The sequence below is a fragment of the Balaenoptera ricei genome, chromosome 1, assembly GCF_028023285.1.
Source record: "Balaenoptera ricei isolate mBalRic1 chromosome 1, mBalRic1.hap2, whole genome shotgun sequence".
NCBI classification, from domain to species: Eukaryota; Metazoa; Chordata; class Mammalia; order Artiodactyla; family Balaenopteridae; genus Balaenoptera; species Balaenoptera ricei.
In genome coordinates this window covers 64,222,531-64,466,323 of record NC_082639.1, presented here as the reverse complement: position 1 = coordinate 64,466,323, position 243,793 = coordinate 64,222,531, and the positions used below count along the sequence as shown (strand labels likewise).

Genomic DNA, 243,793 nt, shown 5'->3' with positions numbered 1-243,793 from the left:
ATGAAGTTAAAGACAGCTAAGCACTACTAGAGCCATCTTACGGAAAAAACTGAACGAACGTTTTGGCCAACCCAATACTTCAAGTCTTTAATCCATTTTGAGTTAATTTTTGTGTATGGTGCAGGATAATGGAGAAGTTTCATTCTTTTGCATATTGCTGTCTAGTTTTTCCAACACCGTTTATTGAAGAGGTGGTTCTTTTCCCACTGTATACTCTTGGTTCCATTATCATAAATTAATCAAACATACACGTGTGGTTTTATTTCTGGGCTCTCTATTGTATATCTATGTGTTGGGTTTTATGCCAATAAAATGTTGTTCAAATTACTATAGCTTTATAATACAGTTTTAAATCAGGGAGTGTGATGCCTCCAGCTCTGTTCTTTTTTCTCAAGATTGCTTTGGTTATTAGGGATCTTCTGTGGTTCCATGAAAATTTTAGGATTGTTCTATTTCTGTGAAAAATGCCATTGGAGTTTTGACAGGGAGTGCACTGAATCTGTAGACTGCTTTAGGTAGGATGGGCATTTAACAATATTAATTCTTCCAGTCCATGAGCATAGAATCTTTCCATTTATTTGTGTCCTCTTAAAGTTTTTTCATTAATGTCTTATAATTTTCAATATACAGATCTTTCATCTCCTTGTTAAATTTAATCCTAGATATTTTATTCTTTTTGATGCAACTGTAAGTGAAATTGTTTTCTTAATTTCTCTGATAGTTTCTCATTAGTATATAGAAAGGCAATGTATTTTTGTGTACTGATTTTGTATCCTGCAACTTTACTAATTTTTTTTATTAGTTTTAACAGTTTATTTTGTGGAGTCTTTAGGGTTTTCTATATATAGTATCATGCCACCTGCAATAGTGATAATTTTACTTCTTCCTTTCCAATTTGTATGTCTTTTATTTCTTTTTCTTGCGTAACTGCTCTGGTTAGGACTTCCAAAACTATGTTGAATAAAAGTGACAAGAGTGGGTATCCTTGTCTTCTCGTTGAAGTTAGAGAAAAGGTTTTCAGCTTTTAACCTCTGAATTTGATGTTAGCTGTCGGCTTTTCATACATGGCCTCTATTATATGGAGGTGCAGTTCCTCTATAGCCATTTCACTGGGAGTTTTTACCATAAATGGATGTTGAATTTTGTCAAATGATTTTTCTACATCTATGGAGATAATCATATGATTTTCATCCTTCATTTTTGTTAATGTGGTATATCATGTTGACTGATTTGCAGATGTAAATCCATCCTTGCATCCCTGGAATAAATCTCACTTGATCATGGTGTAGGATCATTTTAATATATTGTGGAATTCAGTTTGCTAATATTTTGTTGAGGATTTTTACATCTATGTTTATCAGGGATATTAGCCTGTAACTTTCCTTTTTTTATGGTGTCTTTGACTGGTTTTGGTATCAGCTTAATACTGGCCTCATAAAATGAATTTGGAAGTGTTCTTTCCCCTTCTACTTTTTGGTAGAGTTTGAGAAGCTCTTGTACTAATTTTGTTGAACGTTTGGTTGAATTCACCAGTGGAACAGTCTGGTTCTGGACTTTTGTTTGTAGAGAGTTTTGAAATTACTGACTCAATCTCCTTACTAGTAATTGGTCTCTTCAGATTTTCTATTTCTTCATGATTCAGTTGTGGAAAGTTGTGTTTCTAGGGGTTTATCCATTTCTTCTGGATTGTCCAATTTGTGGATGTTTAATTGTTCACCGTAGTCTTTTATAATCCTTTGTATTTTTGTGGCATCAGTTGTAATATCTCTTTCATTTCTAATTGTACTTATTTAAGCCCTTTGTCTTTTTTTCTTGGTGAGTCTAGCTAAATATGTTAGCTTTATTTTTTTTAAAGAACCAGCTCTTTGTTACACTGATATGTATATGTCATTATATCTCCCAAATTCAGTGAGCATCTTTGTGACCATTGCTTTGAACCCTTTATCAGGTAAATTACTTATCTCTGTTTAAAGGTTATTTCATGAGGTTTTATCTTATTCTTTCATTTGGAGTATGTTCTTTGTCTTTGTTTTTTTCTTCTCATTTTGCTTAACACTCTGTTGGTTTTGGTTTCTATACAGTAGATGAAACAACCACCTCACTCTGTCTTGAAGGAGTGATCTCATGTAGGAGGTGAAACTTGTCATTCAACCCACCCCGGCTCTTGATTGTCCCTCAAACCTTTGTGCTTGTCCAAGCAGCTATTATATTTTTAATAGCTCCTAGTAGATAAGGAAGCTCCAAACCTGTCAATGTTCCAAAGGGGAGGATATCAGTACCTAGATTCAGGCTGACTGGAAGCCAGACCTTCATGCAGCAGCTTTCAAGAGTATGCAAATATATACTGTCCTGTGGGACCACAAGCCCAAGCCCTACTGGCCACCAGAGCCAGGTAATCTGGAGGTGTCCCCTATGCAGCAGTTGCAAAAATCAGGGCTCCAGACAAGTGAATGAGCTCTTCTGTGGGTGATACCAATGAGCTGGGGCGAGGCAGTGGGAGAGCACCAAGATGGTGTCCATAGCCTATGCTCCTTGAGAGCAGCTTGGTAGGCCACTAGATGTGTGATAAACCTGAAGCCTGCCCCTCAGGCCAAAGCTCCAGAAGCAAAGAAAAATGTCTATTCATATCCTCTGCCCATTTTTTAGTTAGATCCTTTATTCCGATTTTCAACCTGATTCCAAATTGTGGTCTATTAGAGAACAGCCAAACTGGCAAGTCTGAATGATAGGTCACTTTAAAAACAAATAAACAAACTAGTCCAAAATTTTAATGAATACAGACAAATGGGAACACGAACACTAGCATGTTGGAGCTTAGCACACCGGTATTGAAGGGAAGGAGAATGTGTAGTGACTTGTGACAAAGTTCAGTACAAATAGTATTAATAATACAATTTCAGTAAGTATAAACAACTAAAGTTGTGTTCCTCAACCACAATAGAAATCAGCTTTGTCTAAAAATATTTTATAGGCACAAAGGATTCAAGTTAAACTAAGCAGCTAATGGTAGCTTGAATTATTTCTCCTGCGCTAAGTGAATTTATAAAGGTAACTTTCAAGTACCTTTAAAAAGGTCTTTTCTTTATTAATAATAGTTATAGACATAGATGAAGACTTGTGTTTCATTCAGCTAAACAACAAAAAGAGCACCTGAAATCCCTTAGACAATTTTGAACAAATTAATATTTTTTTCCTTAGTTATTTCTATTTTAATTCTGCTAGACTACAAGTTTCCTAAATTCTGGGTCTCCAGGTTGCTCAAGTCCAAAGGGCATTATGGTGTATGTGAATGGCATGTGTAGCACACCAGTTACCAGCTGTGATAGCTATACATATATTTTGCAGCAGGCAAGTTTTGATTTTGGCTCTGTGCTAAATCTGGTAATCTTTATATAACATAGGTAGTATTGCTTAGCCTCAGAAGATGAGTGGATCATCACAGCTTCTGAGAATTGATTCTGGATTCATTCCATCAAATTTCTGTGATTTTCAGCAGCATATAACTTGGATTTTCAAAGCTTTATTTCCACTTAGTATGCATTAATGAACACTCTTTATTTCTGTTTTGTTTAGTTTGCAAGACAAATGCCCAAGGGAGATTAATATCAAAAGTTGCATTTTTTTCCATGCCCTCTTGGTCATTGTTAATTATTAACTCATCAATAAGTTTACAGAATATATTTAGTTACAAATTGTAGCTGTCCTTCACAAACCTTGAAAGTATATGATTTAAAGGCTGTGATTTTACAAAATAAAAATGATAAATCAAGAGATAATGTCCAATTTATTACTTATTCATGCATGTGATTATCACATTGGTTGAGTTAGATACACTGCTGGTGGTACATGTGTGGTACTACACACCAAGTGATGCATATCAAGGAAAGAGACACTGCCAAATTCTTTGGAACAGATAACATTTCAAAGCAACTAGAATCCATACATTGTACAGGAATATGATTAACGTGGTGACCACCAACTTGTCAAAAACCTCCCACTGATTTAAATAGAACTACATTCTAGAGACATGTGATTAAACTAAAGTAAAAGTGAAACAACTCTGTAAAGTAATAAAGCATCAGCATCCAACTTGCAGAGCAGGTATCTGGTGTCCACAGCTTGAAGGTAAATCCAGGCATCAGTGTGGTGGTGGCACTTGTAGAATATGCAGCTTTATCAATACCTTTGATAGCACAGAAGATGGTACTAGATGGTATTAGAAGATAGCACATGGATATCAACCACTCTTGAGTTGAAAATTGCTTTAGAAAAGTTTGACTCTAGATGTGAAGCTTTAGAAAAGTCTTGACTGTATCTTAATATTTCACTTTTTTTGTTCCTCTACATGTATTTGCAAAAGGGTTAAATGACACAAATCTATATTTAAGTGCTTTAAAAAAAGATTTCCAATAAATAAAAACTTCAAGGAACAAGAAAAGCATTGCATATTTTATTGGTAGTGTTTTCTCTTTTTCAGCGGAACATAAAATAATGGTGATTCTTAATAACTGATGGTACCTTAGATCAATTAGATTAGAAATACAGCATTGAACTTTTAATGAGTGACAAACACATAACATCCTCTGAAATCTCTGCAAGTAAATCAGTAAATGCTAAACAATGGCTACCATATATCTTTATTTACTCCTTGGGAAGAAACTTGAAAAAATATATACATAAATATCATAACTGAGGGTTGCTGATAAGTCACATAGATTTTTATCATCAATTTCAGAATGGTTTGTATCTATTAATACTTATTTATTAATTCAGACTATCACAATATTTTAAGCATTCATTTAATTTGACTCTGTCAGCCATGGATTTGTTTCTGAAAAAGTACTTCTACAGTATTCCTACAGTGCTTTGAAGACCCTACAGAATGACATTTTTATTAGTTCATCAGAATAGGTCTAATGCACTTGAGAACTGCCAGTGAACACTTAGAACTTCATTGGAACCAAAGCCCAAAAGAAGATGAAAAAATTCTGAAGGTATATTTAGAAAATTACCTTTAAAACAATTATAGTATTTTGTGAACAAAATAATGTTCCACAAGTCCATCTTTATAAAAGAAAAATTTAAATAGTGATAAATATAAAAAAATCACTCTTCTGAACTTACATCCTTAAACTATTAATTCTTTCATCAAAAAATGGTTTATTTGTATTTTTGTTATTAATTTTATGCTACAGCAATCATGTTAATATAATTTTCATTAATTAGCTTCAATTAAAAAACAAGTCTACAGAAAACTCCTGCATCTGCAATCTTGCTCAATCAAGAAAGGCAGAGTATACACTATTTAAGATGTCTCTAAATCAGACTGTTTTCTATTCAAAGTAATTTCTAGAAAAATTTGCTCCCTATAAGTTATCATGTCTTCCACATCTTTGTAGAAAAGCATTTCTTCAATGGATAACAGCTTATATTTATTCAGGCTGAATGCAGACTTGTTCTGTACAGCATTTAACATCTTTAGGGATGTTGTAACTGAATCACTCAGAGAAGAACAAACTGGGAAAATACGAGCATTCCACAAACTCAAACATGTCTTGTTTCCAGAGAACAGTTCCTCTGTAACTTTGAGATTCCAAATGTCTAAGCATGACAGGAAACAGACTCCAAAGAATTGAAGTAACTTTACATCTGACAATGTTTTAACATTCTTTTTCAAGTTGTCTTGCACTCCACATGCCATAGTTGAATACTTTAAGTGTCTATCCATCTTCAAGGTTAAGGAACACACAAAAGAATGTGCAGACAGGACGGCTGTTGTTATGATATAAGAACCACTAATAATGCAATTTTCCCCAACTGAAACATCAGGCCCCAATCTGGAATACTCTACAACTGAGCCAGGTGCCACAGAACATCTTGAATCCAATATACTTTGAATGATACAGGATTTGTTACTAGAGCATTCTGGTATTGCTGGAAAGATGCTAAAAGCTATGGACTGTAAGCCAAGCTCTGACTTCAAATTGCTATCAGAAGTAAAATGAAACAAATATTCTTCAGTTGTTCCAATGTGATAAAATTTGGAGTTATTAAGAACAACAACATTTAGTGATGTTCCTTGAAGAAGATGAAATATTCTCTGCCTCATGTCTACCAATTCCGACTCTTCTTTAGTAACATTTGATGTGTTTCTGGTATATTCCACAGTTGCTCCAGGTCCTAAAGCCTGCAGAAAGTCTCCATAGGCATCTATTTCACAGTTTAGTGTACCTATTTTTTCATAAAAAGCAAGTAACTTTTTTGCTGTTTTATGATCCATGTAAAATAGGCTGTCTGTGTAGACATACTCAGGGTCTAATTTAAGAGAGGGTATGTAACCCTCAGCAAAGTTTTGTTGAAAAAAATTTCTAGGTCTACACACAGCATCAAACTGATACATCTTTTCTATGCTGGGCTTATGAAGGAAACGATGACAACTTCTATACTCGAGGTCTCTATGTTCTAAATAGTTAAAAGGTTCTAAGACAAATACTCCATGTGTTGTACCTACAGTCAAACTAGAAGGATGAGCTAAAGCAGTAAAGCCAGGTTTGTCAAACCTAATATACTCAGATTCTCCAATACTATAAAGTTCAATGTCATCTGCACAGGTAACCAGAATCCCAGGATTCATATGTGAGGGGAAATCAATGTACATGGCTAGTTTTAATTCCAACATCTGATAAATGGGGCTACCAAAAGGTAAAGCAGTGAAAATTTTCCCCAGAGCACTTGCATTTGGAAGGCGTTGACTGTAGCCACCTATATAAAATTAAACAAAATAACTGTTTTAAAATGTTTTTAAGATTGTTTATAAGATTTAAAAACCCAGGAGCATCAGTTACAACTCAAAATATCTCTAAAGATATTTAAAATATACAGTATATTACTGTATCCCAGGAAAGAATAATAAATTCCAGATTACAAATTCACAGAGCAATTCTGTAGAGATTTGCTATAATGCAGTTCTAGATTAGGAAAGAATTGTAATATGCTTTACAGACTATGAATTGTTCTAACTCAACTAGATAACAAGTAAAAAGGACAATGAGCTAAAATATGACCTTATATCTACATTTTACACAATAAATTTCAACCATGTTTAAACGCCTACATTAAAAATCCACTTCATGGGGAAAAAAAATGTCACAAAAAACTAATATACATAATTATCTGTTAAAGAGTAATTTCCAGATGGAATGTTTTTCCTCAATTACATACACTTAAAGGAAGCAAAGGTGCATTTATTTAAAAGCATTTTACAATGTATATTTGTTTTTAATTTTAAAAGGTTTTTCCCTCTAAGATGAGCCTTATGACTTAATTCCTTTAAAAGTGTGTTCTCTTAAGTACATTAAATAGCTTACATCATTTTTACGTAACTAATTATAGTGAGAGGCATAGTAGAGTCATACAAAAATGGGTTCAAATTCTGGTTCACCACTTTTTGTTTATCTTTGGACTTAACACTAAATCAGCAGATGTAAATACTTGCTTTATCATGTTTTATGAGATCAACAATACATGTAAAGCACTTACTACACAGTACATCATTCAACCAACGAGAGCTAATACTTTCTTTTTCATTTTCCAAATACTAACCAACAGTAAAGTTCAGTATTGTAAGAATTACCTACTTTTAATCACACTTGATCCTTGAACAATAAGGGTTTGAACTCTACCAGTCCACTTATATGAGGATTTTTTTCAATAAATACTGTAAGACTATATGACCCGAGGTTAGTTGAATCCCTGATGAAAAACTGTGGATATGGAGAGTGGAACTGCCTACACAGAAGACCAACTATGAAGTTACATGCAGATATTAGACTGTGTGAGGGTCAGCACCACTCACAGATCAATGCCTTATTATATATTTTCAAGGATCAATTGTATTAATATATATTTTCTGGTGTCTAACTTAATTTTTACTAAATTAGTAATAATAATAATAATACTTGTTCTGGAATAAAACTGTAAATTTGAATTTTTCTTTTACTTTTTCAGTTAGTCTTAAAATCAGAACTTGGATGCTTTACTCGGTATCATCTTTAAAAAGAATCATTGTTCCGTATATGAATCCTAAAAAATAAAAAGTGCCTTGGTAACCATGTGGATGAGTGGCTCTAAAATATCTGTTCCTGAACTGGTACAAGTCCATGACAAAGTTTCGCCAGCCTCCAGTACATAGAGGAAAAATAACAGAGGTTTTTTCATATAACCAAAATTTTCATACAACCAAATTTGTCCAATTTTAAAAATTATATTCTGAGATTACTTCTTTCCTACCTTTCTGTTCCCTTTTTTGGTGTGTGATTTTTCCTCTTTTATACTTTCTTGTCAACTCCATGTTCTGTCACCACCTTTTCTTTTTGTTTATAAACTCCTAAGGATTATGGACTTTGGCCACCAGTAACTAGATAAAAATGTGTTAACAGAAGATTTTGTGTAAAGTCTGGTAATCACAGTACTAAACCAGCCTCTCCCCTACAACAAGAGTCCTTTCTAAAGCATTGTCAAGAAACGTTCATATTTTGATGAGTTCTATCTTAGGAAAATAATTTTCGATATGTATACCAAAAACAATACATGAAAAGTTGAAGATTTATGTGATCTACAATTTTAAGGTTAAATTTTGTGAAAAATATTATGCTACTTACAACCTAAAAATATCAAGGAAAGCATAAAATATTTGTTTCCAAAGCAGAGTAACTTCAAAGACAAAAGAAAAAAAAAAAAAAAAAGAAAGAGGGGATAGTATTAGTAAGGGAAAAAAAAGTCCCTTCGATATAGAAAGTAATATACTAAAAGACAATGTAAATTAGTACAGTGTAACATTACCAGAGTGAATTAATAGGATGGTAAAAGAATTCCATTCATCTCCATAAAGCTTTTCCAAACATCGAAGGGCACAAAGCGTAGATCCTCCATTTCCTTAAAAATAAAGTTAAAAAGCTCAATTTATTTCACAGGAAGTTACAAAAACCTTGCTATTACAGTAAATTTAGGTGTTATAACTTTGAGGATATGACCTTTGGCTACAATTAACCAGGCAGAGAGCAAAGGTACAGGCAAAAGAATCAAATTAAATACACATTTCCTAGCAATTAAATAATTAGTAATAAAACCCAGAGATGAGCCCTTGGTAATAAAAGTTGAGTTAATCTTCTCCTGAAAATAGTAGTAAAAAGAAAGAAATGATAAATTAAGCAATCTGCAACACTATAAGACTGTAAGTTTACACATTCACTTGGAGTTATGAACTGTAAAACCTATTAAAATAATTCTCCCATATGATCAAATATATGTGTTAGATTTACTTTCTAAAAAGTTTTTTAGAACCTGTTTTCCTAAAAAACATCTTAAATGTAACTTCCACTTACTAGTTACCATGGGCAAGTTATTTAACATTTTGTGCCTGAATCTCATTCAAACATGGGAATCAGAAAAGTACTGACCACATATTTATGAGGATTAAAACACTGGCTAATTAGGACATGCCAGTATCAGATACAGATACCCTAACTCTGGTATCAAGGAGCTTCAGCTTTAAGTATCACATGGAAAATGGCCCCCAGGAAAATAGCATGTATTTTTATTTGCAAGGTAAGGTCAAAAGGCAAAGTAGACAAACTGGTTTTTAAAAGTAAACATCTATAATTATGCCATTAGACTGTGCTCTTTCACATTCTGCAATGTGGTCCCAAGAGGCCAAATATTTATTTTTCCTGATTTGATCTCTTCATGTAAGTTTCTGAACAAACTGTGTAGTTTGGAGGGACCTTAAGAGCCCTACTGATAAGGTCCAAAAGAATATTCACCATCTGAGTAAATTTTATTAAAACTAATAAAAGTCTCTTTTAAGTAACATAACATTCTGGAAGATTTTCATGGTAAGTCCACAATGTGTAAAAACAGTTGCCATGCCTTTTATCTTTCTTAAAAAATAGTGAATTTACATAAAAATTTTAAAGTTTGTAAAGACTATAGGTGGTAAGACACACAGTTTATAAACTGTAAGCCACAGGAAAGCTTTTCTTCAATGATTATTCTGCCCACAATTTATGATATAAATCTGACCATAAATGTGTACCAATTTTGGCTCCAGCAGGATCAACAAAAACATGATATTGAACTCCAAGTGGTAACTCCTTTTTTTTCAGCTTTTCTGACAGCTGTTGCTTATAAGCAAGTTCCTGTTTATCATCAGCTGCTGTTATTGCAACAATGTCCCAGAATTCTCCAGCTGCCACAGGTTTGCCTATGTGGAAGAAGCAAGAAAGTGATAAATATTATCAGAATTCTCTAGCTGTTACAGGTTTACCTATTTGGAAAGAAGGAAAAAAGAGGTAATAGTATCTTCAAAAATTTATCTTCTGCTTTTGAGAATTAGGGAATAATGAGTGGTCAGCTAGTAGGATTCAAAATAGTTCTAATGAGGATTGTTCACAAATTCTACTTTTTTTTCCTTTTAGATTACTTGCTCCTTTTATGGTCTACAGTCCCATTTATTTAGATTTTCTGAGAGTTGTAACGTTTCTTGATTAAGAGAAGTACTTTTGACTTGCTAAAGATGAGCTCAATTCGTAAATAAAGAGAGGAGACAAAGGAATAAATTAATCTCCAGCTTTGAAAATCAATTTTCACATACAGTGACCACTTAATGTTTGTTGGCTAAGAAAGATTAAACCCAACGACCCATTGCTACAATGTTGGTGTTCATAAATGTGGGCACTTTACTTTTTAATTGCCTTAAAATGAGCCATGCAAGTTTACAAAGGTTACTGGAGAATGACACCAAATTCTGGATAACAGAAAAGTTCCCAGCTCCCTGATGAACTCAATAAGAGACTGAACTTTTGGCTGACAGCTGGAAGCTCTTCTTTATTGATAAACAAGACGAATAAGGGTTTTTATTAGCTAACAAATTCTAGTCAGCTAGAATCTAATAGTCCTGAACATTTTACTGTAATCCAAGTATTATTTTCTGTATTTTTCAAGCAGTAACGTCAACAAAAATATGAACAATTAGATAGTTGTACAGGAAATGACAAGTGGCATAGTCCTTTAAAAAAACATTTTGATACAAAGTTACCCCTTTTAATTTTTAATCCATAATTCCACCGTGTTGTTTCGCTTTTCACTTAGTAAGCATTCACATCATGGAACAAACTGGTGAAGTAGGTAGGGAGTGGAAGAAAGCTAAAATTGGATTTGTAAGAGTCAAATCACTATGCTTTAGATCTTCTAGGTTTATTTAAAATAATTTTTGCTAATGAGCTAACCAAATAACTTGGATTTATAGCTTCACTAGTCAGGCTAATAATTGTCTGTCTTCTCATTCCTCCCTATATATATATATATATATATATATATATATATATACACACACACACACACGCAACTGGGAATAAACTTAAAGAAAGAAAGTAACAAGCATAACGTAAAGCAAGGAGAGTGACAGAAGAATAAAAAACTCAAGAGGAACATTAACTGCGCCTGGGCCAGCGTCCTAGGCCCGTAAGTGATTAGTAAAAGGAAGTGGTAGTCCAGCAAATATCCCAGCACGTAAAGCGCCCTCCCTGTCCATTGCCGGGGAGAGCCAGGGTTCGTCCTTTGGTACCTCTAAGCTCTGCAAACCTCCGCAACCTTCGCTGGGTGGCTTCTCGCAAAGATACGCCTGGAAGGGCACTCGTGGCTGCCATAGCTCACTTTCCCCAACACCGCCCGGGATTTCCAGCTATCTCGCAGCCCAGCACCGCACGCATGCGCCCTGGGACGTAACCCGTTCTTTGGTCCGGTTTCGTCTCTGTCCCGCCCCCTACGTGCGTCTCTCACGTAACTACGCCCCCGAAGCTCTTTGGTTTGCCTAAGGAAAACCGCGACGGGGTGAGCCCAGGGCTTTGCTCCGTTTCCCTAGCAACGGTCTCCGGAACGGATAAATGGCCACCTAGTGATTTGTCGGACTGTGCCGGGTCTGGGCCGCTTGTTCCCAACTCATAAAGCCTTGCAGCTCGGTAGACCCGGTGAGTGGTCCAGCTTGGGCGACGAAATTTCGAGAACTGACCCGCTTAAGGAGAAGTCCAAACTACAACCTAGCTTCTAGCTTTCTCTCAGAGGCTATTCGTCCTTTCTAACTCGTGGTTTGTTTTCGCCAGGGGCAGTTCCCAAGGACCTCTTGAGAGTTAATTCCTCCCCTTGGGTCGTTGTCTGAAGCCATCTCCCCCAGCCCCAGGTCCAGATACATACGCAGTCTGAACTTTTAAAATCTGTACTCTCTTCAGGAAGCTTTGTGGCTTCTTTGCCCTTGCAGTTACTATAGAGTGAGCCTCTCCACACCTCTCAGTTTTGAGATCACTTAATAGGCTTTTGGAAGTTGTATAAAATTCTGCAATGAGGCCCTTAACGTTTGGGGCTTTTTGGCTGTTTCTCTTGGCAACCTTTTGTGTATGCAGATTAATCTAGAACTTTCAATAGCATTCCTGGGAATAAGGTGGCCTTATTGGATGTGTTTTTGGTAGGTATCGATAGATAAGTTTCTTCTCTTGTAAAACACCAAGTTTATGATGAATTTTACAGATTCTTCTATTTATCTTTACACGTGAGAAAGCTATGAATGAGAGAGAATAGTGACTTAGGCTCTCACAATTAGTAAGTAGTAGAGAGAAGATTTAAGCAAGATATTTCAATCCCAAACTCCGACATCATTCTACCGCACCGTACAGTTTAATTTAGTTGAGAAGCCTGTCTTCATTAAAGTTTCATCAGGAACATAGGCATTCAAGGCCTTACAAGTTCTTACCATGAACTTGACTTAGTTTTTCTTCTACAGAATTGACCCTGTTATTTAATTCTGTACTTAGAGAGAAAGAATTTGAGTGAAAAGGGAGATTATGCTCTCATAGTTTTATTGTTTAAAAGCTTTCTTTTTTGTTAATAAAAACAAAACATTCTTATTAAGAACATTTAGAAAATACAAAAGACTTAAGTGAGGTGAGAGTGAACAAAAGGGAAAGTAGCAAGAGAGAAAGTCAGATAACAATGGCTTAAATAAAGGATTTTTTTTTTTTTAACTCAGTGAAACAAAGCCATTGCAAGGTTTTTATGTGACTTCCATTATGTATAAAAGGAGCATTTCACGGAAATGTGAAAATAGACTCTAGCGGAGAACGGGGCAATAATAGAAGCAGGGAGACTTGTTTGGAGGCTACTGCAGCAAGACAGGTGAGAGTTGGTGAAGGCTTGGCCAGGATGGTAACAGTGGGGGTGATGAGAAGTTGGTTAGATTCTGGATATATGTTTGAAGGCATAATTAATACAATTTGCTAAAGGAATGGCTGTGGAATGTGAAAGAAAGAGAGGAGTCAAGGATAACTGCCTGAAGGCTGGAGCGACCATCAGTTGAAATGGGAAAGGATATGGATGGGGAAGTAGGGACAGTTATTGGGGTAGTAGGGAGAGTCCAGAATTTGGTTTTGGATGTGGAAAGTAAACAGATGTATATGTGTGCAGTGCATATGTAATGGGAGTTTGTATGTATATGTGTTTGCATTATACATGAGTCTGGAGTTTGCAAGACAGGTCTGGACTTAGAGATATAATCTTGGGAGTTGTCAGCATATAGATGGAGTTAATTTTTAAACTACAGAACTAGATGAGGTCCTAAGGAAAGAAAGGTCAATAGAGCCTATAAGCTGAGGGATTGTACATACTAATGAGGTAAACGCTGAAAAAGGTAACTAAATAAGAAAACTTCAGAAATTATAACTGTGAGGGGACTAAAACAGGGTGATGTGATAGACTCTATAACAGAGTGTTAAATGTATGTTAGAGCATTTCTTGGACCTGGGAAGAATGGCCATAGAAATGGATGCTACTTTTTTGCTGATACGATTATATTACTCACATAAAATGTGCTGGACGTAAATATACTATATCAGCTATGTTTTTTGTCCTTCTTCTGTCTTTTCTGTTTTCTTCAAATTTTCACTAATATTAATTTTTAAATAAAAAATGAAAAAATTGTATACTATGTGAGTGGGAGTAAATCTCTGGCAGTTGATTGTAGTGGGTAAAAAAGTCAAGGAATTTTATTTAAGTTTAGGTTTTATATAATCAGACAGTGTGATAATGGTTGTTTAAACAGTCATAAGCTACAGTGACCAGAATAAAATATGTCAACATAGGTCAATAGGCCATTATTCTGTATAGAATGGAAATGATGTGTTTGATTTTGAATTCCACATTTCAAAAGGGACATCAAAATAATAACAAATATGATTTAAAATAAAGATTTCAAAGATTTGTTGATTAAAAAAAAAGGGGGACATCAGACAAACCAAACTATAATAAGTTGAAAAAAGATGTTCTTTGGAGGCATTTGGGCTTTTTTATTTTTATTTTTTTCTATTGGAGGAGAGTATCTGAAGAAGTGGCCTGAAAAGAAGTGAGATAGACTTTTTAAGAACTTTACCGAGGTATACTTTACATATCATTAACCTATTGTAAGTGAGCAGTTTAATGATATTTAGGAAATGTACTGAGTTGTGCAACCGTGATCACAAGCTAGGTATAGAGCATTTCCATCACCCCAGTAAGATGCCTTGTGCTTATCTACAATTAATGCCTGTTAGGTTATTTTTATTACTATAGGCATGGATATGACTGTTGTGTGAAAGTTGTAGAGAAGCACGTTAAATTTTTTCTTCTCCTTTATAAAAAGAAGCTTAAGCCAAATGGAGCAGGTCCTTGATTACGGACCATGGAGCTCAGGTACATGGCTTGGCCAGTTCATGCTGGGGCTCTCATCTTTTCCGTTACTTGTGCATCATCTCTGTTTAACCAGTCTTCCTCCTCTTACTCTTCCTGATGTGAAGTGTAAAGCAAAAATCTCTTTTTTACTGTTTCCTTTCTTTGAATTTAATTACTCAGCTAGCCTGGTCTCAGACTATTTCTTCACTGATTTTTCCCACTGTAGCCTATTGAAGGAACCCTCACCACCTTTCTTGAGGGCAAAGGAAAACTTTTTTCCCCTAAACTTCTATTTTACTTTCTCTCTTAGTTTTTTTAAAGACTTTATTTTCAGAGCAGATTTAGGTTCACAGCAAAATTGAGAAGAAGATACAGAAGTTTCCAGTATACCCTCATAGATACCCACACATGCATAGCTTCCCCCATTATCAACATACCTCACCAGAGTGGTACATTAGTTAAAACTGATGAACCTACAATGACACATCACAATCACTCAAAGTCTGTAGTTTCCCTTAGGATTCACTCTTGGTGTTTTATATTCTATGGGTTTGGACACAGTATAAAGACATGTATACATTGTTATAATACTATTCAGAGTAGTTTCACTCTCCTAAAAATCCTCTGTGCTCTGCCTATTCATCCCTCATTCCCCAAATCCTGCAAATCCTTCAACCACTGATTTTTTTACTGTTTCCATGTTTTGCTTTTTCCAGAATGTCATATGGGTGGAATCCTACAGTATGAGTCTTTTTAGATTGGCTTATTTCACTTAATAATATGCATTTAAGGTTATACCATGTCTTTTCATTGCTTGATAGCTAATTTATTTTTAGTGCTGAGTAAACAGTCCATTGTATGGATGTACCACAGGTTATTTATCCCTTCACCTACCGAAGGACTTCTTGATTCCTCCCAATTTTGGTGATTGTGGGTAAAGCTGCTATAAATATCCATGTGCAGGGTTTTGTGTGAAAATAAGTATTCAACTCCTTTGGGTAAATACCAAAATATGCAATTACTGGATCTTATGGTAAGAGTGTATTTAGTTTTTTGAGAAACCCCCAAACTGTCTTCCAGAGTGGCTATACCATTTTGCACTCCTACCAGAATGAAAGAAAGTTCCTGTTTTTCCACATCCTTGTCATCAGTTTGTGTTATCAGTGTTAGACTTTTGGCCATTCTAATTGGTGTGTTATGGCATCTCATTGTTTTCTTACTTTGCATTTTCCTGATGACATGTATTGAGGAGAGACTTTCATATGCTTATTTGCCACCTATGTATCTTCTTTGCTGAAGTGTCTGTTAAGGTTTTTGGCTTATTTTTTAATCTGGTTGTATATTTTCTTATTGTTGAATTTTAAGAGTTCTTTGTATATTTTGTATAAGAGTCCTTTATCAGATGTGTCTTTTGCAAAAGATTTTCTCCCAGTCTGTGACTTGTCTTCTGATTCATTTGGCATTACCTTTTGCAGATCGTGTCTTTAATAGTAATGAACTATAGATTATAAACTATTTTTTTATTATGTTTTTGACGTTGTATCTAACAAAGTCATCATCATCCTAATGTCATCTAGGTTTTCTCCTAAGTTATCTCCTAAGAGTTTTATTGTTTTATGTTTTACATTTAGGTCATATATCCAATTTGAATTATTCTTTCTGGAGGTGTAAAGTCTGTGTCCAGATTCATTTTCTTTTTCATGTGGCTGTCCAGCTGTTTCATCACCATTTGTTGAAAGTTTGTCTTTGCTCCACTGTAGTGCTTTTTCTCCTTTGTCAAAGATCAGTTGACTGTATTCATGTCTGTCTGTTTCTAGGCTCTCTATTCTGTTCCACTGATCTATCTATCTTTCTATCTAGCTTTATAGTAAGTCTTGAAGTCAGGTGGTATCATTTTTCCAACTTTGTACTTCTGAAGTATTGTCTTAGATACTGGGAGGTCTCTTACCTCTATATATAAACTTTAGAATCAGTTTGTCAATAGTGATAAAATAACTTACTGAGATTTTGACTGGGGTTGTACTGAATCTATAGATAAGTTGGGAAGAACAGACATCTTGATAATTTTGAGTCATTCTATCCATGAACATTGTCTTTCTCTTTGAATTTGCTCACCAGCGTTTGTTTGTTTGTTTTCCTCTTATAGATCTTGTACATATTTTGTTCTATTTATATGTAAATATTTCATTTATGGTAGTGGTAATGGAAATGGTATTGTGTTTTTAACTTATTCATTGCTGGTATATAGGGAAGTGATTGACTTTTGTGTATTAACCCTGAATCTACAACTTTGCTATAATCACTTAGTAGTTCCAAGGGTATTTGTCTGTTCTTTTGAATTTTCTACACTGACAATCATGTCATCTGTGAACAGAGATGTCATCTATACATTTTTATTTCCTTTTTTTTTTTTTTTTGTCTCATTGCATTAGCTAGGACTTTCAGTACAATGTTGGGAAGTAATGGTGAGAAGGGACATCCTAGCCTTGGACTTCATCTTAGTGGAAAAGCTTCTAATTTCTCACCATTAAGCACAATGTTAGCTGTAGATTTTTTGTAAATAGTCTTTATCAAGTTGAGGAAGTTCTTTTCTATTCCGAGTTGACTGAGAGTTTTATCATGAATAGGTGTTGGATTGCATCAAATGCTTTTCCTGCATCTGTGATTCTTCTTTTTAGCCCATTAATGTGATGGATTACATTAACTGGTTTTTGAATGTTGAACCAGTCTTGTATACCTGGGATAAATCCAGCTTGGTGGTAGGTGTATGATTCTTTTTATACATTGTTGGATTCGATTTACTAATTTTTTTTTAGTATTTTTGCATCTGTTTTCATGAGAAATACTGGTCTGTAGTTTTGTAATGTCTTTGACTGGCCTTAGTATTAGGATAATGCTGGCCTCGTAGAATGAATTACAAAGTATTCCCTTCGCTTCTATCTTCTTAAAGAGATTGTAGAGAATTCATGTAACTTCTCCCTTAAATTTTGGTAGTATTTCCCAATGAACCCATCTGGGCTTGGTGCTTTTGTTTTTGAAGGTTATTAATTATTGACTCGATTTCTCATAGGTATACACCTATTCAGATTGCCTATTTATTCTTGTGCGAGTTTTGGCAGATTATTTCTTTTAAGAACAGTTCATTTCATCTAGGTTATTAAATTTGTGTGCACGGAGTTCTTCATAGTATTTCTTTACTATCCTTCCAATGTCCACAGGATCTGTAGTATTGTCCCCTTTTTCATTTCTGATATTAGTAATTTATGTCCTCTCTTTCTCTCTCTCTCTCTTTGGCTTGGCTAGAGGTTTATCAGTTTTATTGATCTCTTCAAAGAACCAGTTCTTGGTTTAATAGATTTTCTCTGTTGATTTCCTGTTTTCAATTTCATTGATTTCTGCTCTAATTCATATTAGTTTTATTCTCCTTTCTTTGGATTTAATTTTCTCTTCTTTTTCTAGTTTACTAAGATGGAAGTTTAGATTGTTACTTTTAGATCTTTCTTCTTTTGTAACATCTGCATTCAGTGCTATAAACTACCCTCTAAGCACTGCTTTGGTGCATCCCACACATTTTGTAAGTTGTATTTTTATTTTCATTTGGTTAAAAATATTAAACAATTTATCTTGTAATCTTTTTTGGCCTATGTGTTATTTAGAAATATGTGTTACTTAGAAATGTGTTGTTAATCTCCATCTGTTTGGGGATTTCCTAGCTATCTTTCTGCTATTGATGTCTAGTTTAATTTCATTGTGATCTGGGGCAGATATTGTATGGTTTCTGTTCTTTTAAGTTTGCTAAAGTGTATTTTATGATCCAGAATGTGTTCTATCTTGGCAAATGGTTCATGTGAGCTTTCTTTTTTTTTTTTTTAATTTATTTATTTATTTTTGGCTGTGTTGGGTCTTCGTTTGTGTGTGAGGGCTTTCTCTAGTTGCAGCAAGCGGGGGCCACTCTTCATCACGGTGTGCGGGCCTCTCACTGTCGCGGCCTCTCCCGTTGAGGAGCACAGGCTCCAGATGCGCAGGCTCAGTAGTTGTGGCTCACTGGCTTAGTTGCTCCACGGCATGTGGGATCCTCCCAGACCAGGGCTCGAACCCGTGTCCCCTGCATTGGCAGGCAGACTCTCAACCACTGCGCCACCAGGGAAGCCCCCATGTGAGCTTTTGATGAATGTGTATTCAGCTGTTGTTGGATGAAGCAGTCTGTATGTATCAATTATATCCAGTTGATTGATAGTGTTGTTGAGTTCAACTATGTCCTTACTGATTTTCTGTCTGCTGGATCAGCCCATTTCTGATAAAAAGGTTTTGAAGTCTCCAACCGTGATAGTGAGTTCTTCTGTTTCTTCTTGCAGTTCTTTTAATTTTGCATCACATAGTTTTACCCTCTGTTGTTAGGAGCATAAACCTTATCAGTTGGTATGTCTTTTTGGAGAAATGACCCTGTTATCATTATGTAATGCTCTCATTATCTCTGATAACTTTTCTTGCTTTGAAGTCTGCTCTGTCTGAAGTTGATATAGCCACTCCTGCTTTCTTTTGATTAGTATTAGCATTGTATATCTTTCTCCATCACTTTAATCTATATGTCTTTATATTTAAAGTGGGCTTTATTGTAGACAACGTATAGGTGGGTCTTGTTTTTTTATTTTTTTTAATCTCCTCTGACAATCTCTTTTGATTGGTGCATTTTGACTGTTGATGTTCATAATGATTATTGGTATAGTTGGATTAATATCTGCCATATTCATTACTGTTTTCTATTTATTGCCATTGTTTTTTGTTCCTATTTTTGCCTTCCATACTTTTTCTGGCTTTTGTGGTTTTAAGTGAGCATTGTATATGATTCTGTTTTCTCTCCTTTCTTAGCATATTGGTTATAGTTCTTATTTTACTTTTTTTAATGGTTACCCTAAAGTTTGCAATCACATTTATAACTAATCCAATTCCATTTTCAAGTAACATTATACCTTTTCCCAGGTAGTGTAAGTACCCTACCTTATAATAAGAAAATAAACCTAATTCCTTCCTCTATCCCTTATTACTGCTGTCTTTAATTTCACTTATGTATAAGTATTCATACATATATGATATATAATTAAGCATAGATAATTTCATACATTGTTTGCTATTAGTATTTTGACAAATTGTTATCTGATCAATTAAGAATAAGAAAAATAAAAGATTTTATTTTACCTACACATTTTTCTTTCCCAGTGCTCTTCCTTACTTTATGTAGAACTGAGTTTCTGAACTACAGTATATTCCTTTTCTTTAAAGAACTTCTTTTAACATTTATTGCCAGGTAAGTCTACTGGCAGCAAATTCCCTCAATATTTGTTTGTCTGAGTAAGTCATTATTTCTCCTTCACTTTGAAGGATAATTTCAGAGGGTACAGAATTCTAGGTTGGTGAGTTTTTTTCTAGCAACACTTTAAATATTGTATTCCGCAGTCTTCTTGCTTGCATGGTTTCTGAGGAGATTCAGATATACTTCTTTGTTGTTATGTTAGAAAGATGTTTTATCTTCTGGCCTCTTTCAGGAATTTATCTTTGATTTTCTGTAGCTCTCTTAGTTTTTTTGTAGAATATTTCAAATGACTGTCAGGTAATAAAATCATAATATACCTGTCCCAATATTAGCATGAGTTTTTTTTCCAGGGCATAGAGAGGGCAAGTGGTGAAGAATATAAATTAGGAGAGTAAATAACTAAATTTCAATTAGTAAGTACACTATTTATTACTCTTACTAGAAGTATATTAATGACCCAACTTTAAAATATTCAAACTCTGTTTTATGAATGCTAACCAAGGTTTTTAAGCTAGAAGAAACAAATATTTGCTATGTTAAATTTTTCTTATTAATTTCTTATTTCTGTCCATGTATTTTTCTGGCTGTTTTAATTAGTGTTGGTTGTTTTATATCTATCTTCTGGCTTATCACCCTTTAGTTTTTTTCAGGTTTATGACTTTAGAATCAATGAGTGTGGAATAGAAACAGAAATTGAAAACTGGCATTTTCACAAGAGCTTTTTTTTAATAACAGAAATACATGTAGCTTTCTAAATTTTAGAAAGCAAATATATTTATAGGGGAAAAAATAAGATATCTTGATTACAAGTGAGTCTTGATTTCTTGCTCCAAATGATATTTTATGTCATTTGAAATGAACATGTAATGTTTCAAAGAAGCAAGCTTATTTACATTAATTTATAAACCAACTAAATTCCATTTTTATTTTCCAGGAGACATATACTGTTCTGACTGTTCTACTAAAACCCCTCTCTTTAGTTTTTAAAGAGCATTTTGTCTGTGATGTAAAATCATAGCAAGTCTTCATCAAAACAGGATTGATTTAATAAATTTATTGGCTAAATAAAAAAAGTATTTTAAAATTATAATTACTATATATATTATGGATTTCAGTCTATTGCACACATTTTATGTTTTTTTTTAAAATTTTTATTTATTTGTTTACCTTTGGCTGTGTTGGGTCTTCGTTTCTGTGCGAGGGCTTTCTCCAGTTGTGGCAAGTGGGGGTCACTCTTCATCGTGGTGCGCGGGCCTCTCACTATTGCGGCCGGCCTAGTCGCTCCGTGGCATGTGGGATCTTCCTAGACCAGGGCTCGAACCCGTGTCCCCTGCATTGGCAGGCAGACTCTCAACCACTGTGCCACCAGGGAAGCCCTATTGCACACATTTTAAACTAAAAGTAGTTTGCAACCACAATAGATATAAAATATTACTAATTATAATCCTTACAGTTTGCTTTCAAAAAAATTTTTTTTCCTTTTAAATGATTTTATTTTATATACAGAATCTTATCAGCTTATATGATAATTCTAGAGTCCATTATCCAGCATTCCACTTATTTATAATGTCATAACTAATGTTTACAAAATAAGGTACTGCAACATAGGTCATCAAAACTAATATTATACTTTAATACACTTAACTTAAAATAATATACCTGTATTATTAGTATATAAAATTCCAGTGGATGGGTGTGATATCTAAAGGTCATTGACACAGTTACAAAGCATTTCTTTGAAAAATATCTTAAATATTTTTTATATATTCATTTGAAATTAAAAACACAGAATAAAGAGTTTTTACTTTTCAACATTTAACTTAGATATTCATTCATCATAAGCACTTACAGTTCCTATGTGTATTTACCACCAGTTTTTTAAATGGAAAAATTTGGGAACAAAGATGAGATTTATAATTGATGGGCATTGTATTTTATAAAAACATGGTTTTTATAATATGATTAATAATGTATGATAATTTTAAAATTAGTATTACAGTCAATACAAACTAATGAAAGATTTACTGATATATATATACACACACATACACACATTTTTTTTTATTGAAATATATTTGATTTACAATATTGTGTTAGTTTCAGGTGTACAGCACAGTGATTCAGATATATTCTTTTTCAGATTCTTTTCCCCCTTATAGGTGATTACAAAATATTGAGTCTAGTTCCCTGTGCTATATAGCAGGTCCTTGTTGATTATCTATTTTATATATAGTAGTGTGTATATGTTAATTCCAACCTCCCAATTTATCCCTCCCCCACCCCTTCCCCCTTTGGTAACCATAAGTTTGTTTTCTATGTCTGTGGGTCTATTTCTGTTTTGTAAATAAGTTCATTTGATACTGATTTCTTTTTAAGCCCAGAACTTCTTTGAAACTGTAATTGGAGCCCTGATGCTTTCTCTAATGTGTTGCTGTACTTAAACTAAATTTGCCTTTTGAACTTTATATTATTATTTGAACTTAATAATATACTTTTATGTACATTTCACAAAGTAATTGTAAAATTATCGGAGTCTAAAAGGAACAGAAGGATTCCTCTTTAATGGTCATATTTAAAATTGGCAGCACTCGACAAGCAGGCTTTTAGGTAGGTAGAGGAGGAGCTATCAATTGTAGTATCAATTGAGGTACAATTGACATATAACATATTAGTTTCAGATTTAATACGTAATGATTCAATATTTGTATATATTGAGAAAGGATCACCACAATAAGTTTAGTTAACATCTGTCACCATGCCATGCAAAATATTTTTTGCTTTTGAAGAGAACTTTTAAGATCTACTCTATTAACCACTTTCAAATATGAAATAGAGTATTATTAACTACAGTCACCATGCTGTACATTACCTCCCTATGACTTATTTATTTTATAATTGGAAATTAGTACCTTTTGAACCCTTCACCCAATTTGCCAAACCCCCACTACCCACCTATGGGAACCACCAATCTGTTATCTGTTTTTATGGGCTTCCTTTTCTTTCTTTCTTTTTTTTTTTTTAAGATTCCATGCATAACTGAGATCATACAGTATTTGTCTTTCTCTGACTTATTTCACTTAGCATAATGCCCTCAGGGTCCTTTAATGTTCTCACAAATGACAAATTTCATTCATTTTTATGGTTGAATAATATTCCATTGTGTGTGTATACACACACACACACACACACACACACACACATATCACATCTTCTTTATCCATTCATTCATCACAAAACACATAGGCTATTTCCATGTCTTGGCTATTGTAAATAATGCTACAATGAACATGGGGGTCCAGATACCTTTTCAAGTTAGTGTTTATGTTTTCTCCATATAAGTACCCAGAAGTAGAATTGCTAGATCATATGGTAGTTCTATTTTTAGTTTTTTGAGGAAACTCCATACTGTTTTCCATAGTGGTTGTACCAATTTACATTTCTCCCTACAGTGCACAAGGTTTCCCTTTTCTCCACATCCTTGCCAGTACTTGTTATTTCCTTTTTGATGATAGCCATTCTAATGAGTGTGAGGTGATACTTCATTGTGGTTTTGATTTACATTTCCCTGGTGATTGGTGGTGTTGAGTATCTTTTCATGTACCTGTTAGCCAACTCTATGTCTTCTTTGGAAATATGTCTATTCAAATCCTCTGCCCATTTTTTAGTTGGATTATCTTTTTTGCTGTTGAGTTGTGTGATTATATATTTTGACTATTAATCCCTCATCAGATATATGATTTGCAAATATCCAGTAGGTTGCCTTTTTATTTTATTGATGATTTCCTTTGATGTACAGAATCTTTTTAGTTTGATGTATTTCCACTTGTTTATGTTTGCTTTTGGTGTCAGATCCAAATACCGTCACCAAGACCAATGTCAAGGAGTCTACCACCTATATGTTCTTCAAGGATTTACATGATTTCAGGTTTTACTTTCAAGTCTTTAATCCATTTTGAGTTAATTTTTGTATGATTTAAGATAGCAGTCAAGTTTCATTCTTTGCCATGTGTCTGTGCAGTTTTCTCATCACCATTTATTGAAGAGACTTTTTTTTTTTCCTCATTATATATTATTTGGTCCTTTCTTGTAAATCAATTAACCATATATGTGTGGTTTTATTTCTGGGCTGTCTACTCTGTTCCATTGATCTATATGTTTGTTTTTAATGCTGACACCATACTGTTTTGATTACTATAGCTTTGTAATATAGTTTGAAATCAGGGCATGCAGTGGCTCCAGCTTTGTTCTTTTTTCTCAAGATTTTTTTTGGCTTTTGGGGTCTTCCATGGTTTCATACAAATATTAGGATTGTTTGTTCTATTTTTGTGAAAAATGCCATTGGAATTTTGATAGGGTTTGCATTGGATCTGTAGATTACTTTGAGCAGTGTGGACATTTTAACAATGTTAATTCTTGCACTCCATGAACACATATCTTTCAATTTATTCGCGCCTTCTTCAATTTCTTTCATTAGTGTGTTGTAGTTTTCAGTGTACAGGTGTTTTTACCTCCTTGGTTAAATTTATTCTGAGGTATTTTTTTCTTTTTTGATGCAATTGTAAATGGGATTGTTTTCTTAATTCTGTTTCTTATAAGTCATTATTAATGTGTAAAAACGCATCAGATTTTTGTGTATTGATTCTGTATTCTGTAATGTTGGTTTTGTTTATTAGTTCTAACAGGTTTTTTTTGTGTGTGTGAAGTCCTTATGGTTTTCTGTATGTAATATGTTGTCATTTGCAAATGGTGACAGTTGTACTTCTTCCTTTCCAATTTTAATGCCTTTTATCTCCTATTCCTGCCTTATTGTTCTGATTAAGACTCCCAGTACTATGATGAATAAAAGTGGTGAGACTGGGCATTCTTGTCTTGTTTCTAATCTTAGAGGGAAAGCTTTCAGCTTTTCACCTTTGAGTATGAGGTTAGCTGTGGGCTTGTCACATATGAACTTTATTATGTTGAGGCGTGTTCCCTCTATACCTAGTTTGTTGAGAGTTTTTATCATAAACAGGTGTTGAATTTTGTCAAATGCTTTTTCTGCATCTATTGAGATGATCATATGATTTTTGTTGTTCATTTTGTTAATGTGGTATATCACATCGACTGATTTGTGGATGTGTTGAACCATTCCTGCTTCTCTGGAATAAATCTCACCTAATTATGGTGTATGATCCTTTTAAGGTATTGTTCAATTCTGTTTGCTAATATTTTGTTGAGGATTTTTGCATCTATGTTCATCAAGGAAATTGACCTGTAATTTTCTTTTTTTGTGATATCTTTGTTTTGTTTAGATGTTTGGGTGATTCTGGCCTCATAAAATGAGTTTCAGAATATTCCCTCATCTTCTATATTTTGGAAGAATTTGAGAAGAATTCATATTAATTCTTCTTTGAATGTTTTAGGATTCACCTCAATCACTTTACATTTATTTTTTATGTATCTTTATGTAAAAAGTGGCTTTCCTGTAGACAACATATGGTTGGGCTAGTTTTTGATCCACTCTAACTTTGATCCATTCTGTCTTTGTTTTGATGCTTAGACTATTGATATATTTACAGTAAGTCCCCTACATACGAACCTTCAAGTTGCAAACTTTCATAGGTGCAAACGTGTGTTCACATGTCCAATCACCTAAGTTAGTTTGTGTGTCTGGCATACACTGTCACGTGCATGCATCCTCTACAAGTGGTAGAGCTTTTGTGTACTTTACAGTGCTGTATAGAATACAGTAGTACAGTATCTTTATTTCAAGCTAGATCTGCAAGAAAACGACTTCATTGAACTCCTTGCTGTGCAACACGAGGAGCTTACTAGTGAAGACCTGATGGAACTGGAGGCCCAGAGAAAGGACAAAGAGAGACAAGAGGAAGAAGTAGCTAAAGCACTGAAGAGATTCACGATGACGAAATGGCAAAGGGATTTTCTTTGTTTGAGGAGGCACTATTAGTTTTTGGGGCACATGACCTGAACATAGATGGTACATGAAGGTTGCAGCAGCCGTTCAGAATGCAATCCATTGCTACTGTGTCATCTATGATGAGAAAAAAAGAGCTACTACCCAGACATCACTGGATCATTTTTTTCAATGGGTAGATAGAATTGAATCCAGCAAGGAACCAGAACCTGAGCCATCAACATCAGGCGTGAGTGAAATTGCAGCTTGCCCTCCATCTCCTACTGCTGACGATCCTTCAGCTCTACCATCTCCCACCTCCTCTCACTCCTCCACTCAGTAACTCTTCTTGCCTGTTCACTCGATGCCAGCCCCTGTATGCCAGCTGTTGTACTGTACTACTGTACTTTTCAAGGTACTGTACTGTAAGGTTAAAAATGTTTTCTTTATTTTTTGAGTTTGTTTGTTTTTTATGTATTATTTGTGTGAAAAGTATTAAAAACCTATTACAGTACAGTACTATATAGCCAATTGTGTTAGTTGGGTAATTAGGCTAGCTTTGTTGGACTTATGAACAAATTGGACTTACAAATGCATTCTCGGAACTGAACTCGTTCATATGTAGGGGACTTACTGTAAAGTGATTATATAGTTGGATTAATATCTGTATTTGTTAATCTTTTCTATTTATTGCTCTTGTTCTTTGTACCAGTTTTAGCCTTCCATTTTTTTCTGCCTTTTGTGATTTTAATTAAGCATTGTATATGATTCTATTTTCTATCTTTTCTTAGCATATCTATTTTACTTTTTAAGCCATTTCCCTAGAGATTGCAATAATCCAAATCCACTCTCAAATAACACTATACTACTTCGTATGTAGTATAAATATCTTATAATAAAAAATATTCCGGATTCTTCCTTCCTGTTCCTTGTATCCTTGCTCTCATTCATTTCATTTATACATAGCATAGTTACTTATACAAAAATATATAGTTGACTTCTAAACAACATGGGTATGAACTGTTGGGTCTACTTCTATGTTTTTCTTTTTTTCAATAAATACAGTACTACACAATCTGTACTGGTTGAAGCCACAGATGCAGAACCTCGGATAGTTTTGTGGAGGGATCACTATGGGACTTGAGCATCCATGGATTTTGGTATCTGTGGTGGATCCTGGAACCAATCCCCTGTAGATACTGAGAGACAAATGATTTTTAACTGTGTGGGGGTCTTCACCCCTACCCACAGCCATGTTTTTCAAGTGTCAACTGAACATATGTATGCATATATAATCAAATAAATGTTTGCTATTAATGTTTGAACAAACTTTTACCTGTTATATCAACTAAGAATAAGAAAAATAAAAGATTTGTATTTTACTTTCCCTTGTGCCTGCCCCAGTGTTCTTCCTTTTTCTTATGTAGATCTGAGTTTCTGAACTATACTATTTTCCTTGTCTCTAAAGGACTACTTTAAACATTTCTTTTAAGGCTGGTCTACTGACAAGAAATTTCCTCAAGTTTTGTTGATCTGAGAGTCTTTTTTTCTCATTCAATTTTGAGGAATAATTTCACAAGGTATAGATTTTTTTGTTGGCAGGTTTTTCCTCTCAACACTTTAAATACTTTACTCCATTCTCCTCTTGCTAGCATAGTTTCTTAGGGGAAGTTAGACATAATTCTTATTTTTCCCTTTCTGTGGATAAGGGGTTTTCTTCCTATGTCATCTTTCAGATTTCTTCCTTTATCCTTAATTTTCTGAAATTTGAAAATGATATGTCTAGATGTATTTTTTTGGCCTTTTTCCTGCTTGGTGTTTTCTGCTTCTTTCATCAGTGGGTTGTATCTAACATTAATTTGCAGAATTTCACCATCATTACTGTTTCAAATATTTTTTATGCTCCTTTGTTCCTTTATCACTTTCTTCTCATTCTGTTATTTCCATTATGCATATTGAACACTTTTTGTAGTTATCCCACAGTTCTGGGATATTCTGTTCTGCTTTTTTCGGTCTTTGTTCTGTTTACTTTTCAGTTTTTGAAGTTTCTATTAACATATTCTCAAACTCAGAGATTCTTTCCTCAGCCATGCCCAATCTACTAAATTAGCTCATCAAAGGCATTCATCATTTCTGTTATAGTATTTTTGATCTCTAGCATTACTTTTTTATTCTTTTTTATTTCTATCTCTCTACCTTACACTGTCCATCTGTTCTTGTTTGTTGTCTACTTTTTTTCATTCAAGTGCTTAGCATGTTAATCATAGATGTTTTAAATTCCCAGTCTGATATTTCCAACATCTTTGCCATAGCTGATACTGGTTCTTATGCTTACTCTGTGTTTTTTGTCTTTTAGTATGCCTTGTAATTTTTGTTGAAAGCCAGAAATGATGTACTGGTAAAAGGAACTCTTATAAAATACTGGTGTGGTGTGGTGGTAAGGTGTGGGTAGAAAAGAAGTATTCTACGGTTATATGTTAAGGTCTTAGTCTTTTAATGAGCCTGTGGCCCTGGGCTGTGGATTTCACAAGTGCTTCTTAGTTTTCCTTACTCTTAGGTGGGCAAGATAGCAGGAGTGGGCTGGAGTTGGGTGTTTCCCTTCCTCCAAATGGAAGGCTAGAGGGAGACGGAGTTGAGTATTTCTCTTCTCCCACGTCAGTTAAGCTCTGATAAAACCTCAGTTGTTTAGTGTCCATTAAATAGTTTCTCTTGAGGGCAGGCCTTATTAAGAAGAACAGAATTCTCTGGTGTATTTCAAAATTATTTATTTCCTCTCCCCTATGGAAGCATGAGTGGATTTTTGTCCAGTATTCACCCTGAGGACTTGTTAGAGCTCCTGGATGTTAATCTTACAAAAGCAAGGTGGTCCCTTCATTGACTAGGCCCTCCTGGAATTTTTAATCTCAGAGTTGTCAACACTGTGCCTGCAGTAACTTGTCAGTTATAGTTTAGGATTTCCTACCCGGGAGGCACTGGTTCCTCCAGAGATCTCTGCTGGTGAGTTTCTGCTCCTGTAAGTTCTGAATCTCTGTATCCACTTACCTGTCTCGATTTTGGGGGTATTGGTTCTCTGTGTGACCTCCCTTTTCTGAGGAATCCAAGAATATGTGTTGATTTTTTTCATTTTGTTCAGCTTTTACTTCTTAGGATGGTGTGACAACTTCTAAGCTCCTTACATGTTGGACTGGAAACCAGAAGTGCCCTAACTTACTTTTTGAAGGGGCAGTCTATTTTGAGTTGCTAATTGAGCTAGGTATTTGCCTTATTAAGTAATACTCATTTTACAATGCTTGCTATGTGCCAGACACTGTTCTAAAGCCTTCAGGCCAACTCATTTAGTCCTCATAACAATTATTTCCATTAAATACTATTACTATCCATGTTTCATAGATGAGGAAACTGAGGCACATAATTTGGATACATAACAAATTGAGGATATACATCACTTGCTTGAGGTCACCAAGCTCAGAACAACTTATATTTTATTTTCTTTTTACTCTAACTGCGTTATAAACTGGTTCAAATCATCAGAATAACTTCCTCTAAGTAATAGAATGTGGTTGAGGTAAAGCTCTGCCAGATGGGCCAAAACCTTCAGAAGCCCTGACAGGTTCTGTGTTTATACTTTTTGGAGCCCTGAGTCAACCATGTAGAAAGTCTTGCTTCCCTATTACAGAGACACATGAATAGACCTGTGAGAGGATGACATCATTAGTACTGGTGTAGATGGAGAGACCTTGGGATAGTATGGTGAGAGAGACCCATGTATCCCAGCATTCCAGCTGAACCTACCTTCCTGCTGTCCTTGCCAGTGTTTCACATATGTAAATTAGTGACCTTGGAGGTGTTAGTTTGGATGAGCCCCACAAGACTGAATCTTAAGTCAACATCCCTTGAAAAAGAACTGCCCACTTGAACTAAGTTAAGCCACAGACCTGAGAAATAATCAGTGGTGTTTTTATTAAGGCAGTAGGTTTAGGGGTGCATTGTTACACAGTGTAAATAAATGAACAAAGAATGTGCATTCTTTTTTGCAGAACATTGGATATTGGTTGTAGAGAATTCAAATTGAAGGATTTCAAGGAATTAACAACAAATATAAATCTAAATGAGACATACTTAATTATTTGTACTTAGAAATCTTTTCTTCCAGGTTTATTGTGATATAATTAACATATAACATTATGTAAGTTTAATATGTACAATATGATACTTTGATACGTGTATACATTGCAAAATGATTACCATGGTAAGGTTCATAATACATCTATCACCACATATAATTACCTGTTTTGCTTTGGTTTTTTTTTTTTGGTGTGTGTGAGGACCTTTAGGATCTACTCTCTTAGTAACTTTTAAGTATACAATACAGTATTTTTAACTACAGTCACCATGCTGTACATTATATTCCCAGAACTTGTTCATCTTATAACTGGAAGTTTGTTCCCTTTAACCAACATCTCCCCATTTCTTGCACCACATTTTGGCCACCAGTGGCATTTATATTGTAGAAAATGGCAGTTTCCTTCTTCTTCGTGGCTGAATAATATTCCAGTGTGTGTGTGTATGTGTGTGTATATAAAATAGATATCACATTTCCTTTTGCCATTCTTCTGTCAGTGGACACTTAGGTTCCTTCCATGTCTTAGCCATTGGGACTAAAGAACATGGGGATGCACATATCTCTTCAAGATAATTACTTCATTTTGGGGGGATATATACCCAGAAGTGGGATTACTATGTCACATGGTAGCTCCATTTTTAATTTTTCAAGGTACCTCTATACTGTTTATGTTGGTACAGCCAACAGTGTATAAGGGTTCCCTTTTCTCCACACCTTTGTCAACACTTAATCTTGCCTTTTTGAATATAGTCATTTTCAAAGGTGTGAGGTGATAGCTCATTGTGGTTTTGATTTTCATTTTCCTAATGATTAGTGTTGAGCACCTTTTTAATGTATGTGTTGGCCATTTATATGTCTTCTTTGGAAAAATATCTATTCAGGTCCTTAGCCTAGTTTTTAATCAGGTTGTTGTTGTTGTTATCACTTTCTACTGATTTGTATGAGTTCCTTTTATATTTTGGAAATTAGCCATTTATCAGATCTATGATTTGAAAATATTTTCTTCCATTCCATAGGTTCCTCTTTATTCTGTTGATTGTTTGTTTGATTTTTTTTTTTTTTTTTGCTGTGCAGAAGCTTTTTAGTTTGTTGCCACAGTTGTTGGTATTTGCTTTTGTTAATTTGCTTTTGATGTCATATTCAAAAAGTCATTACCAGGATGAACGAATGTAAAAGGAACTTTTTTCCCCTAAGCTTTCTTCTAGAAGTTTTATGGTTTCTGGTCTTACATTTAAGTCTTTAACCCATTTCCAGTAATTTTTGTGAGTGGTGTAAGACAGGGGCCCAATTTTATTCTTTTGCATGTGAATATTTCATTCTTAGGCAGTTTTTTCTTAGGCATTTATTGAAGATACTGTCCTTTCATTATTGAGTATTCTTGGTTCTTTTGTCAAATATTGTTGTTGCATATTTATGGGTTTATTTCTGGGCTCTCAATTCTTTTACCTTGATCTATGGGCCAGTTTTTATGCTAGTACCATACTATTTTGATTACTGTAGCTTTGTAATATGTTGTTTTGAATTCAGAAGGTATGAGGCCTCCAGTTTTGTTCTTTCACAAGATTGTTTTTCCTATTTTTTTTTTTTTTGTGGTCCCATATGAATTTTAGAATTGCTTTTCCTATTTCTGTGAAAAATGTCATTGAAATTTTGATAGGGATTGCACTGAATCTATAGATGACTTGGGTAGTAGTATGGACATTTTAAGAATATTAGCTATTCCTATCCATGAACACAAGATAGCTTTCCAATCATTTTTGTTTTCTTCAATTCCTTTCATTAATATCTTACAGTTTTCAGTGTACAGATCTTTCACCTCCTTGATTAAATGCATTCCTAAGCATTTGATTATTTTTGATGCTATTATAATGGGATTGTCTTCTTTATTTTTTTCACGTAGTTCATTGTTAACAAATATAAAATGCAATTGAGTTTTGCATGTTGATTTTGTGCCCTTCAACTTTATTGAATTTTTAAGTTAGTTCTAACAGTTTTTTGATGGAGTCTTTAGGATTTTCTGTATATAACATCAAGTCATCTGCAAACAAAGACAATTTTACTTCTTCCTTTCTGATTTTATTTCTTTTTCTTGCCTGATTACTCCAGCTAGGATATCCAGTATTGTGTAGAATAGGAATGGTGAGAGTGGGCACTTTCTTTTCCCTGAATTTAGAGGAAAGCTTTCAAACTTTCATCACTGAGTATGATGTTAGCTGCAGGCTTATAATTTATGACCTCTGTTATGCTGAATTGCAGTGCTTCTGTACCCACTTTGTTTAGAGTTTTTATTATTTAAAGATGTTAAATTTTTTTCAAATGATTTTTCTGCATCTATTGATACGATCATATGATTTTTATCCTTCATTCCATTCATGAGGTTTATCACAATGATTGATTTACATTGTTGAATCATCCTTGTAGCCCTGTATTGCCCCTTAATTTCATTTAGCTGCATTTATCAGCCTTTCCAACAAAGATTATCACTTTCCTAACTTGGGGATTCATCATTCAATGCTCTTCTTTATTTAACAATATCTTTTCACCAAACTTATTATACAAGGCATGTTAGGGTATAGTTTTCTCTTTTTTTAAAAATAAATTTAGTTATTTGTTTATTTATTTTTGGCTATGTTGGGTCTTTGTTGCTGTGCGTGGGCTTTCTCTAGTTGCGGCAAGCAGGGGTTACTCCGTGTGGTGCATGGTCTTCTCATTGCGGTGGCTTCTCTTGTTGCGGAGCATGGGCTTCTGTAGTTGCAGTACGCAGGCTTGGTAGTTGTGGCACATGGGCCTAGTTGCTCCGTGGCATGTGGGATCCTCCCAGACCAGGGTTCGAACCTGTGTCCGCTGCATTGGCAGGCAGATTCTTAACCACTGCACCACCAGGGAAGTCTGAGGGGTATAGTTTTGTGTTTGTTTTAGTTGTATTGCCTAGAGGTGATGTTTTAATCCCAGCTATTTCACTGAATTTCATGTTCTTGAAGTATTTCAGGAAAAAGAAAGTATTTCTTCCTCTTACTGATTATTTCATTGGTGAGAGAAATGATACATTTTTGAGTTGTAATTATATACATGTTATATATTTAAAATGCTTTGGAATAGGTTTTATGGAAATTATATTCTTAAAAATTTTAACTTTTCTACCCATTTTATTCTCACTGTCTATTAGAAAGTATTTTTTTCATATAGATTTATTTTTGAAAGTTGAAAAAAACGTTCAAAATTTCCCATTTTTCCTAGATGTTTCATGGAACAATCACAGAAGAGCTAACCAATCATAGAGAATGGAGTCACTATAATGAAAATATAATAGAAGATCAAAAATATTTTGTTTTTGTGAAGTTCAGTGGCCTGCATTTAAAATCTATGGAAAGTTTTCAATCTTGTATCTCTCTTAGAGTGTGCATCTTCTCAAACAATTTTATTACAGATATTCATCCACTTCAGAGTTGTATAAAATTAGTCAAACTTGATCTCCATGGAAATCAGGTAAGCAATAGCCATTTCAGTTATCTGCATATAAATGAAGTTGATATTTAATAAGCACTTATGTTATCTATGTACAGTATTTCTCCCAGGTAGTCTTATATGTGAAATATAAACAATTCAAAATTAAATAAAAAATATATATAAACACAAAAATTTTAAGTATAAGCAAACATTTTTAATTTAAATTATCTAGACCAACGGTGTGTGATTTGGTTTACTTCTTAAATCCATAGTCTTAAGACTACTTCTTGACTTCTTAATTTTTTAATGACCTATAATTGACATATAGTATTACATTAATTTCAGGTATAAAACATAATGGTTCAATATTTGTGTATATTGCAAAATGATCACAATAAGTCAAGTTAACATCCATCACCAAAGAGTTACAATTTTTCCCTTGTGATGAGAACTTTTAATATCTGCTCTCTTAGCAACTTTCAAATATATAATCCAGTATTATTAACTGTACTCACCCTGCTGTATATTATATCCCCAGGACTCATTTATTTTATAACTGAAAATTTGTATCTTTTCAGCAACTTCACCATGTCACCCACCCCCTCTGTCTCTGAATCACCAATGAGTTCTCTGTATCTAAGAGTTTGCTTTTTGTTTGTTTTTTGCTTTTTTAAATTCCACATGAGTTAGATCATATGGTACTTGTCTTTTTCTGTCTGACTTATTTCATTTTGTGTAATGCTCTAAACATCCACCATTTTGTTGCAAATGGCATGATTTCATTCTTTTTTGAGTCAGTAATACTCCACTGTGTATACACACAACATTTTCTTTATTTATTCATCTATAGATAGACACTTAGGTTGCTTTCACGTCTTGGCTATTATAAAGCTGCAGTGAACATGGGAATGTATGTGTCTTTTTGAGCTAGTGTTTTCATTTCCTTGAAATAAATTCCTGGAGGTAGAATTGCTGGCTCATATGGAAGCTTTATTTTGAATTTTTTGAGGAACCTCCTTGCTGTTTTCATAGTGGCTGCACCAATTTACAATTGCACAAACACTGCACATGGTTCCCTTTTCTCCTCATCCTTGCCAACTTGTTATTTCTTGTCTTTTTGATAATAGCCATTCTAATAGGTGTGAAGTGATTGAATTTGTGGTTTTAATATGCATTTCCCTGATGATTGGTGATGTTGAGTATCTTTTCATGTACCTGTTGGCCATTGGATGTCTTCTTTGGAAAAACATTAACTTAGATCCTCTTCCCATTTTTTAGTTGGATCGTTTGGGTTTTTGCTATTGTTGTATGAATTCTTTATGTATTTTGGATATTAGCCCCTTCTCAGATATGATTTGCAAATATTTTCCCCCATTCAGTAGGTTACCTTTTCTTTTCTTTTTTTTGGTAAGATTTATTTATTACTTATTTATTTATTTTTATTTATTTTTGGCTGCATCGGGTCTTTGGTTGCAGCACACGAGATCTTTGTTGAGCATGTGGGATCTTTCGTTGTGGTACCTGGGCTCCAGAGCACGTGGGCTCTGTAGTTTGTGGCACGCAAGCTCTCTAGTTGAGGTGCGCGAGCTCAGTAGTTGTGGCACGCAGGTTTACTTGCCCCGTGGCATGTGGGATCTTAGATGCCTGGCCAGGGATCGAACCTGCGTCTCCTGCATTGTAAGGCAGATTCTTTAACACTGGACCACCAGGGAAGTCCCAGTTGCCTTTTCATTTCATTGATGGTTTCCTTTACTGTACAGAAGCTTTTTAGTTTGACATCATCTCACTTGCTCAGTTTTGGTTTTTTTTAGCCTTTGCTTTTGGTGTCAAATCAAAAAAATATATTGCCAAGACCCATGTCAAGGAGCTTACCACCAATGTTTTCTTCTAGGAGTTTTATGGTTTCAGATTTTGTGTTCAAGTCTTTAATCCATTTCGAGTTAATTTTTGTGTATAGCATAAGATAGTGGTCAAGTTTCATTCTTTCACAAGTGCCTGTCCAGTTTTCCCAACACAATTTATTGACGAGACTCTTCTTTTCCCATTGTATATTCTTGGCTCCTTTTTTGTAAATCAATTGAACATATATGTGTGGGTTTATTTCTGGGCTATCTTTCTGTTCCATTGACCTATGTGTTTGTTTGTTTGTTTTTAAATGCCAGTACCATACTGTTTTTTTTTTTACTGTAGCTTTGTAATATTCTTGAATTCAGGAAGTGTGAGGGCTCCAGCTTTGTTCTTTCTCAAGATCGTTTTGCCTATTTGAGGTTTTTTGTAGTTTCATACAAATGTTAGGATTATTTGTTCTATTTATGTGAAAAATGCCACTGAAATTTTGGTATGGCTTGTGTTGAATCTGTAGATTGCTTTGGGTAGTATGAACGTTTTAACAATATTAGTTCTTGCAATTCACAAGCACAGAGTATCTTTCAATTTATTTATGTCTTCTTCAATTTCTTTTCAGTATGTCTTATAGTTTTCAGTGTACATATCTTTCACATCCTTGGTTAAATATATTCCTAGGCATTTTATTCTTTTTGATGAAGTTGTGAGTGGGATTGTTTTATTAATTTCTCTTTCTGATAGTTAATACTTAATGTGTAGACAGTCAACATAATTTTGTGTATTGATTTTGTATTCTGAAATGTTACTGATTTTATTTATTAGTTCTAACAGTTTTTTATGGAGTATTTAGGGTTTTCCATATACAGGCATACTGCATTTTATTGGGCATCACTTTATTGCACTTCACAGATACTGCATTTTTTACAAATTGAAGGTTAGCATTTTTTAACAATAAAGTATTTTTTACTTAAGGTATGTACATTGGTTTTTTAGACATAATGCTATTGCACACTTAATAGATTACCGTATAGTGTAAACAACTTTAATATGCACTGGGAGACCAAAAAATTTTTGTGACTTGCTTTATTGCAATATTTGCTTTATTGCAATGGCCTGGAGCTCAACACACAAAATCTCTGAGGTATGCCTGTATAATATCATGTAATCTGCAAAAAGTTACAGTTTTACTTTTTCATTTCCAATTTGGTTGCCTTTTGTTCCTTCTTCTTGCCTAATTGCTCTGTCTAGGACTTCTGGCTTCCAGTGCTATGCTGAATAAAAGTAGTGAGAGTGGGCATCCTTGTCTTATTCTTGCTCTTAGAGGAAAATATTTTATCTTTTCACCACTGAGACTGATGTCAGCTGTGAGCTTGTCAGATATGGGCTTTATTATGTTGAGGTACATTCCCTCTATACCCAGCTTGTTGAGTTTTAATCATAAATGGATGTTGAATTTTGTCAAATACTTTTTCTATATCTGTTGTGATGATCGTATGATATTTATCCTTCATTTTGTTAATGTGGAGTATCACTATCACGTTGATTGATTTGACCCCTTAAGTTTTTCATGTAAGGGAAGTATTTTATAAAAGTTTAAAGAGTCTGCTTATTACAAAGGGACTTTTATTGAATGGAGTATATATGTTTGTTTATTTAATTACACTATTAATTACAGACACCTAGTGTATTTTGGTTTACCCCAGTCATCATTTGGGTAATTAGAAATTCTGTTTTTGCTTACTAATGAGAAATTTGCTATTTGGGAAAACATTGAATTACAGAAGATGTTTAATATTTTTCCTTTTTCAATGTAATTCATGGAAAATTTATATTTGTATTTAACATATTATTATTAATGATATTTCAGATAAAGAGTCTACCAGATACCAGATTTTGGAGTGGATTGAAGAACCTAAGACTTCTCTATCTACATGACAATGGGTTTGCAAAGTTAAAGAATGTATGTATGTTATCTGCTTGTCCAAGCCTCATTGCCCTCACTATGTTTGATTGTCCCGTGAGCCTTTTAAAAGGATATAGACATGTTCTTGTCAACAGTATATGGTCTCTCAAAGCACTGGATCATCATGTGATTTCTGATGAAGAAATAATTCAGAACTGGAATCTTCCTGAAAGATTCAAAACATATAACCACCGACTTTTCTTTAATTTCTGCCCTGCTTTGAAAAAGGTAATTAGCTTCATTAGGGTTTCATTTTAAATAAATGTATAGAAGTAAAATTTTAGCTTCTAAATTCTTCACCTAAATTATATAAACCAGTATTTTGTATCATTTACATAAAATATAGTAAACTAATGAATATATTAGTAATGTCTTATAACTAAAAAATTATAAAATCCTATATGCCTACTGCTAAAAATTATTGAACATAGGATTATCAAATTGTAGAGAAACAAATATTTGACTTTTTTGGGTCTCCATTATGTTTCAATAGCTTTAAGGAGGTATAGCTTACTTACTGTAAACTTCACCCATCTTACATGTATGATTCCATAATTTTGGTAAATTAACAGTCCTGTATAACTGTCTTCACAATCCAGTGTTAGAAATTTCCACCACTCCACCAGTTTCCTTCTTTCCCATCTGCAGTTAATCCCCACTCCCAACTTGGTCCTAGGTAACCATTGATCTGTTTTCTGTCTCTATTAATTTATTTTTCTAAACATTTTATAAAAATGGAATCATAGAATATGTAGTCTTTTTCACCTGCCTTCTTTCACCTAGGGTGATGTGTTAGAGCCTTATTCATGTTGTAGCATGTATCAGTAGTTTGTTCCTTTTGATTGCTGGGTATTATTCCATTATGTGAATATATTACATTTTCTTTGTTCATTCACCAATGGACATTTGGATTATTTCTAGTTTTTGTTATTATGAAAATGCTGCTATAAACACCTACTTTCATGTCTTTGTGTAGACATATATTTTCATTTTCTTTGGGTAGATACTTAGGAGTGCATTTGCTGAGATGTATGGTAAGTTTATGTTTAACTTTTTAAGAAACTGAATTGTTTTCTAAAAAGTGGAAACCACTGATGCATGAAGGTTCCATTTTCTGTATGTCCTTTCAAACACTTAGTATTTTCTATCTTTTGCACTATAGACATTCTAGTAGGTGTGAAGGGTATTTCACAATGGTTTTAATTTTTATATCTCTAAAAAGTAATGATGATGATGATAAGCATCTTTTCATCTGCTTATTAACTATGCATATATCTTCTTTGGTCCAATGTCTATACAAATTTTTTGCCCATTTTTAAAGTGGGTGTTTGTCTCATTATTGATTTATAACAGTAGATATCTGGGTATAAGTCCTCTATCAGATAGAAGAATTGCAAATATTTTCTCCTAGCCTGTAGCTTGTCTTTTCATTTTCTTAATGGTCTTTTTGAAGCAAAAAGTTTTGAGTTTTATGAAGTCCAATTTAGAATTTTTTGTTTATGGATCATGCTTTTGGTGTTATATCTAAGAACTCTGCCTAATTCAAGGCCAAAAATTTTTTCTTTTATGTTTTATTCTAAAATTTTAATAATTATATCTCTGAAATTTAGATCTATGTTTTATCTTGAATGAATATTTTTACATGGTGTGAAGTAAGAGTCTAAGTTTATTTTTTGCATGTGGATATTCAATTATACCAGTCCCATTCCCCCAGTGAATTGCCTTGATATTTTTTGTTAAAAATCAGTTGGCCATAAATGTAAGCATTTATTTCTAGACTCTCAATTATATTCCAGTGGTCTATATAGCTGTCCTTACAGCAGTACTACACAGTCTTGATTACTATAACTTTGTAGTTAAGTTTCAAAATAGGGAAGTGTGAGTTCTCCAACTTTGCTCTTCTTTTTCAATATTGCTTTAGCTATTCAGGGTTCCTTGCATTTACAAATGAATTTTAGGATCAGCTTGTCAGTTTCTACAATGATTCCTGCTGGGATAGTGATAAGGATTCCATTTAATTTATAGATCAATTTGTGGAGAATTACCATCTTTATAATACTAGTCTTGTCCTTGAACATGAACTGTCATTTTATTTAAGTACTCTTTAATTCTCTCAGTTTTGTTGTTTTCAGTATACAAGTCTTTCACTTAATTTTTGAAAATTTATTTCTATGCATTTTATTTATTTTTGTGATATTGTGAATGGAATCATTTATTAATTTCATTTTGTATTGTTTTTTATTAGCATATAGAAATACAATTAAAATTTTATTTAATCTGATATTCTGCCACTTTACTATTCTCATTTCTTAGTTCTAGAAGTTTTTGGTTGACTCAGAATATTTGTTTTTTGACTGAAAGTGGATTTTTTTTTCCATATTTGAATGATTCCATTAGGAAATAGTTTATTTGTTTCAATGTTTAATTCCAGGCATTTGATTATTATCTGGATTTTTAATGGAAGAGGATAAAATATTCAATTTCTAAATAGTTAATATGGTGACATTACATGTTCAAATCACCATTGTATGTTGACTTTTAAAATGTTGAAAGAAGTACTTGGGAAACTTGATATCTAGTTGTAGGTTACAAAATACTTAAATGGATAGACAAAAATAGCAGAAAACATGCTTCATGTCATATGAATATTAGAGCAAATAAGTCATGTCAGTGTCCAAAATAAGTGGTTAATTCTGCAGGTATTAGACAAGTCAGGTACATGATATAGAAAGTAAAGATGTATGTTTCAGAACAGTGTAATGTGTTGTAAGTATATATAATTCTGCATATATACATATATACACATTGAATATTGATGAAAAATCTAAAAACATTTGAACAGTAATCACATCTGAAAGGATATATAAACAATAAACAGTGATTATACAAGGGAAGCCTAGAGATTAGAAGGTTGAAAGACTTTTTATAGCTGCATATGATTCTTTAAAAATTATGAGTATATTAATGATTTTATAATAATAGTTTAAAAAACGTGGGGAAATATAAAACAAGGCAATATTTAAGTCTGGTATCTTTTTTTTTTTTATGGAGGAGGGAGAAATTCAAATAGGAATTATTTATTTATTTATTTTTGGCTGTGTTGGGTCTTCATTTCTGTGCAAGGGCTTTCTCCAGTTGCAGCAAGCGGGGGCCACTCTTCATCGCGGTGCGCGGGCCTTTCACCGTCACGGCCTCCAGTCGCGCAGGCTCAGCAGTCGTGGCTCACGGGCCCAGTTGCTCCGCGGCATGTGGGATCTTCCCAGACCAGGGCTTGAACCCGCGTCCCCTGCATTGGCAGGCAGATTCTCAACCACTGCGCCACCAGGGAAGCCCTAAGTCTGGTATCTTAACCAGGGCTCTAAAGGAAGAATTTCATTTAGGTATTCTAGTTGTGTGGTATGGTGTAATCAAAGGTAGGAACAGACATGACCCTTTTAAGGACAATCAAAATGACTGAGGTTTGTATAAGGAATTAGTTGGAATTTAGAGGCAGGGGGAGTACTGAAAAGAATCTTGGATGATATACCAAGGAGTTTAGACTTCTTAATAAATGTTATGAAGATCTACTGAAGTAGTTTGAGTAGGAAATTAAAAGACATTCTGTCATAGTTGTTGTCTATGAATAACTAGTTTTTATAAATAAAAAGTTTTTTTAAAGGAGATTAATCCAGTATTTTACTAACAGATTAATGGGGATTAGGAGACAGATGAGGGCAGAGAGACCAATTATTGTAGGCCAGAAATGATGTAATTAGGGTTGATACAGGAAGATAGCAGTGGCAAAGAAGAAAGAAGATAGCATAAAGTAGAGGAAAGACACTCTAAAAGCCATTGTGGCAGGCACTTCATGTATTTTATTCCTTCATTCCTTTGCCAAATATGTATTGAGCACCTAATATGTGAGAGAGATTATTTTGGATTCTGTGGTAAATAATACTGACAAAGGTCCTGCTCTCATGAACTCCAGTGGAAAGACATAGGGAATAAACTTGTAAGCAAAAAACAGTCAATCAGTCAACCATAGAATGTCAGATAGTGTTAATTTCTAAATAAAATAAAATGGTAACATAGGATGAAGGGGGTAGAGATTTAGGCAAATACTTTAGTTAGGGTGGATGGGGAAGGACTTTCTGAAAAGTGTTTTATCTATTTATCATATCCTTTGATTTGGAAAGGTATTACTCTTATTTTATGGAAGAAAATGAAATATAGTGAGGTTTAGGAACTTATCTAATATAAGACATCTAGACAGTCATGAAGCTGAGATTTCACGTCTGTCTTGGTCTTAGTCCTACAATCAACATTACATCGCAAAGGACCAGTACAAAGATTTGGCAAGATTTTTTAAAAAATTGATTGAATGCAATAGGAGAAGAATAAGTGAAGAAAGACTCCTCTGGTATTTTGAACTTTGGGAATCAGTAATCAGAGAAATAAATAACCTAGTTAACAGAAATGGTGGCATTTGAAGAGTTTTGATAGAAAGTTAAGTTTGGTCATGTTTATTTGAGGCAGGATATTGATAGTGAGATATCAGCCAGGCATTGGAAATGAAGAACTAAAATTCAGAAATAGTGTTCTAGGTCTAAGATGTAAATCCAGTAGTCATTTGCTCGAGCTCATAGTTGAAGCCAAGCTGTCACAGGAAAATGTAGGGATCAATAAAGTCTAAGACCTAAGGACAGAGCCTTAGAGCGCAGTCTCATTTTGTGCATAGAAAGCAGTAGAAACAATGAGGAAAACAGAGATTGATCCAATGACATAGAAGGAAAAACAGAGACATGGCTTTATTACCACTTAAGAGAAAAGAGTGATTTAAAAATGAATAATGTTTTTAAAGAGCCAATAAAAGTTAGCACTGATACAAAACTATTTTGAAAGGCTTTTTGACAGTGAAGAGGTTATTACATCTTTGGAATTTCACTAACTTGTAGGGGTGTATATGAAATTGTAATGGTTAATACGTGATTGCCAAGTATAGAAACTTTTCGGAGAAAATTTTGGACAAAGGAAGCATAATGCCTTAACTGTAGACAATAAGATTAATGGAAAGCCTTAAAAAAAAAAAGTGAGATGATACTATAATGTATTTTTAAGCTGAGGGAAATTAGTTTTAATTTTTGAAAACGAGGTTGAAAATGTCAAAAAAAAAGGGAATAATTGAAGAAAAATGTTGTGGAGAAAGCATTAATAGAAAGCATCGCAACCGGAGTAAGCCTGAAAGAGATATAGGTACACCAAATTCCAGCAGAATTTTTGTGAGTTGTAGAGATTTAAAGAAATCCATTTGAATAAAAGTTTTTCAGTTTACGTATAAATTTTTATTCATTATTTTTGCTAGAAGCAATGTTCTTTTGGTTATTCGTTGATTATTGAAAGATTTTATTTAACTTATAGCAGTATAAATGAACACTTGAGAAAGGAATAAATGACAACCTGTGGGGTTATTTATTTATTTAGTAGTGTTTGAAATACATTTTCAAAACATTTAGTTGCACTTACTGAGTATAAGAACATTATGAAAACTGAAAAATTATAATGAACCTCATAATATTTCACACAATTTTTTCAGTAAGTATTATTCTTTTATCAGAAGGGCATGGATGTAGAAATTTAAGAAATCTATGTTCATTCTAAACGAACAAATTAATGTGATTAAAACTTGTGCCCAGAGGAGGAGCTTCAAGATGGCGGAAGAGTAAGATGTGGAGATCACCTTCCTCCCCACAAATACATCAGAAATACATCTACATGTGGAACAACTCCTACAGAACACCTACTGAATGCTGGGAGAAGACCTCAGACCTCCCAAAAGGCAAGAAACTCCCCATGTACCTGGGTAGGGCAAAATAAAAAAGAAAAACAGAGACAAAAGAAAAGGGACAGGACCCACACCAGTGGGCGGGAGCTGTGAAGGTGGAAAGGTTTCCACACACTAGGATGGCCCTTCACGGACAGAGACTGCGGGTGGCGGAGAGGGGAAGCTTCGGAGCCACGGAGGAGAACGCAGCAGCAAAGGTGCGGAGGGCAAAGCGGAGAGATTCCTGCACAGAGGATCGGTGCTGACCAGCTAGTGCACCACAGCTAGCCGGGAGGGAGTCCGGGAAAAAGTCTGGAGCTGCCGAAGAGACAAGAGACATTTTCTTGCCTCGTTGTTTCCTGGTGCGCGGGAGAGGGGATTAAGAGTGCCGCTTAAAGGAGCTCCAGAGACGGGCATGAGCTGCGGATATCAGCGAGGACCCCAGAGGCGGGCATGAGATGCTAAGGCTGCTGCTGCAGCCACCAAGAAGCCTGTGTGCAAGTACAGGTCACTATCCAAACCATCCCTCCCAAAAGCCTGTGCAGCCTGCCACTGCCAGGGTCCCGTGATCCAGGGACAACTTCCCCTGGAGAACGCATAGCACGCCTCAGGTTGGTGCAATGTCACACCGGCCTCTGCCGCCACAAGCTCGCCCCGCACTCCATACCCCTCCCTCTCCCCGGCCTGAGTGAGCCAGAGCCCCTGAAGCCGCTGGTCCTTTAACCCCATCCTGTCTGAGCGAAGAACAGATGCCCTCAGGCGACCTACACGCAGAAGTGGGTCCAAATCCAAAGCTGAACCCCAGGAGCTGTGCGAAGAAAGAAGGGAAAGGGAAATTTCGCCCAGCAGCCTCAGGAGCAGTGGATTAAATCTCTACAATCAACTTGATGTACCCTGCATCTGTGGAATACCTGAATAGACAACGAATTATCCCAAATTGAGGAGGTGGACTTTCGGAGCAACGAGATATATATTTTTTTCCCTTCTTCTCGATTTGTGAGTGTGTATGTGTATGCTTCTGTGTGTGATTTTGTCTGTAAAACTTTGCTTTTACCATTTGTCCTAGGGTTCTGTATGTCTGGTGTTTTTGTTTGTTTTTTTGTTTTTTTTATTAAAAATTTTTTTTAAAAATAATAATTATTTTTTTATTTTAATAACTTTTTTTATTTTACTTTATTTTATTTTACCTTCTTCTTTCTTTCTTTCCTTTTTTTCTCCCTTTTATTCTGAGCCGTGTGGAGGACAGGCTCTTGGTGCTCCAGCCAGGCATCAGGGCTGTGCCACTGAGGTGGGAGAGCCAAGTTCAGGCTACTGGTCCACAAGAGACCTCCAAGCTCCACGTAATATCAAATGGCAAAAATCTCCCAGAGATCTCCATCTCATCGCCAAGACCCAGCTCCACTCAATGACCAGCAAGCTACAGTGCTGGACACCCTATGCCAAACACCTAGGAACACAACCACATCCATTAGCACAGAGGCTGCTTAAAATCATAATAAGGCCACAGACACCCCAAAACACAACACCAGACGTGGACCTGCCCACCAGAAAGACAAGATCCAGCCTCATCCACCAGAACACAGGTACTAGTCCCCTCCACTGGGAAGCCTACACAACACACTGAACCAACCTTAGCCACTGGCGACAGACAGCAAAAACAATGCAAACTACGAACCTGCAGCCTGCGAAAAGGAGACCGCAAACACAGTAAGTTAAGCAAAATGAGAAGACAGAGAAACAGACACCAGATGAAGGAGCAAGGCAAAAGCCCACCAGACAAAACAAATAAAGAGGAAATAAGCAGTCTACCTGAAAAAGAATTCAGAGTAATGATAGTAAAGATGATCCAAAATCTTGGAAATACAATGGAGAAAATACAAAAGACATTTAACAAGGACCTAGAAGAACTAAAGAGCAAACAAACAATGATGAACAACACAATAAATGAAATTAAAAATTCTCTAGAAGGAATCAATAGCAGAATAACTGAGACAGAAGAATGGATACGTGACCTGGAAGATAAAATAGTGGAAATAACTACTGCAGAGCAGAATAAAGAAAAAAGAATGAAAAGAATTGAGGACAGTCTCAGAGACCTCAGGGACAACATTAAATGCACCAACATTCGAATTATAGGGCTCCCAGAAGAAGAAGAGAAAAAGAAAGGGACTGAGAAAATATTTGAAGAGATTATAGTTGAAAACTTCCCCAATATGGGAAAGAAAATAGTTAATCAAGTCCAGGAAGTGCAGAGAGTCTCATACAGGATAAATCCAAGGAGAAACATGCCAAGACACATATTAATCAAACTATCAAAAATTAAATACAAAGAAGAAATATTAAAAGCAGTAAGGGGAAAACAACAAATAAAACATAAGGGAATCCCCATAAGGTTAACAGCTGATCTTTCAGCAGAAATTCTGCAAGCCAGAAGGGAGTGGCAGGACATATTTTAAGTGATGAAGGAAAAATCCTACAACCAAGATTACTCTACCCAGCAAGGATCTCATTCAGATTTGTAAAACCTTTACAAACAAGCAAAAGCTAAGAGAATTCAGCACCACCAAACCAGCTTTACAACAAATGCTAAACGAAATTCTCTAGGCAGGAAACAGAAGAGAAGGAAAAGACCTACAATAACAAACCCAGAACAATTAAGAAAATGGTAATTGGAACATACATATCGATAATTACCTTAAATGTAAATGGATTAAATGCTCCAACCAAAAGATATAGATTGGCTGAATGGATAAAAAAACAAGACCCATATATATGCTGTCTACAAGAGACCCACTTCAGACCTAGGGACACATACAGACTGAAAGTGAGGGGGTGGAAAAAGATATCCCATGCAAATGGAAATCAAAAGAAAGCTGGAGTAGCAACTCTCATATCAGACAAAACAGACTTTAAAACAAAGACTATTACAAGAGACAAAGAAGGACACTACATAATGATCAAGGGATCAATCCAAGAAGAAGATATAACAATTGTAAATATTTATGCATCCAACATAGGGGCACCTCAATACATAAGGCAAATACTAACAGCCATAAAAGGGGAAATCGACAGTAACACAGTAATCATAGTAGGGGACTTTAACACCCCCCTTTCACCAATGGACAGATCATCCAAAATGAAAATAAATAAGGAAACACAAGCTTTAAATGATACATTAAACAAGATGGGCTTAATTGATATTTATAGGACCTTCCATCCAGAAACAACAGAATACACATTCTTCTCAAGTGCTCATGGAACATTCTCCAGGATAGATCATATCTTGGGTCACAAATCAAGCCTTGGTAAATTTAGGAAAATTGAAATCATATCAAGTATCTTTTCTGACCACAATGCTATGAGACTAGATATCAATTACAGGAAAAAATCTGTAAGAAATACAGACACATGGAGGCTAAGCAAACACACTACTTAATAACCAGGAGATCACTGAAGAACTCAAAGAGGAAGTCAAAAAATACCTAGAAACAAATGACAGTGAAAACACGACGACCCAAAACCTATGGGATGCAGCAAAAGCAGTTCTAAGAGGGAAGTTTATAGCAATAAATCCTCCTTTAAGAAACAAGAAACCTCTCAAATAAACAACCTAACCTGACACATAAAGCAGTTAGAGAAAGAAGAACCAAAAACCCCCAAAGTTAGCAGAAGGAAAGAAATCATAAAGATCAGATCAGAAATAAATGAAAAAGAAATGAAGGAAACGATAGCAAAGATCAATAAAAGTAAAAGCTGGTGCTTTGAGAAGATAAAAAAATTGATAAACCATTAGCCAGAGTCATCAAGAAAAAAAGGGAGAAGACTCAAATCAATAGAATTAGAAATGAAAAAGGAGAAGTAACAACTGACACTGCAGAAATACAAAGGATCATGAGAGATTACTACAAGTAACTATATGCCAATAAAATGGACAACCTGGAAGAAATGGGCAAATTCTTAGAAATGCACAACCTTCCGAGACTGAACCAGGAAGGAATAGAAAATATGAACAGACCAATCACAAGCATTGAAATGAAACTATGATTAAAAATCTTCCAACAAACAAAAACCCACGACCAGATGGCTTCACAGGTGAATTCTATCAAACATTTAGAGAAGCGCTAACAGCTATCCTTCTCAAACTCTTCCAAAGTATAGCAGAGGGAGGAACACTCCCAAACTCATTCTGTGAGGCCACCATCACTCTCATACCAAAACCAAAGATGTCACAAAGAAAGAAAACTACAGACCAATATCACTGATGAACATAGATGCAAAAATCCTCAACAAAATACTAGCAAACAGAATCCAACAGCACGTTAAAAGAATCATGCACTATGATCAAGTAGGGTTTATCCCAGGAATGCAAGGATTCTTCAATATACGCAAATCAATCAGTGTGATAAAGCATATTAACAAATTGAAGAATAAAAACCATATGATCATCTCAATAGATGCAGAAAAAAAACTTGACAAAATTCAACACCCATTTATGATAAAAACACTCCAGAAAATAGGCATAGAAGGAACTTACCTCAACATAATAAAGGCCATATATGACAAACCCACAGCCAACATTGTTCTTAATTGTGAAAAACTGAAACCATTTCCTCTAAGATCTGGAACAACACAAGGTTGCCCACTCTCACCACTATTATTCAACATAGTTTTGGAAGGTTTAGCCGCAGCAATCAGAGAAGAAAAAGAAATACAAGGATTCCAAATCAGAAAAGAAGAAGTAAAGCTGTCACTGTTTGCAGATGACATGATACTATAAATAGAGAATCCTAAAGATGCTACCAGAAAACTACTAGAGCTAATCAATGAATTTGGTAAAGTAGCAGGATATAAAATTAATGCACAGAAATCTCTTGCATTCCTATACACTAAGGATGAAATATCTGAAAGAGAAATTAAGGAAACACTCCCATTTACCATTGCAACACAAAAGAATAAAATACCTAGGAATAAACCTACCTAAGGAGACCAAAGACCTGTATGCAGAAAACTATAAGACACTGATGAAAGAAATTAAAGACGTTACAAACAGATGGAGAGATATACCATGTTCTTGGATTGGAAGAATCAACATTGTGAAAATGACTCTACTACCCCAAGCAATCTACAGATTCAATGCCATCCTTATGAAACTACCACTGGCATTTTTCACAGAACTAGAACAAAAAATTTCACAATTTGTATGGAAACACAAAAGACCCCCGAATAGCCAAAGCAATCTTGAGAAAGAAAAACAGAGCTGGAGGAATCAGGCCCCCTGACTTCAGACTATACTACAAAGTTACAGTAATCAAGACAGTATGGTACTGGCACAGAAAGAGAAATATAGATCAATGGGACAGGATAGAAAGCCCAGAGATAAACCCATGCACATATGGGTACCTTATCTTTGATAAAGGAGGCAGGAATATACAATGGAGAAATGACAGCCTCTTCAGTAAGTGGTGCTGGGAAAACTGGACAGCTTCATGTAAAAGAATGAAATTAGGACACTCCCTAACACCATACACAAAAATAAACTCAAAATGGATTAAAGACCTAAATGTAAGGCCAGACACCATCAAACTTTTAGAGGGAAACGTAGGCAGAACACTCCATGACATAAATCACAGCAAGATCCTTTTTGACCCGCCTCCTAGAGAAATGGAAATAAAAACAAAAATAAACAAAAGGGACCTAATGAAACTTAAAAGCTTTTGCACAGCAAAGGAAACCATAAACAAAATGAAAGGACAACCCTCAGAATGGGAGAAAATCTTTGCAAATGAAGCAACTGACAAAGGATTAATCTCCAAAATTTACAAGCAGCTCAATATCAAAAAAACAAACAACCCAATCCAAAAATGGGCAGAAGACCTAAATAGACATTTCTCCAAAGAAGATATACAGATTGCCAACAGACACATGAAAGAATGCTCAACATCATTAATCATTAGAGAAATGCAAATCAAAACTACAATGAGATATCATCTCACACCAGTCAGAATGGCTATCATCAAAAAATCTACAAACAATGAATGCTGGAGAGGATGTGGAGAAAAGGGAACTCTCTTGCACTGTTGGTGGGAATGTATATTGCTACAGCCACCATGGAGAACAGTATGGAGGTTCCTTAAAAAACTAAAAATAGAATTACCATATGACCCAGCAATCCCACTACTGGGCATATACCCTGAGAAAACCATAATTGAAAAAGAGTCATGTACCAAAATGTTCATTGCAGCTCTATTTACAATAGCCAGAACATGGAAACAGCCTAAGTGTCCATCAAGAGATGAAAGGATAAAGAAGAAGTGGCACATAGATACAATGGAATATTACTCAGCCATAAAAAGGAATGAAACTGAGTTATTTGTAGTGAGGTGGATGGACCTAGAGACTGTCATACAGAGTGAAGTAAGTCAGAAAGAGAGAAACAAATACCGTATGCTAACACATATATATGGAATCTAAAAAAAAAAAGGAAAAAAGAAAAAAAAATGGTCATGAAGAACCTAGGGGCAAGATGCTAATAAAGATGCAAACCTAGTAGAGAATGGACTTGAGGATACGGGGAGGGGGAAGCATAAGGTGGGACAAAGTGAGAGAGTGGCATGGACATATATACACTACCAAACTTAAAATAAATAGCTAGTGGGAAGCAGCTGCATAGCACAGGGAGATCAGCTTGCTGCTTTGTGACCACCTAGAGGGGTGGGGTAGGGAGGGTGGGAGGGAGAGAGATGCAAGAGGCAAGAGATATGGGGACATATGTATATATATAACTGATTCACTTTGTTATAAAGCAGAAACTAACACACCGTTGTAAAGCAATTATTCTCCATTAAATTGTTAAAAAAACAAAACAAAACAGAAAAGCTTGTGCCCTGTAACACAATGAAGCTGTCTAGAAGGAACCTGTTTATTCTTAACTGTGACATATAATTTATAGACTTTAGTTTTTTGGTGTCTAGTTGGAAATTACTTATATCTTGAAGACAGGGGAAAACACAAGTGCTTCTTCACTATATGAAACCAAAGTAGCTAGAAATTTGAAGTGCTTTTTAACCTAGAAATCTAAAAACATATAGTAGGGGATATATATTTATAATTTTAAGATAGGAGTGATCTGGGCAAGGAATCAGTGCTATCAATTGGGATTGTGTTTTGACTGCATGTAATAGAAAGAAAGGGAAATGGATTTTATTTTTGTTATAAAACAAAGAATTTAGAGGTAGTCAGTCCTTCTGTGTAGCTTCTCAAGGAAGTTGTGAAGGACCAAGCTTTATTCTAACTTCCTGCCATGTATCTTTAACAAATGAACATTTTCCCTCATAGGAAGTGAGCTTTTTCATGTCCAGGCATGTACTTACATCAGGAGGAAGGGGATTGGTAGGAACACAAAGCACATGTTAGCTAAGACTACCTTTTTGTATTAGGAAAAGAGTAGCTCCTCTAGGTATTCCACCTGAAAGACTTCTACCGCCAGAACTAGATCACATGGCTACCATGAGAGAGGAGAATCTGCTATGATGAGTATTTTTAATTGGGCATATTTAATTCTTAAACAAAACCAATGTTCTATTTTTGTTGTTTTGTTTTACTTTATTTTTTAAATTTTATTGAAGTATAGCTGATTTACAATGTCATGTTAGTTTCAGGTATACAGTACAATGATACAGTTATACATACTGTATACAGTATGTATACATATGTATAAATATATATTCTTTTTCAGATTCTTTTTCCTTATTACATAATATTGATTATAGTTCTCTGTGCTATACAGTAGGTCCTTGTTGGTTATCTCTTCTATACATAGAAGTGAGTATATGTTAATCCCAACCTCCTACCCTCCCTCTTTCCCCATTGGTAACCATAAGTTTGTTTTCTTTGTCAGTGTTTCCTTTTCTTTGTTTGTTTTCTTTTTGTATTTCTGTTTTGTAAATAAGTTCATTTGTTTTTTTGTTTGTTTTAAGATTCCACACATAAGCAGTATATTTGTCTTTCTCTGGCTTACTCTGTCTGGCTTGCTTTACTTACTTTACTTAGTATGATAACTTGTAGGTCCATTCATATTGCTACAAATGGCATGATTTCATTCTTTTTTTTATGGCTGAGTAATATTCTGTTGTATGTATGCATATATATATATATATATGCATACATACACACACCATATCTTATCCATTCACCTGTCAATGGAAATTTAGGTTGCTTCCATGTCTTGGCTATTGAAAATAGTCCTGCAGTGAACAGTGGGGTGCATGTATCTTTTCAAATTATGGTTTTCTCCAGATATATGCCCAGAAGTGGGATTGCAGGAGCATTTGGTAGCTCTATTTTTAGTGTTTTAAGGAACCTCTATATTGTTCTCCATAGTGGCTGTACCAATTTATATTCCCATCAACAGTGTAGGAGGGTTCCTTTTCCTTCACACCATCTCTAGCATTTATTATTTGTAGACATTTTGATGATGGCCTGTCTGACCAGAGTGAGATGATACCTCATTGTAGTTTTGATCTGCATTTCTTTAATAATTAGTGATGTTGAGCATTTTTTCATGTGCCTGTTGGCCATCTGTATGTCTTCTTGGGAGAAATGTCTGTTTAGGCCTTCTGCACATTTTTTGATTGGGTTGTTTGTTTTTTTTGATATTAAGGTATATGAGGTGTTTGTATATTTTGGAGATTAATCCCTTGTCGGTCACATCATTTTCAAATATTTTCTCCCATTCTGTAGGTTGTCTTTTCATTTTGTTTATGGTGTTCTATGCTGTGCACAAGCTCTTAAGTTTCATTAGGTCCCATTTGTTTATTTTTGTTTTTATCTCCATTACTCTAGGAGATGTATCTAAAAAGATATTGCTGCGATTTATGTCAAAGAATATTCTGCCTGTGTTTTCTTCTAGGAGTTTTATGGTTTTACACATAGGTCTTTGATCCATTCTGAGTTGATTTTTGTATATGGTGTTAGAGAATGTTCTAATTTCATTCTTTTACATGTAGCTGTCCAGTTTTCCCAGCATCACTTATAGAAGAGACTGTCTTTTCTCCATTGTATATTCTTGCCTTCTTTGTTGTAGATTAATTGACCATAGGTGCTTGGGTTTATTTCTGGGCTTTCTATCTTGTTCCATTGATCTATATGTCTGTTTTTGTGCCCATACCATACTGTTTTGATTACTGTAACTTTGTAGTAGAGTTTGAGGCCACGGAGCCTGATTCCTCCAGCTCTGCTCTTTTTTCTCAAGATTGTTTTGGCTATTCGGGGTCTTTTGTGTTTCCATACAAATTTAAAAAATTTTTGTTAAAGTTCTATGAAAAATGCCTTTGGTAATTTAATAGGGATTACATTGAATCTGTAGATTGCCTTGGGTAGTATAGTTATTTTAACAATATTGATTCTTCCAATCCTAGAACATGGTATATGTTTCCATCTGTCTGTGCCGTTTTCAGTTTCTTTCATCAGTGTCTTATAGTTTTTGGAGTACATGTCTTTTGCTTCCTTAGGTAGGTTTATTCCTAGGTATTTTATTCTTTTTGATGCAGTGGTAAATGGGATTGTCTCCTTGATTTCTCTTTCTGATCTTTCATTGTTAGTGTAAAGAAATGCAACAGATTTCTGCGTATTAATTTTGTATCCTGCAACTTTACCAAATTCATTGATGAGCTCTAGTAGTTTTCTGACAGCATCTTTAGGATTTTCTATGTATAGTGTCATTTCATCTTCAAAGAGTGACAGTTTTACTTCTTCTTTTCCAGTTTGGATTCCTTTTATTTCTTTTTCTTCTTTGATTGCCTTGGCTAGGACTTCCAAAGCTATGTTGAATGAAAGTGGGAAGAGTGAGCATCTTTGTCTTGTTCCTGATATTAAAGGAAATGCTATCAGCTTTTCCCTGTTGAATATGATATTAGCTGTGGGTTTGTCATATATGGCCTTTATTATGTTCAGGCACGTTCTCTTTTTGCCCACATTCTGGAGAGTTTTTATCATAAATGGATGTTGAATTTTGTCAGAAGTTTTTTATTTTCTATTGAGATGATCATATGGTTTTTATTCTTCAATTTGTTAATGTGGTATATCACACTGATTGATTTGTGGATATTGAAAAATCCTTGCATCCCTCGGATAAATCCCACTCGATCCTGGTGTAAGATTCTTTTAATGTATTGTTGGCTTCTGTTTGCTAGTATTTTGTTGAGGATTTTTGCTTCTATGTTCATCAGTGATAATTGTCCTGTAATTTTCTTTTTTTGTGATATCTTTGTCTGTTTTTGGTATGAGGTTGATGGTGGCCCCTTAGAATGAGTTTGGAAGTGTTCCTTTCTCTGCAATATTTTAGAATAGTTTGAGAAGAATAGATATTAACTCTTCTCTTAATGTTTGGTAGAATTCATCTGTGAAGTCATCTGGTCCTTGACTTTGGTTTATTGGGAGTTTTTTAACCACAGATTCAATTTTAGTACTTGTAATTGGTCTGTTCATATTTTTTACTTCTTCCTGGTTCAGTCTTGGGAGATTGTGCCTTTCTAAGAATTTGTCCATTTCTTCTAGTTATCCATTTTATTGACACATAATTGCTTGTAGTAGTCTCTTATGATCCTTTGTATTTCTGTGATGTTGGTTTTAACTTTTTCTTTTTCATTTCTGATTTTATTGATTTGGGCTCTGTCCCTTTTTTTCTTGGTGAGTCTGGTGAAAGGTTTATCAATTCTTTTTTATCTTTTGAAAGAACTAGCTTTTAGTTTCTTTGATCTTTTCTGTTGTTTCCTTAGTCTCTATTTCATTTATTTCTGCTCTGATCTTTATGATTTCTTTCCTTCTACTTATTTTGGGTTTTGTTGGTTCTTCTTTATCTAGTTGCTTTAGGTGTAAGGTTAGGTTGTTTATTTGAGATTTTTCTTGTTACCTGATATGCAATTGTATTGCTATAAACTTCTCTCTTAGAACTGCTTTTGCTGCATTCCACAGATTTTGAATTGTCTTGTTTTCATTTTCATTTGTCTCTTGGTATTTTTTGATTTCCTCTTTGATTTCTTCAGTGATTCATTGGTTGTTTAGTAGCATATTGTTTAGCCTCCATGTTTGTATGGGTTATTTTTCAGTTTTTTTTTCTTGTAGTTGATTTCTAATTTCTCTTTTCTTAAATTTACTGAGGCTTGCTTTGTGGGCCAGCATGTGATCTATCTTGGAGAATGTTCCATTGTTCCATGTACACTTGAGAAGGATGTGTATTCTGCTGCTTTCTCCTTTTATGTTTTGTTAATATTTGCCTTATATATTGATGTGCTCCTATATTGGATGCATATATATTTACAATTGCTATATCTTCTTCTTGGATTGATCCCTTGATCATTATGTAGTATCCTTTTTTGTCTCTTGTAACAGTCTTTATTTTAAAGTCTGATTTATTTTGTCTGATATGAGTATTGCTACACCAGCTTTCTTTTGATTTCCATTTGTGTGGAATACCTTTTTCCATCCCGGCACTTTCAGTCTGTATGTGTCTCTAGGTCTAAAGTGGGTTTCTTGTAGACAGCATATATGTGGGTCTTGTTTTGTATCCATTCAGCCAGTCTTTGTCTTTTGGTTGGAGCATTTAATCCATTTCCATTTAAGGTAATTATTTATATGTATGTTCTTATTTCCATTTTGTTAACTCTCTTGGATTTGCTTTTGTAGGCCTTCTTTTTCCCTCTCCTTCCTCTTTTGTTCTCTTGTGATTTGATGACTATCTTTAGTGTTTTGTTTGGATTCCTTTTTCTTCTTTGTGTGTATATCTATTATAGATTTTTGGTTTGCAGTTACCATGAAGTTTTGGTATAGCAGTCTATATATTGTTTTAAGTTGCTGATCTTTTAATTACAAATGTATTCTAAATATCCTGCATTTGTACTCTCCTCCTCCCATGCTTACTGGTTTTGATATCATATATGTGTGTGGATGATTTCCTACCTTTGCTGTATGTTTGCATTTACCATGAGATTTCCCATGTCATAATTTTCTTCTTTCTAGTTGTGGCCTTTTCTTTTCCACTTAGAGAAGTTTCTTTAGCATTTGTTGTAAAGCTGCTTTGGTAGTGCTGAATTCTTTTAGCTTTTGCTTCTCTGTAAAGCTTTTGATTTATCTGTCAAATCTGAATGAGAGCCTTGCTGGGTAGACTATTCTTGGTTGTAGGTTTTTCCCTTTCATCACTTTAAATATATTATGCCACTTCCTTCTGACCTGCAGAGTTTCTAGTGAAAAATCAGCTGATAGTCTTATGGAGAGTCCCTTGTATGTTATTTGTTGCTTTTCCCTTGTTGCTTTTAAGATTTTCTCTTTGTCTTTAATTTTTGTCAGTTTGATTACTGTGGGTCTTGGCGTCTTCCTACTTGGGTTAATCCTGTATGGGGCTCTATGTACTTCCTGCATTTGGGTGACTGTTTCCTTTCCCATGGTAGGGAAGTTTTTAGCTATTATGTCTTCAAATGTTTTCTCAAGCCCTTTCTCTTCTCCTTCTAGGTCCCCTATAATGTGAGTGTTGTTGTGTTTAATGTTATCACTTTTTTTTTTTCTTTTTTCTGTGCCATGGCAGTGATTTCCACCATTCTGTCTTCCCGCTCACTTATCTGTTCCTCTGCCTCATTTATTCTGCTATTGATTCCTTCTGTGTACTTTTCATTTCGGTTATTCATTTGTTCACCTTTGTTTGTTCTTTATGTATTCTAGCTCTTTGTTAAACATTTCTCATATATTCTCAGTTTGTGCCTCCATTCTTTTCCATAGTTCTTGGATCATCTTTATGATCATTACTCTGAAATCTTTCTCAGGTATATTGCCTGTCTCCACTTCACTTAGCTGTATTTTTGCTGTTTTTTCTTGTTGCTTAGTCTGGACCATATTCCTTTGCTGTCTCATTTTGTTTAAATTTCTAATTTTATTTTTGTTTATGTAGTAGGTTAGTTATGTTTCTCAACCTTGGAGAAGTAGCCCTCTGTAGGGGATGTCCTATATGTCCCAGCAGTACACTCCCTTCTTGTCACCCAAGGGCCAGGGACCAGTTGGTCCCATGTTAGAGTCTGATCTATGTTCGCGGACTCAGTTCCACAGGCTGTGGGATTGTAGTTTTCTTCCTTCTGGTGTCTGACCTCTCCTGGATGAGTATGGTCTAGAGCCATGTGCAGGCTTCCTAGCAGGAGGGGCCCATGCCTGCTGACTGGTGTATGAGTCTGGGTCTTGGCCCTCTGGTGGGCAGGACCATGTAAAGGGGCATGTCTAAAGGTGGCTGTGGGCTCAGGAAGTCTTGAGGCAGCCTGTCTATTGATGGGTGGGGCTGTGTTCACACCCTGTTGGTTGTTTGGCCTGAGGCATATCCACACGGGAGCCTATAGTCTGTTTGGTGGGGCTGGCTGTTTGTGTGAATGATTCAAGCAAAATGTCTGTCTCCAGCAAGAGTTCATGCAGATGAACACTCCTCAATATGTCCACCCCAGCTTTTATGACCCCAGAGAGAGCCACAGCTGCCCCCCATTGTCCCATGAGACCATCCAAGACAAGCAGGTAGGTCTGTCCCAGGCTCCTATGGAGTTACTGCTTTTGCCGTAGGTGTTGGTGCACATAAGATCTTGTGTGCACCCTCCAAGGGTGGAGTCTCTGTTTCCCCTAGTCCTGTGGAGCCCCTGCAGTCAAGCCCTGCTGGCCTTCAAAGCCAAATTCTCTTGGGGCTCCTCCTCCCGATGCCAGGCCTGTAGTCTGGGAAGCCTGTCATGGGGACCAGTGCTCTCACTCCTGTGGGAGAACTTCTGCAATATAATTATTCTCCAGTTTGTAGGTGCCACCTAGGTGGTATGAGATGTGATTATATCACAAGTGCACCCCTCCTACCATCTCTTTTTGGTTTCTCCTTTATATCATTGGATGTAGAATATCTTCTTTTGGTAGGTTCCAGACTTTTTTATTGATAGTTGTCAGCAGTTACTTATAATTTTGGTGTGCTTTTGAGTGGAGGTGAACTCAGTGTCCTTTTACTCCACCATCTTGTCCCAGGACCATCAATATTCTATTAATAAGGAGGAAAGGAATATAGATTCTTGGAAGGCAGTTAATACTTTCTGTCACATGGTGAAAAAATTGAAAATGCGGTACAGGATTGATATTCCAAGGTAGAGATATTTAGTTCAAACACTTAACATCCCTTTGTTCTTAATTCCAATGTAAATTTCAAAAGAAAAATAAAACTGCATATATAGACATATAGTATATATAATTACCAAATTAATATTTTAAAATGAATTCATGCTTGACTTAATAGAGTAATATAGATTACATAATGTTTGTAAATATTTAAAATGTTTTTGCTTTCCAAAAAATAAAGATAAAAGAGAAAATATAGTCAATATGAAATACAAAAACATTGTAAGACAACATATCAAAAGTAATACTGTAGGTGTAAAAATTATATATTTACATTTATGAGTGTGATGTACATATAAGTAAATGTACATCAATTATAATTTTATTATAAATAAATGTAAAAACCAAAATCAAGATGTTTATTAGCAATATCATGTCCAAAACCAATGTAATGCAGTAAAAGTAAAAGTATAATGCTAAGCAAATATATATTAATTGGAATAAAGCAAAAGTCTTAACATTAATCTTAATGTAGGATTCAGTACACAAAACATTAAGTGGAGTAAATAGGAACTGTTTCAATTGATATAAAAAATAACAGCTACAATAAAGATATTTTTGTTTGGGCATTAATATACAAAATTGTATTATACAAAATATATAACAGAAATATTTTTGGAAATGTAAGACTAGATAGATAAAAAATAGTATAGGGCCAACATAACATATTTATCTTAATAAATTATTGTATTCAAAGATAATCATACTGTCATGGGGATGAAATGTACAGCATGGGAAATATAGTCAATAATAATATAATACCTTTGTGTAGTGACAGATGATAACTTGACTAATTGTTATGATCATTTTGTAATGTAGAGAAATATTGAATCACTACATGTGTACCAGGGATTAATATAGTGTTGTAGGTCAGTTATACTTCAAAAAACAAACAAACTCATAGAAAAAGAGATCAGATTTGTGGTTACCAGAGGCAGGGAGCTTGAGGGAGAGGGAATTGGATGAAGGTGGTCACAATGTACAAACTTCCATTTATAAAATAAATAAGTACTAGGAATGTAATGTACAACATGATTAATATAATTAACATTGCTTTATGTTATACATGTTATAAAAGTTAAGAGAGTAAATCCTAAGAATTCTCATCACAAGGAAAAATATTTTTTTCTTTTTCTTTTATTTTGTATCTATATGAAATGATGAATGTTCACAAACCTAATTTTGGTAGTCATTTTATGATGTACATAAGTCAAATAATTGTGTGGTATACCTTAAACTTATGCAGGGCTATATGTCAAATATATCTCAATAAAATAGAGGAAAAAAAATAAGGGTACAGGATTTCACTTCAGGGAAGATAGAGTAGATGTTCCTCTTGTAAGGTACAGCTCAATTCCCTGGACATTATATACATTATATAATTACTGTTTATTATATAAGGTATTATATAATGTTATATATTATAGAAATTCCTTGGACATTATATACAGAACAAACATAAAAAGACTATGAGTAATGAAGAGCAGAAACTGACTGGCTAAGACAATCAGAGCCTGAGGAATGAAAATGGTGGAGTGAGTTTGCTGTTTTGCTGGGGTTTTTCTTTTTTTTTTTTTCCTTTATATATCCTAAAATTTTAGCTGAAGAAGGCAGTAACACAGAAAGGCCAAAGGGTGCAAACAAAAAAACAAAATACCAAAAATACAAATAGAAGTATTCTTTCTATCCAAACAACCAAGAAACATTCAGTCTAGTAAAACAGATAACTTTTAGGCAATAACCACAGAGAGAAAACTGGTCCTTCCTGCACCCATCCCAGTAAAGCCTGAATGGAGATCCTGGACTTCCATCCTTGTGAGGCTCTAATGAGGCAACCCAACACCTTCTGGGGTGGTGTCAGAGGAGTCCTAATGGAGATCAGGACTTTCACAGTTGCTCAGCTATAACAAGACTACACCCATAATTAAACAACATACAACAGCCAATGGATCGAAGAAGAAGTTTAAAAAAATATCTTGAAACAAATGAAAATGGAATGACAACATAACTTATGGGATACAGCAAAAGTTGTTTTGAGATAAGTTTATAGTGATAAATGCCTACGTTAAGAAAAAAGAAAGAACTCAAATGAACAACCTAACTTTACACCTCAGGGAGCTAGAAATAAGAAGAACAAATTAAACCAAAGTTAGTAGAAGGAAGGAAATAAAGAAAGATCAGAGTGGGGCTTCCCTGGTGGCGCAGTGGTTGAGAATCTGCCTGCTAATGCAGGGGACACGGGTTCGAGCCCTGGTCTGGGAAGATCCCACATGCCGCGGAGCAGCTGGGCCCGTGAGCCACAACTACTGAGCCTGCGCATCTGGAGCCTGTGCCCCGCAACGGGAGGGGCTGCGATAGTGAAAGGCCCGCGCACCGCGATGAAGAGCGGTCCCCGCACCGCGATGAAGAGTGGCCCCCACTTGCCGCAACTAGAGAAAGCCCTCGCACGAACCGAAGACCCAGCACAGCCAAAAATAAATAAATAAATAAATAAATTAAAAAATAAAAGTAGCTATAAAAAAAAATTTAAAAAAAAAAAAAAAAAAAAAAAAAGAAAGATCAGAGTGGAAATAAACAGAATAGAGACTAAAAAGACAACAGAAAAGATAAGTGAAACTGAGAGGTTTTTTTTTTTTTTTTTGGAAAGATAAACAAAATAGACAAACCCTTTGTTAGACTTAAGAAAAGAGACAGGACCTAAGTAAGTAAAATTAGAAATGAAAATGGAGACATCAAAATTGATACCACACAAGTACAGAGGATTATAAGAGACTGCTATGAACAATTATATGTTAACAGATTGGACAACTTAGAAGAAATGGATAAATTCCTAGAAACATACAACCTACTAAGACTGAATCATTAAGAAATAGAAAATTTTAACAGACTGATTACTAGTAGGGAGATTGAATCAGTAATCAAAAACCTCCCAACAAAGAAAAATTTAGAACCAGATGGCTTTACTGGTGAATTCTACCAAACATTTAAAGAAGAATTAATACCAATTTTTCTCACACTTTTCAAAAAAAACAGAAGCTAAGCAGACACTTCCAAACTCATTTTACAAGGTCAACATTACTCTGAAACCAAAACCAGTTGAGGACACTACAAGAAAAGAAAATTACAGACCAATATCCCTGATGAACATGGATGCAAAAACCCTCAACAAAATATTAGCAAACCAAGTTCACCAATACATTAAAAGGTCATACACCATGATGAAGTGGGATTTATCCCTGGGATAAAAATATCCCTAACAAATGTAAGCATAAAAATCTATAACAAAATATTAGCAAATACAATTTAGCAATATGTAAAAAGAAGTATATACCATGAGCAAGTGGGACTTATTCCAGGTATGCAAGGCTGGTTCAATATTTGAAAAATCAATTAATATAATTCACCATATCAAAATACTAAATATATATATATCAAATATCATATCAATTCATGGAAAAAAACCATTTGACAAAATTCAACATCCATTCATCTTTAAAAAACTCAGAAAAATAAGTATAGAGGGATCTTCCTCTTCTCTATAAAGAACATCAAGATAAGGCCTACAACCTACATTATGCTTAATGGTGAAAGACTGAATGTTTTCTCCCCAGGACTGGGAACAAAGTGAAGATACCTGTTCTCATTTCTCTTGTCAACATGCTGCTGGAAAGTCTAGCTAGTGCAATAAAGTAAGAAAAGGAAATAAAAAACATACAGATGAGAAAAGAAGAAATAAAACTATTTGCAGATGAAATGATCACGTATGTGGAAAATACCACAGAATCTACCAGAAAAATCTCTTAGAAGTAAAAAGTGAGCTTAGCAAGGCTGCAGGGTTCCAGGTAAACAAACAAAAATCAATCATATTTCTATGTCCTAAAATTGAATACATGGTCACCAAAATTAAATATATAATGTCATTTATAATCACTCAAAAATGAAATACTTAGGTGTAAATCTAACAAAATATGCACAGAACTTGATGGATAAAATATAGCCTTTTCAATAAATGTTACTTGGAACAATTGCACGCACACACACACACACACACACAAATGAGCCTCAATGTAAGTTTCACAGCTCATACAAAAATGAACTCAAAATAGATCTTGGAGTTAAATGTAAAACTTAAAATTAAAAAACTTTTAGGAAAATAAAACTGAAAGAAATCTTTGGGATCTAGGACGAGGCAAAGACTTAGACGTGATACTAAAAGCACAGTCTTTAAAAAGAAAAAATGGTAAAGTGAACTTCATCAAATTAAAAAAATATATATATGCTCCGTAAAAGACCCTGTTAAGTGAATGAAAAGATAAGCTCAGAGTTGGGGAAAGTATTTGGAAGTGAACATTTTTAAAATTAAAATAGGTACTTCGAGTGGTGGAAATTTGTGTAAAGTTTTTGTTCTTGTCTATGCTTTTCTTTTCTAAAAATTTTATAGTGTTTTATTATTATGGTTCTAAATTTTATTTTGTTATCTAATGTTGCTTGATTCAGGTGAATTTTTTTTTTTTTTTTTGATTTGTGAATTGACTATAGCGTGTTCCCAAAGTGTTTACCAGTGATCCTTAGAAATACTGTTATAAAATAATAAAAAATCTTCCTGGCTTTTGTGGGGAGTTTCACACAGATACTCACCATTTCATGTGACTATTAAGGTGAATATATTACAGATGGAATAAAAAGGTGAAAACTGCATGTGTTTATTCTATTTGAAATAAACACTTGTGGGATTAGTATGATTTACATTTTTCAATTATGCTGAGAAAATCTGTGTCAAATTAAGAAATTCTGATAAAAAAACAAATGGAATAGAAAAAGGTAGACTTTAGGGACTAGATATATATAAAAGAAATAAAAACATGGAAAAAATAAAGAAAAATTAAATAAGTACAAATGTATTGAGAATATCAAATTAATTGGAAATCTCTTTATGTAATTACATGAAGTCTGAATAGAACGTAGTTTTAGATTTTTTCTTAAAGTACTCTTCCTGTTGGAACACAAAGTACTCTCTTCCATCTGAGTCATTTTTACAAGTCTTTACTTTTCTTTTGAAATGCCCCATTATGCTTTATACCAGGGTTAACAGTAGCCCTATTTTCATTCCAGGGTTACAATAGCAAGTGGTAGAGTATAGATATTTCATTATTCTATCATCTGTTTTGTTGATTCTTTTTTATTTATTTATTTATTTATTTTTGGCTGTGTTGGGTCTTCGTTTCTGTGCGAGGGCTTTCTCTAGTTGCGGCGAGCGGGGGCCACTCTTCATCGCAGTGCACGGGCCTCTCACTGTCGTGGCCTCTCCTGTTGCGGAGCACAGGCTCCAGACGTGCAGGCTCAGTAATTGTGGCTCACGGGCCCAGTTGCTCCACGGCATGTGGGATCTTCCCAGACCAGGGCTTGAACCTGTGTCGCCTGCATTGGCAGGCAGATTCTCAACCACTGCGCCACCAGGGAAGCCCTGTTTTGTTGATTCTTGATAGTATTTTGCCTAAGCATGTGTTGTCCTTTGTTAAGCTTTTACTACAATTCTTTAATTCCTTTTATTGGATTGAAAATATTAGTACTAATTATCTTTTATAGTTAATTTATTAATTTTTAAATTTTACATTATGTTAGTTTGGATAAATTGCTTAGTAAATTCCTCTACTAATTTTTTAAGTATCAAATAAGATATACAGAAGTCCTTAAACTGTTGACAGATAACATTGTTCGGATTCTTGAAATGTTTTAGCACTGTTCTAAGTGCTTTACAAATATTTTCTCACAAAAACCCAGTGAGGTTATCTCTATTTTACAGATGATGAATAGGGGACAGATGGGTTGCTTACCCTAGATCACATAGCTAGCAAGTGGGAGAACTGGAATTTAAACCCAGGCAGTTTTTCTCCAGAGTCATCACTCACATAGTGGAGGAAATGCATTCCTTTCCCTTAGAAAGAAGATACATCCATTTGTCCTCAGATATCAAATGGTTATGCCATTTGTTCAAGTTTGCAGTGATATCTTTATTGGCATTTTACCAGATAATTGTTTTAGGACATCATAAAACTTGAGTATTGTCTTGAGGTCACTTGTTTTCTGGCAGGGACACTAACTCCACCCACAACTGATGATTATTCCATTTATCTCTTTAAAGAGATGAATTATTCATACGTTGGTGGGAAGCAGGACTCTGCTGTAAACTGCAGTGTGAGCTTAATGGTTCTCTGCTGGTGAGAACTGCAGCATCTGACCAGGACTACTTAAACCTAGTCATCTAAATTCCCTCCTGTATTCTTCTCCCTCATTCTTACTTATGCAATCAACCTCCCTGCTCTCAAACTACTGTAGGGGAGCAACAAGAATTTTCCCTCTACCCTTCTGAGTTCTTGGCTGAGACCTCTGTAATATAAGACAGATTACAAGAGAAAAACAAACAGAAGTTTACTAACATTTATACCTCATGTATACTGAGAAGATACCCAGGGAAAAAGGAGTAACTCCCCAAGGTGAGAATTCATGCTTAAATACCATCTAAATAAGGAAAGGGGAGGGAGGGTGTAGGCCTCTTATGAGCGAGTAAATTATTTTTAAGAAAGATGAATGGGTCCTTAGAAGGATAGATGGGAGTTTGTGACAAAATTCATTTGGTTGTGGTGTCTTCTCCTAATTTCCTCCCCTTCTAATAACCTTCTAATTTCCTTTCTTGTGATAAGACTTCTTCCCTGGTTGTTGAAACTCCTGGGAGGGGAATTATGACAATTGAATGCCTTTTGGGGAATCTGTCTTTAGACAGATAAAGGAGGTTCAGAGAATGCCTCTCCCTGCATTTGCTGTTTTTCAAGTGCCTATAGCTCAAAATAGTCAATATACTGAAGGAGCATATTTGAGGTGGAATATTTTGTTACCCTAAACACAAACATACACACACACACAAACACACACATGCACACACACACACCATGAAACCAAATGTGATGAACAAAAAAACCCCATAAAATTACAGGAAATCACATCTATACCAGAAACCAGTAAAGGATAACATTTAAATAAAAGATTATACCATAGAGGTACTTTTATACATAATGAAGATTTTTTGATATAATGAAGATAAGACTGAATCAAAGGTAGGAACTAGCTCAGCCTGACTTTAAGCTGTTCTTCCTGATACATAAGACAAAATGACAAGAACTAGAGGGGATTCTGCAAATCCCCCTATTTGTCAAGGGTAATAGTGGACCAGATGACAGATAGGATCTGTTGCTACAGATCACAGGATAAATTTCATGGAGAGGCCCTAATACAGGCAGGGTTACAATAGCAAACTATTATGTGGCAGGACTCATCTGTGACAGGGCAGAAAGGAGTTTCAGAAAGGAGCTTAGTCTCAGCCACATAACTTAACTGAAGTAGTTGACAAGCTAATAAAAAACCTCAATATGAGAAAGCTAACCTTTGACAGAATGTCTTCACCAAATTGGGAAAAAATACCTGAAAATGATGAGAAAAAAATATAGGACATGGAGGTGAGTTCCAGTATGTCTAATATACATGAATAGGAATTATAGAAGAGAAAATAAAACAAATTAAGGAGAAGCAATAATCAAAGAAATAATGAGAAAAAATATGGATCTGAGTATAGGACAAAATCTGTGAAAGAACTACATATATTTTCTTTAAAAATCTTTGAAGTTCACATCTCTTGTCATGGAAAAAAAAGCAAAATCAAAAATATTTGTACTTCAGATGAGTTTTTTGAATATAAGAAATCAGACAGGCAGAGGTGTTGGCAAGTGTAGAGTATGTGAGGCAGAGTGAAAAGCATTTGCAAAGGCACAGAGGTAATGCTTGGTGCAGTCAAGTGACAACAAGTAATTTATTGTTCTTGGAGTTCAGAAAACATGTTTGGGCATGTCAGATGATACTGGAGACAAAAACAGGATTAGTAGAATAAAGGGTGTTATGTGTGATACTAAAAAGATAGGACTGTATCTTGTAAGATTTGGGGGAAATATTTAAGGATTTTACATGAACTGATTTTCATTGTAGAAGAAAATCCTATATTCTTTAATTTTGGAGTGGAGGGAAGTCGAATGTAGGGAAATTAGAGGAGAGTCTGTAGTTTGGGCCCTAGGTTGTAAGAGCTGTTTTAATAAATAGGTAGAGGGTATAGATTATAGGGAACAGATTGAAGAGAGACATATTTGATAGAATTTAGTGATTTATGAGATAGAAAGGGGAAGAGAGAAAGAGGAATGTGTGTTTATTTGGTTGACAAGGTGGAGAATAATTTTAATGACTGTAGATGTAATGCAGTATGAAGTATGGATTGGGGATGTTTTCAAATGGGGGAAATAATTATTTCAGCTTTTGACATGTAAGTAGAGAAATGGAATTGGAAGTTCATTTTATACGTTTGTAATCTAAGAGGTAATTCTTGCCAGGAGATATAGCTATATAGAATAATCAGCATATGTGAGATAGTAAGATGTAGTAAGGAAGGTGATCGAACATTCGAGGAGACTTAGTAAAGAGAAGTGAAAAAGGAAGCAAACCTAAATTATACTATATTTAAATGGTTTGCAGAAGAAGAGGAACCAGGAAAACAGACTGAGAAATAAAAACCAAAAAGGTAGAAAAATTAGTATGTTACTACAGCCAAGTAAGAGTTAAGTTACAAAGAACAGATTGACATTGCCAGATCAAGCTTGGAGACCAAATATGACAGTACCAAATATGACAGTGTATAAGTGACTGTTACTTAGTGATTTAATAGTCAACTGTTATTTGAATGCCAGTTATAGACTAGATAGCTTACTTAGTCATAGAGATATAGGATAAAAAAAAAAGTTGTTAAACTTGGTGAGTTTATGTTGCAGTGGGAAAGACAGACCAATAATTGCATTATAGCATAACCTTGTCAAATAAAAAAAACAAATCAAGACTTAAGAAGAGAGTTTTTTCAAAAGGATTATTGCAAGGGAGGGAAAGGGGCTATTGCAATAGGCAAAGGGATGTTATTGCAATAGGGAGAATGCTCTGATCATTAAGGTCTGCAAACATCTTAAAGGTTAGGCAAAAAAAGGTTTTTCTTATATAGGAGGGAGTAAACAAGGCTAGAAAGAAATGATGTGGCTAAGTAGGATGAAGGGGAGTGGCATAATCTGACAACAGATCAGATAATATTTTACCCTGAGAGTAGTCTATTTCAAGATAGGCTGTTGAGGAAGAGTTGCATGCGGCTCAGGCTGAGGGTGGGGCAAAGTTCAAGGGACTAGGAGAAGGAGAGAATCTTAACCAAAATTTGGTTAACAAGCTTTATTCCGACTGCTCAGTATAGGCAAAGCAGTTAAACTAATCATTCATAGGCAAAGAATGTGAATTTAGAGAGTCTGTGTCAGGGCCTTGTCAAAGATGAACAAGAGGGACGTCCATGGGTACAATCTAAGTAATATGGTGGAAGCGTTCTTCTTTGTATAAAACCATTTCCTGAAGTAAAGGGATAAGGAGATTTCTTAACCTTCAGTGTTTTCCAGGATCACAGGGCTCAGATAAAATTCATTGCCAAGTGTGACAAATAAGTTATAACACAGGATAATATTGTAGAAGGATATTAAACTCAGATCAATGTCAAGAAAGGCTTCTTGGAGGAAAGAACTGAGTCTCCAAAAGACTAAGACAGTGAGACAAGTAATTGAGAGGGGCAGTCAAGAAACTGGAATGGCATGCAAAAAGCATTGAGGTTTGATTATCAGGTAGTTTTCAGGAATGCAAGTGGTTGAATATTGCCAGAATGGAAGGTATTATATATAGGGTGAAGGAAGATGAGATTGAGAAGGTAAGAAGGGACTAGATCAAGGATTTTGTGTGCCAAGTCAAGAAATTTGTAATTGATCTTTCAATCATATACCAGCAAAAATGCCATATCATCATATCATATCATTGCATTTTGAAAAGTTCATTCTAGCAACGGTGCATATTATGATTTGAAGGGAGTAGGGAGTATGGATTATTTCAGATATCAGGACATTTTTAGTAAGTTAGAGAAGTGATAAAGACATGCAATAAAACAATGGTAGAGAACAGAAGAAAATGTAGAGATCGGATGTTTAGGATGTTGAATATATTGGATCTAGCAATATTTGGATATGAAGAAGTGAAAGAGAAAGAGAGCCTGGGATGGTTCTAGGGTTTCTGGGTTAGGTTCATATGGGCAATAGCACCATCCACTAAGAGCATGTGAGAAAGCAGGTTAGGAAGAAGATTCATGTTTGGGCAAGTTGAGTTTACAGGAATATCTTGTTTTATTGCACTTCACTTTATTGTGCTTCACACATAATGCATTTATCACAAATTGAAGGTTTGTGGCAACCCTGCATGGAGCAAGTTTATAAGTGCCATTTTTTTTGACAGCATTTACTCACTTCATGTTTCTGTGTTACATTTTGGTAATTCTCACAATATTTCAAACGTTTTCATTATTATTATATTTGTTATGAGGATCTGTGATTAGTGATTTTTAATGTTTCTACCATAGAAAGATTACAAGTCGCTGAAGGCTCTGATGATGGTTAGCTCTATTAGCAATAAAGTATTTTTTAAATTAAGGCATGTACATTGTTTTTTTAAACATAATGCTATTGCACACTTAATAGACTACATTATAGTATAAACATAATTTTTATATGAACTGGGAAACCAAAAAATTCATGTGACTTGCTTTATTTCAATATTCCCTTTTCTGTGCTGGTCTGGAACTCAATGTGCAGTCTCTCCAAGGTAAGCCTGTAATTGGATAATCAGTTTGACCATATTGTTCTGTAGCTCTAGAGAGAGTTCCTGCTTAAAGTGAGAAATCTGAGAGACATCAGGACATAGGTGAATGTTGGAGCTGTGGATTTGGATGCAGTCATCTGGACAGTGTGTTCAGATTGAAAAAAGACAAATGGAGAAAATCCTTTCAGTGTGACATTAAGTAGGGTATGGATAGGTCTTTAAAAAGTCCGGAAGTAAACATTAGTTATAGGAAAACCAACTGTGTGGTGTATAGAAGCCAAGGGAAGTGTTTCAATGAGAAATGTCTAATGATAATTTTGTAAAAGTATTAGATAGGATGATAGGGATAGAAGTCAGTGGATTGAGATACAGGAAGAGAGAAGGTGGGACAGCAAATGTGGAATTCTGTTTCAAGGACTCTTAATAAAAGTTGATACAAAGGATGGAGGGTTGGGATGTGTATGATTATTTGTGTGTGTGCATTTTACAGATGGGTGAGACTACATCATATTTATAGGTGAGGGATAGGGACAGTAGCAGGGAAGTAATTGAAAACAGGGAGATTAAACTTAACCATGACGGAGAGCCAATCTTGGACAGGAAGCGAGATACTTCTTGTTTTAAGATTAAGTAGAAGTTGCTTCTATTCAGTTTAGATAGATAAGAGTTAAGTGGGAATATAGTTAAATTTGTAGGGAAGGGAGGAGTGTTAGTTGATAGAGTTCAGACTTGATAGTCCTATATTCACTGTGAGAAGGAAGCAAGATGTTTAGGCAGTGCTAGGGAAAAGGCTTGAATATAGAGAATAGTACTGAAGGTTTACAGTAGCTCCTGTTGGAAACAGAAGCAAGCCAGGGCCAAGTAAAGGATTTGCTAATTAGCAATGAATGTTTGTAAGTATAAATCTGAAGTAGTACTAATCTATAAGCCTTTGTGATTTTTTTTTTAGCAGCTGATTAAGTGTATATGTAGTAAAGGTTTTTTTTTTTTTTTTTTAAACATGATGGGGTTGATAATTTTCAGAGTAGGTACCTTACAAAAAAATGTGTTAGGTTTTTAATGCATAATTCTTACATTCAAGACATAACTAGAGTGGCTTTTTCTAACCAGTCAAATGATCAGTAGGATATAGGGAGTCTATGATCCCAAATAAAAAATTTGCCGGAACAATAATCTTAGAGATAATTTCTTTAAAGGCAATATAGAATATCTTTCCCCAGAGGAATGTGCTGTCTTCCAGTAAAAGTGTGCAACATTTTAGTTAAGATGCCACGAAGTTCTGAACTACTGTAAGTTGTTTTATAAATCCATCATGTATCAGTTTCCTCTGTGATGATCCACAGAATACTTTTAGAGTTTCATTGGATGTCTATTCATGCCATTATCTTTCAGAGATCAGCATGATTATGGGCAAAATTTTATAGCTATGATAGCAGATTGTGAGAAGAATCTAGAATGGAGAAAGTTATCCTCATTGATCTTGCATTTTTTTTGTAGAGAATTAAAATTATTTGGTGCTACTAATTCTTGGTCTTCTGATCTAATAAAAATAGATATGAAAATGTATCTATTATTTAACTGTTATATGTATAGTAAGATACCCATGAATGTTTTAATAGTTTATACCATCAGACTACCAAGTTAAAATATCTTTTGGAAATACTTTCATGAACTATAAATATTAAATATATTTTCTTTATACAGGGATCAACCTATGAGGATGAAATTGATAATATCAAATGTATTATTTCAAAAGTTAATGAAATTCTGGCTCATAACTCGCCAGTTTTGATTGTTCAAAGATGGATACGTGGTTTCTTAGTTAGGAAAAAAGTGAGGTATGTTTTATTTTCTTCGCTATTTGAATATTAAAAGATGATAAAATAATTGATAAAAAGACATTTCTCTAATATATGCTTTTTTGTATTCCCTATCAAAATGGTACTTTATAGACTATTTAGTTTCCTAATTTTTAGGAAAACACCACAGATTCTATAGTAATATAATATTGAGCATAATCAAAATTTGATTCTCTTATTTTTTCTTTTAAATTGACCATATAAATAACTAATCATTGAAGTTATTAATCATTGAGTAATTCTGACAGTTATTTTAAATTAAACTTAAAAACATTAGTGAAAAATATATATTACATTTCTCTCGTGTAATGGGATATAATAGAAATATAAGCCATGTACAATATAACATAAGAGAAATATAAACCATATATATATATATATATATATATATATATATATATACACACACACATATATGTATATATATGAGGATTTTGCATTTTGTTTGAATATGAAGATAGTTTTGCCAAAACATCTGGTACCACATCAGTCCACATTACTCTTTGATTAATGCTTTTTCCTCTCTCTTTGTTCCTTACATCCCTTTCCAGTAGCTGACATTTTACAAACAGAGGAAAACTTTTCCTATAAGAATCTCTCAACATTGTACTTGGGGAGATAAGATAGGATACTCTGTCATCAATTTATTTTAGTCATGACAAACATCAAACATATGAAAAAAGAAATGAACGTTCTCCTATAGTTTATTCTCAGATGCTAAATGGGAGAATTCATAAGATAGAAATAGAACATGGCCCTGAAGTATAGGTAGGCTTAAATAGATCTGGAGTTGGGAAATAGACATTCCCTGAGAAAGAAAGATTAGGACATTTCACTGAAATGATATTCAACATTCTGTGGTAAGGCAGAGAGGATGTTCTCATGTGTTAGCCTGCATGTGCTAAATCATAGATGGCAATAGCCCTGATTAAGAGAGATAGTATGAGAGAAAAAAATGAACGTAATATAGTGCCTGCAACTTCTGAGGATGAGTGAGGTTCCATATACTTTTCAAACCAAGGTCAAAGTGTGAGAGAGTGGGTTTATCAGTGGGGGAAAAGTAAAGTGATTTGGAATAAAAGATGTGAAAAGAATCAGGCAATTGCTAACAGGCACATATTTATTTAAAATATTATTTCTATCTCATATGTTCCATTTAAATTAAGTATGCATTTTCTGTGAAATAAACATCTAATTAAAGGGATTTGTCTTTAGTTTATGCCCCTGGGACTGAGTTTTTCTCTCTTAGAATCAAATTACTTTTGATATTCATGTAACACGAGATAAAAACCTTGTACATGGAAACAATATCTGAAAATTCAGCATGCATGAAAAGAATTTGAATGAGCTTTGTGGGGAGAAATGTCAGTAGTAATAATATATCACAGTGGTTCGATACAGACTGACCTGAGTTCTTTTTCTCTTTAAAATGCTGTTCCATTAGGCACATTACTTAACTACTCTGGGCCTGAATATCCTCATATGTTAAATGGTAGAGAGCAGGGACTAATAGCAGTACTTAGTTCGCTGCTTGCTTATGAGAATTGAGATCATGAATATAAAGCACATAGCATCTGGCAAATGTGGATATTACATTCTTATTAGCTGCTCTTTTAAAAATATTATTATTGTTGTTCTTCTACCTTATGCTCTCTGCATTATACGATTTTGTGGGAAACTTACTCTTTCCTTGGATTTCTTGCTCCCTTTCAATTACATTTACCACAGCATGCACAGAGCAATCTTTCAAAATTATAAACCTAATCTTATTCACCAACTTAAAATCCTCCAGTTGCTCTCAATTTGCTTAGGGCAAACTATTGTGATATTTGCCCCTGCAATGTTTATCACATACTTTCATTATCAACACTTACAATACTGTATTGAAGTTGTCTGCATAATTATCTATATCTCCAAATGTACTACATACTATAGTATATAACAGAGTGCTTGACACATGTTAGATGCTCAAAAAATATTTGCTGAATTGATGAATATATTAATAAATAGAGAGACTGTGGAAGCTAGAATCAGAAAAATATTTCTGGATTCATCTGTGGAAAAGCAAAAACAGAAACAACTGAGAAACATGCAAAGCTGCCCTGAGAGGTGCCTGTGGATTCCTCCAATCTAAAGGTCCCAGTTATTAGTCCTCTCATATGTCTATTTCTAGCCATGAGAAGTGTCTCCCTAGGTGCAAATATTTTGTACTCTGCTTGAAATTTGTTCACTTAAACTGGTTGAAATTTTATATACATCCTTGAAGTACTGTCTAAATTTAGAAAATTATTATGATTAATGCTGTTATCTTTTTTTAACATCTTTATTGGAATATAATTGCTTTAAAATGTTGTGTTAGCTTCTGCTATATCACAAAGTGAATCAGCTATATGTATATGGGGATATATGTATACATAATGCTATATCTTTTGGAGTGGTATTATTCTAACATAAATGATATGGTACAAGGGAGGTATACTTTTATTCTTAGAATGAAATATTGTGATCAGATTGGCAGCCTCCTAAACCTAAGTAAGGGTAACTACATTGAGGTCACAAGGAGGATTATTAGTTGGGTCAATGGGATGTAAAAAGGTAAAAGAATGGAAACAAACATTTATTGAATGTGTGGTATATGCAAAGTACCATGTTAGGTATTTTAATCCACTTTATATCATTTAATACAGCAGAGCTTTTGAGTTTGTCCTGTATTTTCTATCTTATGGATGAAGAATTAAGAATTTAAACTTGGTTGAAAGGTTGGGATATGTATCCAGTGGCAGACAGCTATGGTGTGTTGGATATTTGTGGTCAGTTATAAAGAGATGAAACTGTGTATGTTAAATCTACAAGTGTTGCGTTCTTTTGTTTAACATAGCCCAAATTCTGTGATCTTTTTACTTTTATTTCTGAATACCTGGAAACAGCTATTTTCCAAAGAGCCCTAGTATTTTTAGTAGGGAATTGTATTTAGGAACCAAGGTCTGGGCACTAAATGTGTTCATTGCTACTGGAGTGTCATGGTTCTTAGGCTATTTCAGCAGACAGAATAGAAAATGGACTTTTTAAATCATAAATTCATATTTCTAATGCTAATCCAACACAGAAGGTTCTTCACTGACTTCTTCTTTCCACATTACACTTCCCTTCTTCTACCCTGTGAATTCTGGTTGCTAACATTATCAGTAATGTTACTCATTAGCTGAATCCTAATAAACACAAAATAGTTTCAGGATTACTATACATAAACTACTATCAACAAGAAACATTTAATAAAGTTAAAACGTGTTAAAGGATTTTTTTGTCTTTAGATTGGAGATATATAGTTAAAATAATTGTTTTATTTAAAAATAATTGTTGAATGGGTACTTAGTATAATCATAGTATATTAGTTCCTTATCTAATGATTTTATTTCTTTTTAATTTTTAAAATCCTTATTTTCATCTTCCATTTCTCTTAGGGTATTTTCTGTTCTGTTCATTATAATTATCCTTCTCCTAGGTTAGTATTTATCTATAAAATGAGTTTTAAATGTCTTATTCTGAGTCCTGTCATTGCATTTCTAAGTTAGTCTAATTCTAGTTTATGTGGTCTTGTATATCTTTTATAATTTTCTTGATACCTTTTAGTTTATTTTTAAAAATAAGACTATTTTATTTTAGAGTAGTTTCAGTTACACAGAAAAATTAAGCAGGAGGTACAGAGATTTCCATTATACTCCCAGCCCCTACCAATGCATAGTCTCCCCCATTATAAACATTCCCTATCAGAGTGGTACATTTTTTTAACTGATGAACTTACACTGACATACCATAATCACCCAAAGTCTAGAGTTTACAGTAAACTCTTGGTGTTGAACATTCTGTGAGTTTGGACAAATGTACGATGACATATATCCATCATTATGGAATCACATTGTTTAATTTTACTGCCCCCTAAAATCCTCAGTCCTCTGCCTAGTCACCCCTATCCCCCTCTCTAACTCTGGCAACCACTCATCTTTTTATTGTCTCCATAGTTTTGCCTATTCCAGAATGTCATATAGTTAGAGTCATATAGTGTATAGCCTTTTCAGATTGGCTTCTTTCATTTAGTAACATGGATTTAAGATTCCTCTATGTATTTTCATGGCTTGATAAGATAATTTCGTTTTAGAGCTGAGTAATACTACATTGTCTGGATGTACCAGTTTCTTTATTCATATACCTACTGAAGGATGTGTTGATTACTTCTACATTTTAGCATTAATGAATAAACCTGCTATTAACATCCAGGTGCAGGTTTTTTTGTGGACAGTTTTCCACATCTTTGGATAAATACCAAGGAGCACAATTGCTGGATTGTATGGTAAGATTTTATTTAGTTTTATAAGAAATTGCCAAACTCTTTTCCAGTGGCTATACTATTTGCATGCCCACCAGCAATGAATGAGAGTTCCTATTGCTCCACATCTTCACCAGCATTTGGTGTTATTGTTCTGGATTTTGGCATGTGTGGTGGTATCTTATTGTTGTTTTAATTTGTACTTCACTGATGATATATAATGTGGAGCATCTTTGCATATGCTTATTTGTCATCTGTATATCTTTTTGGTGAGGTGTCTGTTAAGGTATTTGACTCTTTTTAAAAATGAGTTCTTTGTTTACTTCTTGTTGAGTTTTAAGAGTTCTTTGTATATTTTGAATAACAGTTCTTTTTTAGGTGCCTTTTTCAAAAATTTGCTCCTAGTCTATAGCTCATATTCTCATTCTCTTAACTTTGTCTTTTGTGGAGCAGAAGTTTTTTAATTTTAATGAAACCAAGCTTGTCAATTCTTTCTTTCATGGATTATATCTTTGGTGTTATATCTAAAAAGTCATTGCCATACCCAAGGTCATCTAGGTTTTCTCCTATGTTATCTTCTAGGAATTTTATAATTTTGCACTTTACATTTATGTAATAGATCCATTTTCAAGTTAATTTTCATGAAAGGAGTAAGTTCTGTGTCTAGTTTTTTTGTGTGTTCATTTTCTGCACATGACTATTTTAACATCATTGGTTGAAAAGACTATCTTTGCTCCATTGTATTGCCTTTGTTCCTTCATCAAAGATCAGTTGACTATATTTATTTCTGTCTATTTCTGAGTTCTCTGTTCTGTTCCATTGATATATTCTTTTGCCAGCACCATATTGTCTTGATTACTGTAGTTTTATAGTAATCTCAAAGTCGGGTGGTATCTCAGTCTTCTAATTTGTTCTTTTCCTTCAATTGTCTTAGCTATTCTGGATTTTGTACCTCTCAATAGAAACTTTAGAATCAGTTTGTCAATACCTACACAATAACATGCTGGTATTCTGATTGGTATTGCATTGAATATATAGATAAGTTGAGAAGAACTGACATCTTGTCTATATTGAATCTTCCTATCCATGAACATGGAATATCTCTTATTTATTTAGTTATTTGCTTTTGTTCCTCAGATTTTTTTTTTTTAACATCTTTATTGGAGTATAATTGCTTTACAATTGTGTGTTAGTTTCTGCTTTATAACACAGTGAATCAGCTATACATATACATATATCCCCATATAGAAAAGTTTTTAAAAAGTTCTCCTTGTGCCTAAGAAAATAATGTATCTTATTGTGGATAGTTACAAAAATATAGAAAGCTACAAAGTTAGATTAAAATTTCCCTTATCATGCAGTGATAACGACTTTTTTTTCATTTTTATTATTTTTTAACATCTTTACTGTAGTATAATTGCTTTACAATGGTGTGTTAGTTTCTTTTTTTTTAACATCTTTATTAGAGTATAATTGCTTTACAATGGTGTGTCAGTTTCTGCTTTATAACAAAGTGAATCAGTTATACATATACATATGTTCCCATATCTCTTCCCTCTGGCATCTCCCTCCCTCCCACCCTCCCTATCCCACCCCTCTAGGTGGTCACAAAACACCAAGCTGATCTCCCTGTGCTATGCAGCTGCTTCCCACTAGCTACCTATTTTGGTAGTGTATATATGTCCATGCCACTCCCTCACTTTGTCCCAACTTACCCTTCCCTCTCCCTGTATCCTCAAGTCCATTCTGTACTAGGTCTGCATCTTTATTCCTGTCTTGCCCCTAGGTTCTTCTGACTATTTTCCTTCTTTTTTTTTTTTTTTTTAGATTCCATATATATGTGTTAGCATACGGTATTTGTTTTTCTCTTTCTGACTTACTCCACTCTGTATGACAGTCTCTAGGTCCATCCACCTCACTACAAATAACTCAGTTTCACTCCTTTTTATGGCTGAGTAATATTCCATTGTATATATGTGCCACATCTTCTTTATCCATTCATCTGTCGATGGACACTTAGGTTGCTTCCATGTCCTGGCTATTGTAAATAGAGCTGCAATGAACATTTTGGTACATGACTCTTTTTCAATTATGGTTTTCTCAGGGTATATGCCCAGTAGTGGGATTGCTGGGTCGTATGGTAGTTCTATTTTTAGTTTTTTAAGGAACCTCCATACTGTTCTCCATAGTGACTGTATCAATTTACATTCCCACCAACAGTGCAAGAGGGTTCCCTTTTCTCCACACCCTCTCCAGCATTTATTGTTTGTAGATTTCTTGATGATGGCCAATCTGACTGCTGTGAGATGATGTCTCATTATAGTTTTGATTTGCATTTCTCTAATGATTAATGCTGTTGAGCATTCTTTCGTGTGTTTGTTGGCAATCTGTATACCTTTTTTGGAGAAATGTCTATTTAGGTCTACTGCCCATTTTTGGATTGGGTTGTTTGTTTGTTTGGTATTGAGCTGCATGAGCTGCTTGTAAATTTTGGAGATTAATCCTTTGTCGGTTGCTTCATTTGCAAAGATTTTCTCCCATTCTGAGGGTTGTCTTTTTGTCTTGTTTATGGTTTCCTTTGCTGTGCAAAAGCTTTTAAATTTCATTAGGTCCCTTTTGTTTATACTTCCATTTCTCTAGGAGGTGGGTCAAAAAGGATCTTGCTGTGATTTATGTCATGGAGTGTTCTGCCTATGGTTTGCTCTAAGGGTTTTATAGTGTCTGGCTTTACATTTAGGTCTTTAATCCATTTTGAGTTTATTTTTGTGTACGGTGTTAGGGAGTGTTCTAATTTCATTCTTTTACATGTAGCTGTCCAGTTTTCCCAGCACCACTTATTGAAGAGGCTGTCTTTTCTCCACTGTATATTCTTGCCTCCTTTATCAAAGATAAGGTGACCATATGTGCATGGGTTTATCTCTGGACTTTCTCTCCTGTTCCACTGATCTATATTTTTGTTGTTGTACCAATACTGTCTTGATTACTGCAGCTTTGTAGTAGTGTCTGAAGTCAGGGAGCCTGATTCCTCCAGCTCCATTTTTCTTTCCCAAGATTGCTTTGGCTCTTTGGGGTCTTTTCTGTTTCCATACAAATTGTGAATTTTTTTTTGTTCTAGTTCTGTGAAAAATGCCATTGGTAATTTGATAGGGATTGCATTGAATCTGTAGATTGCTTTGGGTACTATAGTCATTTTCACAATGTTGATTCTTCCAATCCAGGAACATGGTATATCTCTCCATTGTTTGTATCATCTTTAATTTCTTTCATCAGTGTCATAGTTTTCTGCATACAAGTCTTTTGTCTCCTTAAATATGTTTATTCCTAGGTATTTTATTCTCTTTGTTGCAATGGTAAATGGGAGTGTTTCCTTAATTTCTCTTTCAGATTTTTCATCATTCGTGTATAGGAATGCAAGAGATTTCTGTGCATTAATTTTGTATACTGCTACTTTACCAAATTCATTGATTAGCTCTAGTAGTTTTCTGGTAGCATCTTTAGGATTCTCTATGAATAGTATCCTGTCATCTGCAAACAGTGACAGCTTTACTTCTTCTTTTCCAATTTGGATTTCTTTTATTTCTTTTTCTTCTCTGATTGCTGTGGCTAAACCTTCCAAAACTATGTTGAATAATAGTGGTGAGAGTGGGCAACCTTGTCTTGTTCCTGATCTTAGTGGAAATGGTTTCAGTTTTTCACCATTGAGGATGATGTTGGCTGTGGGTTTCTCATATATGGCCTTTATTATGTTGAGGAAAGTTCCCTCTATGCCTACTTTCTGGAGGGTTTTTATCATAAATGGGTGTTGAATTTTGTCAAAAGCTTTTTCTGCATCTGTTGAGATGATCATATGGTTTTTATTCTTCAATTTGTTTATATGGTGTATCACATTGACTGATATGCATATATTGAAGAATCCTTGCATTTCTGGGATAAACCCCACTTGATCACGGTGTATGATCCTTTTAATGTGCTGTCGGATTCTGTCTGCTGGGATTTTGTTGAGGATTTTTGCATCTATGTTCATCAGTGATATTGGCCTGTAGTTTTCTTTCTTTGTGACATCTTTGGTTTTTTTATCAGGGTTATAGTGACCTTGTAGAATGAGTTTGGGAGTGTTCCTCCCTCTGCTCTCTTTTAGAGGAGTTTGAGAACGATAGGTATTAGCTCTTCTCTAAATGATAGAATTCGCCTGTGAAGCCATCTGGTCCTGGACTTTTGTGTGTTGGAAGATTTTTAATCACAGTTTCCATTTCAGTGCTTGTGATTGGTCTGTTTATATTTTCTGTTTCTTCCTGGTTCAGTCTCGGAAGGTTGTGCATTTCTAAGAATTTGTACATTTCTCCAGGTTGTCCACTTTATTGGCATACAGTGGCTTGTCGTAATCTCTCATGATCCTTTGTATTTCTGCGGTGTCAGTTGTTACTTCTCCTTTTTCATTTCTAATTCTATTGATTTGAGTCTTCTTCCTTTTTTTCTTGTTGAGTCTGGCTAATGGTTTATCCATTTTGTTTATCTTCTCAAAGAACCAGCTTTTAGTTTTATTGATGTTTGCTGTCATTTCCTTCATTTCTTTTTCATTTATTTCTGATCTGATCTTTATGATTTCTTTCCTTCTGCTACCTTTGGGGTTGTTTTGTTCTTCTCTATTTGCTTTCGGTTTAAGGTTAGCTTGTTTATTTGAGATGTTTCTTGTTTCTTCAGGTAGGATTGTATTACTATAAACTTCCCTCTTAGAACTGCTTTTGCTGCATCCCATAGGGTTTGGGTCGTCATGTTTTCATTGCCATTTGTTTCTAAGTATTTTTTGATTTCCTCTTGGATTTCTTCAGTGATCACTTGGTTATTAAGTAGTGTATTGTTTAGCCTCCATGTATTTATATTTTTTACAGATTTTTTTCCTGTAATTGATATCTAGTCTCATAACATTGTGGTCGGAATAGATACTTGATATAATTTCAATTTTCTTAAATTTACCAAGGCTTGATTTGTGATCCAAGATATCATGTATCCTGGAGAATGTTCCATGAGCACTTGAGAAGAATGTGTATTCTGTTGTTTATGGATGGAATGTCCTATTAATATCAATTAAGTCCACCTTGTTTAATGTATCATTTAAAGCTTGTGTTTCCTTATTTATTTTCATTTTGGATGATCTGTCTGTTGGTGAAAGTGGGGTGTTAAAGTCCCCTACTATGATTGTGTTACTGTCGATTTCCCCTTTTATGGCTGTTAGCATTTGTCTTATGTATTGAGGTGCTCCTATGTTGGGTGCATAAATATTGGGGAAGTTTTCAACTATAATCTCTTCAAATATTTTCTCAGTCCCTTTCTTTTTCTCTTCTTCTTCTGGGAGCCCTATAATTCGAATGTTGGTGCATTTAATGTTGTCCCTGAGGTCTCTGAGACTGTCCTCAATTCTTTTCATTCTTTTTTCTTTATTCTGCTCTGCAGTAGTTATTTCCACTATTTTATCTTCCAGGTCACGTATCCATTCTTCTGTCTCAGTTATTCTGCTATTGATTCCTTCTAGAGAATTTTTAATTTCATTTATTGTGTTATTCATCATTGTTTGTTTGCTCTTTAGTTCTTCTAGGTTCTTGTTAAATGTCTTTTGTATTTTCTCCATTGTATTTCCAAGATTTTGGATCATCTTTACTATCATTACTCTGAATTCTTTTTCAGGTAGACTGACTATTTCCTCTTCATTTGTTTTGTCTGGTGGGTTTTTGCCTTGATCCTTCATCTGCTGTGTGTTTCTCTGTGTTCTCATTTTGCTTAACTTCATGTGTTTGGGGTCTCCTTTTTGCAGGCTGCAGGTTCGTAGTTTGTGTTGTTTTTGGTGTCTGCCCCCAGTGGCTAAGGTTGGTTCAGTGGGTTGTGTGGGCTTCCTGGTGGAGGGCACTAGTACCTGTGTTCTGGTGGATGAGGCTGGATCTTGTCTTTCTGGTGGGCAGTTCCACGTCCAGTGGTATGTTTTGGGGTGTCTGTGACCTTATTATGATTTTAAGAAGACCTTCTGCTAGTGGGTGGTGTTGTGTTCCCATCCTGGTAATTGTTTGGCATAGGTGTTCAGCACTGTAGCTCACTGGTCATTGAGTGGAGCTGGGTCTTGGCGTTGAGATGGAAATCTCTGGGAGATTTTTGCTGTTTGATATTACGTGGAGGTGGGAGGTCTCGGGTGAACCAATGTCCTGAACTCGGCTCTCCCACCTCAGAGGCACAGGTCTGACACCCAGCCAGAGCACCAAGACCTGTCAGCCACATGGAAAAAGAGAAAAAGGAAAAAATATATGTATATCGTTGCTCCCAAAGTCCACTGCCTCAATTTGGGATGATTCGTTGTCTATTCAGGTATTCCACAGATGCAGGGTACATCAAGTTGATTGTGGAGATATAATCCACTGCTTCTGAGGCTGCTGGGAGAGATTTCCCTTTCTATTCTTCTTTCTCACAGTTCCTGGGGTTCAGCTTTGGATTTGGCCCCACCTCTATGTGTAAGTCCCCTTAGGGCGTCTGTTCTTCACTCAGACAGGACGGGGTTAAAGTAGCAGCTGATTAGGTGGTTCTGGTGCACTCAGGCTGGGGGAAGGGATGGGTAAGGAATGTGGGGCGAGCCTGTGTTGGGAGAGGCCAGCGTGACGTTGCAACAGCCTGAGGCGCACCGTGTGTTCTCCCAGGGAAGTTGTCCCTGGATCACGGGACCCTGGCAGTGGCGGGCTGCACAGGCTCCTGGGAGAGGAGGTGTGGATAGTGACCTGTGCTTGCACACAGGCTTCTTGTTGGCTGCAGCAGCAGCCTTGGCGTCTCATGCCCGTCTCTGGGGTCCACGCTGATAGCCACGGCTCACGCCCGTCTCTGGAGCTCATTTAGGCGGTGCTCTGAATCCCCTCTCCTCATGCACCTCAAAACAAAGGGGCAAGAAAAAGTCTGTTGCTTCTTCGGCAGTTCCAGACTTTTTCCTGGACTCCATCCTGGGTAGCCGTGGCGCCCTCGCCCCCTTCAGGCTGTGTTCATGCAGCCAACCCCAGTCCTCTCCCTGGGATCTGACCTCCGAAGCTGGAGCCTCAGCTCCCAGCCCCCACCTGCCCCAGTGGGTGAGCTGAAAAGCCTCTCAGGCTGGTGAGTGCTGGTTAGCACTGATCCTCTGTGCAGGAATCTCTTTGCTTTGCCTTCTGCACCCCTGTTGCTGTGCTCTCCACTGTGGCTCCGAGGCTTCCCCCTGCCACCCACTGTCTCTGCCAGTGAAGGGGCTTCATAGTGTGTGGAAACTTTTCCTCCTTCCCAGCTCCCTCCCAGAGGGGCAGGTCCCATCCCTATTCTTTTGTCTCTGTTTTTCCTTTTTTCTTTTGCCCTACCCAGGTACGTGGGGAGTTTCTTGGCTTTTGAGAGGTCTGAGCTCTTCTGCCAGTGTTCACTAGGTGTTATAGGAGTTGTTCTACATGTAGATGTATTTCTGATGTATTTGTGGGGAGGAAGGTGATCTCCATGTCTTACTCTTCCACCATCTTGAAGGTCTCCTCTTTCTACATCATATTTTATTCTTTTTGTTTTTTGTATCCCTTAACTCCTTATTGTGGATATAGGTAAATTTACTACTTTTTTAACCTTCCTACTAGCTTTATAAGTGCTTGGTTCACTGCTTTTATTACATGTTTTCCTTTACCAATAACATTTTTCCTTTCATAATTTTCATATTTCTAGTCCTGGTCTTTTCTTTTCTGCTTAGAAGAGATCCTTTAACATTTCTTTTAAAACTGGTTTGGTGATATTGAACTTTTTTAGCTTTTGCTTGTCTGCAAAACCTTTTTATTTTTTCTTCAAATCTGAATAAAGTCTTGACAGGTAGAGTATTCTTGGTTGTAGGGGTTTTCCTTTTATCACTTTGAATATATTGTGCTACCCTCTTCTGCCCTGCAAAGTTTTTGATGAAAAGTCAACTGACAGTTTAATGGGAGTTCCCTTTTACTTCACTAGTTGCTTTTCTCTTGCTGCTTTTAGGATTGTCTCTTTGTCTTTAATTTTAGCAATTTTAACTATAATGTGTCTTGGTGTGGACCTCCTTGGATTCACCTTATTTGGGACTCTGTGTGCTTCCTGGACCTGGATGTCTGTTTTCTTTCCCAAGTTAGGGAAGTTTTCAACAATTATTTTTTTCATATAAGTTCTCTGCCCTTTTCTCTGTCTCTTCGCCTTCTGGGACCCTTATAATGTGAAAGTTAGTATGCTTTATTTTTCCCAGAGTTCTCGTAACTATCCTAATTTTTTAAACTTCTTTTTTTCCCCTTATTTTCTGTTTAGCTTGTGTGATTTCCACTATTCTGTCTTTCAGTTTGCTGATCTGTTCCTCTGTCACTAATCTACTGTTGATTTCTTCTAGTGTATTTTTACTTTTAGTTATTTTATTCTCCAGCTAGCTTTGGTTCTTTATGTTTTCCAACTCCTCATTAAAATTCTCACTGTGTTCATCCATTCTTTTCTCGAGTTTGTTGAGCATCATTATGATCATTACCTTGAACTCCTCAAGGTAGATTGCTTATTTCCATTTCGTTTAGTTCTTTTTCTGAGGTTCTGCCTTGTTCCTTTGTTTGGAACATATTCTTTTGTCTCCTCATTTTGCCTAATTCTCTGTGTTTATTTCTATTTATTAGGTTGATTACATTTCCCAATCTTGGAGAAGTGGCCTTATTTGGGAGATATCCTATGGGGCCCAGCAGCATACTCTCCTCTGGTCACCTGAGCTATATGCTCTAGGGGATGTCCCCTATGTGGGTTGCATGGGCCCTTCTAATGTGGTGTGGCTGACTACTATAGGTGTGCTGGCCGTTGGGGCTGGCATCCATACTAATAGGCTAGAGGGAGGACTTCATAATGGCTTTTGCCAGTGTTAATGTCCTTGTGGTAGAATGACCTCCCCAGAATGGCTACTGCCAGAGTCTTTGTCCCCATGAGGAATCCCAGTTGCCTCCTGCCTCTCTGGGAGGATCTCCAAGGTCAGTTAGTGGGTCTGACCAAGCTCTTTTCAAATTACTGCATTTGCACTGGCACTCAGAGCAATGTGAAATTTTGTACACACTATTTAAGAGCAGAGTCTCTGTTTCCTACAGCCTTCAAGCTCTCCCATATGCAAGCCCCACTGGCCTTCAAAGCCAGACATTCCTGGGAATCATCTTTCCAGTGAAGGACCCATGGGCTAGGGAGTCCAATGTGGAGCTTGGACCCCTTGCTCCTTGGGGACAACCTCTGCAGTTGTTATTATCTTCCTATTTGTCAGTTACCTACTGGGGTTGGGGGTCTTGATTATATCACAGCTCCGCCCCTCCTACCCATCTCATTATGGTTGCTTCTTTATATCTTTAGTTGTAGAAAATCTTTTCTGCTAGTCTTTAGGTTGTTGTTATAGATAATTGCTCTATCAATAGTTGTAATTTTGGTATGCCTGTGGGAAGAGGTGAGCTTAGGGTCTTCCTACTCCATCTTGGCAACACACTGCAACCTCTGTTTTTAAATTTGTGCATTTAGACTATTAACTTTATAGTGATAATTGATACAGTTTGATTAATATCTGTCATATCCATTACTGTTTTTTATTTGTTGCCATTGTTTTCCTATTTTACATTCCACTTTTTTCTTCCTTTTTTGGTTTTAATTGTGCATTTTATATGATTCCATTTTCTCTCCTTTCTTCGCATATTGGTTACCACCTTTTTAGTGTTTGCCCTAGAGATTGTGATATACGTATATAGCTAATCCAAGCCCAGTTTCAAACACTATACCATTTCACAGGTAGTATTAGTATCATATAATAACAAAACAATCCTAATTCCTCCTTCCTGTCCTTTGTATCACTGACTTCAGTTATTTCACTGATACATACATTAGCATATATATGTATGTATGTTGTATGTAGATGTGTATATATTATATACATAATTGAATATATTGATGCTATTGTTTTGTACAAACTGTTATCTCTTAAGTATAAGAAAAATAAAGATTTTATTTTAACTTCACTTATTCCTTCTTTGATTCTCCTCCTTACTCTTTGTAAGTGCAAGATAATGACTTTTTTTTTTTTTCTCTCTAAAGAACTTCTTTTAACATTTCTTATACAGCAGTACTGGCAAAAAAATTCCCTAGGTTTTTGTCTTTATTTCTTTTTCACTTTGAAAGATACTTTCATAGGGAATAGAATTGTAGGTTAGCGGATTTTTTCTCTCAATACTTTATACATGTCACCCCATTTTCTTCTTGCTTGCATGATGTCTGTGGAGAAGTCATATATGCTTCTTATCTTTATTACTCTATAGGTAAGATTTTTCTCCCTCTGACTTCTTTCTGATATGCTTTAGTTTGAAAATGATGTAAAGTTTTTGGCATTTTTCCTGCTTTGTAACCTCTGATCTTCCTGGATCTGTGGTTTGTTGTCTGGCTTTAATTTGGAGAAATTCTCCATCATTATAGTTTCAAATATTTCTTCTTTTCATTTATCTCTTCTCCTTCTGGTATTTCCATCACAGGTATGTTGCACCTTTATAGTTCCACAGCCCTTGCATATCCTATCCTGCTTTTTTTGTCTTTGTTCTCTTTGCTTTTTTGTTTTCAAGTATTCTACTGATCCTTAGCCATATCCAATCTAGTAATATGCCCATTGTAGACATATTCATTTCTGTTGCAGTGTTTTGATCTCTAGCATTTCGTTTTGATTCTATCTTAGTTTTTTCCTCTCTCTGCTTACATTGCCCATCTATTCTTGTAAGCTGTGTGGTTTATCCATTAGAGCCTTTAGCATATTATTCATAGTTGTTTTAAAAGCTCTGGTCTGATAATTCCAACTTCCCTGCCATGTGTTTCTGATCATTGTTCAGTTTCTTTAAATTGTGCTTTTTTTTCCCTTTTGGTATGCCTTGTCATTTTTTTTTCTGATAGCTCGACATTATGTACCAGGTAAAAGGAACTTTAAAATAGGTCTTGGTTATTGATGCTGAGGTGTGGGGAGGGGTAGCACTCTATACTCCTATGATTAAGTCTTAGACGTTTAGTGAGTCTGTGCATGTGAACTATAAACTGACAAGAGCTTCTCATTTTTGTTTCTCCCTCCTTTGGTGTGACTGGATTGCTAGAGTGAGCTGGAGTTTAGTACAGCTGACCCTTGAACAACGTGGGTTTGAACTGCATGGGTCCACTTATACACAGATTTCTTTCAATAAATACATACTACAGTACTACATGATCTAATATTGGTTGAATCTGTAGATGTGGAACCGTGGAGATGGAGGGTTGACTTTATAAAGTTATATGTGGATTTTTGACTGTGTGAGAGGTTGATGCTTCTAACCCCCATGTTGTTCAAGGTTCAACTCTATTTCCTTTCTCTCATGTGGAAGGCTTGGGCCAGTTGCAGATGGGTTTTCTCTTCTCCCAGGTCATTTAGGCTCTGATAATACCCCAGCAGGTTAAGCTGTAGTTAATTACATTCACCTGAGGGCAGGCCTTGTTTAAAAAGAACAGAGTGCTCTGATAATTTCAAATTGTTTCATTTTCCCCTCCCACTTTTGGAAGCCCAAGGAGATTTTTCTCTGATATTTACTGTGGGAATCTGGTCGAGCTCCTGGAGGTAAATCTCATAGTACTGTGCTAGTCTCCTTATGACTGAGTACCGCTGGAGTTTTAAACTCTCAGTGTTGTCCACTGAGCTTCCAGCAATTTGTCAATGACAGTTCAGATTTTCCTACCTTGGCACTGGTTTTGGTGGCAGTTTCCTCTTATGAGTGTTTGCTCAGGTAATCTGTGATGATTTATATTCACCTGTCTCTCAAATCTTGAAGGCAACAGTGTGCCCTGTGTTCTCCTCTGTCTTAGAGATCCAAGAAAAGTCATTGGTTTTTCAATCTATTCAGCTTTTTAGTTGTTGTTAGGACAGAATCACAGCTTCTAAGCTCCTAATATGCAGAACTGGACTTAAGTTTATTTTGAAATAATAGGTTATAGGTTTATCTTTTTTGCAAGCTTCACTGTCTGGCTTGCTTTTATTGTCTGTAGTGATGTTACTTTGCTTCTTGTTGTCTTTTTGCTATATAATAACTCTATAATAAATCTTTATGGCTTTAGATAGTGATCCTATTGTATTGCCCATTTTATGAGAAATTAGTTTTTAATCAACTTTAATAAGCTTTTTTACAGGTTCTAAAGTTCTTTATTCTGTTCTTGTTTGTTTGTTTTGTGTGTGTGTGTGTGTGTGTGTGTGTGTAGTTTCCAAAAGTATCATGGTTTACTTTCTGAATTCTCTTTCTCTGGTCCCCAGCACTCCCTTTTTAATGCAGACTTTTTATTCCCCTCTGTTTTTCTCCATTGTTTCTGTGCTGCTCAATTTTGATTCTGTCTTCAGGAGTTTCTTCTCAGTTTTGGGCTTTGACCTAGAGAAAAGCACTGGCTAGTTAGTTTTGTGGGTTTGTAGGCCCAGAATACTCTAGGACCTTCAGATCTTACCACTGAACCCTTGTATTCACACACTATTGGAATATGCAAAAATCCACTAGGATTTAGCTTCTGTTGTTTTTAAAACATTTTTCTTGAAGTATAGTTGGTTTTGGCCATCATCAAAAAAATCTACAAACAATAAATGCTGGAGAGGGTGTGGAGAAAAGGAAACCCTCGTACACTGTTGGTGGGAATGTAAATTGGTACAGCAACTATGGAGAACAATATGGAGGTTCCTTAAAAAACTAAAAATAGCTCTGTTCTTAAATTGTCTCTCCAAGCTTTCCAGGGAGTGTCTTTAGATTTTTTGTTTTATTTCTATCCATCACATGCATTGCTTTTATTTGTTTCCTACTGCATAATTGCTAATATCACAGTGGTCTGATGATGTCAGTGATTTTTCCGTATTCCTATGCATTTTGGATTTCCTGGGGATATCTTCTCACATAATGTTGTTATAGGTAATGAAAAATTTTGCTATCTAGTTGTTATATCTGTTTTTACATGGGAATATGGGTAGATTTAAAAACTATGTGACTGCCATGATTATTATTTCAGAGAGCCCTTATAAAACATGAAGCTGGTTGACCAGCATCATTCACCAGGTATTTCTAATAAGCTAAATTTCTGTGACTTACATATTTTAGATGATATATATTAGCTGTATTTATTTCTTAAAAATATAAGAGGGTTGCGGAAATCAAATATCCTACAATTACAAGAAAGAATGGTTAGGAGTACTTGGATATTTACATATCAAAAGAGTTACTTAAGGATATTTCAAAATAGCTGAATAGTATATGATATTGCATATAAAATAGTATATGTACAATATATACTAGTGTAGTATACTGTTAGTGTATATATGCTATGTACAAACAATAGAATAGATAAAAGGATCAAGAATAGGGATGGGACTTTCAGAAAGACAGGTTTCAGCTTTTTTTAAAGAATAATATCTAACTATTATTATTGAATGGTATAGTTATAAATTTCTTTTGACATATAGTATTAAAGTAGGAATTGTCTGCATGCTAGGGTTGTAATAAACTGGGTTTTAGCAGAGGTCACATATGTATAACATCCAACATCTTTTTTTTATATGTACAGATGGCACATGGTGCCAATTTTATTTGCAGATATTATAGCATTCCAAAGTTCACAAGTTAGACCTTTGCCACAGCCTTGGATAAATCTTGAACTAGTGCAGAATTCAGCTGTGCTAGAGAGCTGATCTTAGCCTGCTTAGACATCATATACTTCTTCTTGATAGTCATGTGCTTTATAAGGCCACGATTCAGCATGACTATGTTCTTAGCCAGGTGTTGCATAACAACAAGAAGGGATTCTTCAGTGTATGAAAGGTAATGCTGTAGAGTTGGTGTCCATCCACTATTATCAAGAATTTTCAGTGCTAAGCCAAATGTCCCACGGCAATCTGAGGAGGAAAGTGCACCATATTGTAGTCCAACATAGTTCCATCAGATATGTATATAAATAGGAAAATAATATGTGATCCTATTCAGACCAGGAGCAAAATACAGAGGCCCGTAGTCATCACTATTATATTAAAATTACTGAAAGCTTTATCTAATTTGATAATATTTTTTTAAAAAGAAGAAACAATATATTTGTATGTTTTAGTCATAATTGGATTCAGTTCTGTGTAACAGAGACCTCCTAAAATAATGGTTTAAACTAGGCAAAAGTTTTATTTTTTACATTAGAAGAGTCTGTAGTCCAAGAAGTACAAAGTGTACTTTGTACAAGTGTGACTGCACAAAATCAGGACCCAAGTGTCCTTTTTATTCTATCTTCCTATCTTGTGTGTTCTATCCTAAGTTCACTTGTGTTTCAGAATGGCTGCCAAAGTTCCAATTGTTATATCTGGTTGCATGCTGGAAGGCTTATGCAGTACTGAATGGCAGAAAGGGCACATCACCACACTAAAACAGCAACTTTAATCAGCCTAATTGGGAATAAAGCATTTCCTCTTACGGTTCCTTGGCCAGAATTTAGTAATATGGGCACACTGGCAGCAAGGAATACTAAGAAATAGGATCTTTTATCTGGCCATTTTGCTACTTGTATGAAATTTGGCTTCTGTTACAAAGGCTAGAAGAGAGGATTTGAATTGGAAGGTAGTTAGCAGTTTCCACCACAGCATATTTGAAAGCAAAAGACAGAATTATAATTATTGCCTAATAGATCTAAATGCATATATAAAAAAGGAAGAAGTTTGGCATATTGAGGATCTAAGCATCTGTCTCATGAAGATAGAAAAGTAGCAGAAGTTATACCCAAAAAGAGTAAAAGGAAAGGAATAATAAAAATAGTGTCAGAAATAGATGAAATATAAAACAAGCATACAATGAACATGAGAAAATGTGCATAAAAATCAATAAAGCCAAATGGACATATATACACTACCAAATGTAAAATAGATAGCTAGTGGGAAGCAGCCGCATAGCACAGGGAGATCAGCTCGGTGCTTTGTGACCACCTAGAGGGGTGGGATAGGGCGGGTGGGAGGGAGACGTAAGAGGGAGGGGATATGGGGATATATGTATATTTATAGCTGATTCACTTTGTTATAAAGAAGAAACTAACACACCATGGTAAAACAATTATACTCCAATAAAGATGTTAAAAAAAATCAATAAAGCCAAGAATTGGTTATTTTCAAAGAGTAATAAAGTGATAAACTCTAGCAAGACTGCTCTAACAAAGAGATAGAGGAAAAAATTCAAATTACCATGATAAAGAACATCACTGCAGCTTCACAGAAGTTAAAGGGAATACAATGAATAACTTTATGCCAAATAATTTGACAGTTTGTGTGAAATGGACAAATTCTTTCAAGAAACACAATTTTCAGTGTGACAGAAGAAGAAATAAAAATGCTGAATAGTCCTTCATACATTAAAGAAATTGAATCCATTATTAAAATCTTTCCCACAAAGAGACTTCAGGTCTAGATGACTTTGCTGGTGAATTATCCTGCACGTCTAAGGAACATATAACACCATCTTAACCAAAATTTCCGAAGAGTGAATAAGAATACTTTTCATGTTTTGAGAGGTCAGCATAACATTAAAAGCAAAACCTGAAAAGGACCTTACAAGAAAGAAAATTGCAGGCCTGTCTTATGTATGCACATGTAAAAATTATAAATAAAATATTAGGAAATTAGATCTAGTGACATATAAAGTGGTTAATACCCTATACCCAACATAGGTTTATTCGAAGAATAAAAAATTAGTTTAACATTAGAAAACGAATCACATAACAGAATATGAGTGGGGGAAAACACCTCAGTATTTCTCACTTTGCCCAGTATCAGGTTAACTAAAATTTGTGTATATTTTGAATGAATGTGTCCTCATTTTTCAAGGTTCCAAAGTAACTGAGACTTGATCTCATTTGATCTCATCTAACTTGTGATAGGCAGAATTTCAAGATGGCCCACATGATCTTTGTTCCCTGGTGTTCCTCCCACAATCATGTTATATTATGCAGCAGATGGTATTTTGCAGATGTCATTAAGGTTCCTTACTAATCAGTTGACCTTAAGATAGATTATCTGAGTGGGTCTAACCTAATCAAATGATCTCTTTAAAAACAAAGAGTGTTCTCTGGCTGATGGTGGAACAGGATATCAGAGAAAGTTGAAGCACAAGAAGGATTTGATGTACTGTTGCTGTCTTAAAGGTGAAGGAGACCACATTTAAATGACGTGAGAGTGACTTTATGAGCTAGGAGTGACCCTTCACCAATAACCAGCAAAAAAATGGAGACTTTAGTCCTACGCAAGAAACTGGATTCTACCAACTACTTGAATGAGCTTAGAAGCAGATTTTTTCCCCTAAGCTTCCAGATAAGAAAGAACCCAGACCAGCCAAAAAGTTTGTGCAATTTGTTACTCAGTAATAGAAAAATAATATATAATAGAGTTGTGCAAAGTGAGGTTATAGTTCTGGTATATGCAGGGTTTCATTAATGCAGTACCTTGTAAAGTGAGGTCTACCTGTATACAGTCCTCTCAAAGTCTGCACCAAAATCATAAAATTCAACAGTCATTTAAGGTTAAAATATATATGTGTATATATATATATATATATATATATATATATATATATATACATACATATATATATATATATTTTTTTTTAGCAATCTAGGATTAGAAGGAAACTTTCTTAATCTAACAATATGTATATTTTAACACATTATTAATACTTAGTAGTGAAATATTGGAATTATTCCCCCTGAGGCCAGGAACAAAACAAGGGTGTCAACTGTTAGCATTTTTATTTAGTATTGCAATGGTGAACATAGATCAGTGGAACAAAGTAAGGAAAATAAAAAGGAACTTAAAAGATTAGAAAGTAAGAAAATTGTAATTTCTTGTAGATGTCATGATTTTGAATGTGCAAGCTAGTAAAATAATAATACAAAACCCAATAGTATTTAAATATATAGTAACAATCACCAGTTGGAAAATGAAATTAAAAGCTACCATTTATAGTAGTATAAAAACCTCACCATCTGTTTGATTGGTCTTCCAGAGGCAGACACAAAAACAAGATTACGTGTACAAGAAATTTATTGGGAGAAATACCTTTGACAAACAAAAGAGGAAGGAGTAGGAATAGGCAGGGAAAAACCTTCACACTCTGATGATAATTTGACACCTGTGAAGGGAGAGAGACAATGGATTGGGCAGAAAGAGACTCAGCAACACAATTCTGAAGAAATTTAGGCCAGACCATTGGGGAATCCCTGAACAAAACTTGAACACTGGAGGAATCCTGCATCAGGCAGAAATGGGCCAGCACTAGTACAATACCTCAGTCATTGACTAGGAATAGCCTTGGCAAAAATGTAGTGATGGATCTAAAGAGGCAGCAGCTGGGGCTGTCAGTCAGCTGTGCTCCTCATAGTGGGTTCTCTTCAAGGAGATCTGAGCAGCGCACTTCCATGGCTGTCATAAACCACATACTAAGGATACATGAAAGGAAAGGTGTGAATTACCTCTAAAAAGAAAGCTACCAAACATTACTGATAGAACAAGATGAAAATAAATATAAGAATATATCATTTTTATGATATTGGATGAATCAATGTAATAAAGATGTCTGTTCTTTCTAAATTGATCTGTCTGTGCAGTGCATTCCTAAACAAAATTCTAGCAGTTTTCCTTTAATAACACATACTTTGAAAAATAATACTGTGTTGGCATTTCAGTTTGCCTCTACTTACTCTCTAAATCCCATTAAACTGATAGTATGAGGATTTAGAAAGGCAGAGGGCAAGAGAAGGGCAAAGAGAAAGAGCAACAAAATTTTGCAAACTAGGAAGCAGATAGATATGTATAACTGACTTTGCAGATCTTAGGAACCTGTAGCTAGAGATCAGAAATCTCTGGTCTTTAAGGTGGCTACCTGATTTTGTAAATAAATTATACTGGAACACCGTCACACCCATTCTTTTATATACTGTCTATCAATTTGCTTTTAAGCTACAATGGAAAAGCTGAGTAGTTGAGATAGAGATTGTACTACCCAGAAACCTAAAATTTGTACTGTCTGTATTTGGCTCTTTAAAGAAAAGTTTGCCAACCTCTGCTATAGCCTGTCCTGCAAGTATCAGAAGCCAAAGATTAAGGCTGATTCATACCGCAGAACCCAGGAATGATTAGGATTTAAAGATTCTAGGAACCTTTTGTAAATGCTGCTGCAAATAGGAGCATTTATTGAATCTCTGTTTTAGAATCAGTTAAACTCTTCTATTCCATGCTGAACTGAGATATTTAGTGTTTTATTTTAGAGATGAAAGTATAGCCATAATGCCTCTAAAATTATAGGCTAAAACAAATGAAACAAAAGAATGGAGATAAAAGAGTTTAAGGGGATTTTTTTCCTCTATCAAACTTGGTATATACTTTTTTGGGAATTCTAATTTTAGGCTGATAGATATTTTCCTTTAGCTCATTGAATATATTTTCATTATTTTTGGCTTCCGTTGTTGCTGTTGAAAAATTGTTAGGCTAATTGTTCCTTTACAGGTTATCTTCCTTTTCTCTCTTACTACTTTTAAATCTAAGATATTTCTGTTGGTTTTCTGAAGATATTTACTTTGACAATTCTAAGAATCAATTTATTTTTATTTTACAACTTGATATTTGCTGGGCTGTGTGCATCTAGGGACTGGTTTCTCCTTTATCAATTCTAGATAATTTCCAGTCATCATTTTATTTATTGATAATCTCTTCAAAATATTTTTACTATATTCCTCATTTTTCTTATGGTGGGAAATTACCTCTTTGCAATGGTGGTCTCTAAGTATATTAACAGGTAGACTACAGCAGAGGTCATGTTCACAGACTAATATGTTGCTATTTGGTAACACCCTTGGCTTAGGGTTTCTTCCTGTTGATTCCAAGGTCTTGTTGGGGAGGGTAATCAGGCCTCCACTGAGTTTTGTTCTGGATTTATTTTCTAATCTCTAGCTTAGTTTCTTCTCTATTCTGTATTATGAGTAAGTTTTAGTAGTTCTTTTGTATTACGGGCTCTTAAATATTGCTTTGACTGTGAAGTTCATTTGTGAAACATGATCTTATTTCTCTTATAATTTACTTAGAATGCCTTTTAATTGCATCCCATTCTTATTGCCAGCTGTAGTGGTGGAAAATTACCTAGATGCTATTATAACCTCCAAGTAAGTTACCAGGCAGGCTATTTCAGATGTCACAGAGTAAAAAGCCTCAGAGATCAAATTAAGATACTTGAATTAGTTTATTTAATCTACTTTAAACATACAGCAAGAAGAAAGGGAGAAAAATGGAATAGATGTGAGTACAAGTGGGGTGAAATGACCACACTATCTGAATCCTGCATTATGCAATGTTCATATGTCCTGTTTCTCACTATGTTCCCTCAGGCTTTCCCTGCTGGCTAGGTTATAAGGACCAGAGTTGAGGATGAGTGAGGGTCTTCAACAGCCAGAAAATGATTTGAGCCAACACACTCTTGACATCTTAGAGAGATGTAGGAGCAAGCAAGTGTCCTTCACCTTAGCTATAAACTATGTAACTGATAACCTAGTAAGCAGTGATGAATTTTACTTTCATGTTTTGAGCATAGCATGCATGAGGTCATATTAGGTTACTGATGGGTGATTGATTTGGTGGGAGACACAACTGTCCATCTGAAGATGATGTGATAAATGCCTTATGAATGTTTTAAAATGTTATTTAGTCCTTCCATACATTATTTCTTCCTTTATATCAGTATTCTTCGCAGACCTATGTTTCATCTATTATATAATGTGTTTTACAGGTTACTACCTTACTTATTATGTATACCTAAGACATCTTATGAATCTTATCTGTATCTCTCATTTGCTTGTTCAGTATCTATACTTGGCATCTTACAAGCTTTGCCTGTTCTGCTTGCTTGTTCTCTTTCCCTTTAAAACATAATTGAATACTCTCAAATCATGCAACAAATACAAATTTACAACGTCTGTTAACCTTTCTTTTATAGTTATTTCTATTGTACATCCTATAAGGAGGATCCTTAGATTAATCTTCCAGTTGAATAATTTTCTCCTCAGTGATGTATAATCAATCTGCTACTTAATCTAGCCATTGAAATTTTAATTTTAATAGGTAGAAGTATTATTTGGTTCTCTTTCAGATTTTCATATTGTTTTCTTAATAGCTCTTTCCTCATATTTTTAATCTCCCTTTATTTTGTAAAACATATTAAACATACTTATTTCATTCAATAACTTATACTTCCAGTAGTTGCTATCTTTACAGATTTGATTTTACTGTCTGCTTTTACTACAGATTTCACTTACCGTATGTCATTCCCTTCTGCGTTTTGTGATTTTGAGTGTGAACTCATATTCCTTAGAACTTTTTCTAAATTCTTTGACACTCTGTTATGAAGATTGGTTTCCCATAGAGGATGTTTTGATTACTTTTTTTTTTTTTTATTTAATATTATTATACCACTCTTTTTTTTTTTCCTTTGGGTTTATTTATTTATTTATTGCTGTGTTGGGTCTTCGTTTCTGTGCAAGGGCTTTCTCTAGTTGCGGCAAGTGGGGGCCACTCTTCATCACGGTGCGCGGGCCTCTCACTATCGCGGCCTCTCTTGTTGCGGAGCACAGGCTCCAGACGCGCAGGCTCAGTAATTGTGGCTCACGGGCCCAGTTGCTCCGCGGCATGTGGGATCTTCCCAGACCAGGGCTCGAACCCGTGTCCCCAGCATTGGCAGGCAGATGCTCTGCCACTGCGCCACCAGGGAAGCCCCTTGATTACTTTTAAGTGTCTACTGAAACTTAAAAGGATCATCTCCAGTTTTACAGATTACTCCGGTAGTCTGAGTTTGGAATAAAACCCATGTGAGGAATAGATTGCTTTTAAAAATTTTCAGTGAAGATTGTTTTTCTTTCTTTCATGCAGGGACAAGGTAGGTCCAAGATGATAATTTTCTTCTTCTGGCAATTTGTAGAGTGAGGAGAATAATGATATTGGTGCACAGGAGGTGCATTTCATGTGATCCTAGATTTTTGTAAAGATTTCTCATTATAATCTCCATCCTGATGAGACCCTAAGCTCTTCTCTACTTGTAATACTCAAGCCTACCAATAATACCAAAGGTCAAGATTATCTGAGTGAAGTAAATGTCCTGAGGTTGAAAGCTGGGTTCGGATCCACTTCTTGTTTCTTTGAACTATTGCTTTTAATTTGTGTTTAGATTCTAAGGAATATAAGAATTTTAAAAAACAAATAAAATTTAAAAAAAAGAAATTGATCTAGGTTTCTGCATTATGAGAAAGATAATTGCCACATATTTTACCTCTCTACACTCTACTTACAATGAAAAGACTCTTATCAAGCATCCATTCTCATCCTTTCTATATTCTTAAAATCTAATTTATGTTTCTTAATAATATTAAAAATAAACTCACATAAATAAGCAATTATTGATAATTCCAGCAATGTTAACCACTTATTGTAAAATATTTTATAGTTGATAAGATTTAAGGAATAAAAATTTATATAAGTAAAACCAAGGGTCCTATGTATCATCAGCATTTTACTTGTCTCCTCTATATTTAACTGTTCCCCATTATGTACAGTGTGATTTGGGCTGATTTGACCATACACTTGACACCCAGATGAGTAATTTCTGATACAAGGCAGTTTGTTTTATTAGGATTGTTTGATTATCTTAATAAAAGAAGTAGAAGAAATTAAAAAATATCCAAGACAACTAGTGTAAACAATAAAGGTATATATTGGTTTCCATGACTGAACAGTCCTTAAGAAATTGATTTGGAATCCCAAATAAAACCTGAATCCTACCCTACCCCTGATATTACCCTTTGATATTTATACCAGTTTGAGCTTCTTGTTGTTATATGTAAAAAGAAGTCGATACTATAAGGAATAGACTTCAAACTGTAAAATTGGCTAAATTGAGGCATGGAAGAGAATGAGGAGGAAAAATTATTTATCCTAAGCTGGCAAGTTGGTCATTCTTTTTGCGTAGTTAAGAAATAGTTGTTTAAACTTTTATTTATATTATACATTGACTTTTGCCAACAGAAGGTATGAAGTTGAGAGGATTAGTAGGAAAAAGTACCAGATGTTGAAATATTTTGATTACTTCTGTGGTCCTATGTATCATCAGCATTTTGCTTGTCTCCTCTATATTTAACTCTAATAGTAGATTAGTTTAGGAAAGATACATAATTAACTTGAAATGTATATAAATGAAAGCAGTACGGGAAGAAAATATGACTTTGCTAAGAAGGGTCTTTTTTGCCCATGATCTGTAATTCAGTTTGATGAAATGTCTGTTAATCTGAGAGTCTGTCAATAGAAAAGATGATGTACTTACCCCAAGATAAAGTTAAGACTTGGAAAGGTAAGAAACTAGAAGAAATTAGTACCTGCTATAAAGCAGTCTCTTCCTGACTCAAAGAATAGTAAGCCTCACTAGGAAGACAGAGCCTTTGATTTGGTGATAAAACCTTAAAGAAATATTAGCGGAACCCCAGGCAGAGCCCAGTTGAAGATACAAGTCATTAAACTTAGTCCTGCGGGGAGGGCAGAGCATAATGTTTTTATGCTGAAGAAAGATTTTTCTACATTGAGAAAGTTGTTTGTTTTCGGGGGTGGGCAGCGAAAATATGAACAGCTTACTAAGTGTTTAGGGGAATTAAGTGGCCAGGTAAATCTAAAACTTTTCTAAAAACGTTGATTTTCTCAAGGCCTTTGGCACATTCAGTATTCCAGTTCTTACAACACAGTCTTCTGCTACAGTAACATCTTCCAGACAACCTTATAATTGCTCATCTCAAGGAGAGGGCAGTATTCAAGGGAGTGCCTGGATGAAAGCCCAGTGGAAGGCTTTCAGCTTTACTGACCAGGGAATGTACTGTACTGCCCAGGCAAAAAGGCCTACCTATTCTTGTTTGGCAAGATATGATATATGTTATGGACCAGTGACCACTTTATATTCATCTGTAGTCATTGTGATTTTTTATATACATTTATATATTGGGTAGGTGGGTTGGGGATGGATAATTGAGTATTAATCCAGAGTTGTTGGACCATGAATTACCAAGGATCCGGAACTTGGACCTAGATTCAGTGTTAGGTGTGTTTTTGGATTCTCTCCTTTTGAAGGAGGGGTGCATATACTTCATCTAGACATTGCTGATTTGGTAGGTATGTGTATGAGAAGGAAATTGATATTGATTTCCAAAAAGGTAGATTTTAATGGACCTTCTTGTTGTATACCTAACATCTACTCCACGACTCACCATTGTGAAGAGTAGGATAAATCAAACACTCAGATGTAGAGGTGGGACCAGATTGTTCTGAGCCAGTTAGAGTAAATTTATGTCTTTTGCCACAGGGATTGGTAAGTTTACACTATCCAGTCCATACTAGTTCCCTGCTCATGGGAGTTAATTTCTGTTTGACCCAAATGAGCGTGAGGTACAAGCTTTTTGTTTTATTTTTGGTTTTGGTAATCATGTATCATCTATTATCTTTCTCCTGGATTATTACTGTGCTTATTTTTTTTCCAACGTAAGACACACCTGCTTGGGGAAGAATTGACACGTGGAAGAAGGGTGAGCCAAGAAAACTTCAGAGGAATGGGGCTGAGCTCCAAACAAACCAAGCCTGGAGCCTTACCCCTGGATTTTTCAGTTTTGGTAGCCAGTAACTTCTCATTTGTGTTTAAGCCACCTTAACTGTAGTTTTCTGTTTCTTACAACCAAAAGCTGCTAATTGATAAGTACGTTTATTAGAAATATATTTTTTGAGCATACAAATTATCTGCAGGGGCTTAATTCACTCATAACTACTGTAAAATTAGCAAAATATGTCAAGTGTAGCTCTCTTATAGATAATTTTATTTAATTTTTAAAGATTGTAAGGTGGAATAAATTGTTGCCACTTATAAAAGACCTTGACTAGTGATTATAGCCATTGTCACATATTTTCAATGCTGAAATTACTGAAACACTAAAAATCAAATGAAGTTAATTGCTGTTGCCCAATTTTGCCCCAGTTTTTCTTGAGAAAGGCATTTTTGTTACTTTAATTCACTTGAAAGTAAAGTGTTTATTTTGTTAAAGCTGTATCACATATATTTTATTTTTGTATCAATTATGCATACATTTTTTATTAAATCTTTAGGATTTCTCATACTTTTACTTCATTTTCTGAATATCATGTTGGATATTGGAAAGCTCTCTTGAAATGACTAGCATTCTGACGACATTATTTTTACTTATGATGGTTATGTAGCAGTTTATGTTATTATCAAATATCAAATTATCTGGGTTTAAAATCATCAGTGATTTTAGAATTTTTGATGGTTGATAAAAGGAAATGAGTATATCAAAGGAGAAAAATTCTTATATAGAGAATTTTAAAAAAATTTTCTCCTTATTTATACATTGAGAAACATAGAAAGCTTTAGAGATTAAATGCCAGATCGAATTTGGTTTTTAATTTTTATTGGTCATAGGTGATTCTTATAAAGACTACCTCCTACCCTTTTTTTCAGTTATTAGAAAATAATGTAAAATTGTTTTGGCATAACCAGATATCCTTAACTACAGTGAATTTTTTGGTATTATCCAAAGTTGACAATGGATTACAGTTAGCAGACATGTGTTCAAGTTCTGGTTTGGCATTTTGTGCCAGATATTTTATGTAATCTATTTCATTTAATCCTGTAAACATTCCTATAAATAACTTGTGTGAGGTTATAAAACTAGTAAGTTATAGATACAGGACTCTTAACTCTTACAGATCAGAGCTAAATAAAGCATTTTTATTATTCTGCTACCACTTGCTAGGATCTTAGAAAGTAATATTTTAATGAAATTTTCATTTACAAATTATAGAATTATACTAGTGTACCTTATTTGTCTCATGGCATGATATTAGGTAGGACATACAATTATTAATTTTTATTGATTGGCTCATTCTAAAAATATTTATTGAGTGCCTACTATAGGCCAGGCACTTTCTAGATCCTGAAGATAAAACAGTGAACAAAACACTCAAAAATCACTGTTCTCATGGAGATTATAATCTAATGGAATTCTTATTTTCACATATATAGTTGTATATAATGGAACATGTCATATAATGGTACATTAACTATATATTACTTTACAAAAATAACTTATAATGACTTTATTGTTAATAGATTTTTACTGAAATATACTTTATCTATGTTTAAGGTTTTAAGTCTACTTTTATATTTGTTAGCTCACTCAATCCTCACAGTAGTTACGTGACATAGATATAATTACTTGATAGATATTATAATAGAGACAATTGAGGATTCATTTAAAAAGTATATAAAAAAAGAAAGTACACATTTAGATATTTGCTATAAATTTAAAAAGATGAAAACTAAGTAGTCCATTATATTTTAGTAGTAGAATAATATCTCACAAAACTCTTTTCAAATTTATATAGGTAGCATCACTCTCAGAGAGGTTGTAATGTGTTTATGGTGGCTTTCTGGTTGTATCATGCTGAGTAGCTCATGAGTTGTTACTTCTTTCATAAAATTATTGAAGCAATTACTTTTTTATCCTTCCTGCATAAAAATTTGGAATATTAGATTATGTAGCACCTAGAGTTCTTGCAAATAACAGAAGTAACTCTAAATCACTTAGGCAATGATATAATTTGTTGGAGGTTTATCCAGGAAGCTCACAGAATATTCAGGAAGCCACACAACTGGACTTGAAAAATGAGCAGCAATGAGAAGACAGAGCCAAGACTCCACCAGAGAAACAATTTACTCAGAGTGCTTCCATTTGTCTGTAATTACTAGCTACTCATCACCCTGTTATTCTGTGGCAGCTGCTGTCAACACTTTCATGGTCCTTGTGCTTTTGGATAATTCCCTGGAAAGTGAAAATCCAGGGAGAAAACATTAAATTGTCTGAAGCTAGATAATATGACTATGTCTTAGCTCTTAGGAAAATGAAAAAGGGAATATCTTTTATTATCTTTTATATTAAGCCATCCATACATTGAAGGTAACAATATATCAATATAGGAAGCCAGAATGGGAGGCTCTTCAGGTGCTGTGCACCTCTACTAAATGTACACTAAATTCATTTTACCTGTATAGCTATATTATCATAATAGGCAAGACTAATATGGGATCTCTAGAACATTTCTGTAGTTTAATTTACAGCGACTTCCCTGGTGGTGCAGTGGTTAAGAATCCGCCTGCCAATGCAGGGGACACGGGTTCGATCCCTGGTCTGGGAAGATTCCACATGCTGTGGAGCAACTAAGCCCGTGCACCACAACTACTGAGCCTGCGCTCTAGAGCCCGCAAGCCACACTATTGAAGCCCATGTGCCTAGAGCCCGTGCTCCACAACAAGAGAAGCCACTGCAACGAAAAGCCCGTGCACCACAATGAAGAGTAACCCCTGCTCACCACAACTAGAGAAAGCCCCTGTGCAACAACGAAGACCCAACACAGTTATAAATAAATAAATAAATATGTATGTATATTTAAAAAATTTTAATTTACAGTAAGTTTGTATATGTACTTATGTATCTATATTAAAATATGTATATATGACTTGTTTTCCATTCTCCCCTAGAAGTTTCTAAGGCAAAATGGGAGGAAAATGTGTGTGTGTACATATGTATGGACATATATGTATGTTTCAGAATGTGATATAGATCAGGGGTTGGCGAAATACAGCCTGTAGGCAAAATCCAATATGGCTTATAAGCCAAGAAGAATGCTTTTTTACTTTTTTAAAGAGTTGTGAAAAAAATGAAGAATATGGGACAAACCAAATGTATACTGCAAAGCCTAAAATATTTGCTCTCTGGTTCTTTACAGAAAATTTCTGACCCCTGTTATAGAAGGCTATGATGAAGATAAGGAGAAAACTTCTAATTTAATTAAGTTTATTATATGATGGATAATTTTGTTGCTGGTTTTTGTTGTTTTACTGGTCTCTGAGTTGAATTTGAGGTGTGCTTGAACCTGTGTTCAAGAAAGCCAAAACATTTTTTCCTAATTTTTAAGTTGGTAGAAAAATATCAGTTTAGTTTTCCTGAACTATAAAATCTATATAAAGCATAGAAGTATGTCATGTTAAACAGGACTACAGAAATTTGTTCTAGGTAAATTCTGATCTGATAATTTAGAAATCTATATTGTTAATTAGTAAGTATTTGATATATGGATATTCTGGAATCATGCCAAATATGTTGCAAATAACACTTCCTGTGAAAGAAAGAGATGCTGGTTATAATCTAGGGAATTAGACCATAGGTCAGGACTGGGTAGCCATTAGGTCCACCAAACTTCAGGGCACCTTGTTGGGGGAAATGAGAACAAACAAGATTTACTAACTGGAAGGCCCACAAACAGGGTAGGGAATAAATGGGTCGTAATTGATTCTGAATCCCAAATTTGAATATTAACATCTATTAATGCATTCCTTTTATGTACATTATTAACACTTCACTAGTTTGTAAAGGGATAAATTTATCAAATAGTATTCAACATAGTAATATTGCAATGTATAGGAATCAGGAAATGATTGTATCTTTTCAAATTATTCACATAAAATATTTACTTTAAGTATAAGGATTTATAAGGTACTTAACATGATTTCATAATATAAAAGCATTATATGCAACTTTTAAGTACTATGTCTATTATTCAGATGGTAGTTACCTTCACTATTTAAAGAGTGCTTTTTGAGACCTCATATTGGAATTACAAGATGAAAAGTTATAATAGTCTATCATTTTGTTACAGTAAATTATGTAATTCTGAATACTGATTTTATTTAACAATGACTAATTATGTATAATTAAGTTAATTTCTACCTTAAAAACTAGGTATATTGAAGATAGTAGTAGCACTATTTCTTTTTAAAGAAAATTCTGTTTTAAATGATAAATTTAAGTGAAAATTCCTATGAAAAATGTTTAGTAAGGTGAATTTGCCAGATGTAGACAATTTAAAATAATATCTAACTTTGCATATGGTGGGTATCATTAATCATAATTTGTAAATACAAGGTCATATTCAAGCCAATGTTATCTAAAATTTTCAGCTATAAAATTAGCTTAGTTTAATGCTATCTTGGTACACAGATGTGCTTTCTTCTACTATTTGCAAACCAAAAATCATCATTGTTAAAATATTAGTAATATCAAGAACATTTTATGATTCAGTAAACAATTTTAATAATTTAATATCAATAAAATAGATTGTGTCAGGTCTTATGTTCAACTTACTAAGTTGAAAAATGGCTCTACTTAAGTTGTCAGAATTAGACTGAATCATTTTCTCTTTTTATTTCAAGTTTATGCAGAATAATTTTAATTGTACTAATACTTTACAAGATGTTTTTATTCCATGGAAACTCAGAATAAAAAACAGACTTTTTATTAGCCTTGTTAGAAACTAGTTTTCCATTTTCCGAAGTGATGTAAGAATCAGAATATTTTGCATGTTTTTTTCTTTCAAAATGAATAGACTTCTACATAGATACACAAACAAGCTTTATTGCCATCTCCTTGTCCATATTAAACTCAGTAGCTGACTAATGGCATAGGGAGGTGGATAAACTCATTCAAACATCAAGTGGGTCTTTCTGCATTTGGGGAAGGAACAACACATCAATCAGCAGAATTCAAGAGGTGTAATAAGAGCAGCATGACCTTGGTGCATGCCCTGATGATTCAAGCTATCATAGAAGGATCCCCTTTGTCTGCTTCCTCTTGTGGATTCAGATTAGTACAGTTCTGACTCTCTTAAGCAAACGTGTGTGGCCATTTGAGAAGCAAGTATCCTTTAAAAATATATAATTCAAAATAAATCACACGGGGAACATGGCACTTAAATTTAAGCTACTCTAACAGCCAGCTTTGTATCTGTGACCTATAGGCTTTGACTATCTATTTCAGAGGACAGTCTATTAAACAAAGTCAGTCTCATTAAAATGAAGTATTTCCTTGGGGTGGACTGGGCATAGATTAACTTTGCTTGTAGAAAGTCAGAGAATACTTTCAGTAGGAGATCATGCCTAAATTGAAGCTTTAATAATTTCTGAGGAATATGAATTTCCCTATTTCATTTAGTAGGATAACTAAGAACTTGAGAAGCAGTATTTTTTAATAGAGTAGAATGAGAATGCTTTAGAGGAAAAAGTAATTATTCTTAGTTTACTCTCTCCAGGATTAAATGATAAAACTCCTTTTGAGTTTATATATTGGTTACATTTAATAATGAAAACCATAGTGGACTAGGAAAATTTTTCACAAAGCAAGAAAATGTGGCCCAAATTTTCCAAAATAATTTAGTATTGTTTGTTTAAGACTATAAATGGCTGAGGAAAGAATTTCTGGTCGCAATAGAAAACTCTAAAACTGAAAAGCAAAATAAGACTGGGAAAAAACCACAACAGATTATACGAGAACTGTGGGACAACTACAAAAGGTATAACATACACCTAGTAAGAATCCCAGAAGGAGAAGAAAGAAAGAAAGGAACAGATGTAATATTTGCAACAAGAACAATAGAGAATTTCCCCCAATTATTATCAAACACCACACCACAGATCCAAGAACATCAGAGGACACCACGCAAGATAAATGCTAAAAAAACTACACTTAGGTATATCATATTCAAACTAAGAAAAATCAAAAGAAAGAAAAAAATCCGTAAAAAGCCCAGAGGATAAATACATCTTACTATAGAGGTGCAAAGATAAAAATTACATTTGACTTTTCCTAGGAAACGATGCAATCAAAAAGAGAGTGGAGTGAAATATTCAAAGTAATGAGAGAAAAAAAAAATCAACCTAGAATTCTGGTCACTGCAAAATTACCCTTAAGAAGTGAAGGAAAATAAAAACTTTCTCAGACAAAAACTGAGAGAATTTGTTACCAGTAGACTTGAATTGCAAGAAATGAGAAGTTTTTTAGAGATAAAGAAATGGTTTAGGTCAGAAACGTAGCTACATAAAGAAAGGAAGAATATTTGAAAAAGAATAAGTGAAAGTAAAATAACTTTTATTTTTATAATATATTATAAAATATATATAGGTTTCAGGTGTAAAACATAGTGATTCACAATTTTTAAACGTTATACTCCATTTATAGTTACTATAAAATATTGACTATATTCCCACTGTTGTAAAATGTATCCCTGTTGCTTATTTATTCTGTGTATAGTATTTTGTACCTCTAAATCCCCTACCCCTATCTTGCCCCTCCCCACTTTCCTCTCCTGGCTGATAACCACTAGTATGTTCTCCAAATCTGTGAGTCTGTTTCATTTTTGTTATATTCATTAGTTTGTTTTATTTTTTTTAGATTCCACGTATAAGTGATATCATACAGTATTTGTTTTTCTCTGTCTGACTTATTTCACTAAGCATGATACCCTCCAAGTCCATCTATGTTGCTACAAGTGGCAAAATTTTATTCTTTTTTATAGTTGAGTAGCATTCCATTATACACACACACACACACACACACATACCAGTCATCTGTTCTTCTTTATCCATCATCTGTTGATGGAAACTTAGTTTGCTTCCATCTCTTGGCTGTTGTAAATAATACTACTATGAACATTGGGGTGCCTGTATCTTTCTGAATTAGCGTTTTTGTTTGGCTATATAACCAGGAGTGGAATTACTGGATCATATGGTAGTTCTATTTTTAGTTTTTTGAGAAACCTCTGTACAGTTTTCCACAGTGGATGCACCAATATAAATTCCCACCAACAGTGTACAAGTGTTACTTTTTCTCCACATCCTTGCCAATATTTGTTATCTGTGGTCTTTTTGATGATAGCCATTCTGACAGGTGTAAGGTGATATCTCATTGTGGTTTTTATTTTCACTTCTCTGGTGATTAACAATGTTGAACATCTTTTCATGTGCCTGTTCGCCATCTATATGTCTTCTATGGAAAAATGTCAATTCAGATCTTCTGTCCATTTTTAATTGGGTTGTCTGATTTTTGATGTTAAGTTGTATGAGCTATTCATATATTTTGTATGTTAACCCCTCACTGATCATATCATTTGCAAAAGTTTTCTCCCATTCAGTAGGTTTTTGTTTTGTTTTATTTTGTTTTGTTGATGGTTTCCTTTGCTGTGCAAAAGGTTTTAAGTTTAATTAGGTCTCATTTGTTTATTTATGCTTTTGTTTCCTTTGCCTTAGGAGACAGAGCCAAAAAGATATTGCTATGATTTATGTTAAAGAGTGTTCTGCCTATATTTTCTTCTAGGAGTTTTATGTTTTCCAGTCTCATATTAAAGTCTTTAGTCCATTTTGAGTTTATTTTTATATAGGATGTTAGAGAATGTTCTAATTTCATTCTTTTACATGTAGCTGTCCAGTTTTCCCAGCACCATTTATTGAAGGGATGGTCTTTTCTCCATTGCATATTCTTGCCTCCTTTGTCATAGATTAATTGACCATAGGTATGTGGGTTTATTTCTGGGCTTTCTATCCTATTCCATTGATCTATATGTCTGTTTTTGGGCCAGTACCAAACTGTTTTGTTTACTGTAGTTCTGCAGTATAGTCTGAAGTCAGGGAGCATGATTCCTCCAGATCCGCTCTTCTTTCTCAAGATTGTTTTGGTATTCGGGGTCTTTCGTGTTTGCACACAAATTTTTAATTTTTCTGTTCCCTTTCTGTGAAAAAAGCCATTGGTATTTTGATAAGGATTGCATTGAATCTGTAGATTGCCTTGGGTAGTATGGTCATTTTAACAATATTACTTCTTCCAGTCCATGACTACGTTATACCTTTCCATCTGTTTTTGCCATCTTTAATTTCTTTCATCAGTGTCTTATAGATTTCTGAGTACAGGTCTTTTACCTCTTTTGGTAGGTTTATCCCTAGGTATTTTATTCGTTTTGATATGACTGTAAGTGAGATTGTTTCCTTTCTCCTTTTGATAGTTTGTTGTTAGTGTATAGAAATGCAACTGATTTCTATATATTAATTTTGTATCCTGCAGCTTTATCAAATTCACTGATGAACTCTAGTAGTTTTTTGGCGGCATTTTTAGGGGTTTTTTTGTATATAGTATCATGTCATCTGCAAACAGTGACAATTTTACTTCTTCTTTTCCAGTTGGGATTCTTTTTATTCAATCCAAAAACAGCAGAATACACATTCTTTTCAAGTGCACATGGAACATTCTCCAGGATAGGTCACATGCTAACCACAAAGCAAGCCTTGGTAAATTTAAGAAAATTAAAATCATATCAAGCATCTTTTCCATCCAGTGCTATGAGACTAGCAAAAAACACAAACACATGGAGGCTAAACAATATGCTTCTAAGCAATCAGTGAATAACTGAAGAAATCAAAGAGGAAATAAAAAAATACCTGGAGAGAAAGGAAAATGAAAACACAACTGTCCAAAGTCTATGGGATGCAGCAAGAGTAGTTGTAAGAGGGAAATTTATAGCAATACAAACTTACCTCAGAAAACAAGAAAAATCTCAAACAACAACCTGACCTTACACTTAAATGAACTGGAAAAAGAAGAACAATAGAACCTTAAGTTAGTAGAAAGAAAGAAAGCATAAAGATCAGAGCAGAAATACATAAAATAGAGATTAAAACAATTTAAAAAAATCAGTGAAACTAAGAGCTGGTTCTTTGAAAAGATAAACAAAATTGATCAACTTTTAGCCAGACTCATCAAGAAAAAAATAAGAGAGGGCTCAAATCAATAAAATCAGAAATGAAAAAGGAGAAGTTAAAACCAACACCACAGAAACACAAAGGATCATAAGAGACTACTTCAGGCAACTATATGCCAATAAAATGGACAACCTAGAAAAAATGGACAAATTATTAGAAAGGTACAATCTCCCAGGACTGAACCAGGAAGAAATAGAAAATATGAACAGACCAATTACAAGTGAGAAACAAATGAATCCATTATTATAGTGGGAGAAATCAACACTGGCTATCAGAAATAGACAGATCCAGCCGGCAGAAAATTAGGAAAAACATAGTTCACCTCAACAACATCATCAGTCAACTGGATAAAAAGGACATTTATAGATTACTTCATGCAACAACAGCAGCAGAATCCACATTCATCTCAAGCTTACATGGAACATTCAACCAAATAGACCACATTCTGGGCCATAAAACACAACTTTAAAAGAATAGGAAGCATGCAGTGTATGTTCTCAGACCCAGTGGAATGAAACAAGACATCAACAACAGAAATTTAGCTGGAAAATTCCAAATTACTTGGAGACTAAAAATATTTCTAACACTTCCAAATAACACATAGTTTAAAGAAGAAATCTCAGGAGAAATTTTAAAACATTTTTGGCTAAATGAAAGTTAAATCAGGACTTATCAAAGTTTGTGGGATGTGGAGAAAGTAGTGCTTAGAGGGACATTTATAGGACTAAATGCATATATTAGAAAAGAACAAATGTCTAAAACAGTCATGTAAGTTTCCACTTTAGGAAACTAGAAAAAAGAAGAGCAAATTAAAGTACACAGAAACAAAATAATTAGAGCAGAAATCAATGAAATTAAAAAATAACATACTCTTGCCATATGATCCTTACCATATGCTTCTTGGTATTTACCCAAAGCAGTTGTAAATTTATGCCTACACAAAAACCTGTACATGGTTGTTTATAGCAGTTTTATTCTTAATAGCAAAAATTTGGAAGCAACCAAAACATCCTTTAGTAAGTGACTGGATGAATAAATAACATGTTGGATCCAGACAATAGAATAATTTTAGTGATAAAAAATGAGCTGTGAAACCATGAAAAGACATGGAGGAAACTTAAATGTATATTACTAAGTGAAAGAATTGAAAAGGCTACATACTTTGTGATTCAAACTATCTGACATTTTGGAAAAGGCAAAACTATGAAGATAGTACAGAGATCAGTGGTTACCAGGGTTGATGTGAGGGAGGGCTGAATAGGCAGAGCACAGAGGATTTTTAGGGCAGTGAAATACTCAGTATCTCACATAATGATGATTACTTGTCATTATACATTTGTCCAAATCCACAGAATGTATACCACCGACAGTGAACCTTAATGTAAACTATGGTCTTTGGATGATAGTGATGTGTCAATGTACGTTCTTCAATTGTAACATACTGTTCTGGTGAGGGATGTTAACAATGAGGGAGGCTATGCATATGTGGGAGCAAAGGTTATATAGGAATTCTCTATACCTTCCTCTCAGTTTTGCTGTGAACCTAATACTGCTCTAAAATGTAAAATTCATTAGAAATAATTTTTAAAATTAACACAAAAATTTAGTACACAGTGGGTGTCACTAAAGATTTTGGTTTAAGGGATTACGTGAATAGTAGCCAAACCTTACTCATTCCCTCCCTCCACTTTCCTTTTCCTTCCCTTGCTTCCTTCCTTAGCAGGTTGAAGTTATTATCTACCTTTTTAATAGCAATCATGTTCTTTCCCCTCCTTTGTGTTTTTATATATATCATATGTATATATACATACACACACACACATCTTTAAGAAGAAAATGCATTTTTACTTTTTTTTTTTTTTTTATAATTCTATATGTACAGTTGACCCTAGAAGAACACGGGTTTGAACTGTGAAAGTCACAGTTACGCATGGATGTTTTTCAATAGTAAATACTATGGTACTACAGTGATTTTAATTAGAATCCTGGTTTTGTAGAGACACTTGAAAATATGCTTTTAAAGTTTCTGAGCTAATAAATGTCTTAGAATAATCAAGAAACAACTGAAAAAGAACAATTTTCCAAGCCATTATAGTCAATATTTGGTCATTGGCACAGGTATAGAGAAATGAGATGAACAGAATAAAGGGTCCTAAAAAGATCTGTGTATGAAAGAGATCTTAAAGAATGGAATACTTTAATATGATGGGAAAAGGATGGTTTATTTAATAATTGGTAATGGCAAAATTGGTTATCTTTCTGAACAAAACCATAATTGCTTCTCTGTTGCATGCCATATTAAAATATATATATTTCAGATGGGTTAAAGCATTAAATATAAAACTTTAGAAGATAACTCAGTTGAATATTCTTGTAACCTTATGGTGGGGGAGAGACAAGCTGTAAACAGAGAAGTGTTTACATTAAAAAGGATGCACCAGGGACTTCCCTGGTGGTCCAGTGGTTAAAGAATTCACCTTCCAATGCAGGGGACATGGGTTTGATCCCTGGTCAGGGAAATAAGATCCCACATGCTGTGGAGCAACTAAGCCCATGCGCCGCAACTACTGTGCCCACGCACTCTAGAGCCCATGTGCCACCACTAGAGAGCCCATGCACCGCAACTACTGAGCCCATGTGCTCTTGGACCCTGCATGCCACAACTAGAGAGGAGCCCACACACTGCAATGAAGAGCCCATGTGCCACAATGAAAGATCCCATATGCCTCAACGAAGATCCTGCGTGCTGCAACTAAGACCCCACACAGCCAAAAAAAGACAAAAAAAATAACAAAAAAGAATGTGTCAGGATAAATCAGAAAATGTTAACATATAAAGAGCTTATATAAATAGTAGGACAAAGAAAAACAACTCAGATTAAAAAAAATGGGCAGAAGATGTGAACAGACAGCTCATAAAAGAAATGTAAGTTACCAACATAAATATGAAAAGATTATTAATCTCATTAATAGTCAAAGATATGCAAATTAAAGAAGCAATGAGATACCATTTTTTTCCTAACAGATTGACAAAGCTTAAAAATTGTGATAATGTTTCTTATGAGGATTTAAGGATGAACCTAACATTGACAGATCATAATCACCCAAAGTCCATATGGTACATACTTGGTGTTGTACATTGTATATGTTTAGACAAATGTATAATAACATGTATCTATCATTATGGTGTCATACAGAGTATTTTCTCTGCCCTAAAAATCATCTCTGTTCTGCCTATTCATTGTCCCTGCCCCCTTCCCCATGATGGTTAATTTTATGTCTCAATTTGGCTAGACTATGATGCCCAGTTGTTTGGTTAAACACTGGTCTAGATATTGCTGTAAAGGTATTTTTTAGATGTGATTAACAGTTAAATCAGTAGACTTTGAGTGATGATTACCATTCATGTTGTGGATGGGTTTCATCTCGTTAGCTGAAGCCCTTAAGAACAAAGACTGCAATTTCCAGGTGAAACATTTTGTTTCTAGACTGCAAGGTAGAAGCCCTGCCTGAGTTTCCAGCCTGCAGATTCTGGACTCAAGACTGCAGCATCGGCTCTTCCCTGAATTTCCAGCCTGCTGACCTGCTTTACAGATTTTAAAGTTGTCAGCTCCCGTTATTGCACGGACCAATTCCTTAAAATCTCTCTCTCTCTTCGCCGTATATTTGTTCTGTTTCTCTGTTGAATTTTGACTAATGCACTCTCACATCAGCAATAACACTTCTTGAAATTTCTACTTGAAAGATAAAGTGTGTGTGTGTATGTGTGTGTGTGAGAGAGAGAGGGAGGGAGATGGGAGAGGAGAGAGTTGTGAGGGGCAAGCTGGGAGAGAGATTGTGTTATTTGTAGTAAAAAAAAAACCCTAGAAAAACTTATGTATCCTTTGTTGAAAGTTTATGATTCAGAGATAGTATAAAATACTCTACAGTTGTTAAAAATAACATTAGTTCTAAAATCTATTTAACAGAGATTTCAGTGATTATTAAGAGAAAAGCAAGTTACAAAGAAATATATATAGCAAAATCCAGTGTTTATAAAAAGCAAGGGCAAAAGTTTGTATCCATGTGCGGAAGGGAAAAATGTACAACCAAATGTGTAGATGGGTGTTAGGCAATGGTGCGTAAGGAGAAGGAATGGTAAAGACTGATAATCTGTGTGTGTATTTCTTTAAATGTATATATATGTATATAATTTTTACAAAAATGATTGTATTTATACCTCTTATTATCTAACATGCTTGTTTTTATTTTCTGTAGTGTTAAATGTTATTGTATAAGAATTTTTAATAGCTGGATGTATTCTTTTAAATGGATATATTCTACTTAGGTGAGCTTTCCTGTTGGACATTAATGTTGTTTTTATTTTCTCCAAATTATAAAAATTATAGGGATAAAAAGCCATAAACATATATTTATGCATATTCATTATTATGTACTTAGAAGCAATTTCTGGAATTTTAGTTGCCATATAAATGGATATATAAATTTCTATTTTTATCATTTTATTACTAGTAGTAGTAATTGTCATACTATGTAATATTAATATTATGAATATAATAGCTGTTACTGTATTACTTCTGCTAGTAATATGACTATTGCTAATAAGTATAATAAAGAAGACCTTATTAAAATTTGCTTCATACTTTCTAGATGAGAATCTTATCATTAAGTAAAGTTTATTTAATGTAATGAGACACATGGGTGAATGTGGTTGGAGGAAGTATTTAAAGGCTGTGTCAACTACTAATATTTCTATGCATACTTTTAACATCTATCTATATTTTTTCTCTCAACCACTGTAAAAGTTATCTGGAAAATTATAATCATTTATCATTGCTCCTGTATTAACTTCTCTTTATAATATCATCTTTTGAGATATAAGTGTTCTAAAGATGATGACTATTTTTGTTTTACTGACTATAATGATTATTTTTTAATAATTTGATATACCTGATGAAGCCAGGTAACTAACAGCAAACTATAAGAGGTCAAACTTAACTTTTAAACAATCATCCTATAATTTTATTATTAATAATACCTGTGTTGAATTATAAATTAGTAATTAATCTAATAATTTGTGTTGTTATTTAATCCCATAGAAAAGAATCACAATTTCTTTTCCTAACATTTCTTCTGGATCTTTGTTCAGTGGGGAGGAGCATTGGATCTGGCGACTATATGTCTTCATTTTAGAAACTATTTATGGGGCCTTATGTTAGCTTTCTAGTCATCAGGTTTCAAGTCATTATAGTATTCCTTAATGTATGATTCCAATTTTCCAGAGTTATAAAAGGACAGAGTGAATCATGTAAGTGGAATCATTCAGTATTTGTCTTTCTGTGACCAGTTTATTTACTTAACATAATGTCCTCAAGATTCATCCATGTTGCTGCATATTGCAAAATTTGCTTCTTTTTTAAGCCTAAATAATATTCTATTTTAGGCATATGTCACATTTTATTTATCCATTCTGCTGTTGATGGGCATTTAAGTGTTTCCACACCTGCTCAGGGAGACACTGAGAGCTAGACATTTTGTCTACTTGCTCTGTGCTGAACTGGGAGCAAGGGATATGGTGACTGCCAACCCAGATCTCCATCTCTATTCTCACTAGTCCCCAGGAAGCTAGGTTATTCCAGGTCTATCAGCACTTGACTATTAGCAAGTCAGAAGCCAGTACTTTGGGCAGCCCCAAGAAAAATTGTGGCATTGTAGGCAACTGTGGTTTCTGTCGACTTACTCAGTGGTGAGCCAGGGGAAAGGAATTATGGCATCTACCAACCCAAGCATCTGTCTCCATTCTCCTCCAGGTGGCTAGACTGTGTCAGACTATCAAAGCTCTGAGAATGGCAAGAGAGAAGCCAACCCTTTGAAGGGGTCCCTCAGAAAAGTTGGGGACACTGGACATGTGAACTAGCTCTTTCCCTCCCCTCGAAGAAGCTGGGAGCTAGGAGTTCTCTTCTTGATCATATTGTGCAGTGCCAGGGGTAGGGATTCTGAAGAAAGGATGTCCTGAATCTCCCTACTTGCTTTGGTGAGCCTAGTTTCATGTTCACCAGGATGCATGAGCCTTTCAATCAGCTTGTGGATTTCTCACAATAGGAATTTGTCCCTGAATTGTTGCTGAATTGGTGTGTTTGTTGGGGGGAAGTGGGGGCCCAGGGCTTCTTCCTTGTCATCCTGCTGACTCGTTATGCATTTTAAATGTTTGAGACTTGCTTTTTCTTATCCTTTTTATTGTTATTTACTTTGATTCCTCTACTCTTTTAGAACATTCTTATTTATTTTAATGTCTGTTCCAAGGTTTAAATTTTGGTGGGGGGGCGGGTCACAGATTCCTTTGAAAATCTGATGAAAGTTATAGGCATTATTTCCAGTGTAATCTATACATGCATACCCAAATAAAATGTGCTTAAAATTTCACTGGGTTCATGACCTCCAAGTTAAACTCTGGCATATACCATAACTTTTTTATTTTCACATTTTAGCCTTTAATCTTAGAAAATTAGAGTCAATGTGAATACTTCTGTGGACAACCACCCACCCCAAGTTTCCTTGACTTCTTAAGATCTAGACTGTCTCACACTGTCCAAGAAGAATCTTGATGGATTAATGAACCCATATGTCAGAGGCAAACCTAAGTTTTACAACCAACCCACATTTTTTTAAACACATGAATTATTTTCTATTTTCTAATGAGAGTTTTTAATTTTTAAGGAGACCAGATGATTCAGGTCCTCTGGCCAGTAGTCAATAAGAAGACAGTTCCTAATTGGAAAATTACTTAGATATACTCAAGTAAAATTAAAATGGAATAGAAATATTAAGCAAATGTTTTTGAGCTGAAATAAGTGATCTTTTTAAAACTTACTTTTTAAGATTTTTCCCTTATAATTCATATTATAAGGAAAAAGAGAATCTACTGCCAAGAATTTCCTCCAATGTAAGTTCTATAAGACCAGAAACTCTGGAATTTTATAACATATTCCCAGAGTCTAGAGCAGTGCATTTTGAATAAGTGTTTGAGCAATAAATGAAAGAGTAAATGAATAAATAACTCTGATGAAAAGGGAACTGTGTTTTAATATTAACAGGCTGTGGAAATGATTTTTACCTCTTCTCAATCTATGGATCTACCTCATGTCATTATAAAAATAAGTCATTAAATAAGAAATTTTTTTAAAAAAGAAAAATGTATTAAAAAGTAAAATTATATTTAAAATAGGAGCCATGTAAATTTAATAATCTAAGAGATCAAAAACATAAGATAATTTAAGATAAACCTAAATATTAACATCATTCACAGATGTGTCTCATATCTTTTTGTTCCTTTCATACTCCTATACTACTTTTGTTGTATTGAGTAAATATTGTATAGTGTAACATTTAAATTTCTTTCATGATGTTTTAATTGTATAATTTTAGTTATTTTCTTGGTGTTTTTTCTAGGGCTTAGAATATACGTCTGAACTTATTTATTTCAGGTATATAGTGACAAGTCTAGTGAGATATAAAAATGTTACTTCTGTATATGTTTATCACCTCTTCCAACTTTTTGTGCTATTAATGTTATACATATTACATATATATATGTTACAAACCCAAAACTATATTATTATAATTATCACTTTATAAAGTGTTATGTCCTTTAAAGGAGCCAAGGCAAAAAAGAAGAACAAGTATATATTCATTGAGTTTGTTACATTGACAGTACTATTTATCATATTTCTAGTTCTTTTCATTTTTTCCTGTGGATTTAAGTTACCATCTAGTATTATTTTATTACTCCAAAACAGCTTTGCTTCCACCTGCTGTCTTGTGCTATTATTGTCAAATACATTACATTTATACATGTTTTAGACAAAAATACAATTATCTAAATATTATATTATACAATTGTTTTTTAAATTAGTTAAGAGAAGAAATGAGTAGAAATTTGAATTTATATTGTTTTATAATTACACAATTTTTTACCAGCACTCTTTATTTTTTTTGTGGATTTAAATTACTGTTTGAGGTCACTTGCTTTCGACCTGAAGAACTTCCTTTAGTATTTCTTATAAGGCATGTCTGGGGTTTAGATATAATTTTGAGTTGGTGCTTTTTTGTGGGGGGTTGGTTTGGATATATGTTCAGAAGTGAAACTGCTGAGTCATGTCGTAGTTCTGCTTTTAATATTTTGAGGATTCTTCATACGGTTCTTTATAGTGGCTATATCAGCTTACAATCCCACCAACAGTGCACAAGGCTTCCTTGCCTTCTGCATCCTTGGCAGCATTTGTTGTCTGTTGTCTTTTTGATGATGGCCATTGTAACAGGTATGAGGTGATACTGCATTGTGGTTTTGATTTGCATTTCCCTGATGATTAGTGATGTTAAGCATCTTTTCTTGTGTCTGTTGGCCATGTGGAATTCTTCTTCGCAAAAATATCTGTTCAGGTCTTTTACCCATTTTTAAATTTGATTATTCATTTTTTTGTTTGTTTTTGAGTTCTATGAGTTCTTTATATATTTTGGATATTAACCCCTTATCAGATATAAGGCTTACAGATATTTTTTCACATTCTGTAGCTTGTCTTTTCATCTTGTTGCTTATTTCTTTTGCTGTGCAGAAGCTTTTTAATTTGATGTAGTTCCACTTGTTTACTTTTGATTTTGTTGCTTGTACTACAGGTGTCATATCCAAAAAATCATTGCCAAGAACCATGCCAATGAAATTTTTCCTATGTCTACTTCCAAGGAGTTTCATGGTTTCATGTCTTACATTTAAGTCTTTAATCCATTTTGAGTTAATTTTTGTGTATGCTGTAAGATAGTGGAGCAGTTTCATTCTTTTGCATGTTGCTGTTTGGTTTTCTCAATGCTGTTTATTGAAGGGACTGTCCTTTTCCCATTGTTGATTCTTGGCTCCTTTGTCATAAATTAATTGATGCATATATGCACGGTTTTATTTCTGTGCTCCTTATTCTGTTTCGTTGATATATGGGCTTGTTTTTATGTCAATACAATACTGTTTTAATTACTATGACTTTGTAGTATAGTTTGAAATCAGGGAGTGTAATGCCTCCACTGTTCTTCTTTCTCAGGATTGCTTTGGCTATTTTGGGTATATAGTGGCTCCATATAAATATTAGGATTTTTTCCTACTTCTATGAAAAATGCCATTGGAATCTTGATAGGGATTTCATTGAATCTGTAGATGGCTTCTGGATGTACTGACATTTTAACAATATTCATTTTCCCAATCTATGAACATAGGATACTTTTCTATTTATTTGTGTCTTCAGTTTCTTTCATTAATATTTTGTTGTTTTCAGAGTAGAAATCTTTCACCTCCTTAGTTAAGTTTAGTCCTGATATTTTATTGTTTTTGATGCTATTTTAAATGGGACTTTTTTCTCTATTTCTTTTCCATATCGTCGATAGTGGTAGAAACATTACTGATTTTTGAGTGTTAATTTTCTATCCTACAGTTGTACTGACTTTTTCAATTATACCTAACAGTTTTTTTAATGGAGTCTTTAAGATTTTCTGTATATAAAATCATGTCATCTGCAAATAGAGATAATTTTACTTCTTTTCCTACATTTTCCTATGTTTTCTTTTATTTCTTTTCTCTCATTTTCTTGCCTGATTGCTCTGGCAAGGACTTCCAGTTCTATGTTGAATTGGAGTGGTGAGAGTGGGCACCCTTGTCTTACTCCTGATTCTAGAGGAAACTATTTCAGCTTTTCATGATTGAGTATGATGATAGCTGAGTGCTTATTATATATTGCCTTTATTGTGTTATATTCCTTCTATACCTAATTTGTTGAGAGTTTTTATCATGAACAGAAGTTGAATTTTGTCAAATGCTTTTTCTGCATCTCTTGAGATGATCATATGATTTTTTTCTTTCATTCTATTTATGTAATGGATCACATTTATTTGCATATGTTGAACCTTCTTTGCATCCTATGTATAAATCCCACTTGATCATGGTGAAGGATCTTTAACTGTGCTGCTAAATTCAGTTTGCTAATGTTTTATTGAGACTTTTTGCACCTATATTCAACATGGATTGAATCGTAGTTTTCTTTTCTGTTAGTGTCCTTATCTGGCTTTGGTATCAGAGTAATGCTGGCCTCATAAAATGAGTCTGGGAGTGTTTCCTCCTCTTTGATTTTTTGGGAGAGTTTAAGAATAATTTGTGCTAATTCTTTAAATGTTTGATAAAATTCACCAGTGATGCCATCTGGTCCTGGGCTTCTCTTCATTGGGAGACTTTTTATTACTGATTTGATCTCCTTATTGGTAATTGGTCTATTCAGACTTTCTGTTTATTCCTAATTTGTTTCGAGTAGTTGTGTTTCTAATAATTTTTCAATTTCTTCTAAGTTGTCCAGTTTGTTGGCATATAGTTGTTCATAATGGTCTCTTATGATCTGTCATGTCTCTGTGGTATAAATTGTAATGTCTCATTTTTCATTTACAATTTTGTCAATTTGGGTCATTTCTCTCTTTTTTTTTTTCCTTAGTCTAACTAAAGCTTTGTAATTTTGTTTATCTTTTCAAAGAACCAACTCTTAGGTTGGTTACATTTTCTATTGTTTTCCTGTTCTCTATTTCATATATTTCCTCTCTAATCTTTATTATTTTCTTCCTTCTTCTAACTTTGGGATCATTTTATTCTTCTTTTTCTACTTTTTCTGCTAACTGTGGTCTCAATTTGTTCTACTTTTTCTATAGATAGGTCTTGTTTTTTAATTCAGTCAGCTATCTTATGTCTTTTGATTGGAGCATTTAGTCCATTGACATCTAAAGTAACTATTGATAGGTATGTACTTATTGCCATTTTATCACTTATTTTCTGGTTGCTTTTGTAGTTCTTCTCTGTTGTTTTCTTCTTCTATTAGTTTCTTCCCTGTGAATTGATGATTTTCTTTAATTGAATGTTGTGTTTCTTTCTAGTTTTTGTGTATCTATTGTAGATTTTTGATTTATGGTTACCATGGGGTTCATATATGTTGACCTGTAACTATATCTATTTGTTTTAAATGGGTAGTCCTTTAAATTCAAACACATTCTAAAATATCTACACTTTTTACTCCCCTCCCACACATATTGTTTTTGATGTCATGTATTACATCTTCATGTGTATCCTTTACTGATTATTGTAGTGATAGTTGATTTTACAATTTTTTGTTTTTAAATATTTGTACTTGCTTATTTAAGTGGTTGATTTTCATCCTTTACTATGTATTTGCCTTAACTAGTGAGATTTTTCCTTTATAGATTCTTTCCTCTTGTTATAGCCTTTTCTTTTCCACTTAGAAAAGATTCTTTAACATTTCTTTTAGGGTAGGTTTAGTATTAATGAACTCTTTTTGTTTTTGCTTGTCTGAGAAGTTATCTTTCCAATTCTAAATGATAATCATGCTGGGTAGTGTGTCCTAGGTTGCAGTTTTTCCCTTTCAGCATTTTGAATATATCATGCTACTCCCTTCTGGCCTGTAATTTTTCTGCATAAAAATCAGCTGATAGCCTTATGAGGCTACCAGCTGATTTTTGAGGGTTCCCTTGTATATGATGCTTTGTTTTTGTCTTGCTACCTTTAGAATTCTCTCTTTAACTTTTGTCATTTTAATTATAATATGTCCTGTTGTGGGTCTGTTTGGGTTCATCTTGTTTGGGACCCTCTGTGCTTACTGTACCTGGATATCTATTTCCTTCTTCATGTTTCGGAAGTTTTCAGTCATAATTTCATCAAATACACTTTCAACCCTCTTCTCTCTTTTTCTCAGATCCCTATAATGCAAATGTTGGTTTTTCTTTTAGTTTGTTTTTCATTTCACTTACTGTATTCTCCAGTTCTGATTGGTTCTTTTTTATATTTCTAGTTCCTTGTTAAAATTTGCACTTTATTAATCTATAATTTTCTCTAATTCATTTAGCATTCTTATTACTAATGCTTTGAACTCTTTATCTGGTAAATTATTTCTTTCTGTTTCATTGGTTGTTTTTCAGGGGTTTTCTCTTGCCTTTTCAATTGAAACAAAATTCCTCTATCTTCTCATTTTGCTTAACTTTCTCTGTCTCTATGAAATTAGGTGAAACAGTAACTTATTGCAGTCCTGAAAGAATGTCCTTGTGTGGAAGCATTTCTCTACAGTCTGTGTGTGCCCAATGGCCTTGATGGGAGAACTAGATCTGACAATACTAGTCACATCTTTCCTCAAGGTGTGCTTGCAGCTATCACCTTAGTAGGAGGTGGGGCTGGAGAAGGAGTGGCTAGGTCCAGAGCCATGTGTGAGCTGGGGCTTTTCCTCTGCTCAGTGGCTGTCACCACCCTGTTGGGGGAGGGGGCATGTCCCAAGCTGCTGGAGCAGAAGCCCTGGGGGTCATGTTCAAGCTGGCTCTGTCTGTTCCCATTAAATGTTTGCTCTTCCCAATCCCAGCACCGGCAGTCTCACCCCAGAGGGAAGCAATGATGGGGCAAGAGTGGCTAGCACGTGGGCTTGGTGTGAGTTGGGGCACAAGCTCTGGTGGTCCGGCCTTGGCAGGGACCTGGACTGCTTCCAATGCACTGCCTGTGTGAGCACCAGTAATGGTTGCCCCTGCTCCGCTCAGTTGCTGCGTTGTGTCTGAGTGTCCTTTGTCCCTCAGCCACAGAGCCCTCTCCCCAGTGTGGAGCTGCATCATGAGTGACCACTCTCCTTAGGTTGGTACACAAGCCAGGGCGGTTCCAGGAAATCAGCCAGCCACCCTGCAGTCTCAGTCCACCCCCTCTGCACTGTTTCGGGAGCAAGGGAGTTTGTGCATACTCCTCACAAGCAGGCTTCCCACAGCCCTGCTGTTAGTCCCACCGGCCCTGGAACCAGACAAGTGGGCTTGTCTTCCCAGTGTTGGACCCCAGGGCTGGGGTGCTCAATATATGGCTCGAACTTCTCATTCCCCAGGGAGGGTCTCCACCTGTGTAGTATCTCTTTTCCTCTGAGTCTCCTCCCAGGGGCACAGGTCCTGACCTGATCACATCTCTTCCTTCCTACCTGATTCTGTGGGGATCTTTCTCACAGCTTTGGTTGTACAGGGATATTTCTTCCAGTCTCTGCTTACTTTTCAGTGAGGATTGTTCCACATGTAGATGTATTTTTGATGTGTTCGTTGGGGGGAAGTTATTTCCACATCCTCCTACTTCACCATCTTGATCTTCTCTGATCTCAAAGCCACTCTTCTGCTTAAAACTCTGCAATGACTGTCCATCCCAGTGACCTTCCTGTTCTTCAGACATGCCAAGTGTGTTCTTGCCTCACTAAGCACACTTCCACCTGGCCTTTTGTACTTGTCATTTGCTTTACTAGAATGTTTTTCTGAGATTCTCACTATAACTTGTTTCCTCTTAACAATACTATCCCAATCCAGCCTATGTGAAAAGCAATTCACTTATTATATATTTAGTGTTTTATTTCTGTATTATCTAACTCTACTTATTAGAGAATATAACCTTCATGGTATTACAGACTTTCTTCTCTTCACAGAGCACATAATGGTCATTTTCAAAATACTACTTTTTCCTTGAAAATCCATTCTTCTCTTTTCTTTCAGCAGTTGAGTAACTACTAGAGATTTTGTTAACCAATTTTACTTGCAGCTAAGTATGTTCATCTGACTATATTTTTGTTAGATTTGTAAGTGAACAGAATTAATGACCACAACTGCTGCTTCAAATACTTAAATGGTAATTGTACCCCCTTTGTTTTCATGCCTTTCCCTTCCCATGGGCTGGAATGCATTAGTCATGTGGGTTAACGACAGTGTCTTTGAGTATGGTGAGGCAAGATTGAATTATTTTATAGAGCAGTGCTGCTCCACCAGTGTAGACTGCATGTGAGAAAAGTAAAATTCTGTCTTATTTGAACCATTATAAGTTTTATTCTCTTAATATATTTTACCCTAACTAATTTGTAGATCATCAGTGAAAATATTTGAATGAAGGAATGAATAGACGGAGCCCACTTTAAAAATCTGAGAAATGGAAAAATTGCTTTCCTTGGTCAATTTTGTTTTTCTTTTGCTATTTAATAATAATGGTAACAGTAAACTTCCTACCTGTTTCATCGTTTTAATTCAAATGATTTTGCTCTTTCATCACATATAATGAATATTATTGGTTTTTGGTAATCTGTCTCCATGATATTGAATTAGTTTACTTTGATATCCTCTCTTACAAAAAGTTTAAAGTAAAGATTGGCTGCTGAATTTTATCCAGTGCCTTTCTGCATCCATTTATATACTCTTACATTTTTCTCTTCATTAAATTGTTTATGTAATGAGCTTTGTAATACTTGGTCATAGTCTTGTTATTCTTTGCTTACACTGCTGGATTCTTTTTATTAGTATTTAGAATTTTTGCATCTGTATTCAAAGATTATATTGGTATATGATTTTCTTCTTATTGCCTTATTGGACTGAGTAGGACTTCGAGTACAATGTTGAATAGATTGGGTGAGAGATGTTATCCTTCCCTTGTTTTTGATCTTACAGAGCTAACATTTAGTATTTTACTATTGTGAAATTAGTTTGTTGATGCCATTTATCTAGTAATATTTTGAATACATTAGGTTAAATAAAACATAATACAGTCATCGCTTGCTATCTGCAAGAGATTGGTTCCAGGACCTGCTGCAGATACCAAAATCTGTAGATGCTCTAGTCCTTTATACTTGTCCCTGTGTACTTGCGGGTTCCACAGTGTGGTGGATTCAACCAACCACAGATAGTATAGTACTATTTTTATTGAAAATAATTCATATATAAGTGAACTCATGCAGTTCACACTTGTGTTGTTCAAGGGTCAAATGTATTAAAATTAATCTCACCTATTTCTTTTTACTTTTTTTTAGTGTGGCTAATAGAAAATTTTAAGTTATTTTATGGCATACATTATATTCTCTTGGACAGTACTGCTGTAAAGTAGTTTTCCTAGGTGGAAATAAGAAGTTATTTCTTCACTGGAGAAGAAAGATAAAAAGAATTTATATTGGTTAACATATTTCTATAGATAATTTAGTCATGTTCTCTCTGACATTATATTATAAAATGCATAGCCAGATGTAGTTACAGAATTGTTTGTACATTCATGTCCCCAGAGATTTCTCAGCACTCATTCATCCCTTGATGAATGTTGATGAGCCAGCCCTAATGCCTCGTTTTATATAGTAATAATATGAAAACAAATATTACATTAAGTTTACCACTATGTTTTCTAAGATATAAGTGAACTCATAAGTAGTTTTCTTCCTTTTTTTTTTTTTGCAAAAAAACTAAACAACAGTTCTCCCTCCCTCCCCCCCCCCCTTATATTCAGCCACTTGTTCTTATATAAAAAACATCAGGAAAAAACTATTAGTAAAAGTGAAAAAAAATGGATTTACAAACACAAAGGATTTGAAGATAAGCTCTTTAAGGATCTCTTTTTTCAGCCTGGAACCAATATAACAGAAAAGCTTGCACGTTGGAAACATGTAAGTATAATTATTTTATTACTTTTCTTTGAAATATTTTTAAGACACTATAGTTATAGTTTATATTGCATTCGTAATAATTTCTTTAATCTCTTTTAAATATCTTCTATTATCTTGTTAATATTATGCTTGAGATTTTCTTGATGTGATAAAATTCATATAATATAGTATAAATGTAATTTTTGTGGTGTATTAATCACTCTTAACAGAACCATTTTATAATTTATGCTTTATATATGTGTTTTCTCTTATTAATTATTGGAAGTAGTTATTAATAGTAATATAAAATATATTCTCAGTAGCTGAAAACATAAATATTTAGTTTATTAAAGGCTGATAATTGTACATATAGTATAATATTCACTCAGTATTTTGTGCAAAATCATGTATTGCTTTAAGGACACAATAAAAATAGAAAGAAAGTTATATTTATTGAGTACATGCTATGTACCAGGCACTGTGTCAGATATTTTGCATGTGGTATGTAATTTATTCTTCACAATACTGTAAGATAGGTATTTTTACCTCTTTTTTTATGATTAGGGAAACTAAGGCTCATAGGGGTTGATTAACTTACCAAAAGCCAAACAGTTAAGTGACTTTGCTAGGACTTAACTCAAGATCATCTGACTCTAAAGTTTGTGCTTTTTTATTTTTAGAATTTTGTTTTGCTTTTACCATTAGGTAATGGTAAAAATGAAAACTCGGCATTATAGTATAATTAACTGGAATGAACTTTTTGTAATTTATAAAGCACTGTGTTTGTCTGTAAACTCCTTCATATTTGCACCTGTACCTGAATAGCCTGAGCTACAAATGTTTCCATTACATTAACATAATTAGAAGGGAATACAAACTGTCCAAACTGACATTAGTCTGATTTCAATGTAATTGAGGACACGTGTCCTAGATATAGTACAGTAATGTCCTCAGGCCCTTAAATCCCACCAAAGTTTATCCATTGAATAAAAACCTAGGTTTACAAGGCAAATGTATCCTATTCAAAACTTTTTCCTCATTAGCACGCAGTGCCAACTGTATTAATTTGCTCCAGATGATAGTATGCTCTATAAAGTTTATGTGAAGCGTCTTTTGGCCCTCTTTGTAGAATATAAACGTGTTGATTTCAGGCATGTCACCTGCTTTTTATATGCTTTCTATAGAGAAGACTTTCACTGATGTATACTGATATCCAAGTTGGATATGGGTATGTTGTATACTGATAACCAATTTGGATATACTGATAGCCAACACCCATATACAAATGTAGATGTATATATACATATCCATATATATGTATATTTGTATATATGTTGTGTTATGGCAAGTGAATATTATATATACATAGATAGGAATAATATATATTATAAACATTATATTATTTAATACTTATGAAGTTACATATAATATACCATTTCAAGACTTTGGAAGTATTTTGAATGTTATAAATCTTTTGCTAAAATATATTAATTATAAGGAGTTTTCTAAAGCTCTTTGATATTAGTAATTCTACTAACCACATCACTACTAATGTCATTTATTAAAAACTATTCTTTCATAGTCTATAAATATGTACATTTTCCTATGCTTTTTTCATTGTTTATAACTACCATTCATACAACGTTATGAAGTTGTCTTCAAAGCTTACTTTCTTATAGTAACTGAAATAATTTTTCATTGTAAGATTCATCTGTGAATCTATTTCTTCTATATATAATTGTCACTCCATCTTCTGCTAGCTTCATTTTTAGTCTTCTCTTCAGCTCACTCAGTTGATATATTATTATTTTATTATTTTTACTACTCACATGTCTAGTCTTTAGTGACTTGGAGCTTGGTTTATTAGAAGCTATAGTGAGAACAGTTAATACCATAGAATACCTAAGAGAACCTAGGATCCAGAAAACATTAAAAGAGTTAGGTAGTAGGGAAAGGGAAGGGGTTGAGAAAATATCAGCATTTAATACTGGGAGTGCATTAGAAAAAGATACTGTGAGCAAAGTAATGGAAAGCGTTAATCAAGAATGGAATTCGAGTTTCAGTAATTAGAGAAAGCAATCATTGTCTGAATCTGCTCCTGTTTGGGGATGAAACGTGCTTGGTCTCCCAAGGGCTTAAAATTTCCGATATTAATAGTAACCTAAAATGGAAAGAACCAGAGGTGTGAGTTCAAGTCACATTCACTTAGGAAATGCTGTGGTGCAAAGCCAGAAGTCCATATAAACATCCAGAGTTAATGGTGCAAAAATAAACTGTAAATGATATACAGAACCAAAAGGTAGAAGCCATGATGAAAGAATCTGATAAAAAACTGGATTGGAGTAGAAGACACTGAGGATCTAAAACAATTGCTAGAGATATTATTTATCCATGGCTTACATATATTGGTCAGAGGGTGGTTTTTCTTCTGTTATTGAATAGGCTGACATAAATACAGAATTATGGTGGTCAATTAGATCAAGCTTTAGGGACATTTGTATATTATTATGTGGGATTTTAGGGAAATCTAGATACTCTTATGATGGGTTTTGCTGGGGTACCCAAGGCTATTTGAAATCTGCTTTTGCACAGTCAATCCTTTTACTCAAAAGTTACCAAGGAAAATATATGTACTGGGAGTAATAGCAAACAAAGCAGTTCCTAACTGAGGATTTGGTCTAGAATTCCATTGCAATATTTTAGTAACCTGGGCTAGACAATGATATATTCTTTGTTACCCATGCTTTTTTATCTTGAATAGTTATTTCCTATATTGCAAACATGAATTTTAGAAGGGATATAGTATGAAAGAAAGTCACACTCATTATAGCCAAAAGGACAGAGATTAAGAGCAGGGGAAGGAAATTTGCCATATATTTATCTCAGAGAAGATTAGTTGCCCTCTTTCCTCTTGCCTCCACACCCTCATATTTGAAACTTCCTTAAGCTGCTTTAGTCATATGTTGTTAGGAAGGAAAGAAAGCACCTAAGAGGTAAGAAAGAGTGATGGCCAGGAACCCTTACTGTTATAACCTCATGGAAAGATAGAACAAATCTATGTGTTGTGGATCTCTGTCTTCTTTGACAGCTCACCTCCTAGAATCATGATCTAATTTTTTCTTAGGACTTGAGCAACACCCTCTTGCCTTGAAGCATTAATATTGGAATTTCACACCCTTTATCTTGACTCATCTTCTGGAGAGGGTGCAAATGTTCTCCCTAGTTATCAACAGAATGAGGAAAAAGATCCATAGGGCAAGCTAATCGATTTCTCTGGAAGAGATTTCTTACATTGAACCACTTCTAGCACATTGAATGTTCACATCTTGTTCTCCTTTATGGCATTCTATAGTTCCTGGAAACATAATATAATATGGCAGTCATCTATACTAAAGTAAGATTTGCTTTAGAACTGATGATTTGGTTGAATTCTAGGATATTTTTATTGATTTTCCTTTGGTTCCAAAGATTCATTTTTCTCATAACTAATATGGATGGAACAATATACATTCCATGTTGAATACCATTTTTGTAAAACAAAATAGATCAAAATATACTCGAAGATAATCCTCCTGTGAACCCTTTCCAATGTATTAAATACATTTTCTTAAAGGTGTGTGTGTGTATATATATATATACACACATACATACATACCTGAGGAATTATTTGTCTTTTAACATATTATAATTTTTAATAAGGGTTAAAAAATATAAAGTAACTTTTTAATTGTACCACATATGCATTAAAAATACATGAAAATCACAATCATCAATCTGTTAATAGTGGTTATTTAAGTGGTAGAATGTTAGGTGATTATTCCTTTCTTTCTGACAATTTTATATATTCTTTCTAATCAGAAATCATGTTTTATTTATATAATAAAAACAAAGATTTTGCATTGTGGATAAAAACATTTTATCTCCATTTTTTATAACATAAATATAGAAATATTGCCTTCAGGAACCTCTATTTTGTGTTATATTCCACATTAACAATTCTCTTTTCTTAGTTAATAAACATTCTTTTTAGAGCACTTTTAGGTTCACAGCAAAATTAGCAGAAAGTATAGAGAGTCTCCATGTTACTCCCTGTCCCCACATATATACAGTATCCATTATCCACATCCTGTACCACAGTGGTATATTTATTACAATCAATGAACCTACATTGACACAGCTTTATCACCCAAAGTCCAGTTTACATTAGGGTTCACTCTTGGTGTTGTACCTTCTATGGGTTTTGACAAATATGTAATGACATATCCACCATTACAATATTATACAGAATAGTTTCACTGCCCTAAAAATCCTCTGTGTTCTGCCTATTCATCCTTATTTTCCCCTAACCCTTGGCAACCTATAATATTTTTACTGTCTCCATAGTTTTTCCTTTTCCAGAATGTCATGTAGTTGGAATAATATAGTATATAGCATGTGTAGCCTTTTTAGACTGGCTTCTTTCACTTAGTAATATGCATTTAAGTTTCCTCCATGTCTTTTCATGGTTTAATAACTCATTGCTTTTTAGAACTAAAGAATATTCCATTGTCTGGAGGTACAACAATTTATTTATCCATTCACCTATTGAAGGACATCTTGGTTACTTACAAATTTTAGCAATTATGAACAAAGTGGGTATAAACAGCCATGTACAGGTTTTTGTGTGCACATAAATTTTCAACTTGTTTGGATAAATACAAGGATGCCTGATTGCTGGGTTTTATGGTAGGAGGATGCTTAGTTTTGAAGAAAACCTGCAAAACTGTCTTCCAAAGTGGTTGTACCATTTTGCATTCCCAGTAGCAATGAATGAGGTTCTTGTTGCTCCACATTTTCACCATTTGGTATTGTCAGTGTAAGTAGGTTTTGGCCATTCTAATAGGTATGCAATAATATCTCATTGTTGCTTTAATTTGCAATTCCTTAATGACATGTGATGACATCTTTTCAGATGTTTACTTGCCATCCGTATATCTTTTAGTGGGGTATAGTGCTCTTTTTACTATTAAAAAAATGTAATGATTTATAATCACATGGCCTATGTGAGTAAGAGAGGAACGAGACAACTCTACCTTACTCAGGGCTGCTGCTTTGCACGTTGCATGAGTGCATTTATATCAGTCTGTGTGGATGACATTCCCTGGAGTTGTGTGGAGCACAGCTTGAATGGCAGGGTGAAGTTGTGCTAATTTTAATTTTACAAATCCAAGTAACTTATTATATTTGAGTTTGGGGTTTTTTGTGCCTACTTTGAATTCAGGTAAATAGGGGGGCAGGGAGAAAGAATAATCAGCTCCATAATTTTAGAAGCCAAAAAATAATGAAATGACTTTTGCCCTCTTCTCTGTTTAGTTTAACAGTAGGTGATACTAAGAAAATATTGCGAGGGTTGATCTCATATCAGATTCAGGAGATGTGGAATGGGTCACCTTATTTTATTATGTGGAGAGTTAAAAAGAAACTTACGGATAGATATTTCATTTTTTAAATTTCAGTGTTTTGTGAAGAGTCTTTCCTTACACTGGAAACTGACCTTTATTATCAATGAGTTTCTGGGATGTTGTACCAACTTATGAAAGTCTTAAGAAAAAAGCTTTGTAATGACATTCTTACATGCTCTTTGTTATTGCCTAACAGTCATTTTCAGGCCCCATCAGCAATACAGTTCATTTCAAATGGGTACTTTTTGAATATTCAGAATGTCCTTAGCACTAACAAATTCTAAGGCCTTAAAGATTGCCATAAAGCAATTCCTATGCCGGAACTTGTAGGGAGAGGGGAAAGAAATAGGAATAACTTACTAGGTAGGGACTGATTATATAAAGTATGGAATTGAAAGGAGTATACAAATTCAAATCCAGTTTAGTCAGTTGCCTACATCTAAGGGTCTGATGAAAGAAGTTGGAGTTGTCCTGAGTATTAAGACTTATGGGAAATAATGGCTTTTAGGGTCAGGTAGAAGTATGAGATATTTATCAGAAGAGTCTCTAAGGACTAGCAGGGGCTAAGGGTAATTTAATTTAAGTTTAATTCACCTATGTTTTGGGGTCCAAAGAAGCAAAAATGATGACTTAGAAGTGAAGCTGTAGCTTTTTGACTTAATCAACACATAATGGGCTAACTTTATCCATTTAATAAAATTTTGCAGATTTTACTAGGTGCTTTCTAAATATCACATCCCCTGCTTGTCACTGGCAGTAAAAATAAAATAAGTAAAGCCTGTCCCCTTTAATCAAAGATTTTACTGAGGCTGAAAGGAGAAAACTTGGAGCTAAATGAATAAGATTAGGACAGAGGCATGCAGGGGTAATATTAGACACCATTTGTGGCTGCTCAGATGCAAGGAGTGCGGCTAGCTGACAGCTCCAGCTGTTAGATTGTTCAGGGTCCACCTCTGCTTTCAAGTCGAGGTCACACTATTCTCTAGGCAGCCTTCAGGCAATTACCGAGTAAGGCAGTGTTACAAGGGCCTGGCCATTACTGCTCATTGTTGGACCTTCAGATAGAGACAGACTTTGCTTCAGAGCTCCTGGTCGGTTGGCAGAAACTTTGACTCTCCCTGCTTAATCCACTTCCTCCGTTTTCCTTTAAAGAGTATTACTTCCCAATAAACCTTTTGCACACTTTACTGTCTTGGTATCTCCTTTCTGGAAAAACCTGTGACACCATATATTATGCTTGACTCCATAGATATGGATAAGAAAATTTTTACAACCAAGCACTTTCAGAATTATTTTTAAAAAGCAGCAAGTGGATGCTAGATTAATACATAATCTGAGTTGTTAAACTGTGAGGGTTGCCAAGGTCAACAGAGAGATCACTAGGAAAATGAGAGAATTGAGCAGACAGCTTATTTTATAGCATAACACATGTGGGAAAGGCACAGGGACAGGAGCTATGAAGGGCTCATAGTACCTTTCAACAAATACTTTGTGAATTGAGGTGAATAAAGGAAAATTACGTGACTTAAACCTGAGATAGATAGAAATTAGGAAAAAATTATAAGGGAGATACTTATAAATTATGCCAGATAGTAACTTTCCTGGCATCTTTTAACATCTTGCAAAATCAATTCTGTTGGTCCCATGCACATACCTAAGAGCTGTAATATCAGTAACATACGATACACTGACTCTCTCCTAGGGGTCACAAGACAAATATAAATACAAATGTAAGTAAAAATTCCTTTATTCTTAATATTATTCAATGAAGTGTCCATTTTTCCTTTATTGAAACATATGTTTTTTTGTTTTTTTTGTTTTTTTTTTAAAGATTGATTGATTGATTGATTGATTGCTATGTTGGGTCTTCGTTTCTGTGCGAGGGCTTTCTCTAGTTGCGGCAAGCGGGGGCCACTCTTTATCGCGGTGCGCGGGCCTCTCACTATCGTTGGCCTCTCTTGTTGCGGAGCGCAGGCTCCAGACGCGCAGGCTCAGTAGTTGTGGCTCACGGGCCTAGTTGCTCCGCGGCATGTGGGATCTTCCCAGACCAGGGCTCGAACCCGTGTCCCCTGGATTGGCAGGCAGATTCTCAACCACTGTGCCACCAGGGAAGCCCCAAAACATATGTTTTTTGTAATCATAGTTCCATCTCAGCTGTTCACCCAGAACACTCATATATCTGCATGCTATCCTGACCTTTTAGAACCAGTTAGAGGACAACTGGCACTGTAACCACAGAACTTTTTTTGTTAAAATACACAATGTGGAAGTTACCTTCTACTCTGTGTATACAGATATTGTGTCTACATTTCCAAGGACTACAAGGAGTATTCCTGCCTGAATTATTTCATGCAGAGACTGGAAATCTACCTGATACCCTTCAGCTTAGTTCTCTTCGGTATTCAAAGTTTCTCAGTCTTTTTGGGCAACTGACTAAGAGGTGAAGACTGATTTTATAACAGGAAGAAAACTGGCCAAATTTATGTCCTTCTGTCCTGCCTCATTTTCCAGACTGTAGGCACTTTGCCACTCTTTTTTAAGACAGGTTTTCTGGCATGATCATGGTTTTCATTCTGTGCTTCTGAAACCATATCCCTATTGCACATTTCCAGATAGCTGTCCTTTTGCTTATCCTTCTCCTTGCCTAGAAATAAAATAAATATGCTGTAGGCCCCCTTCCTGGTAAGCTCCTGACCTATTACTGTAATTTCTCTTTCCATTATGCTCCAAGTTATTAATTTTCCCTTCTAAATGACATCCCATGGTTCATTTGCTCTTCCCTCTTATCATGTCACAATTTGATAATGGATTTTAAAAATGTGTAAAAGTTAAATGATTTTGATTTGTAAAACTTAAACTCCTTTGGAAATGTCTAAACAAATAAGCTAACATAGTTTTATTAAGAAACATGCAGATTTAATTTACATCATACTTATCATTAATAAAAGATAACTTTTTTATGTTGACCACTTTTATTCTGTACTTGCTTTTGTTTATTTTCTTTTTCTTTATTTGTTCATATTCTTTGTTCATTGTTCTATTGGTATGGACTTGCTATATAGAATTTTACTCCATTTAACTTGGAAGGGACAATTTCAGTGAAATTTTCTCTTATCATATGTTTTTTCCAGTTTATCATTTGTGTATTAGTTTTATCTATAGTGTCTTTTGCTGTTCAGAAAACTTTAATTCTAATGTGGTCAAACCAGTGAGTATTTGGGGTGTCTATTCTTTATAGGATGCTAAAAAATGTTCTTTACAACTCTAGGCTTATAAAAAGATGAGTCATTTTATTCTGACATTTTTATGTTTTTATATTTTTACTTTTAAATATCATTCCACTTGGAAGTTATTTTAGTTTGGGGTTGTAGTAAGGATAAAACTACATATTTGAATGAAATACTGCCATTTGCAGCAATGTGGATGGACCTAGAGACTATTATGTTTAGTGAACTAAGTCAGACAGAGAAATACAAATATTATATGATATCACTTATATGTGAAATCTGAAAAATAATAGAAATTGAAGTATATGAAAACAGAAACAGACTCACCATATAAAAGACAAATTTGTGGTTAACAGACGGGAGAGGGAAAGGGAGAGGGACAAATTAGGGGTATGGGATTAACAGATACAGACTACTATATATAAAATAGATAAGCAATAAAGATATACTATTTAGCACAGGGAATTACACCCATTATCTTCTAATAACCTATAATGAAGTATAATCTGCAAAAATACTGAATCACTATGATCTACACCTTAGACTAACATAATATTATAAATCAACTGTACTTCAATTTTTTTTAAAAAATAATTAATTTTAGAGGAAAAGAAAAAAAACTTTATATTTTTATATATAGTAAATTATTCCAACACCATTTGTTAATTATTATTCTACCAGGTATTTAAAATAGTACATTTATCTCGTATGATAATCTCCTTGTATCTACTTATTCGAAAACAACATCATTTTAATATTTTAGCTATATGATGTTGATTTTTGATAAGGCAAACCAATTTTCATTATTATTGGCTATTTTTGTGTTTTATTTATTCAAATGAAGTTTAAAATCATTTTGTATATTAAAAGATATTTATTTTAATGGCACTGTATTTAGAAAGTGATTATGGGAGAATAGACATGTTATAATGTTGAGTCATTTGCTTAAGGACCTTTGTATATATTTCTATTTATTCAGTTATTTCTATGATTTTCACTGAGGTTGTGTAGTATTATTCACGTAGCTCTTGCACATTTAAGATTATTCCAAAAATAATATATAAAACATAAAAACAATTATTTTATGTTGAGACTTGAAATTTTTTTAAATTATAATTTCAGACTAGTATTTTTATAAAAGAGTGTGTTGATTTTTTTTAGTCACTATCTTGTTATTTGAAATGATTTTTCAGTTTATTCTGTTAGATTGTCAAAGTATTCTTTAGAAAATGATCACTTTTCCTTTTCAACAATCATACTTTTTCCTATTTTTCTTGTTTTCTTGAGTAGATTTCAAATTCGAGAATAATATTAGTGGTAAATGGGTATTCTTGTAATTCTTGTATTATTTCTGACTTTGATCCAAATACCACTATTATTTCATCTTGAAATATGATATTGCAAACTTTCTGGTAGGTACTCTTCATCATGTTAAGAAAGTATCTTAGTACTGAGATGTTGGATTAAATATAAAGCACAAGTATTTGTTGAACATTATTACATACCTTTTCAGATTCTATTGAGAGTCTTCATTTTTTTTTCTAGTATACTAAGGTAATGAATTAAATCAATATATCTTGTTACTTCGAACCATGCTTGCATTTTTAAAACAGACCTTAGTCATTGTGTGTTTTTGTTTGAATGGGAATCACTCAGTTGGGATAGCTAATACTTATTTTAAGATTTTACCCTCTGTAATAATGAGTGAGGTTGTATTGTTTTCTTTTGGTGCCTGCTTTTTGAGGTATTGATATCAGGACAGTGGTTCGTCTTAAGACACTTTCCTTTTTCCTATGCTTTGAAACAATTTCAGGAATATAGGAATTAGGTATCCTTTGAATATTTACTAAGGAGACTTGCCCATGCAATTGTCAAGTTCATATGACTTTTTAAATTGTCAAAGACTTGTAAATCTTTGACAACAAATTTGGTCATTTCTTGTTATTATATGATTCAGATATTAGGAATTCTTAAGTAAGCTTAGTAAACAAATTTTGAATGTAACTAAAATTGTCTCTTTTAACTAAATATTTTAGAAGTTATTACATTGTATCATGTTTATTTTATCTTTATTTTCTCTTTCTGACTTTCCAGCATTTTTATAGATACACTTTTAAGATATTTTTCACACTTATTTATTTGAATACATAATTTTGTCAATTTTTTTCTGATTCCTAATGAACATTCAACATTATACCTTTATTTACCGCTCAGTGCAGATAATACTATATCCTATAGTTTTGAGAATAGTAGTCTCATTTTCATTATTTTCTTTCCCCCTCACATCCCTTTCCTCTCTGGCAAATGCCTGTTTTCTGTACTTATGACTCTTTTTCTGTTTTGTTGTGTTTGTTCATTTACTTTGTTTTTTAGATTCCACATACCAGTGAAATCATACAGTACTTGTCTTTCTCTGTTTTATTTATTTCACTTAGCATATAACCCTAGAGGTCCATCCATGTCACAAATGTCAAGATTTCTTTCTTTTTTATGGCTGAGTAATAATCCATTCTGTGTGTGTGTATCTATATATATATGTATAGATATCACATCTTCTTTAACCATACATCTATTAATGGACACTTAGGTTTCTTCCATATCTTGGCTATTGTAAATAATGCTGCAGTGAACAGAGTGGTGCATATATCTTTTCTAATTAGTGTTTTTGCTTTCTTTGCTTAAATATCCAGGAGAGGAATTGCTGGATTGTATGGCAGTTCTATTTTTAAATTTTTGAGGAACCGCCATACTTTTTCCATAACAGCTGCACCAATTTACATTTCCACCAACAGTGTATCAGGGTTCCCTTTTCTCCACATTCTCACCAACACTTGTTATCTGTTGTCTTTTTGACAATAGCTGTTTAGACAACTGCAAGGTGATATTTGATTGTGGTTTTGATTTGCATTTTTGTGGTGATTAGTGATGTTGAACATCTTTTTATGTGTCTGTTGGCCATCTGTATATCTTTCTTGGAAAAAATGTCTGTTCAAGTCCTCTACCTATTCTTAAAATGGGTTATTTGCTTTTTGATGTTGAGTTGTATGAGTTCTTTGTATATTTTTGATACTAATCCCTTATTAGATATATCATTTGCAAATATTTTTCCTATCTAGTAGGCAGCCTTTTCATTTTATTAACAGTTTCCTTTGCTGGGCAAATGCTTTTTAGTTTGCTGTAGTCCCATTTGTTTATTTTTGCTTTTGTTTCCCTTGCCTGAGTAGGCATAGCCAAAAAAACATTCCTAAGTCCAATGTCAAAGAGCATACTGATTATGATTTCTTGTAGGATTTTTATTCCTACAAGGTTTCAGGTCTTATATTTAAGTCTTTAATCAATTTTGATTTTATTTTTGTATATAGTTTGAGAAAGTAGTCTAGTTTGATTATTTTGCACGTAGCTGTCTAGTTTTCCAAACACCATTCATTGAAGAGATTGACTTTTCCCCATTGTATATTCTTACCTCCTTTGTTTTAGGTTAATTGACCATAAAGTGTAGGTTCATTTCAGAGCTCTCTATTCTGTCCCATTGACCTGTAAGTCTTTTTTTGTGCCAGAACCATACTGTTTTGATTACTGTAGCTTTGTAGTATAGGTTGAAATCAGTGTGTGTGACACCTCCAGCTTTGATCTTCTTCCTCAAGATTGTTTTGGCTACCCAGGGTCTTTTGTATTTCCATACAAATTTTAGAATTTTTTTTCAGTTTAGTGAAAAATGCCATGGATATTTTGATAGAAATTGCATTAAATCTGTAGATTGCTTTGGGTAGTATGATCATTTTAACAATATAAATTTTTCTGATCCATGAACAAGGTATATCTTTCATTTGTTTGTATTATCTTCAGTTTCTTTCGTCAGTCTTACAATTTATCAAGTTTGTTTAGATTTATTCCTAGGTATTTTATCATTTTTGATGAAATTGGAAATGGGATTGTTTTCTTAATTTCTCTTTCTGATAGATTACTGTTAGTGTATAGAAACGTAACAGATTTCTGTATACTAATTATGTATCCTTCAACTTTACTAATTCATTGATGAATTCTAATAGATTTTTTGGTGGCATCTTTAGGATTTTCTCTATACTGTATCATGTTATGTGCACACAGCCACTGTTTTATTTATTCCTTTCCAATTTGGATTACTTTGATTTATTTTTTTTCTTGTCTGATTGCTATAACTCATACTTATTCAAGTACTATGTTGAATAAAAGTGATAGGAGTGGGCATCCTTGTCTTTTCCCTCTTTTTAGAGGAAATGCTTTCAGCTTTTCACTGTTGAGTATGATGTTAGCTGTGGGCTTGTCATATATGCCCTTTATTATGTTGAGGAATGTTTCCTTTATACCCACTTCATTGAAAGTTTTTATCATAAATGGATATTGAATTTTGTCAAAAGCTTTTTCTGTATCGATTGAGATGATTATATGATTTTTATTCTTCAATTTGTTAATGTGGTGTATCACATTGATTGATTTGTGAATATTGAGTCATCCTTGCAACCCTGGGATAAATCCCACTTGATCATAGTCTGTAATCTTTTTAACGTTGTTTAGTTTAGTTTGGTAACATTTTGTTTAGGATTTTTCCATCTTTGTTCATCAATGATATTGGCCTCTACTTTACTTTTTTTTGGAGTCTTTGTCTGGTTTTGGTATCAGGATGATGCTGGTCTCATAGAATGAGTTCAGAAGCATTCCTTCCTCCACAATATTTTGGAATAGTTATAGAAGGATAGGTGTTAACTCTTCTTTAAATGTTTGGTGGAATTCAGCTGTGAAGCTTTTTGGTTCTGGACTTTTGTTTGTTGGGAGATTTTTTAATTACTGATTCAATTTTATTACTGATAATTGGTTTATTCATGTTTTCTATTTCTTATAGATTCAGTCTTAGAAGATTGTACATTTCTAGGAATTGAAAACCAATTTTTCTTTCTTATAGGTTGTCCATTTTATTAGTGTATAATTGTGCATAATTGTATCTTGTGATCCTTTGTATTTCTACTTTTCCAGGAATTGGTACATTTCTTATAGGTTGTCCATTTTTTTTTTTTTTTAAAGAGGAAGTCTTTGTTTTTTTTTTTTTTAATTTTTATTTATTTATTTATGGCTGTGGTGGGTCTTCGTTTCTGTGCAAGGGCTTTCTCTAGTTGCGGCAAGTGGGGGCCACTCTTCATCACGGTGCGTGGGCCTCTCACTATCGTGGCCTCCCCTGTTGTGGAGCACAGGCTCCAGACGCGCAGGCCCAGCAATTGTGGCTCACGGGCCCAGCTGCTCCGCGGCATGTGGGATCCTCCCAGACCAGGGCTCAAACCCGCATCCCCTGCATTGGCAGGCAGACGCCCAACCACTGCGCCACCAGGGAAGCCCGGTTGTCCATTTTATTAGTGTATAATTGTGCATAGTAGTATCTTGTGATCCTTTGTATTTCTGTGGTGTAGGTTTTAACTTCTGTTTTCATTTTTGATTTTATTTATTTGGACCCTCCCTCTCTTTTTTTTGTTGTTGAGTCTAACTGAAGATTTATCAATTTTGTTTATCTTTTCGAAGAACCAGCTCTTAGTTTCATTTATCTTTTCTATTTTTTTAGTCTCTCTTTCATTTATTTCTGTTCTGATCTTTATTTTCTTCTTTCCTTCTACTAACTCTGGGCTTTGTTATTCTCTATCTGGTTCCTTTAGGTGTAGGTTTAGATTGTTTATTTAAGATTTTTATAGCTTCCTGAGGTAAGCTTATATTGCTGTAAACTTCCTTGTTAGAACTGCTTTTGCTGTGTTCCACAGATTTGTGATCCTCATGTTTCCTTTTTTATTTTTCTCCAGGTATTTTTTTATTTCCTCTGCTTTCTTCAGTAACCCATTGGTTGTTTAGATAATATTGTTTAGTCTCCATGTGTCTGTCTTTTTTGCAGCTTTTTTCTTGTAGTTGATTTCTAATCTCATAGCATTATGGTCAGAAAAGATGCTTGATATGATTTCAATCCTCTCAAAATTATCGAGATTTGTTTTGCATTCTAGAATGTGATCTATCCTGGGGAATGTTCCCTGTTCACCTGAAAAAAATGTGTATTCTGATGCTTTTGGATGGAATATTCCATACACATCCATGAAGTCCATTGATCTAATGTGTTGTTTAAAGCAATTCTTGCCTTATTAATTTTCTGTCTGGATGATCTGTCCATTGATGTAAATAGGGTGTTAAAATCCCCTAATGTTATTGTTTTACTGTCAATTTCTCCCTTTATGTTTTTTTTTTTTTGACCACAACAAAAGCAACAATGATTGCAATTACCAAACATGAAACACACTCATACTATGTCATAATATTGACATTCAGTCCAGTAATCCTTCACTGTAACAGCTCCTTTACTTTGCAGTGAAAATTGATTTGTATATTCTTTGCCTCTGAGTCCTTGTGGGATTGTTTTTTTTTTTTAAATTCAGACAGAAAGTCACACAAATTATACTCATCCTCATCAGTTCACTCAGTCCCATGTAATTAATTTTTTTTTTTCATCTTGATCTTTTGTTAGCACTTTTATGAGTTCATCAGTTTTTCATTAGAGTTCTGAAAATGCTTATTCATTCAGTTCAGCAGTACAGTCAGTTACCAGAAACCTGTACTTGTCAGAGTCTTTTCCATGAATTTCTTGAAGATGAAACCCTTTTATAGGAACATATTTGCAAAATCATCAGAGTACACCCAGAACTGTCTGTAAATGACAAAAGACTTAAAAATGACCACGGTTAAAGATTTGATGAAAGTTCATAATAATGCAGTTGACAAGAAAATTAGTTATTTCTGAGATATACATTTTAAAGTAATAACTAGGATTATTACTTATAACATTATACCAGAACATATAAGATTTTTAGAAATTTCATGCAATGTCTGAAACATTTATATTAACATATTTCCATACATATTTCCATACAAATACAAATATAAGATTTTTAGAAATTTCATGTAATGTCTGAAACATTTATATTAACATATTTCCATACAAATAACCCAATGAAAGTTTAGTATTAGTTGTTTTGTTTGTTTTTTTATACTGCAGGTTCTTATTAGGCATCAATTTTATACACATCAGTGTATACATGTCAATCCCAATCGCCCAATTCAGCACACCACCATCCCCACCCCACCGCAGTTTTCCCCCCTTGGTGTCCATATGTCCATTCTCTACATCTGTGTCTCAACTTCTGCCCTGCAAACTGGCTCATCTGTACCATTTTTCTAGGTTCCACATACATGCATTAATATACGATATTTGTTTTTCTCTTTCTGACTTACTTCACTCTGTATGACAGTCTCTAGATCCATCCACGTCTCAACAAATGACTCAATTTCGTTCCTTTTTATGGCTGAGTAATATTCCATTGTATATATGTACCACATCTTCTTTATCCGTTCATCTGTTGATGGGCATTTAGGTTGCTTCCATGACCTGGCTATTGTAAATAGTGCTGCAATGAACATTCGGGTGCATGTGTCTTTTTGAATTACGGTTTTCTCTGGGTATATGCCCAGTAGTGGGATTGCTGGGTCATATGGTAATTCTATTTTTAGTTTTTTAAGGAACCTCCATATTGTTCTCCATAGTGGCTGTATCAATTTACATTCCCACCAACAGTGCAAGAGGGTTCCCTTTTCTCCACACCCTCTCCAGCATTTGTTGTTTGTAGATTTTCTGATGATGCCCATTCTAACAGGAGTGAGGTGATACCTCATTGTAGTTTTGATTTGCATTTCTCTAATAATTAGTGATGTTGAGCATCTTTTCATGTGCTTCGTGGCCGTCTGTATGTCTTCTTTGGAGAAATGTCTATTTAGGTCTTCTGCCCATTTTTGGATTGGGGTGTTTGTTTCTTTGATATTGAGCTGAATGAGCTGTTTATATATTTTGGAGATTAATCCTTTGTCCGTTGATTCATTTGCAAATATTTTCTCCCATTCTGAGGGTTGTCTTTTTGTCTTGTTTATGGTTTCCTTTGCTGTGCAAAAGCTTTGAAGTTTCATTAGGTCCCACTTGTTTATTTTTGTTTTTATTTCCATTACTCTAGGAGGTGGATCAAAAAAGATCTTGCTATGATTTATGTCAAAGAGTGTTCTTCCTATGTTTTCCTCTAAGAGTTTTATAGTGTCCAGTCTTATATTTAGGTCTCTAATCCATTTTGAGTTTATTTTTGTGTATGGTGTTAGGGAGTATTCTAATTTCATTCTGTTACATGTAGCTGTCCAGTTTTCCCAGCACCACTTATTGAAGAGACTGTCTTTTCTCCATTGTATATCTTTGCCTCCTTTGTCATAGATTAGTTGACCATAGGTGCGTGGGTTAATCTCTGGGCTTTCTATCTTGTTCCATTGATCTATGTTTCTGTTTTTGTGCCAGTACCATGTTGTCTTGATTACTGTAGCTTTGTAGTATAGTCTGAAGTCAGGGAGTCTGATTCCTCCAGCTCCGTTTTTTTCCCTCAAGACTGCTTTGGCTATTCGGGGTCTTTTGTGTCTCCATACAAATTTTAAGATGATTTGTTCTAGCTCCGTAAAAAATGCCATTGGTAATTTGATAGGGATTGCATTGAATCTGTAGATTGCTTTGGGTAGTATACTCATTTTCACAATGTTGATTCTTCCAATCCAGGAACATGGTATATCTCTCCATCTGTTGGTATCATCTTTAATTTCTTTCATCAGTGTCTTATAGTTTTCTGCATACAGGTCTTTTGTCTCCCTAGGTAGGTTTATTCCTAGGTATTTTATTCTTTTTGTTGCAATGGTAAATGGGAGTGTTTCCATAATTTCTCTTTCAGATTTTTCATCACTAGTGTATAGGAATGCAAGAGATTTCTGTGCATTAATTTTGTATCCTGCAACTTTACCATATTCATTAATTAGCTGTAGCAGTTTTCTGGTGGCAGTTTTAGGATTCTCTATGTATAGTATCATGTCATCCGCAAACAGTGACAGTTTTACTTCTTCCTTTCCAATTTGTATTCCTTTTATTTCTTTTTCTTCTCTGATTGCCGTGGCTAGGACTTCCAGAGCTATGTTGAATAATAGTGGTGAGAGTGGACATCCTTGTCTCGTTCCTGATCTTAGAGGAAATGCTTTCAGTTTTTCACCATTGAGAATGATGTTTGCTGTGGGTTTGTCATATATGGCCTTTATTATGTTGAGGTAGGTTCCCTCTATGCCCACTTTCTGGAGAGTTTTTATCAGAAATGGGTGTTGAATTTTGTCAAAAGCTTTTTCTGCATCTATTGAGATGATCATATGGTTTTTATTCTTCAATGTGTTAATATGGTGTATCACATTGATTGATTTGCGTATATTGAAGAATCCTTGCATCCCTGGGATAAATCCCACTTGATCGTGGTGTATGATCCTTTTAATGTGTTGTTGGATTCTGTTTGCTAGTATTTTGTTGAGGATTTTTGCATCTATATTCATCAGTGATATTGGTCTGTAATTTTCTTTTTTTGTGACATCTTTGTCTGGTTTTGGTATCAGGGTGATGGTGGCCTCATAGAATGAGTTTGGGAGTGTACCTTCCTCTGCAATTTTTTGGAAGAGTTTGAGAAGGATGGGTGTTAGCTCTTCTCTAAATGTTTGATAGAATTCACCTGTGAAGCCATCTGGTCCTGGACTTTTGTTTGTTGGAAGATTTTTAATCACAGTTTCAATTTCATTACTTGTGATTGGTCTGTTCATATTTTCTGTTTCTTCCTGATTCAGTCTTGGAAGGTTATACCTTTCTAAGAATTTGTCCATTTCTTCCAGGTTGTCCATTTTATTGGCATAAAGTTGCTTGTAGTAGTCTCTTAGGATGCTTTGTATTTCTGCGGTGTCTGTTGTAACTTCTCCTTTTTCATTTCTGATTTTATTGATTTGAGTCCTCTCCCTCTTTTCCTTGATGAGTCTGGCTAATGGCTTATCAATTTTGTTTATCTTCTCAAAGAACCAACTTTTAGTTTTATTGATCTTTGCTATTGTTTTCTTTGTTTCTATTTCATTTATTTCTGCTCTGATCTTTATGATTTCTTTCCTTCTGCTAACTTTGGGTTTTGTTTGTTCTTCTTTCTCTAGTTTCTTTAGGTGTAAGGTTAGATTGTTTACTTGAGATTTTTCTTGTTTCTTTAGGTAGGCTTGTATAGCTATAAACTTCCCTCTTAGAACTGCTTTCGCTGCATCCCATAGGTTTTGGGTCGTTGTGTTTTCATTGTCATTTGTCTCTAGGTATTTTTTTATTTCCTCTTTGATTTCTTCAGTGATCTCTTGGTTATTTAGTAACGTATTGTTTAGCCTCCATGTGTTTGTCTTTTTTACGTTTTTTTCCCTGTAATTCATTTCTAATCTCATAGCGTTGTGGTCAGAAAAGATGCTTGATATGATTTCAATTTTCTTAAATTTACTGAGGCTTGATTTGTGACCCAAGATGTGATCTATCCTGGAGAATGTTCCGTGTGCACTTGAGAAGAACGTGTAATCCGCTGTTTTTGGATGGAATGTCCTATATATATCAATTAAATCTATCTGGTCTATTGTGTCATTTAAAGCTTCTGTTTCCTTATTTATTTTCATTTTGGATGATCTGTCCATTGGTGTAAGTGGAGTGTTAAAGTCCCCCACTATTATTGTGTTACTGTCGATTTCCTCTTTTATAGCTGTTAGCAGTTGCCTTATGTATTGAGGTGCTCCTATGTTGGGTGCATATATATTTATAATTGTTGTATCTTCTTCATGGATTGATCCCTGGATCATTATGTAGTGTCCTTCCTTGTCTCTTTTAACATTCTTTATTTTAAAGTCTATTTTATCTGATATGAGTATAGCTACTCCAGCTTTCTTTTGATTTCCATTTGCATGGAATATCTTTTTCCATCCCCTCACTTTCAGTCTGTATGTGTCCCTAGGTCTAAAGTGGGTCTCTTGTAGACAGCATATATATGGGTCTTGTTTTTGTATCCATTCAGCCAGTCTATGTCTTTTGGTTGGGGCATTTAATCCATTCACGTTTAAGGTAATTATCGATATGTATGTTCCTGTGACCATTTTCTTAATTGTTTTGGGTTTGTTTTTGTAGGTCCTTTACTTCTCTTGTGTTTCCCACTTAGAGAAGTTCCTTTAGCATTTGTTGTAGAGCTGGTTTGGTGGTGCTGAATTCTCTTAGCTTTTGCTTGTCTGTAAAGCTTTTGATTTCTCCATCAAATCTAAATGAGATCCTTGCCGGGTAGAGTAATCTTGGTTGTAGGTTCTTCCCTTTCATCACTTTAAGTATATCATGCCACTCCCTTCTGGCTTGCAGAGTTTCTGCTGAGAAATCAGCTGTTAACCTTATGGGAGTTCCCTTGTATGTTATTTGTCGTTTTTCCCTTGCTGCTTTCAATAATTTTTCTTTGTCTTTAATTTTTGCCACTTTGATTACTATGTGTCTTGGCGTGTTTCTCCTTGGGTTTATTCTGTATGGGACTCTCTGCGCTTCCTGGACTTGGGTGGCTATTTCCTTTCCCATGTTAGGGAAGTTTTCGACTATAATCTCTTCAAATATTTTCTCTGGTCCTTTCTCTCTCTCTTCTCCTTCTGGGACCCCTATAATGCGAATGTTGTTGCGTCTGATGTTGTCCCAGAGGTCTCTTAGGCTGTCTTCATTTCTTTTCATTCTTTTTTCTTTAGTCTGTTCTGCAGCAGTGAATTCCACCATTCTGTCTTCCAGGTCACTTATCCGTTCTTCTGCCTCAGTTATTCTGCTATTGATTCCTTCTAGTGTAGTTTTCATTTCAGTTATTGTATTGGTCATCTCTGTTTGTTTGTTCTTTAATTCTTCTAGGTCTTTGTTAATCATTTCTTGCATCTTCTCAATCTTTGCCTCCATTCTTATTCCGAGGTCCTGGATCATCTTCACTATCATTATTCTGAATTCTTTTTCTGGAAGGTTGCCTATCTCCACTTCATTTAGTTGTTTTTCTGGGGTTTTTTCTTGTTCCTTCACCTGGTACATAGCCCTCTGCCTTTTCATCTTCTCTATCTTTCTGTAACTGTGGTTTTTCTCCCTTTATGTTTGTTAATGTTTGCTTTATGCATTTAGATACTCTCATTTTCATTATTTTCTAAATATTCTTTTCCTTTTCTTCCCCTTTCTCTTGACCCAAGGGAAATTGTGGAAAACATTTATTTTTAGAATCTACTCTGTCACCTTGATATAATCCCCAAATTGTATTCCCTTACAATTATGAGTATTTTTGTACATTTTGACTGGTCTTCTTATAATAAGTCTTCTTTTGTGAGGTTGTTTTTTATAGCTATTCTGTACAATAGTGGTTCTTAAAGTGTAATCCAGGAACTGCTGTAGATGCTTGAAATCCTTTAAGGTTATCCCCAATGCCAAAATAATTTTAATAATAACACTAAACATTATTAATTTTTTTCAGTCTCATTCTCTTATATCATGAAGCTTTTCCAGAGACTTCATGACTTGTGAGAGATTGATTGTATAAGCAAATGTGAAAATTTGCCTTCCACGAAGCCAGAAATTAAATAAATTTGCAAAAATGTAAAATGATCCCACTCTTTTTACTTTTTGAAATATAGTTCTGTTTTATAAAATTGTATAATTTCTGTGAACATGGAACAGATTTGCTATTCCTATTTCAAAATAAATTAATAAATATTTTAAACATTTATACTTTTAATTTCTAATATAGTAAATATTGAAAGATATAAACACATAAACAAAAGCTCTTTGAGGGTCTTATAATTTTTTAGAGTATAAAAGAATGCTGTAACCAAAAATTTGAGAGCCTGTGCTAAACATCAACTCTATCAGATGCAATTTTGTCATTTGTTTTTAAATGAAACTACATAATGATAAAGGAACACTTGAATTAGGAATGCTTTATATAAACCTATTAGTAGTAATGACCTAAATGTATTTCTGAATTTTTTGTATGCTATGTCTTATGTGGCTGTAATGTAGTTACACGTGGCTATAATTTTAGAGTGTATTTGCTGTCTACATAAAGATGCATTCTTACTAATTACCTAGAAATTTTGAGCCTAATGTCAGTTGCTCATGAGACTTATCTAGACATCATATATTTATTAATGAGATTCCTTCTAAATCTCTTAAATAGTAGTTCACAAGACATGCATCTTTAAATGACTGCACCAGTGTTATATTTTAAAGGCAGACTTTTGTCATACATGTCATGGGTGTGTATCTAGAGAAACCAGTGCAAAGTAAAGTGAAAAGTTCTATGAAAGAATTAAAAGAGAAGGAAGGGAGAGCATTAGTTAGAATTGGGAGTAATTGACCCCTAATGACAGTGACTTAAAACAGAAATTTGTTTTTCTCTCACATAAAAATCTGGAGATAGTGCATGGCTGGTATAGCAGCTCTGCATCAAAACATTCTCAGGGTCCTTAACTCTTTCTACCCTGTTGCCCCACCATGTATGACGTCTATCCCCAGGGTCATTTTATGGTCCATGATGGCTTTTCCAGCTCCAGCCATTAGATCTTCATTGTAACTAGAAGGAAAGAAGCGGGGATAAAGGAGGAGGGAGCAAAGGGGTTGTGTTCACTTTGTGGGAAGTTCTTGGAAGCCGACACTCAATATTCTGCTTACATCTGGTTGACTACAAATTAGGCGTATGGCTACAGGAGGCTACAAAATATAGTCTCATTCTGACCAGACACATGCCCAGCTAAAGCATGGCATTCTTTCATTGTAGAGGAAGGTTTTAATGAATATTGAAGAACAATTTCAAACATTCCCATATATCCTTCCCAAACACAGAACACAAACCTCTGCCGAAGGAGGAAAACCTAAAGGCTATGCCACTGGTATATTCAGCTAAAATTCCAGCATCTCTGGGTGTGGCAGTGAGTGATGGTTGCTCCCCAATATCTTTTCTCTCTTTCTTCCTCAGTGATAGAACCCCCATATTTTAGCTGCTTCAAATAATCTACATTTCCCAACTTCTCTTGAAGGTATATGTTGCCATGTATATTTTTTTATTACATGTTTTTCATTGCTGTTTTTACAAATTATCACAAATTTGGTAACATAAAACAACACAAATTTATTATCTTACAGTTCTAGAGACTAGGAGTCTGAAATTAGTTTTACTAAAATCAAAGTGTTGGCAGGGCTGGTTCTTTCTGGAGGCACTAGAGGATCATCCATTTCTTTGCCTTTTCTAGTTTCTGCAAACTGCCTGCAGTACATGGCTTATAACCTTTACCTCACATCACTCCAACTCCTTGCTTCCATTGATACAGCTCCTACTTCCTCTCTGATTGCCTGGCCCCCTCTTATAAGGACTCTTGTGATTAAATCATACACTCTCCTTCCCCCAGATTATCAACTTATCTCAAGATCCTTAATCACATTTGTGAACCCTTTTTATAAATGTCTTATGGACTGAATATTTGTGTCCTCCTGCACCCTACAAAATTTATATCTTAAAGCCCTAATGCCCATTGTGTGTGGCTATATTTGGAGATGGGACTTTAAGGAAATAATTAAGTTTAAAAAAGGTCATAAGGGTGAGGCACTGATATGATAAGATTAGTGTCCTTATAAAAAGAGACACTGGAGAATGTGTTCTCTCCCCTTACCTTCCACTCCATGCATGCCAAGGAGAGGCATGTGATGACACAGAGAAAAGGGGGCTGGCTCTCTGCAAGCCAGGAAGAGAACACTCACCAGAAATCAAATCAGCTAGCATTTGATCCTAGACGTTCAGCTTTCAGAACTTTGAGAAAATAAATTTTTGTTGTTTAAGCCATCCAGTCTATAGTATTTTGTTATGTCAGCCTGAGCAGACTAACATATGAGGTAACATTCACAGGGTTCTGGGGATTAGGGTGCAGACATCTAGGAAGGCCATTATTCAGTTTACCATATCACACCATGTCATGAGTGGAAGTATGATGTGGCAGATTCCAGGAAATTTCCCTAAAAGACAGTTGGTAATGCCTTTGTTGTCTCTTTTTTCTACCTTCCTCCAATCCTGTTACTTGGAACATGTATATCATGGCTGGAATTCCACATTAGACCATTAGAATGAAGGTACAGTTAGGGTGGTGGAGTGGAAAGCTGGAAGTATCCTAGATTGAAGCAAATTGTCATACTAGTTCTGGACTTCTTACAATTGGATATTCATGTAAGATGGAAATAAATTCCTATCTTGAATAAGTCACCACTTGTTCATTTCTGGTCCAGCTTGGAAGAAGCTTGAAAGTGGCCACTCCGTCCTAACAACAACTAAAAAACTGAAAAAACTGCAAAATCAACCCCTCTTTGATTTGTAAGAGAAGTAAGGTCACAGACAAAACACTGCCACCAAAAATTGAGAGACTGACAGGTAAATACAGAGAACCACACTTACCAGAGCAGAAACCCACGAACTGAAACCACTGTTTGAACCAGTGCTGTAGTAGGCAAGCTGAATTGTAATTGATGAATTCCTGGAGGCTCAATGTGGACAAGTCTGAATAATAAAAACTCCAGGGTGACCCAGTTGCTGGTGGGGGGCGGGGGGGGGGACGGGGGGGTGGTTCTCACTCTTTTGTAAGTTTACCTCCTGTAAATATGTGAGAAAAATCTCCATGTGCTTCAAGCAGGGAGAAGGGAAAAGAAACCATTTTGAAATAGGCCAGAGCATTCTGTTCTTCTTAACAAGGTCTGTCCTCAGCAGAAAATAGTTAACCAGAGCCTAATCTGCTGGGACTTTATCAGAGACTAACTGACCTAGGGGAAGAGAAATACCCAACTCCAGCCCATTCTAATCAATCATCCAGTCCTACCTAAGGGAGGGAGAGTCTGAGAAGCATGTGTGGGGTTTGCAGTCCAGAGGCACAAGCTCCCTGAAAGACTGAGACATAATCATGGGACTACACAATGCTTCCCCTCTACCCATATCTTACCACTACATTATTAAAAGCCTATTTATGGAAGTTTTTTTTATCTAGTACATCATACCTGCCATCAAGAAAAAATTACAAGTCATACTAATAGGCGAAATACAGAACTTGAAAAGACAGGACAAGCATCAGAACCAGACTAAGATGTGGCAGAGATGTAATTATCAGACCAGAAATTTAAAACAACTATGATTAATATGCTGAGGGATCTAATGTATAAAGTTGACAGCTTGAAAGAACAGGTGGCTAATGTAAGCAGAGAGATGGAAATTCCATTAAAGAACCAAAAACTAATATTAGAGATTAAAAAAAATAAAAAACACTGTACAGAAATGATGACTGCCTTTAGTGGGCTTATTAGTGAATTGAACACTGAGGAAAGAATCTCTGAGCTTGGGGATATCTCAATAAAACATTCAAAATTAAAAACCAAACCAAAAAACTGGAAAAAAAGAATTAGAAAAAGTTAGAACAGAATATCTAAGAACTGTAACACACATAATGGAGGTACCTGAAAGAGAAGACAGAGAAGAGACAGAAGAAATACTTGACACAGGAATGGCAGAGAAGTTCCCCAAATTAATGTCAGATATCAAACCACAGATCCAGAAAGCTCAGAGAACACCAAGCAGGATAAATGAAGAAAAAGCTACACTTAGGCATATTGTTTCAAACTACAAAAAATCATAGATAAAGAAAAAATCCTGAAAGAAGCCCAAAAATGCCTCATTTATAGAAGAGCAAAGACAAGAATTACATCTGCCTTCTCCTAAGAAACCATGTAAAGTGTTAGATAATGGGTGGAAAGTTTAAAGTGTTGAGAGAAAGAACCCACCAACCTAAAATTCTGATCCTTGGTAAATTATCCTTCAAAAGTGAAGGAAAGATAGAGACTCACAGACAGACAGAAGTTGAGGAAATTTGTTGCCAGCAGATCTGACTTACAGGAAATCTTAAAAGAAGTTCTTTAAAGAGAAGGAAAATTATATAAATCAGAAACTTAGATCTACATAAGAAAGGAAAGAGCATCAGAGAAGGAATAAGTGGAGGTAATTAAAACTTTTAGTTTTTCTTTTCCTTAATTGATCTAACAAATAACACTTTGTTCAAAATAATAATAGCAATAATGTATTCAATTATGTAAGCTTATATACATATATATTCACTTATGACTGCTTATGTATAAGTCTAACTAATGACAGCAGTGATACAAAGCACAAGAGGGAAAAATTAGGACTATTTTATTACTAAAAGGCCCTCATGCTACCTGTGAAGCTGTATAGTGTTATTTAAAAGGGGACTTGGATGAGTTGGAAATTTATATTGCAAACTGTAGGGCAATGATTAAAAATGTTTTAAAAAACGCATTAACTAATATGCTAAGAAAGGAGAGAAAATGGAATCATATAAAATGCTCTATTAAAACTACAAAAGTCAGAGATAGTATAGAAGACAAAAATAAGAACAAAGAACAGAAGAAGAAATGGAAAATACAAGCAAATAAGATAGATATTAATCTGACTATACAATAATCACTTTGAATGAAGATCCAACTACATGTTGTATATAAGAAACTCACTTTAATTATTAAAGACATATATAGATTAAAAATAAATGGTTTGGGAAGGATATACCATGCTAACACTAATCAAAAGGAAACGGAAATGACTATATTAATTTCAGACAGAGCAGACTTCAGAACAAGGAAAGTTATCAGGAATAAAGAGGAGCATTACACAACAGTAAAAATGTGTATTCTCCAAGATGTTATGGCAATCCTTAATATGTAGACAACTAAAAAGAATGTCAAAAATATGTGAGGCAAAAACTGGTAGAAGTCCAAGGAGAAATAGATGAAACCACTATTACAGTTGGAGACTTCAGCTGTCTATCAGAAATGGACAGATCCAGCCCGCAAAAAATCAGTAAGGACATCGTTGAACTCAATATCATCAATCAACTGGATAAAATGGACATCTACTTCTTGTAACAACAGCAGAATCCACATTCATCTCAAGCTCACATGGAACATTCACCTAAATAGGCCACATTCTGGGCCATAAAACATACCTTAACACTTTTATAAGAAGAGAAATCATACAACATCTTTTCTCAGACCATAATGGAATGAAACTAGATAGCAGTAACAGAGTATAGCTGGAAAATCCCAAATTACTTAGAGATTAAACAACTTCTAACACTTCCAAATAACACATGGGTCAAATAAATCTCATTTAAAATATTTTGAACTAACTGAAAATGAAAACAGCACTTATCAAAATCTGTTGGATACAGCGAGAGCAGTTCTTGAGAAATGTATAGCATTGAATGCATATATTAGAAAAGAAGAAAGATCTAAAGGCAATAATCTAAGCTTCCACTTTAGAAAAAAGAGAGAAAAGGAAGAGCAACTTAAATCCAAATCAGAAAAAAATAGTGAAAACTAGAGCAGAAATCAGTGAAATTGAATATTTTATTACTCTCAACCAAGCTTAATTTCAGTTGTTATACTAGTAGACGTCCATTCTTCTTCATCTAAAAAAAAAAAAAAAAAAAAAAAAGGAACACTTAATGATCTAGCAACCTATAAGTTAAAATTTAAAATATGCCCTCCACATACACAGTATATAAGGTGGCATAGAAACAGAATAACCATAATTAAAATTTCCCATTTGGAAAAGGGGAGTAAGAAGCAGAGTTGTCACTGACCCCATAGCAGTTACCAAATCTATCTGACAGGAATAGTGAAAACTTTCTTCTTTCACAGTAGTGTAAGCACATCTGGAAATTCTTTGGATCTTCCCTGTGAAAAGATTTAATCTGTCCATAATCATTTATGGTCACATCTGAAGTGGGGTTCAGAGTATTTGTCCTTCTTGAGTGTAGAACAGTTTTATAGCCTTGAAAGATTTCAGGGCCTATGGGTTGCTTTAGGGACTGAAAAACCACAGGCATTTTCAGGCCAGACTTTAATTTCTTTGGCAACATGTTTCCTTCAAAAACTTAGTAGCCTTCTGACTTATCTGATTTCAGTAAGTTTTATGGTTAGGTAACTACAATGATCTTGTCTAAACATAGCTTATAATCCTGCAGACTCTGTTCTTTTACTTACTGGCTTTTGTTCTCGACTCTTTTTTCTCTTTTTTCAAATTAATATGATCTACCATGGTTGGACTCTCTGAAACAAAAGGCTTTGGAGGGAAGGGAAAATTCTTCATCTTATTTTTGCCTATAGACATTTATACCTCCAGATATCAATATTTTCACTTTGAAGCCCCTTATTGAAAATGTTTCAATTTGAGGAATAGAGCTGTTGACATTTTCATCTATCCAAGGCTTCAATTACTGGAATCTCAGTAAACTTAAATTGCAGATTCCAGATTAGAGTACATGCCTTATAAAAGTTGTATTCTATTTCCATCTCTGATTCATGCTGGCTAGCTATAGCCAGATTTATTTTTCTCATAAGACTTAAAGCTACCAAGGGGGAAAGGGGTGGGTGGGTGGGATGAATTGGGAGATTGGGGTTGACATATATGCAATGTTGATACCATGTATAAAATAAATAACTAATGAGAACCTACTGTATAGCACAGGAAACTCTACTCAGTGCTCTGTGGTGACCTAAATAAGAAGGAAATCCAAAAAATAGGGGATATACGTATATGTACAGCTGATTCACTTTGCTGTATGGTAGAAACTAACACAACATTGTAAAGCAACTATACTCCAATAAAAATTTAAAAAAAAAGAAAGCTACAGGTAACATCTAACTCTTAAATTCAGATTTTGTTATATAATTTCCTCTAACATCATAGCCTCAGTCAGCATATAGTCTGCCTTTCAAAGTGGAAATGTCTTGAAGCCATAATAACAGAGCTCACGAGCTCGTCAGCCTGCAATATCTTGAGTCCTTACCACCTGTCATGCAATATCCTGTACTAAGATAGTGCTGTATGTTATGCCTTCTTTTATTTGTAGCATCTACCTCCAACTACCACATTGGTGTTAATTTAAATTAGATTCAGCTCTGAGTAACAGAGATTCGAAATGTTACTAATTTAAACAAGGTAGTAGTTTGTTCTCTCATATAAAATTCTAGAAGTAAACAGTTTAGGACTGATATGATGGCACCATTCCATGAAATATTTAGTGACTCATACTCTTTTTATCTTATGCTTCTCTGTGCATAGCCTCCATTCAGAGATCACTTCAAGCTCCAAAATGACTGCCCTTGTTCAGCCAGCATATGTACTCCTCAGCTATCAAGGAAGAGGGAGTGAGGAGACTTGTAGAAGTTTTTCAAATAAAGTTCCTAAATGATGCCTCACAATATATTTTTGGCCAGAATTTAGTCACATTGTTACATTAAACTACAAGGAAATCTTAAAATATGTAGCTTTTATTTTGTGCAGAAATGTATCCAGACAAAAATCAAGGATTCTATTATGAAAGTGAAGGAGAACCAATATTGGGGAACAAATAGCCATCTTTGCTACAGAGCAGATATAGAATACAAATGGAAAAGAAGGTAGAAAATAAGAAGTAAAGAAAGGAAGTATTTAATAAATGTAGACTGTTATGATACAATATTATGAAATAAAATTAATACTTAAATGTCAGATGACATGCAGCTTTCCATTTGAATTAATATATTCACCTGATACAGTTAAAGCAAAGCTAAGTTCCATTGATGTCAAAAATCTTGTAATAGGATGTTTACTATTTATTACTAATGAACTTGCATTCTCTATGATCCTTCTTTTCTCTTCTACATATTTCATTTTTTGGTTTCTCCATGATTCTTTCTGAAATTTTTATTCAGCTTCTCCTCCAGTTCAGTGATTCTCTTGTTAGCTGTGTCTAATCTGTCATTGGATCACCCATTTTTGTTCCTAATTGATATGGATTTATTCTTCAGATTTCTAAGGCTTTTTTGGTTCTTTTCCAAACTTTCCTTTTTACTTTTTACATTTTCTTTTTTTTTTTTTCTGTAGCTATGTCAAACTTGACTTTTCTTTTTTAAAACATAGCAAACAGAGTAACTCTATAGTCTGCATCAATTAATTTCAGTAACTTGGGTCTTTTGAACTGCTCACTATATTTGAAATGTTATTTGTGGGAATTTTGGACTCTTGAATGAAGATACTTTCCTCCAGATAATATTTTCATTTGCTGTCACCAAGTACCACCAATACTGGGCCACCTGAAATTCAAAACTTGGGATTTTATGAATTATGAAGCTTTCATTTTGGTTTAGGGCTGTTCACTTATGTTTCATCATGTAGCCCTTTGAGTTCCCAGTTGAATGTGGACAGCATCCTCTCCTTGAGTGGACATGGCCTTTGATATTTGACTCCTGACCTCCTGAGCCACCAAACCTGTACTTTAGTTTAAAAGTTGTTTTTTTCCTGATGTCCAGATAGTCTGAGAACAAAAGCTGCTTTGAGTGCTGGGCTTACCTCGCTGGTGTCTTGCCTTCCTGACTTTCTTGATAAATCTCTCCTGTTTTTCAAAAGACTTAAAAGTTCTTTCATCTGGCATTTATAAACTTCAGAATTGGCCCAAATTTCTATTCTACCAATTTGTGGATGCATCTTGATGCTCCATGTTTCCCTCTGTTATTAAATAACTAGTACAGTTTTCTTTTGACCTGATAACCATCCTCTTTTTTTTCGAGTATGTTTTAAACCTCAAATCTGATTTACTTTATGTTGATTTTATAATTTAAAGTGTTAAATTTATTAGTCAGTGTTTCTTCTTCCTATGACTGCCATAACAGTCTGTATGTTGTACATTACTTCTTTTTTTTTAAATTTATTTATTCTATTTTATTTTTATTTTTGGCTGCATTGAGTCTTCGTTGCTGTGTGTGGGCTTTCTCTAGTTGTGGCGAGCAGGGTCTACTCTTCGTTGCGGTGCACGGGCTTCTCATTGCAGTGGCTTCTCTTGTTGCGGAGCATGGGCTCTATGCACGTGTGCTTCAGTAGTTGTGGCTCACGGGCTCTAGCGCACAGTCTCAGTAGTTGTGGTGCACGGGCTTAGTTGCTCCGTGGCATGTGGGATCTTCCTGGAAGAGGGCTTGAACCCGTGTCCCCTGCACTGGCAGGCAGATTCTTAACCACTGCGTCACCAGGAAAGCCCATGTATGTTGTACATTACTTCTTGATATTGAGCAACTATTCTGTATTTGGGGGAATATGTACCTAATAATTGTCAGCACTCTTTTTTTTACAGGTGAATTCTAATAGCATTTTATCTCAGTTTAAAAAAAAATGGCTTTGTTGGTTTCTGTTTCTGTTCTAAGTAATATAGCTTGAAACTTGATTCATTATGACTTTGTAAATGCCACTAAATAATTTGTATTTAGGATTCAAAAGGAAATAAAACATATTAAAATTCTATTAATAAATTCAAAGGTTCTGAAAGTATTATATGGTTAATTTTTGATAAATGTGTTGTTTTGCACAGTTTAGTTATTTTATGCTTCAGTTTTAGCAAATGCTAAAAAAAACTTCTGCATGTCTATTTGGCTTTTTGTTTACATTGTTGAATTATCATGAAGAACAATACTTTATAGTGTTTTGAAAACTTGAATCCTAAATCACCTGGAAAATCAGGTCTCTTTCTATTATATTTATTATTTTTTGGTACTTCACATTTTTGACATTTCATTAGAATTCTGACAAGCACTACAAAACTGTATTGTTAACTTCACAATATTTTTTGTAACATCTCTACTGATATATGACTTACATAACACAAAATTCATCCATCTTAAGTATATAATTCAGTGGTTTTTAGTCTTTTCACAAACTTTTGCAACCATTATCACTATCTAATTCCAGAACATTTTCATCAACCCCAAAAGAAATCCCATACCTATTAGCAGTACTCCCAACAGGCCTTAACAACCATTAAGCTATTTTCTATCTCTATGAGTGTGCCTATTCTGGGCATTTAATATAATTGGAAGATAAAATATGTGGTCTTTTGTGTATGGCTTCTGTCACTTAGCATATTTTTAGGATTTATCCATGTTGTAACATGTATAAGTTCTTTATTCATTTTTATAACTGAATAATATTTCACTGTATGAATATACCACACTTTAAAGTCCATTCATTACTTGGGTTGCTTCCAATTTATGACTATTATTAATAATTCTGCTATAAACATCCATGTACAAATATTTGTGTAGACATACTTTTCAGTTTTTTTGTGTATATATCTAGTAGTGAAATAACAGGATGATATGGTAATTCTATGTTTAACTTTTTGGGGAACTGCCAAACTGTTTTCCACAGCAGCTGTGCCATTTTGCATTTATATCATCAATGTATGAGAGTCCTAATTTCTTCAAATCCTCACCAACACTTATTATTTTCTGTATTTTTAATTATAGCCATCATAGTGAGTATGAAGTGGTACTTCATTGTGGTTTAGATTTGCTGCCCCCATACAAAGATCTCAGTGATAAGCAGAATTCTATTACCTACTCTTTTTCTACTAGCACAGTGGATTAATATTTTCAGAAAATATACTAAAATGACTCCATGAGTTATAAATTATGACTCAAAAAGTATAAGTAGAGTTTGGATTATACTTCCTGTAAATGCAATGAATAGTATTTTAAATCAATAAATATTTGTTGAATGCCTCCTATGTGCATATGACTATGCTAGGTAAAAGGTGGCAAAACAACTAAATTACAACCTGCCATAAAGTGGCTTATATTCCTAGAGTTAAGACATTCACATAATACAGTATGGTATAAATAAATTTAAATAGAAATATGCGTAAGACAAATACTAGTAACAATATTCCAACTAAGAGAAACTAATTTCCTCTAACATTAAAAGAGAAGAAATATTAGCTCTGGAGATATCAGGGACTTTATCCTTTTATTTAATGCTGTAAGCTGAAGAGAGAAATAAAGAGGTACAATTGTAGGAATAATCTCATTCTTAAACAAAAGGAAGTAAAGATGAGATTCCAGGAAGGAGGTTTTGGCCTTGGCACCAAAAACTTAATCTAAGGTGAATGAACAAAGGCATTTTAGTGCCTACTTTGAGATGGAGACTGTTTGATGGTGTAATTGTAGAAAGAAGGCAATGTACTGGAATGGAGGTGAATTGGAGGGAACACATAGCAATGCTTTTATATATTAGCCCTATTGCTGAAAAAGAAGAGATTTTGCTCTCAATAACTGGCTAACTGATTCATAGCAGCCAAGATCAAATATAGTTAATTCTACTGAGCTTAATTCTAATACTAGAATCTTTCACAGTATGCAGCAATGGTTCTTTTCTGAAGGAAAAGCTGCTGGCAAGATATAAAGCTCTATTTCTGTAATCATCCTTTCCCTCCTTTGGAGCTACTAAATCTCCAACATACAGACTCCATTCTCCTTCCAATTCTAGGACCTAACTATGATAGGAGATAATAAGACTAAGTCTATAAGACAATAAGACTAGTCTCCAGACTAATACTTGGAGTTCCCTACTAATTTACCTTTGCTCATAGCCTGACACATAATTATGGTAATTAGTATTTTGTGTCATTCTGAAGCCTTCACCACTCCATTCTGCCTTTGAAATGTTTCCCAGTTCTACCTTGACATCTGCCTTGGACCATTTCCCAAGCCTCCATTCTAGCAATCGAGTCTATAGTACCAGTTTTCTTTTTAAAACAGTCATTGAGCACAGTGTCTAGGCTTTGATACTCAATAACAGACTTCATTAATACCAGCTTTCTTTCTCAACCTGACCCAATTTCAGTGTTGCTCAACTTTTCATATTAGTTGGTCCCTTGCTGCTAGCCATGCGGACAGTGAATAGAGCTCACTGGATATAAAGCTACTTACCAGACTGACCCTCCTTTGCTAGTTCCTAGCACTATAACCATTCTGTCTCCTGTACTGCTCCAATGGCCAAGTCCAAATTCTTTCTTAGCCTAACCAGTTTTGCTTTAATTAATATACCATTTCCCATGAATTGCAAGATAAAATGCATGTTGAATTTCCAATTTGCATGATACTTTTTTAAAATGTAAACATTATCTGAAGGTTGAGCTCACTGGAAAGCATATTGAAGAAACTGGGAACATGAATTAGGCAGATGTGAAATAAATAGATAATGCTTAATTTACCTAAGGAAAACATGAGGCAAACAGGAGACTGAAGAGAAAGGTGAAGAGACAACCAGCTGACGTGTACTGTGTACAACAGAATAGTAAGCAAGAAACATTGAAAAGATAAACTGACACAAAATTATAAAATGCCCATAAACTACTGGAATCTATGGTCTCTATTATGCTCTTTCATTTAGCCTCTGGGAACCTTCCTACATTCTCTTGTCCTCTGTCTGTGACATTTTAATACATAGAAAACTTAAGGCTGATAGCTATAAAATTTCACTCTTTACTCTCTCCTTTACATCATAAATAAAGTAATTAAATAATCATCCTAACATCTGATTGCCCATTATCCTACACAAAGTTGAATAGCAAATGTAACTTGTTAATTCTAAGTAATTTGATAGGTATGTAACTGTGCGTATGGTATTAAAATGTATAGAGAAATTTTTTCTTGCTAAATAATCATTTTAAACACTCAAGTGAAAATTAAAATGTCCATTAACGGCCCTATCCAACTTCAGTTTCCACAATTCCTCTCATAGTTTCTTTCCCATTCACACATTTGCAAAGCTAATTTTCACCTCCACAACTTTGTTCATATAGTTATTTTTTTTCAGTCTGACCCTCGATCTTTTCTTTTTTGACATTCATTTTTTAATATGTTCCATCACATATTTGGTGCTTATTTATATAGATGTATTGGTCATTACTCTATTACCTCATCTAAACAACAAATTCCGAAAGAACGAAAATTTCCACTCTTCTTGATTTTCCCATAGTATGCTGAGCACTGAAGTTAGAGCAGAGTACTTGAAATTTATGCTCTGTGGTGACCTAAACAGGAAGGGAATCTAAAAAAGAGTGGATATATGTATATGTATAACTGATTCAATTTGCTGTACAGCAGAAACTAACACAACACTGTAAAGCAACTATACTCCAATAAAAACTAATAAAAAATAAAACCAAGTTTTAACACTCATATCAAAAATATTTGTACTGATACCTATTTATATGTATAAATTTATGCCAGTATATATCTATTACGTTTAAAGTATGCAGGCAAAGTTGATTTTGTGATTATGAAGGCCACGAAATTTGCAATATACCATGTGGTCTATCAATGGGATAAATAAGTGTTCTATGGATGGAAAAATCAATTGTCTCTAAGGTCTTTGAATATTCTTTCCACTTGTCAACTCTTAGAAACTTTCTCTCCACATCAAATTTTCTATCCATCCATGAATCTTAAAATTGCAAACTTTAAAAAAGTTTGGAGGTAAATAATATATCATTTGTGCACGTGAGAGGAGTTTGTTTGCATGTTGATTTATCTTTGAATTTGAGTATGATGACATCAAACACAAATTCGAGGATAATAGATTTAAATCTAAAGTATAACACAATAGTTAAACTACACTGCTAGAGATTCTTAAGATATTGGGCTTTTTTTTCAGTAGCATATTATTTAAATAATAAAAATTCTGGAATGACAAAATGATTGTGGGGGATAGACATACAGATCAATGGAATAGAGTCCATAAATAAATCTTTACATATGGTCAATCAAGTTCTCACAAGGGTACCAAGATAATTCAATAGGAGGAGGATGAGGTTTTTTTTTTTTTCTTCTTTTTTCCAAAAAAAAAAAAATGGTGCTAGACAACTGGATATCCAATATAAAAGAACGATTTTGAACCTCTATCTCATACTATATAAAGATTAGCGCAAAATGAATCATATGCCTAAATTTAGGAGCTAAATTTATAAAACTCTTAGAAAAAAGATAAAAATAAATCTTTGAGACACTGGTTTAGAAAATGGTTTCTTAGATGTCATAAGAAAACTGTGTGACAAAAATACCCATGTAGGGCTTCCCTGGTGGTGCAGTGGTTGAGAGTCTGCCTGCCAATGCAGGGGACATGGGTTCGAGCCCTGGTCTGGGAAGATCCCACATGCCGTGGAGCAACTAGGCCCGTGAGCCACAACTACTGAGCCTGCGCGTCTGGAGCCTGTGCTCCGCAACAAGAGAGGCCGTGATAGTGAGAGGCCCGTGCACCGCGATGAAGAGTGGCCCCCGCTCGCCGCAACTAGAGAAAGCCCTCACACAGAAACGAAGACCCAACACAGCCAAAAATAAATAAATAAATAAATAAATTTATTTAAAAAAAAATACCCATGTAAATTGGATTTCATCAAAATTAAAAATTTACCATTAAGAAAGTGAACAGACAACCCACAAAACGGGAAAATGTTTTCAACTGATTTGTATGATAAGAGACTTGTATCAAAAATATATAAGGAATTTTTATAATTCAACAATAAAAAGACAACTTATTATAAAACGATCAAAGGATTTTTGAATAGATAGTTCTCCAAAGAAGATACACAAATGGCCAATAAATATATGAAAAGATTCTCAGCATTAAAGTAAATGAAAATGTTTTTGCTTTATAGCCTTAACTGTTCACAGTGTTTCTTTTTTCTACTATTAGAGGTGGGATATTTGATTTAGGGGCAATTGATCTGACATACTGTGCCAAGTCATTCTTTTCCCCAAATCTTAGGAATGCTGATATAATTTTGAAAATGCTAGTTCAGAAACACCATTAGAGTTTTATACAAGATCCACATGTTTTTAAATTGGTGCATAATCTTTATGTGAGAAATTGTGTATATTTTCAATTACTAAATATTTATAGGAAATGCATACACTCATTTCATAAGAAAAATCTTAGGGGAGAGAAGAGGTAGAAGAATATTTTAAAATTATGCCTTTCCTTTTTAGTTTTAAGTTTTGAGTTCATTGAAATGTGAAAAACCTATCATTCATATTTTTAGGTTTCTTGCTATCATATAGAGAGCCATAATTATTAGAATTCATGAGCACCGAAAAGCAAATCTGGAGCTCACTGTCCTCAAGGCAAAATATAATGTTTGCTGATTATCGTTAACTAATGGTACACCTCAAGAGTTTAACTGTATTTTTTTCCATCTTTAAACATTATTACTGTATTTTTCTTCAGGGTAAAAAAAATTATGGGTCAATTTTCACTGAAGTGGGCTGGATTTATGTATTCACCTCTCATCAGTGTCAAAAGGAATTGTGCCCATCATTCCCTGGACAACAGGATGAAAACCTGTCTCTGATTGGACACTAGGGATATCAGCTGTAAACAAAAGATAAGTGTAAAGTTGAAAAGAGAAATACACTTAATAATTCATCCAAGCCAGCATAATTTAATGATTTGAAACTTGCATAAAACTGTTCACGAAATTATTTACTTCCTCATGCGAGAAAGCTAATATTACCATTTTTAAGTCCAATGAAATGTACCAGCATAAAAAAATTTGCTTTGCAAAGACTGCTAATGCAAAACTTTTCAAGCTGTCCATCTTTTTATAATAAAAAGATAATAAAATGACCATTCTTTACCACTTACTTAAAATGAATTTTTATTTATTCAAGGTAAGAGAGAGTGGCTATTTCAATGTATTTTAATATTGTCTAAGCCTTGAGTGACAAAGATTTGTGTACTATGACTCACCTAGAAATTGACAGTATTGAATTTTCTCAAAACAAATTTAGGTACCATGACATGGAAAATATTAATTATTGAATCACGTTGCTGCTCTCTGATCTATTTAAGATAATTTTAGAGATATTCCATCTAAGCATGGGTTTTGGTGATTATATCCACCTAGAAAGCCTGTAGAGACTCACAATAAATTGCAGCCATTTCTTTATATATAAGTTTTTGTTTAACAAAATATAAGGATTCTGACAATACCTACTTTATTAGCTTAAGAACTGAAAATAAACCTGTTTGCATTTGAAAGTTTGGTAACTACAGTTTTGAGTCATTTTATCCAGCCTCAGGAATGTTGGACTTCATGTAAATAATAAACATTTGGACCATGGTGGAAATATTTCCATAAGAGCAGTAGGGCTGAGGTTGTTTAGGAAGCTGTGCTCGTTACATTGTGAAGTTGGACAGAATGTGATTTGTACTTAGGCTGTAGAACTTGCAGGCTGGCAACTCAAGGTCAGGTAAAACACTTTATTGAACATCTCTATCTATCTATCTCCTGAGTGTGTGTACGTATACTATTTTATACACACACACATATGTATGCATATATATTATATAATCTATTTTTTGCTCAAAACAGTCCCTGCAGTTCCTGAGCTGTATGTATCATTTGGAGGGAAGAAGTATAATTATACGGCATTAGAAACAGCTGTTTTAGTCCTTAGTCTAGTAATAAGAGCTTGTATGATGCAACATTTACAAATATTCTGAATTCCGCAAATTAGTATATTACTCCCAGTTGTGGAAGGCTAAATCCTCAATTTTAGAAAATATTATCCAAGTAATTGTTACTGAGTCAATTTAATAGTTTATAAGTATGTATTTATAAAGCATATTTAAGTTGGTTATAATATACTTTACTTTAGAAACATGATTATATATATGGCTACTATGTTAATTTATTGAGATGTTTTCTTTATGGTAATATAAACCCCTCTTCGGATTCTAAACCAATTTAAACCATAAACTGTCTAAAATGCTAGATTTGCTTAAGGTGTGTAGGTTAGAGAACAACCTAAACATCATAAAATATTGGAGGTCTCTTTGTTCTTTTCTCCTCTTCTCATAAATATAAACATTGTTCAAATATACCTAGAAATATAGACTCTTGAGCTGTATATTTTACTGCTGAGGGAAAAGGGTTTTTTTTTCCTAGAAAGTTCTATTTCACTGCCCATCATTAAATTTTATACCAGCATGTGAGTGGTCTCATTTGGGGATTACTTAAGCAGTGTTAACTTATATTACTAATACATACTATATCCCTTTCATTTAAAAATGATTAGATTAAAAATTATTTATTTACTAAATAATTTACTAAATATTATTTTAATCAATTGAGTTAACATTTGAGGTTTAATAAAATGCACATTTTATCAGGAATGTGTTTAGCATTCAACCTGTGCTTTCTACTATGTTTTTCTCACTTTCAATGTCTTTATCTTGCTTCTCATGTTTTCTATATCTACATAGAGGATTAATCATTAAATTATGCCATATTTTGAGAAGTACAGAATTTAAATATTCACAAAATAATAACTTTGTACCTATGCCTAACACAGTGCCATGGATATAGCTGGCACTCAATACATATTTGTTGAAAAAAACTAATCAAATGTCTCAATCCTTTTTTGTTATTTGTGAGTTGATACTGCAACAGAGATTGAAGAATCAAGTCAAAGTGGTGCAGGGATATTGAGATAAGTAAACCATGGCCCCAGTCCTCACAGAGAATAATTTCTTCTAGGGATGAAAAATGTACTTAAATATTATATAAGGTAGAACGCAATAAGTGCTTGAAAGTTATGAACAAAATTATATCGATTATGTAGAGTTACACTCTTTTTAAAATGTGATCCTTAGGCAAACAAGATACAGAATTATTTACAATTATTACTATATAATATGTTGTCTATTAGACAATGTAAAAAATATATTTTTAAAAGGATTATGAATAGAATTGCATTGTCATGTAAATAGTAATCAAATACTTTTCTGGAGAGATTTTTCAAAGAAACATAAACTTGTATACTCCGAAATTTCCTCATGCCCTGTACTTTCATTACTCTGCCTACTATCAATTATTACTATTCATGAACTACTGTTGTGTTCTCTGAACTTGAAATTGTAACTTATCTAAACTCTGGAAGTTTGCAGCATCTCTTTTTTACTGGGTTTGACAACCGCTAATACTAAGCAGTTGCTGTATTACCGGTGTCAATATAGCAAAGAGTGGGCCTCAATGATTTACTCATTGGCACCTCTAATCTTGGTGAGGATAGAACTTAGACTTTAATCATTCTTAAACTGAGGGAGCATATCTTCCTATGATGCTTTTTTCCCACATGTTCTTTAACTGGACAATTGCAGCAAAATATAATTTCAGCCATCCTCATTTCCTGTGGCTACTTTTTTGTATAGAAGAGAAATGCCACATTTCTTTCTATATCTACTAGGTTTCTCCTGTATTTGTTTATCCAGGTCATCCTTTGTGAATTCTCTTCCCCATATCAAGAATATTATCACTTCATTTCTAGTCTTCATTGTTAAGATAAAGTAAGATTGGGATCAAATACAAGGTAGTAGCAATTTTTCAAATATCAGTTAAACCTGCCAGTTGCTTAAAGGGGGACTATCTTAAAAAGTAACGTTTTCCTCATAAAATTTTTACCTTAAACCATGCCCCTTCCTCCATGGTTTTTCCTGCTAACTAACACTTATTCTTTAAAGCAGAGATCAAGTGGACCTTGCAATACATGGATCACTATACATTAGCCTCCTCTCTGGTGAAGGCTTTGCTTGCTAAGTTAATGAGAGGGTGTGTAGTCAAACACTAGAGCTAACAGGTTTTCATTCAGACATAAAAGAACCACTTTTTTTAGTTTCGGTTTTAGCATACTCCTAAAGTTATCTCTTTGAGTATTATATAGAAGACCTAAGATCTGGATTAGCACTTTTAAAGATGATGTCTTGGCTGAGAAGAGGAAAGGCAACAGAAACAACAAAAACAACAAATGGGGTAGGATACCAAGGGGCTGGTGTCTTGGCTGTGATTCTAAGGAGGTTTTTGGAATCATCCTTGAAATGGAGACTACTTACAATGAATAATATATAATATAGACAAAACAAATGCTTGCTCGGGTATAGGATAGTATAGATAGTACAGGGATAAATAGATAACATAACAATGAGTCTCTGTTAACAATATGCTTTGACCAAAGACTTATAATTTCCTTTAAAGTCAAAGGACTCTGATTTGCATAATATATAATGTGAAAACAAAACCAAACAATCTTCAGAGCACTAACTAGGCTAAGTTTAGAAACTCAAACCACTAAGGGTTGAAAAGGAATCTTGATTTTCAAAGACAGAAAATTTGACATAAATTATTTACCCTTGGTCTAGAAAGGAGATTGAGGAAATTGTTACCACTGTCACCACTCCTTAGTATTAAATGATAAATTATCATTTCTCTTTGGATAGTTAAATATCTAGTCCAGTCATCCACCTGATATTTTACAACCATGTACTTGTTTGGTTTGTCAATTACAGGAAGCTGCATAGATCCTCAGTTAATCTATTCCAGTTTTCAGTAGTACTCTGAGAATTTTTTTTCTCATTATGATTGAGTGATATTTAATCATATACAGATTATCTCTCCCTATTTCCATACCTCTTATAGATGATTTTTTCTTAGCTTCTCCACTCAATACCATCAAAGAAGAGTTCTTTCATTGTCATTGTGATGTAGGTAGATAGAGACATGTGCCTGAATAAATACATAATTATTCATATCAGATGGTGATGTTTATGTTTTTTTGTGGGTATTGAGAAATGATAAAGTAAAAGATGCTTCAGGAAATTTAGAGAGTCTGTGTTGATGTACATGATAAAGAGCTTAGAAGAAGAGGATAGGATAATTGTAAAGGGTTGCTCAGTGAAATGCTTTGGAGTAACCATAGAGTATGAAAAATATCAGGAATGAAAGAATAGAATATTGAAAAGTGTTACTTGGGTTAGAGTCCTTTAAAAAATATGTTAGAAATTTATTTTAAAATTATGTCTAGTTGTTAGACACTTTCCAAAAAATGAAGTTTATATTATATTATTTTATGTTAGCCAAAGTTCCTAAACCTTCACTCATTCCTTCTAGCACTTCTCTTTAGTACTATTCATTCAACATGTAACAAATAATTATTGAGTATCTGCTGAGTGCCAGGGGCCATTCCTGGCTTTGAGTAAACAAGATAAGCAAAGTCATTAGCCCCTTGTGGACTAGATTCTAAGGAAAAAAAAAAAATGTAACCCTAGTAAACAAACAAATAAAATTGTGATAAATGTTATGAATTAAATATATAAGGTGCTGAAATAGGGAATAATAGGAGGATGCCCACTTCTCATAGGATTGTCACAGAATGTTTTTATCTGCGGAGATAATATTTACAATTAAGACCTAAAGGATGGGAAGCTAGCCATGCAAAGTATAGGAAGGAGAGTGTTCTAGGCAGAGGGAAGACCTTACACAAGGATCTGAGGTGTGCAGTAACTTGTTTTAGTTGAGTTGGGTTCAAGGTACTGAATGAAATCCAGTGTGGCAGGAGTATAGTGAACAAAGTTGAGTAGCACACAAGATGTGTTTGATTGTGTAGTCAAGGGCCATATTTTGCTGGGTTTTTGTACCTCATAGTAAGGACTGAACACCTTGGACAGCCATTATGGGATTTTAAAGCTAAAGAGAAACATGATCATATTTACCTTTTGACAAATATAAATATATCTTGTAACAGCTAGGGTTAAGACAGAGACCAATAGGAAGCTATTTCTGTTTAGAAGGGATGATTATAGCTTACACTAGAGAAGTAAAGTGAAAACAGAGAGAAGTGAAAGATTTGAAATAGATTCAGGAGGTAGAATTGCCAAGATTTGCTGATGACTTAGATAAAGTGTTTCAGAAAAAGGATAAAATAGAGATGAAATCCTAAACTTTTATGGTTTGAATAAGAGAATGGTATCATTTTACAAGATGAGGAAGATGGCAGTTGGAGGATGTGAGAAGCCCGGATCTCTTTGTTATCTCTTCTCTACACTAGATTTATATGTGGCTTATTTACATAGGGCTTACTTTAAAAATAATTCAGTAGGTAGGCTCCTTTCTTTTCATGTCCCAGGTTAACTATAATCATCTGAAAATATGTTGCCCTGACCTGAAACAGTACTTCAGCTATGGTTCAGAAATGAATATGGTAAGATTGCCATTTCTCTCATTCTAGATGGAATGCTTATACAGCATAAAGTCATCACACAGTGGACTTTTAATTTATTCTTGACTAAAATATTTTTTATCATTCATGTTTTTAAATATATTATTGTAGTGATTAAATTCGTTTTGCCCAACTGCAATATTTATTCCTATTAACATTCATCTATTCAATTTGACCCATTGCTCCAGTCTATTGATAATCTTTTAAATTTGTCCAGTATTAACTGATTTTGTTCTTTTACCACTCCCTTTGAAAATTTGATAAGCATTTTCTTTATATTTTTATTCACATCATTCATATAACTATTGATCAGCATAGGGCTAAGAACATGTCCACATATCAAGACATTAGAGTTCTCCCTTCAGGTTGGCATCATTTTACTAATCCTTACTCTTTTCCATGTGATAACTCAACATCTTTGATCTCCACCTAATCATACTGTCTTTCCATAAGTAGTGAAAGTGTTTATCAAACATGTTGCTGAAATGCAGGTTTATCATATCAAGGATATTTGAACCTGAGTTAATTCTGATCCTGTTAAAAATAAAATTATATCTGATGTAAATTAGTTTATTTTCAATATATATTGCTCCTTGGTGATTATTTCTTTTCTAAATGCTACCAAAAATCCTTTAAATGTTTTCCTAAATTATTGAAGACCAGTGTTAAATTTAAGGCACTTTAGTTAATCCTTTCTGTATCCTTTCTGTTATTGAAAACAAGATATTAGATTTTCTCCAGTGTTGTCATAACTTGTTTTCTCTGTGATTTTGAAGATCAATCAATAAATGGGCACATCCTTTCTTTTTTTTTCTTACAGTACATAAAACAAACATCCCATTTTCTTTATGTTGGCAGCTTGTATAAGCCTCAGTTCATTTAGGGCTTTAGACACTATGATCATTTTTCTATAGATTTGTTTCACTATCACATAAGCACCCTTTGTCATGGTTCTTCTTTTATAAAAGCCAAGGAAGGGAAAATTATTTTATATGATGACAAACAATGATATGTTGATAGTATATAAAAAAGGCTAAGTGGGCAAACTAAAGAAAATATATTTCTGAAAGGAACTAGCTAGCTATTGATTTGACTTGGAGGCTTTTAAATTTCATGATTCTGCAAATTAACTTTATTTGTGATAGAGTCTGGATACTCAGATTTGACAGATAGATATATACCTTTTAAAAAATTTCCTTATTCTTTTGGAGGGGGTAAAGAAATAAGTACTAGTAGAAACAGAATTGTTGAACATATCTTTTCATTCCACTTTCATTATTTTCTCATGAGGAGAATATAAGTATGAGATCTAGAGCACAGAAAGGGTCCATTTCTATGATTGAAGTAGAATTTGAGGTGATTTTTAACATGTGAATTGCATTGTCAGGAGGGAAAGACAGAGAGTAGTTACCAAAATAGAGCAGAATTCATAGAAGTAAGAAGATATAAGAATGATGATATGGCCTGAAGAAGATTGATGGATAAATTTGAGGTTGAAAAAGCATTTAGAACTGATTGTTACAGATTTGATTGCAAAACAGTGGTCTACATTTTTTGTCATATTTTAATAGTAAGATTTGAGCCCAAATGAAAATAGAAACAGCATTATTTAAAATATTGTCATGTTTTGATAGTGTATTATTATATTTATTCTTGACAACCTTAAAATTTTTCTAAATATAGAGAGAATAGGTTAACTCAAAAGTAGCTATTTGTCTTTCTAGCAAAAAGTAATATTTTTGTCATGTAAAGACTGAAAATAGTGTTATGTAAGAGTTATAGTGAAGGATTTTTTAGAGAAGAATAAAAACAGATTCATTGCAGGATGAGATAATACCTAGTACCTATCATGAGCATTAAAAAAATTCTTGCACAATGAGTCACTGCATAGAGACTATGTTTTCAAAAAATCAATTAGAGGACATTACATATAAAATTTAAAAGATAAAAATAAACTCAAGGATATTTAATTAAATATGTCTGTATTATATGGTGTAGGAATTTGGACATAAAATTGTAAGTACAGGGGACTAGGACACATATCCAAGTGTTTTTTCTAAATTGTAGAGTAAAGGAGGTTTGGATAAGTGGACAGTCAAGGCAGGGGAAATATGAAAAAAATTTCTGTTTAAAAATTCTATCAGCTATCACATGTTAGAGAATTTATGTGACTTTTCTCCCCTTGGATGAAGGTAATGCTAGTCACCAAAACTAGAAATAAGTATTAATAGGTTTAGAGGAAAGATATGACTTCAAATCTCTTGAGTATGTTGTGTCTGTGAGATTTTCCAGGGTGAAAGAACACAGCTCATGGTGGTTATGAGTATTACATAAATTAATATCTATAAAGAGCTTAAAATAATGGCAAATGGTAAGCACTGTACAGGTATTCCATAAACAAATATACAGAACCAAGCATCTCAGAAAAGAGATCTGAGGATATATATTTGTGAATCTTCAGAATTTAGACCAGTGGTTCTCATCAAGGAAAGCATAATATCCTGGGAAAGTTTTTCCAAATACAAACATATATCCCTTCCCAAGATTCTGATTTTTTTATTTCCTGTAGCAGACTGTTAGTTGCCTACAAATATCTGTCCTTCTCTTCTTTCTTGGTAACAGACCCACCATTTTACTCCAGGAAGTAAAGTACCTAGCAAAAAGGCTGCATTTCTTACTCTCTCCTTTTTAGCTGTGGGAGATCAGTGATTTATGAACAGAAATTATTGGAAGGGCCTCTGGGAAAGTTCCTTAAGACACATGGCCTGTGCCCTTTTGTCATTTTTATCCTTTCCTCCATCTTGCTGACTGAAATATACACATGGTGTTTGGTGCTCTAGTAGCTATCTTGACTCATGAGTAAATCTTGAGGCTGGAAGCCATGTAGATGATGCAGTAAGATAGAGATGATACATTTTGAAAGAGCCTGGATTCCTGATTGACCTGGTTCCTCTGTACCAATCCTGAATGGTCTGTGACGAGAAAGAGAGATAACACAGTATCAATTATTAAAACATCCCCAATCAGTTTACAGACATTGTATAGTTTACATCTGACAGTGCCTCTGCTTTCCACAAAGCTCCTTATCAATATTCTACTTATTACTCCTTCCACACATATCTGATCCATTTGTACTTTTAAGGCCTGTGATAATTCTGGCCCCATTTATTTCTACCTATTTTACTATCTTTTAGTGTTCTGTGAAATAATTTTGTCCCTCCTTTCTTACTCTGAATCTTCCATCAGGCTTCCTGGACAACATTATCTTGCTTCTCTTTGTTTATTCCTTATTTCTCCTCCCCTCTGATTCCTTTTGTCATGGCACCCTCCTGACAGATCCCCCTTCCCCTCAATTTCTCTTAGAGCATTGTCCAAAGTATATCATTAACTCTTAATAGAAAGATAATTTATCAGAATCATACATAATGGAACTCTTTTCATCTTTTCTTAACTCTGCCTACCTCACAGGTTTCTGCTGTTGTTTTTAAAATAAAAGTCAATTATGATAATGTATTATAATACATATGAGGGTTCTTTGAGAACTCTAAAACATATATGAGATATTATCATTGTTGTCATTGCTTTTATTTTGTTTCCACAGAATATACATTCTCCTGTTGATTTAAAATATTCTAGTGAACAGAGAAAACATGTTTCTTCTATTTTATATAAATTAAAAACAGGAAAACCAAGACATCTCATTCAAAAAGGTTAGTTATATGAATTTTAAAATTATATTTAATGAACATATTTTGATGAAGAGTAATTAAATTTGTTAGACTTTGGGCATGTTAATTTTGAACTATAAATATGACTCCATGAAATACATGTTGAGACTTCTAGATAAAATATCCATATCTCTTTCAGTAGTTTATAAATATATATATGCAGAAAGTTGTTTCATGGATATGAAGGACCTGATTTTGAGTAGAAGTTGGGAATTAGGAGAAATAAGTATTAGCAAGAACCATATTGAATTGATAGTTTTGTTACCATATGGCTGTGCCAGTATGTTACCTCCTTCAGGAAATCTGTCAAGTATCAGATTAATTAATATAAATTATTTCAGTTAAAATGATATTAAATGTCCTTCAGGCTTTGAAGATAATTATTTTTTGTACACAAAAATACATTTTATTGTTAATAAAATTTTGGTCATCATTTGTGTACCTGTTTTTATTTTGTTTTTGCAGAATTTCTTCTGATAGAATGTGTTATGATCAGATGATATTCTTTTCTTTACCTCTGTCTTTCACAGAAGAATCATAAAACCAGTTTTGTAAAATAACTTGAAGGTCTTATAACTTTTCTCAAGGTTTCTCTTAAACCTTTTAAACATTATTGTGATAAGAACATTTAGTATGAGGCCTACCCTCTTAACAGATTTTTAAGTGCACAATACAGTATTGTTAGCTATAGGCACAGTGTTGTACAGCAGATCTCTAGGACTTTTCCATCTTGTTTAACTGGAATTTTATAATCTTTAAACAGCAATTTCCCATCTTCCCCTACCTCCATCCTTTTACTTCTGAAATATTTGATTTTTTTTCCTTTTTAAAAATTCATGGTAGTGTCTTTATCCTTATTGAATTTTTTTTTCTTCTGTGTATGTGAACTGGTCGAACTCTACCAGATCCTCATTTGTCAGGCTTTGTTTGTTATTTCCTCACTTCTTTATGAGGTTCATGTACTTTATATATTTCCTAAAGCTCTGCATCTTTTATTTAAAAGTAATTTTATTTTAATCCAGTTATTGAACTGGGTTCATAAACCAAAATGAACCTAGGTTTATAAACCAAAATGAAATGACGGAAAAATAATAGTTCCATGCTCCATACCTCCCCACTCACTCTTCTTGCTACCCCAAGACAATAATCATTTAATAATTATTAATGACTCTTCTGTTATTTACTTTTATATTTCCAAGTAATATGCTTATTCTCCTAAAATTTCTTTTTCAATTTTAGATATTATATACAATTTCTACTGTGAAAGATAGAGGTTTAATTATCTTATAAATCCTCCTTAATACATACTCTTAACATGTCCCCTCCTCTTTTCTCCCAATAGAATTATATTATGACTATTTGGGGGTTAATTAATTTTTATTATTTTTATTATTATGGCTATGTAAATACTACTCACAGCTGAATCACACAATATATTAGGCTATGTTTGCTTTCTTATACTATTTTTTTAAAACTTGTTTGGAAACCTCATAAGAGTTAAACCTCCACTATCACCAAGCACACCCATATATATATATTTTCAAGATACTTCTGCTTGAGCCCTTAATTTGCTGATTTAATCAGGACTGCTTGCTTTCTAAACTTGTTCTTAACAGCTGTCATCTTGGTACATCACTTCAATTGTGATCCCGAGAATTCATTTGTTTCTATGCTGTGTTGTGTGTTCTATGCCTTGTTTCCAGGATTCTATATCTTGTTCTTTCTTGTTTTATTTTCTTATGTTAATGCAGTGCTTTTTCCATTAGTTTACTGGGAAATTATATATAGGAGGTAAATTTTTTAAAACCTTGAAAGTCTAAACATGTCTTTATGCTACATTTATGTTTGATTGATGATTTAACTGTGTAGAACCTTCAGAATTTTCTCAGAATTATTTTATTGTCTTCTAGCTTCCAGTGTTACCTTTGAGAAGTCCATTGCCATTCAGGTCTCAGTCTGATGTATGTGAACTTCTGTTCATTGTTTTTCTCTTCTGACTAGAAACTTTCAGCATTTTATCTTTGTACTAGGTGTTCTGCAATTTCACAGTGATTTGGCTCAGATATTTTTTTGTTTGCTTGTGTAGATTTTCTTTCAATTCAATTTATTGTGGCTTTTTAATCTGAAAATTTATATCCCTCATTTATCTATATTTCTCTTGTATTATTTTGATGGTAAATATATATAACACAGAAGATACCATTTTAACCATCTTAACTGTACACTAAGCATATTTATATTATTGTGTAACCATCATGACCATCCATTTGCAGAACCTTTTCATATCCTTCAACTGAAACACTATACCCATTAAACAATAACTCCCAATTCTCCCCTCCTCCCAGCTCTTGGAAATCACCATTCTACTTTCTGTCTCTAGAATTCCTAGGGGTATGATTACTATGGGTATCTCATAAAAGCGGAATTATACAATATTTGTCCTTTTGTGACTGGATTATTTTAGTTAGCATAGGGTCGTAAAAGTTCATCCATGTTGTAACATCTAAGAATTTTTTCTTTTTAAGGTTGAATAATATTCCATTATAAGTACCACATTTTTATCCATTCATTTGTCAATTGAAACTTGGGTTGCTTCTACATTTCAGCTATTGTGAATAATGCTTCTATGAACATGGGTGTACAGATATCTCTTTGAGACCCTGCTTTCAGTTTTGTGTGTATACCCAGAGGTGGAAGTTCTGGATCATATGATAATTTTATTTTACTTTTTTGAGGAACTACCATACTTTTTTCCACAGTGGATGTAACATTCTACATTCTCAATAATAGTGCACAAGAATTCGAATTTCTCCACATACTGACCAACACTGGTTATTTACTGCTGTTGTTGTTCTGTTATTATTGTTGTAGTAGTAGTAGCCATCCTAGTGGCTGTGAGGTCATATTTCATTGTGGTTTTGATTTGCCTTTCCATAATCATTAGTGATGTTGAGCATCTTTTTTTCTTTTTAAAACATTTTTATTACAGTATAATTGTTTTACAATGGTGTGTTAGTTTCTGCTTTATAACAAAGTGAATCAGCTATATGTATACATATATCCCCATATCTCCTCTCTCTTGTATCTCCCTCTCACGCTCCCTATCCCACCCCTCTAGGGGGACACAAAGCACTGAGCTGATCTCCCTGTGCTATGCAGCTGCTTCCCACTAGCTATCTATTTTACATTTGGTAGTGTATATATGTCCATGCCAGTCTCTCACTTTGTCCCAGCTTACCCTTCCCCCTCCCCGTGTCCTCAAGTCCATTCTCTAGTAGGTCTACATCTTTATTCCCATCTTCCCTTAGGTTCTTCATGACCACTTGTTTTTTTTAGATACCATATATATGTGTTAGCATATGGTATTTGTTTTTCTCTTTCTGACTTACTTCACTCAGTATGACAGACTCTAGGTCCATCCACCTCACTACAAATAACTCAATTTCGTTTCTTTTTATGTCTGAGTAATATTCCATTGTATATATGTGCCACATCTTTATCCATTCATCTGTCGATGGACACTTAGGTTGCTTCCATGTCTTGGTTATTGTAAATAGAGCTGCAGTGAACATTGTGGTGCATGACTCTCTTTGAATTATGGTTTTCTCAGGGTATATGCCCAGTAGTGGGATTGCTGGGTCGTATGGTAGTTCTATTGTTAGTTTTCTAAGGAAGCTCCATACTGTTCTCCATAGTGACTGTATCAATTTACATTCCCACCAACAGTGCAAAAGGGTTCCCTTTTCTCCACAACCTCTCCAGCATTTATCGTTTGTGGATTTTTTGATGATGGCCATTCTGACTGGTGTGAGGTGATACCTCATTGTAGTTTTGATTTGCATTTCTCTAATGATTAGTGATGCTGAGCATCCTTTCATGTGTTTGTTAGCAATCAGTATATCTTCTTTACAGAATGTCTCTTTAGGTCTGCTGCTCATTTTTGGATTGGGTTGTTTGTTTTTTTGATATTGAGCTGCATGAGCTGCTTGTATATTTTGGAGAAAAAACCTTGTTGCTTCGTTTGCAAATATTTTCTCCCATTCTGATGGTTGTCTTTTCGTCTTGTTTATGGTTTCCTTTGCCGTGCAAAAGCTTTTAAGTTTCACTAGGTCCCATTTGTTTATTTTTCTTTTTATTTCCCTTTCTCTAGGAGGTGGGTCAAACAGGACCTTGCTGTGATTTATGTCATAGAGTGTTCTGCCTATGTTTTCCTCTAACAGTATGCCAGTACCATACTGTCTTGATTACTGTAGCTTTGTAGTATAGTCTGAAGTCTGGGAGCCTGATTCCTCCAGCACCGTTTTTCTCTCTCAAGATTGCTTTGGCTATTCAGGGTCTTTTGTGTTTCCATACAAAATGTGAATTTTTTTGTTCTAGTTCTGTAAAAAATGCCATTGGTAGTTTGATAGGGATTGCATTGAATCTGTAGATTGCTTGGGGAGTACCATCATTTTCACAATGTTGATTCTTCCAATCCAAGAACATGGTATGTCTCTCCATCTGTTTGCATCATCTTTAATTTCTTTCAACAGTGTCTTATAGTTTTCTGCATACAGGTCTTTTGTCTCCTTAGGTAGGTTTATTCCTAGGGATTTTATTCTTTTTGTTGCAATGGTAAATGGGAGTGTTTCCTTAATTTCTCTTTCAGATTTTTCCTCATTGTATAGAAATACAAGAGATTTCTGTGCATAAATTTTGTATCCTGCTACTTTACCAAATTCATTGATTAGCTCTAGTAGTTTTCTGGTAGCATCTTTAGGATTCTCTATGTATAGTATCATGTCATCTGCAAACAGTGACAATTTTACTTCTTCTTTTTCGATATGGGTTCCTTTTACTTCTTTTTCTTCTCTGATTGCTGTGGCTAAAACTTCCAAAACTACATTGAATAATAGTGGTGGAGTGGGCAACCATGTCTTGTTCCTGATTGTAGTGGAAATGGTTTCAATTTTTCACCATTGAGAACGATGTTGGCTGTGTGTTTGTCATATATGGCCTTTATTATGTTAAGGTAAGTTCCCTCTGTGCCTACTTTCTGGAGGGTATTTATCATAAATGGGTGTTGAATTTTGTCGAAAGCTTTTTCTGTGTCTATTGAGATGATCATATGTTTTTTCTCCTTCAATTTGTTAATGTGGTTTATCACATTGATTGTTTGCGTATATTGAAGAATCTTTGCATTCCTGGGATAAAGCCCACTTGATCATGGTGTATGATCCTTTTAATATGCTGTTGGATTCTGTTTGCTAGTATTTTGTTGAGGATTTTTGCATCTATGTGATATTTGCCTGTATTTTTCTTTTTTTGTGACATTGTTTTTTGGTTTTGGCACAGGGTGATGGTGGGCTGGTAGAATGAGTTTGGGAGTGTTCCTACCTCTGCTATATTTTGGAAGAGTTTGAGAAGGATAGGTGTTAGCTCTTCTCTAAATGTTTGATAGAATTTGCATGTGAAGCCATCTGGTCCTGGACTTTTGTTTGTTGGAAGATTTTTAATCACAGTCTCAATTTCAGTGCTTCTGATTGGTCTGTTTATATTTTCTATTTCTTCCTGGTTCAGTCTCAGAAGGTTGTGCTTTTCTAAGAATTTGTCCATTTCTTCCAGGTTATCCATTTTATTGGCATACAGTTGCTTGTAGTAATCTCTCATGATCCTTTGTATTTCTGCACTGTCAGTTGTTATTTCTCCTTTTTCATTTCTAATTCTTTTGATTTGAGTCTTCTCCCTTTTTCTCTTGATGAGTCTGGCTAATGGTTATCAATTTTGTTTATCTTCTGGAAGAAGCAGCTTTTAGTTTTATTGATCTTTGCTATTGTTTCCTTAATTTCTTTTTCATTTATTTCTGATCTGATCTTTATGATTTCTTTCCTTCTGCTAACATTGGGTTTTTTTGTTCTTCTTTCTCTAATTGCTTTAGGTGTAAGGTGAATTTGTTTATTTGAGATGTTTCTTGCTTCTTGAAGTAGGATTGTATTGCTATGAACATCCCTGTTACAACTGCTTTTGATGCTTCCCATAGGTTTTGGTTTGTCTTGTTTTCATTGTCATTTGTTTCTAGGTATTTTTTGATTTCCTCTTTGTTTTCTTCAGTGATCTCTTGGTTATTTAGCACTGTATCCTTTAGCCTTCGTGTGTTTGTATGTTTTACAGATTTTTTCTGTAATTGATAACTAATCTCATAGCATTGTGGTTGGAAAAGATACTTGATACAATTTCAATTTTCTTAAATTTACCAAGGCTTGATTTGTGACCCAAGATATGATCTATCCTGGAGAATGTTCCATGAGCACTTGAGAAGAGAGTGTATTCTGTTGTTTTTGGGTGGAATGTCCTATTAATATCAATTAAGTCCATCTTGTTTAATGTATCATTTAAAGCTTGTGTTTCCTTATTTATTTTCTGTTTGGATGATCTGTCCATTGGTGAAAGGGGGGTGTTAAAGTCCCCTACTATGATTATGTTACTGTTGATTTCCCCTTTTATGGCTGTTAGCATTTGCCTTATGTATTGAGGTGCTCCTATGTTGGGTGCATAAATATTTACAATTGTTATATCTTCTTCTTGGATTGATCCCTTGATCATTCTGTAGTGTCCTTCTTTGTCTCTTGTAATAGTCTTTATTTTAAAGTCTATTTTGTCTGATATGAGAATTGCTACTCCAGCTTTCTTTTGATTTCCATTTGCATGGAATATCTTTTTGCATCCCCTCACTTTCAGTCTGTATGTGTCCCTAGATCTGAAGTGAGTCTCTTGTAGACAGCATATATACAGGTCTTGTTCTTGTAGCCATTCAGCCAGTCTGTGTCTTTTGGTTGGAGTAGTTAATCCATTTACATTTTAGGTAATTATCAATATGTATGTTCCTATTACCATTTTCTTAATTGTGTTGGGTTTGTTACTGTAGGTCGTTTCCTTCTCTTGTGTTTCCTGCCTAGAGAAGTTCCTTTAGCATTTGCTGTAAAGCTGGTTTGGTGGTGCTGAATTCTCTTAGCTTTTCTTGTCTGTAAAGATTTTAATTTCTCCATCGAATCTGAATGAGATTCTTGCTGGGTAGAGTAATGTGGGTTGTAGGTTTTTCCTTCATCACTTTAAATTTGTCCTGCCACTCCCTTCTGGCTTGCAGGGTTTCTGTTGAAAGATGAGCTGTTAACCTTATGGGAATTCCCTTGTATGTTATTTGTTGCTTTTCCCTTGCTGCTTTTAATATTTTTTCTTTGTATTTAATTTTTGATAGTTTGATTAATATGTGCCTTGGCGTGTTTCTCCTTGGATTTGTTCTCTATGGGACTCTCTGCACTTCCTGGACGTGATTGGCTCTTTCCTTTCCCATATTAGGGAAGTTTTCAACTATAATCTCTGCAAATATTTTCACAGTCCCTTTCTTTTTCTCTGCTTTTTCTGGGACCCCTATAATTCGTATGTTGGTGCATTTAATGTTGTCCCTGAGGTGTCTGTGACCGTCCTCAATTCTTCTCATTCTTTTTTCTTTATTCTGCTCTGTGGTAGTTATTTCCATTATTTTATCTTCCAGGTCACTTATCCGTTCTTCTGCCTCAGTTATTCTGCTACTGATTTCCTCTAGAGAATTTTTAATTTCATTAATTTTGTTGTTCATCCTTGTTTGTTTGCTCTTTAGTTCTTCTAGGTCCATGTAAAATGTTTCTTATATTTTCTCCATTCTATTTTCAAGATTTTGGATCATGTTTTGGTATCATTACTCTGAATTCTTTTTCACGTAGACTGCCTTTTTCCTCTTCATTTGTTTGGTCTGGTGGGTTTTTACCTTGCTCCTTCCTCTGCTGTGTATTTCTGTGTCTTCTCATTTTCCTTAACTTACTGTGTTTGGGGTCTCCTTTTCGCAGGATGCAGGTTCATAGTTCCCGTTGTTTTTGGTGTCTGTCCCCAGTCACTAAGATTGGTTAAGTGGGTTGTGTAGGCTTCCTGGTGGAGGGGACTGGTGTCTGTGTGTTGGTTGATGAGGCTGGATCTTGTCTTTCTGGTGGGCAGGATCATGTCCGGTGGTATGTTTTGGGGTGTCTGTGACCTTATTATGATTTTAGGCATCCTCTCTGCTAATGGGTGGTGTTGTGCTCCTGTCTTGCTAGTTGTTTGGCATGGGTTGTCCAGCACTGTAGCTTGCTGGTCTTTGAGTGGAGCTGGGTCTAGCATTGAGATGAAGATCTCTGGGAGAGTGTTTGACATTTGTTATTATGTGGAGCCATGAGGTCTCTGGTGGACCAATGTCCTGAACTCGGCTCTCCCACCTCAGAGGCTCTGACCTGACACCTGGCCGGAGCACCAAGACCCTGTCAGCCACAAGGATCAGAAGAAAAGGGAGAAAAAAAAGAAAGATTGAAAGAAAGAAAGAAAATAAAGTTATTAAAATAAGAAAAATATTATTAAAAATAAAAAATTAAAACATAATAAAAAAGAAAGAAAGAAAAAAGAAGAGAGCAACCAAACCAGAAAACAAATACACCAATAGATAAGAAGTGCTAAAAACTATAGTAAAAAAAAAAAAAAAAACGGACAGACAGAACCGCAGGACAAATAGTAAAAGCAAAGCTATACAGACAAAATCTCACAAAGAAGTATATGCATACACACTCACAAAAAGAGAAAAAGGAAAAATATGTATATATATTTTTTTTTAAAAAGGAAAAGAGCAACCAAATCAATAATCTAATCTACCAGTGATAATAAGCTCTAAATACTAAACTAAGACAAACATAAAACCAGAAACAAATTATATGCAGAAAGCAAACCCCAATTCTACAGTTGCTTCCAAAATCCACCACCTCAATTTTGGGATGATTCGTTTTCTATTCAGGTATTCCACAGATGCAGGGTATGTCAAGTTGATTGTGGAGATTCAATCCGCTGCCACTGAGGCTGCTGGGAGAGATTTCCCTTTCTCTTCTTTGTTCGCACAGCTCCTTTGGTTCAACTTTGGATTTGGCGCTGCCTCTTCATGTAGGTCGCCTGAGGGCATCTGTTCCCCACCCAGATAGGACAGGGTTAAAGTAGCAGCTGATTAGGTGGCTCTGGCTCACTCAGGCCAAGGGGAGGGAGAGGTACAGAATGCAGGGAGAGCCTTTGGCTGTAGAGGCCAGCGTGACATTGCAGCAACCTGAGGCATGCTGTGTATTCTCCTGGGGAGGTTGTCCCTGGATCACAGGACCCTGGCAGTGGCTGACTGCACAGGCTCCTTGGAGGGGAGGTGTGGTTAGTGACTTGTTTTTGCACACAGGCTCCTTGGTGGCTGCAAAAGTAGCCTTAGCATTTCATGCCCCCGTCTCTGGTGTCCACACTGATAAATGTGGCTTGTGCCTGTCTCTGGAGCTTGTTTAGGTTGTGCTCTGAATCCCCTCTCCTTGCGCATCCCGAAACAATGGTCTCTTGCCTTAGGCAGTTCCAGGTTTTTTCTTGGACTCCCTCCCAGCTAGCTGTGGTGCACTAGCCCCCTTCAGGCTGCGCTCACGCAGCCAACCCCAGTCCTCTCCCTGGGATCTGACCTCTGAAGCCCGAGCCTCAGCTCCCAGCCCCACCCACCCTGGTGGGTGAGCAGACAAGCCTCTCAGGCTGGTGAGTGCTGGTCAGCCCTTATCCTCTGTGTGGGGATCTCTTTGCTTTGCCCTCTGAACCTCTGTTGCTGTGCTCTCTTCTGTGGCTCCGAAGCTTCCCCCCGCCCACCCCCTGTCTCTAACAGTGGAGGGGCTTCCTAGTGTGTGGAAACATTTCCTCCTTCACAGCTCCCTCCCAGAGGTGCAGATACCATCCCTATTCTGTGTGTGATTTTTCTTTTTTCTTTTGCCCTACCCAGGTACATGGGGAGTTTCTTGCCTTTGGGGAAGTCTGAGGTCTTCTGCCAGTGTTCAGTAGGTGTTGTGTAGGCATTGTTCCACATGTAGATGTATTTCTGATGTATTTGTGGGTAGGAAGGTGATCTCCACGTCTTACTCCTCCACCATCTTGAAGGTCCCTCCCTGGGTATTTTTTTTATTGTGCTTATCTACTGTATGTATATTTTCTTTGGAAAAATGTCTATTCATATCTTTTCCCATTTCCTAGTTGGACTGTTTGATATTTGTTGCTGAGTTGTATGATTTTTTATATATTCTGGATATCAATCCTTTATCAGATATATGACTTATAAATATTTTCTCCCATGCTGTGATTGCCTTTTTACTTTTGATGCACAAGTTTTAAATTTTGATGAAGTACAGGCTATTTGATTTTTGTGTGTGTCGTATGTGCTTTTGGTGTTATAACCAAGAAGTCATTGCACAATCCAATGTCATGAAGCTTTTTGCCCTGTGTTTTGCCCTGTGTTTTCCTCTAAGAGTTTTATAGTTTTAAGAGTTTTATAGTTTTATAGTTTTAAGAGTTTTAGTTCTTATATTTAGACTGTTGATCCATTTGGGGTTAATTTTTGTATATGGTGTTAAGTAAGGAACCCACTTTTTTGCATAAGGAATGCAGTTGAAAAGATTGTCCTTTCCCCATTGAATAGTTCTGATACCCTCATTGAAAGATATTTGACCATGTGTGCAGTTTACATCTGGGCTCTTATTCTGTTTACATTGATCTGTATGTCTGTCTTTATATCAGGGCCACACTGTTTTGATTACCAAAGCTTTGTAGTAAGTTTTAAAATGGGGGTGTATGTGTGAGAACAATTGGATTTTGATAGGGATTCCATTGAATTCATAGATTACTTTGAATAGTAGCTTAATAATATTAAGGCTTCAAGTTCATAAACACAGGATATCTTTCCATTTATTTGTGTCATCTTTAATTTCTTTCAGCAACACATTAAGGTTTCAGTGTACAGGCTGCTCACCTCCTTGGTTAAGTTTGTTCTATATATTTTAGGCTTCTTGATACTATTATAAATGGAATTGTTTTCTTTATTTCCTTTTTGTATTCCTCATTGTTAATGTGCTGAAACACAAATGATATTTGCATGTTAGCTTTCTTTCCTGTAATTTTGCTAAATTTGTCTATTAATTCTGACAGGATTTTGTGAGTATGGGGTGTGTGTGTGTGTAAAATCTTTAGGGTTTTCTGCATATAGGATCATGTACTCTATGAAGAGAGAAAATTTTATTTCTTCCTTTCTGATTTGCATGTGTTTTAATTCATTTCCTCGCCTAAATGCTCTGGCTAGGACTTCCAGTACTATATTAAATACAATGGCAAAAGTGGGCATCCTTTTCTTATTTCTGATCTCAGAGGAAAAATTTTCAGTGTTTTACATTGAATATGATGTTAGCTGTGTTTTTTTCTTATATACCTTTATTATGTTGAGGTAGTTTCCTCCTATTCCCTGTTTGTTGGGTGTTTTTATCATCAAAGGGTGTTGAATTTTTCAATTTTTTTCCTGAATTGGTTAAGATAATTGTGTGTTTTTTTCCCTTCATTCTGTTAATGTGTATTACATTGATTTTCATATATTGTGCCATTTTTTCATTCCAGGAATAAATCACACTTGTTCTTGGTATGTAATATTTTTAATATGCTGTTTAATTGAATTTTCTAGTATTTTGTTGAGGATTTTCACATCAGTATTCATAAGGGATATTCATTTTCATTTCTTACAGTTTCTCTGTCTGGCTTAGGTATCAGGCTAATGTAACCTCATAGGAGTTAGGAGATAATCCTTGCTCTTCAATTTTTTGGAAGAATTTGAGAAGGATTGCTGTTTATTCTTCTTCACTAGTAGAGCCATCTGGTCTTTGACTTGTTTTGGGAAAATGTTGGGAAGTTATTGATTACTGATTCTGTTTCTTCATGATTTAATGCTGATAGGTGCATGTTTCTAGGAATTTGACCATTTCATCTAAGTTATCCAATTTATTTGAATACCATTGTTTATAGTACTCTTTTATAATATCTTTTATTTTTCTAAAATTGTAATAATGTCCCCTTTGATTTCTGATTTTAGTTATTTGATCCTTATCTCTTTTTTTTTTTTTCTTTAGTCTTTCTAGATAAAGATTTGTCAATATTGTTTATCTTTTTGAAGAACCAAATCTTGTTTTCAGTGGCATTCTCTGTTGTTTTTATGATTCTATTTCGGTTATTTCTATTCTAATATTCATTATTTCCTTTCTTCTGCCAGCTTTAAGTTTAGTTTGTTCTTCTAGTTCCATAAAGTATAAAGTTAGGTTGTTTATTTGAGACCTTTCTTCTTTTATAATATAATCATTTACAGCCATACATTTGCTTCTTAGCACTGATTTTGCTGCATCCCATAAGTTTTAAAATATTGTGTATTCATTTTTGTTTGTCTCAAGATATTTTATAATTTCCATTGTGATTTCTTCTTTGATTTATTGGCTGTTTAAGAGTGTGCCATTTAACTTTCACATATTTGTGAATTTTCCAGTTTTCCTTGTGCTGTTGATTTCTTTCATTTCCTTATGATTGGAAAGTATACTTGGTATGATTTTAATATTTTAAAATTTATTAAAATTTGTCTTACAACCTAACATATTGCATATCCTGGATCATGCCCCATGTAAACTTGAGAAAAATGTATATTCTGCTGTTGTTGGTAGAGTGTTTTGCATATGTCTCTTAGGTCCAATTGGTCTATAGTTTTGTTCGACTCTTTTGTTTACTTATTGATCTCTTTGTTGTTCTATCCTATATTGAAAGTGAGGCACTGAAGTCTCCTACTATTTAATGCAGAGATGTTTATTTCTGCTTTCAATTCTGTAAACGTTTGCATCATATATTTTGTAAATCTGATGTTTGGCACAGGTGTGTTTATAATTATTATATCTTCTTGGTGAATCGACCCTTTTATTATATAATGTCTTTATTTTCTTATATAATGTCCTTATTTTATTATATAATGTCTTTATTGTCTTTATTTTATTATGTGATATCCTTACTCATGGTCTACTGGCTAAGTGTTACTCTTATCTAAAATATACTTTCACAGAAGCATCTAGAATAATGTGTGACCAAATATCTGGGTACCATGGCCTAAACTGACACATAAAATTGACTATCAAAGATAGTTTTACTAAATATAGAATTCTCAGTTGACAGTTTAAAAAAAATTATTCAGCACTTTAAATATATCATCCCACTGCCTTCTGGATTATAAAGTTTCTGCTGATACATCTGCTTATTGTCATATTGAAAATGCTTTGTATGTGATGAGTCACTTTTCTCTTTTGGCTTTCAAGGTGCTCTCCTTGTTTTTGGCTTTTGACAGTTTATTTATAATGTCTTTCAATATGGGTCTGATTTTGTTTATCTTCCTTGGAGTTCACAGAGCTTCTTTGATTTGCAAATTTATGTATTTCCTCAAATTTGGGATGTTCAGCCATTATTTGTTCAAATAACCTCTCTGCTCCTTTCTCTCTTCTCCTTCTGGGTCTACCATGATGCATATATCGGTGCATTTGATGGTATCTCATAAGTTTCTTAGTCTCTGTTCACTTATCTTCATTCTCTTTTCATTTTGTTTCTCAGACTCAATTATTTCAAATGGGCTGTCTTTAACTTTTGCTGATTCTGCTTTCTTTTTGTTAATGTCTACTTTTGAACCTCTCCAGTGAACTTTTTCAATTTGGTTATTTTATTTTTCTGCCCCCCTGAATTCTGCTTGATTCTTTTTTATTATTTCTATGTCTTTGTTGATATTCTTATTTTATTAATATATTGTTTTCCTTATTTCCTTTAGTTCTTTGTCTATATTTTTCTTTTGTCTCTTTGAGCAAATTTTAAAACAGTTGTTTTAAAATCTTTACTAGTAAGGCTGATATGTGTTTTTCTTCAGGGATGGCTTCAGGGGATTTATTTTTTGTCCTTTGAATGGGCCTTGTTTCCCTATTTCTTTTGTATGCCTTGTGATTGATTGTTGAAAATTAGACATTTGTAAAATAGCCACCTTTTCCAGTCTTTGCAGACTTGCATGGAACATTCTTATTATTTAGTGAACTCCTGAGCCTTGAGTACAGCTCAGGGTGAATGCTTAAGGTCTTCTTGGGTCTTTTCTGAGCAGGCAGTCTGTCTGGGTCAGTGTATGCATGGCTTTTCATTTCTTTCAGTTTTTCCCAGGTACTTTAAAAAAAAAATATTGAAATATAGTTGATTTATAATGTTGTGTTAATTTCAGGTATACAGCAAAGTGATTTAGTTATATATATATATATATATATATATATATATATATATATATATATTCTTTTTTTACATTTACTTCCGTTATAGGTTATTACAATATATTGAGTATAGTTCCCTGTACTATACAGTAGGTTCTTGTTATCTATTTTATATATAGTAGTGTGTATATTTTAACCGCAAACTCCTAATTTATTCCTCCTCTCCCACCCTTTCCCCTTTGGTAACAATAAGTTTGTTTTCTATGTCTGTGAGTCTATTTCTGTTTTGTAAATGAGTTCATTTGTATCACTGTTTTAGATTCCACATATAAGTAATATCATATGATATCTGTCTTTCTCCATCTAGCTTGCTTTACTTATGATAATCTCTAGGTCCATCCATGTTTCTACAAATGGCATTATTTCATTCTTTTGTTTGGCTGAGTAATGTTCCATTACACACACACACACACACACACACACACACACACACACACACTTATCACATCTTTTTTATCCATTCATCTATTGATGGACACTTAGGTTGCTTCCATGTCTTGGCTATTGTAAATAGTACTTCTATGAACATTGGGATGCATTTATTTTTTCAAATTATGTCTTTCTGCAGATATATGCCTAGGAGTGGGATTGCTGGATCATATGGTAGCTCTATGTTTAGTTTTTTAAGGAACCTCCATACTGTTTTCCACAGTGGCTGTACCAATTTACATTCCCACCAGCACTGTAGGAGGATTCCTTTTTCTCCATACCTTCTTCAGCATTTATTATTTATAGACTTTTTGATGTTGGCCATTCTGACCAGTGTGAGGTGATACCTCATGGTAGTTTTGATTTGCGTTTCTATAGTAATTAGCAATGTTGAACATCTTTTCATGTGTCGTTTGGCCATGTGTATGTCTTCTTTGGAGAAATGTTTTTTTAGATCTTCTGCCCATTTTTGATTGGGTTGTTTGTTTCTTTTGATATTGAGCTGTATGAGCTGTTTGTATATTCTGGAGAGTAATCCCTTGTCAGTAGCATCATTTGCAAATATTTTCTCTGATTCTTTAGGTTGTCTTTTTGTTTTGTTTATGGTTTCCTTTCCTGTGCAAAAGCTTTTAAGTTTCATTAGGTCCCATTTGTTTATTTTTGTTTTATGTCCCCTGGTGAAACGTCTTAATTTCCCAAAGGTTTCTCACCAGCTTTATTTTGGAGCCTTAGATTTTTCTATTGTATTTCTCAGTCCACATTGTTTTCCCCCTGGGGTCTGTTCATCAGCAGTTCCCTGCAGTTTTTATGGTGCTCACCACTATTTCTTTGGTTTCTAGCCTGGAATCTAAACTGTATTTCCATCTCTCTTCTGAGCCTTGGGTCAGGTGAGACACACACCAGTCCTCCCTCAGCCCAGAAACAAGCTAGAACATTCCAAATAAATTCTACTCTGTTCCTTCCATCCTAAAGAAGAGAAACTAAAAATGGGCTGATTCCTCCTGACTGTGCTTCACCACACTGGGGTGAGGGTGGGAAACTGCAAGTAAAAATGCTATGAAATATTTTAATGTTTTGAATGTGGCTTTTTCTTGATTGGGTATTTGCTTAGTCGCTGTAAATCTTTGACTCATTTCCAAAGCTTCTATAAAGTTATTTTAGTCATTCTGTAGTTATTTATTTGATTTTTCTGGCATGGGGCTTCCTAGTATGCCATCCTGCTGACCCATTATTCTTGTATTTATTTAATCATTTTCAACATTTCATTTTCTCTTTCTAGAACCCATCATTCAGATGGACTTCCTGGACTGATCCTCTAACTTTTCTACTTTTTATCACTTATTTCCTCATCTCTATTTATATTTATCCACTTTCGTGGGATATTTACTCATTTTTTTCTTCTAACTCTATTTTTTTTAATTATGTAACAAAGTTTCTAAAATACACACACACTGTTCTTAGTTCATTGCAATATCTTCTCTATATCTCTGAGGCTATTAATATCATATAGATTTGTTTGTGTGTTTGTGGGTGGTTCTTCTGCATGCTATGTTCTGCTATTCTTCCAAGTTACTTTATTCTTAGAGCCTTTCTAAAAAATTCTGCTAATCCTTCTTTGTTTACTCATATTTAAGAACGACCCAGCAATCCCACTCCTGGGCATATACCTGGAGAAAACCATAATTCAAAAAGATACATGCATCCCAATGTTCATTGCAGTACTATTTACAACAGTCAGGACATGGAAGCAACCTAAATGTCCATCAAAAGAGGAATGGATAAAGAAGATGTGATACATACATACAATGGAAAATTACTTGGCCATAACAAAGAACAAAACAATGCCATTTACGTTAACATGGGTGGGCCTAGAGATTGTCATACTGAGTGAAGTAAGTCAGACACAGAAAGACAAATATCATATGATATCGCTTATATGTGGAATCTTAAAAAAATAAAAGAGTACAAATGAACTTATTTACAAAACAGAAGTAGAGTCACAGATGTAGAAAACAAACTTATGGTTACCAGGGGATAAGGAGGGGAGGGATAAATTGGGAGATTGGGACTGACATATACACACTACTATATATAAAATAGATAACTAATAATAACCTGCTATATAGCACAGGGAATGCTACTCAGTACTCTGTAATGGCCTATAGGGGAAAAGAATCTAAAAAAAAAACAACAAGTGGATATATGTATATGTATAACGGATTCACTTTGCTATACTAACACAACACTATAAATAAACTATACTCCAATAAAAATTTTAAAAATAAAAATGAATAAGAAAAAAGATAAGGTTCTAAAATGCCACTTAGAAACTCTGTTCATACATATGGTTGGGTTTTATTGATTTGTGAGCTTTAATGTAGGATAATTAATTGGGGAATAAATATTCTTTATTCAAGGACCTGTAATATGTGGTTTCTTTAAAAGTTGACTGTTCCAATATCTTTCCTGTGATATTTGAGTAACTGCCACTGTTCTCAGCAAAACTTGGCATGAGGAGTTTCATTTCCCAGTTTTCAGTCAGGTACCCCTGAATCCTTAGCTGTCCTTGATGTCCCTGAATGCAGAATCTCTCTGGTTTAACTTTTCTGGAGGATGAATTATAGTCTCCCATCAGGACAAAGGGGTGGAAGAGTCACTTGATTATATATGGTTGCCGAAAGATCTGTTGACCTAATTATGCCTTTCAAACAATTACTTAAACCATGTTTCAAATTCCCTGCCTTTATAGTGTTATGTATTGTGAATCAGCTTTCTTCTTCTTTGTTTCCTTGCATTAAATTTAAACTTTATAATATCTGTTGTCTGTTACCTTTCATTCATCTGCTTTCCAGCTTCCAAATGTTTTTTTGGTGTCACTGCTATTTTATTTCTTTCTGTCTCATTGTCTTTACATGTTCTTTTCTTTTTGATTATGGTACTGGGGTATAGGGAGGAAACAAAAAAACTTAATATGTTTAAACAATTTAATTCTTTCTTTTTAATCTGAAATCTATATTGATATTTTCAATTGAGCCAACTTGTATTCACATTTTATATTAAATATATGAAAGTAAGGAAAGGTAGGAAGGTGAAAAGGAGGGAATAGGGAGTTTTGGAACACATATTCTGTTACAGACAAGGGATGTTTTAACCCTTGGAAAACATCACTTATAAATCATGCTGAATCCTGATTGACTTCCCTCTCAAGTGAATGCTTTGTACAGCCACAATCAATTGATCATGAACATTAAAATGTGTTAACCATCCCAGTGCTAGATAATGTCACATTGTAACATTTAATTTAATTTATTATTTCTCTTTTACAGATGAGGAAAGTGAGTCTAAAGAGCTAAGATAATTTATCCAAGGTCACATAATCCAAAAGTTTCAGAGCTGTACTATTCCCAGGCTCTGTTTCCTGATTCAAAATCTAGTGCCCTTTCTGTTTCACCGTGATGTCTCCTGAGGACTGTAAATGTATCACTATGTAATAATTAAATCATATGTATGGGAATATGGTTGTATTAGATTAAGCTATCTGAATCTATGAAACCTAATAAAATCTGTCACTCCCTCTATCATTCCAAATATTGTGGACCCACCCATTTTATATAAAATTCTATTAATTATTTCCCATTTATTTTAGTGTTTCTGATGTTTAAAAAAAGCCATAAGAGTTAAAGAGTATCTTACTTATCTAAAATCATTATAATTAGAAGAATTAAAGTAAAAATAACATTCCCCCCATATTTCTTTTATTTAAATCACAATTAACTTATACTTGCTTTAACAAATTGGTCAATTTTAAAGCAGCCAGAAATTGTACTGATGTTGCTTCAACAGTTTATTATTATTTTTTTAGCATGAGTTTTTATCAGTTCAGTATTAAAAGTTACTTTTATTTTCTTTAACCAAGTAGTATTTTCTGTTACTTTGCAATTATTACATTTTTCTATTTAGGATTATTTTAATCCACTTTACCAATTTTTACATAATAGCATATTCAAATATATAGTTAAGGTCATACAGGATGAGAAATGCCTTTTCTTCTTAGCAGTGTTTCTCCTTCCTTCAGTATAAAGATTTCCTTTCAGAATGATTGGTATAATTTCTTTCTCTGACCATACTCAAGTATGGGTTCAACAAACCTTAGTTTGGAAGATTAGGAAGTTTGGCAGTCTCCTCCTTCTACTATTTAGTTACTATTAAGTAAAACCATTGTGTTTGAGATGCAAACCTTTCTGGGCTACTTATTCATTTACTCTAAATTGAAAGATGAGCAATTCTGGGAGTACTGAGTGGGAAGAGTGCTGTTGCAGTCCCATAAGAAGCAGCCTCTTTTAACTTTCATGATTTTCATAAAAAGAATCCTTTTCAATCCCTGCTTCTACCTATTTTTTGGTGTTTGTAAAAAACTAGTTATGACAAATTCTTAAGTCCATTGGATCACACTTTTCATTGTTATCCAAATATTCTATTTCTTTGCTGATTTTTCTTTTGTCTACTTAACCAAGAATTGAAAGAGATATGTTGAAATCTTCCACTATAAATGTGAATTTGTTTGCTTCTCCTTAATTCTGTCAAATTTTGAAGTTATTTTATTAAGTACCCACATGATTATAATTGTTACATATTTTTGGTAAATTGAATCTTTTATTATTATATATTTATCTTATTTATTCCTAATAATGTTTTTTCCTCATACTCTCTATTGTCTGATATTAGTATAGCTGCTCAGGTGTATTTTGGATAAAATCTTCCTGATATTTTTTCATCTTTTCACTTTTGAATTTTTGCTTTTTATATATATATATATGTTATGAAAATAGGAAATTGCTGGTCCAGTTTCTGTACTCCATTTATTTATTTTCTATATTTATTGAGATAGTTAGGCCTATTTCTAGCTTCTACATTTTTTTCCAGTTTGTTCTGCTCTTTCTGTTTCTGCTTTTTTTCTTGTTTTTCTTCATATTTGATATCTACATTTTTTTCTTCCCTTTGACTTTTTATTTTGAAATCATTTCAAATTACAGAAGTTACAAAAATTACAAATTATTCCTAAATGTCCTTCACCCGTTCCCCATATATTACATCTTATATAATCATAGCACAATTATCAAAACCAGAAATTTAATTAACATTCATACAATACTATCTTATCTGTGAACCATATTCATGTTTTGCCAGTTATCTGACTAATGCTCTTTTTTTTATCCAGGATCAAGTCCTATTATTGTTTAGGTTTTAGTTGTGTCATCATATATATACTCCTTATTTTCTGTCTATTTGATTTTATTTAAAAAAAAACTTTTTTTAAGAAACCACAAGTCTTATCAAGTAATTTGTTTGACCTTACTTTCCATACCATTTGCATCTCCTAGGCTGATTTTTCATCTTGTTTCATCTCACTTTTTGTCAGAAGTGTTTAATATATGAGGCTATAGTAGAAAACCTTTTACCTTTTATTGTAGACAATATTTTTTTACCCTCACATTTGAACAATAAGTTGGCTAAATTTTAATTAATTAATTAATTAATTTTTGGCTGTGTTGGGTCTTAATTGTGGCACACGGGATCTTCGTTGAGGCATGCAGTATCTTTCGTTGTGGCTTGCAGGCTTCACTTTAGTTGTGGCATGTGGGCTTCTCTCTAGTTGTGGTGCGTGGGCTTCTCTCTAGTTTTGTCATGTGGGTTTTTCTCTCTCTAGTTGTGGCATGCAGGCTCCAGGGCACATGGGCTCTGTAGCTGTGGCGCACGGGTTCCAGAGCATGTGGGCTTTGTAGTTTGCAGCATGCAGGCTCTCTAGTGGAGGCACACAAGCTCAGTAGTTATGGCACACAGGCTTAGTTGCCCCACGGCATGTGGGATCTTAGTTCCCAGACCAGGGATCAAACCCATGTCCCCTGCATTGTAAGGCAGATTCTTTACCACTGGCCCATCAGGGAAGTACCATAAATTTTAAAGTCTATATTTAAGATTATTTTCTTTCAATACCGACATACTTCATTTTATTGCACTTTGCTTTATTGCCCTTTGTAGATATGCATTTTTTACAAATTAAAGGTTTATGGCAACTGTGCATCAAGCAAGTCTGTTGGCAGTGTTTTTCCAACCACATTTGCTCTCTTTGTGTCTCTGTTTCACATTTTGGTAATTCTTGCAGTATTTGAAACTTTTTCATTATTATATTTGTTATGGTGATCCGTAATCAATGATATTTGATATGGCTATTATAATTGTTTTGGGGCACCACAAACCATGCCCATAAAAGATGATTAATTTAATCAATAACTGTTATGCGTGTTCTGACTGCTCCACCAACCAGCCATTCCCCCATCTCTTTCCGTCTGTTTGGGCCTCACTTATTCCTTGAGACACAAAAATAGTGAAACTAGGCCAATTAATAACCCTACAATGGCCTCTAAGTGTTGAAGTGAAAGGAAGAGTCAAACATCTCTCACTTTAAATCAAAAGCTAGAAATGGATGCTTCCCTGGTGGCGCAGTGGTTGAGAATCTGCCTGCCAATGCAGGGGACACAGGTTCGAGCCCTGGTCTGGGAAGATTCCACATGCCGCGGAGCAACTAGGCCCATGAGCCACAACTACTGAGACTGCGCGTCTGGAGCCTGTGCTCCGCAACAAGAGAGGCCGCGATAGTGAGAGGCCCGCGCACCTCAATGAAGAGTGGCCCCCGCTCGCCACAACTAGAGAAAGCCCTCACACAGAAACGAAGACCCAACACAGCCAAAAATAAATTAATTAATTAAAAAAAAAAAAGCTAGAAATGATTAAGCTTATTGAGAAAGGCAAGTCAAAAGCTGGGCATCTTGCACCAAACATTTAGCCAAGTTGTAAATGCAAAGGACAAATTCTTGAAGGAATTTAAAAGTGCTACTACAGTGAAAACATGAATAATAAGAAAGCAAAACATTCTTATTACTGATATTGAGAAAGTTTTAGTGGTCTGGATAGAAAATCAAGCCAGCCACAACATTCCCTTAAGCCAAAGCTTACTCCAGAGCAAGACCCTAACTCTCTTCAATCCTATGAATGATGAGAGAGCTGAGGAAGCTGCAGAAGAAAAGTTTGAAGCTAGCACAGTTTGGTTTATGAGGTTGAAGGAAAGAAGCCATCTCCATAATATAAAAGTGCAAGGTGAAGCACCAAGTGCTGATGTAGAAGCTGCACCAAGTTATCCAGAAGATCTAGCCAAGATAATTAAGGTGCCTACACTAAACAACAGATTTTTAATGTAGACAAAACAGCCTTATATTGGAAGAAGATGCCATTGAGGACTTTCATAGTTAGATAGGAAAAGTCAATGTTTGGTTTCAGAGGACTCTCTTGTTATGGGCTAATGCAGCTGGGGACTTTAAGTTGAAGCCAATGCTCATTTACCATACTGAAAATCCTAGGGTCCTTAGAATTATGCTGAATCTTCTCTGTCTGTGTTCTATTAATGGAACAATAAAACCTAGATGACAGCACATCTCTTTACAACATGGTTTCTTGAATATTAAACCCACTGTTTAGACCTACCACTTAGAAAAAAAAGATTTCTTTCAAAACATTACTGCTCATTGAAAATGCAACTGCTCATCCAATAGTTCAGATGGAGATATGTGATGAGATTAATGTTTCTCTCATGCCTACTAACACAATATCCATTCTGCAGTCCATTGATCAACGAGTAATTTCTACTTTCAAGTCTTATTTTAAGAAATATATTTTGTACAGCTATAGCTGCCATAAATAGCGATTCCTCTGATGGATCTGTGAGAAGTAAATTGAAAACCTTCTGGAAAGGATTCACCATTGTAGATGCTGTTAAGAACATTCATGATTTATGGGAGGAGATCAAAATACCAACACTAATAGGAGTTTGAAAGAAGTTGATTCCAGCCCTCATGGATGACTTTGAGAAGTTCAAGACTTCAGTGGAGGAAGTAACTGCAGATGTGGTGGAAATACCAAAAGAATTAGAAGTAGAGGCTGAACATGTGACTGAACTGCTTCAATCTCATGATAAGACTTGAACAAATGAGGAGTTGCATCTTGTGGATGAGCAAAGTGGTTTCTTGAGATGGAATCTACTCCTGGTGAAGATGCTGTGAACATTGTTGAAATGACCACAGAGGATTTAGAATATTACATAAACTTAGTTGACAAAGCAGCAGCAGGGTTTCAGAGGATTGACTTCAATTTGGAAAGTTCTACTGTGGGTAAAATGCTATAAAACAGCATTGCATGCTACAGAGAAATTGTTTGTGAAAGGAAGAGTGGATTGATGAGGTAAATTTCATTACTGTCTTATTTTAAGAAATTGCCACAATCACCCAGATGTTCAGCAACTACCACACTTCAGCCAGCAGCCATCAACATCAGGGCAAGGTTTCCCAAGACTTGCTGAAATCTCAGATGATGGTTAGCAGTTTTTAATAATAAAGTACTTTTAATTAAGGTATATACATTTTTCAACATAATACTATTGCACACTTAATAGAGTATACTATAGTGTAAACATAATTTACATCCACTGGGAAACCAAAAAATTTGTGGGTCTTGCTTTATTGCTATATTTGCTTTATCATGTTGGTCTGGAACTGAACCTGTAGTATCTCTGAATTATGCCTGTATTTCAAAACTATCACTCCATTGTCTTCCTGCATTCAGTGTTGCTGTTGAGAAATCTGATATCATTTTATTCTTATTCCTTTAGAAGCTTTTAAAGTTGTCTCTCTGTCTTTGGTCTTTAAATTTCACTATAATATGGTTATATTATATATATGTTTATTTTTACTCTTTCTTCTACTTAGCATATCTTACATTTATTTCTTCACATATTTTCTCCTCTCCATTTTTATTTTTCTCGCCTTCTGGGACACCAGTTACCTAAACACTTTTACTTCTCTGCTCTGTGTCTTTCAATTTCTTTTTAATTTTGTATCTCTTCATCCTTCCCAGACTTCTTTTGGGAAAACTGCTCAATCTGATCTTTAAACTCATGAATTATTCTTTAGTAACATCCATTTTACTATTTGTATCATCTACCTAACTAAGATTTTCACTTATATCCTTTATTACTAATTTTTCTCATTCTTGTTTTATATTGTTTTTTATTCCCTTTTCTTTTTTTGGTAAGTTCAATATAATTATTTGAAAATTGTATTCTAATTTTGCTTCTTGTAGCATCTGTTGTCCAGATTGTTATCTTTTTCTTGATACAGTTTTATTTTAACCTGTGAGAACATATTCCCTGAGATTCTCTGATATCTCAGTGCTTATCCTTCTTTACAAAGGCTATGTTCCAGTTACATATATAGTGCTACTTATAATTCCAAGAATATGACACTGTGCCTTTGCTTATGTTTTTTTCCTCCAACTGAAATATATCCGTTTTTTGCCTGTTGAAACCCACTTGTTCTGCAATACCTTGATTACATTTGTTTTCTCCACAAAGCTTTTGTTCTCCTCAATAATTACGATTAATGCCTTCATCTTATACATCTCATAACACTCTATACGTACTTTAAAAAATTTTTTATTTATTTAATTTATTTTTGGCTGCTTTGGGTCTCGTTGCTGCACATGGGCTCTCTCTAGTTGTGGCGAGTGGAGGCTACTCTTCGTTCTGGTACACAGGCTTCTCATTATAGTGGTTTCTCTTGCTGCAGAGCATGGGCTCAGTAGTTGTGGCTTGCGGGCCCTAGAGCACAGGCTCAGGAGTTGTGGCGCGTGAGCTTAGTTGCTCCACATCATGTGGGATCTTCCCGGACCAGGGCTCAAACCTGTGTCCCCAGCATTGGCTGGCAGATTCTTAACCACTGCTCCACCAGGTAACTCCTATATGTACTTTTTATTATGATTGTTTTGGGCAAACTTCCCCTTTCCAAAATATGAATTTATTGAAAATAATGACTGGGATTTCTTTCTCTCTGTCTTCCCTAACATTTGGCAGTGTATCGTACCCACACAGAGTATTCTTAAGTGATCTTGAATCAATGTATAAATGAAATCTACCTTTATCTGAGAGACGTAAATTGCATGGCAACAAGTAAGCAAATGGATAAACATAATGTGGGGAAGCAGACTATCCACAAGGGTAATATATGCTTTTTAATGTTTAATTAGAAATAACATATAATTATGTCATACTGTGGTTTTTCTGATCCTTATATTGTTACTATAAGACCAGCCAGAATAATTCATAGTTTATACATGCTGAGTATTGAAACTCCTACATGGGACCATATTTCCCTGTTTACTTTCTCACCATGACATTTCAAGTTGCCAAAACTTTTAAAATATTTATCAGATAAACAAATACACTAATGAATGAAGGACCCATGGCTATTTGTACCATGACTATGTGTCTCACTTTTGCTCTGGAAAGTCTCAATTAGTGCCTCATATAATTATTAGTAATAGTGCCTTTCAGTCTTGAACATGTCCCAAATTGAATGATATGTTATATGATTACAAAAGTTATGTGCCATCCTCACTTTCTCTCATCCATAGGCCAATTAAAACTTTATTAATAATTTCAAGGATACAAATAATCAAGAGGCTCAAATGAAGCAGGAGAGATCTGGGACATCAGGGTGGCTTTCCAGGTTCTTTCTTCCCTTGAAGAATTTGCACGTATGGCCCAGCAAAATAGATGAAATCTCTAGTGAGGTTTATGTGTTTACCTCACACAGAGGCAAGTGTTTCCATTATGAAATATTTCTACTTTATATTTCAGAAAGTTGTATCGTTTCTATGACATTCTCCAGAGAGTGTAACCTCATACATTCTGGGTTTAATTTAATACAAGCAATCCTTTAGCCAGGCACCGTCCTGCTAAGGTCATTGAATAGATAAGGTCTCTTCCTCCTAGAAAATATCATGGCCCATTTTTTTTTCTGGAGTTCCAGATGGCATGGGAATTAGACCAGATCATCTGCATTCTTTCCTTTCCCCATGGGCACCTTATAAACAGAATGAATGGGTCACTGTTTGGATACTTTAACTCCTTCCTCCCACACCTCCCACAGGCTTTGAAATTTAGAGAGTATTTTATTACACTTAGATTTTTTAAAACTACACTTTAGGTTATTACTACATATATATTTTTAACAGCTCTAGGTATTCAAAATCCAACAGTAAACAAGGCATGTAAAACCCTACCCTCATGGAGCTAGCATATTAGTGGTAGACATGATATTACATGTGTCAGTGGAACTTCTGTAAGATTATGAAGTTAAAAAGCCCTACCTGTAACATATGCATAAGGATATATACTATATTGTTTCATTTATATTAGCAAATAAATCAAATTATACATGACAGCTTAACTGCTGATTGTTCTTTATATTATCCAATATTCCTCTTACTAATTACTAGCTTGTAATAAATATATGCTTTATCTTATTTAACTTAAATTAAACCTATCATCACTTCTAGTTTTTATTTTATATTGCTTAACCGAATATTTTATTTTTTCTTTATGAAATACTGCAGGTCAGATTTTTTAAAGAGACATGATGCTTCACAAATGCCTGTTCTATCTCATATTTTGAGTTTTTTCCATTGTTAGAAATTAGACATATAAATTTCTTGATTTATACTGAAAGGGTATGGCATACCAGACAGACATTGCAACCCTACAAGTGTGTGTTAGTGTTTTCTTAACCCTCTGTTGTAAGTATAGCTGAAAGATGGGACAATTCTATACAGTTATTTCTGACAGCATTTATATTTCAGGTACAGTTATGAAGAAGCAAATTCATATATTTTTCAGAAAGTGCCAGCTGTTATATAAAAGACATTTCTGAGAACAAAACTGCTATTTCCAATTCAGAATATAAGGTCACAGGGTTAATTATTTGAGGGTCATTATATCCAAGTGCCTGTGATCAGATTTATACAATTATTAGTTATTTTACCTCCACTATATACTTTGTCTTTCTAAATCCACTTATGAGTCTGCAGTGAAGACTCTAAAGGATATTTTATGGTTTCCATTGAAACACATTACATTCTCTGCCTCCAACATTTTTCTTCCAAATTCATCCAATTTATCGTATCTTGCTGATTTCAATCCACTTGTGCTTTAGGCAATTTGAACAGTGCTTTTTTTTTCTTTTCTCCTAAATTGTTTGCTGGAATGACTGAATTTTAGTCCAGGATATAAAGTAGTATCAACTAAATTACTTCAGATGAGTAATTAGAGTATACTCATGCATACAAAACTAGAAACCTTTGTTGCCAGATATAAAATTCAAAGAAAACAAAAATATATTTTATATCAGTATAATAGTTCACATTGCTTTTCAAGTATATTTAATATTCTTACTACCAAGAACGGAGAGGGAGAAGGTTAAATTCAAATGAAAGTAAGTATAGCTTGATGGAAAGAAAATAGGTTTTTGAGTCAGATATATTTGGATTTACTTTCTGGTTCTAAGCAACAATACCATATATTCCATATACTCTCCTACGTTGCCCAGTTTCCCATGCACTTAGGATTTATGTGATTATTTCTGTCTACTTGACGGTGAGCAAAAGTGAAACTTAATCACTTCAGAGTAAAAGCAATTAAGAGCATCATTCTCTTTCCCTGCTTGTAGATCTTGGAGGCCATGTGTTCCATTAGCATATCTGAAAGGTACTACTGACACACATTGGTTCTTAGATGAGAAATAGATAAATCTTTACTGTGCTAAGCTACTGTGTTTATAGAGATAGAAATTAAGGTTAATTATGCTGATAAATACAGAAATTGATACCATAGCAAAACCCTTAAATATTGCCTCATCTTAGTGACCAGATGCGAAAACTGATAGATACTGGAAAAAATGGCAATCTAAGTTTTGCAGTAGCAAAGCATTTCCCTGTTATAACTTGGAAGGCAAACTATGTGTCTACTAACTTATGGCTTTAGGGAAAAAAGTTGAAAAACAGAGTATTGTTTCTGTGTGTTGGTTGTATTGGACTGTGTTTGGCAAGTTACCCTATAGAAAGAAAGAAGATCTCAGCAAAGTAGCTGGTTTTCAAGGCAAAATAAAAGAGAATGGAGAGTTCACAAATTTAGGGCTTTGCACCTATGAAAAATCTGTCTGCTTCTATAATCCCAAATAGTAAAACAAAACAGGAAATTTAATAAGGCTTTGAGACAAAGGCCCAAACCTCTTAGTTGAAAATGATGACTTAGGACAGAGATTAGGTTAAGTGTGTGGGCTTCCCACCTATTGTTGCAGATAGCTTCATAGTAACTTCCATTAATTGCTAGAGAGATTGGAAGAAAGTAAGAAAAAAAAAAAGAAAAGCAGATCTGAGTGCTACGTATGACTCCAAAAGACTTTTAAATGCGATTACTGGCACATGGAATGGACAGAAGGAAATAGATCAACATCTGAAATTTTAATGCAGAGGTATTACTAGAGTATCTTAGTCTGAAGTATCTTTGATCATCCAAGACTTAAATATACACTTGAGTCTCCAATCTTTAGCAAGCAAGCAGGAAATACACTGAGAAAGCTTTTGTAGCCTCCGAAGTAGGCAATTCGCCCCACCTGAGATATGGCCAAGGAGGATAATGAAAGACAGAACTCCTCACAAAAAGCAGTATCAGGACTAATCCAGGAACCATCCACACCTAAAGGTAGGAGAGCTTCACAGAGGGAACCAGTGACTAGTGTGTGCCTCCAGTTCTTCGCATTTGTAGTTGATTTTTCCCTATATCAGCATGTATATTCAGTATGTGTATGGATGGGTGGGGCAGGAGGCAGATGACTTGTCTTTGTAATTCATTAGTCTTTAGACAAAACCTTATCCAGACCTGATTAATAGACTGTTGCACACATCTAGAGATGCTGAACTTGATGGGACTTTCAATTTTTTTTCTTCAGGAGTATGTTTTATATTTAGGAAAAAAGGGGATCAAAGGATCTGTGGTGACCTCTGGCAATGATTTTGTGCTTACAAAATATTCCACTTGTTTCTCTATAGTTCCCAGCTTCTCTCGAAGTTTGATAGGGGCATAAAATTTAGTTCTAGTCAGTAGATTGTCACTCGAAGTAAGTACGTTACTTCTGGGATAAGGTAGTTAAGCACACCATTCCCTCACTTTTTTTCCTTCAAAGTCCTTGGAGAGCTCATGTTTCAGATGGTCTCGCTACACTGTAGAGGAGGGAGGTCCCATCTAATTTAGATTTACATGAGCAAAATCAATCTTTGTTAACCATTCGATTTTAAGTTTTATCTGCTAGTATTAATTATTCTAACTATAGTATTGCATCTTATTTAGTCAAAAGGGTATAATAAAAAGATGTACTAAAACGGTATTCCACAAGTGTGCTATAAAAATTAATTAATAACAGATGTGTATAGTACTTGGCATAAGGCTGAGCACGTGGCATAAATTCAGTCACAGTAAAATGTCTAGCATGTAGTAAATGTTCAATAAATGTTAGTTGCTGCTGTTATTATTTCTGTTGTTATTGTTAGACCTCATATGCCCATAGACCTGAGCTTTATCTATGAAATTTCTCTGTGGTTTCACCAAGAAATTTATCCATTGCATAAAATATTTTTGAGAATTTACAAAGATAAGTGGTAAATGATAGAGGTCCATAGGGGATTACTGAGTACAAATTATGTCAATTAAATCTAATTTCCATTTTTATGTGTTAAAACAACAATAGATAGATAATTTCTATAAGTCTATCTTGATTTCAGGCATATCTTTGAATGAAAGAGATTCTCATAAGAACGTTCTGGATAAAGTGGAAAATATTTAGATATAGGTACAGTTTTTTCTAATACTTAACAACAATTATAAATGAATCAGTATTAACTTGGAGTTATATTTTTAATGGAATAACTTGGTACCCCCTCTTTATTTCACTATTTTTAGGAAAGACCTAGTATAAAGTACAAACAGCATGATTATATATTTCATGAGGCTGGGAGAGTTAGCTAATATCCAATGAAAGAATAGGATTATGAACATTGAGACTGAAACAATAAGCTCAATCCCATAAAATAATATTTTATAAGAATAGGTATAAATTTTTCACCTAAAAAGAACTATTTAAACACAGACTAAAGGATACATGGCTTAAAGCAAATTCATGTGATATAGAGTTAGACTTTCAGTTGCCCTCAATCTTATTATGAATGGAGAGTGTATTCTGTGTCTGTTCAATAGCTGGTAGATCTTTGGTTTTATATATTATGGCATTTAAAATGAAAGAAAAACCTATTTTTACACTCTAATGACAGGACTCTTACACCAGTACTTGGTGTTCAGATTGTGATTCACCCTTTAAAAGCATCATAACCAACTGAAGATCATTTAGGGAAGTATAATTATGATGCTATGGGGCTTGGAATTAAGCAAGGGATGACTTTCTTGGTACAAAAACTTTCTTAAAATAAGAGAAGCTTAAAATTAAAATGAACTACTTCAAGAATTAATGACATCCTTCACTGAAGGTATGCAAGCAAAAGCTGGGATAAGCATTTGTTGAGAGTATATGAAGAAGACAGTAAAATTAATTGGCTGGTTTGTACTAAAAATTGGCTGGTTTGTAGTGCCAACTATTTTGTAATAGTTTGTAATTCTTTGGTTGTAAATACTTTGTCTTTAGGTTGCTACTCTAACATCAGACACTGTAGTCCAGCAGTTCTTTCTGGAGGTCTACAAAGTTTAAATTATTTTCATGATAATAATAAGACATTATTTGTCCTTTACACTTTCATTCTCTCATAGGTAGAGTTTTCCAGAGGCTACATATGTGATGATAGCATCACTGACTTTAACATGTAATGACTTTTTTATTCTTAAATGAATAATTTAAAAAATTCTGTTCTAATTTATAATGTGGTATAAATTTTAAAAACTCTTCAAAGTTATCAATTTTTAAAGGTATAAAGTGATACTATGAATAAGAAGTTGATCTAGGTGCTCTGACTACAGAATCAAAATTCCTGATTTCATGGGGTTTACATTCTAAAGCAGGAATATAGACAACAAACAAATGAATGGATAATGTAGATGTGGCACATATATACAATGGAATATTACTCAGCTATAAAAAGAAACAAAATTGTGTTATTTGTAGTGAGGTGGATGGACCTAGAGTCTGTCATACAGAGTGAAGTAAGTCAGAAAGAGAAAAACAAATACCATATGCTAACACATATATATGGAATCTAAAAAAGAAAAATGGTACTGATGAACCTAGCGGCAGGGCAGGAATAAAGATGTAGACATAAAGAGTGGACTTGAAGACATGGGGATGTGGGAGGGGGAAGCTGGGGCGAAGTGAGAGTAGCATCGACATATACACACTACTGAATGTAAAATAGCTAGTGGGAAGCAGTAGCATAGCACAGGGAGATCAGCTCGGTGCTTTGCAATGACCTAGAGGGGTGGGGTAAGGAGGGTGGGAGGGAGACGCAGAGAGAAGGGAGGTGGGGATATATGTATGCATATGGCTGATTCACTTTGTCGTAAAACAGAAACTAATACAGTATTGTGAAGCAATTATACTCCAATAAAGATCTATTTTAAAAAATGGTAGTAAGTAATATGAATTAAAAATAGAAATCTGATAGAGAGTTTAGGGAAGGGTGATGGGGTACTTTAGGTAACACAACCTTCTTTTTATAAGTCAGTCTGCTTTAGAAAAGTAAGGTCGCTTCTGAAGAGATAGTACTTGTTCTGTGATGAAAAGGAAAGATCCATGTGAACGTTGTAGGAAAGAGTATGCCAAGCAAAGGCAACAACAAAAGTTATAAAATGGGAACAAGCTTCATATATTTGAGGATCAAAATGAAGTCCTATGAACCTAGTGTATAGTGAGTGAAGAATGATAAGTTTGGCTAAATGGGAAGAGGCTTTTAAGTAACCCAAATATCAGAACTCAGGCCTACCCTGTTGTACTCCTCTCCATAGTTATCTTTAAATACAACCTTTTCTAACCATATTCATAAAAGAAAAAAATTACATTCACAACCCCAACAAACCCCAAGCAAAATAATACGTGGCAAAAGCCTAGAGTCACACTGCAAGTTTAATAAAGTCAAAATCCTATGTAGAAGGGGGACTTCCAGAGAGGACTGTCAGACCCTCTCTCCAGCAAAACCACCATTTAACTGGTGAAAATTATAAAAAGCAATCATTTAAAGTCCCTGTAAATTATCCAAAGGACATATAGCAAATGGAGAACATTCATTCAAGAAAATCTACTAAATCTCAGTAAAAGGAGTGAGAGTTTGTGGCATGTGAGCCATGATCTGCTTCTTTGCCCACTTCAGTTTTGCTCCAAGTTAAAGAAACAGAACCTCTACCTAGGATACTCTACTCTGGACAGATGAGACTGAAAAGAGTGTTCTTTTTTCCTTCAGTTCCTAGTGTAGGGCTACAGTTTTACCCTGGAGGGGTAGGCTGTTGGCATTTCTCCCTCCCCTAGCCCTATGTTGTAGAAGCTCTATTCCAGTCTGGCAAAGACAGAAGACCCCTACCCCCTCCTAACCTCTACTCATAAGTGGAAGCTCTACCTCAGGCATGGAAGGGTGAGAAAACTGGGACTAGATTACCCCTACTCCAGCTTCCTCTTGGGTCAGAGCTTCCATACAGGGAGGGGCAAACAAATAAGACCAGAGGCTACCACTTTTCTTTCCATGTGCCTACTCATAGAGCAGGACTATCATTCCAGTAGAAACGCCCCTGCCCTCACCCCACCTTCTATGTAGTGGAACAGAAGTTCTGCCTAGGAGGTGAAGCAGACCATAAGGATGAAGAGTTCTGGAGCTCTGACTAAAAAGATTGAGTTTATCTGAACAGTTGGAAAATTCCATGCCAAAGGACATTGTTGAAAGCAATGGATATTTTGGTGGAGGGCAATAAGAGGGTGTTGATAGTTCCCTGAAACTGGTAGCAACAAATGAAGTGACAGAACAACCAGAAGTTTAACAGAGATACCATGGGAAAGGACAGCAAAGAATCCTCCTGGGATCACAGTCAACCTTGAGGATCAAGAAGTTCTGGGCACATGCTCAGGAGCAATCAGAACAGTTTCCAATGAGAAACAGTGAGCAGAAACCTCTGGAGGAACCAATGCCAGAGTAGGAAAACCTGAAATAATTAATGGATTGCTAGAGGCACAATGTGGGAAAGTCTGAGAGATAAAAGTGATGAGGGGACCCAGTCATTAAGGGACCCCCACATTTTTGTGAGTTTTTCCTCCTAGAGCTTTAAATAAGTTCTCACAGTAAATATTGGAGAAATACACTTTCAGGCTTCTCACAAAGGGAGGGTGAAAGGAATCACTTTGAAATACACAGGAGCATTCTATTCTTCCTAACAACAAGGTCTGCCCTTAAGAGAAACTGTATAACAGCCTAAATTACTGAGGTTTAATCAGAGCCTAACTGATTTGAAAGAAAATACCTACCTAACCAAAGCCAAGTCTAGCTTTCCACATGGAGGATGGGAAATACAACTACCATCTAGCATTCCTATCCCACTTAAGGGAGGAGTTGACTGAAAACACATGTGAAGTTTATAGTCCGGAGGCAAGGCTCACTAAAACACTGAGACCTAATAATAGGACCATAGAATGCCTCCCTTCCCTGACACCTTACTGCAAACATTAATAAAGGCCTATTTACAGCAATGCATTTTACCCACTACATCCTGTCCACTATCAAGAAAAAACTATAAGACTTAAAATAACACAACTTGGATAGATAGGGCAAAGATCAGAATTAGACTCAGATATGGTAGGGCTGTTGCAATTATCAGACCAGAATTTAAAACAACTATGATTAATATGCTAAGGAATCTAATGGATAAAGTAGACAGCATGAAAGAACAGATGGCCTATGTAAGGAGAGAGATGAAAATTCTAAGAAAGAACTAAAAGCAAATACTAGAGATGAAAAACACCTTAACAGTAATGAAGAATGTCTTTGATGGACTTAGTAGACAGAGCAGACTTTAGACCATGGAAAGTTATCAGGCATAAATAGAGGCATTAAATAACAATAAGGGACCATTTCTCCAAGAAGACATAGCAGTCCTTAACATTTATGTGACTAACAACAGAGCATCAAAATATGTGAGGCAAAAACTGAAAAAACAGCAAAGAGAAATAGATGAATTCACTGTAATAGTTGAAGACTTCAACACCCATCTATCAGAACTGGACAGATCCAGCAGGCAGAAAACCTGTAAGGACATAGTTGAACCCCAAACACTATCAAATTACTGAGTATAAGGAACATCTATAGACTACTTCATGCAGCAACAGCAGAATACCCATTCTTCTTAAGCTCACATGGAACATTCACCAAGATAGAACATGTCCTGGGCCATTATAAACACTAAAATTTAAAAGAATAGGAATCATACAATATCTGTTTTCAGACCACAATGGAATGAAACTAGATACCAATAACAGAAAGCTGGAAAATCCCCAAATACTTGGAAATTAAATAAAATGCTTCTAGATAATATATAAGCCAAAGAAGATCTCAAGAGAAATTTTAAATATGTAACTAAATGAAAATACAACTTACCAAAATTACTGGGAAAAATAAATTACTGGGCTACAGCAAAACCAGGGTTTAGAGGGAAATTTAGAGCATTGAATGCATATTTTAGAGTAGGGGAAAGATCTAAATGCAATAATTTAGTCTCCCACCTTAAGAAACTAGAGAAATAAGACAAATTTATAGTTCAAAGTAAGAGAAGAAAACAGATAATAAAATTTAGAGCAGAAATAAATGAAATTGAAACAAGAAATCAATAGAGAATATCAACAAAAGAAAAAAATTGGCTCTTTGAAAATATATATAAAATTGATAAGCCTCTAGGAAGGCTAATTAAGAAAAAGAGAAAGGCCACAGTTTTACTAATATCAGATATTTATAAAGAGGCGATATCACTTCTGATCCCATGGTCATTAAAACGATAATAAATGAATACTACAAACAACTTTATGCCCACAAATTTGATAGTCGAGAGGAAATGAATCAATTTCTGAAAGACAGAATCTTCCAAAATTCACACAAGATGAAATAGACAATCAAATAGGCCTATATCTATTAAAGAAATTGAATCAATAATTAATAACCTTCCAAATCATAAAGCAACAGACCTAGATGGATTTATTTGTCAATTCTACCAAGCATTTAAGAAGGAAATCACACTTTTTCTCTACAGTTTATTTCAGAAGATATAAGCAGAGGGAATACTTTTCAACTAATTCTATGAGGCCAAAATTACCCTTGTAAGAAAATCAAAAAAAGATATTGCAAGGAAAGAAAACTACAGACCACTGTATTCCATAAACATAGATGTAAAAATTCTCAACAAAATATTGTCATATTGAATCCACTGATGAATGAAAAGAAACATAACCATGACTAACTGGGATTTATACCAGGTATCCAAACCTGGTTCAACATACAAAAATCAAATAACATAATCAATTACATGAACAGGCTAAGAAAGAAAAATCATGTGACCATTCAATACAGTAAAACCATTTGACAAAATCCAACACACATTGATGATAAAAACTCAAAGTAAACTAGGAAACGGGAACTTCCTCAACTTGAGAAAGAATACAAAAGTCTATCGCTAACTTCATGCTTAATGGCAAGAAGCTAGAAATTTTTTTTTTTTATGAAAATCAGAATGGATTTTTTTCCTTTTTTTTGTTGAAGTATAGTTGATGTACAGTATTATATAATTTAGAGGTGTACAATACAGTGATTCACAATTGTTAAAGGTTATAGTCCATTTAGAGTTATTGTAAATTTTTGGCTATATTTCCTGTATTGTACAATAAATCATTGTAGCTAATTTTATACATTATAGTTTGTACCTCTTAATCTCCTACCCCTTTGTTGCCCCTCCCCCCTTCCCTCTCCTAATTGGTAACCACTAGTTTGTTCTCTATATCTGTGAGTCTATTTCTTTTTTTGTTATTTTCACTAGTTTCTTCTATTTTTTAGGTTCCACAATAAGTGATACCATTCTGTGTTTGTCTTTCTCTGACTTATTTTACTTAGCATAATACCCTCCAGGTCCATTCATGTTGTTACAAATGACAAAATTTCATTCTTTATAATGGCTGAGTAGTATTCCATCACATATATACTACTACTTCTTTTTTTATAAGTCTTTATTGAATTTGTTACAATATCACTTCTGTTTTATGTTTTGTTTTTTTTTGGCCGTGAGACATGTGGGATCTTACCTCCCTGACCAGGGATTGAACCCACACTCCCTGCATTGGAAAGCAAAGTCTTAACCACTGGACTGCCAGGGAAGTCCCATATACTACTGCTTATTTACCATTCATCTGTTGATGGACACTTAGGTTTCTTCCATATCTTGTAAATAATAATGCTATGAACATTGGAGTGCATGTATCTTTTCAAATTCATGTTTGTTTGTTTTTTTTAATATACACCCAGGGGTGGAATTGCTGGTTCATATGGCAGTTCTAATTTTAGTTCTTTGAGGAACCCTCATACTATTTTCCACAGTGGCTGCACCAATTTACATTCCTGCCAACAGTGTACAAGGGCTCCCTTTTCTCCACATCCTTGCCAACATTTATTATTTGTGTTTTTTTTTTTTGATGCTAGCTATTCTAACAGGTGTGAGGTGATATGTCATTGTGGTTTAGATTTGCATTTCCCTGATGATTAGTGATGTTGCACATCTATTCATATGCCCATTGGCCATCACTGACCATCTGTGTGTCTTCTTTGGAAAAATGTCTATTAAGGTCTCCTGCCTATTTTTAAGTGGTTGTTTGCTTTTATTGATGTTGAGTTGTATGAGATGTTTATATATTTTGGATATTAACCCCTTAGTGGTCATAACATTTCCAAACGTTTTCTCCCATTCAGTAGATTGTATTTTCATTTCATCAGTGTTTCCTTTGCTGTGCAAAAGCTTTTAAGTTTAATTAGGTCTGATCTGTTTTGCTTTTATTTCCTTTGCTTTAGGAGACAGATCCAAAACACTATTGTTGTGATTTATGTCAAAGACTATTCTGCCTATGCTTTCCTCTAGGAGTTTTATGGTTCCCAGTCTTACAATTAGGTCTTTAATCCATTTTGAGTGTATTTTTGTATATGCTGTGAGAGAATGTTCTAATTTTATTCTTTTACATGTATCTGTCCAGTTTTCCCAGCACTACTTATTGAAGAAATTTTCTTTACTCCATTGTGTATTCTTGCCTCCTTTGTTGTAGATTAATTGACCATAAGTGTGTGGGTTGGTTTCTGGGCTCCTGATTCTGTTCCATTGATTTATGTGTCTGTTTTTTGCCAGTACCATACTGTTTTGATTACTGTAGCTTTGTAATATAGTCAGAAGCCAGGGACCGTGATTTCTCCAGCTCTGTGTTCCTTTCTCAATATTGTTTTGGCTATTTGTGGTCTTTTGTGTTTGCACACAAATTTTAAAATTATTTGTCCTTGTTCTGTGAAAAATGCCTTTGGTATTTTGATAGAGACTGTACTGAATCTGTAGGTTGCCTTGGGTATTATGGTCTTTTTAACAATATTAAATCTTCCCATCCAAGAACATGTTATATCTTTCCATCTGTTTTTGTTGTCTTCAACTTCTTTTATCAGTGTCTTATGGTTTTCTGAGTACATGTCTTTTACCTCCTTAGGTAGGTTTATTCCTAGGTATTTTATTCTTTTTGATGCAATGGAAAATCAGATTGTTTCCTTGATTTATCTTTCTGATCTTCTGTTGTTAGTGTATAGAAATGCAACAGAGTTCTATGTATTATTTTCATATCCTGAAACTTTAATGAATTCACTGATGAGCTCTAGTAGTTTTCTGGTGATATCTTTAGGATGTTCTATATATACTATCATGTCATCTGCAAACAGTGACAGTTTTACTTCCTTTCCAATTTGGATTCTTTTTATTTCTTTTTTTTTTTTTTTTTTTTTGTCTGATTGTTGTGGCTAGGACTCCTATATTATGTTGAATAAAAGTGGTGAGAGTGGGCATCCTGGTCTTGTTCCCAATCTTAGAGAAGATGCTTTTAGCTTTTTACTGCTGAATATGATGTTAGCTGTGGGTTTCTCGTATATGAACTTTATTATGTTGAGGTAGGTTCTCTCTGTGCCCACTTTCTGGAGAGTTTTTATCACAAATTTATGTTAAACTTTGTCAAAAGCTTTTTCTGCATCTATTGAGATGATCATATGATTTTTATTCTTCAATTTGTTAGTGTGGTGTATCACATTGACTGATTTGTGGATATTGATATTATCCTTGTATTCCTGGGATAAATCTCAGTTGATCTTGGTGTATGATCCTTTTAATGTAGTGTTTGATTTGGTTTGCTAGTATTTTTTTTGAATTTTATTTTATTTTTAAGCAGCAGGTTCTTACTAGTTATCTATTTTATACAAATCAGTGTATATATGTCAAGCCCAATCTCCCAATTCATCCCATCACCCACCCCCAACGTTTCCCCCTTGGTGTCCATATGTTTGTTCTCTACTTCTGTGTCTCTATTTCTGCCTTGCAAACTGGTTCATCTGTACCATTTTTCTAGATTCCACATATATGCGTTAATATACAATATTTGTTTTACTCTTTCTGACTTACTTCACTCTGTATGACAGTCTCTAGGTCCATCCACATCTCCACAAATGACCCAATTTCGTTCCTTTTTATAGCTGAGTAATACTCCATTGTATATATGTACAGTATCTTTTTTATCCATTTGTCTGTTGATGGACATTTAGGTTGCTTCCATGACCTGGCTATTGAAAATAGTGCTGCAGTGAACATTGAGGTGCATGTGTCTTTTTGAATTATGGTTTTCTCTGGGCATCAGCCCAGTAGTGGGATTGCTGGGTCATATGGTAATTCTATTTTTAGTTTTTTAAGGAACCTCCATACTGTTCTCCATAGTGGCTGTATCAATTTACATGCCCACCAACAGTGCAAGAGGATTCCCTTTCCTCCACACCCACTCCAGCATTTGTTGTTTGTAGATTTTCTGCTGATGCCCATTCTAACTGGTATGAGGTGATACCTCATTGTGGTTTGATTTGCATTTCTCTAATAATTAGTGATGTTGAGCAGCTTTTCATGTGCCTCTTGTCCATCTGTATGTCTTCTTTGGAGAGATGTCTATTTAGGTCTTCTGCCCATTTTTGGATTGGGTTGTTTGGTTTTTTAATATTGAGCTACATGAGCTGTTTATATATTTTGGAGATTAATCCTTTGTCTGTTGATTCATTTTCAAATATTTTCTTCCATTCTGAGGGTTGTCTTTTCGTCTTGTCTGTAGTTTCCTTTGCTGTATGAAAGCTTTTAAGTTTCATTACGTCCCATTTATATATTTTGTTTTTATTTCCATTACTCTAGGAGGTGAGTCAAAAAAGATCTTGCAGTGATTTATGTCAAAGTGTGTTCTTCCTCTAAGAGTTTTATAGTGTTCAGTCTTACATTTAGGTCTTTAATCCATTTTGAGTTCATTTTTGTGTATGGTGTTAGGGAGTGTTCTAATTTCATTCTTTTACATGTAGCTGTCCAGTTTTCCCAGCACCACTTATTGAAGAGACTATCTTTTCTCCACTGTATATCCTTGCCTCCTTTGTCATAGATTAGTTGACCATAGGTGCATGGGTTTATCTCTGGGCTTTCTATCCTGTTCCATTGATCTATATTTCTGTTTTTGTGCCAGTACCATATTGTCTTGATTACTGTAGCTTTGTAGTATAGTCTGAAGTCAGGGAGTCTGATTTCTTCAGCTCCGTTTTTTTCCCTCAGTATTGCTTTGGCTATTCGGGGTCTTTTGTGTCTCCATACAAATTTTAAGTTTTTTTTCTAGTTTTGTAAAAAAAGCCATTGGTAATTTGATAGGGATTGCACTGAATCTGTAGATTTCCTTGGGTATTATAGTCATTTTCACAATACTGATTATTCCTATATTGCCAGAACCCCAGGTTAGGAAGCCTGACGTGGGGCTCAGAACCTTCACTCCAGTGGGTGGACTTCTGTGGTATAATCGTTCTCCAGTTTGTGAGTCACCCACCCAGCGGTTATGGGATTTGATTTTATTGTGATTGCGCCCCTCCTAATGTCTCACTGTGGCTTCTCCTTTGTCTTTGGATGTGGGTTATCTTTTTTGGTGAGTTCCAGTGTCTTCTGTTGATGATTGTTCAGCAGTTAGTTGTGATTCCGGTGCTCTCACAAGAGGGAGTGAGCACACGTCCTTCTACTCCGCCATCTTGAACCAAGCACCAGTTTGCTAGTATTTTTGTTGATAATTTTTACGTTTATGTTTATGAGTGACAATGACCTATAATTTTCTTTTTTCGTAATATCTTTGTCTGGTTTTGGTATCAGGGTGATGCTGGCCTCATAGAATGAGTTTGGAAATGTTTCTTGCTCTGAAATTTTTTGGAATAGTTTGAGAAGGATAGGTGTTAACTCTTCTCTAAATGTCTAGTAGAGTTCACCTGTGAAGCCTTCTGGTCCTGGTCTTTTGTTTGTTGGGAGTTTTTATATTACTGATTCAATTTCATTACTAGTAATTGGTCTGTTCATATTTTCTATTTCTTCCTGGTTAAGTCTTGGAAGATTCTACCTTTCTAAGAACTTGTCCATTTCTTCCAGGTTGTCCATTTTATTGGCATGTAGTGCTTGTACTTGTCTCTTATGATCTTCTGTATTTTTGTGGGGTCAGTTGTAACTTCTTCATTTTCATTTCTGATTTTATCAGTTTGGGCCCTGTTTTTTTCTTGTTGAGTTTAGTTAAAGGTTAATCAATTTTGTTTTTCTTTTCAATGAACTATCTTTTAGTTTCATTGATCTTTTCTATTGTGTTCTTCATCTCTATTTCATTTATTTCTGTGCTGATCTTTATGATTTCTTTCCTTCTACTAAGTTTCGGTTTTGTTTGTTCTTCTTTCTCTAATCCCTTTAGATGTAAGATTAGGTTGTTTATTTGAGGTTTTTCTTATTTCCTAAGGTAAGCTTGTATTGCTATAAACTTCCCTCTTAGAACTGTTTTTGCTGCATCCCATAGATTTTGGAATGGTGTGCACTTGAAAAGAATGTGTATTCTGCTGCTTTTGGATGGAATATTCTATATATATCAATTAAGTTCAATTGATCTAATGCATCATTTTAGGCCAGTGTTTCCTTATTGATTTTCTGTCTGGAAATCTGTCCATTGATATAAGTGGGGTGTTTAAGTCCCCTACTATTATTCTGTTACTCTTGATATGTCCCTTTAAGCCTATTTATATTTGCTTTATATATTTAGGTGCTCCTATGTTGGATGCACATATATATACAATTGTTATATCTTCTTGGATTGATCCCTTGATCATTATGTAGTGTCCTTCTTTGTCTCTTGTAACAGTCTATATTTTAATGTCAATTTTGTCTGGTATAAGTATTGCTACCTTGGCTTTCTTTTGATTTCCATTTTCATGGAATACCTTTATCCATCCCCTCACTTTCAGTCTCTTTGTGTCTTTAGATCTGAAGTGAGTCTCCTCTAGGCAGTGTATATATGAGTCTTGTTGTCATATGCATTCAGCCATTTAGTTTTTTTTTTACAAAGATCAGATTAAAGGCAAGGATATTCCCTCTCATCACTGCATTTCTACATCACTCTGGAAATTGTAGTTAATGCTGTAATACAAGAAAAGGAAATGAAATATAAACATGTTAAGGAAGAAGAAATAAAATTTTGTTTGCAAATAACATTATTTTCTATGCATAAATGTTTTTCTTAAAGGCCCTCCTGGAACTATTAAGTGATTATAGCAAGGTTAAAGGGTAAAAAGTTAATGTACAAATTCTATCAATTTCCTACATACCAGCAATTAAGAAGTGGAATTTGAAAAAAAAAAAAAAACCTTACTATTCACATTAGCAACCCCACCAAATGAAATAGATAAAATCTAAATCTGAATTTATCTATCATCTATCTCTCTCTCTCTCTCTCTCTCTCTCTCTCTCTATGCATATATTATATACAATATCTTGGTGAGGAAAACTATAAAACTAGGGTGGACAATATCAAAGAATTAAATAATTGGAGAGATATTCTGTTTTCATAGATAGGGAGACACAATATTATCAATATTCCAACTTGATCTACAGTTTTAAAACAATACCAATTATGATCTCAGCAAATCATTTTGCACATTGGGTGTTGTTCCATAGCCTAACATATGGTCTATCCTGGAGAATGTGGCCACTTGAGAAGAATATGTATTCTGTCATCGGGTGGTCTGTTAGGTCTGATTAACTTATAGTGTTGATGAAGCCTTCTATATCCTTGTAGATCTTCTGCACAGCTCATTTATTTTTAGTGCTGAATAATATTGCATTGTGTAGATGTACCCAGTTTACTTATCCATTGACGTATGAAAGGCATCTTCGTTACTTCCAAGTTTGTCAATTATGAATAAAGATGCTATAAATATCCATGTGCAGGTTTTTGTGTGGACATAAGTTTTCAATTCATTTGGTTAAATACCAGGGATCACGATTACTGGATCATATGGTAAGACAATGTTTGGTTTTGTAAGAACCTGCCAAACTGTCTTCCAAAGTAGCTGTACCATTTTGTAGTTCTACCAGCAATGAATGAGATTTCCTGTTGCTCCACATCCAAACCCCACCCCCCACCAGCATTTGGTGTTGTCATTGTTTTGGATTTTCACAGTTCTAATAGAGTGTAATATATCTCTTTGTTGCTTTTATCTGCAATTCCTTAATGATATGTGCTGTTGAATATCTTTTCATATGTTTATTTGCCAACTATATATCTTTCAGGTGAGGTGTCTGTTTTTATCTTTGCCAATTTTATTAATTGGGTTGCTTGTTTTCTTATTGTTGAGTTTTAGGAGCTCTTTCTATATTTTGGATACTAGTCCTTTATCTGATATGTCTTTTGCAAATGTTTCCTCTAAATTTGTGGCTTGTCTTCTCATTCTATTGATGTCATCTTTCTCAGAGCAGAAATTTTAAATTTTAATAAAGTGCAGTATATCAATTTTTCCTTTCAAGGATTGTGCCTTTGATGCTGCACCTATAAAGTCATTGCTATACCCAAGGTAATCTAGGTTTTCTTCTGTATTTTCATCTAAGAATTAAACCAGGAACAAAATTAGTTGGATTTCTGAAATGCCATGTCCTAGTATTTCAGAAAGTAACTTTAAGCTTACTTAAAGTTTAGGTCCATGACTCATTTTGAGTTGATTTTTGTAAAGGACATAAAATCTGTGTCTAGATTCATTTTTTTGCATGTGGATGCCCAGTTGATCCAGCATCACTTGTTGAAAAGACTAGTTTGCTCCATTGTATTGCCTTTGCTCCTTTGTTAACGATTAGTTTACTATATTTATGTGGGTCTATTTCTAGGCTCTTCATTCTGTTCCATCGGTCTATTTTTCTATTCTTCCTCAATACCACACTGTCTTGATTACTGTAATTGCACACTTTAAAAAGATATATTCTTTGGTATGTGAATTATACCTCAATAAACATGTCATTTGAAAATATCAAAAAGAATAGTGAACAAATAAATGGATAAACAATTACCTTTAAACTAAAAATTCATTGCAAACGTGGATTAATATCAGTTTTAAGATTCACACAATCTAGAATTTTATTTTGTTTGAAAACAGTCAGGTGTGACAGATATTTGAGGCTAAGAATAAGTGTAGTTCAAGTATATTATAAAGAGAGAAAAGCTCCAGAAGGGATTTGTAATTATTGTATAATAAAAGGTTAATCAAAATTTATTATCTCAGATAAAGATAGTAAATGTGTATTGGCTCACAGTGTATTCTGATTAATTGCAGCATTCTGCCTAGAGTGCTGTTTTTAGATTCTGAGACAACATCTGGGAGTGTGAAAAAAGGGCTTTGGGTAAATTAGAAATGTCTGTCATCATCAAGGAAGTGAGAATTTGTAGAGTTCAAAGTGAAATTTATAGCTTAGATAATAAAACCTAGATTTTAAAAATTCTTCCTATGTGACAAACATTTTTCACTCAATCCTCACAGCTAATCTGTAAAGTAGGCAGTTTTGTTCTTGCATTTTATAGATGAAGAAACTGTGGCCTTGGAAGTTAAATATCTTGCTTAAAGTTACTTTCTGAAATACTAGGATATGGCATTTCAGAAATCCAGCTAATTTTATTCCTGGTTTTATTCGCCTAATCACTATCCAACAGTGACTCTTACTGTCCAGTGGTCCGAAATCAACAGAATGGAAGAGGCAAAGCATTTTTTCAATAGAATTGGACTAGTATGATCTGTGTGGTCAGTGTGGTCCAAGTTGAATGCATATTTGACAGGATATCAGGTTGAGAAGTTTAGATCTTCAAATTAAGATCCTGCTGTTGGAACAAAAAAAGACAGAGGCATCATGTTCCTTAGAAGATTACAGAAATGGTGAACCTGGGTAAAGGGAAATAATATAATCATCAAAAGACTGATTCATAGTAATTCAGGAACCTATAGAAAGTTTGACCTTAATACTGAGCCAACATTTGCCCAGAGAGAAGTTTATTTTGGTTTTCACTGTTTATGGCTAGGCATGGAATTGTTTTGAATATTTTGTTCTATCTAAAATTACCAGATAAGTAGAAGTTTATAAAATTATACAAAAGGCAAACTTAAAAAGGAAAGAAATCATAAAGCTGCAATTGAGTTCTTTGGAATAATGAAACTCATCACAAAAGACCACAAATTTATGATCTCATTTGTAATAAATGTCCAGAATATATAAATTTATAGGGATGTAAGGTAGATAAATCATTGCCTAGGTGTGGTGAGGTGGTGGAGGCTGGGGGATGGAGAGTGACTCTAATGGTTATAGCATTTCTTTTTGGCATAATAAAAATATTCTAAACCTAGATTGTGGTGATGGTTGCAGAACTCTGAATATATTAGAATCATTGTATTATACACTTTAATGGTTTAATGGTTAATTTTTATGGTATATTAAATATATCTCAGTAAAGATCTTGAAAAAGTCACAGGTAAACATTTTTAAAACATATGTATGTCAGCAATGGTAATGTTTATCTGAGATGTTGCTGTCACTAACAGGAGCAATTGAAACAACATTGCAATCAAAACAACTATTTGTAAGCAACCTTATTAGTTGATGATCAAGTAACAATATTTTAAGTATTTTACATATTAGTATGTAAGGTGCTTATAGATATGTATTTTACTGCTATCACTTTTAGGGGATTGTTTTTGGAAATTATAGGTTTTTGTGGTTAACTTGTAATGCATTACAATTTTTCCCATGTAGAATATAGAGAAATAGGCTCCTGGATAGTAGTTTCACACAGAATGTCTAATTTTCAGAAATATATTAATGGCATTAAGTGGAAAGATAATTTCTCTGCATCTTTCTAACTTTCTATCCTATTGCAATCAGTTTCCAATATAACTGTTACATGTGAGATATACAGTTTTTTGTAGCCTTCTTTAATTATGATGATGATCTTGGATCATATCTTAGATAGACCATTTATACCACATTATGTGCATATATGTAATGGGATGGGGTAGCAGAAGACCTCAGACACTTTTGTATTGTTACTAAGAAAATTCATCTTAGAAGAAAATGGCCACTGTCACTGTAGTTTCAGTGACATTTATGTGCTTAACAAATCAGGGAAAACAGTGCATGACAGAAGTTGATGTCTCTGCTTTTTTCTTTACATTTACTTTCTTTTTCCTTTCCTTCCTATTCTTTGCTTCACCAGAACTCAAAGCTGCCTCAAAGCCTATTTACCACACAAGGCCATCCACTTGTGCTGAGATGTCAGACATTTTTGTTGAAAAGATCAGCTGCTTCAGATCCATTTTTGAACATTCATATCATAGCTACACTGAAGTCTTAGACCATTTGTTTCTTCACAGGTGGCTCATAAATGTATAATACATTCAGAATAACCAGATAAGCTCCATTGACCACAAATGGTACTGGCGTCTGTGTTCCTGTGAGTGCTAAAGGTTCATGTGACAGTAAAGCTATCTGTTGAGATAATTGAAAATAAATTGATTATAATGTGGTCTAGTTGTTTTGCTCTTAAATAGAGAAGTTAGTATGAAGTACAAATATAAGGATAATTTCTTTTTATCAAATATTTATTTTTCATATGGTAAACTATATCTAAACAAATTATGTTGCCCTTTGTTGAATAATTCAGTTTGTGGAAATTGTAACTGTACCTCAAAATTACCAGGTGTTATTAAATAAAAAGTATACAAGGTGTCATTTTCCTCAATTTTTACCTTAGTATTATTAGTAATCATGTAAACAGAAGCAAATAGTATTAGTTCAAAATGATCTTCTTATATTTAGGATAAACTATTTTAAATGACATTGTATTAACAAAAAATGATTTTTTTAGATAAAGAATTTAAATGCGCCATTAGTGAAACATTAGCTCGTGTTTGAGTATGAAAGCTATGAACTTCAAAAAGAGTAACACGTATAAGAATATTTAATCTAGGTCACCAAATCTGATTTTTCTCCTGTATTTCTTGTCTCAACACATGGCATCACCATCCATCCAGTCCCTCAATCCAAAATGCTAACATTCATCCTTGATTGTATTTTTTCCCCTCTCCTCTGTGATCTGATTTGTAATCAAGCCCTATTGGCTTTGCCTTTAAAACATATCCTAAATCTTTCCTCTTCTGTGCAACTTCATTGCTTTTACTCTAGCCCTACCTGCCTTCAAATCTTGTTTGGGCCTCTATGGTAGCCTTTAAAACAGTTTCCCTCCTTTACCCTCTCGTGGTCCACATTCACATCCATTTTCTTCATGGTGAAATCATACATCATATCACTCACCTACTTAAACGGCTCTAAATCTCAGAATAATATCCAAACATTTTTCCTGTGGCCTACAATGTCCCATTTAACTGGTTCCTGCCGTACTTCTCTGACCACATCTCACACCACCCTCCTTTTGCTCACTGAGGTCTAGCAAAAATGGCTTTCTTTCTGTATCCCTAACAGACCGTGTGTTCCTGCCTAGTATCCTTTCAGTAGCTTCTCATTTCTCCTGGAATACTCTTTTCCCCCCAATTTTCCCACTGCATATTCCTTATTATCTTTCAGATTTGAGATGAAATTGAATTTCCTTTAAAAAAACCTTTCTTGTCTACCTAATATAATTACTAGACTTGCTGTCATTTTAACCTGATTGATTTTCATCAGAGCACTTATTCCTTGATATTTTCTTGTTTATGATTTTATCTGTCTTCTCCCACTAGAAGTTCCATAAGACTGTGCCTTTCATAGTGCCTCATCTCCCTTGTCTACAAAAGTGTCTTACACACAGCAAATGTTCAATGCTAAGTATACATTTTTCATATGTATTATATTTGTTATCTGATTGCTACATTTAACAACAAAAAACTTTTTTATTAAAGAAAGATTGAAAATATCCATAGAAACCAAATAATTCTAAAACAGTTAAAAAGGAAGATAAAATTTAGAGGAAAAATTAAGAAAATTAAGAACTGGAAGGAGTTTGAATAAGAAATTTTACACTTGTGATTCCTGAATTTCAACTGAATTTTCAAGCTACTGAAATACGAATGGATGGATGGAAGAATGGATAGATAGATGAATTAATAGATGAATAAATCAAAATGACTCTAGGAAGCTTGAAGCTATTAAGGTCTTCATTGAGACTATATGTAATTTTAAGTAGCTGCCATTGGGAGAAATTGGTATCTATTACATTAATAAAACACTGAAATTGAGAGTTGAGATCTGAGCCTGGATAAATGCTCACAGAGTCTTGGATTTACTAGGTAAATTATCCAAAAAGAAATTAAAATAGAAGAATAATTAACATATCAGAATGAATTATAATTGAAATGAAATAGATATTAATAATTTAGTATTGAGAAAAAAGAGAAAAATGAACTCTAATATGACTACAAGTAGCAATTAAAAATCCTAAATATCTACATTACAGTGAACTATATATAGTCTCTGAAGATTCTATGAGGTTTCTGACATTTCTATTTGTTGATTTATACTTTGAAGCTTGTATCATTGGATCTTATCATAAAATTGGGTCATTTAGAGATTGATATCCTAAGAATTACTTAAAGGGACTTATTTAAATAACACTTAAGGTCTAGCTGTTCTGGCTACTCTAATTGCTGCACTGAAACTTGGCAATATCTTTTGGTCTCTGCATATTTAAACTGAAGAAAAATATAAAAGAAAGGGTGAAAGCAAGGAATTAGGAAATATATCTATCATTGTTTGCACTGTAGACACTAGTTAAATTCAAAGTGGGGAGGTGCATTTTGTGGATTAGGTCTTACTCTGTACTTTTACAAAATACATTATTTTTTTGTGGTAAGAATTCTTAACATGAAATCTACCCTCTTAACAAATGTTAAGTGTACAATACAGTATGTTGACTACTGACACCATGTTGAAAAGCAGATCTCTACAGCTTATTCATCTTGTTTAACTGAAACTTTATGCCAGTTGATTAGTAATTCCCCATTTCCTTCTCCCCAACCCTTGGCAACAACATTCCACTCGATTCTATGAATTTGACTCTTTTGGATACCTCATATAAATGGAATCATGCAGTATTTGTCTTTCTGTGACTGGCTTATTTCAGTTAGAATAATGTCCTCAAGGCTCATTTATGTTGTCCCATATTGCAGAATTTCTTTTTTTTTAAGGCTGAGTATATTTTATAGTTTATTCTCTGTATATGTCACATTTTCTTTATCCATTCATCTGTTACAGACATTTGTTTCCACATTTTGGTTATTGGGAATAATGCTGCAATGAAATAGGAGTGCTAATATTTCTTCAAGATCCTGATTTCAGTTCTTTCTGACAAATACCCAGAAATGGGATTGCTGGATCATATGAGGTAGTTCTATTTTGAATTTTTTAGGAACCTCCATACTGTTTTCCATAGTGGCTGCATTGCCACCAACAGTGTGCAAGGGTTCCAATTTCTTCACATCCTTAGCAACACTTGTCTTTTGGTTTTTTGACCCTGACAGGTAAGAGGTGATATCTCATTGTGGTTTTGACTTACATTTTCCTGATGACTAGTGACATCGAACCTTTTTTTTTGGCTTTTCACCATCCCCTACGTGCTGCTTTTTTTTTTTTTTTTAATTTTTATTGGAGTATAATCGATTTACAATGTAGTGTTAGTTTCCGCTGTACAGCAAAGTGAATCAGTTATACATATATCCACTCTTTTTTAGATTATTTTCCTATATAGGTCATTACAGAGTATTGTGAAGAGTTCCCTGTGCTATACAGTAGGTACTTATTAGTTATCTATTTTATATATAGTAGTGTGTATATGTCAATCCCAATCTCCCAATTTATCCCTCCCCCTCCAAACATTTTTTAATATGTCTGTTGGCCATTTGGTATATCTTCTTTGGAGAATTATCTATTCATGTCTTTAGTCCATTTTAAAAATTGGAATATTAATTTTTTTTACTATTGAGTTGTAGGAGTTTCTTATTTATTTTGGAGATTAAACCTGTATCAGACATATGATTTCCAAATATTTTTTCCCATTCCATAGGTTGACTTTTTACTCTGTTGATTGTTTGCTTTGTTGTGCAGAAGGTTTTTGGTTTGATGTAATCTCATTTTTCTATTTTTGCTTTTGTTGCCTGTGCTTTTGGTGTCATATCCATTAAATCATTGTCAAGACTGATGTCATGACATTTCCCCTATATTTTCTTCTAGGAGTTTTAGTGTTTCACATCTTATATTTAAGTCTTTAGTCTATTTTGAGTGATTTTTTGTGTTTAATATAAGGTTTCAATTTTATTCTTTTGCATGTAGAGATCCAGTTTTCCCAACATGGTTTATTTAAGAGACTATCCTTTCTCCCTAGTATATCCTTGGCACCTTTGTTAAAGATCATTTGACTGTATATGCATGGATTTATTTCTGGGCTCTATTCTATTCTCCATTCATTAAAAGTCTTTCTGCCAGTGTGCTAGTGTTTTTATTACTGTAGCTTTGTAATATATTTTGAAATCATGGAGTGTGATGCTTCTAGCTATGTTCTTTCTCAAGGTTGATTTGGCAATTTGTGGTCTTTTGTGGTTTCATATCAATTGTAGCATTGTTCTTTTCCTATTTCAGTAAACAATGCCATTAGGATTTTGATAGGGATTGAACTGAATTTGTAGATTGCTTTGTGTAGTATGGACATTTTAACAATATTCTGCTGGTCCTTGAATATGAGATATCTTTCTGTGTATTTGTGTCTTCATTTTCTTTCATCAGTGTCTTAATGTTTTCAGTGTAGAGATTTCTCACCTGCTTTGTTAAATTTATTTCTTAGTATTTCATTGTTTTAATGCTATTATAAATAGGACTGATTTATTAATTTCTTTTTCACAGAGTTTGCCATTAGTGTGTAGAAATGAAACTGATTTGTGTATGTTGATTTTGTATCCTGTAACTTTACTGGATTACTCAGTTCTAATCATTTGTGTGTGGGGGGGGAGGGGTCTTTAGAGTTTTCTAGATACAGAATCATGTCTTCTGCAAACAGGGAAAATTTCACTTCTCCCTTTCTGATTTTAGATGCTTTTTATTTCTTTTTCTTCTCTAATTACTCTGGCTAGGACTTCCAATACTATTTTGGACAGGATGACATCCTTACTTTGTTCCTGATATTAGAGGAAAAATTGTGGGAGTTTATTACCCCTAGACCTGCCTTACAAGAAAATGGCTAAAGGGAGTTCTTCAGGTTGAAAGAAAGGAATGCTAAAAAGCAACATGATAAACTAACTATGTACTTTTAAAATAAGTACTAAGACATTTTAAGACACTAAAACAGAGACCTATTTTATGCCCTCTATTATCTACCAAAACAGTATTAAACATTTCATCATTTTGTGTGTGTGTGCATTTCTTTTAGCCCTCTGCTTAAGAAATTGCAAAAAGAAAGAGAAAACAACGAAACAGAAAAGCTTCTGAGTATATTTGGACCCTGAGTGTTTCTTGATTTTTATTTTTTAAAGTGGGGTGATGTATTAGATATAAAAGACTTCCTTGCAATGGAGTTTCTCTAAGTGTGAAGGTCTTCAGGCCATTTTACAACATATTTTGGAACAGAAATCATTGGCAGGCATGACATCCAAACATGACTCCATAATTTTATTAAAGGATTGCTTAATGGACAGATTCCTTTCTATTTTTTTTAGCAACATTAAAAAAAAAAAAAAAAACCTAGCATGAATTTTGCTTGGGTTTCAGATTTTCATGTTATTTTCTTAATAGTTACTATTTGTTAAACATCTCTTTTTATATGGAGGAAACATAAATAATAACTAATTTCATGGTGAGTGTTAAAGAGCTTCTTGTCATTTAAAAATTCAACCAGGGGTTTCTGAGAACATCTATGTGTGTACCCAGTCATGATTCTGATACCCTGCTCTTGTCTTTCAGATTAAATGTGCAACTAGAAACTATGTTAATACCTTATTTTCTTCAGTCTTATGACAGTTCTTTAAATCAATGGCCAAGTAATTGTCATTTTTAAGCCTATAATTCAAGTAGCCAGTTCTAATTTTTTTTCTGAAAATTAAAAAAAAATTGCTATACAAAGGAAGAGCGTTAAATAGAATTATATAAATTATTTTCTTATGTGACTCAGCAGTTTAGGTAAAGGATTAATTCCATAACAGTGTCAAGCAATGTTTAGGAAATATGCAACAATCTATCTCTAGGCATTTTCCTATGGTAAGTTTGGGTCAGAGATGCAGTACCAAAACTACCTCATATCATGTTTTTCCTTTTCTATTTGAACTGTATTTTGACAGTTTGTTTGCAATATTTTATGTCAATGCCCTTCATATTCAAAGGTGATGCCCCTTATAGTATTGCTTGCCTTATATATATTAGATAGGTGACCTTCAGGCCTTTTCATTTGGATTATATTTATTGTCAATTCCCTAATTCACAAAAAAGAATGCCATTTTGGGGCCTATTGTTACTGACAAGTTTTTACTGGATATCAAGTGACTCCAGGTTATATAGAAGCTGCTCAGATCACCAATCTGCCTCACAGATTTGAACTTATATATAAGTGACTTTTGTGATTATTATTTTTGTCTTGTAATAATATAAAAGAAGCCGGGAAAATGTCACCAATACAAAGCTGTTATACATGTAGACCTTATACTTGCTTGTATGGAAAGTTCACTTTGCAACCTCCTAGATTATTATAGTCACTGTTTTGGCTCTTAATGCTGTCAGCTGGATCTAATAAAGAACCTTGATGCCATTGTCAGGTAATACATAGGTGAAGCAAAAATGCTGTTCAGCAGATAAAAGGTGTCAGTAGAAGGGAAAAAGGGAAAAGAAAGAATAAGTTAACGTGATGAGGAAAGTACATATCAGATAATTCAAATTGGTCATCCCTTTGCTATACTTAAATCTTGAAGTGGAACTCTTGACTTCCTTATAAAACACAAACTGTCTCTGAGAAAAATTAATACATTTAAAAGTCATTTCACATGTATTTTTTAAATTCTAGTTTTGTGTATAAATACTTATATTTAATAAATAGTTGAATTTTTTAAATTGTATACCAAAAATGCAGAACACTATGCTAACTGTAGTAGAGGATATAAAGATATATGTAACATATCCCCTATCCTTTGAAAACTAAAACTTACTGAAAGAGCTAAGATGGGCAGCTATAGCACAAGCAGAATTCTTTACGAACTATCTGAGTGGATTTTGTCCCACTGCTATAAGACAGTGCTTCCAGTTATGGCACAAATCAATAACAATAATATTTGTAAAGTGTGCTAGGTTAAAATGAGAGAGAGTTTGTAATTAGCAGAAAATGTATTGTTTATATTATCTAATTACAGTAATAAAAATAGAATATAAAATATTAGATATCAAATTTTGAGTTTATATAAAACTTATAAATAATGTCTTTAAAACCATCTCATTATTGGACTTGAGCTTGAATTCCATGAACATAAAATATTTACACAAGATGCAGTGATTTTTAAAATATGTCCACAAATCCACTGATACTCTTCTCTTCAAAAAGTGGAGCCTAATTCTCCTCCGCTTGTGGGGTGGACTTAGGGACTTAAATATAATGAATAGAATATGGCAAAAGAGATGATATGTGACTCACAAGACTCATCACAGAAGATATTTTGTCCTGCTCTGGGCTCTCTCTATTAGGTCACTTGATCGGGGGAAAGTCAGCTGCCATGTCAGAAGAACACATATGTATACCAAGTAGTTATTTTGAAAGACCCACAGCAAGGAACTGAGGCCTTCAGCCAACAGCCAGTAAGAAACTTAGACCTTTGTCAGTAGTCATGTGAATGAGCAGACTTGAAATGGAATCCTCCAACTCCAGTCAAGCCTTTGGATGCCTGCAACCCTGGCTGACATCTTAATTTTAATATCATTGGGAAACGCTGAGCCTCAGCCACCCAGCTAGGCTACTCTTGCATTTTTAACCCAAAGAAACTGAAATAACAAATGTTTATTGTTTTAAAGCTTTATGTTTTAGAATAATTTGTTAAGTAGCAATAGGTATTTAATATACCAAGTTTTAATGATAATCATTTTTAAGTCTTCATAGTCTCCAATAACAAGTAATTTAGGCTGAATAACTGATAAAAATATAAAACTTTTTACAATCATTCAGACATTTCCGATAGTTGAAAAATTCTGTACAAGAATTTATTTTCCCATTTCTTTCATTGACAAGTATAACCTTGATTGTACGTGTGTGAAAATATGAATGGACTTCAAATCTAATTGAGTTTTTATATCATCCTATATTTCAAAATTATGATGAAACTCTAATTTACAGAAGAAAAGCCATTCTGCTTCTAGGAAGTATGTCATTAAAATGTTTATCAACCAAAAATGGATTGAAGTATCTGATATATGTGTATAGTCAGCCCTCCATATCTGACAGTTCCACATCCACAGATTTAACCAACTCGATCTAAGATATTCAGAAAAATATTTCCAGAAAGTTTGAAAAAACAAAACTTGAATTTGCTACTTACAGGCAACTATTTACATAGCATTTACCTTGTGTTAGGTATTTTAAGTAATCTATAGATTATGCAGGAGGATGTGCGTAGATTATATGCAAATACTATGCCATTTTACGTAAGGCACATGAGCATCAACCCACTGTGGATACGGAGGGATGACTGTAGTCTGGATTTGAGAGACGCTACCCCAGATCAGCCGCACCTTGGGCTATGTGCCATATTAAGCACCTATTTCATGAGTCTCTTGTCAATAGTAAATAACACCACACACAGTAACTCACTGCTCAAGTACATTTTCAAGTGATGGAAAGCCTCCTGAGCCCCCTTCTATTGCCATGACTGTAGAGTAGTGTCAGATCACACTTGACTCCAAAGGCTCTAGATAAAATTTATGGCAAAGGAGTGCCTAGAGGCTGTAGTAACTCCACTCTCCACAAAGGTGATCAGTGTCTCTGGGCACTCCGTTACTCATTAACAACTCACTAGTATGCCACATCACACCAGCTGGGGAACTGTGCTTAGAAATTCAGAAGAGAGGGTACTCCTTTTGTATTAGTCTCCTCGGGCTTCAATAATAAAATGCTACAGAATGGGGAGCTTAAACAACAGAAATTTATTTTCTCACAGTTCTGGAGGCTGGAAATCCAGGATCAGGGTGCTAGCATGGTCATTTTTGGTGAGGCCTCTCATTCTGGCTTATACATGCCAGACATCTTGCTGTGTGCTCATGTGGCTGTTTTAGTGTGGGTGCATGGAGAGGTAGAGAAAGCAAGCTGTCTGGTATCTCTTCTTTTAAGGACATTAATCTTATTAGATCAGGACCATTTTACTTGTTTTCTGCTCTGGTTTGTATATGTCTTCAGTTTTTGTTTCTCTGTTTCTTTTTTCCTGTTTTTTTGATTATTCAAATACATTTTATAATCCATTTTAATTTATCTGTTGGATTTTTCATTGAGCCTCTTCACATTATATATTTATTTTCTCTAGGGATTATAATATAAATCCTTAATTTAGCACAATCTACTTAATATTGTACCACTTCACAGAGACTACAGAAAGGAGGAGCCTAAATGGCATGTGTGGTTGCATGAGTTGTATATTTTATGTGAAGTGCTATCTTTCATGACATAATTTTCATTAATAGTATGTGTTTTGGGTTATATTGTTGGCATTGCACATGTTATGTAATTCTCTGGATTCTGTTATAAGAATGTTGATTTTTTTAAAACACACTCTTAAAAACTACTTGCTTTTGAACATTCTCCAGAGTCCTCAGGATTTTTTTGTTTTGTTTTGTTTTTTGCCAGATGTTAGCCAGATGTTAGGATCTTACTTCAACATATTGACTATTTCTTTAAGCCTCAGTTCCTTTATCTGAAAATGGGGATAAAAATAGTACAGTACTTACCTCATAAGATTGGTAAGAGGACTAAATGAGATAATTTGTTTGAAGGACTCAGAACAATTTGACATATAGCAACCATTCAGTAAATATTAACTGTATTGTTATGATTGGTGCTCAGTAATATCTTTCTTATGAGGTAATCAATATTAAAGTAAATGGTAAATTGTAGTTGGAAGATTATATTAGGTAAGTAAACAAGTATAAAAGCGTGCAAGGCTTTATAGGCCATGACAAGGAATTTGAATTTTATCATGAAGGCATATGGAAGCCATAGATCTTTAAAGACACAATTTCTAGAGACTATTGTGGCTTCATCACTGTGTGGGAAATTGTGTGTTGGGAAACACAGAGACTACTTAAGAAGACATTGCAAATAGTCAAAGTAAGAGTTGATAGAAACCTGGATTAGGGTGATAGCAAGGAAATGGAGGAACAGAATCAGTTAATCTGAGCTATGTTTTTGAGGTAAACTCTACAAGACTGATCGATAATATGAATAAGCTATTAGGTGTTATTTGTTGAGATAAAGGGCTGATTTTAGAGGGAATTAATTATTGAATGTGTTTTGAATGTGCCAAGTTTGAAGAATACCTATAAGACTTCCAAGTGGAAATGATAAATTTGAAAGTTATCAGCATAGAGATTGATATTTAAAGCCATGAACGTGATTCACTTCAGAAGAGAAAATAGAGATGGGAAGGGGACCTAGTATCAAGTCCTCAACAACTCCAGAAATTTGGTGAAAAGAAAGAGTCTGAAAACAAAACTAAGAAGAAGTAATCAGAAAGCTGGAAGAAAAATCAGGAGAGCTTTAGACAACATAGGGGGAAAAAAAGATATCTTCAGGATATCAGGAGAGCTTTAGAGAATCTGTAAATCAGAAAATATGAAAAAAAAAAAAGATTTCAAGAAGGAGAAATGATCAGCTGTGTTAAATGCCATTGAGAGTTCAAGAAAGATTAGAACAGAAAAAAGTGTCCTTTGTATTTATCATCATAGAAGCTTTTGTTAGGGAGAGTTTCAACAGGTGGGTGAGAACAGTAGAGTTGAAATCCATATATAAATAAAAAATTGTTAAATAGAAAAATTAATAAAAGGTGAATAAAAGGACATAGTACAGGGAGACAACTCTCACAGTAGTTTTCACTCTAAAATCGAACAGGAAAAATGGAATGGTAGCTAGAGGGCAATGAGGGTCAAGGGAATGTTGTTGTTCTTGCATTGGTGGTGGTAGAGGTGGTTATGGTAGTTTAAACATGACTGTGAATGATCCAGTAGTGAGGGGATGATAAAGGAGAAAGTTAAGGTAATTGCAGAAGTGAAGCTAAAGGGGGATGGGACCAAAGCACATGTAAAAAAATTTGGCCTCTGCTGAAAGAAGGGATACTTCCTTCACTGTATCAGGGTAGAAGAAGATGCATGAATATACCGACAAGTATATAAATTTGGTTATGGAAATATGAGAACATTTCCATCACTTGACTTCTGTTTTTACTATAATGAATGAAATGAATTATAAAGTCTTGAAACAAAATATACATACAAAGAAGGCTTTCCTGTATATTCTGTGTTAACTGTCCAGTGGATGTTGAGGGGTGTGACAAAATGCTTTGCTGTATTTTCCCCACTCATTACTAAATTATGTGACTATTTGAACACTATGCCATTGATGGAATTAAAGAGATAAAATAAACTCCTTGTTTTCCATATCAAATATAATGAAAAAACAATAACATATCGTTCTTACTCTTTGTCAGGCCCTGTTCTAATAATTATATATTATACTTTGCCAGGCTGTTTTCATTTTATTAATTCACTTAATCCTGTTAGATCCCTATAAATTGGGTATTATCATCCACAGTTATCAGACTGAAGCCCAGAGAATATAATAACTTGCCTACACTTAGTAAATAGTAGAACTAGATTCAAATCCAGCCAAATTGTCTCCAGATTTTAGGCTTTCACCACTAGGCAAAGGACATTGATCTTGAGCAACAGATTCACTCTTCCATTCATCTACTCATCCATCCAACAAATATATTTATTGGCATTTACTATTTAGTTAAGCCCACTACCCCTCTAAAAAGAAAACCCTACTCTCTGCAAAATACTAAGAATGGAGGATTGAAAAAAAAAAGAAAAGTACAGTCCGTACCGCTAAGGAAATTATATCTAGCTTGCTTCTATGGCTAAGAATTACTACATAGAGCTTTAATATAAATGAAATGTGTGGTAAATTCTATAAGGAAGGGAGTGATATGAGAATTTTAAAACTATCCACTCTTATTTAAAGAATAAAGAAAAGTGACATGTGAGGAGACCTTGAAAAATGCATAGAATTTGAACTTATGTAAATAGGGAAAACAACATACTGGACAAAACATTAAATAACATAAGCAAAAGCCCAAAGATGGAAAGATGTGACACATGTATAGGGAAAAAAAATGGAGCTATTTTCCTATAATATAGGATCCTAAGCTTAAGGGTAAAGAACCATGAAGGTTTTGTTTTCCTTTGTTTGGGTAGAAGGCATGACATGATTAGAGTCCTAGTTTTAAAAGATGAATTGTATAGCAGTGAGTGATATCTTGAAGCAGAGAAGGAAACTGGGAGGTTTTTAAAAGTGCTAATGGGATTATGTTCAACCAACCACTGAGAAAAATGTCAATCATTTTTGGCTAAAAAGTAATTATAGTTAGTATACACAATGAAGTACAGCTTCTATCTTCAAAGAGCCTCCAGTTTCACCAAGGAGGCAAGACTTACTTACATTAAACTATTAAGGGACAAACATATATATATTGGTAACTGTGATGTTGTGATTTATAACAAGAAAGATACATTTGGTCTTTGTCCCCAGTTGTGGCATAGAGCTCCTGACACTTCCTAAGTGATGAGAGCAGAGCAACAAAGATGTCTTTTGTTATGTTAGTGAGGTGACTTTTGGAACTCATCTAAGGATGGGGGCTGGTTTCCAGGGGAATCAACCACATGATTAGAGGGTTAGAACTTTCAATCCCAAACCTGACCTCTGGGGAGGGAAGAGTAGCTGGAGATTGAGTTCAGTTGTCAACGGCCAGTGATTTGATCAATCACACCTGTGTAATGAAGTCTCCATAAAAATCCAAAAGGACTGGGTGCAGAGAGCTTCCAGACTGGTGAACACATGTAGATTCAGGGAGAGTGATGTGCTTAGAGAGAGAGCATGGAAGCTTCTCACCAGTCCCTTGCCCTATGCATCTTTTCCAGTCCCTTGCCCTATGCATCTTTTCCCTCTGGTTGTTCCCGAGTTATATACTTTTATAACAAACCAGTAACTTACTAAATTAAATGTTTGTCTGAGTTCTGTGAGCTGCTCTAGCAAATTATTTGATAACAAGGAGAGGGTTGTTGGAATCTCCAATTTATAGCTGGTTGGTCAGAAGCACACATGATAAGATGGACTTGTTGCAGGAAATGGGGTGCAAGAGAATGGTCACATCCCAGGTCTTGGGCAAGTCCTTGGGACAGACCACCAAGTGAGGTTCCTTGGCTTTGCACAGGAAAGTATTCAAGAGCGAGCAGAAATAGAGTGAAAGCAGAATTATTCAGGGAGATATACACTCCATAGACAGAGTGTGGGCTGTCTCAGAAGGCGAGAGGCCCCAGGATATAGGGTTGTTAGCTTTAGGGGCTGGGTAATTTCATAGGCTAACAAGTGGGAGGATTATTCCAACTATTTTGGAGAAGGGGCAGCGATTTCCAAGAATTAGGCCACTGCCCACTTTTTGGTCTTTTATGGTCAGCCTCGGAACTGTCATGGCACCTGTGGGAGTGTCATTTAGCGTGCTGATGTATTACAGTGAGCGTCTAATGAGGCTCAAGATCTACTGGAAGTCGAATCTTAAGTCATCTTGGGCCTAGTAGGTTCTAACCAGTTTTTGTGTATCCTCAAGTACTGTGGCATTCTTTTAAATGTTGTGCCCTGCCCCCTTCCCTCCTATCTCAGACTTGCGATTAGCATCCAAAGAGAGAAGGGGGCAGGCAAGCTGGTAGAACTGAGCTCTTAACCTGTGGGATCTGATCCTATCTCCAGGTAGGTAGTGTCAGAATTAAGTTGAATTGTAGGACACCCAGCTTGTGTCAGAGCATCGCTTGGTGGTATGAGAAAACTCCCTCACTCCACACAAACCAGAACCTTTAGGAACATTTTAGTGTTGTGTTTTCTATCCCTGATCTTTTATTCTTGGCCAGGTTTCCCATGTCAATGTTTACACATAAAATTAAATTTACCCATAAGAGTACCTTTTCTAGGTAGTTGTTCCAGACCACACCCTGTTTTACTCTAGACTTGAAATTCTGGCTTTCTTCCCTCTGAGTCTCTAGTGACTTGCTTTAGACTCAAACTCTTAATGCTTATTTTTGGACACTTTGGCTTTCACTTGCTAGCCTTGTTTTTCTACTTTGCTGTAGGCTCTGCTTCCTTTTCTAATGTTAATATTCCTGTAGCCTCTAGTGAAAATCCTACCTGTTTACTTCTTTCCTACTGCGTGACTAGCCCACAGGTTCTGCCCTTCTTCATGGCCACCTTAACTTCCATAAATGTTCCACCATCCGATTTGGCATTATGACATATAAAAACTTTAAGAGAATCTTCTATTAGAAGATTAAAAGATTAGAAAAGATGAAACCCTCATAAACTAGAGTTAGAAGAGATTCAATTTCAATAGAGAGAGGGAATCAGTCAAACGTGGGAAACATCTTTTCTGAAGATTAATAAGCATTCTTTTTTTACCTGTATTTACCACCTGATCCTAAATTCATCAACTCGTTTGTCAGAAAATAAATAATGAACAACAATGTGATTCAGGTTTTTATATTGGATAGCTTGGCTCTGATAACAAATAAACCCAGAAACATATATTGATCAAATATAATTACCTTTTATTTCTGGCTTCCATAAGAGTCCAAGTTGGATAATCCTGGTCAGTGAGTACTTTTTCAAGCAGTGATTCAGGGAGCCAGAGTCCTTCTACCTTGTAGATCTACCATCTTCTACCACTTTATCCTAATCTCTGTTCAGTGGGTCAGAAGAAGAAAGAAAATATAGAGGAAGCACATTTGTTTCTTAATAGCCTTGGACCAGAAATGACACATATAACTTTTGCTGACACTGTCCTAGAGAAGACTTAGTCTCACAGCCACACATAATAGCAGAGGAGGCTGAGAGATTTCATTTCTTTGAGTATCCAGTGGAGGGAAAAACAATTTTTAAGGCAGCTATTAGTTTCCACCAGAGTTAAGAAAAATAAGGTAAAATGAATTACAAAGTCCTTTGCAAATATGAGATAATAATAACTATATGTAAAAATTATATGTATGATTAAGTAATAAGTATAAGGTAAAATGCTGCTATTGAGTCAGTGCAAGTTAAATAATTGTGAGAGATAATAAAGGAAATGTAGGAATCAGTGCATTTCTTTGTTAAAATATTCCAATAGTGATTTTTCTCTCCAAAATCATGATTAAATCACAAATTGAAAAGGAATATCAGCTGGGAAAATTGCCCCTTAATAAAGTAAATAACAGGTTCTTGTCAATTTTATTAATGTGGCTTTCAAAACAATTGGGACAGAAAATAAACTGTGCTTAACACTTGTATAATGGATTATATTTGTCTGCTGTGTGATGTAGGTCAGAAAGAGTCTGAAGATAAAACTGAGGATGAAGAATTGGATGTCAGTTTTAGGATATCAGTGTTCAAACTACCAATACATACTTCAGATTCACTGAGGTATGCTGCAGTATTGAAAGCAAAAGAACAAGATTCTTTTTCTACGTATACCCAGCCACTTTCTACCACTTATCAAAAACCAGTAATTAAAATAAAAGACATGCTGTTGGAGAAGAGTGTAAGAAGAGAGTTTTTTACAACACAAAGAACTGGTATGAAACTCCAAGCACTTTATGATATTGATAAATATTGCTCAGAACAAAAGAAGCAGGCAAGCTATAAAAATAAAGTAACAGCTGTAAGCATGGCACAAGTGGACCAAGAACGAGTTAGATTAACTATTCAAGAAAATTTAAATAAAAAAATATATGCTACGCATAAACTAACTGCAAGAGATAATAAGACCATTCAGAATGGTTTACAACGACTTTGGCAGGACAGATCCAACTACCTTGAGAAAGTTAAAGAGAGGAGAGTTCTGTTTCTGGAAGAAAAAAAACAAAAGGCTAAAGACCGTTTATTAATTCAAAACTTAAATAATGAGCGCACTCTTTTGACCAAAGGAATGACTAAAATTGACAGATTGAAGAAGAAGCAGGCTGTCTTAAAAGAGAAGAGCCTAATTGTTCAGCAAAAACTGGCAACTGAAAAATATCAAAAGGATTTACTTAAACAAATGAAGGAAATTAGGTAGGTACAGTTTTGATATAATAGAAGCTTTTACGTTGTTGGGGAGGAAAAATTTTCCTCTGCCTTCTAGGTTCTCCTGGCTGGTTTAAGAACTAAATTGATGTGAGACAGATTAACAGGAGAAAATCAAACAAAAGTTTAATAACATCTACACGTGGGGGAGACCCAGGAAAACTGAGTAACTCCCCCAAGTAGCTGAAGCCATCACCTTAAATACCATCTTCAGCTAAAGACAAAAGGAGGTGTTGAGGATGGAGAACCAATTATGAGAGGTTACCAGGAAAAGCACAGTAAACATGGGTAAGGTTGTCATACAGATCTATCACTGTCTTCTCCAACACGTTTCTAGAGGTTTGGTCATCCTCCTCTTCCTCAGCTTACAGAGTTGTAAAATAGCTCAAAGAGATGAAAAGACACAGATAATTCTAAAGGGTACACCAGACAGGACCCCCAGTAATTGTTTTTTACCCTTTTTTACCCTTGTGTGTCTTTCACACAGTTTTTTTTTTTTTTTTTTTTTTCTTCTGATATTAGATTGAAGCTTATCAGCCACAGTTTTATGCCGGTTATATTTTAAGTGGCCAAACTGTGAATACATACGTTTAAGGCTTATCTAGAAATACTTAAAGATCATTATAACTGCTTATTTCATTTACATTTTTAAATGCTATTGTTTAAAAAAAGTAGTCTGTACTAGAAAGGAGTGTAAAATAAGAAAGCATTTGTCTTTTCCTAGCTATAAGCAAATTTAAAACTATTTACTGAGGTACTTTATATAATATCTTTTTAAGCATGAAAAATATATTTTTCTCCTCCAAAATTTAAAAACATTTTCCTTAACGTGTACTTTGTGTGTGTGTGTGTGTGTGTGTGTGTGTGAGAGAGAGAGAGAGAGAGAGAGAGAGAAAGAGAGAGGGAAAGATTTTGGAAATAATTTTTTTATAATTTAATAGAAAATATATTTTGGAAAAGAGAATGAAAGCTAGTCTGGTATATCAAAATGTAAGTCTAGCACAAATCAATGTTAAAGAAATTTAAACAGCTTAGTTTTATTACAGCAAATTGAATGTCTGGCCATCATTAATCTGTAGAGGATACAGAGTCAAGTGAGCTTCCTAATGTGTATTAACTGAATTATCTTCTCTTGTAAGCTGCTGCAAAGATATTATCCTTGAGAGTACACAGGAATAAGGCAATGTTCTGGTTATGTCAATAATGTATCCTAAAAGACATTACTGAGTTTTATTATAAATGTTTTCAAGTAAAGATTGAGTATCAATGTGCAGAAAAGAGCTGTGACTCAAAAAAGTAAAATCTGTCTAGAGACTTCAGAAGTTTCTCAATTCTTTTTCTGCCAATTGGTTCTTCATTAACGTATCAAACACTTCACCTAAAAGCATTCTGGTGAATCTTAATAACTAGTGAAGTCATTACTGAGAATATAGCTTCCTGATCCTGCTCTGGAATGAGGAAAAATGAATGAAGAAAGGGGAACCATAAAGCTCTAGTTTAGGACATTGATAAAATACCCATAGGAGTGTTTAAGAATGAATTAAAAAGAGACTTTAAAATGAAAGAATTTCTATATCAGGTAAAAGCTGGTCATAAGTTTCCCCAAATATTCTTGTCCCTACTCTAAAAAAGTGATGACACTGCTCAGGGCAAAACAGCATCGTGTCCATTTTGAAGTAGAGTATCATTTAGCTTGGAAGATCTGGCACCTAAGGCAGTTATCCAATTACATCATCTTCTTCTTGTCCTTATTTTTGTCATCAGTTGACCTTCTTGACTACCCTCTTCATTCCCTGTGGTCTTTATATCCTGATATACAAAGCTTTTCTTTTTCCAGCTTCTGCCATTATCACTGTTAACTTCCAAATTCATAAGAACAACCCTCCCAATTGCCTAACCTAACCTAAACATTTTTGGATCCCAACACCCTTTAAACTCATTTCCATAGACATATAAATGCCACCTCATCACTTGGAACGGCACCACCTCTTAAATTTTAAACTCATATATTTACTTATGGCTAAAATCTTTATCTTTTCAACTCTTTTTTTCCTTTACTTTCACCACATGTATTCTTCAAATATATTGTGACACTCATCCCTCAAATAACCTTTCTTATAGACTTTCTAGTGTAGCTTCCAGGGTTCTTTAATTCGATTATTCTTTTTTCCATTTCACCCAGTGTCTCTGATGTCTTTTCCTTTCATTGCCTCCACCGTGCTAACTGCCTCAGCCCCTACCTTGTAACAATCCAATTATCTATCTTCATTTTTTGTATTCAGGTAAAAATGGCTAGAGGCATCAGTGACTTGTAGATTTATGCTGATGTCAATTCTATGGCCTCCAACTTCAGCTGCTCTCTCAGGTGCTTGTTCTTTCTCCCATTGCCTACAAAAGTGATTTTAAACCTCATCAACTATAGAGCTTCCTATGCACATACCACCTCTGACCTTTCCTTCTCAACAAGTCACTCTGCCCCAAAGGAATTTTAGGCTTTCAAGCTCGAATTTGTTCAATTTTCCAATTCCTTATCTATAAAATTCTACTATCCTATATTTATCCTCATTTTCTTTTCTACTGTCTCAGGATTAGGTTCCCATTTTCCTGTTAAGAGCTAATAATCCCTCTGTTTTTGCTCTTAGTAAGCCTGGAAGTGGGTAATGCAAGACCTCTGTGCTAGGCAGAATTATGGCCCCCAAGAAGATACCATGCCCTGATCCCTAGGACTAAGAATAGGATAAGAGATGGTGGGGGAGGGGAAATTTCCCCTCTTTCCCCTATTAGTTCCTTTGGCTGGCAAGTAAAATAGCATAAGGCAGATTAACAGGAGAAAATCAAATTTATTACATGTGCAAAGGGAATCCATATAAGTATGAAGTGTTCCAAAGTCAGCAAGGCAAGGTAAGGTATATATATACTCTGGACTAAGGAGAAGAAGGTAGGGGTCTGAGGCTTCAAGGGGAAGTAAAGTTATTCACAGGAAGAACAAAAATAGTTAATGTTTGGTAAAAACATGTTTGCTGGGCCATCCTAAGACAATGAGGCACTTTGATCAAATGGGCTTTGCTAGGTTCCTCCCTGTCTACAATGCCTAATACTTTACTATAGAAACTATGGTGACAGCTTCTTCCTGGGACAGGCCCCCTATTTTAATTTCATTTAGGCAGTAAGGGGGAAGTTCAAAGGTTCTTTTGGGCCTGGATTGTTTTTAGCTCAAAATAATTCGCATACCAGAGTGGCATATCTTCGGGAAGCCTGCCCTTGTCCCCATCAATACTACACTCATGGATATGCTACCTTACATGGCAAAGGGACCCTGCACATGTAATTGAGGGTTGACCTTAAAATAGGAAGATTATTCTGGATTATTCAGATGGGCGCAGCATATTGCATGAGCCTTGAAATGCAGAGGCAGGAGAGAAAGTCAGAGGGAGTCAAAGTAGGAGAAAGACTTGACATGACACGGCTGACTTGAAAATGAAGGGAGCCATGTAGAAAGAGTGAGAAGGAAATGAATTCTGACAACAACCAGCAATCTTGGAAAGAGGACCTCAAGACCTGGATGAGAACTGTGGCCCCAGCTGACACCTTGATTTCAGTCTTGTGAGAACCCAAGCAGAAAATCCAGCTGAGCCATGCTGTGCCTGGACTTCTGACCCATGGACATTATGAGATAATACATGGTGGTTGTTGTAAGCCAATACATTTTATAGTAGTTTGTTTTATAGCAATAGGAAAATACAGACTCTTTTTTTCTCCTTTCTTACGATTGCTTTGGTTATTCCAGGACCTTTGCATTTCCATGTACAATTAGCTTTTAAAACATTCAAATTACCTAAAGTTAATACATTTAAAATAAATGGTAATCTAAATTTAATCACATATATATTTAAAACAAATTTAAATGTTAATTCTACCCAAAAGGCTCTTTGCATATTAATTTGGGGAGAACTGACATCTTAGTAATATTGTCTTCCAATCCTTGAACACGATATAACTCTCCATTAATTTAAATTTTCTTTAATTTTTTTCAGCAATATTTTATCATATTCAGGTATAGGCCTTGCATGTTTTTTATTAAACTTATGTCAAAGTATTTATTTTTTGATGGTATAGTGAATGGAATTTCTTAATTTCATTTTCCAATTGTTCGATTCTGGTATATATAAATATTGATATAATAGATTATTATGTTTTTCACTCTTCAATTCTTTTAAATAGTTTGTTTTTTTACATTTTGTCCAAGTTTATAATTGTTTTCTGTAGGAGGGCTATTTCAATAAATGTCTTAGGCTGAATTAGTACCATTAATTAATTACATGTGCAAGGTCTATTTTTCTGTGACTTCTACTCTGCTGCATGACCAGACATGACTGCTCTCCAGATCCTATTTCAAAAGAGTTGTAGCTAATTTTCATTGAGTAATTTTTTTTTTTTTAATTTTTATTTATTTATTTAATTATGGCTGTGTTGGGTCTTCGTTTCTGTGCGAGGGCTTTCTCTAGTTGCGGCAAGTGGGGGACACTCTTCATCGCGGTGCGCGGGCCTCTCACTGTCGCGGCCTCTCTTGTTGCGGAGCACAGGCTCCAGACGCGCAGGCTCAGTAGTTGTGGCTCACGGGCCTAGTTGCTCCGTGGCATGTGGGATCTTCCCAGACCAGGGCTCGAACATGTGTCCCCTGCATTGGCAGGCAGATTCTCAACCACTGCGCCACCAGGGAAGCCCCATTGAGTAATTATTAAATACCAGCCTTCCTCTAAGGATTTTAAATGTATTAGCTCATTTACTCCCTACTAAACCCTATGAGTTGGATTGTCCCTTCTTAAAGGTGAAGAAATGATGCATGTAGAGCTTAAATAACTTGTCCAAAACTCAATCAGTAAGTTGCAGATCTGGATTTCAAATCCAAGCAGAATGGTTTCACTATGTGTACTCCTAACCATAAGCCATTGTTTCTTTATATTCAACTCCCTAGGCATTTCCATATAGATAGCCAGGCTCTTTAAACTCAGTATTACCAAAATAGAACTCTAATCTTTCTTCACATCTGGCTGCCCTTAAGTTTCCTATCCTGATGAATGCCAGTTATCCATACAATAAAATAAATTATTAAATGTTAGGTACTCCTCTAAGGATTTTAAATGTATTAACTCATTTAGTCCTTTACTAAACCCCATGAGTTTAATTATTCCCTTTTTAAAGATGAAGAAAATGAGATAGAGAGAACTTAAGTAACTTGTCCAAAATCACATAGTCAATAAGTTGCAGACTTTCTAGACTTAAGCCTCTCTTCCACTCCCTAAGTTCAGATTTCTGAGTATACTTAAATACAAATAAATATACGTATTTCATTTATATGTTCATATACCTTTATTTCTCTTTACTTTCTATAAGCTTCTCAAAATTATATCATGTCTTATTTATCTTTATGTTTCCAGGATCTAGGGATAGTGCCAAGCATTATAATACATAACTCTTGAATGAATGAGGATGAATGAATGAATTTTCCTAAGACCCATGACATTTCTCAGGTTTGCCAGAGTAACCTGGTTCACCTTTCTCTAACTTAGTAAGAGTCTGCTAGGGCTACCATAACAAAATACCACAGACTGGGTAACCTAAGCAACAGAAATTTGTCTTCTCAAGTTCTGGAGACTAGAAGTCCAAGATGAAGGTGTTGTCAGGTTTGGTTTCCCCTGAGGCCTCTCTCCTTGGTTTGAAGATGCCTGCCTTCTCACTGTGTCCTCACATGGCCTTTGTTCTGTGTATACACATCCTTGGTGTTCCTTCATCTTCTCATAAGGACACCTCTAAAAGGCCTTTCTACAAATACAGTCACATTCTAAGGTACTGAGGGTTAGGATTTCAACATGTGAATTTGTGGAGGTCATAGTTCAATCCATAGTAGAGTCCTAGAAAGAGCTTGGATTTAATGAGGCTTAAGTAAAAGTTCTGCAAATCATGGCATAGTTTGGTTAGATGCCTCTTTGGGAATCTAAGCCAGAGTTTGTAAAAATTCTCAGTTATAGCTAATAGAAAACTTAGAAATATTAGCCCAAGATGAATATTATTTAATAATATAATAATATTTTAAGCAATAAGTGGAGTTCTATCTTTTTCCCATTTTGTATATATCTATTTTGAAGGCATTAATTATCATTAACAATTAGATTGATTGTTATGGTTTTAGTCATTTAAAAGTATCTCATTCTGTTACCTTACTTTTTTCTTCTTAGGGCTCAAGAAATATATAAAAGACACTGTGAAGAAAAGTTTGTTAATGATATGATTGCCTTTCAAAAAGCTTGTGAAAGATTTCAAGATGCTAAAACAAAAGCTGCAATTGTGAAAAAGAATTTAATCCTTAAAGTTCCCGATGGAATGACAAAGTGAACCAATGCCACCTCGCATTCTATGGTCATTTTGAATTATGGCCATTATTTTTAGTTAAAGGACTTTGAAATAATACTATAAAAGAAGAAGTACTCTATGTCACAAGATGGATTTGTATGTAAATCTTCTAAAAATATAAAGAGTGATTAAAATGTTTCTCTTCTCGATCATAATTTAACTTAAATCAGGTTGAGTTGGCTCACCTAAAGGTTCCTTACATATCCAGATATCCAAGGGACAATGAAAAGTGATTTAATTTATTGCAGGAAATACTGCAAAGGCATTGCTTGTATTGTTTCATATCCTGAGTACAGCAATTTGTAAGCCATTCTCAGTTTCTCTGGCAACCTTAGAATAGTAATTTTGGCCCCAGCTGTTGACTTCTATTAAGACACTGTGTTCTTTGATTAGTTTCTTTGCCTGCTTTCATATATTTAATTATATTTCCTGTTTATTTTGTTAAAACAATTTCTTTTTTCAAAATAAAAGTTTCACCATTACATTGGTGACTCATGTTCTTATAAAAATTCAGAAAATATAAATTTTAAAAGGGAAATTAAACATTCTTATTAACTTCCTAGAAGATTGTAAGATTTTTGTATATTTACTTTCAATGTGTTTGCCTTTACATATATGGGGGGCAGAGAGGAGAAATAGAGACAGAAAGGATGCATGTAATTGAGTAATTGTGATCATAAAGTATTCAGAAATGGTATATATTCATTTTAAGTCTATTTAATACATATTCATAGTGTAGAATTTGAAAAATAAAGAATATAAAAAGATATAAAAATTCTTTGTAAAATTTTAGTCGATTTTCAATAGTATTTTCAATCTAGAAAGATAAATGTCTCACTTATTATGACATTGCTCACTTAATACAATGTAACTAATGCCATTCAAAATTTCTCTTTAATACTCATCAGTTATATATGCAAGTTTTTCTTTTTAAAATTCTCTAATTTTATTAGTCTATGGTAAATTTCCAAAAATTAAATATTTTACAACAGCAGTTGTTCATTGTGCTTCTATGCTGGACTGCTAAAAAATGCTAGTAGCATTTTCCTCATGTTCTGTAAAATAATAGCTGTCTATTTAAATCCATGGTATCAGTTCTCCCTTTTCTTGTTAATTTGCAGATAACTAATGAGCAAGTCATATTGGTATTTCTAATTATTCTTCAAAAACAACAAAGGGGGATACAGTGAAGTGGTAAAAGTGTGACAGATGTAGATTTCCATAACAAATTAGATAATCTCTTTGTTACCCCGTTTTTCTGTTCTGTATTTGGAAATAATACATTCATTTATGAATGTATTATAATACATTCATGCTTTTTGGGATTTAATTAAAAATAATAGTCCATGTCATGTAGCATTGTTATGAGACTTGAATGAGAAAAACACAAAAAGCAACATAGTGCATTCCACAGAGTGGGCACTTAATAAAGGTAAGTATGTAGTAGTGGATGCAGAAGTCTTTTCTGTGTACTTATAGGAGGATTTGTCAACTATCTAAGAGCTGAGGGACACTTTATCAAGGAATGGTAGAATTTGTTGTATTATATATTTGAATATAATTAATTCATTCAATCAATACATTTATTTACTATTTGTTGCCCTTTCTATATGTTCCCATTCCATACTACAGATCTTTTATAATCTTTATCACACAACAGGTAATCGATAATTTCCTTGCTAATTTCCACCCAACTGTGAGCTTCTTTAAGGCAAAGACAATTTTACTCATCTCTGTATTTCTATTACTTTGTACTAATGCAGATATTATATTACACACAACGCTTTTTCTGTTTATAGCTCTGTTTTCCTATTTATGTGTGGTCCCAGGTCAATCTCATGACTTTTACTGCTGCTTGCTGTTTATGTTTTGAAGAATCAAAAATCTATATCTCTAGGTTATATCTTAAATTTCATATATCATCTCCTATATTTCCAAATGCATGCTAGATACCTCTACTTTGAAGGCATAAAATCTTTTAAAAAATCATACATTGAAATGGAATTTATTATTATTTTTTACTATTTCCCTCCCTTTCCAATCTTGCTTCTCTTTCTATATTCCCAAACTTCCCTAGGTTCATAACCATCTAAAGTTTCCCATATTAAAATGTTAGAATATATATTTGACTTCTTTCTCTTACCTCACCACATCTTATTAAATATGAAGCCCAAAAATTCAATTTGCAGAAGGTCTCTTTGGCAGAGACTGGCTAGCTTTTCACCAAACCTATTTTCTGTTTCTTCAGGACAAAATTAGCCCATATTTTCCATCCTCCTTACTCAGTTAATCGAGGCAAAGGACTGAATTTTGACCAATGGAATCTGGGTAAAAGTGATTGGCAACCCATCCAGGTATATACCATGCAATATCCTCCATTATTTTTCCTCTTCTTTTGCCACCTTGGAAAACACATGTTAAAGATGGCTGAGCCACAAGATGAAAAGAGTCTGGGTTCCCAAATCACTGCTTGTAGTGTGATCAAGAACATGTGTTTTGTTCCTTGGCAAATTTTTCACTGAGGACAAGACAGTAAATATTTTAAGCTTTGTGGACCATATGGTATCTGTTGCAACTACTCAATTCCATGTTGTGGCACAAAAGCAGCCATAGATAGGATGAAAAAAAATGAGTGTGATTGTGTTGCAGTAAAAATTTATTTACAAAAACAGGAGGTTTGTCGGATTTGGCCCATGGGTAGTGATAGTTTCCCAACCCTTCATATAGATAGTTGGGCTTGCAATTTTTTAGACCTTATATATGCAAGGGTGCTAGATTCTTCTAACCCAATACAAATGTTAAACATAACCAATTTCTCAAATAAATAACTACTTACAACATTCCTTATGCAAATAAGGTTATCCTAAAGTATTTTTACAGATTAAAATAACTTTGTTTACACATGATAGTAATACTGAAGTATTTCAAAATAAATCATCATTGAAACCAATATATAAACACCAGGACAAAATTTGCTTAAATAGGAAAGTGCTATACTGAAGTCAAGGTTAACAGGAAGAAGTAGCAGCAGGTTACACTAAAAAAGAGGGTGATGGAAAGAAAAGGGGATTAGAGCCAAAGAGGTGACATACTGTGAGCACTTTCTTTGAATAGTGAGATACTGTTAGAAGAAAAGATTTCTTTTCACTTCTTCCCAGAGTTTCCTTAACAGAAGCAGTGACCACTATAGGCCTGAAGCAGTATCCAGTTATTACAGCAGCAGCATCTCATCTTAGAAGAAAATTAAGAGGTCACTTAGCAAGCTTTTCCTCTTTATCTTTCTTAGAACCAAGGTTAAATTTGTATTTTCTGTCTGATAATCAATCCACTAGTCCAAGCTCTATAATAGAGTGCAATGATTAAGAGCACAGGCTTTGGAATCAGAAAGACCTGAGCTTAAATTCTTTGGAAGTTATTGAAGTTCAATAGAAATTTCAGTTTCTTCATTCATAAATGAGATGATGTATGTAAAGTGTTTAGGATATTACTATATCACAGTAAGCACTCAGTTCATGGCAGTATACTTACGTACAAAGGCAGTAGAGATTTCATGGATTCATGAGAAATGACTTATTCTCTTTAAATTCACCTGGTGTCTTTTTGATACATTTGTATTGTGTTTTGAAGAAAATATTTCCTAAAATTGCATTTTTATCTGCCAGCAGGAGTGAGCCTTGAAATTACAGAAGCTAAAAAGACCTATCTAAAGTCATTTGCTGGGAAGGTGAAAGGGACGGACAGGACAAAAGCAAGAGAAAGGAGCCATTATGCAAATATATATTCATTCACATAATCACGCAAGGGCAAGCATAGTAAGAGACTCTCAAAATGTCCCCAGATAAAAGCTTTATTCCTATTATTTGGCTAGTCTGCCTATTATTTTGACTATTTATTACTAACTGCAATAATTTGTTATTGGGTACACAATATAAAAAGATGTACTTTGTAACATCAATCACTTAAAATGTAAGGGGGTAAGTATAGTTTCTGTATGCTATCAAAGTTAAGTTGTTATCATGTTAATATGTTAGCATAGGATGTTATAACTTTAACACATTTTATGTAAACCTCATGGTAGCCACAAAGGAAAAACCTGTAGTAGATACACAAAAGATTAAAGTAAAGAAATCAAAGTATACCACCACAAGAAGTCATCAAATCAAAAAGGAAGACAGCAAGAGAAGAAGATAGGAACAGAGAAATTGCAAAACGGTCAGTAAACAGTTAACAAAATGGCAATAGTAAGACCTTAACTATCAACAATTACTTTAAATGTAAATGGATTAAATTCTCCAATCAATAAATAGAATAACTGAATGGATTAAAAAATAAGATCCAGTGATACTGATGCCTACAAGAGACTCACTTTAGCTTTAAGGATACACATAGGCTCAAAGTGAAGGGATAGGAAAAGATATTGCAAGCAAATGGTAACCATAGAGAGCAGGGGTAGCTATACTTATATCAGACAAAATACACTTTAGGCTAAAAATGGTGACAAAAGACAACAAGGTCATTATATAATGATAAGGGGTCAATTCACAACAAGATAAGAAGATGGTAAATATTTATGCACCTAACACTGAAGCACCTAAGTATATATATATAAAAAAATACTAACAGAACTAAAAGAAGAAATAAACAACAGTACAATAACAGAGCACTTTAATACTTGACTCACAACAATGGAAAAATCATCAGACAGACAATTAATAAAGAAACAGTGCATTTGAATATTTTAGACAAGATGGACCTAGCAGACATACATAGAATATTCCTTTGAACAGCAGCAGAATTCTCCAGCATATAAAGAAAACTCTCCAGGACAGATCATATGTTGGGCCACAAAACCTGTCTCAACAAATTTAAGAAGATAGAAATCATATCAAGTATCTTTTCCAAACACAATGCTATGAAACTCGAAATCAACAGCAGGAGTAGAATAGGAAGTCATATTTCCCCATAACAACTAGCCAAAATGGATAACCATTCTCTCTCAGACTCTCTCTCCCTCTCTCTCCATGTATGTGTGTATTATGTATTATGCATGTATGTATCTATCTGTCTGACAATTGGAGAGCTGTAGTTGCAAGGAAAAGTGTAGGCACTGAATTCTTAATAAGGAGGAGCCCTTCCTAGGTGAGCAGAAATGCCAAAATCTGGGCATGGGTAGGCTGAGACTTGGGCTTGTCAGGCAGAGAGATTTTACTGGGTTAATTTAAAATATATAAATTTATAGTTTCATAATTTATAAATTTACAAAGATTTTTGGGTTGGTATGATGGATTAGAATCTTTAAAACCTTCAGATACAGAGCTAGTTCTCCTTGCTGAATTTCTCCAGTGGAACTTCTGCTGAGTTTTTATAATTCAGGAAGCTGGAAGGCTGTGCTTGAAAGCAGAGAGAAAGAGAGAGGAAGAAAGAGAGAGAGATGTGTAACCTTCATGGTTAGATTCCAAAGACCTGCTAGAATGAGGAATTGGTAATATACATATGTTTGATTTCACCTTCCAAACCACAGAACAAAAAAATACTAAAGCTGCAATAGGTCCCCCATCCTACTCAATCCCTAATTGGATAGAAGTGATCAATTCCTTGCTCTTAGCAGCCTGGAAGGTCTTGCCCTCTCTAAGGGAAAACAAAATGTACTCCATTCTCTCAAGTTATTTTAAACATAGTGTCTTACATACAATTAAGAAAGCTGCGAGACACATGAGTACATAGGAAAATATGACCACAGATGCCCCAGATGTTGCAATCAGTAAACAAGAACTTTATGTAAAATGTTTCATAAATATTTTAAAAATTAGAGGAAAAATCAACCAAATGGATTAAAAGATGGAGAATTTTAACAGGGACATAAAATCTCTAAAAGAGAACCAAGTCAATTTCTAGAAGTTAAAAATGCCATATAATAAATTAAGAATTTATTGGATGGATTTAATAGCATACAAGGCATAGCAGAAAGAACTTGAAGACAGTCAAAAGAAATTAGAAATTACCCAAACTAGAGCACACAAGGGGGGGGGGGGGAATATATATATATATATATGAAATATTTGAGGCGTTCTCATCTAGAAGTAATTCAAAGTGAACAAAGAACATTGAGAAATGGAGAATTCATAACAAATACTTGTTTCATATCTGTCTTACAAATAATTACTGAAAGCCATGTAAGTGTTACTGGTGTTACTGGTTATTGGAATTTAAGTATTACCCATGTTAGTCCCCTCCACTGCCTTTGAATGTCAGTATTATCAGATTGCTTGTGTCTAAAATCAGCACAGAAAATTTTTCTCAATTAAACTGAAATAGTAATATATATTGTGTATTATATATAAATGTACATTTATATATGTAAATTTACATATATATATATATATATATAAAATTTGTTTCCCTACTCCACTCTTCCAGCCAGTTCATTTTTAAAAGTTTCTTAAAATTCTGTTGCACTCTTTCATAGAATAAATCTTGCCTTCAGTGCAAATTCTAGACTTAATCAGGATGATTTCTTATCTTTCTGCCCATAGACAGACACAGATTCCATGTATGTGCAGGCATATACACAGTAAAAAAATTTAAAGAACAATATTTAGTCTCTGCCCAGAATTCTCTCTTTAGAAGTGCTACCAAATTCCCTGATTTGTTTCTAGTATTTATCTTCTACTAGTATTCTTGGTTACTTATGTTCCAATCATGCTGAATACCAATGGTTCTTGAAAATGCCATGATTTTCTGCTTTCCTCCTTTGATGTCAGTATTTCTCCCTCCCAGCTGGAATGCTCCATATCACAAATACTAGCAGAATAATTTCTCAAGATACCTAATACCTCAACAACGTGGTCTATGAAAATTTGCCTGATTCTTTCAATTAGATGTATTCTACACCTTCTGAACCACCATAGTACTTAAAATATTGTATTTCAATTATAAAAGCAATATCATTTTTGAAAAGTAGAGAATACAATAAAACTTATAAAATAAAATTAATAGCATTTAAAA

At 34.4% G+C, this 243,793-nt stretch overlaps 2 protein-coding genes across 4 annotated transcripts; one reads left to right on the top strand and one right to left on the bottom strand.

The window, feature by feature from the left end:
* Positions 1-4,436: 4,436 nt before the first annotated feature.
* Positions 4,437-11,774, bottom strand: FPGT (fucose-1-phosphate guanylyltransferase). Of its 3 annotated transcripts, XM_059924465.1 has the most exons (4): positions 11,624-11,774; positions 10,094-10,261; positions 8,842-8,934; positions 4,437-6,762 (listed from the first exon to the last, which is right to left on the bottom strand). In XM_059924465.1, exons 1-4 carry the CDS (start codon positions 11,703-11,705, stop codon positions 5,306-5,308), a joined length of 1,800 nt encoding a protein of 599 aa, XP_059780448.1. In that variant the 5' UTR covers positions 11,706-11,774; the 3' UTR covers positions 4,437-5,305. The 3 variants fall into 3 exon arrangements, with proteins under 3 accessions (XP_059780448.1, XP_059780458.1, XP_059780468.1); XM_059924475.1 differs by lacking the exon at positions 11,624-11,774 and having other exon boundaries at positions 10,081-10,221; XM_059924485.1 differs by lacking the exons at positions 10,094-10,261; positions 11,624-11,774 and adding an exon at positions 8,290-8,416 and having other exon boundaries at positions 8,842-8,930.
* Positions 11,775-11,880: 106 nt separating this feature from the next.
* On the top strand, positions 11,881-237,185 carry LRRIQ3 (leucine rich repeats and IQ motif containing 3). The gene is made up of 8 exons (XM_059899348.1): positions 11,881-12,026; positions 33,316-33,564; positions 37,238-37,561; positions 69,774-69,907; positions 122,363-122,519; positions 168,690-168,798; positions 229,636-230,365; positions 236,614-237,185. The coding sequence occupies exons 2-8, from the start codon at positions 33,316-33,318 to the stop codon at positions 236,768-236,770; spliced, it is 1,860 nt and encodes a 619-aa protein (XP_059755331.1). The 5' UTR covers positions 11,881-12,026; the 3' UTR covers positions 236,771-237,185.
* Positions 237,186-243,793: the final 6,608 nt, after the last annotated feature.

Excerpts from the sequence above, each read along its gene's own strand:
- LRRIQ3 (XM_059899348.1), top strand. The coding sequence starts at position 33,316 with ATGTTTCATGGAACAATCACAGAAGAGCTAACCAATCATAGAGAATGG. Across the intron at positions 33,565-37,237 it reads TTGATCTCCATGGAAATCAG|ATAAAGAGTCTACCAGATAC; the intron begins GTAAGCAATAGC and ends ATGATATTTCAG. Across the intron at positions 69,908-122,362 it reads TTAGTTAGGAAAAAAGTGAG|CCACTTGTTCTTATATAAAA; the intron begins GTATGTTTTATT and ends CCTTATATTCAG.
- FPGT (XM_059924465.1), bottom strand. The coding sequence starts at position 11,705 with ATGGCAGCCACGAGTGCCCTTCCAGGCGTATCTTTGCGAGAAGCCACC. Across the intron at positions 10,262-11,623 it reads GAGGTTTGCAGAGCTTAGAG|GCAAACCTGTGGCAGCTGGA; the intron begins GTACCAAAGGAC and ends TCTTCCACATAG. Across the intron at positions 6,763-8,841 it reads CATCCTATTAATTCACTCTG|GTGGCTACAGTCAACGCCTT; the intron begins GTAATGTTACAC and ends AATTTTATATAG.